Source organism: Falco punctatus, assembly GCF_963210335.1.
Source record: "Falco punctatus genome assembly, chromosome: 3".
Taxonomy (NCBI): Eukaryota; Metazoa; Chordata; class Aves; order Falconiformes; family Falconidae; genus Falco; species Falco punctatus.
Window position 1 is genome coordinate 17,611,590 of NC_137582.1, and position 288,358 is coordinate 17,899,947.

The following is a 288,358-nucleotide window of genomic DNA, read 5'->3' on the forward strand; positions in this document are numbered from 1 at the left end:
TATCCCTTCTTGGGGCTGTGCCATTTCACTATGGAGTGTGATAATTTTGCCCATCCTCCTCTCCCTTACATCTCATTCAGGTTTGTTTTACATGTTTTATCTGCAGAACAAGAGAATTCTGTCTTTTTTTTTTTTTTTCTTCCCATTCCTGTGACTACACCTCAGAGCAGCCATCACAAACACTGGACAAGTTCACGTAAAGTGCAGCTATCATTGCAGAGGAATAACCTCTCCGATCTGCCCTAGGAGAAAAGAAAATATTTCCCTGGAAACAGGAAAAACAAACCAATGATTGTATTTCCCTGACAGAGTCACCTCCATATCCTTTAACTCACCTCATTCATTTCCAGCCTCCCAAAGATCCTCCCTCTCTGCTAAGCCAGGAAAAGAAGGGCCACCACGGCATTGAACTCAGACCGTTCCCAGGCATGGAGAAGATGGACCAAACCTGGTCTTCTGCAGTGGAAATCTAATGCTCAGCCAGAAGATAGCTGGGGCCTGAGGTCACAAGCTCATTACAAGAATGAGGAAATGCTCCTACAGCAAGACAAGCTTACACATCTGGTTGAGGCAGACAGGGAAGAGAGCTACACAGCTGCATAACTGCAAACCTTACGTGATGGGAGACACATGACTACTGTGCACAGGCTTAGTGGCATGGAGGCACAGACAGATCTTCCTCGTCCAGACCCTTCCTCTTTCCTCTCCTGCCTTCAACCTTCTGCAGCTGGAGACAGGGGGTAGAACAACCCAAAGAAATTACAGGACTTAACTGAAGGTATATTCCAGGTCAGTGCTGGAGGGATGACTTGAATCAGCCTTCTGGATCCCAGGGTAATGTTCTACACACAGGAAAATTTTCTTGTCCAGCTTTTTTTTTTTTTTCTTTTTACCTTCTTTTTGCCTTTTCTCCCTTACTCATGCCTTTTCCAATCCCCATCCTCACCACTTCACCAGACACCTTATCTCCCTTCATAGCCCCAACAGAAGTTTCTAATAATTCTCTTTGCCTGGTCCAGATAGATAGAGGATTTTGGGAAAGGTGAGTCAAATTGACTGTAGTGGACTGGACTCAAAAGCCTAACACAGACACCTGCCCAACCCTTAGCTGCTTTCCTGCCAGACAGAAAAATGAATCCAGAGGTAACTCCTGTTCTGATGCAGTGGCAGATGTGTGTGATAGACAGATGGGCTGAAAATAAAGAGATCCATACCCTAATTCTCTATTTTTTTTTCAGACCATTAATTTCAGGAAATTAATCTGATTACTGAACTTCCCACCTGGCAATTTTTTTCTTCCCCACACACTGACACACCTTTATTCAGTGACAGACTTCATGCTTACAAACTAGGAAAGACTGATCTGGGATATGAAGGTCAGGGGCAGTCTTGACTGCAGGGACCATAAGGTGGTAGAGGAGAGGATCCTGAAAGGAGGGAGCAGGGCGAAAAGGACCACAACCTGGACTTCAGGGTTTCTATAGGTATATCAGCAGCAAAAGGAAGACTAAGGAAAATGTAGGTGTGGTGCTGAATGGGGTGGGAGACCTGGTGAAAAGAGCATGGAAAGAGCCAAGATACTTCATGTCCTCCTCACCTCACTCTTTACTGGTAAGACCTGCCTTCAGGAATCCCAGGGACCTGAGATCAGCAGGAAAGTCTGGAGCATGGAATACTTACCTCATTGGTAGGTGAGGACCGAGTTAGGGAATTTAAAGTGAACATACAGAAGTCCATGAGACCTGATGGTATGCTAAGTGGCCAATGTCACTGTGAAGCCTCTTTTGGCTGTCTTTGAAAGGTCATAGTGATCAGGGAGGCTCCTGTGGACTGGAATAAAGCAAATGTTACTGCTGTCTTCAACAAGGACAAGATAGAGGAACTGGGTAGCTACAACCTAGTGAGCCTCACTTCAGTCCCTGGGAAGGTGATGGTGCAAATAATTCTGGAAACCGTTGCCAAACATATGAAGGCAAGAAGGTGGCTAGCAGTATTCAGCGTGGATTTGTGAAGGGGAAATTGTGCTTAACCAACCCAACAGACCTCTACAATGAGATACCTGGCTTGGTGGATGAAAGGAGAGCAATGGATGTTGTTTATCTCGACTTTAGCAAGGCTCTTGACAGTGTCTCCCATAAAATCCTCATAGATGAACCTATGAAGTACAGGCTAGATAACAGATAGTGAAGTGGGCTGACAACTGGCTAAATTGCCGAGTTTAAAAGGTTGTGGTCACTGACACAAATCCAGCTGGAGGCCAGTCATTTAGTGGTCTACCCCAGGGCTTGATAATGGGGCCAATACTCCAAGATCTTCACTGATGACCTGGATGATGGACTGTCATCAAGAGTTGATCCTACCCCTCTGTTCAACCCTAGTGAGACATATCTGGAGCATTATGCCCAGTGTTGGGTGCACTAGCCATACTGAAGTGAATCCAGAGACAGGTCATGAGGTTGACTAAGGGATTGGAGCATCTGTCATATGAGGAGAGGCTGAGAGAACTGGGATTGTTCAGCCTGGAGAAGAGAAGGCTCAGGGGCACCTCATCCATGTGAATAACCACCTGATGGGGGAGTAAAGAAGATGGAGCCAAACTTTTCTCAGTGGCACTCAGTGACATAACAGGAGGCAGTGGGCACAAATTAAAATGCAGCAAATTCCATTAAATTAAAAAAATATGAATATGAGGGTGGTCAAACACTGGAGCAGGTTGCACAGAGACATTGTGAAGTCTAAATCCCTGGAGATATTTAAAACATGACTGGACATGGCACTGAGCCACCACCTCTAGTTGCTCCCACTTTGAGCAGTGGGCTGAGCTAGGCCATCTCTAGAGGCGCCCTCCAACCTCAGCTATGATGTGATGCTGTGATACAGCGTTACCTAAAATATGCTGTCCAACTTCTCAAGTAAACTGAAGGGGAAGAATCTCTAATCGTCCTTCTTTTTTCCAAACAAGATCCTTTAATAACAATGAACTATACCTATGTAATTTCTGTCATGTTTGCCTAGCTTGTCCTTCAAGCTCTGCTATTGTTTCTAGTTTTTCATTATCTTTGATCATTAAGGTGGTTGGTTTTGGGTTTTTTTTTCCAGTGGCTAATCTGAATCTTCTCTAATGCAATTTAAGCCACTCTTACAGTGCACTATACATTTTAAAAAGATTAAGTACTCTTTTGTACTTGGAGAATGCTGTTGTGTTCTCCTACAGTTTTCTCTAAGCTGACCGCAATTTCTTCAGTCTCACCATGACAAAGTAACTCTTTCCAGAACTCTGATCATTCCTGTTTCCCCCCTCTGGGCTCTCCCCAGTTGACCCACATCTTTACTGAAGTGCCCCAGACTCAACATAATAACCCAGCCAAGGCCTTCCCAATGATAAGTAGAGCAGAAGGATGACTTCATCTGTCTCACAAGCTGCATTCCTCTTACCAGAACCCAATACAATGTCTGTCTTTTTTGCAATCCCATGACACAGCTGATTCATGTTCAGCATGTGATCTACTATAACCCTAGAGTCTTCTCGAAAGAGAACTGCCAGCTAAACAATTGCTCCCTGTCCCAAACTGGTCTAGTTACTCTATTCCTGCTCTCATGTAGCATTTTGCACCTGCACCGCTGAACTTTTCCTTTTTCAGCCCATTTCTGCAACTTGACCCTAAATTTTTTAATTCTGACCACGGCTTCTAGCATACATACAGCTTTGTCATCACCCAGGTTGTTACAGAAGAGGGTGAGTCAGGGAAGACCCTTACAGAACTCCACCAGCTACAGTTTTCCATACTGATGGCGATTAACTCGTAGTTAAACTAACAGTGTGCTTTCCAAACACAAGCCATTTTTCTAGCCATTACATAGTGATTTATTCTACAGTGTGTTTGCCTGTCATGTGGGACTACATCAAGATAAACATCAAGATGGAAGACTCTTACCTTGTCCCCATCTGCTAAACCTTTTACCCTACTATAAAAGGAAAGATCTGTTTTATATTACTTGCTTTTAAGAAATCCATGTTGACTGCTGCCCGTCTCTTGGGCTTGCAAGCAGTTTGTTTGATACTTTTTCCAGAGTTTTCCAGGATTTGGAGAGTTGCCATCCTTCCACCTCTTCCTTCTGCTCTCCTCTGTTCCCCATTTTATAGCCAATCTTAATATTGGCCTAGGGATGCCTACTTCATGGAAGACTCTAGAGGGAAATGATGCAGGGGGATGTGTCAGAGCTTCGAACTGGAACCTCAGGACTGGCCAGGCCTGTGAGACTTTCGTCGCAGCTCCAAGTCTCTGATGCATGGGTTGGCTTTCCTGCCTGGCACAAGACAGGGGACATAGACCTACTAATGCACAGGTAAATTTGACTAACATTTTCAAAATGTTCTACTTAAAGTGTCAGCAATTGGAAAATTATGTCTGACTAGCAGAAATTGACGGCTCCTGTTCCAAAACCTGGCAAGACCAAGAAGTTTAATATGCAGGTATCTTAGACTTCCATTACTGGAGAGTAATTGGTTTCAGAATAATGTATCTACATCCTGGCATTTTGTTATGAATCTTTTCCTGATTACCGCTCTGCTTTATGGCTTTCTTGAGATAAACTGGTATATTATATCATGACTTTCATTTATCAGATGTAGTTTTAAAAGTAAATTGTGCATGCTCTTGCAGAACGTGTACTTCCAGGCCAGACTGCCTTGAGCAGTCAAATCAAATCAAACTGCTCCAGGCTTTGTGCTGTGAAGGATCTAATCAGTCACAGAAAAGGGCAAAATGTCCCACTAAACCTTTTCCCTCTCTCACCTTTCCCCTGACTGGCAGGTTTTCCCTCCAGTATTACACTAGCTGGCTCCCTGTCAGGCTTTATTTTCCAGCAGTCCGTCTGTCACCAGTCCTGTTTTCCCAGAGATAACATTTCTGTACATCAATGTTCACTATCTATCCATAGCATATTTAGCTTTAATCCTTTCTTAGACTTTTGTGCGAGGCCTTTGCAGTCAGTACCTGTTGCAATGGAGGTCTTGTAACATTTGCTTGCAAACTTAGTTAGGCAACCTGATTGTGTTTGATGGAAGTATCTTGAGTAAACAGCTTGTTATGTACATGGTCACTTGCTCAAGAGGTTGAACGTTGCATTACTCATTTACACATGGGATGTTTTGAAAATAAAACCCAAAACACTGCCTTCTTATCTGATAGTGTTTGCAAAGGATGATTCTGAAATCCCCTTTCTATAGTTCCTTTCCTCTTATGACTGTTTATAAAAGGTGACCAAGCTTATGACTACCTCAGGGAGGTAGCTGTAATTAATCAAAGCACAAATAAGGTACTTACATCGCGCCTATCTGAAATCTCCCTCTAGTTTCAATTGAACAAGGCTTTCCTTTCCACTTCCTAGCCTAAATTGTTGTTCTGGAATGTTAAATATTTGCCACAGATCGTTCCAAAGCTGGCTGTACTTCAGCAGGAGATAAAGTGACCTCTGCGAACTATTTGTGACATTTTCAAGAGGTTCTGAAATCCTACAAGGAAGGAATAAAAGGATCTATGTACAGAATAACATTCTTTTCCAGGATTAATTAACTGGCATTATATTCACTTTGCAAACAAATAAACTGGATCAGAAAACCTCAACCTTATCTGCACACCTAAACTAGAGCCAACTGGAACTAAAAATTGTATTCTAACGCTGTGATTCCCAATAGGAGGGCTCAAAGGCCCAACTGGAATGTCTGCAACTACAAGCAGGGTCACGAGTCTGACAGAAACTCACTGTAATCCAGGATTTATCCTAGTCCTGGGATTGTGCTGAACGACCAGCACAGCAGGAAAGAGTTTGAGGAATGCAGTCCCCAAGTAACCAGGCTGATCAAGAGACAACATGTTAAAACACATCAAGTTGCATTTGAAATATTCCTTGCTATTAAACTAATATGAATTAAAGGGCAGTAAGTAATGTAAAAAGCTGTAGAAGTATGAAAAATATGTATTTTCATAATAGAAAAACATTCTATTTTGATCCTCAGTGGAAAAGAACTAAGTTTCTAATTAACACTATTTAAATAATCAGTTTAAATCACTTGCTGCCATGATTCTAGTGCTGTGGACCAGCTCTCCAGCAGCCAGAGCTCATGATGCTCCCATAGCCCCAGGCTTCCATTTTTAACTATTCCTGTTCTTTTTCCCTCCTGGACTCTCAAGGATTCCACTTTCTAGCTTGGCAATTTTTTCTCTGAAAAATGTTGAGTAGCCAGTTTTCTTTACTCTCACATCCATCTGGCCAGCCACAATAAGCCACAAATTTCAGAAACTACAATAAAGATAAACCAAACGAACAAAAAGCCCCAACGCAAACTGCCATGGAAATGGCAAACTCAACTCCTTACTCCTATTGAATTCTGCCAGCCTTACACAGACCCCTGGAGCCAGGTTTTCAAGTGTTTATTACACATAATTACTGCTTCTTTTTTTTTTTTTTTTTTTTTTTTTAAAAAAAGGTGCACATTGGGTGCTGAGCACCCATCCTCTTTTAAAGATCTGGCATACAAAATCCAAGCAACAATTGTGCAATCCTAATTACCTGTTTACACACACTTAAATAAGTGGTCACAACCAAAGGCTATGTCTGTACTGGTAAAATAAATGTGCTTGGGACTATTTCTGGCCCTGAGGCCAACTGGCATGGAACAGCATGACCGTACAGTTAAATTCCCTCACCCATCAAAACAGGGTAGCCATATCCAACCTGCTCATTGACAGCTGAATACCCTGTATTGACTCCCAAACAACAGTGCCTGGGAATTGTTTGGAAGCCTGCTAGTTAACACCAGCCAGCACTGCATAATGGAACGTTTTAACTATTCAATAGCACAGATGATTGTGTATCAGGGCCCAGGAATGCGTGCTGCTTAATATACTAATATGGACATAGCCTGAGAGTCAACTATGACCTGAAAACTTTTTGTTAGAGAGTAATTATTTTTTTTATTCAGAACAAAAATAAATGTCCCACTGTAAAACCAGTGAAGGCTGTCTATGCCTCTCTATGGACTTCATTCAGTTTTGGCTCAGCTGCTAGAAAATATGTATTTATAGTGCATATTGTTAGTATTTACGTTGTAGTATTGCCAAGGAATGCCTGTCAAGGACAGGGACTCTTGCACAAGCTGCAGACACAAAACAAGATGTGTCTACTTCAAAGGTTTTGGGAGATAAGGGTTCTGGCAAATCCAGGATATATTATCAACATCTACAGGACTGACTGCATTGGCTGTTGCAGATAGATAGGAGTTTTCTCTGCCCATGCTAATCCCAGGGTTGGACGAGTGGGAAGCACGGTGTTGAGAGATTCATTCGAGCTGGCCAGGAGCCAGCTCGAGTCCACATGTAGTCTAGACAAATGAGGCTATAGCTGCCAAGAGCCAGGGCTTGGGAGCTCGTAGGCAGCACTGTGTAAATACAGCCTGGCTTCTCCAACCTGGAGCTAGCCAGACCCTTGCTGTGCTCCAGGGGTGCTCCAGCTGGGTCTCAGCTACTTCAGGCAGCCCCATGCCAAACCTGGTTCATGGTGTAGATGTGCTTTTGTCCCACACCGATCTCCTGGTGCAGCTCCGGGCCACTGCGGTCTGAATATGTCCATGTTAGAGTGACTGGGTCAGTGTGAGACCACCTGCCTTCAGCCTGATCTCGGTGCAGGCTGCAAAACTTGCCTGTGGAGCTCTCCCAGCTATTTCTGTGCTATGGGCAGCACCACCAGACTGACCACAGCGTGGAGGCATGTGTCACTATTGGGGAGAGCCCATAGTTAATGCATGTGGCTGAGGCAGTGAGTGACAAGTTTGCAGCTGCACAAACCTAAATTAATGTTGCCGCTTGGCCATAAGTGAGGTTGAATTGTGCCTGACCCATGAACGAATGAGAATGATATTTTGCCATAAGCATTAGATTTCTTTTAATATTGCAAAATATATATTTTATACAAAAAAAAAGGGAGGGTCTTTGCCCCTTTTTATGCCCTATGAAAATAATTGTTGGGGTTTTTTTCTCTCAGTGATAAACAAAAAAAGCAGCACCAAAAATTACACATCCTGGTCGCAGCAGAAACGGAGCCTCCTGCATTCAGCATCACAGCCTTAAGCTGTTGCTGGCCTACTCACAGCTTCACAGGGCACTGATTATATCCTCAGTATCAATTAATGGATTTCATGGGTGTACTGCTCCTCACAAATGCCTGATCTCATATATCAGCTGCGGAGCCCGCATCCACACAAGCCCTATGGCTGCAGCCGGTGGGGCTGCTGTTGGCCCCAGGGCAGCATATCCCACAGCCTCCCCAGCAGCCTCTGCTTCTTCATGGGAAAAAGCCTTTACATCTTAACTCCTCAGCTGAGCTCAGAACTGAGCCTTTTTATGTCCTCCCCTACTGCTGAGGAGTTTTAGGGAGGTCTGAGCCCTGGTGAGGGCTGCCGGTTCTGCCCCACCAGCGCGGCTGCATTTCATCTTTGGGGCTTTGCAGCACCACTGCAGCTGCTGAGTTTTCTGTGCTCAGTAACACCGTCTGATTAACCCAGACTTGCAACACCTCAGAACAAGAGCTTTGGAGTTTGCTCATTATTCCCTCTAATTCCAGTGCTTCTGAAGGAGCTCAGAGTAATTAGTATTATTTACAAATATGTCAGGAGATGTCTTAGCATGCAGCGTACTGGGGTGTCTGTGCACCAGATGGAGACAGGGAAATGCCGCCGCTCCAGGACTCTCCCATGAGTCTTGAAATTTGTGTTGAGCTCTGCCTAGAGGAAAAATATTGGAGTCAGGACCCCCTACCCACTCTCCCAGTGAACGATCTCAATAAGCAGCCAGCCCTCAGACACACATTGATTTTGTTTAAATTTAATTTCAGCTACAGTAACGTGCCAGGGGCTATAGCGCAGTGCTTCCAGGAAAAGGCGATTCCCACTGAAACTGGTACCTGAGAGGAGGGAGGAGGAGTGGCTGTCAGTTTGTGAAGGGCAGTATGTGAGCGCTCATCCGATAGTGACAAAGCCGAGCCCCGAGGAGGTGAAGAGGGGCTTAATTCAACCAAGAGCTATCAGCCCATCCCCCAGAAAAGAAAGAAATCAAGTAGTTTCTGGGAAAACAGGTGAATGCTGCCAGGCCTTCTTAGTAGATATCCAGGGGCAGGCAGGCTCTGAAACTACCCCAATCCACCCGGGAGGCAGATGTTCTTTCCAGGGTGCCCCAGGGGTGTAAGAGCCGTGGAAGGATGGCAGCCTCTGCACGTCCCCATCAGGAGAGGCAGCGCACATTGGTGATGTCCAGGGCAAATTCTGCAGCTTCATCCTGATGTAAGCAGATAAGGACTGGGGGTCTCCACCTCCACCCTTTAGAAATGAGTCCCAGTAATTTTTTTCCCACTGTGCATCGCTGCTTTTGTCTGCGTCTTCTCATGTCAGACTGGCTGGCATTGCAGGTGATTTTGAGATACTGGGAACAATAAGGCTTTCCTCACCCAAGGGTATGGTGAGTGAACAAACAGGGGTATTAGGACACCTCAGCCGGCACCCTGGTCCCCAACAGACTACCAGCAAGGCCTCCTTGCCCAGTCATCCCACCTCCACAGAAGTGTTTCCGATGACCAGGGGAAGAGTCTCACCATGCTGCAGCTGTGCCCGAGCCCGGAGGCTCCCCCCAGGAGGCTCTCCCAGCCTTGCCACGGCTCTTGTGGTTATTACCAAGACTGTGCTCTCAGCCTTCACTGACAGGATCTGGTCAGGTGCATGTCAGGGTCTCCAGAAAAAGATAGTCATTGCTACGCTGATGAGATGGAGGGGGGTTCAGTCCTGTGTGGGGACTTCAGGAGGTGGCAGCAGGGTGTGCCAGCTGCATACCTGGGTTTTGTTGCACTTGTACTGCTGGAGGGGTTAGAGTTTCTGCTGATTTTCCTGTGTGATTGGCTGTAATTACAGCATGGAGAGTGCCGTTACTGATAAAAACAAATGCCAGGACATATTGTTACAGGGCTGCAGCCAGGCAGGGCTTGCTGGTTGCCCTCTGAGCTCAGCACCCCAGCTGCCACGCAGGCAAATGCTGAGTTTCAGCTCCCCTGCCCTTGGGGAGCCCTGCACCCAGAGGGGATTTCTAGCCACGTCTTAACTGCCACTGCTCCTGCCACTGTCCCCAATGCCATCGGTAACTGCCCTGGCCTCAAAGGGACCTGCCTTCCTCAGGGGTGGGAAATGACTTATTCAGGGGGCAGGGGCAGGAGCACCCCTCAGAGCACCCCCAGTATGATGCTTTCTACCCTGTGTTTTGTTTATTAATCATAGAGGGGAGTTGTTGTTTGGGTGGTTTTTTTTCATGAAAGGCCCAAACGGGTCCAGCTGTCAGTTATTCCTGCTCTCTGGGTTGTCGATCCTAGGGGTAGATGTCATAGCTGGCAGCTCTCCTATGTCAAGCAGAGGCACTGCAGAGGAAGTAAAATGAATCTTGCTGGTTTCCAACAGATAATAAAATATTTGCAAGCCAGTTATTTTACCTCATTTCCAACTTCTGGGTTTTTACAGACTATTTCGCCCTCACCTTCAGAGCAGCTATTGCTTCTCTCCCTGCCACGCACAAGCCTGGCAGGGAGCAGCACTTGGAGGGAGGGTGCAGGGCAGCTCTGCTGTAAGCGCCGCATCCCCAGGGGGCTTCCCATTCTCCAGCCTTCCCAGGACAGAACACGGCTCCACTTGCAGCCTCGCTGCCAGCCTCCAGCATTAAACCAGGTACCAGCTGCTGCTGATGGGATACTGGCAAACTTTGAGACACAAGCTCTTCTCTCTTCCAGCTGTGGAAACAAGAAATGAATGCACATACTAAAGTGTACCTTACCTGGCTTCTTCCTACAACCGTGTTTAAGAGTCACGTCAGCCTGTGGGGTACCCTGCAAGCTGACATTTCCTGTGAATAGTCAAGTTGTCAGGGGAGACAACAAAGCAAGTGAAGTGATAAATTAGGAACTAATACTTGATGAGCACATCAGCGTACAAGAACTTGTTTCTTTAATCTTCTATCAAACATTTGGTAATGGAGAAGGGCCAGGGTGGGGGTGGGGTGGTGATGTTTTAAATGAAGTGCTGCTCCAGTTATTTGATGGTGGAAGTTGATGCGTGTGCTGGGAAGAGAGCAAACAGTCAGTGTTGGCCAGCGGGAGAAGATCTTTTGGGCTCTGCTGATGTCAATGCCTGCTCCTTGCATGGAAAAGATGCAACATGTGTAAGATAAGTGAGTCATCTTGGGCCAGGCCCAGAGCCAGCGACTGCTGAGCTCTCTTCCCAGCTCTGCTACTGATTTGCTTGATGGCCTTGGTGGGTTGGTCAGGCCAGAAATTTGATGCTGCCTGCCCAAACCGCCCCTTAAGAAAGTAGGTGGTTTCTCGGCATCCACTGTTTCTTACAGCTTCCTAAAATAGCAGCCCATCTCTGTTACCTCCTTGCTTTTCTACCTGGACAATGGAGGTAATTCCTCAGATGTATCATAGTGCTGTGCAAACAGATAAGATCTTGCCAAGACAAATGTGCAACTTTAGTCTCCCTAACCCTTTACTGGAGGATGGAGATGTTTGGTTACCCAGACTGAAGCTACAGAAACACTGAGGTCCTTGCGGTTGACTTTACCACCTCAACCATCCCTAGACCATTGCTTCCCCATTAGTTACCCATTAATAATTACTTTTTTAAATCTGTCACTCGGGCAATTTTTAATCCAGGTAGTGTGTGCCCTATTCATCCCATATAATTCGAGCTCATTAATCAACCTGTCAGGTGGTGGAGCAAGCCAAGAATACTGTGTCAACCAGATCCCTAATCTTGTCTGAAGAAAAAGACAACAGGTTTCTTTGACAAGACTTACCTTCCACAAGACTCTGCTGATTAGCATGGGTTTTATTTTTAGCCTCTAATGCCTTGTTGTCGGAGGCCTGAATTAACTTTTGGTGGTTGTGTCGAGGGATGCTGTCCCACTACCTAGCCTATTGCTTCCCAGAGTGTCCCTTTTATGCCTATTAAGTCCAAGAGCTACCCTGGAAGTCTCCCATGTCTTTGGAATTTCCCCAGATTTGTAAATATATAACTTCACTGAGCGTTTTAGCTGGCTGCTCTAAGACACAAAGATATCCAGGCCAGATGATGTGAAAAATGTTTAATTTTAGCAGCTGCTGCCTCACATCCTCCGTTGTTCCAGATGGTAAATGCTGTACTCCATCCACAACATCATATGGGATGAATATCCCGCTCCTTCTCAAACTCAGAGCAGAAATAGCTATTGAACATTTCTGCCTTTTTTTTTCTTTTTTTTTCCACCACTGTTATGATTTTACCATCTGCATTTAGCAATTGATCTATACTGCCATGGGAATGGGTTTGAGAGAAGGTAACAATGTTCCCGACGATTTTTTAAATGTTTTCTGCAGTTTTTTCACTTTGCTGGCTGTGGTAGCCTATTAATCCTCTGGTTTCCTTTTATCAATCACTTACATTGTTTTAACTTGCAACTTATAATCACCGTCATTCTATTTCCTGCGGGGTTTTGCCTGCTTTATACATCATTTCTTCATGGTACATTGCTCTTTCTACATCCCTTTTTAAACAGGCTGTTTCTTACCCCACATATCTGTTTTCCATCCCCATGATATCATGGATTTTTGAACATCCAGTAGAATAGTCTTGGATAATTTCCAGTTTTCATTAACACTTCACATTTTACATTTATGTTCCCAGTCAACTGTGCCAGCAACTGCTTTTAATATGCGCAGACACACACGCACACACATATAAACACGGCACAACCTTGAAAACTGAGACACAAGGGGACCGCAAAAAAAAATGGTCGCGTTAGCAATAATTTGTATGAAGTGGGAACACCAAAGAACAGACTTGGCAATGTGTTATAATGACACCAAAGTGAAAGAGTGTGTTTAACCCACCTTGGATATGGTGAACAGGCCTTCAGTCATGTCATTACTAAAAAAAAGTCAGTGATCTTTGTCTCCAGGATGGTGCTCTCTGCTGCTCTGCAGAGATCTCAGTTCCATCAGTCACAGTGAAGTAATGTGATGTACCAGCCTGTGTCTCCAAGAAGTGACGAAGTTTGTCAGTGTGTGCTTGGGCTTCTGACAATGATACATGTTCTTCAGGTCTGCTGACTTCAGCAAGGGCACCAGCAACACTTGGATTTTCTCCTGAAGAGGCTACAGCTAGAAATTTGACCATAAGGTCACAAGGGCTTAACTTGCCCCATGGCTACTAGTGCTTCATTGGCAGAAACCCAATCTTTGTTACAATCTCCTCCAGTCGTACCAGGACATACACCCATCTATGGCTTAACTGTTGTTCCTCCACCACCACCACAAGCTTTGCCAAATCCTCCACCTCCAAGATACCATCTTTATGAACAAGCCCAGATGTCTGAAGCATCAAAAGCCATTGATGGAGTGGAGATTGTCCAGCACTACAGATGTGGAGATCCTCCTCCCCACACAAGGCAGCAATAACCTTCACTTGAGTTTTGGGTTCAACCTTGTGTGTATTTCTGAATATAGAATCATATGGGTGTTTACATTCATAGATGTGTGTGCACACTGCATACGCAGGCTGATAATTAATGCTCTAATCCACTTGCATGAGATAAATCTAATTTGATTGTGATCTGTGGTACGAAAACAGCTTCTAATTTTTAGATTGAGTGATTAGTCCTTCCATTTCCATCAGAAGGAGGCTCTCTTTTGCATTAGCCAGAGCTGTCTGAAGTTTAAGAAATAAACCCCTATTTTTTTAAACTCTGGGGAAGTGCTGTTGGCTGGATGAAGTAACGCAACTAACAGTGCATTAAAATCCTGGTGGGGTTTCTTCCTCTGAGCTGTGAAGAGGTGGCTGGAGGACTGAATGCCCTGTTCTCTTGTGCAGCGAGGTGGTCTTTTCACAGCCACCCATCAGTATCTCATTTCCAGTTTTATTAAGTAGAACTTCACTCCATAAATCACATTCACTACTTGCAGTACCAGAAGGCAGACATTTCCTGCTGGTACTGGGCACAAATGCCATGCAGGCTTTTAAAGCTTGGCAGCTGTGCAGAGCCCAGTCCTCGTGCAGAAGCACAGAGGTCCTGGGTTTCCCAGGGCATCCGAAGGAGTCTGACCCTGCACGTCTGCATCCGATCTGAATAGAAAGCATGAGTCAGGCCGGATGCTGTTCAATTGACTCAAATCAAGAAGGTAGGGCAAGCTAATACCAGTAGGAGAGGAGGACAAGCTTTTCTGACATGCCTCAGCTGTGCACTTGCCCCAGTGCCCAGAACACCTATGTACGGTTTGGGGTTGAGCTGCCGTACGCTTTTCAGGTTGAACATTTACCTGTGCTTAACAACCATGTGACAGTAGCTGCTGCATTCCCCAGTACAGTGTCCCAGGCAGCCCCCTCAACAGTACAGTAAACAGTTGCTTTGTCTTTTGTCTTTATTAGTCCCACAGGAGACAATATTGCCTTTGCTTATGACCCTGTGCTCTCGCTGGTACAGCTGTCTTCCTGCCAGAGCACGTATTAGTTCCTGAGCTCAGGGTGCGTACAATGTGTTTTGTTATGTGTTGACACAGACACACACACACACTGGTTTACCCTAATGACACGGGTGTCTCTGAAAACTGAGAGCTAAATTCCAGGTGGCCATGGGGGTTATGCAGGATCCGAAATATTACAGGATGTCACCCTACATGTCAGAGCTGAATTTGGAGGGACAGGGAGGCCAGAGCAGGGACAATAAAGGAAAGGGGGGTGGGGGGTGGGGTGGGGTGGGGGGTTGGGGAGAGATATACAGGCCTAAACAGTCTTCTGGCATTGGTGGTCATGATCGAGCTTTCCCTTCCCAAAGGATGGACTTTGCCTAACGGAGCTGCCCATCCTGAGAGCACAAGGGTATGTAAGCTGCTCTCGGATCCTGCTCCAAATCCCTGGGTCGCGGCGACACGACCCCTGCACTCCGCTAGCTTCAGTTTCGTCATTCCACACATCTCCTGGCGCAGGCAGGCATGGGCAAGCAATTCTTGGCAGCTGCCTCTGGAACCGCATTAGTACTGTAGTATAGGAGCTACTGCCATCGAGATGTCCTCGTCTTCATCTGGCCCTGCCAAAGGGCACTGCTGCCCTTCCTCCAGGGGGAATTGCGGTGCTGGGCGGGCAGCGCAGCAGGTATAGAAAGCGAAGCCTAGTATCCAAAGGGGTGATAGACATCTGCTTCAGCCGGGAAGCCTGGCTGCCTACAAAGCAGCTTAAAAGGTTATCCTAGGTAAAAGAAGGCAAACAAAGCAAACTTGTGGGCTTGTTTCCGTGGATACTTGCCTGGAAGTGGAGGCATCCTTCAGAAGTCTTCATAGCCTCAGTGCCACTGATTGTTATGAATCACTTGGGACAAATACATCCTCAAAGCAACAATGACTTTTTAGTCCATTGTAAGTAGCTCATGTGTTGATGTTTTAGAGAATAACATTGCTTAATGTGTTTATACTTTCTGAAGGATGACGCAACAACATCTCTTTATAAGGTAACCAGCTCTTGTAGAAAGACCCATATGGCAGGTACAGCACCACCAGTACTATCATCCAGACCATACTGTTGTCATTTGCACAGTTTTTCTTTCGGGTCTTTGGACATACATTTTTCTGCCTGTTACTTTTTTTACTCCAGGAGATACGTGCATGGCACCCGTTTATAGCCCATCGCAATTTGCTTGCCGTAGGGGCAAAACTTTTTTCAGAACCTCCAAAAAAATTTAGTAAAATCCCTTATGTGTATTTATGTAGCCTTTCATCAAAGACTATAGAAAAGAGGCCATGTGGTCTTGTGGCTAGATCAAAGCTAGAAAGCTCCTGAGATCTAATCTGGGCTGAGCCAATGACTCACTGGGTGGTTTTGGCAGGTCACATGATCTCAGTTTGCTTAAGTCTATCCAGCTGAAAAAAGCAGGCGAGAAATACATGCTGAATCCAATCTGAGCTTTCCAGCACAGATGTATTTACAGAAAAGAATCTAAATTGATATACCACACATGCAGGCTTGAGTTAATACTCCGTAACAAAGATGCCAGGCTCTCGGTAATATGTATTGACTTTGAACCTGTGGCTCGCTCTTTGCATTTGCAGCTCTCCAGCAACCTCAACATATGCAGGATTACATGAACAAAAGGCTGCATATATGCATGAATCCCTGGGCTCTTGCTCTGTAGTCATGCTTTTCACTCCACTCTTTAACTCACCTCCAATGGTGGGTATGATATGTTGTTCGTTTTGCTGGCAAAGGAGTGTGTTCAGTTCTTTTTTCCATTATTTTATTGCCATTTTACTAGTCTCTGAGGATGCAGAGTGTGAGTGCACACGCAATTACCATCACACATGCATGCAACGGCATTTTTGCTTTGCACGGGCCTGCAGCCCGTAACACTGCTCTCAGACTACCTCCGAGTGGGAAAAGCCCAACTCAGCAGCTGCCTGATCCCAATCTCCAGTTAGTATTTATCCAACAATTCCTCCTGGAGACATCCTCCACTGGTAAATAATTTCCCTCACGTGTTTTCCCCTTACACCTGTTTTGAGGCTGAGAATATTAGGAAGGCAATCCTGATCCTAATCTATATTGTAATCCTTTCAGCCAAGCATGGGATGGAGTGAGCAATCCATTTGCCTGACAGTCATAATATCTGGAGGATGATGGTGTGTCTGGAGTTACACAGCCGTGCGGCAACAACATTGAGTCACAGGCAGGGCAGCGGAGGGAAAGTAAAAGGCTAAAAGTAAAAAGTTCCTACACAAATCTGAGATTTTCACTATTACTAAAACCCTCCCATCCTCTGCTCGCACTTGCAAGCCCAGCGAGTGAGTCGAAGGGCACTTCTTGGCTTTCAGTAGGCTGGGTGCAACCTTGGAGTCATCTGAACACGTGCCCCACCACTCCCTTTTCTCCCCTCCCCAGCCTGGAGGCTGAGCTGCAGCCTCTTATCGAGGCCAGGGGCAGCGGGAACAAAGCAGCCAGTGGCCTGGCATTACCCACACAATTATAAAACACGACCAGCATCCCGTGCAATCCAGCATCACCTGCAAAATTCCCACCCTCAGCTGTTCCAGTCCCCAACCTCTCCTCCACATCCACACTCTTCCTCCCCCTGCCAAAGCATGGGTGGGCTCCTGCAGCGTCGCTCCTGCTAACACACACACACACAAACACACACACGGTACGTTTCCAGAGCCAAAACTTCTCACAGTGCTGAGGCTGCGTGTCCTCATGCCTCTTAAACTTCTGTGGGCTGGTTTTACTTCCAAAACCCATATTTTTTCTCTTATTTTCACAGTCCTTTGCAAGCGAAGCTGCAGCTGAAAAGCCCAGAGGGATGTCCCATAGCTGGAAGTGTTAAAAATCTGGAGCCAAGCTTTGAAGAGGTTTTGGGGGGCAAAAAGAGCCTCAGACCCTATGTCTAAATCTCAGAAACTGTTCTGAAGCAGTACGGAAATACGCAGATTTATCTGCAGTGAAGGGAAGGGAGTTTTGAACCAAAACTAAGCAAAGCACTTAAACATGGATTAAAACCCGCTCCAACTTAACACCCTGTGACTGGTCATCACACCAATTTTATTCTAAACCCGAAATAAATGATGCATGTATTTGCCCCAGGGGAAATAGAACCAGTTTTCCCTGAAAAGACATTTGGTTTTGCCTAACGGGCACAACAGGGCTGCGAGTGACTTCTAAGCGCTGGGCTTGTCCTTCCCATGGCAGCAGCTGCCACTGCAGCCGGTCACCCATCCCTGGCAGCTGCCTGCCCAGTGCAGGGTTGCAAGTCAGGTTCTGAGGTGAAAAAAAATGTCAGCAGGCTCCAATGGTGTTGGCATCCCCTGCGCTCTATTAAATATATTAACAAGTAGTGGCATAGTAAATTCCAAGATGCAATGGAGTAATTAAAACAATAAAATCTTTAAGGCTGAAATGATGCCTTTTGTTGTGGGTGGAAGGTGAGCAAAAAATAATAATAAAAAAAAGAGCTTTATATCTGCATCAGCTCTTTGAAAGAGATTCCTGAAAACAGCCTGGGAAGCAGTACCTTTTCCCTGCACAGAAACAAGAAGGGACAGAGAGGTTGTGAGTCCCCAAAGTAAAGTGCACCCCTCTGCAAGGGCGTAAACATGTCCTGCTTCTTCCCTTCTTCTTATCCCACCCCTCAGTCCCCCCCAAAGCCTCCCCAATAAGCCTTCAACACTGGGGCTCAACAAATCTGAGCAATGAGCAGTCCTCGCATTTTGCACGTGGCTGAATATCACTCCAGTGAGTAACAGAAAAAAAAGAAAAAAAAAAAAGCCCCGACGGCTGAATTTGGTAAAAGGAACTACCGCGATTTTGTGTCGAATATGGGACGAGTCACAACTTCTGCCCCAGGCTTATGCAGCTCTGCCCTGGATGGAGAGCCCAGAGCAGCGCTTTACTTTGCACAAAGTGCTGACACCAACAAATACCATAATAGTGGAAGTAACTTTAACAAAACACTGCTGGCTAGCACAGCACTTCTGAACCCCAGCCGCTTTTTTTTTTTTTTTTTAAATGCTGTTTTGAAAGTTAATTGTTGAGCCTCACAAAAAAAAAAAAAAAAAAAAAAAAAAAAGTTGGAGTTGGGCAACTATTTATGCCAAGGTTAAATTGGGTCAAATCCTGAAATCCTGACTTCAGGCCAGACTCTACAGTTCCCATTGATTTACACAGGAATGTTGCATGCACTGGAGAATTTCTCCCTGGGTTGCTCCTCAGGCTTCGCTGGGTGAGCACTGAGTTAGGATCTCTAGGTTTGACCCAGCATGCAGCAAGCAGGATGGCAATACAGTGGACTGCTGGGCAGGCCAAGCCTGACTTTGCTCCAGATTACAGTGGTTGCACTATAATTTATGCCAGAGCAAAACTTCTGAGTATATTCTGAATATACTTGCATTACAGTTCATGTCAGAGCAAAACTTCTGGACATACCCTTATGATCCAGCTGGGGATTTTCTGCATGTGGGATCTGTGGGACCAGATACCCCATGCATGGAAACTGGCTCATCCCTGCAGAAGACACGGTGGTGCTGCCAGGGTTTAATTGCAGCTCTCTGCTTGCTCAGAGGCATCTGGTTTGAGTGAAGCCTTTCTAAGTTGCAGCAATGGGGTAAGACCCACAAGGGCTCACAGCAGACAACTCAGCGACGTGCTGGTCATTCTCATCCTTGGTTGTCTTTGCCTCTGTAACTCCCCGGTGGGTTTTGACACTTTGCTAGCAGAAGAAGCACAACTGGGACATGAGATGGCTCCACTGATATCATGCTGTGTGTCCTTGTCACCGGGAGCATCTTCAGCTGGCCCATAAAGGAAGGCTTCAGCTCCCTTAGGCTGCCCAGCATAGCAAGCAGGTATGAGATGAGAAGCTTTTTCTTGCATGTTTTCAGAGCATGCATCTTCTATACGCACATAGAGTGATTTATTTCCCCTTACTTTGAACTGCAGCAGCAGCCTGCATCATGGCTGTATCATTATCCACATACTTCTTTTGTTTTGGTTGATTGCTTCCTAAGTCAACTCCTAGTTATTAGGTCTTTAACTGAAGAACTTCTCCCTTTGCTTTTGAGGGCTGCACGCATCCTTTGGCAGTTGCAAACACACCTAAGGCAAGTGCATTATCCAGCACTCTGGTGCTTTACCCTGTTGGATGTTTATGTGATGGTCACTGGAAGAACCTCAGTGCTGAACTGTACTTTGTCTATGTTTGGCATGTGCTGAGAGACTAAATGATCCTGTTTGTTACAAAGTCACTCCCGCTAGTTGTTTCCAAATGAATCAATAACCCTTTTAAAGCCACAGCTGTGAGACCATGATCCATCTACCGCTGGCTTTTGAACTGCCTACAGTCATACCCGGCATTTGTTACTCTATGCAAGTCATCCCATTGACTCCGAGAAGGGCTGTGGATCTTCAGGGATTTAAGTGCCAAACCATGAACACACTTCTACTCACCCGGTGCTGGGAGTCCATCACAGCTGGAGTGATTTCCAAAATGATTCATCCTGACCTTTCGTTCAGACACGCAACAGCTTCCTAGCAAAGATGAACCCAATTTCTGGAAGAATCACTCTAAGACCATAGTGGAAAATTTCCAGAAATATTAAATGCAATCATTTGCAGGGGTCAAAAGATCTGGACACCTGTTTCCTGGCAAGGCGGCGAGGGGCGGGGGGCAGCTATACTATCGCTCAGCTGTCCCAATGCCTGAGTGAGATTAGCACCTGGGTAAAGAGCAGCTGACGGGAGCTGAAGATAGCAAGACCAAGGTCAAGCCAATGGGAAGGAAGAAAAGAGGCAAAGAATGCATTGCTTTTCCAGAGGCCTCTGCCCAGCATAGAATCAGAGAACGATTTCGGTTGGAAGGGACCTTAAAAATCATCTCATTCCAATGCCCCTGCCATGGGCAGGGACACCTCCCACTAGACCAGGTTGCTCAGAGCCCCATCCAGCCTGGCCTTGAGCACTGCCAGGGATGGGGCATCCACAGCTGCTCTGGGCAACCTGTGCCAGTGCCTCACCACCCTCACAGTGAAGGCTTTCTTCCTAATATCTACTCTAAGTCTTCCCTCTTTCAGTTTAAAATCGATACCCCTTATCTTATCACTACACTCCCTGATAAAGAGTCCCTCCCCATCTTTCCTGTAAGGCCCCCTTTAGGTCCTGGAAGGCTGCTATGAGGTCTCCCTGGAGCCTTCTATCCTCCAGGCTGAACAACCCCAACTCTCCCAGCCTGTCCTCAGGAAAGGGGCTCCAGCCCCCTGAAGATCTTTGCAGCCCTCCTCTGGACTTGCTCCAACAGGTCCCTGTCCTTCTCATGTTGGGGGCCCCAGAGCTGGTCATGGTACTCCAGATGTCATGAGAGCAAGTAGAGGGGGATGGAAGTGGATCTGCTCAGCCTTGCTGTGCCTTCTCACTGCAGAAGACAGGCAGCAGCCTGGGCTGCAAGTGCTGGGACCCCCCAGCAACTCCTTCAGCTCTAAGGTATGCAGATGCCAAAAGGTAGGCTCTGAGCTGCCTCCACAAATCCATCCCGTAGCATTTGCCTTGAATCTCTGACAAAGTGGTGGGAGACCTCATTAGCTCCAAACCCCCTTCCCCACGCCGCAGGTGCAGGGACCTTGCCAAGGGAGGCTGTCAGCAGTAATAAGCAATGTCCTCCATCAGCACACAGCCTGAGCTCCCTGCACCGCTCTGCCTGCCGCTGGGTGAGGCCTCTTCCTCTCGGGCTCTGACTCATGCCCACATGCGTGAGCAGGACGTGCATCACGGGCCAGCCCCGGGTCACCAGCTCAGCTCCCCAGCGCTCAGCGGGAGCAGCCCTGCCTGCATCCAGCAGCCAAAGCCCTGCCAGCAACACCGAGCCATACCCAGCACTGGGGACTGAAGCTAGATGTGACCCCAGCATCTTCCCTCCAGCACAGCAAGACATCCCAGGATGGACCTTCTCCTGGCCATAGCTATTAATGGCGGTGCTTTCTCCAGCAAGCATGACTTGCCCAACGAGCCTGCAGGCAGGGGGATTCCTCATGGCTGGAGTCCAGGTCCCATCCTGATGTGCCAGAAACACTCTCCCTGCAAAACCGCTCTTGCCCCATGGTGGAGAGAGATTTCTCGGGGCTTTCGCTGCAGTTGGGACACACACAAGAAGTGCCTGGGCCACAGCATGGCACAAAAAGGTGCTCCCCCTCCGGCCGAACCACAAATCCTGCTTTTTACCACAAGCAAGAGAAAAAGAAGAGGAGATTGAGAAAAATGTTACCAAGTCAGGAAATAATTCTGGAGGAGGGGGAGTAGTTCTTCTAACCTTGCACATGGGGAAAGAAAACTATTTGCTGACTTTGCCTTACTTTTTAATTTATTGTTTTGCCAGCTGCTTAGATAAAAGGACAAAGCTCTGCCTGCTGTAATGAGGCAGCCAGTCAAGCATGTCTTTGCAGCATGGAGCATCTGGTCGGGACACCAGTGACGAGTGGGGAACAGTCCAAAGAGTTCACAGGACACAACCTTTAAAATCCCTTTTTGCAACAGTGAGGACTGGACACTTGCTTGTTCTTCCTCACATGAAAGCTTGGAATTGCCTGGAGATCATTAACTTCAGCAGACAGGGCACTGACATATTAAGCATCACAAGACCCGTGATAAAAAAAATCTCATGAGTTCGCTGATTAAGCCTTTCTGCCCGCTGGGCTTGAGTTGCCATTGCCCTGGGTGCCACGGCTACCTCCAACGGCTACTGCCCTGCACAGAGCCTGGCTGCTCTACATCTCCTCTGGTCCCCACGAGGAGCAAGGGCAGCACAAAGTCGCCCCAAAACTGGGCTAATCAGTCCTCTTCAGCGGTTCCGGTCACATTGTGTTTTGGAGCATATCCCCTTTTCAAGCAAGGTAATTTAATGGAGCAGCACCAAGCTATGCTTTGGAATTCGCTGCCATGGGACTTTGAGACCCTCAAACTACACATAGGGTCAAAGGCAGCCAAGCACCTGATTGATGAGAAGATCCTTGGAGAATGGTTAACATGATGGTTAAAGGTGGGCATCAGTGGGCCACAGTGTCATAAAATCATAGAACAGTTTGTGCTGGAAGGGACCTTAAAAATCATCTCATTCCAACCCCCCTGCCATGGGCAGGGACACCTTCCACTAGACCAGGTTGCTGAGAGCCCCATCCAGCCTGGCCTTGAGCACTGCCAGGGATGGGGCATCCACAGCCTCTCTGGGCAGCCTGGTCCTGTGTCTCACCACTCTGAGAGTAAAAACTTTCTTCCTGCTATCTACTCCAGATCTACCCTCTTTCAGTTTAAAGCTGAAACCTGTCACCTTACCATGACACTCCCTGGTAAAGAGTCCTTCCCCATCTCTCCTGTGGGCCCCTTTAAGTACTGTGTCCCCGTGCTGCAGTGTTGGGACATCACAGGAGTAGCCCGACTGGCATCTGCCCTGCTCCCATGCACATCTGTAGGCATCTGCTGGTGCTTCTGCTGCGGCTGGGTGGACCTGTTGGCCTGACAGCATCCTACTTTCTCCCAGATCCAGGCAGCTTGAGCACAGGTATGAGGGTGGGGAGGAGCAAGGTTCACCACCGTGCTTGTCAGCTGACAATTTCACACAAGCGCCGGGGTGGGTTTTACCCTTTCACCTGGGGTTTGAGGGCTGTTGCCCCCCTGCTTTGCAATAAAGGCTGCTGGCTGAGATTTCTGAGCCTTATTCTGCCACCTTTACTCACCAGGGGAAACACTTACTCACACCAGGCGTCCCACTGCCCATCTGCAAAGCCATTGTCATCGGGCATGAGAGTCTTGCGCAGCCTCTTGCCGCAAATTATGTTGATACTTTGCCCCCGGTTGCTAGCATGGCAAAGAAAACTCGCAGTATTTGAACCTCAGCGAGACTATGAATCTGACAAGTCGGGACTTGACGGGGATGTTATCACAAGGCCCAACAATGGCTTTACACTCAATTACATTTATGGTTTCTCTGATTCATCTGAATGTTTATGGCTTTGTCACTACCTGGAAGCTAAGAAAAGAAAAAATAAAAATTTAAAAGGAAAAAAAACCCACCAAAACGCCCTGTAATGAACAATTTGCTGGTGCAAGATGCTGGGTGACACAGGAGACACTGAGCAACTACTTTAGGTGGTGGGGAAGAGTCATTTTCTGTGGTGACCAGAGCTATATTTGATTTCTTAGGCAATGTCAGCTTTTGCATGCTACATTCTTTGGCTAATCGCCAGCATGATGTGTAATACTTTAGCCACACTGTTGTTACTTAATCCTTTCCTAATCTGCAATTTGCGCAAGAGGAGTAAAATCTAAGCAAAGCCACTGAGAACATCTCCACTAATAATTTATCAAACTCAACTTTTGTTGTTGGCAGGAGACGGTAGTCAGTGGAGGTGAATGTTTTCCCACAACAGCACTGTGCGATAAACACAGGGCAGCTGATTCATGCCGCACTTATTTTCTGTCATCCACCCTTCGTGTCACCCTGATATTTCTTCGAACGATAAGCCCATGTGTGTGCTCACAACACACCGCCGAGGTCCCAGTTTCATCTCTTTCTGCAAATTACACATTAATTAACCATTAATAACAGTGGGAGTTGCATGCAGAAATCCACGCCCGCCGTGATGAGACCGTGCCCTTGGTGAGCAAGTGCCTTATTAATCACCTGCATTTCAGCGCTGGAGCTGCCTCCGCAGCCCTGCAAGACAAACGTTTGTCCCTGGAGAGGAAAGTGCACGGGCACTCGCCAGCCCTAATCCTGCTGTAAAGAAAAGCGTTACCTCTTGCTCTATGAATTTTATTTATTTTGGTCCTCTGGGCAGTGCTTGCTGTTGTTAGAAACATGATTGCTTCATACAGTTATGTTAATGTTTGCATTTGACAGAATGTAATTGATACTTCGGCTGCTCCGGCTTCAAAGCCAAATTAGGAAATAAAGTGCTGCACATTAGCTTGTTTAGCTGGTTAAATACTGTAAATAAATACATACAGGGCAATGAAAACTAATGAGTTTTCTTTAAGGCATTTTCTAAATAGCTGGCTTCATAAAAAAAAACCAACAACCAAAAACCTATTCCTACTGTGAACTCATATCCTGAAGGATTTGTCATTATGCTGCAACAAAATTTGATCCTGGCTGAAATCTGAACTCTGGATTTCACTTGGAGAACAGGATTTTGCAAGTTATGGAGGAATCACGGTAAGAACTGTTGCAAATTTCACAGTACTTTTACCAACAATAGTTCAGAGAGATGTTGCATTTAACAAAGCCACTTCTTGCAAGGGTTTAATTCAGACCGTGGTTACACGGCAAGCTATTCTTCTCAGCGCTCGCTAGGAAAACATTACATTTGTAAGAAGCATTTGCATAGGATATTTCTTCCTTTGTGCTGCTAAATCTGTGCAGTGCCATAATGCTAAACATTGGGTTTTTTTCCCCTGACAGAATGCAATAGCATGAAAAAAAGGAGGGGGGGAGGGGGGGGAGGGGGAGGGGAAATCTGCTGTTGTATAAAGAGATAATCTGACGAGATTTGCTTGACAGAATGCACTCAGCCCTAATAGAATAAAATGTGTTTTTCAAGTTCTCTCTCAGGCCTACCCCCAGTGCATTAAAGCAGAGATAAGAGAAGAGCATTGCACCAGCTTTGCCACCCAGCCAAGTGCAATAAATGTTCGTCTTTTACATCTGTATAAAAAATTGTTCTTCCCCCCCACCCCCCCCACCCCCCACCCCCGTTCTTTCATAAATAATACATTGATGCAGAAGTGCCTTTGACTGACTGGAAGGTGTTCTAAAATCGGGGCACTTTTTAGCATAGGTAGAACTGAACCTCTACCAATCCTTCTTAATTAACTGCAAATAACCTCAGCAGTATCACCTGCTTGGCAAAGAGATGTTGACCTTAAACTTGAGCTTGCTGAGCTGGCTGTTTTACCTGGCATTTTAAGTGGAAGCTGTTTTATAAATTCTGCTGTGCTACTTTAAAAGAGAATTACTGAACTGATGCCTAAAATGTAGCCAAAGTATCAAGAGGTAATAAAAAAAAATAATATATATATATAGGATGTAAGATCTATCCTGACTAGGAGGCGGTTTGATGCCATTTTAGGATGGAGCTCAGGATGATGTGAAAAACCTCAAATTTTCTGGTGTTTTCAGCAGCAAACGGACGAGGACTGAAGGCTCCCAGCACTTTTCAGAGAGGCCAGCTATATCTTGTGACTTCAAGATGAAAATGGTGACCAGGTCTGAGAAATACATAAAAGATTCGTACAGTCCTCATCTAAAAGGACCATTTAAAAATTGACAAATTATGACTCTCTGGAAAAGAATTTATGTAAAAGAAATTATGCATTGCATAAATCAAAGTTCTCACACCCACCATCAAAGTTTAATCACTTAATATGCTGGTTCTTTCAACATGCTCTGAAACTTTGTATACAATAATACAAACGATGGGGTAACGAAGCAATAGCAATTTATTCTGCTGTACAAACGGATGTTGCATTATAATCCCTAAAGCAACACAGAGGCTGTTTGCAGATGTTACTACAATTTGACGTTTATTTTAATTGCTCTGCAGCGTAGCTCATGTGAAATAAAGTCATGGGATGACCTACACATTCACCTACTAAGGGTGACTTAACTGCAAAGGTAAAAAAAAAAAAAAAAAAAACGTGTTTTGAAAGTTTTCAAGGTTCCATCAAAACACGTACCTCCTGCAGTTGTTTTAAAAGGATGCATCAGGGCTTCTGTCCAAGCCTGAAAGCACGGTAGGGCAGGGGGTAACTTAATCAGGCAGGCTATGTGGCGCATGTATTTTTACAGGTCTTGCAAGAATAACATCAGTAAAGTAACTTGAGATATTTCGGTGTCTGACATTCACTCAGCAAGTGCTAACAAAATATGCTTACTGCACAGATTGCTGGTTTCTCAAAGTGGGAGTCAAGGTGCCTAATTAAAGTCAGTGCACTTTGCTTCATCACTGACCAGGTCCCTGCTCCCTCCTTTTCTCTTTCCACTCGCCTTCTAAAAGCAAAATCCTGTTTTAAAGTTGCTCCTGCTCGAATAGCTGCCTGGTAGCAGTTGCTCCAGTGAACAGATTTCAAGCAAAAGGACAAAGTTAAACATGAGGCAAAGTATAAATAAAAATCAAGACTCTCTTCCTCCTCCTCTCTACTTGTGAGCGATGATCTCACCGCTCCGGGTGGATTGCAAGGGTGGCTTGATCTCTTTCAGGAAAGCACATTCTCTAACCTTGATACTGCTGCTATTTATACTCCTCTCTCCTCACCACAAAGAAAAGCAGCCCTAATAATCTTTCCCTTCGTTTTCAATGGGAGCACTGGGCGGCCTCTGCGCTGCCTCCGGGCAGCGGGGTCAAGCCCCTGCCCACTGGCTTCAGCTCCCCGTTTAAGCCAATGCTCTCAACTCCTGCCTCTGCTTCTGGCTTTTCTGGCTGCTCACTTTTAAACACCTGAGATCTGACTTTCCACTGGCTTGAGCATCACATTGCCACGCACACAGGTGCAGGATGACAGCCCTGCGGCGCCATAGCGTGCTCTGCTCACGGGGCGCAGATGGAAATGAATGCACGTGCTGAAAGGCAATAGGGCTTCTAAAGTTCAGAGCCAGAGCTGTAACTCCTCTCCCCCCTTGTTTATGAGATGAATAGGATACCCCATTTCACATAGCTCTGGGGACATCTCAGGCCCTTTCCAGCCTGCAAGAAGCAGGAGCCAGCCCCTGTCCCCACTCATCTCCATGGGGACTCAACCCCAGGCAGAGCTGGGGGAGTCAGGGCTCAGACCCCCGCGCCTTGGGCATGATGGAGCACGCACAGGGACCATCAACGAGCTGATTCTCTTCGAGGCCAAACCCCATTTTTTCGGATTAAACCAAATATACTCCAGCCGCATTCTCCTTGAGCCGCTTCAAGAAATGGGGACAAACATTATGAAACGAAGTTTATTAAAACTTTCTACAAGTCAGACTTTATCATCCAGGTTTCCACATACATATACATATTTACAAGTTGGACATAGTGTTTTTAGCTTTTCTGGCAGAGTTTTCTACCAATATATACAAAGGTACTGTTTTTCATAGAAGGGTTAAACTGTATCACAGATACAAATGTCAAGCAATCATGAGAGGTTTAGTGCAACGGAGAGCTGTAGCGCCCTGCTCTTAATGCTCATGATTCTGTCAAGTTAGTATTGCCAACAATAATTCACATTAAATTGCTCTTCGACACCTCTTATTAGGACAAACAAAGTACAACAACAAAAAAAAAAAACCAACAAACAACCCCGAACAGTAAGGTATGTACAAAGTACACAGTCCATGAGGTATACATGGTATTCTCGCAAAGCGTGGTGGGACTGCAGCTTGCTGGGGGTTAACCCTTAAATTGACTTCACTCGAACTGTGTCATGTCGGGGACACATGTTGCCCACCTCACGGCTGTTTCAGAAGCCGTGTTCTCGCCTGAAGCGAATGGACATCTCTTTGTATAAGCCACTGGACACAAATGTGAAACGAAGCAGAAATTTTAGGCAGGACTAAGCTTTACTTACCCCCCAACCCAGGAAGCTAATGATTTCGATATATCCATTATCCACGCACATTGGAAAGTCTATGAATAATCATGCAAAAGGAAAAAAAAAATAAGGGGAAAAAATGTAGCTGGAGGCAAACAACATACCTGAATGATCAACTAAGGGCGTATGGAGATTTTACTCTTAAGACTAATTTTTTAGGGAATGGAGGGGGGAAGAGGAGAAAGGATATGATGTTTTTAAGAGTTGAGCCTGTAGGAAAACACAACTGTGTTTACATGTACTGTACAAGATACCCCTTATCGTTTTCCAAGGGAAGGCGCTCCAGCTGATAGTGTTACGGTTTGGTAAACGGATATGTTTTGGCACTCGGAGCTAACGAGACCTGCTACTTGACAAGCTCGCTGAGGGCATAAAGTTATATAGGCTACACCATGGTAGCGCGAGGCTTGAGTCTATTTAAAATGCTTTCCTGGTCAGCGAATGGAATCGGAGGGGATCCAGCTGGGAGATCCACCGATTTCTGCTTCAGAAAGAGCCACAGCAGTGATTTGTCTTATGGGTGGATCTAAGAGCTTCGTGCCTCTGAAAGTAAGACCAGCTGGAGGAGCAGCAGCGAGCAGGCAGCTGGCCGTGGCAGGTGAAGACCTCCTTCCCTCATTCAAGTGTGCTTACAGTCAGAAAGCTACTTTGCAAGCCGGCCGGTGCGGCGCGCTGAGTTGATTCCCCTTTTTGCCATTTCTGTCAGATTTGCTCAGTTAGAAGCGTGCGTGGTGCTCCCCACCCACTCCGCATGGCAGCCGGGGCTCCGCACCCCCGTAGCCACCACGGGAAAGCAGAAGGGGCTGCCTCTTCACACCTCGCCAGCCGTAAGACTCTGCAGCCAAGATGCAACCAGTTACACCAGTGGAGGATGCGTGAGGTGGGAGAAAAGCCAGGCGGCTCTCGCAAAGCTGCACAGGTCCTCCAGGGCTGGCGGGATGGACCTGCCAGCAGAGCAAGAGGATGAAACTCTGAGTACGCTCAGGGAGAATAGATCTATGAGTTGGTGTTTACTTTAAAGAAGGTCACTTTTCTGACCATACTGGCACTTTAAGATGCTGTTGAGTTTGCAAACGTGGAAAAATGAAACCCTACGAAGATGCCGGAGGTGAGAACCGCCGAGGTTTTTGAGATTTCGGGGTTAACAGAAGAAGGAACTAATATCATCACTGTCTCCGTGGTATTCTGGAACAATCTGATCCGAAGTTCCCGTCTCCTGGTCTGTATATCCAGGCTCCAAGACCGCCTCGAACCAAGGGTGGAGCAAGATCTCCGGAGCAGTGAGTCTTTCAGAGGGCTCCCGCCGCAGGAGGCTGCGGATGAGGCATCGGGCTTTGGGGGAGACGTGGTCAGGAATGCAGAACTGTCCACGCCGGATTTTGGAAAACAGGGTGCTAGGATCCGAGTCATGGAAGGGATAGCGTCCCACCAGCAAGGTATAAAGCATCACTCCCAAACTCCACACGTCAGCCGATTTTCCAGAGTAAGTTCCCGTCGTGTTTAGGATCTCAGGGCTGACATACGCCGGGCAGCCGTGCTTGTCTGAGAGCGCATCGTCTTCGCCTTTGATGATGTGTGTATCTTCCAGGCTCTCCAGCCGCAGCTGAGTCCTAGGGAGGGCAGGAAAGGAAGCCAGGGTTAGAAATACCAACCCAGGCACAAGCGAGCCCAGCGAGCCCCCGACCATGGCAAACCCCCCTCCCCTTCTCACATCGGCATAAAGAAAAGGAGAGGAAATGCTTTATAGTTTGCCGCAGACTTTGCCTGGACTCCTGGATCCGTGTAATAGAGGCTCAGCTACGTGCATTGGGTAGGCGCTCGGCTATGCCTACTGATTTTATTTGCTGGGGATTTTAACACCAGAGAGGGCTCTCGAGGAACACCAGCAAGTCACCTTCTATCTACGCAGGTTGCACTGCTGCTGCAGGGGCTTCATCAGCTACAACACATCACACGCACCGCTATTTGCGTCTCAAGGCTTTGAGCAAACAGCCTCCAGCTGCGTGATTTTGCCAAGTCCAGCTCCCTTCCACGCTTGCGGTTATCACCTGCTCTCCTGAGTTTTGTATTTTATTTTGTAATTTTTTTTTCCCTTTTTTCGCCTTTCCAGAGGGCACCACCACACCTGCCACCTTCCCAGTGGAGGCGGGTCCACCCCGACATCCCGTTTTGGGGGGAAAGGGGAGCTTTGCATCAGCAAGGAAGCCACCGGCTGGCCCTGGAAGGGCTCTGCACTGCCTGGCAGCCTGCTGGGGTGTAGATGCGTTGGCTGCAGCCTGTCCTCAGCGTGACCTCGCCAAATACCCAATGGTTCTGCAAACGGAAAATATGACTCAACGCCAACCGTGGGCCCGGGATTGGCTGCGGGAGCCCTGAAACTGCACCTGTGCTGGAGAGCCCGAGTCCGCCTGCCATTGCTTAACCCTCTTCTTGCCAAATGTGATGCACATGACACTCGCCTGTGCAACGCATTATTTCCAAATGAGCGAGACTGTGTGCAATGTAACATTTCAACAAATGTTTCATCTTCTTATGGGCGGGAAAAGCTGCAATAGTTTCCTTCAAAGGAATTACTTTATTTGTATGTCAACATATGGTTGTTTCTGTTTAAGAGGGGCAGTGCTGGTTAATTTTCTTATCACATTTATAAACAATATCCTGAAGAAACGTTAGCCCAGTTAAAAAAAAAATAAAAAATCATGTTTTCTTCTGCTTCAGTAATATCTCCAGTTTCATCAGATTAAGCACAACTCCATTATGGATTTTACTTATTTTTTTTTTTTTTAGCTTTCTACAGGATAAGCAGCTAGTCGGAGTCAGTTACGCTGATTTAAAATGTATTTCTGGCTCTGCCATGTGCGGTGCAGCACTACAAGGGCAACAAACAATCCAGGGAAATAGTGAATTATTTCCCTAATCTAAATTTAACTACTGGATTCTGGATCTCCTCTCTATAAACCTAGGCTTTAGGCTAAGTTTTACTGAAGCGCTTTTCTTTGATGTAGGCTTCCCAAAGCAATATTTAACCACTTCCCACCTTCCCTGTACATCCACGGGCACAGGGGGCACAGAAAGCACCGCCACCGGTCGCAGAGGAGGGATCAAAGCCTCGAAGGACACAGCCGGTGTTTGGTTGGCAGCACAGCCCTGATCAGCAGGGGATTTCAGCAAGGAGACCCCTCCTGGGGATCGCTGCCCCTGCTCGCATGTCCCGGTCCCCCGACCCGGCCACTTCCCCTCCCCAGCACAACGCCTCAGCCTCCCTCCTCTCCTTCTCTCTGCTTTTATTCATTTTCCACTGAATGAGTGGCACACATGACATCTTCTGGCACTAGCGAGGAGCTGAACTATCATCCCTTTGTCTAACAGCGGGTTTCACTGAACTTCTGCTGAATGAGAGGAAGCTCCCAGCGAGTTTCCTCCCTTTCATCAGTCGAGACCTAACTAAGAGTACGTGTGTACCAGTTAGAGCCGTGACCTACTACACACATGTGACAGGGAGCTACTCGGATCGGTCACAGGTGCTGCCCAGCTGGCACGCCGTGCCAGCTCCCGCTCCCTGGGACGCTGTTTGCATCTCTAGATGTGGCACTCCTCCCTCGCCACTCACCCTAGGGCTGGCCGGTGACAACCACTTACCTCTCTTCATTCGAGAAGACAAATTTCCTGAGCTTGAGGTCACCAAGTACGATGGCCGACTGGTGGCAGTGAGCTACAGCAGAGACAATCTGCTTGAACAGCCGGGCAGCCTCCTCTTCCCTCAGCCTCTTGCAGCTCCTCACGTAGGAGTGCATGTCCCCAAAGTCCTTTTCAAAGAACACATAGGCCTTGGTGTCCCCGAGGATGACTTCAACGACCCCGGTGATGTTTCTGTGTGACGGCAGCTGAATGTAAGGCCGGATCTTGTCCTGGTAGTGTTTGAGGGGGAACACCTGTAAAGAGGAAATCAAAGCAAAATTCATTTTCGAGGGTGTTGAAAGCAGCCACTCGCGTAGCAACTCTCCCCAAACAATGACGAGGGAGCTGGAGGGGAGCCAGGGCTCGGCAAGAGCGCAGTGCACAGCGCTTACCGAGACCCTTCCTGTCCGTTTGATAGCGAAAGCGGGGAGAAAGGGGGGAGAGGAATAAAACAAACCACCATCCGAGACCCTTCCTCTTCACTTGATATTGAAAGACGGGAGAAAGGGGGGAGAGGAATAAAAAAAAACCACCATCCGAGACCCTTCCTGTTCACTTGATATTGAAAGAGGGGAGAAGGGGGGGGGGGGGAGGAATAAAACAAATCACCATCCGAGACCCTTCCTCTTCACTTGATACTGAAAGAGGGGAGAAGGGGGGGAGAGGAATAAAACAAATCACCATCTGAGACCCTTCCTCTTCACTTGATATTGAAAGAGGGGAGAAGGGGGGAGGGGGAGAGGAATAAAACAAATCACCATCTGAGACCCTTCCTGTTCACTTGATATTGAAAGAGGGGAGAAAGGGGGGAGAGGCATCCCCAAAGCCTTTTGGGGAAGGTACTCCGGGGCTAAGCCGGAGTTACGGCTTACTCCCAGCGCGTGTAAATCCCCACCGGCGGCTGAGCGGGGAGCAGCCCGTTTGCCCAGGCTTCCCCCCCGGGTGGTGCGGGTCCACAAGCAGGGAGGGCTCCCCCGCCCCGCTCCCCATCCGCGCCCGCGGAGCTCCGCGCTCACCTTGCAGCGCAGCTCCCGTCCGGAGCTGACGCTCAGCGCCCGGGACACCTGCTCCCGCTCGGCCAGCGGCAGCAGCAGGTAGGAGGCGATCAGGCTGGGACCCGCCGCCCCTCCGCCGGCGGGAGAAGCGGGGGAACAAGGAGACCCGGGTGCGCTGAGGCAGTCCGGGGGTCCGCAGTCAGCCAGGCGAGGGCACTTGGCGGCCGGAGCTTCTTCGGAGGGGCCGTCGTGGAGAGGCTGGAGCCGCTTGGCCGGAGCGCTGCGGCAGCGGGCGGCCGGCAGGAGGGACGCGGGGCGGCTCATGGAGGGGAGCGGGAGCGGGCGCGGAGCTAGAGGCGGGCGCTGCGCGCTTGGCGCATCCCTTCGTTCTCCCCGCCGAAACCTCGGGTCGTGTCCACCATCTGCTGCCGACTCCGCGCTAAAGTAGTTGGAGGCTTTTTTAAAAAAAAAAAAAAAAAAAAGTCGGGGGAAAAAAAAAAAAAAAAAAAAAAGGGCAATTCTACTCCTCCCAGCCCTGACGCACGGGGAAATAGGAGGAGGAAGGTTTGGACACGCCTGCTCCGCTCCTCCCGCGGCTTTCCGCGTCCCCGGCTCCAGCGGGACACGCAGCCAGGCGGGGCGGCGGGGTCCCCCGCCGCCCCGCCTGGCTGCGTGTCCCGCTGGAGCCGGGGACGCGCCGTGGACCCCCTCCCGTGGTCCCCCAGCCGGTGTGGAGCAAAGCCATCTCATGCCCAACCCAGCCTCCTGAGGATGGCAGCGCTCGGGGGTCACCCCTCGCTTTGAGGAGTCCCCCGCCCCCCCCCCCCCCCCCCCCCCCCCCACCTTGGCTTTTAGGTTTCCCCCTGCCCGCAAAACCCTCACACCTCTAGTGTCCCCTGGGTCAGCACAAAGGCTGGCGGCGTTTTCTAGCAAAAACTCGGGAATAAGAAGGTCACCGGCACCAATGGATGGGCTGTTTCTTCTGCACAGGGCAGCCCTGGAAATGGCAGCAGCGGGTTGATTCACAACCGGCGTGTGCGGCTGGGAAACGGTGCCAGGAATCGCAAACGCTGCTGGCGAGACGGCATCGCCTCCTGCGATGTCTGAAAAGTTAAGCCAGGCTTATTCCAGGGGGAAAGCGAGACTGTCTCCATCCTCAGGAGCTTCTCCTTTAGCTTCTCCCCAGCCCCATCTCTTGCTTTTCCCTACAGAACCATCCTTCCCAAGGTTTGCACCAGGTTCGTGTCAGGCAGCTGCTGGGTGTTAACCACCGTTTGCTCACCACCACAGGCTCAACGTGCACCAGCAGAAACACTTGGCGCTGGGTGTTTCCCATGTCAACAAGTACCTGCTCCCCGAAAGCATCGGGGATAGCATCGGGAGCAAGTCGCAGCCAGCAGCAGCAGCAGCAACCTGCGAGGAGCTGAGCGAGCTGAGTTCCAGAGGGCTCCAAAGTGTGGGTTTAGAGGAATAGTAAATAGATTTCCAGCCGGGGCTGTTAGTAAATGGAAGAAAAATGAGAGAAAACCAGGCAGCAAATGATCCCTGGAAAAAATGCAGATAGCTGTAGTTTTGACGAGTGCTTCAGAAGGAAACTCTCCAGCTTTTCATTTACATATATGCAAATTTCCTGCAATTCAGTGCTGAGGCTTCCCTAATAACACAGGGAGCCTGCATTTTTTTATTCTGTAGGATCAGTTCCTATTCCATTTTGGTTTCCCCAACCCTGGTCTGTTTAAGCAGCAGAGAGGGCCCAGGTTGCCCCCCCCCCCCCCCCCAGCTCCGAAGCCTGTGATGCCACATGTGCAGGTATTTGCTCGGATTCCTGGTAGATAACTGCACGGCAAACCCATGCATGCCTTCAGCTACTTCTAGTGTATTTTAAGAAACACATGAAACTGTTGTGCAGGATGACTCATAGCATAGCAGTCCCATTAATGCATTTAAACATAAAATGCATATGCCATAAAGGGATATCCCAGGGCCTGCATTTTCCTTTTCTTTTTTTTTTTTTCTTCCCAGAAATACAGTTCCGTTAATGTCTGCAGATTGTTTCTGAGTGATTCACCACAAGTCTCAAAGCAACACTATTTTATTTCATTCCTCTCATAGGTAAAAGACATGCGGGTATCCATCAGACCTTTGTTTTACTTTTCCTTTCCTGGAAGTTTTATGATTGGGATGCCGCTGCTGGGTGAATTTAGCTGGTAGGATGCTGCATGTGTGGGCTGCTTCCTACATCCGAGATAGCACAAGGTGGGTGTGCGTCAGTGATTTTGGGGACAGGGGAAGGGTGTAGACACATCAAAACAACAATGAACCTCCATAAATGTACTGTATTATTAGTGTATAACAGCATCCCCCATAGCTCTCTCGCTACACTGAGTAGTGAGATGCAGAGTGAAGATGTTGGTGTGAAAACCAAGTGGAGCACCTGGGGTGAGCCTTTAGTCCTCACCCTCTCAAAGATCTCCCTCCCTCAGCTTCTGTGCCAGCTCACTGTCCCTGTTGAGGAGAAGTGCCATATCGAGGATCCATTTGCACTCTTTGTTGGAAGCCGCATCCTTCACCTTCCCAGCCTCCTGCCCATTTAAAGCCTCTTAGAGTCCACAGCTGGTCACCTCATGCTGGCTGTATGCCACCAGGACCAGCACAGGTGCTTGGCTCAGGCTACCAAATGGTAGATGGCACCCACTGGTCCTTCAGAAGGGCAAAAAAAGCCCCCCTTCATCATCCTATTCCCCCCAAAATCTATCTGGGGCGTGAGAAGAGAGCAGAGCACAGAAGTACACACAGCATTGCACCCCATGGTCCTGCCACAGGTTCCTGGTGCCTGGGCAGCCTCTTCTCACAGGGGTTCCCCAGATTTCACGCTCTGTGCGGGCATCCCTGCTAACTGGAGCACAGAAACTGGACGTGCAGTCCCCAGAGGCCAGGAAAAGATAACCCCTGGGCAATTCATCCCAGAATACAGGTGGGTGCCCTCTCCCAGCTGACTGTATAGACCAAACTTCAGTTGTCTGCATGTGGCTGGGATGAACGCAAGCTTAAATCTCCCAGGTGTCGGGTCTTCGCAAAATGGGAGCAGGAAATGACAGCAGGAAACCATCACTGCTTCTTTAAAATGCCTGGCATGCTTTTAGGTACTCAAAGCATTAATGTCATGAATGAATATGTAATAGCAATTATTAACCAAATTAATAATGCTTACTGCCCTAGTCTCAGTCTTATGTTTTGGGTACAGGTCATAAGAAAAGGTCCACATCTAAACTCTCCATCCCCACTGAATTCATTTCAACATGCAGAGCAGAGAAGCAATTCCCACCTTGGCTTTTCTGTTTTTTCTAATTTTGGCTGATCCCCAAAATGCAAAAAAATCCATGAGGGATGCCAAGGATGGTGTCTGATGACCTGTATGGCACTCAAAGGGTTGAAACTTGTCTTCCTTACCCATCTCCAGCAGTGCTTGCATGCAAGCCTGGTTTGGTTATGAACCTGTGCAGAGAAAGGGGAAACTCCAGGGAGAGGTTTGTGAAGAACAGAACTGCTGCAGCATTTCAGTATTAGAAGATTTTTGCAGAATATGGGGCTACCACTCTTGCCATAGCAGTCTTTTGTTCAGTGTAAGTCACACCAGAGGTTTTTAAGCATCCAGACAGATGTCCTGCATTAGTCTCCTTCTGAAATCTAAAGCCATTTGGGGTCTTGCTTCTATTCCCTGCACAAGCTTCCATCGTTTCATCTCCCCCTCCCCCCCCAAGTTTTTTGGGGGGCTACCTGCTTAGCATACATGAGATGAACACTACAATGGCAATCCTCAGCTGTGCCTGTGCTGAATTTGAGTGAATGGCTTTACAGCCCTTCCAAATGGACAAGGCAGTGTTGCACATCTCTGGTGGACGGCACTGTAAATCGTGGAGCACAGACCAGTGCAGAATTACTCTTACAGACCTAACTTCAGGATAACACACTGACTCTGCGGGTGAGTCTTGCAACCCCAGCGGCAGAAAAATGAACCGCTGTTAGCCAGCAAGACTCCAAGGAACCAAACACCCAGCCCTGGATGCTCTGACAGGGGCCCGGTACCAGTGAGGTGGGGCAGGGATGGCCTTTGGGAGTACAGATCAGGAGTCTTTGTGCCTGGCAAAGAACCACAGTGTGCAACAGGCACCTTCCAAATGCTAAGCAAGTCTGAGATGCTCCCAGTCAAAGGACAGGACAAAATCATTGCAAAGAGTAGATCCTGCCTTGGAAAAGGATGGTCATAGCAAGCGGGACTGCTTGGTGTTCCCTCTCTTCCAGAGGTCCCAGCTGCTAGGTGAGGACTGGAGCAGAAACAAGACGCTGTGGGATGTGTATCACACACCTGGCGCATCCCACCAGAGGGAAGGGTCTTGCCCAGCACAGATCTGCCTGAGCTGTGACAAGCTGAATGTCGCTCTTCATATATTTTTTTTTTTCTTTTTTTTTAAAACAGACAAGCAGCACTATTGCATCTGCTAGATGAAGATTTAAGAATCCAGAATGCGTGGTGGTCAGTCATCGACATTCCCTTTTCCTGGCACGTTATTTTATTTAAGGGGATTTTTGTTACGTGGTATTCATGCATCTACCTGTCTCGCCCTCAGCCAGTGCCTACACTCACCTGATCAGCTGCTTTTCCTTAGATGCTCACAAAATTATCTCTGCTGCTCCAGTTCTCTGACCCTTTATCTTTTTAACTGGAACAGCCAGAGGCAATGAGAATTGTGTAACCATCTCCCCACTTCCCAAGTGCTTTGGACACATCTGGTAACTTTGATAATATGTCTCATGGGATACAGAGAGTAAATCTCTATTAGATTAGGCCACTTATAAATAAACTGGCTGCTTGCTATAGGAAGAAATTAAAAAGTCATTATTTTAGTTATCGGACGAGAGAGGCATAACACAAATACTTCAGCTAACATTAAATTATCAGGCAAATGATGAAAAATCAATATCTTTATTTTGCAAGTTCTCTCAAGCCACGTGGTCAAACTTAAACTACTGCTAGATTGAAAGCCAGCAATTTTAAACCAGCAGGTTGTCCATAATCTACTAGTATACAGAATCACCCTGCACAGACAGGGGCTCAAAGAGTAGTTGTGTGGCGAGGTGATAAAGAACTTAAAAGTTATGGGTTTTTATAGCAGGAATGGCATCTGTGATAAACCCACAACTGTCCTTAGACAGTGTGGAACTCAGCAGCAGATCCACTGTTACTAAACACATGACAAGCATGTAGTGACATCAAAAGAAGTGCAATGTAATGGCGTTCAGATGTCTCCCCTCACATCCGCACAGAAGCTGCTCTGAGGGATGCTATTGCTAGGAACTCTAAATAATTCCCTTTTGATAAGCCGGTTGTTATCAAATCCAAGGAGTCTTATGAGCAGCACCTCCTGACTTTGTTCCTTTGCAGACTAAAGAGCATGAAGGCTTTTTCTGTTGCTTGAAAGACGTGTAGGGGTTCAGGTTTTAAACCTCAAATCCTGTTTCTACTTCAGAAGTGGATTGCACAAGCGGACAGTGAATGAGCGTCTCTCCATTTCCCTTGCGGTCAGAGAAGATCCTATTCATACTGAGCTTACAAGCAAACACTTCCTTTGGTAAGCTTCCCATGCAATTCAATTCATCTGCATGCTTTCAAGCTCTGTCTTCAGGTTTGACTAGCATCGGAATAAGCAAGTGAGGCAGGCTCTCCTCTCAGTCCACCACAGCATTTTCTGCAGCATTTTGAAATGATGAAACGCACTGTGTTTTCTGTACCTTGCTGCAGTCCTGTTAAGTCACTAAGATTACTCATGCATCAAGAGGCTAAGCACATACATGGGTATCTACTGTACGATGTACACCCATCCCAGAGTTTTACTTGCTTAACAATCAGTCTGATGATTTTACTTCTTATAGTTACTGGCTGGCAGCCTAGAATCTGCTGGCACCTACACATAGGATTCTCCTCCGAGCATTGCTGTGACCACGTTGTGTGTCTGAAATAATATGTATTAACAGTAAGTACTTTAGGACCACACAATAAATCATTATTTATGAAAGACCCGGAATTTGCAGTCAGTACTAGTCTGTATTTGTAGCGAGGAGCCATCAGCTTAAGGCTTTGGCTGTAGCAAGAGAAAGGAAGACCTGTCGTTGGGATATTTTAACATTTTCCACTCCAGGAACCCCCTTTCCTAGGTGCAACTTCTTCACTGTATAACAGAGCACTATCCACTATGAAAATGTTCAGTTAATGGACCACACAGTACCTCAGGGTCCATACGTGGAGATTTTTAGGGAAGGTAGAGATTAACATTCATTTGAAACAGCACTGGGAGTTAATCAAGTGGCACAGTGAATTCTAAGCTAGTTTTGGCCAAAATACTAGAGCTATTCTTGAGAAAAACGTCATGAGGTACTTGTAACCACAGGTAGGTAAGACCTTTGTCATCAGCCACTCATGAGGAAACATGAGTATGGCAAAAAGGACATGGTCTAAAATAAGGCAGTGTGTTGGCCTTGGCTGTTGAGTCACTGGTATCACTTCCTGCAGCCCCTGCTCTTGCTTCAGGTATTTCTCAAGGGAGCACTGACTTAGCCTTGTCTTTTTGATTCTTCTAGAATGAGTAAGATCACAGCTCCAGAGCAGTAATGATGAATATGTCCTTGATTCAGAGGAATGTGCACTCCTTTTAGCACAAGTGTTCTAAATCTTCCATGAGATGCCCGCCTGATTAGTTTTTATCTTTACAAGTCATGGCTCCACTGATTTGAAAATTTCAGAGTCTCTAGTTGTAAAATCGAGAATTCTGCATTATGGGGAGAATCTGTTCAAGTGAGAGCTGTGTTAATGGCTTGTGCCTCAGGGTACCACTGAAAGCTGCCGCATATGGATCTCTCTTGCCTTTTCTTTATTTTAATGTTTGATTAGACATTTCTTAATCCCTCAAAATACTATGTGGAACTTCAGTTCTCTGGCAGAGACAGATTCCCAGCAGGTTTCAGGGACAGACCCTGATCAGCTACGCAGAGGTTTGCTGCATTTGTGAAGCACACCTTAAGGAAAAGAAAAGAAAAAAAACCTCTTCGGCTCTTTCTTTCCTTAAATCTTGTTGCAAAATTTCTGACGTCAAACAATGAGACACAAATTACCCTGTGAACTGTTAACATATGCCTGTTTACATATGATATCTTATAGCCAAAACAGATTAAGTTTGAAGGTTTAACTGCTGTTGAGTTTCCACTTTGTGAATCATACAGATCAGCTTATGCATCACGGACACTTACTGTTATTCTTTAACTCTTTCCAGCTACCTCTGTCCAGAGCCAAGTTCATGGGGACATGGGAACAGAGAGCTCACAACTGCATAACAAACCCCAGGCTGCAAATGAAAGACCAAGGAGCTGCCGGTAACTACAGCCACCCCAATGAATCAGTAGCAGTTTATAACTCCCATCAGGTCAGCTGACAGGCACAGAACCTTCCCCAGCTGCCAAGGCTAGTCTGTCCTTCCACCTAGTAAAGTGCCAGCTGCAATTCATGCTGATGACCAAGCCTGTGACCTCTCCATTTCAGAAGGAAAATTACTTGTAAGAACCAACAAGAGAGAACCAGCCATGAAAAATGAACAGGATGGCTCAAATTCCAGGTTAGAAAAAAAAAAAACCCACCACTTTTCATACTAGGATTCCTGCAATGTTATCATATAGTTTAAATTCAGAAATGCCAAACATTTTGGAGACACTGTCATTGATTTCAGTTAATACAAGTAGTTTTCTCTAGCAGGTGAATCTGTGCAGTGCATCACTGATCTTGATGGGACTCAAGTACTCTCATCAGCAATCCTGACATAAGTGCATGAGTATTTGTCTTTTTCTGGATAATATGGCTGTGGCCATAAGTTGAAAAGAGGTAACGCTGACGATAAAAGAAAGAAGCCTACCTCTATTTAAATATACATGCCTCTTCACCTCATATGTGATTGTTATTAAAGCTAAGCAGGTAAGTGATGCCAAAAATCAGTCCATTTCTTTCAGCTGGAGACTGGGAAGGATTTCAGAATTTCAGGCTCTCTGAGTCACCGATGCTGCCTGGCTGAGGCTAGCAAAGGAGAGAAGGAAGATCATGTATTCTGAGGCAGGAATATGAAGGTTCAAAAATACCTTTCCACTTACAGTGGCAACAAGTGAGTGCTTGACTATGGGTTCTCTTCATTTAAACCAGGGGTCCTCAAACTTTCTAACCAGGGGGCCGGCGCGCGGATGCAGCAGCAGGCAGTCATCTGCGGCTGCTTGGTTTCCCCCCCCAACCCCCGGCGGGGGGGTCTGTAAATACCGGGGGCCGGACTGAGGACCCTGGAGGCCGTATCCAGCCCGCGGGCCGTAGTTTGAGGACCCCTGATTTAAAGTGTTGCTTCAGGTTTGTTTTTTCTTCCAGCTGCATCGTCTTAAGCAGGCAGCTCACATTATGACCAGGGGATTAGCTAACCCAGAGGACAGGCTGAGTGCAGCTTCTACTAGGGCCACCAGCACTGCTACGGGTCACTTTAACAAACAAAACCAAGGTGTAACCAAGACAACAATCTCCCTTACAGCACTACTCATCGGAACATGAGGGTAATGACCTTATCAGCTATCTTAGGCTATACTGGTACAAACACCACAGGTAGCAAACCAAACCTACTGCCACTGGTTTGTCGGTAGGAATTAATCAGAGTGTAATTTAGCATTTACAATGTTATGTGCTATTGGAAGGCACGCTCAAGCATCCGGACACCTACACGAACTAAGTTTGAGGTGCAACCCTACAACCATGGAAAATGTATGTAGATCTTTGCATCGGAAAACTTGGGAGACTTTTTACCACCAGGGACTAATTTAGGACAACGTTAATGCACCTCTGTCAGAAACTGCAGAGACTGTTCAACCAACTGAAGTTTCTGTTTCTGAGTGTTCTGCTTGTAAATGGTGCTGGAGTAAATTTAACTACAAACTTAAAGATGAAACAAAAACTATGAACAATTTAGGTCATTCCTCCCAACCCCCCCCCCCCTTTTTTTTTTTTTTTTTTTGACAAATGCTGTAGTTAACATCCTCCCTTGTGGTATTCAACTGAAAATCGGTGACCCATCTTAAAGAATGTAGGTTTGAGACCTGAGATGTCTTAAAAGGGATCTGATTTTTACACATAAAAACACAAACAAGTGTATACTGCTCAACCGCCCCCAGTCTCTCGGCTGTTTCAGCTGGGCTTCCACAGACAGAAGCACTCACGGTCACTGCTGAGTTTTAAAAAGATAGACCTTTGGGGTTTGACCACATTATGAAAATTACCCAGGTAATTCCCATGAAGTGTTTTGAACACAAAAGCACACTGCCAATAATAACGGTGCAGTTCCCTTTTTTAGCTATGAAATCAGCTTGCAGACTAATATCCTTCAACTACAAAATAACAATTTCAGTTTGAAGTGGTTTGCATTCCGAAGTGCAACTGGGGTTAATAATGTTCTACGAAAAAGGAAAGCTGTTAGCAAACACTAACCCAGAGTGAAAAGCTTAGCATTTAGGTATTCTGGCTACATTTTATACTGAATGTCAAATTCTAAATTCAGAAAAATTACTTAGGAAAATTCCGTCTAGCTCGCTAAGGATCCCAAAGTTCAAAGAAACCTCTATTTTCTGCTTCATATATGCCAAGAGATAATTGCCATCTGACCACCAGGGCAGCTCCTTTTACGAACGGCTATTTCTAATTCATATATGTATTGCCTTATCTTCTAGATGTGTGCAGATTCATTTAGGTAAGAAATATGGAGTGTCACAAAATTAAGTCCTTTTTTTGGCTCTGTGCCCAAATGCATAGGTATCTGAAGCTTACATAAAATGAGATTAACTGCTTTTCAATATGGTATATAGTTACAATATATTTGTATTATCTAGAAACTAGTTATTAGAAATATTTCAAATATATTTTTAAATGTTTGTAAATTATTTTAGTCTCCTAACTTACAGTGTTAAGGTAAAGCCTACTGGGACATTCAAACGCAAAAAGCATGAAATAAAAGCTTCTGAATCTCAAAAAAAAAGCCTAAGTAAGGGCAGAGTGTTGAAAAATTATAAGAACAAGGCCACGATCCTCAAAGCTGCATGGTAATTTTGTGTGTCCACGCGCAAAGTCTAGATGTGCAGCACTTCCTGAAAATTAATCTGTTAAGGTTTCCTGAGGTTTGTATTAAAACCCCAAGCAGGGTAAATCCCTGGTCAGAATGCCCTACTCCAGGTGTTCCCAGTAGTTACAGAGGCAGTAACAGAAATATTGGCAATACTGACCAAAGCAGTCACTACTACATGCCCGCAGAATCTGCATCTCTAATATGCTGAAAAAATTAGCACACTGACAAGGAAGGTTAAATGCTGCAAAACATGTTTTATTTATCAAATGCAAGCTTTTAGAATTTCAGGAAGGTTAAAAAAAGACCAACCAAGTTAAAATGGAATTTCTCATATTTGGCAGTTTAAAAAACGCTTTCAGTTACAGCTGAGACCTTCAACTTTGCCTATAAATGAAACACTTTAAATAACAATCAGTTACACAACCTACTTACAATCAGCAGCTTATCTCACAAGCCCACTAACAACAAATTTCCTTTGTGGCAGCATCATATCCAGCTGACTTCTCCAGTGTTGACCAGCTTTGTTTATTCTGACTGTCAATCGCTCTTTTAAGTGCTTCATCTGGCACAAGATCTGATCCTTTTACATCAGCATGGCTACAGCCAATTTTAGGGCATCTGTTAAAAAGAAAAGAGAGACTCCATTAAATCGGAAGAATTGTATTTGTCAGATATAGGCTTTTACATAACATCTGCTAGTTTATTGTATTTATCTGGGATTCACTCTCCCTGTCAGTTCCTCATTACCTCTCTTCACCAGCTCTCTGTGGGGGGAAAATAAATCCATTTATCTAAACTGGGGGAAATCAACAGCTGAAGGAAAGAAGGAAGGAACGCAGCAAGATATGGAGCCTCTCACCTGAATGTCACTATCTTGCTTCACATACACAAGCTGCCTGCATCAGTAATGACACTGGAATTGCATGGACACCTTTCTGTGCTGATTTCTCTCTTTACAATCCTCTACAAACTGCAGGTAACTACCTCTTACCTTATTAATCTGCAGTGGAGAAGTATAATCGTAACTGACAGATAAATAGGGAAATTAATTTCTAGGGAAACAGATAGAATAAGACTTGCAGAGGCTGACTGGTGAATCAGTGGACTATCTAGTCGGTGCAAAAATTTACCTGTCCTTTTACGAACTGAGAAAGCACAGAGAGATGGGGTAAAATTATACAGCCTCTAAATTATAATCAAATACAAAATGTCTTATAACTACTTGAAACAGCCAGATAGTGTCAGCAGGGTGAAAGATATTCAGGGACCAAAGGTCATTTTCCTTTGGCAGCGGCCCAAACCTGCACAGATGCTACCTGTAGTCAGAAATAATACTTTTCCTGATTTTTTTCACTCTATTAGGAATAACTTTTGTCTGAGGCACTGAACTTATTTACACTCAGTACTCATAGCTTTTGCTCCAGATTTGTCCACAGCTTACTTCGTTTGTCATGGATAAATCACTTAATTGCTCTGTGCCTAAGTTTTCCCATTTATCACCTTATTAGAGCAATAGCTTACCAGATTAATGAATAACAAGTGCTCAGAAAGCTTCCCACATTTCCTGTAAGCATAACGTATTAGTATGTCCTTCCAGGCAGTGGAAAACCGTAAGCAAGCTGAGACACGTAGGAGTTGCCTAAAGGAGCCCATGACAAGTCTATCAGCACAAAACCGGTGGCTGTGCGTACATCAGCGGCGGAGCTCACATCCAGCTACTGTGCTGCCAAGCGCACCAAAGGGATCCTGTGGATTCAAACTGGGAAGTACTCGGGATGAAACAGCCACTTCTGTAGCTCCAGAGCAAGCAACAGCTTTGATTTCAGAGTCAGGATAGAGGAGATACCCCTAACAGCAACTCTGCTCTATCAAGACACCTGTTTCCAGTTGAATATTGCTGCCAGGAGCACAGTCGAGCAATACCACCATGAGAACGGGGTGCTCAAATGGGGAACTTGCTGCATCAGTTGGCCTGCCTTCCCACCACAGCAGACTACGGTTTTTCAAAACTGACTGCATTTTCATGAGAAAGGTTAAAATTACACCAAGTCAGTGAGACAGGAGAGAAAAAAACAAGTAGTCTTTCTTAATTTAATTACAGTACAACTGAGTTATTGCTCTGTGTGTTCTTCTCTAGCATACTGGAATAAATGCTGCAGAAATGGTAAGGTTGCAAGCTAAAAGCTCAAAATTAAGAACTGCCGGTATTCAGACTGCACAAAGAGCTTCAGTCTGGGTATGAGGTAGCTTTTAAAGCTGGGTGTTGTACAGCTCACATGATTTTTTTTCACTCCAGAATTTCTCCAAGTCTTTAATTTCTTAAAAGGTAAAATAAAATTCAATTATATGATTCTATTAGCTTTTCAGCCGTGCTTAAGCTTTTGATCCACCACAGCAATCTCTATTACCATGACATTTTCCTGATGGATTTAACAGCACAGAGAAATATTTAGATACCAACATCCAAAATTCAGTTCTGTATCACAGAATGTATTCTTGTTGTGGTTTTGGGCTGTTGAGCACATGCTGCCTAGCCTGTCCCTATCCTCCAGAACACTCACTTTCTTGTCTCCAACTGTGAGCTATTTCCCAACTCCCATTCATTTTTCCAGCCAAGTTTCTGTCCATCAGTGTTGCTGGTTTTGTTGTTATTCCCAGGATATTGCAACCACTCCACTTCTTCTCCCTAGACCTCATAACACAGGCAAGGTACTTCCAGCTTGTTCTTCAAGCTGTCTTGACACTAAGGTAGCAGCTGGACATCCCAACTGATACTTGATTTCATAGCAGTGCTTTCCTGTAGCCAAGAAGGAGCATGGAATAAAATGTTCTGCTCCACCTTTGTATCCCCTATGGCAGAGTATGTAGAGTCTAACAGAAATGCAAGAGCAACGGACGGAGGAAGTAAGCCTCCTGTGGCATTATCTTTGGGGAAATCAGGTTGCTAGTCTCTGACACACCTTCCTGAGCATGTGCAAACTGCACATTTATTAAAAAGTCCACAACTGGTAAGTTTCCATGAGGTCACCAACCCCAAAGCATACATGGTGTAAAAACAAATGTGAAATTAACGATGAAATGGTATGTCCCCTAAACTTGCTCTAAAAAGTGTTTGAGCCCCTTTTCTTACATGTATATATATTAATCAAAACCATCCTAAATTTGAAACTTACTAGGGAGAATTTAATGTTTAAAAATTCAACTGTTACATCTTTTCATTCAGAAAAACATGTTCTGTGTGGAAAGTGGCGGGCTGCTTTGATGATCTAAAGTAAGAAATATTTAACTGCATTGTAGTAGGAACTGCACAATCTTGTCTGAACATTCTTAAAGATCTGTCTGATCATTCTTAAACTCTGTAGTACCTAAAAAGTTGTGGTTTAATATTTCCCACTTTAACACTCCTTTAGGTGTTTTAATATTTCTCAGTTGTCCTGGAATATAACTGCAAAAGAGGGTGCACAGAGGAGATGTTTATTTTTTTCATTAACTTCAAGACTTGCTAAATAGGCAGAGGGAATAAAATGAGCAACTAAATTTTAGGAAGCTGAAGTTTCTCTTTGTTGTTCATGGCTACATGAAATCTCTTTACTTCTGTTGTGCAGGTAGCACAAGTAGCTGTAACTTCCCCACACGCTTCCTGAATATTTCCTTACACATTGTTTTCATTAAGAAGAAAAGCTCCTTCATGTGCACGGTACTAATGAGGAGACTGTGACTTGGGCAGACACTGAGGTATTACTTCCTGCATCCTTGCCAATCCAAATACATTTCCTAGAACAAGTGGAGTAAAATTCCACTTACACAGCAAAGCAAATAGCTTTTCCACACATTCTTGTTAGCTTACCGGACTTTTTTCTTTTGCTGCTTTCGAGTCTGGATAATTTTCAGAATGGCGTCTTCTTCATAAGTATGTCCGCAGACTTTGTTTCGAACTGGCCTCTTCATTTCCATCTGTAATCAATAAGGCTTGATTTAAAGGAACTGATAATGCTCATGGAAATGCTTCTTGCAAGATTTTATGTAAAACAGCGGGAAGTGTGTTTGCCATTCATACGAGGCATTCTACCCAAATTACAGGGTCAGGTCCTGCATGTTTACCATGCATTCCTACTTGCATGGGGTATCTTCCCAAGCACTGTTGCTCTTCTCTGATAACATTTGTAATTTACACTGCCTGATTTTTAACAAGTATTGCAGATTTGTAAGAGACAACCCAATGAAGAATACGAAATAACTATTTCCCAATCGATTACAGTAGCTGTAATAGCATACCTGTGTAATGGGACAAATAAAGTTCATCTGACTCTGAGTCACAACTATATCTTCATCAATTTGTTCAATGGCCTCATTATCATCACCTGATTGATGACGAACTATAATGGGAAACAAGATAATTTTCATTTAATATTTAATATAGATCACCATACTTAAAATAAGCAAATAGAACCCAGCATTAGCCAAGCATTATCTCACAGTGATATCTAAGATGCCACAACATATTTCTGTACGACTCCCTGAGCAAGATACTGCAAAAAAATACTGTGCTACAGTCTCTGTTAAAAAATACGAATATTTAAATGGGAAATACTTTGTGTGTGTGTGTGTCTATTTCTAGCCAACGCTAGAAAGGAGGGCTGGGAAGGAAAGCAAGCTGGCCTGAATATATGCAAAGCCTTTGGTATTCTCTGTTCAAGTTCACCAAAAAACAGTAACATGCAGAGGAGTCCCCAGATTCTAACAAAGGATGAGGTGGAGCTTTTGCAGATTTGGCAGTTCTACCCTCAGGATCAGTTTGTGTTTGAATGTCATAAATGGGCTTGCTCTATAGCCTGTATACACAGTATATACTTTAAAAGGAACTTGTACTAATTATCATAACGCATGATTTGTGAAGTGATGCTGCTGTATATATAATTAGTGAAAAACAAAAGCCAAGAAAGTGTTGTTTGAGATGGGCAATAGAAACGTTACTGAAGTAACCTTAAGAAAGAGGGGTAGAATGAAATACTGAAATCTCCCAGAAAACACCTGATGGCCCAATGTCAGGGAATGAGAGCCAGACAAACAAGAAAGCCACCTGGAGCTAGAGAAGATGGAGGTCCCCACCTTTACCAGAAGAAGAGGCAAGTTATAAGCAACTCTGCATACTCATGGCCACACCAGCCCAGGGTTCCATGCACAAACTAATTGGCAAGAGTCAAAAGCAGAGACACAGGAGCAGCTAAGGCGGATATATATTGCTAAGTATAACCTTAATAAATGTTTATGTTTTATCTTTCCCTAACTTTGTTACTGTGAGTCTAGGCTTTCAGTTGAATAGATTTATCTTTAAATCTTATCCGGCAATAATAGTAAATTTAACACCTGCCATAATTTTCCATTCCTTTGGGGTAGTTCTGCAATGTTTTTGCGGCAGTGCCCTACGGTGTGCTCCTCAAGGTGTCCCAAGCTGAACAGAACATTTTTCTCTCCAGCTACACAACCCAGTTTGCAATGTAGCAACACAGGGTTCAGAGAGGACAAAATCCTTCAGTGGCCTGCATTGGCTTTGACTGCCATGGGGGCAGTGAGAAACACAAGTGAACACAGAGGGTTTAAAGTTACTTCATGATTTGCCTTCTACAAAGTCTCAGCCTCGGTTCTCTTTGCTGCTATTGCACAGTATCAACCCATCTTTGCATCCCTAGTATTCAGTCTTCCACGTCTGTTAAGGACCAGTGTTTCCTAACTTACGGTCAGTCCTGCATGCCTGTATAACACCATCACCTTCTGGATGATAACAGCAATCACTCTTGGAGCAACCACAATCTCTCACACCCGGTCTAGACCGAGCACACTGCTATGTAAGCCAGCACATCTCTGGTTGAGGTACTCTTGGCATCGGTATTGCAGCCATCACTCCAGCACAGCACCTCTCATTATGCCAGTTTTATTTGCATATTTTTCCTTCCTCCTTAACAGAGCTTGCCCTTCTCTCCATTCCAATATACCAAGAGTTTTCCAAGCATTCAGGAATGTTTCTGACCCAGGTACTCCTGCAAATATTTAGGCAAGCATCAATGGTATTTCTGTTTCTGTTACTAAGGCCTCATTCAATCAGCAGGGTGTGGATGCAGGGGGAAAAGGAGCTCAAATGTCCACTGTCAATAATCTTAAGGCTTTTATCTCCAAGAATATTAACATACCTTTACCAGATACTGACCCCCTAACAAAAGTAAAGACTTGCAAATCAGAAGAAAAAAGTGGGTGCAATTTAACTGTAAATACCAAAACTGAAATGGTATAGACATCAGAAAAAGACTTGCATCAGTTACCAGTTTTCAGAAAAGAAAACATGTCACATGTTATTCTTAGACTGCTTATATAGAGGGTTTATTCTGTCATAAACCCATAGTATTTTGAAGAAAAGACAACTTTTTTTGTGAAAAAAGTGGTGGTGGGGGGGAGGTTAATGAAGCTTTTGAAATACAAAGCAATGGGCAAAATCCCACTGAGACAGAAAAAACAATATTGCAGTTTTGGTAGGTGCCAGCTTTGGCACGGGCTGCTTTATTTAAATACCGTACTGATGTTTTTCCTATGAGTAATGCCAACAAAGAACAAGAGATTCATGCTTAAATTCATATATATGCAATTTTTGACAAACTGCAGCTCTAATCTTTCCTGCTGAAAACATCTGGAAACTCACATTTTCCTGTTTTACTTCATTTCAACACATGAACTTGGCATGTAGTTCCAGTGTACCAGCACATGACACCGGTCAATGGGAGTAAAACGCAGCAGTACTAGCAAGATCTAGGGCAGGTGATTGTTTACAAAGGAGGATTATTTTTGTAGTGATATGTAGAGGCCTAGGAAGGTCGGTAAAGTTCTAAAATTTGGGGCTTGTGCCTGTGATTTTACTTTGAATGCTCAGCACTCCAAGTTAGGCACAGAAGTGGCCTCTTCTGGAAGAGTGTTCACCTCACGCAGCACCTTCTGACTTTGTTAGGAGTCACCACTTCACTCATCGCTTCTGTGTGTGCTTACTTTGGTACTGACAGAATAATTCAGGAGACTATGCTGAAGCATCCAAGTTTGAAAATAGGCGCTCAAGTTTGGGTACTGGTGCTTGAGTCTCCCCTGAAGGCCTCAGGTCTCTAAATTATGTGATCTAAATCACAGGCTGGGCTTACTTCTTTCTCATACTGGCTCTGGAGGTGATTTAGATGCCTCATGTTTAATGGCTGAAATTCCACAAGCTGAGACCCACTCCTTGTAGGTGGTATATATCGGTCTTTCTGGATTCAAATCACCTTCTTGTTGCAAGCTTATCTTGAAGGCTTCAGGTTGCACTTCATTTGCAATGATTTTGTATACGAGCTGCCAGAGTGGGGCCCTGGTTTCAAGAGGTTATCACTAACAAATGAATAATTATTTAAAATATTTCCTTTTAATAAGCAGCTAATATTTTTAATAATAAATATGCAAGACTGGGATGATGCAAGTGATACCTCAAACATGTCAAGCGCAAATTAGCATAAATCAAATAAACCACCCACAGATTTGTTGTTACAGCTCGATGTTGTAGATTACAAGAGGAGAGAAGAAAATAACCTTTTTCACATACAGTAAATTTTGCAGAGATTACACAAGACATACATACATCCCACACCGGTCAGTAAGATGCTCTAAACCGTAGAACTATACCTGTAAACTCACACTGGAATACTTTTTATTAAGGTCAAAGAGATCTTTTACCAAATGAAATGCATAAATGTTTGGAGGATCTAAATTGCAAGTCTGACTGTTCTATAGAAAGAAGAAATAAAAACTCCGGATCATGCATATTTCAGCTAAGTCGGGTTAGGTTTTTAGAAAATAGAGTTTTCCTTGCAAATGAAAACCAGGTGCAGAAAACACTAAGTTATTGTTCCTGAAATTTGGATGTTGCCTTAAGTAATAGAAGTACGTACACCTATTTTGGTAGTCTAAGAGATTACATTTTAAGAGCTTTAACAGTTTCTCGTTTTCCATTCCAGCCAACTGAAACCTGTTATGAGTATTAGTAACACATTTTCTATCTGGCTATCTCAGCAATGATGTTTACAGCTGATTAGTGCCCACTGTTGTAATAAAAGTGTATTCTCATAATGGTATCTATTTTTGGTAACACATCATAGTGAAGTTTGCAACTGCCAACTGTTTTTTACTTATTTAATTTTAATTAAAAGCTGGTAGTACTTTATATCTCTATCACTTTCATCTCTTGATAAAAATGTGACTAATATGCCTTAGCTCAGTTTTCACCTACTCTGCTGAGACTGAGAACTTTTAAGCCAACTTTTAAAAATAAGAAAACCATAGTGCAGAGACAGTAACTGCTACATTAAGCACTGATAGTATACATACTAAAAAAAACATTAGAGGAAAGATTCTCTCCGTTGTCATTGTCACTCCTGTCTGCTTGCTGCTTCCAGCGCCAACAACGTCCTCTACCCAACGGTTTCTCTAACGTGGCCCTGAGTGAGTACATGTTGCCATGTAAACTTAATTGATTTCTTTCCTTTTATGCTGGGATGTTCTGCCTTCTCACCTGCCATCAGTCAGACGCTAATCCCAGAAATCAAAGGGTAATGTTAAGCATGCAGGATTGAGTCTTTGTAAGCCTGAGCCACTAGACAGACAAGGTCTTGGCTCCCAAGAGGGTCTATTGTACTGCTGACTCTATAGAAATAACAGCAACTCATCCAGGCTGGGAAAAATCCTATCTGTGAGAGCTCCAAGAAAAACATGAATGTTATGAGGGCAAGTCAAATGCCAAGTGTTCCTGCCAGCAGGACAGAAAATAACGAAAGGTGGGGGTGGTGAAGGACATCGTCACATCCAAGAGTTGTATTCTAAGAGTCAGAAGGAGTCTGGGGCACTGCTAGCATGGTGTGCAGAAGGCCCAAGGACAAGTCTAAAGAACGGAATAAGCCCAAACGCTGTTTTCCATGAAACACACTGCTAAGACCACCATGGGCAATGCTTAAGAGTGGGTCAGCATGCCCATCAGTGCTCTGAATTTGGGTTAGACTTCAGATCCGGAGAAACAGACCAGAACAACTGTCCAGCATCCTGCCCCCAGGACGGATCCAGAGTAAATGCTGTAGGAGGAGTGAAAGAAGAGGGGAAGCAAAGAGTAACACCTTCCTGGAAAACTTGCCCAGTCTCTAGCAATTTGTGGCCAAGGACTTCCTGAGTCAGAGGTAATATCTTTGTACTTAATGAGCCCTGGAGTTTTCCTCCAATGAATTTGTCTAAACATGGAGAGGGGAATTTGGGCCTCGACTCTTCGGCTTGATTAGAGACAGTTATCTTTGCTAGAAAGGTTAGCAACAGTTTAATTTTCCTTGAAACTTACCGCAGAGGCTGCAGGTTACAGTTTAATTTGATTTTTAAGAGGGAAAATAAGGTGTGCAAGCTACAGCTGCAGTCAAACAGTTCAAAGGCTTTTTGCTTTTGCCAGAGGCATGCGATAGTTTAATTTGCCAACCAAGCCAAACTAGGCTTTGCATTAAAGTACATTACAATTTGATTACTTGCTGGTGTTGCAATACACAAGTTGATCTAAGGAAGGTGGCCTCTAACATGTTGCTCCAGATTGCAATTGCAAATTTACTTGCTTCTGCCCAGGCCAAGCAATTTGCTGGTAATTTACTGGCAAGCCCCCTGCATGTGCTTTACACATACTTTTTATGTGTATTACACATAAATGTGTAATTATATGTTTTACACATACTTTTGTAAGAAGTATATAGACTTGCATTTGGTCAATCCAAAATAAAATTACAAACCTGTCGATATAAGCCATTCTGATTTTCCTGGAGTGCGAAAGAAATTCAATGAACAAATAGCAAATTTTTAGGTCCTTTACATAGTAAGCATAGGGAAGGAAAGGACAGTATTCTGTACAAAGCAACAACCCTCTAAAAACTCCTTTAATGCCGTTAAATTCCCAGCACTTGCATATTTTACAGTATTTTCTCCCACTAGGCTACAGGCCTTTTAAAATACACTATTCCAAATGGAAATACTGTTCCCATTTTATCCTTTCATTACAGCGTAGAGCTGTTTGATGCCAGTTTTCCAGAATGACCTTAAAATGAAGAGAGATTAAGATTTGATGGAAATTTTATGGGACACTCATTACAGAAACGTAAGTGAAGGAGACAGAAAGACACTTAAAGCTAGGTACAATTTGGTGTTTAATGTATTAATAAATAAAATGTGACTACAAATCCCACTTAGAAAAAAACCACACTCCAGAGGTGCCCTGTGAAACCCTCAACTCATATACTACTTGAAGTGAGAAGACATAATCTTTACTTCTAGATTTTGGTAAAGTCAGACTGTTGTGTAGTGGGAGCTGTATTCCTAGAAATGTGAACAGAAGGGGTATCTTTGATTATAAACTGTTCAACTCAAACAGTGTGGTAGGCAAACACACAGAGGCAACTTTCTTGCTCCCTCTGTGATTGCAAACAAACATGAGAAATCCACACTTCAAAGTCCGTGGATGATATTTCAAACAGCAGTTTCCTCATCACTGCAGTCTGGACTCAGTCTGAAGAAGCTCCTGGGGGAGATGAAGATTACCTAAAAAGATGTCATGAAGGCTCATCAGTCAGCTCAGAGGAGCCACTATTTCTAGAAAATCTAAGATCATATTCTTCCATCTTAACTACCATCACAATGGTAAGTAAACTTAATAAGAAAGTTAAACACCAAAGGCTGGCTGAAAATAAACCTAACTCATAAACAGGCTACTTAAATGATCAGGAAACTCCAGGTCTACATGAAAGTGTGCCAAGGATGTGACAATAGAGAAAAAGTGTTAGAGTTGCCACAGTACGAGCAGAGCAAGACAAAAAAAGTATCTTATAAGGAAAAAAATATATCAGACACAAGCCATTAAATTACAAATATATGCAAATAACGTTTTTATTACTTGGGTTTTCTCCTGCTCTTCAGAAGAAAAAAGGCTGAACAATCACTGCTTCATACAGTATACTGTATAAAGGCAACTTCCATGGTTAGAGAGCATCAGTTCATATCAGAAATTAGAAAAGTATCACACACATTTACAAACCGAAGAAATTCACTCCAGACACATGAAAGAAAAAGTTGCAAAAGATGCAACCAGAAAAAAAAAAAAAAAAAAAAAAGCCTACCAGCCTACCATTTCATTAGAAGATGAACCACTTTCCATTACTAACACTGTGGTCAGAGTCTGGAATGTCACTGATGCAATGCTAACCATCAAATGACATGAACATGTAGGCCTTGCCTACACAGGGAAGCTGTTGCAAAATAAGTGAGGGTGTGAATGTAGAATGTATTAGCTACTTGGCATTAAACTCACTGTGTGGATGCTCTTATTCTGCTCTGGAGTGTCTTTTGGCTATTTAGCCCAATCCACTTCCACAGTGGACTTGAGAAAGGCACTGTTAACGCAGGACAGAAGTAGTGAGAGGAAAGATGTGGGTATTGAGAGCAGTTTGGCGCTACATCCATTTATGAGTAAGTCTTTAGCGTCTTTGGATGGTCTGTTCTGTAAATTTAATTCAAGTTTTCTCATAACAATCCATGACAAGTATCCTCTACATACTCTCTCACAAGCAGAAACTACGTCTATGTCATCTCTGAACAAAAATTAATGTCATGTATCTTGTAACCTACATGGTTGGAGGTCGCTTTGCCCATTTCAGTATGTCATTTGTGCACTCTTGTAGTCATTCACTTCTGAAAAGCTCAACTGGTGACATATCTTCAGGTGGAAACAAGTTTCTGCTAAAAAACACTCCTGGACAGAACTGCTCCAGGGTAACAGAGGGACAGAAAAGAAAAAGAGCAGGATCAGGCAAGCAGACCAGGTACCATAGCATCCTAGCAGTCCATCCAGCAGGCTGCTATGGAACCAGTGAGCAGAAAAGCCCCCAGCTAGCTCAAATGATCACACCCTTAGAAGATTATCGTTCCAATTATTGTTCCAATCTGCTTCTTCATACTCTCCTCACAAAACTTTTTGACAAAGACCTCACCGTATTTGTATCATAAATAGCTCTGTTGAAAAACACATTTTAAAAGCCACCAAACTAACGCCCCCAGCCCTGGTGTCAGGACAGTGGTGAATACAGACAGACACACGTACTCTGTCATGTGTTGGGGCACAGGTAGGAATATTTCAGAGGTATACGGTGAGAGGGCAGGAAGCTATAATACCTGAACATTAACCTGTTGATTTTGTGATTGGCGAGGATGGCACCGACTCAGCAGCTGTCTGAAACTGCAGGGAGAGCCCAGGAAAGGGCCATCTGTCACCTTTGGGAATTGGCAAGTTTGTAGTACAGGAACCCAGCTCTGCTGCCTCCTTCACCCGAAGGAAGCTGGAGAGACAGATCTGTCTCTATTTATCAGGAAAAGACAGATGTACTATATCACTTTTGAATAAAGACATGAGTACACAAAAGAAAAAGTGAAACTGAAATGGTGGGGACAAAATAGCCTTTTCTCCACTCCCTAAAGCCCAGTGTTGAAATGCTTGAACAAAACTTTTAGGCAAGATACTTTATTCCAAAATTAAAATTAATGAAGAGAGCAACATTTGCAATTCTGTTCTTAGTGATGCATTTCAATCCTTTAGAGCGCTTTCTAAAACTCTTAACTACTTAAAAAATGAATTTACTTAATTTAGAAATATATAACATCAAGTGATTACAATTCAGTGTGCAGTGAAGCACTATATACATCCACATATTATTATGTGTTACATTATTAAGATGTCTAAAGACAGAATTTTGTTCATTTCCCAAGCTTTTCCAATAGAAAATAATTTCTTCTGTATTTTACATATAAATTTTACCACTCCAGTTATTCAGAATTCTGCAGTTTTGCACTGCCTGAAGTGCCTCTGCTGAAATGGCCTCTGGGATGGGCAAGAAGACTCAGCTGTCTGCATGTCATGTTCATTACTCCAGCACCATCTCGGACCTTGTCCCTTCCGCAGTCACTGCTCTGGGCACCTGCTCAGGGCTGCATCTCCTGCTCTGCTCCTGCCTTTGGTCGCCAGCCCACGGCCCCAACAATCTCCTCAGAACAGGAATTTTCCTAAAGCAATGAATCATTTGTGGAAGTAATAAAAATACCCAATTCCTTCTTCTCTTGAACACAAAGCACTATCAAAAAGGTCAGTTTTACTACCATGACCATTTTGCTGGTGGAAAACTGAGGCAGAGGGCAGGAACACATCCAGAGCCACCAGCACATTTTCCGTGCTAGACTGCTGTCTTTCCCATTAGACCACACTGCTTTCCCCCGAGTAACTAAGGCTATGAACAGTTTCCAAATACATTCTTAGTGAATGCATCAGTTCTATGCTAAAAGCAAAAAAATACAATACACAAATCAGTATCTTCTAGTTATTGCACAATATCTGGTTGTTTATTTTGAGAAAACTAACACTTGTACTGAAGATCATTTTCTGGTAAGTCATATTTATAAAATAATGCTTCTTTGCTAAACTACATAAGGAAAAAAAATCAACATTTAATATCACATCAAAAAATTTATAAAGAAATAAAATTCACAGTTGTGTGGGTTTTTTTTAAGAGGAACTTACAGATTTGCCATTGCTCTATTGTAAAGCTGCAAGGTTTTCATTTAGGTTAAGGCAGAGCGACATACTGCATGTACGTATACTAAGACAATCTGCATAAGCTACGCTGTGCCCACTGAACAGATCTTCACCGTAATAATCCTTGGTAAACTGCTCCCTACAAGAAATAAAAAATGTTGCTAATCCCAATTTATACAGCATCCTCCAAAACAATGTCACAGTGGGCTTATGCAGCTAAACATAACACTATCATCAGTTAGGAACAGCTGAAGAGTTATTTTTCTCAACCTGTCCTGCGATGTAAGATTAGGCTTCTTGAATAGCAGTCAATAAAAAAAATCTATCGCTAAAGCCCTGAGCTATAAATACTCATAGATTATAACTGCAGCAGCCTAGTACTTCTGATGGTAATTAGTAGTTAATTTTAAATATGTTCGGTATTTATTTTAAATCTCTTTCTGCAGATTCTCATTCACCAGGAGTGTAACTGGCAGAGTGCATCTTCATTAATGCTGCATGCATCAGAAAACCATTACCATTCTATAGGTGTCATTTATATGGCAATACACACATTTCAGACTTCACCTTGACATTTTTACACGGTGCAGATAATAGACAATCTGGAAATGACTGTGCTTTATGGCAAACGTGCTGGCAAGACTGTGAGGAGCTTAACGAAGGTCAAGCATGAGGCAAAGTCTTTTAAACCCTCAAGGTCTCTCTATGTCTACACTTTCCTCTCCAGATCAGGTTTAATCGGGTAGTGAAGTGGGCCAGAGAAAGGACTTGAACACCCTCAGCACAGGTGCACACAGCAGCAGGAACAAGAACAGCTAAGCAGGACAAGCAGAACAAGGGAAGGTAATGTTGCATTGATGGGACAGCAGTTGCAGTGTCACTTGTGCTTCATAATAAGGGTAACGAGCACATAGCTAAATCACATGACATTGTACACAGTCTTCACCTTTCTAGCAAAGCAGTTAACGTTATGCTCGCTATTTCAATCATATAATCATTACCAGAATGGAGTAACATAGTTGTCCTCTTAAAGCACTATTAACTTCCTTTGCACTCTTTGGCTGGCGCGTCAGCGCTTGCAGAAACACATACAATTCCTACATGTACGCTGAGAAAGATCAAGATTTTATATCTCAAAATAAATAGCTTAATAAAAGTGAAGCAACCGAACTGCACTAGTTAAGGAAGGAAAAGAAAACTAACTATAACAGAGCTACACCAAGGAATCACCATTTCAAAACAATGAAGGTAAGGTACAGCTTGTTTTTGTTGAAATCAAGCACAGCCCTGCAATCCAGAATTTAGGTCAGTGTCACTGAGACTCTCCGGTTTGTACAGGTAATTAAGAGTCCTTCTTTTCTACACATTTGGCTACAGTTAGTAAAAAGATGTGAAAATTGGGTTCAGTGACTGGAAGGAGTAGAAAACCTTTAGGGACAGAATCAATATATAAGGTGGGATCATAAGAAAGACAGAGAGAGACTTTTTACCAGCATCTGCAGTGATAGGACAAGGGGGGGATGGTTTTAAACTGAAAGAAGGTAGATTTAGATTGGGTGTGAGGAAGACATTCTTTACTATGAGGGTGGTGAGACACTGCAACAGTGAAGTTGAGGATGCTCCACCCCTGACAGTGTTCAAGGCCAGGCTGGTCGGGGCTTTGAGCAACCTGGTCTAGTGCAGATGTCCCTGCCCATGGCAGGGGGGTTGGATGAGATGATTTCTAAGGGTCCCTTGAACTCAAACCATTCTATAATATTTCCCTGATTCCAAGCTTTTATTTGCAGATACCAGCACTGGCAGTTGCAGCTCTTAGGGACCAACTACTACCTTGATATGGCATGCACACTAACACTAGAAGATGTAACACAGTTAGGAAATTTTTAGATCAAGAAGGTGAAAAGCACTTTTAGTGAAGACCATAAAGGGACCCTTATCCTTAAAAAAATGGAATAGAAAATGCTACTCACAGCAAATGACACAGTTAAGCTCTCCCCATGACAACACACGCTCAGCCTTAGCTGAAAAACTACTGCAACCATACACTTTCTACAGGTGTCCTGTTAGTTTTTTTCATTGCAAAGCTGATCATGGTACAGCATTCCATTTCATTTCATATAAAGGAAAATGTATAAAATATCAAAAGGACCTTTCAGAGGGCATAATAATAATAAATAACAACAGATAATTCTGTCCAAGTGAATACAGGGGAATCTGGAAAACAGCAGCAAGTTGTTTGTCTATTTTGTAAACATAGGAAATGATCGCTTCAAAACTTTCAGCTGCTTGAGGTGCTGTCCACCCATATATGACAAACCTAACAGGGAAGAGTCACCGTGTTAGTGACACCCACAGGTATGTGGAAAGGGCAGTCATTTAGCAGTAAGCAGAGTTCCTTGGGAAGTGACAGTCTTTGCAATCATTGCAATCATGCATTCCTGGGTTACTACATTTAGCCTCTGGCTTGTACAGCCCAGAGCTTGAAACCAGGAGCTCGATTATCACTGACAATGCTGATCTGGAATTTCAGGAATGGGTTGTAGTGGGTCCCGGGAAGCAAACAGCATTTATGAAGCAAAGAAGCACTCTATACCTTTGCCAACAGAGAATGTTATGTTGCTCCGAGATGTTGCAAGAGCATGCAAGCAGTGTGGGAAAAGTGCAAACAGAGCTGGTGCTGTAGGAACTACAAACGGCACCACGTTATTTACCACGGGGGGCAGGAAGGTGTATGGAACTCCAGACCACTCAGCATCTGAAAATATCATCCAGTGAATTATTAAACAATTCGACTGTAAGCAGCTAAAGGATAACAAGGTAGTAAGAGGCAGTCAATATGTTTCTTGCCAGACCAAATCATGCCTAACCGATCTAACCTGCTTCTCTGACAGATTAACTGTCCATACCGGATGGCAGAATATAGTTAACACATATATGTTGATTTTAAATACAGCTTTTGATGTTCTGCAGATGGCATTCTCCCAAGAAAACTAAAGAAATTAGTATAGATCTTCACCCAAACCTGAGAAACAACACACTAATTCAGCTTTCTTCTGATTACAGTTTCTTTTTTTCTAAAACACATCACTGGTGTAACAACCATTACAGTAATGCCTAAAAACTGTAATAGAAATCAAACAAGATTGTACAAGACGCTATACACATTCATGAAAAGACAATTTCTGGCACTGCAGAGCTACAGTCTAACAATCAGGACAGACAAGGAACATATCTTACCAGCACTGTCAGAGTTGGGAAACTGAGGCAGAAAAAGATTAAGAGCCTGATTTTCAAATGAGCTCAGCATATGTATTGCTAAGCTCACTTGAAATTCTGGCCATAACCAACATCATGGGAATCACTAGATATTGAGCTCCTTTGAAAATCAAACTTCAATATGAAAATTTGGCCCAGAGGTCTTTTGAAAATCTACATCAAGAGGCTTACCCAAGGTCACCCAGGAAGTTGGTGGCAGGGCTGGGAACTGAACTTACATCTTCTGACTCCCACTCTGGTGCATAACTAATGTCATTCTGTGTTCTGTTTTAATTAGCTATGGGGAGATCTCAAACCAGAGAATGCTTTTGAAATGAAAGAAAACCCTCGCAAGTGCTTTCAGTTCCTTTCAGAAGCACAATGGGCTACCAGCGACTCACAAGCAGTAGAGATCTCTAACTTCCTTAACAAGCTTCTGTTTTCCTTGGAGAAGACAAATTGTTTGCTGTTTACTTCTCATATATAAAGGGATTCATTGGAGAACTGTTCATTTTTTCTCAAATAGTTTTGTTTTTTGACTTGCACTATGCCTCTGACCCATACAAATATTTTTCCAGTGACAAATGAGGATAGAAAAAGGAAGCCTGCAGAGCGCAAAGGCTCCTGAGGATTAGTAGACAACCTCTGGGGCAAGGAGTGGAGACTTATGCTATTGCTTATTATTACTACATTTTTCCCTAGGTAGAGAGAGTTGTTTGAAGTGGTTTCCTTGCTAATGCAGTAGCAGAGCAAACTATTTACTTTGCATGTATATGTGGTTGCTTCAGTACCTCTCTTGCTGTTCCTGTGGAACACCTAAGATGCACTGTTTTCAGTAGTCCACAAGTTCTTTCTGTAACATCTAGTTTCTCATATCTTCCCTGGCTTTGGCAGCATCCATAGGTCTCTAAGAATCTTCCCTGACAAGTCTTTGTTGGAGAACTACTGCAGCCGTCTCAAGAACAGCATAGAGAAAATTATAACGAAGGTGCAAAACAAGCCAAAGCTAGAGTAGGTGTCTGTAGCAGCTTCTTTTAGTCCAACACACTTTGCTAAATCCTAAATGTGGCATTATTTTGTCAAAGACAGAACAATGGGTTAGTATTTCTATTCATATTTTTGCCATCAAAAGCTTTAGCCTACTTTCTTGTAAAAGACTATGCAGGTTGATATGTCGGTAGAGCTCTTCAAAAGGAGGAGCAGGTCATTTCCTCAGCTCTCTGACCCTGACACACTGTCTGTGATCACAGGTGACTTCTGCATTCACTTTGTTGTAATCTCCCACTTTGTGGGAATCTCACTGATAAAAGCCGATGAGAATTTTGCCCAGTGTTTCTCAGACAGAAAGCCACTTGGTGGATAGAAATGGAAATTCTGGCTCATGCCGACGGCTGGAGATTTCATAAAAGAGAAGCTGCTGGCTTCATTATTCCCAGATTTCTGTCAAAAGTAGAAAAATTGCTTTCTTTCCTCTTTCCAACTTTCAGTCTTCTTGTATGTCTTTAGTGTTATTTCCAAATCTGCTGCCTACTTTGGGGTATGTTTCTCTCGGGCTCAGAACAGTATCTCACTTTTCTGTCAAAAGCACCTTCCACTTTTCTCCTTCGTCATTTTCACTGCTATGAGTCTATGTGTCCAGCTGCAAAGCTGCATAAGTTTAAAGACAACTTTCTCTAAAAAAGCCAAGAACTGCTTCACTAAAGACAAAACAACAGGTATGTGAAGCAAACAGATGGTGGAGCGAGAGAGATGGAGTACAACAGCGCATTTGTTTCTGCAGATTATCTGGGCATACAGTTTCTACTTACAGAGCGTTTTCAGTTTCTTTTAATAAGTAAAAAGATAACATTAGCTTTAGTTTAGCACTTGTTCAGGGTTTACTAGTGTTTCTACAATGGAAGTCATTAAAAGGGGTGGGGGGTGTTTGAGGGAAGGCGAATTTATTTTACAGGGCTCCTTTCCTTCTGGAGAGTGTTTCTTGTGTAAGGGCTGGCACAAGAGAAAGCAAAGGGATGCTGAGGGGAAAATAATCGAAGGTGACAATCAAGGTCAGCAGCACTGCTGAAGCAGAGGGGCAGCGGGTGCCTCCAAGTCACACAGTTCACATCCAGGTGTGGCAGGAGTCTGAAGGTCTGCATGGGTAAAGCATTCTCAGAGCCTGCTCCTGCAAGAGTCCTATCTGTCTGGTTCTTTTTTTCCATCTTATCTGTCTCTTGTTTCACTCCACACCCTCCTTTTCTTGTATGGCTTTCTCACTGTCTTGTCTCACAGATCTTGGATCACAAGGGAATGCTTCTTTATATAGTAAAGGGGGAGTGCTTTTATGGTACTATACACATAATTAAAAATAATTTGTTCAGTATACAAAGTGAAACTTCTCAAGCAAGCATTAAAAATCAGTTGTCTTCTTAGAAGAGGGGATCTCTTCAGTTAATGAAATACATTACTGAAAAACTTGGGGTTAATTTTAAAGTGTATGCTTAAAACAAACCTCGACCACTGCTAAACACGCAGGTTGCACATGTTCTGGAATGCTGATTGAGCAGGCTTATGCAGGATCATCCAAAACCTTTGCAAGCTGATGAATCTGAATAATTAAGCTCTCCCTCATTACAGGTCTCCAAAGCACATTAATCAGGTCTCCACAAGACTAAAGTTCACTCCAGAGACAAGAATACGTCTTTGACTAACTGGGTGTTTTGATCAGCTGGATTTGGTAAACTGAGGCTGCATTTGAGATATCAGGATTGACAATATACAGAATTATATGCTGCCATGGAAGTTATGCATTCTGCTGTCTGCAGACTGACCCAGCAACAGATCTTACAATGTACATTATACTCCATCTCTTTTCATTTTTGACAAGAGTGAATATCTAAGGACTTTACAAAATACCTTCTTCTCTTCCAATAAAAAAACCCCACAAATAGAGTGGGTTTGTTTTGGCTTGGTTTTTTAACTAGAGAATTTGACTCTATATTATGATCCTGACCATGAAATATGCTCCACAAAGGCAGTACCAGCAGTCTTGTTAATTGTGTATAACAGTCATCTTGTCGTTCCTAAACTCCCTGATGGATGGAAATCCCCCTTTACATATGCTGCTGTGATGGCTAACATCCTGAGAAGAATTTTGTCTAGTCTGTTGATCACAGAAAATTTAGAATTTAAGTAACAATTTGACAAAGCATATCCATGCATGAAAAATCAAATACAATTACAAATATCAAATAATACAAAAATGCTTTTGAAGATGCAGGGCAAATTTTCTTTGGCAGAACGTAATTAGAATCCTGCTCACAGTGATCTAACACCCTGAAAAAGGTACAGAAAACAGGCAGTGCTAACATACTAAAACTGGTATAAACCAGAAGCGTTAACACCACCCCACTGCACTCTTGCTTTAATTCTGCAAACTTGTCTGGCACAGGTAGCCTCAGGCATCTTTTCTAATATACAACATCGTAAAGATCTAGTTATTGGGTGCTTGAACATTTGAAGTGGGTTGAGCATTATAATACTGTAAAAACAAGTTTCTAACTGAAATCTTGGTTAGCAGTACAACATCACAGATTTCTTTCCAAACAAAATTGAGATAATGCACAGCTCTAATGCTATATGTAAATTTTTTTTGAGATTAAGAACTTAGTATTAGCAGCTTACACTCAAATATGATATGAAATGATGAAAACTTCCTTATCAGAGGCCAACATCACATTTAATCTGTTGAGCAATACTTGTGATCAGTACACAAATAGATGGGTGGAAATGTGGAGAGTTATTAACATTTGTGAAATTAGGAAGCCTTATAAGCAAAAGATTACTTTACAAATTTATTTAAATACACAAGAGGAATATGTTTAGGCAGCTCTTCTATTGCAGACATTTTATTTCCCTTTGAAACTTAAAAAAGAAGAACCAAAAGAAGACGACAGACATGTCAATGGCTGAATGGGTGGGTGGGTCTTTCCGTGAAATGAATCATACTTTTCATTCAGTTTTATGAAAGTCTTGCTTCAAGCATGCCTATAATTACTATTTGTTGCGATGGCACACCAGTCTGCCATGCAGCACAGTTTGCAAGGTTTTGCTAGTTTTCTGAGGGTGTCAATTTATATGGGGGACATAAATGGCAATGTGGGTCCCTTCTTCAGCAGGCACACATGGGCTGGGAGAGCTGGTAAAGACATTTTGGTATAGGACGTTCAGGAAGGTTCCATGTTAAAATAGGCCAAATCGCTAACTGAAGATGTATAGTAATCATCAGTATAGACTGAGATAACTACTTAAATCCTGTGGCCAAAGTTAGCTCTGCCTCAGATGCTGTTACCACCGGGACACACAAACCAACCCAGATTATGGCTCATCTTTGTCAGTCTTGATGTTTTATATAACTTTCTAATAATGCCTTGCTTGGGTACCTACTATGTAAAATTACAAGTGATTCTTTTACGAGTGATTCCTCCACTGTGTTGGCACCAAGTTAAGTGCTGAAGAGTCTTGCATAGCACTTCAGGGAAGTCAGATAACTAGCAAAGGGATCTACAACTACCACTGACCTTGAAACTGCTAAAGATGTCACACAGCATGTGCTGATGACAGCACTTCAGACCTCTCATATGTGGGAGTCTGGTGCTTTATTCTGCAAAAGCCGTCTACCACCAGAGACTTAAGTGTTCTAAGGATTTTCTGGATTTCCAAGTTCTTTCTTTCAAAACAACAGGAGACAATATTGTTTCTTTCAAAATGTCAAGGAGAGAAAGAAATAGCACCATTGTTTACCTTTCTTTCAATAACTAAGACAATAGGAAAAAGTTCAGTTATTCTTGGGTAGCTTGCAGCCCTACTAAGGAAAAAGTAGGGGCCCACTCTGACATCTTCTGCTGAAGCTGGACCCCTATGCAGGTGGAGCAACAGGTTGAAAACAAGAGCCAAGAATCCAGAGCGTGATTTTGCAGCTCCAGGAGCCTTAGGGCATTCAGCTGGGAGGGAGAAAGTTTTGAGCTTCTCCCTTAGTTCCATGGGTTATTTCTAGTATCTGCGCACATGCTGCCTGATGTAAAAGGCAGTCCTCAGTATTTTGAGAGCAGTACCAGTGCCAACACCTAGATGTATGCCCAACCACTAAAAAGGAAAAACTCTACTTTTTGTTTGGTCTCCTCCTGCCACCCCTGCTCTCCTTGAAGAGAAGAGGAAGACAGGGGTCTACACCCAAATAAAGATATGCAGCGTCTCAGTTCAGGCTTTTGGATTGCTCACTGGAGACGTGGAAGTGTCTCTCATGGGAAGAGTACACAGCACAACATCCTAGCTGCATCCCTGAACAAGGTACCTGTGTCTAAAGGACAGACACTGCTTCATCGCCATGTCCAGATCACCTAGGTGTTCTAAGTAAGTATTCTGCTGCTGAAACTTATTAAGTGTTGTAAATCACGTCCTTAAAGATCTGTTTCCTTGTACAGAACATGTAGGCACCTAACTCAGCATTAGGCATTCTGCTACATGACTTGGTCTTCTGACGCTGTTAAGAAACATGTATTTAAATATACAAGTGTCTCCCCAACTACTTTTTCTTTTTAGTCTGACTCTTTCAGGATCTAAATCCTTAATCGACTTCATGGAGTCTACGTCATATATCTCTTTTAGCAGAGAATTGTGTATTCTATAGCAATCTCATTTGAAGTGCAGATTTCCAGTGCTCATTACAATGAAAAAACAGAATGAGGGGGAAAATAATAACAAAAACCCCCTTCCCATTCAAAACTATACTTGCTTAGAAAGTAGTTGTGGAAAATGCCCAACAGCTGAGCTATAGTGAACATTTTTTACTGTGTTAACCAATTCATTCAATTAGGTTTTTTCCCTTCTGCAACAACAAATACTGGAACATACTTATTAAAGAAGATGTTACCCTTTTCCAGGTTATCTGTTTTCCATATATTCAAAATATATAAGCCATTTAATGTAAAACTTTAATCACTGTCTCCTTTTAGGCTGCTTCACTAGTATGCACAAATGATAGACCCTTTAGAGGTAGCCTGAAAAAAACCCCTAAACCTTTCATACACTGTATTTACAGAATTCTGCTAATTTAACATTTCTGTGTCATAGACACAATTCACATCCTTTATTTTGTCACTACACTTTTATTAGTGAATGACCTCAACCACTCACATAGCTTCAGCTACTATCTGCAGTTCATACATCTGTCTTTTCTAACCTCCCTTTTTTCATTTGGTCCTGTATTTGGTATTTCAACCCATAGGAGCTGGGCAGACAACGGATTGACAGTAAACCTGAAGAGAAAGACTTGTGGGTGCTGGTGAATGAGAAGCTCAGCATGGCCCGGCAATGCGCACTTGCAGCCCAGAAAGCCAACCATAGCCTGGGCTGCAGCAAAACCAGCGTGGCCAGCAGGTCAAGGGAGGTGATTCTGCCCCTCTACTCTGGTCTGGTCAGACCCCACCTGGAGCACTGCAACCAGCTATGGGGTCCACAACATAAGAAGGCCATGGATCTATTGGAACAAGTCCAGAGGAGGGCTGCAAAGATCTTCAGGGGGCTGGAGCACCTCTCCTATGAGGACATGCTGAGAGAGCTGGGGTTATTCAGCCTGGAGGACAGAAGGCTCCAGGGACACCTTATAGCAGCCTCCTAGGACCTAAAGAAGGCTTACAAGTAAGCTGGAGAGGGACTTTTTACAAGGGCATGTAATGACAGGACAAGAGGGAATGGCTTTAAGCTGAAAGGATAGATTTAGATTAAATGTTAGGAAGAAAGCCTTTACTGTGAGGGTGGGGAGACACTGGACCAGGTTGCCCAGAGAAGTTGTGGATGCCCCATCCCTGGCAGTGTTCAAGGCCAGGTTGGATGGGGCTCTGAGCAACCTGGTCTGGTGGAAGGTGTCCCTGCCCATGGCAGGGGGGTTGGAATGGGATGATTTTTAAGGTTCATTCCAACCTAAACCATTCCATGATTCTTTCCCTTTCACATACCTCTGTCTGATCAGAGATCACTGAACTGTGAGATCAACATAGAAAGGGCTGAAATACAATTTTTAGGCCAGAATCTACTGTTCAGACAGATGTGCACAATAGCCTATGAAATAAGGAATAAGAAAGTAAAAAGTTCTTGAGAGTTCAACAGCAAACGCAAATTAGAGAAACCACCTTGTCTGTCTCATCTTGAAGAGGGCCACAGTGACAGTGATACCAAGGGGTTATTCTAGAGCCTGGTGATGACAAGAAGACAGGGGTGCCTTTCCAGTGATGGCCCCTTACTTCTAAGAAAGTCACAGATGCAAATGTTACACTCCTTAGAACTGGGAGTCTAGTGTGTGAATACTGGTTTTACACCACTAGAGAGAGAGATCATCCCTCACATTTTCCTCTCAGATCCCTGTACTTCTTCCACTACTTGCCCCTAGTCACATCTACATTAGTGTTGACTTTGACAGCTGTTTTCCCATGGGCATATTAGCCTGAGCTGGGCTAAAAATTCTGTTACCAGTATTTGCACTACCCAGTTTAACAACCTGCTTCTGCCCCTTTTGTGATCACAGCATACACATACTTGCTCCCAAAAAGCCAGCATCTGCCTTTTTCAACTTTTTCTCTCAGCTGATGACAAAACTAATAGGAAAAGGGAAATCAAAGATGAGAGATACTATTCAACAAGCAATTATAGAATATAAACTCATTAGAGTCAGAAGATAAAGAAAAGCATATAAATAGAAAATCTGTAAGAAAAAGAAAAACATCTGTATAAATAGAAAACCTATGGAAGAAAGACCAACACCTTGAAATTTGTCTAACACATTATTTGCAAACTGATTTTTAGGCACCTGAACAAAAATGTCCTGATTCTTGAGGTGCTCATTATGTATAATTTCTTTCACTTGGACCTCAGTGTTTCCAAGAAATCAGGACACCTATTCACTTGTCTAAACACTGGGTCAGTTTATGCCAGTAAATGCCACAACAGTGAATCGACATCTATTCTAAGAAATGGTTTTGCTAGTTACTTTTGCACGGAATGAAACCTTATGTTAAAACTGGCCTTCAGATTAGAACACTAGTTATGTACAAGCTCAGAACTATCTACCCATACATTACTTTCCTGTCTTTACAGAAAATGTTCCAACAAAAGTAATTCTTTATCCACATATGCATGCAATTATTTGCACAGCTCCCTTCTGCAGGCTTCTGTTACTGAGAATAAAACAAAATCTTTAAAAGCAAACAGTTACAGTTACCTAAGTATTTTTGCAGGGCAAGAGCACATTAACAGAAACTACTGATCTCAGAGGGCTTAAAGTCATTCCTAAAGTTAAAGGGAAAACGGCAAAGTTAAGTATTCCTGGCATATTTCTAAAAGCACAGTTAAAAATGTTTTAACTTCTTCCTAGCTTTTAAATATTTTTGTTCACAATACAAAAATGATCTTTTCTCGGAGGATCTGCTCTCTGCATCCTGCCAATCGTCGCCAGTGGAGCTCTGCAAGGCCATAGAACAATCTTTCTTTGCCATGTGTGGAGGCCAGAAAAAGCCAAACAGGAGTTAAAGACAGTCTCAGTTTCCATACAGCATCCTGATCGGCTCCTTTGCCCACTTACCACCATAAATTATATGACAGAATTATGCTCTGGGGTGGACAATGTGAGAGAATGGGAGGAGGGAAGATTCACTATGTATTTTACCTGGTAGAATTATAAAGAAAGATTTTAAGAGCAGGAATAAAAGTGAATTAATTTGTCCTGCTCAGATTGTGAAAGGCCACTTTTCTATAATTCCAGCAAATACAAAGTCCCTCTAAAACTCTCTGCCCGTCTAAACTCTCTGCCCTTCTAAAACTATTCAAGTAATATATGAATTTTTAAGGATTCCTGGACCTCCCTTAGACCACAATAACTTTCATGAATGATGCTTCATCTGAATTAATTAAACCTCACGTGATCACTGTAAATCAGCTACCTTTCTTCCTAATTTATGTTTTCAAAATTTCATACCTTTAATCCTTCACATCACTTCCCAGCAGACTCATAATGTGAATTTACTAACAGACATTATGGGCAGAATTATGGCAATTTTCAGCAGATATAATCCTGTTACACTGTAAGGGTTCAAACAGAAATTTTCCAAGCCAGCTGCTCAACTCTGGCTGAGAAGTATGTTTTGATACCAAATCCAGCAAACAAGTGTGTTCTGAGATTAAATTAGACCAAGACACACAGGAAGAATTGCGAAGATTAGCAAAACTGTGTTGTAAATGATGACTTCCAAGAATCTCCAGTATCAGATATTTATCAATGAAAGACACACCATCATGCCATGGATTGGACGCTTGGCATCCCCACAAAACTGGGATGTTAAAAGCTTGAGGAAAAAAAAAATGAGCATGTCTTACTATATTATTACTTTGGAAGTTGAAGTTTTCAAGGATTTCCTCACATGCTGGAGCTAAGGTGTAGAAGGTTCCACTTCAAAGATCATTAAAGAAATTCTGTTTCTGCAGGACTAAAGGAAGATGCTTTTACATACTGAAAGTTGGAGAAGAGTCAGCAGTAGGATCAGTGATCCCTTCTAGGGATCCCTGCTGGAATGAATTTTATTCAACGCTTTTGCTAATGACCCAGATAAATGAGAAGGTGGTAAAATCTCCAAGTGTGAGGATGCTATTAAACTCTTTCAGGTTGTCAAGTGCTGCTTTGATAATGAGGAACTACACTAAGACTCTACAGAAGTGGTCAAAAAGGTGACAGAAAATCTTAAATGTCATCAAACGTAAGGTGATTGATTAATCTAGGGAAAATAAACTAAACCATATCTGCACAGTGTTGAACCCAAACCTTGTAGTTACAAATCATGGAAGAGATCTTGGAGTTGCCACTGCCAATCCCAAAGCAGCTCAATGTGCAGGACAAGTCAAGGACGCCAAGAAGCTGCTGGGCATCACCAGGAATGGCATTAAGAACATGACACGGAGTGCCCTCCTGCCTGTACACGAAACACTGGTGCACACATGTTTAGAGTACTATGTGCAGTTCTGGCTTTTTGCAACTCAAGGGCAAAGTGGAGTTACAAAAGGTATGGAAAGGGGTAACCAGAATGATTAAGGAGAGTGACAAACTGCTTTACATGGAGAGACTAAAAATGCTGAAACTCTTCTGTAGCTGAATCTGAGTCTGCAGACTACTAATGAAAACAGATAACTAGGAACAGAAGAAGGAAAGGGAAGGGAGGCAGATTTGGGTAACAAGTAAGGTAAGTGGCAGGAATGCACAATGCGGATGAATTGGGCAAGAATTAGGATGGTAAGATGAAAAATATAGTAGCAGCTGCATTGCAGAAGAAGAGGAGGGAGTGACAGGCACAAGCAGGGGATGGGCTGAAGAATATCAGGAAAATCTGGAAAGGGCAGCAGGGAGACATTATCCGAGGCTGCAGTAAGGGTTTCTACAAATACGTTTTTCCCTTGAGTCTGAAAGTAAACTTGAAATTCCATAACCTCAGCACTGGGAAAATCTCTTACTAGTGGCTGGTCAGAAAACAGAACTATAAGCTGCTGCTCCTGCTGGTATTCCTTTGCCTTAGTGGCAGGGGATACCACATACCCACCCCAATGTTCCAAATCAGCTGATAACATGCAGCTCAATACAATTTTATCTTTTCATCTTTTCTGTATGGTTCCATGTGAACTAAATGGCCTGTAGTAACACAGTGAAAGGGCATTTCTTTGACAGTTCTTGATCCCCTCCCCAGCAGGTTTGGGTGCCATCTGCACCATTCTACATTATTGCTTATAATGGAATACAATTATTCAAACATTTCTGGCATTTCATTTCATCCCCCCACCCCCGTGAAAATAAATCAAATTTGCTCGTTTTCATTCTGAGTCAGAATAAAATTTGGAGTTTTTTGCTCAATCAATTCTAATGTTAATATATCTGACATGAGATTAAAACCAACACACACACAAAAAACCCCAACCAAACCCCCCAAACAATAAAAGCAAAAAAAGACCCAATTGAAAAACAAGGCTAGCTCTTGTATTTCCTAAGTTTAAGTGCTAAAATTTTCATCTTGCAAGTCTTGTAAGAGTTTTGTCATTTTCTGGCATGACAATACATATGAAGTGGGGTAGTGGGCTAGCAGAAGGTTGGTAGGTGGAAAAGAAGGGAAGAGTAAGGCATAACAATGAGACATATTTCTGAAGTTTTATAAGGCTATTTCTGTGACATTTCAATGAATCATTTTCCAACATCAATAAAACTTACAAAATACTCAAGCCTGTTTATAAGCTGTTGCAATAATGGATAATAAACTAACAAGGGATTCCTTACATCCCTAAGAGGGAGTTGTCTAACTCCACATATGCTACTCAGTATAGTGTCTTCATGGAAACACAATAGCTTTTGTTTCATTTAAAAAAATTCAAATATTAAGATTAAAAAAAAAAACAAACCCAAAAAAACCCAAAAAACAAAACAAAATTCAAACAACTCTTTTTGGAAGTATCTCCTTTTTCCAGTTGAAATACTAGTACCATTTGTGGTAAGCACTCCTTAACCCCTGTAAAAAGTGGGAAGCTCTGTATAATTCTGATAAGATCAGTTTTACAGAAAAGTATGTCTAAACACTGCTTACATGAAAGATTTCACTTTACAGGAAAGAAAGGGAAATCCCCGCTGAAGGAATTGCACAAGATATACCCATTACAAGGTATAACGTTATGACATAAGGATATGTTTTTGTTTTGGTTTCTGATGACCATATGAACCACAAAGACAAGACCTCAACAGGTTGCACTCTGCACAGCAACTGGTGTCAGGAGGCAATAAACTCACTACAGCCACCTTATACAGACAGGTATATTTAGCATTGGTATGAAAAATAATGGGTATTGAAAAAGAGGAGGAACACTAGTAAATATAAAATACAAACTACCAGACATATAATTACAGAATTGATCGCTTCTTTTCTCATCAGAAAAAAAGATGAAAACTGTGACAAATCTAGTTCTATGAGCTGCTCATGTACTCTTTAATAAAAAATATTCCTAAACAGAAAATAACACTTTTTCTATAACATATAGCTGAGAATTTTACTGAAAGCAAAATCAAAAAGGCACAGAAATTAAAAATGTTGAGCTATGTAAATATATTTGTGGTTTCTCTATGTATTTAGAATTTACCCTTTTGACTTGATGTTTAAGTAAATAAATGTCTTTATTCAACATATTATCAAACTAAAAATCTCCTAAGATGATTAGCCACATCCAAATATAATTTCATTCATATTTCTTCATATCTATAGTTTTGACTTGAACAATAAAATATTTCATAACAGCAAGTGTGATTAAATACTTCCATACTGAAGTGCTGGCATTGTGCAATATTCTTCTGAAACATCTTGCTAGAATACTCCTTGACGCCACTTGTGTCTTGTCCTTCACTTTAAATTGCAATTAAAGAATTATTCATATACAACTTCTTCGAGTCCTAAGTGCCTCTTATGTTCACGTAGAAAGACATTATCCACCCCAAGCAGCCAACATAAACTCCTTTCTGTATATATGTCTTGCAACATTATGATTCATTATACTGCCTATCTTTACATTGTGTTACATTTTTGTGAGTCTTGGAATCCAAGGAAGAAAGTAGGAGATATCAGAGCAAGAACATCTGTCAACAGGATAACTGTCTAAAGTACCTCATTTCTTTGTTAACAGGATTTCTACATATCATAAAACTCTCAGGCAGCAAGAGAAATCTATTCTGATGCTACAAAGAGAACTATAAACTCAATTAACTTTTTCTTCCTGTACTTTTAATGACTACTCATCTAAAATTCAGTGATGTAACTCATCAAATACATCTTAATAATAGCTGCACTGTATTCACTACATGAGAGTCCTCCAGTCCTCTGTTCCCATTACCGTCCAAATATTTCACAATCATTTTGAATACATGAATGGGAAGAGCTATCTAACTTTGACAAAGCTATCATCTCCTACCAGAACAGCTTAAGATCTCTTTAATAGTTTTGATGTTCTAAATGCCTTAGACATAACTTCATGCATCAGTTGTTTCACAACTATCCTCCCAGGTTTTGTTTTGGTTTGGCTTTTTCATATTAAAAGCTTCTATGTAAGCTTATATTTTTCCTTAGTACGTCAATAATTTAACTTTTAGCCTCATTTTCTGCCTTATTTTAGCTTATTCCACTTATTTTACCCTTATTTTACATTTCTTATTTATATTTTCAGAAAAAACTATTTGGGTTGTTCTTCCCGTAGTGCATATTTTTTCTCTTTCCTGCAGTGAGGTTTTTTGTAAAAATAAAGCACAACATTAGACTATTTCAACATGATAAAAAAAGGAAACTCATTTATTTTATCATTTTATTTGCCGAATCTAAATTTGGGAGATTAGTACTCCTCCACAAATTCTCCAAGAAGTTATAAAAAGAAAGCTAAAGAATCTCTAATAGACATAATTTATGGTTTTGCTCTTAAAAATTAAGTGCATTTGACCTTTGAACTTGAAGCTAAATAATTTTTTAATATTTGTTCTACAAATTTTGAATTGGTTTATTTGCATCTTCTGAAGGATCACAGCGGAGCACATCAAGAGTTACACATCCATTTTTTTAAAGTATTTCAAAAACACCACTCTTCCCTGAAGATAAGCTGTCACATGCATTACAAAACAGTCCTTTAATTATATAGTTTCATACTTAAAAAAACCCAAATACATGAGGTCTGTGTTATTGACAGCACAAGATAGCTGCAGAGCAATAAATAGATCAGTCTTTAACATTTCATTCTATCATCGTGACTCAGTGTGTGGTTCAATGTCTCATTCACTAGAGGCATCAAAACCAGAAATATAGAAAGATCCATTTCTTCCTAGGCTTTTCCACACCATTCCCCTGTATTCCTGACGCTGCACTGATTTCTGAAGGGTGACCTTCAGAAAACCACTTTCCCTTTCAGTGTCTGAATTTCCTCATTTGAGATGCTTTTGTTGGTAAAACACGTCAAGACTAGTGATTGAAAACAAGGTATATGTGCAGTAGTAATTAAGTAAAAGGCCATTATCTTGGACTTGCAGTGCACGGGCCTGTAAAGTCATCAGCACACCCACCAGTCTTGACAAAATGGTAGCCATGATAATGACTATTGTTATTGTTAATACATGAATATCAAAGAAGCTATCTGCAGTATAGATGCTGACGAAGACTAGATTAGAGTGAGGAAATTCAACATCAGGTAAAGGAGGATACTAAAAGCAATGGACTTCTGCAGGGTCACTCATCAGCTGTTATGTGCTCTCAGTGCATCTGCTGCCAAGGAAATAATTTTGCTCATTTTCGTCCAGTCTCCCGCCTTTTAAAGTAACTCCCAAATGTAATCAAATATACTAAATGAAGTTGTATGTACAATGAAAAGAAAAAAACCCACTAACAGTAGCAGTGAAAGAAAATAACCAAGTAATGGGGTTTATTGCTAGTTCTCCTAAAAAGCCCATCAGTGCATGGAATCTCATAGAGGCAATAGTGATGGATAAAGGTGCAAGACAGAATAGAAGAGCAGTAACTTGCCCTGTTGCCACCCAGGGAAGATTTTACAGATGCCATCCATTACACCCCTACAAAAAATGATCTTTTTGCATTAAAATATGTTCTGTAGTGCTAATACTTTCTGTACTGTAAATGACAAAATTGCTGCTAGAAAAAGGGACCGCTGGATACTTATGCATATCAAAGAGAGTTTATATTACAAAAGACTCAGGCTGTGAAACCTTACCTCCAAGTACTTACGAAATAAAGTACGCTTAATGAAACTTCTGCTGAAAATGAGTAAATAGCATGATTATGCTTTGCTTCTCTATTTTAATATAAACTGTGACCCGTAGTGTTCTGCCTTACAATTTCTTACAGGATACTTTTGCTTAGTTAATTTAGATTTGGACCTTCCATTCACCTTTGTCTACCTTGTTTTCAGAATATTACTTCCAAATAGGACTCAAAGTGTGTAATACTAATTACTTACAAAAGCAAACAAACCCCCTTTTCATTGCCCTCTTCTCCACCAATCATTACAAAGTAATAATAATGAAGGAAAAAAAAAAAACACCACCAAAACAAAACAAAACAAAAAAATTAGTAGAGGTCGTCAATAATTCTCTCAAGAAACACCCCAAAGCAGGAGTCAGTCTTATTGCAAAGCAATAGCTCAGAACTCTGATCTACACATTATCACATTTAATCTCTGGGATTTTGCTTTTCAGAAATGAGGAATAGTACTGAATTTCTCACTGTCTCTCGTGCATCTAGACTATAATCTCTTCAGAGGAGGGATTATTTCTTATTATGCGTATGTGCAGCACCCAGTCTGATGGGATCCACATCTTAATTGAGATGAATAGAATTTATTCCTGTGAAAATTGTGTGTGCATACATAAATATGAACAGTACAGCTCTGGGAACAGATTGGTGGGTGGGGAGGAACTTGAAAAAAGATGCAATAGGAACAACAAAGCAATCACTTGAGAAAATCCTCTAAACAATACTCAAGATTTGCCTAATAGCTATGCAGACTGCAAAACACAGGTAGGTGGCCTTAGCTTCCACAAAGTGGAAATACAAATACGCACGTGAAGTGCAGTACACAGTGCTACTGACATTGCTCACAGTATTTCTACAGCACAAATGTATGCACTATTTGCAGATTTCACAGTAGAAATCAAGATATTGAATTATTTTCCCTTGGGTTTAATTTGTTACATCCGGTTTTTCAAAAGTACAATGTTGGTTTTTTCTCTTTGTAACCCTCCAACGGCTCTCTTATTGCAGCAAACACCTACAAATGTCAGTTAAAAGGTTCACTTATTTCCTTGCTGATTTCCTGTAAAACTTGTGACTCAGCATGACATCGGAGCCTGTTACTCTGTGTACTGAGAGGACATCGAACACTTTTGCAACCACGCTCCAGCCACACACTTGCTACCTCCCTTTCTGTGAGCAATGCAGAAGTCATCACTGAACTTGGGGTGATCATTACCCTGATACTAACTTCAGCCCTGCATACATGAATGCGTGCACACGCACCTTGCTAACTGTGCCAGGACTATTGGTCATCTTTATTGATGTGCAGATGAAAATACTCTTTTCTCTATCCATTACAGAAGAATACTTTTATTTATCTCAGTAGTTCTGATGTTAACTAGTTTTGAGTAACTCCCTTGCATCACTGTCCTCCGGTAATTCTTTCGGAATGAGATCTACTGATACAAATGTAGCTATTTTTCAAACTCAACCCAGAATCATTTATGTGTTCATTTTTAAGTATTTACTAGAAATATTTGTAAGACGCTCCTTTTCACATATTTATGATTAAGTCTTTCAGTCTGAATAGCTGGCTATTTAGCATCATAGACTTAGGACTAAAATCATTACGCCCTTAAAAAAAAACCCTTCTCACACGACTTCTCTCTAACTGGTCTTTGAATTTCTGTAAAGGTTTGGCTTCTGGATTTTCAGAATATCATTTGCTTCCTAATGTAACTACACCAGCTTCTGGAAGCTGCTTACAAAGGGTTTTTTTGGTTTTATTTGAGGAGGTATTCAAAATACATACTTTAATTATTTTTTTAAAAAGATTTAATTACTCTAAGCTTCTGCATTTAAAATGAAGAGTGCTTCGCTCTGCAGGTTTAAACAGAACCTACTTGAATAGCGTAAAGCGTATCTCTATCTGAAATAAGGAGTAAATTGTACTCTCTAATTTGTTTTCTTGGCATGAATCATCACTTTTTGGGCCTCTCTTCTGTCATTTCATTTCCAGTCTAGATTTCTTCATACAAGAAAGTTTTTTTTGTGCCTCTAATAGTTTTTCCTGCCTCTCTCTGAACTTTACCTTAACTGCCTTCTCTTTGAAGATAAGATCCCTGCAGATGAATACAGCATTCACGGTGAGGATACATAATTTGTATACAATCTCTCAGCTTTCTCTGTTCATTTTTAATATGATCCTTTTCCTCTTGCTGTACTGTGATGGGCTGGTTTTGGGCACTCAGCAAAGAAAGCACACATTGTTTTGGGCCCTTCTTGTTGATTTGTTAGTAACAAAACAAGACAGCATCTAGCTGGAGAGGTTTAAGATGAAATTACTTCTGCTTTTAAAGAGCTTGGGAGGAAAAGCCTGTGATCAAGAAGGCTTTATACAAGGAAAATAGTGTGTGCTGGCATTAGTTCTTGGGAAAGTCAAAGCTCTCCTCCACAAAATTATTTTAGAATACACAAGTACAGAACAATAAAGTCATCTGACTGTAACATCCACTTGACCTCATGAGCCGAGTTTGTGTTTTGAAGTGTATTTTATACTGACTTAAATAAGAAAATCTCTTACAGAAAAGTACTTAATTTCACCTTCTGAAATGCCTTGCTTTTCTGTATCAGGTCCTTTGGAAGAGAAGATTGCTGGCTGTCAAGCAGAAGCACCTCATTCCACTCCTTGTGCTTGTGCCAAGCCGTGGGACCTGGGCTGACACTTCCCAGCTGTCCTTCGGGCAGACAGAAGGTTGTGAATCTAATCACACACATGCAGACTTGAAGTTCTCTTTTTCTTAGGCACTGTCCCTAAACTTATCTGTGCTAGCTTGAATTAATCCAAGGTAATGCTTACTACAGTTCACACAGTTTTTCTGGTCTGGTCTAAGTTAATTATTTATTTTAAATTTACTCAATAACGTAAGTTATTGTATTACATTATTTTTTTTCTGAATGGACCCCTAATGCACCTCAGATTGACTCTCCTTCATGACAAAATGTGCTACTTATTCCTGTTCTTTTATTTTATCCTCTGCTGGTCCATATTTAATTGCTTTTTGAAATAAAAGGCTTCTCGTATGCCATAGAAAGGGACTTAATTTTTCCAAATCTGATAAAGACTTTATTATCCACAACAATTTCAGATTTTGTGCCATGGGTCAGGAGACCAGACTAATACCATAGTTCAATAGTACTCTATTGAAATTATCCTCATGCTTAGAAAATTCAACAATGTTAACTTGTTCACCACCTGAACAGAAATACTTTAAAGGCTTTCTGAAAGCTTTATGGGTGCTGGCATTCTAATTCTGAAAATTATGTCTTAGGGATAAGTTTAATTTGCACAGCTTTACTTTTCGCAAGCAGGCATTTTGCTAGGGCTCCCTGTGGCTCAAGATACCATGCAGCAAGTACTCTCCAGGTATATGTTCTGCTTTAAGGTGTGTAACAGAGGGAGACTGACAGGGAAAATAGGAAAGATATGGTTGAGAAAGGAAGATCTGGAAGAAAAAGTATCAGTCTGTGACGGAAGTGGATTCAATACTCTGTTCTGATATACTTTCTGAAAGCTGCTGTACAAATCACTTCAATCCAGACCCACAAAGAGAACGACACGTCTAACTTCCACTGAAACCCCAGAGAGTTAAAACCCCAAAAATATTTTTGTGGAAGTCAGTCTTGTTTTTCTGGGTCTCCAGTATCCATTCACAAAATAGGTATTACTGCAAAACAGCAGTAATTCCAAAAACAGCTTATATAGTCCCCATTAGTATCCACAGTATAGATGGATTTAGAGACAGTACTGGCTGTGTGGGATATTGCAGAAATAGACAGGAGAAAGAGAGACATAAAAAAATACATCCCAGTCCCAAAACTGTACTCATCTTTCAAACAAATGGTCCCAGTGTCTCAGAGTCACAGTTTCTCTGACACAAGTTGCTACACTAGGAAGATTCCAGAAAAGCAAAAACTTCAGTGGCTCTACTAGTATAGGGAAAAGAAAGATAAATCAGCATGGGTATAGCAACCTACCCTTCCTTTCAAAAATTAATAGAAAGAGGAAACATTTCTACATTTGAAACAGAATCAAAGATTATCTGCCAAAATATTGTTGTCATTAAGTTTCACGCATTTGATTTATTGCCATTTCCTGCTGTTCCTATTTAAACTCTCCTTTCCAGCAGGCATGTAATCAAAATCACATTAAGTGTTCCAACAGCTTGCTTGCAGTGTCTATTTATAGTAAATAATTACTGATAGATACTTTAAGAGAAAAATAAAGTCCTACACATGACAATTATTTGGAAAATACTGATCAAATCCAGTTGGGTAACACTTCACCATAGGACCTGAGGTTCAAGGTATAATTAAATTGAGTCACATTTTGCTTATTTTTAGCACCTATTTCATATTGCCTCACTATGAATCTACAGTGCAGTTGCATTCTAGCATGTCACACAGATGTGAAGCTAAGAGCTATATCTTTGCTACATCGAGTTATTTCATTAGGTATGAAAAGTTTTGTCAGTATTCTCTCTCACATTGGTGAGAGCAATTGTCATTTGCTCAACTTATTTACAATCTATTATAATAAACAGTGTAGAATGGGTCTTGAGTTCAATCACAGCAAAAGGTTTTGAAAAACCATACTTTGGAGTTTGGAGAGTTTGGAAATTCTATGTCCTGCTAGAAAATAAAATGTGTGTGTGTGTGTGTGTGTGTGTGTGTGTGGCTGCAGGACTGTAAATTAAAGAGCACCCAAGTAATTTTTCAAAGAAACACATTAATACAGCAAGATTGTGTCAGTGCCAAAGTCCCTTATTTTAGGGCTTTTCAGGACTTAACGCTTCACATTTCATGATTAAATTGTCAATTTAATTTATTTCATGATAACTGTCTCAATACACCAAAGTTGTGATCAAGCTGATGATTTAAGAAGGCACCACAACAGACTGCCTAAGTGCCTAAGATGCCTCCACAGATGAAGCTAACGAAGGTTTCATGTATTAGATAAACTAACGTGAGGGTAACAGATACCAGTACAAAGAGCTCAAAAGAAACAATCTGCCAGAACCTGCTTCGTTAAAAAGAAACGGTACAACTTTGCAATTAATCTGTTACTCTGGTAACAGTTAGTATAGAGAATCCAATAACAAGTCATACATGTAAAGGTGCATGCAAACTGGTGAGCAGCTGTGTTGGTGAATCAACAGAAAAGCCCATCTGTGAGCATGATGCATACAGTATATGCTGCTATTCTGATAACAAATACAAGCAAAATAAACCACAGAAAGCACAAACTGGGTATTGAGAAAAAATACATCCTAACAATGCAACACAGAAGATTTTCTGTGAAAAGGGCATCGTCCTAAGAGACTTGTGAGATCTTTAGCTTGGCTTTGTTACTTGTGAACACATAGCCTGGATAAACAGGGAGACAAAGGTAGAATAAACCTCCTTATATCAACGACCTTTACTCAGCAGCAGCACTTGAGTTTTTTCAGGCTTTAACACAGCCAGCTGGCAATATCATCCAAGCATTACTTCACGAGAGATGCTGAACTTTCAAGTTCTTCTGAGTAGAGAGAGACACATCTGTATTTCACCAGCATACTGATGAGTCTCCTTGCTAAATTCTGAAGTGGTGCTCTACAAGACATCGTATTAAACTACCTGGGAGGCAGAATATGGCCTTAAGGGCTGCTGCATTTCAAAAGAGTTGATGATGACATACAGTTGTCTGCGAGTACCTGTTAAGCCCTTTCTCAGAAGTGCAGTGAACAGCAAGAAGAATAGCCTCCAACGTATCAGCAATGTCCCTCATTCACCAAAGCAATAAAACCACAATCAAACATTCTCTTAGACATTCAGCAGAAATGTGATGCTGAGGCAGCCTAGGTCTGAGTGAAGAAATTAATGCACAACCAACACACCTAGTACAAAACACAGTGGAAAGCCAAACTGGGTCCAGAACCTTTCCAAATGCCACTGACAGGCAAATGCAAACTGTTCGCTATGTTTTTTTTTCCAAATGGATGAAATCTCGGTGTTACTGAAGTCAAAAGCAAAACTCTCAGTTTAACAGTGCTGGTAATTCATCTGCGGGAAATTAACTGTCAGGCTTTTGAGCTTTTTTCCTCTTGGGTAATACCTGAAGCATTCATCAACTGTGTAGTAGGATCCCAGCATCTCTGTGTAGTTTTTCTCTTGGTAGATAAAGATTGCAGCAGTTTCCATGTTGCTGCATATCTACATTTTTAATAACAGAATAATAATCCTTCTACTTCGCCTATCAGAATGGCCTTTTTGCAGTCTGAGCCCTTCACATTTCCTCTTCTGCAGCTGTTAGTAAGGGAGAAGCCGCTTTGGACTGTTTGAGTATTCTACCACTTTCTGCTTAAGAGATGTGATTCTAGGAACAGACAGGTCAGTTGTCAAAAGGATATTTCACAGATGCACTTGGCATCATGTGAAGCCATTTTCAGCTGGCAACAGCTTGAATAAACATGATTCCACCACTGAAAAAAGCAGGCTTAGGAAAAAGCAATGATGAAATCAAGAGTAAGCAACATGCGCTGCTGAACTGTTCTTTGATGTTCAGCACATTCTTCCAGAACTCAACGTGTATCTCAGTTCAGTTTAGCCCTACAAGTCTGCACTCCCTTTCATGGGGCACCAAGCACAAAGGCAAAAGGAGACTGAACAGATCAAGGCAGGGAATTACATAAGGGTATCAACAAGTGTGCAAGTGGCACAGTGAGCTATGTAGGTTTAGTGCCATGTATCACCTATCAAACTCCATGTTTTATAGTGCAATAAAAATATTTCCTTGATTACACCATAGATGGACATTCAGTTTTGCTGCTTACATCAGGAATATGCTTACACTCTGATTTCTGTTGTGTTAAACTACCAGACTCACAAGCCTAGTAAATGTAGAGAACACAGACTATTTGATGTTGAACTGTCTATTAACCTGCCAACCACCGTCTACACTAAGATCAAGTTGAATTACAGACAGGTAACATTTCTCAGAAGTATGTTTTATGCGCTGAAATATTTTCTGATCACTCCTTGTAGCTGGATGACAACAAGCAAGTTTATTATTTGTTACTTTCCAGGTTTAATTTTATTCAGGTAGCACCCAAACTGTGCAAGGTGTTTTACCTGAAATTTTTCCTTCCATTCTCCCAAAGGAAACTCAATAGAAGAAAGATTCAGCTTACAGAAAATAGAAAATGCAATTAAGCAGTTTTGCTGCAAAAAAGGGGCTTATTCACAGTGCTGTAAGAAAAGACTGAAAATGCACACAACACTGTGGATACCGAATCCATAGCTAAACCTATATAAATGCACCAATATGAATATTCCAGAATTAACAAACAACGTGCATTTTCACTTGCAATCACATTCCATAAAGTATTTCTACTGTAAGATGCTTGGAGCATAGACCTGTCACTGTTAATTAGTCCATAAGAACTATGTACATTAGAGACCACACTTAAGATTTTTAATTATTTTCAAAGTTCCAGTGAAATTGGAGGCTAAGGAAATGAAAGCAAAATCCCATTTATATAACTGCTGATTACCTGAGGTTTATTTTGATTATTAGGGGTTTTATTTGTTCATGATATACATTAATGTAAATGATAAGTCAGTTGGTTTTGGTGCTTGGGTTTAATTTTTAAACAGGTATGAACACCAAAAAACTCCAGTTTCCTCCAGCTAGACTACCTGCATAATACCTGGAAGAAACTTTGAGAATCACATGTTCAGAACACATCCTGAGCTGTATCTTACATTCACAATTTCCACAGTCATTAAGGGGTAAAACATCTCTTAGATAAAAAGACTTCATTAAATCAAATACTTGGTTGGGGACTACAGAAACAATAATTACTGGAAGTCCACATTCTGGTGAACTTTGGGCTATATATTTTTTTCCTTAGAAAGAGAAGACAACGTAAGTGCAAACTTCCTTAAAAGTTAGGAAGAGGAAGTTCAAATCTTCCAGATGCCCAGATTTATACCAACTTGAAAAATGATCGTTGAGAACAAATATAACAGTCATTAAAACATCAACAAAATCTTTTATGCCTTTATTGTCCCTCCCATACTGCTGACCACACTGACTCTTTCATTCTGCAACTCTGAAGGAGCCAATCCAAAAGGAAAATATTTCTGAAATGCACTTAAAAAAAAAAAAAAAAAAAAAAAAAAAAGAGGAACCAGACAGGGCACACGTTTCAAAAAATCTGACCTTGTGTGTAAGTTTTTGAACCAAAATCTGTTGTTCAATAGGTTTCACATTAGTTACTTGCATATCCAGAGTAGAAAACCCAACCAAAATGATCAAACTACAATGTGCTTCCCCCAGATATTTTCTTCTGAGATTGCTAAGAGGATAAATCAGCATGTACCAAATGCAGAGTTCATTGATGTATGGGTAAATCCATGTTTGCTTCTCTTATGAAATTAGACTCTCATGTAAGTGTAAGTCTCTGTATGGACATAGTTACAGCAAATCAGACTGTTCTAATTTATGCAAAGAAAGTGTTCCCACTTCTGCAGCTTTAACCACACTCCCTTTACACTTTCCAATCCATTCCTTCTCAAGCAATTCCAGCAGTCATCTCTCCCCTCATACCGTTTGTTTGCCAGAATTGCAGCATTTAAGATTCAAACCCAAACACTCCCCAAGAGACCTAAATACCCTTAATTCCTATGTATATATATAGTTATGAAACCTTTATCCAAAAGGTTTTGGGACAATACTATCATGAGCAAAGGCATTTTTTAAGAATGAGCTCAATTTGAGTGTTAAGCTAGAGTGTCGCTAAAGCTATTGCAAAAGCAAATATTTTGAACAATAGGTGTCTGTACGCTGGGAAGCTGACAACCAGACCTCAGGCAATTAGTAAGTACGGAATGTAACTTTCCTTTAAAAATCTCAAACTACTAATTTGGATATTTAATCTTAAATATAATGGTCTTTTTTTTTCTATTTCTCTGGTTATGCTGTATAAAGCACTTGTGAATTTTAAAATTCTGAATGTTCCCTCTGTGGTTTAGTACCATTTATAATACAGGTCCTGAAAAGCCACTAACTATTGAGGTACTTTGTGCACCCATGCAATTTAAAAATATTTGAAAAATTACCACTTCTGCCTTGAAGGATTTGCAAGGTAAGGCTCCAGTCATTAATGAGCTTTAGGTCAACAGTTTTCTGTCTGTAGTCTGTGAGACTGTAGGGTTTAAGAGAAGCAAATTAATCTTCATAGGACTTAGGCTTGACTTCTAAGAACCAACACTTTCATTGTGTGAAGTCTGCATTTGAAATTGGGAACTACTGCATTAGCAAGAGACAAATCACACTGAAATAAGTAGGACCAGGATCTATAGACCAGCCCTCCCACTAACAGGAAACTGCTTATGAGATTCCAAGTGTCCTGGATTTCCCCTAATACTTTCTTCATTATTTAGTCCATACAATCTACTGGATTTGCCAAGTCATCAGGTTGTCTTTGGGGATGGGTCTAGACTTCTGCTTGTCAAAAAATTTGACTACCTTCTCTTGTTCTGCTTCCAAAAATGGGAAAAGATCTCTATTCTTACAGCTATCAGTCATCACTCTGAATTTGCCTTAAACCTATGTGTGCTGTCTCTTCATTTTGGTTAGAAAAGTGGACAACCACTTTTCTAGTAAACTTTGTTAATCTCATTATCTTTTTCATCCAGCACAAACAAAACCCGTGATAGCAATTCACCCCACAAAATCAGAAGCTATGAATTGCTACACAGTAAGCCTGTTTACAGTACTGTCAGATCAACAAGCCATTTGTTACAGATGAAATTTGCTTTCTTTCTGGTCTCGCCAGACCTGATGCCCAAGAAGAACATAATTTCTGCCACTTAGAATATATTCTGTTAAGATACGAGGGCATCACACAGAATCCCCCAGTATTTCTGCTGACCTGCCAATATTGTCAGTGCTAATATCTGGATGGAATAATTGCACAGATGAGCAAATTGAGATGGGACTAAATATAACATTCTTTACTATTACAATACAGACAAACTCTGACCTGTAATCTTTCCAAAATTTGCTGCTAGACTCTTGCAAGTGCTACAAGGGGACCAACCCTACAACACACCATCACAGATGATAACCATATTCTGTATCAGCCCCAAGACTTTGGCTTTCCTGTGGATACTCAGATTTTTCTGCCACTTCTCTGTTGCATGTGTGAAGAAGAAGCTAGAACACTCTGAGGTATATAGTGCAATAACATAGCAGCAATTTAATCAAAGATTAATTACTAAAGAAAAAGAGAGAGCTACACTGTTCTTTCATATCCCAATGTAAAGCCATCTGACCAAGCTAGTATCGAATAAGTGAAATCAATGATACTTTGTTCTCAAACTTAAAACAAACACATCACATTCAGCAGTTTTATTAGAAAGAGTAGTGTTAGTAATACAGCAATATAGGGCTTGTAATTTTGCTAAACAGTACCCACTTAGACTAAAACTGACTGAATTTCAGTCAAAAAAGTGCACCCAGAGCACCAAAATCACAAAGCTAAGTAAAATTATGCAGTTTTACCTCCGTGATTCCGACAATTTGTTCTTTGGACAGCTCCAAAGTCCCTTTGTCATGAAGCAGAGACCTGAAGTTAAGCTCATCTCTGTGTCGGAAATTTTGTTTTTGCCTTTTCCTATAAGAATCTCACCATTTTGCCCCACACTAACTTTCTGAGAAGTTGAAATCTGCACATCGTCTTCTGAGCTTCTGGGCTTAGAAATCTTGAGATTTCATCTAGACTGGGCACGAACCAGAAAGAAGAAAGGAAGATGATCATTCCCATGCCTAAAGTAAGGGGACTAAGTGGGGGAAGTGGCTTTCTGATCAAAACAGGGTAAGACACAAGTCTTGGGGAGTTAAGAGGACAATTGGGGGTGTGTTGGGGGAGCAGTGTGTGTGTGGTACAGAACAAATAGAAGCTTGGTAGGGAAAGGTAAAGGGAAGCTAGGAAGGGACTTTCCTTTCCAATTTTAGCAAAGGAGTGATTTGAGATGACCTATGAAATCTGATGTAAAGCTGCAGTTGGCTTTGCAAAAGTGCTGAAGTCAGTGGGAACTGTGTGCCATGTAACAACTCTGATAAACTAAGCCTTAGGCTTCTCAAAAGCTACCAAAAACATTTATGTTAATCTCTCTGAATTTCGGTTTCCCATCTGTCAAATGGGAATAATAATAATCCTCTCATATGGGTAATGTAAAAACAAATTCATTATTGCTTGCAGATACCGTAGTAATGAGTATCATAAAAAAAAGCACAGCAGAAATACTAACTCTGCATTAAGAACAGGGTTTCATTAGTCTGCAGTAAACAATGAATGGCCCTTTTGTTCTCTATGTTTACACCTTAACAGAATCAAGTCTTGCTATTCAATAACTCACAGTCTTTAAGCAATAGCTGGAACAGCAGTAAGAAAAAGGCACTGACCATATAGCCAGCACGGTAGAAAATACAAAATACTAAATCAGAATTGAGAGGAAAAAGTAAACTGTGACTGTGTAACTTAAAGGCCATCCGACTGCTTATGTGTGGGGGAAGGAGGAGGGGATAAAACAATAATTTTAATTCAGGCACATAAGTTTGTAAGGTTGCCTTTGCAACCTTCATAATTTCCCTTTAATTCCACATGATGTGTGTGTACATATTGATGTTCATGAAGGCACTCAAAAATCTTCCACACTGATGCTGCGTGTACACCCATATCTATATATTAATTTTCAGTTAAACCAATAAAGTACATCTAGAACTAATACATTAGTTACTGCATAACAATATTAATACATTCACTTATAGCATCAATTATTCAGGTACAATAGCAGCTTGAAAATACATTTTTCAATCCTTTTGAACTTAGACTAATCTTAAAACAACAAATGATGAAAGTTCAAACAAAAGCTAATTTTGTTTAATGAACTAACCAAGGAGGTATTGTGAAAGTATTGTGCAACCAAATGCTAAGCTAATTATTGTGAGATCAAATAACTGTTGCCATAGTTACTGGACAGTGTTTTCCATAACCACTTTTATCTCTTCAATAAATCTTTGTGACGCAACAAATATAAAAAGTTGACTGTAAAATGACTGTTATGTTTTGAACAGCATTTAGTTATGACTGATCTGTCATTGTGCCTGTGTTCCCATGTTTGTCAGAGGATAATAAAAGACAAGTATCAGCTCAAGTTAACAGAGAAACAGTTATAGCCATACCTTGGCTTGGGGACTGCAGTTCAGGTTGTTGATTTTAGCATAAAACATTTTCTTTTGTGTATCAATCAAACACATTTGTGTTAATTTATTTGTCTTTAGGCTGTAAAGTATCAAGAAGGCCTGCCTGTCTTCACTTTTTCTTCCCTTAGTGTATTATTCTTTTATGTTAGTTCCCATGAGATGATGCTGTGAACCCTACAGTAACTGAAAGCTAAAACCAAAATTGTAACTGAAAGCTAAAACCAAAATTCAGGTTATAAACTATGGAATATGAAAGTCAACATCAAAAGCATATACCACCACATAATGAAACAAAACCTGCTGCTCTGATTGAATGCCCCTGTAAGGAAGACTAGTCTGTATCATGTCATAGACTCAACAGCTGGCTTCTACAAAAAATTTTCTAAACAATTAAATATTTTACATTATCTACATTTTTATGTTTATCATTATACCAGGGGACTCAGGACTAAATCCAATGCTTGGAATGAATCTAAATTTGAAAGGTCTTGAGAAAATACTGGTTTTAACTGGTGAACTCCAGAAAATAAAGACAAAGATGGATACTGAAGAATAGGCTATCTCAGCCTCTCAGTGGAATTTTCTAAATTCAGCATTTGAGTACAGATGTTGAAATGAAATCCCCAGCAGCAGAAATGAAATGTCTTCTAGACATTTGTATTCAATGACAGTTCTCTGCTTCTCTGATACCCTGCAATTTCATGGAACTCCTGCCAGCTTACACAGGATGCTGCAGAACGTTCCACAATCCAGATGTGGCTCCAAATATGCTTCTGTCTTAAAATTCATGAACAACTGATTATCAACTAAAGCCAGCCACAAATTCTACAATGAAAAACACAAATCGACCAAATTCACATGTTCCAAGAAAACATTGTGGATTTATACACCTTTTTTCCTGTTTCGGATTTTCTGATGAGTTCCTGAGGGAAAAGGAACATGTCCAAACACAAACCAGTCCCATTGTATTACATGTCCAAAATTTCCTGCCACAGACTCCAGAAAAAAAGGCCATTGCAAAGCCCACAAGATCCTACTCTTGCCAGAATTTGCAGTAGTAAGAGGCAAGGAAGCCCAAAAACCTGATTCAAAGCCATGTGGTACAGGAGAGGCTCTACTGCCCTCATAGTTCTCTGACTGTCCCAACAAGGGATTGTAGGTGCTCAAGACTTGGAACATGGCAGGCCAGAGAAGCAGGAGGCAGGTCTTGCAAGGAGAGGTTGTGTTAGAGCACTCTTAGCGTTCTTGAATCTGGAAGTGCCATTCCTGCCAGTTACACAAACAAGAACACCACAGTTGAAGTCAACACTGGGATATTCCATATCATTTCAGAGCAACAACTTGTCCATTTTTCCCCAGAAAGCATTTTCACACTTTTCAATACATAGGAAATTTTCTGTTTTAATCAGTTCAGGAAATAAAAATCCTATTTTCAGCTATTTTCAATGTATCTGTCAAGCACAAAGACAAGAGAAATTAGATGGAATTTATCACCCAAAGAAATGCCAGTTCTAAAACAAGCTCTAAAGAAAAAAAGTTGCACAGGTTTCTATCAAGCTTAGATCCGTGCAGTCTCCAAAACGTTTTTTAAACCTTGCTGCTCAGCTATTAAAGCTCAAAACACCACCATTCCTCTCTGAGGCACTTCCATGGCTCACAGAGGAGACTCATGTGGCATGGGCCATCTATGCAGTCCAGTGATTTTTGCTGTTCCTATGCCCCCCCAACAGCCTCACAGCATAGGGGCAATTTAGACCTGAGCCTAGAACTGGGAATCAAACCCCTGTGCCATTTATCTTCCTGCTTCTCAGCTGAATCACAATCTAATGCGTTGTGTTAAACAAGAAAACAGATGCATAATAAAGCATCTGATCTGATGGTTAAGAGAGGAATCAGGTATTCAAGAAGGCACAGCATAGAAAATAATAGCCTACAAAATAAGATTTGAAAACAGCAAAGAACAAAGAGGAAATCAGTTCTACAGAACTACAGTAGAGATTTTCATAACGCTGCAAGGGACTCCAATGCTGCGTTTTGGATCACAAGCCAACGATTCATGCATTGCTAAGTATTTTTTTCCTCCTTTCTCATTTTCCTAGCTCAGTAATAAACTTCATTATTAATTTACCTAAGTTTGAATGCTCAATTTAAACTAACCTTTAGCATGCTTTTAAATGTTTCTGTAACGAAGGTGCCATCTCAGTATCACATGCCTGCAACAAACTGTCACTTACTAAAAGGCTTTTTCAGGTAGAAAATAAAATGCTACATCTTTTCCAAGGTTAACTGTTTAAAGAGACATACTGGTTAGTTACATTCATGTCACCTTAAAATGATGAAATTTTAGAAAGTTAAAATGCCTTGAACAAATAAACAGAAATACACCCTGTCAGTAGCCTAAATTCCCACAGTTCTTACTCAGGTAAAATGTATGTTTTATTAGAGAAAGGATAAAGTTGCAATATTTATATTCATAGGAATTACAGTATCAGCTAATTTTACAGCAATTCTATATAGTGGTTGAGAACATTCATATTGGTAAGTCAAGGTATGCTGGAGATGGAGATACTTATTGTAACCCCAAAACATTTTTTTTTAAAAAAAGTATTCTTCAAATGTTCATTTGACTAGAAGACTGTGCAGATCTTGTGCTTGTGTTACGGATTTTTGATTTGCTGAAATTAAACTGCAAAATATTCAGTGTCTTACACAGAAATCTCACAAGGTGAAAAAATTTAGTTTGCAATCCCTTGTTCATGGGAGCGCATTTTGCATTGTGAGCTGTGCTGTAATTTTGAAGATATTTCTGTGCTTTTTGCTTCTTACAACACTCAAAAGCACAAAGTTACACAGACTTACACAGCACATCTCAGAGACAGCACCTCTTTCTCTGTACATCACAAAGACCTTGATTAAACTGTGATCACCAGCTTATACTGCATTTTGGAACTTATTTCTCCAACAACTTCACAGAACAAACCCCTTATGAACCCAAATGATAAGACTGTATATCTCTGAGAATACAAGTCATTCCATGATGCCAAACAGCCCTAGAAAGCAGACAGCCTGTTTCAGAGAGCAAAAGAGGTGAACTGAGGAAGAAAAGTTGAATAGTAGTTGAAAGAAGGAATTCAGACTTCAGTGGTTGGGGAGGTTACTACATTTAGGTCAACAGCCCCACTGCAGTGATTCCTAAGCATTTCTTTCATAACCTCACTTCTAGGATGACAACCCTATTTTCACTGCAACTTTCTGTAGTGTCCATGCTTGTGAATCACTTTGCCTAATAGTAATTTTGAAGGTTTTATAAAAATGCATTAAGTTATTCCAAAGCATTGGACACAAGAGAAAGAAAATACACAAGTCCTAACTGCACACACTTGCATCACTTGTTTAGTGGAGTTTCCCTTGAATTCTAGCAGTGTAAATGAAGAGAGGGACAAGGTTCTGCATCTGTTATAAAAAAAAAAAACAACCCAACATTTTTTTCTATCACTATATAAAACTCATTTTGAAAAAAGCTTTTTCTACAGCTTTTATACTATTTTACTTATTTCCTTGCCTGATTAGCTTTTAACCAAATGTAGATGTTTTCCCTGACCTATTTTCAAAGCTAACTAATCCCTAAATCCCCCAGTTATGCAATCTTGAAGGATTAAACGTTTGTCATGAAAGAGTCTGGATTTGTTTAGACTGAATAAATTTCAGAGGTTTAAATACAGTTCATTGATTAAATTACATTCATAGAATGCTGGCTGTTGTCACAGGGAGTCTGCCAAAGTAGCTCTATTTAAATGTATATGATATAAGCTTTTGCTCATAGTTAAGCCCACAAAGTATTTGCATTTGGTGCATCTTGGAAGAGATAGAGGCTCTTTTTATATAAAACACTTGTTCCACCTCTGCAGAAGTATTACAATTATGTAATATCTATACTGCAGTAACACCTCAATGCCAGTCTGGTAGAGCAGCATTATACTAGGTAAAATGAGAATCTCTGCTCCAAAGCATGCAACCTAGAAGGCAAGACAAACCAGGTGGAGGAGACAAACAAGTGGGTTGGTCTGGGGGTGGTAGCAAAGACAGAGTAGCAAATAATAGGATGCGCAGGATTTGCAGCCAATGAGGAAGAACAATCACAACACGCCATCTGCCCACCCATAATTAAAGTTCTCTTTACACAGTTTTGAAGAGACACTTGGAGGACAGGGCTTTGTCTTGGAGCTTCTCCTATGCTTAGTAAAGTGTCATGAGAGAAACGATACAGATGCTCAAGGAGAAGTGGAAGACTGAGACCAGCAACAAAGGCAGGTGTCAAGGACGTAGCAAGATAACAGGTCACAGACAGAAAGGGCTAAATGGTCAGAAAGGTATATTCTGTTCATTTCAATTTTGCCCACATAGTCAGAACATTCTTTAGAAGTCACCTTCATGGTGGTTTAAGCTAACTGGTTTTACTTCTTATTTACAATGGACTGGAAACTGCTATTTCCAGTTACACTATCTTAGTTGAAAGGTTATAACCTCAACTTGTTGGTGTTGAACAGTTGCTTTGGACTTCTTAGAATGGACTGAGATCATTTGCAGAGAAATGAAGACATCTTTATTGGAAGTGAGAACACCAAGAGAGTGATTTAAAAGAACTGAAAACTTATTTCTTCAGGGTTATACATGAACGTCTCTAAATGAGGAAGTAAAAAATATTTTTTTTTTCCTTAGACATGATGATCCCTGCTTGGGTTTCTATCCTTTCTTCCAAAGCAGTATGTCTATCTCTCTCAGGACTGGAAACCAGAATACATGACTTGCTTTCAAGAACTGCTGCTTTCACCTACTCTAGCAATTGCCGTTTCAAACAGTTGAAATAACATGGTCATACACAATTCACCTTCAAACCTTATAAATCTGTAGATGCAACACGGTCATACACAATTCACCTTCAAACCTTATAAATCTGTAGATGCAGAACTTACTCAATGTATCTAGATTTATGCCCTTCAGTTCTGAAGAACGCAGGATTTCATTTTCAATTCATTCTGATAAATGACTCCATTATGTGAACAGGGACAAAATAATAGTCATGAAATTCAGGTTTGGCAAAAACAGTTATTATAGCATTGCAACATATCTGCTGACTATAAAGATGCAAAAATAATACCTTCTATGTTTCATGACATTTTCTGTAAATACAGTCTTTCACACAATTACATGATCCCTTCTTTCTGGAAATGTAAGTAATTTTCAGTTTCTACTAGGACAGGAAAAACAGCTCACTGAACTTGAGGCCTCAGTATTGCAAAATTCTGTACGGATAAGCCAGTTCCTAAAAAGAAAGTCAGACTACTTGCTCACGTTATGGGTGGATACCCTCAGTGGCTGAAAATACGACTGCAACCATTACCCTGTAGCAAGAAACAGATAACCACAGCTTTTCAATAGGTACTGACAGCAGCAGATTTGCTGTATTTAAAACAAAACCTGGGGGAAATTCACAGCTGTCACAGCTGTTCATCTGTGTTTGTAGCATCCCTAAACAAAAGTACTGATCAAGGATGAAAAATAACTGAGTAAAACTGAAAGTACAAAAATAAGACTACTCTTGAAAATAATGGAAATTAAGGAAAACTTAGTCGCAGCGAAGCACTGGCAAGGACATCTAAGGCCTTGAGAAATAAAAGGAACTATGCTAGTACGTATGCCTCATGCTGGGCAGCCTAACCAATCTCTGAACAGCTAATACTCATCACAATATGGCTTAAACTAAACAAGTTAAAAAAAATAATCAGAAGTGGTCGTGAGCAAGAAATTTAATACAAAATCTATTTCCAGGAAAATTAGTTCACAGAAGAAAATCAAGACCACAAGGTTAATAAAAATAGCAGCAAAGCCTTTTTTTTCCTCTCTGTTTTATTTTCCTAACTTTTAAAGCAGGTTTTTTTCCCAAACTGGTGCAGTCACAATACATTGTCAAGCAGTTTGATTTATTTACTACTACACAAGCTAGACTGCACAATAAACAGCTTTTACTGTAGGCTTCATACAGAAGAGTTAAAAACTCTTGCTGGATTGTCAGCTGAATTAGCAGAAATCACCCGGAGTGCACCTCCTGTTATTCTTTCTTCAACAGCTGACGGGGTTTAAGAGCAAGGTTATGGGACCTGTCTTTAGAGATCTCTCAACGTAACTCAACGCTGATCCATATGACCCTCCACATACCCTGTGACACACCACGAGGGCAGTAGACATCTAGATCCTCAGCGAGGACAAACCAGATTGAACATCTAGAGAGGGCTCTGGTTTCTCATGGAAAGGACCTTCTAGGAAGATCTGCTCAAGTTCAGATCTGGCTAGATGGTACTGCCACTGTGAGAGCAAAACTGACAAACACATCCATCAGCCACTGAACAGAAAAGGAAAGGCCACAGGGTTGTAAAGCAGAGATCTGAGATACAGGCACTGCAAGGAAGGAGTGTGATAGGGCTCAAACCAGTGGAACCCCCACGGTTGGCACCATGCTCAACAGCAGTAGGTAGCAGGCACAGTTATAGAAGAAAATGTACACACTGCATGGAACATATACACGGTATCTTAAAAACATTAGTAAAAGGGGAAAATTCCTGTTTAAATTAATCACACTGATAACGATAATAGACCATTAAACACAAGTTTTAAGAATAATGGTGCTGGCTCAAGTCCCGCAGTGACCAAGGGTACAGGCTTAGTTCATACATTCTCTTCAATGTTTCTGCACAGACTTTAAATTAGTTGCTAGTATGTTCAACCTTAATACACGCATTTCCAACAGTGCTTCAAGTACGTCAATATTTCCTTTGTTGTGTTCTTAAAATACTTATTTCTGAACATAAAATTCATACTTCTCACCCAGGAACAGCCAGCCATTTGTATATTTACTCTCAGACCTCAGCAGAATACTGTCCTTTTGCTAGATTTTGGACAAAGAGCAGTCAAATAGCTTTTGAGTTCAGCCCTTGAAGAAAAGCTAACTGAGAAGCAAGACGACTGTCAATGTCAATGGTTACAACAGGATCTGGGGAAACGACATTGTCAATGGTTGCAAAAGGATCCCTGCGTGCAACGCCTGACCAGTTCGAAGATGCAATTTCTCAATAAAAAAAAAAAAAGAAAAAAAAAAAAGTGCCCTAACTTCTCTTTGCCATGCTTTCAGTCAGCAGATGTCACTTAGATATTAATTTTCACCTGAAATAATGTTGAAACCAAACATTAAACCAAATGTGTATGGAACTTTTGGGAAAAGTTCACTGTAGAGTAGGGATGACATTTGTCTCAATGCGGATGACCTGTATAAAATCTAGGCAAATTTTATGATGGTGTGAAGTGCTTGCTGTGGCACGTATTTCCTGTAGTGTCTCCTAAGCCTTAGCCCATGCAATATGCAAATTTTTCCAGATTAAACTCTAGTGCTTCATATATGAAACATCCCTTATTATTTAATTATTGTTTATAAATTAATTTCTATAAGGGAATTACACATTGGTGTTACAACACTACATCAACTTAAAGAGAACTGCCTAGGAAAAGGACAGAATCAAAAGCATTATTTCAAGGTAGATCTTTTGTTCAAGTCTTTGGTTGCTTATTTTAAAGAAAGTATCTTAAAATAATTTTTTTGCCTAAAGACTGCTTTTCTATTTTAAGTCTGAAACAATCTGTTCCATGAACCACCTGGAAAAAATGTGTTGAAAAATAGCTGAAAAACATCCTTTCATTATAATTCCTGGAAAAACTGTGACAGTCATTATCTATGATGAGAATTTTGTATTTACAAAGAGTTAATTTAGACCTCGTGTTGGTCTCTCCTTCCCCCTTCAAGCAACATTGAACAATCAGAATTCATTGTTGCCTATTACAGACCAAATGCCATAATTTCTTGTTATAATGAAGGCAATATAAAAACCACACCAGAGCAGAAAATACCACCTGGTAAAACTGAAATGACATTGTACATAAAAAACCTCTTTTCTATTCTTCAGACTTAGATCAGACCTGCACTACAGAGTACTGGATAAATAATGCACTGCAGTTTTCATGATCCATTCTCCAAGGTTGACTGATCCAAAGAGATAGTATCAGGGGTTATATTACTCAGCCACACATCCTAATGAGAAACTTTCCCATTCCTGTACCCGCAACCACTGAGAGTCTGGCTCACAGACACACCTTTCTATGCATCATCCAGGCAGGTCAATGGATTGTACAGATGGTCTGAGAATACCAATGTAGAGAAGCCAGGGAATGCTGCAGTGCCTTACATTACAACATGGACATGTTCTGTGCTTTTATGCAACTGCTTCTAAGGAGGTTAAGGAGCTGTAATTAGCATACATCACCTCTATGTCAGCGGAGCTAATCAGGCTGAAAAACCCCAAGCGTCTCCACTCCCGAGCAGTCCTGCTTCTTTCGATGGAATTTTCAGACTCTTCTTGCTAATTGCTTACATTGCTTTCAGACTCACTGGCACCACAGAAAGCTTCCTTCTGGTGTAAGAATTGGCAGGAGACTTTTGCTATGGAAGTGACCTTTTCTCTCTGTTAGGAACCTCATTAAAGCCACAGACTCTTCTGAAGACATCTATTGATACTAACACAACAGACCACTTTGAAGCTAGCGTTATACATTTAATTCAATTCTCACTGAATTTCTGTCTACACTGTAATGTCAACAGCTGTTTGAAAGTATTCTAGGTGTCACAGCTGGTACCATGCTGCCAGCACAGCTCAGGCTCAAAGCATCCAAATTACGATTACAAACAGCAGAGGTTATATGATCTGCTGGTGAGTTGTGGTTGTCAAGTGCTCAAATCTACTTGCACCTGATCAGATCAGACCACATGATTGACAGCTTGGGGTCAGGCTGGCAGCCTCAAGCTTTCCTCACTGAGAGCATCTCCCAGAGTCAGACCTCAGTCTGCACCCAAGCATGCACCCAACATATGCAATGGGGATGATGGGCAAGTCTATAGCTGAGAATAAGATTAATAGTTCCTATTCAGTTATCTTGAATAGCCATTTACTCAAATTTCAGAACTTACATGCTATACCCTTAATGCCTGCTCAGGTCCAAATCTGATGTTCACACATCACAGACATGGATAATCTAAGACACAGCTGTTGTAAAAAACTATCTCACCAGCTGCTCTTTCCTGGTTATGCCTAGTGCCTGCTGGGCTTCTCTCTACTTTTTGTCCCCAAGACCAACAGTAAAATATTTTTCATTGCAGATCCGGCCTTTTCAGCTTGCTCTCTTAGGTTGTTGGATACTGTCTTAATTTTTCAGCTTCAGAGTAATTTTTCTCTGAAGTTATTTTGAAAATTACATAACTCACGCTGTGAAGTAAGAGTGTACTTGTAGCAGAATGCTTCATATTTTTAAAGTTCAAACTCCAAAATAAGTCACTATGTAGGGAATATCATAAGCACAAAATAAATTGTAGCAGCCAAGAACTAAATAATATTTAGATGACTTTTTATATCCTTCTTATATCATGTTAACATGATTTTGGTTTTGCTTTGTAGCTATTTTTTCATCCAAATAATTTTTAGAAATCAGGGCTTCATGAGTTCACCTTAAAAAAAACCCCACCTATAAACTAAACAATAAATAATTTTGTGGTGTTGATATGACAGAAGGATGATATATAAGCTATATATACACCAGGAAAACATACTTTCAATGTCACTCTCTCGATATCAGAAATATTTTTTTACAGTTAACCACATTGCCAACATAAATGAAAACCTTAAGTTGATGTACACATTGTAAGATTAATAAAAAGCTAGAAAACACAAAAGCTTCTGAATATTTTACTAGAGGACATAGTTTATAAATGTCAAGGACAAAACTTGCTGTGTAGAAGTAGGGCACTGTACTATATCCTCATTCAATTTTTAAGTTAAAAAAAAAAAAAAAAAAAAAAAAAAAACAACCAAAAAAACAAACCAGCAATCTCCCTTCTTCATTGAAAGGTCACTGTAATGCAATAGGACACAGTAAGCAGTTGTGAAATTAAGCCCTCCAGAACCTGGTTGCAGCTTTGGAATGTGACCATTGTTGTGCAATGGAGTTTGTCACTATCATATGAAAAACCCATTGGGAAATAAATCTTCTGTTTACCTGCCCGTCACAGATAACCATCGACTGATTCACATTCTGTAGTATTTTACTAAGGCCTAAAACAATACCTGAACTGCAAGCACTATCTTTTTCTTTAAACAATTCTATTCAAGCAATTTTGGAATAAGCTTCATAGATCCTACACATAGAATGCTTTCTCTTTTTTTTGTTTCTCTTTAAAGAGAAGGTATGTCAATAGGTTCACTTCTCAGTTCTTGCTACCTATTTTTGCCTGCTTAAAAAAATACAATAATGATGCTGTGCTAGATATCCAGTGTAATATAATCATGCTGATGTCTCAAGCAGAGGCTTGACCTCTGCTCAGGAGGAACAAGCAGTAAAAGCAAATTAACCCACATGTAGAGACATCTGTAAAAGCAGAAGTATGAGCACATTGTTCTAATTACAATCTTCTTTCCCCAGAATTTTGGAGAATCTGAAGGCACATCTACATAGGTAGGTGTAAACAGATCTCCTTCGCCCATTCCCTTGGGTGAACTGATGGAGACTAGTGCTGATTCAGAATCTGTATAGCCACATTTGCATGGTGCTGAACTGGCTAGATGTAAAGACAAGGCAGGCAGAGGAACTCAATATGTCTGCACATGTCTGTAGAGACTCATCCTGAGCTGCAGACTTTCCCCGATATACAGAGGGCAACATAATACAGACAATAATCAAAGTTCTCAATCAGGGAGCTAAAGAGATCCTCCAAGTTTATATACAAACTAAAAATATGGCTCAAGATTTAGATTCCCAAATGTGGATTTAAGAAATTAACTTTGTAATGTGCAGTGTTGATGCAAAAAGTTAACTTTCTGTATCTTAAGTTCCTCAGCTGGCACAGCTGATCTGAAATACACATGCTAGTTATGCCTTTAAAGTAGGAGTTTCTAACTTGCTTAGTGAAAAGCATGTCTCTTCACTCCCGTTGTCTTTGGTGACTTGACTTCCCCAAGACTAAGGATTCTCATGATTTGGAAGATCTTTCCAAATGCAAACATTTGTTTGCAGTTTTTGGTCTGTAGTTAATCTCAGGGCAAATTCATCTACTAATATTTCACAAATACACCTGCCACCGTAAGTCTAAAAGGCTTGCCGTAGATTTTAAGTGTGGAAAAACCAAAAAACAGAAGCAATAAAATCTGCTAGACTAATGGCTTTCGGAAAAAATAAAAATAATAATAAAAAAAATAATTTGGCTGCTGTTTAAAAATGAGCAATTTAAGATTCAGTCTCTTCTTCTCAATAGGTGACAGCGATTAACAGTCAGTTCAGTGATGCTACTGGATCTTTTATGACTATCTTTATGAATCAATCTCAGACAAACTGCAGCAAAAAGGGCTATTTTTAAGACTAAAAGCTCACAGGACAAACTTAGTAAGGTTGGTTCTATAAGGGCACAGTCAGATAAAAAATAGTGCAACAGACAAAGAACAGCTGCTTCTGCCCATCTGTAGTTCATGCTATGCAACTACTACATTTAATGGCAAATTTGCTTAGTAATAATTATATTATTCATGACTCATGGGGAATAAGGAATTACATCCTAAGCATTCCATCCATTATATATGCAAAAGAGTTCCTCAGGATAGATGTACCTGATAAAATCAGTTTGAAGGGAGGGGAAAAAAAGCACCATTCTGCAGCTGAAAGCAATTGCTGATGCTGAATATATCCATAGAACATGATTAGTCCAAAATTCCTATCACTTTTCTATTGAAAACTCAGAGACATACTGGTTCCTATACTGTACCTCAAACACACTTCAAGACCCATGTGAGGAATCCAACAAGATGGATATCCTCACAGCCTGTAGTGGTTAAGCAGACATGAATTCTTTCAGCACTGTGCATGTGTTCTGTTTGTTCTATCAGATGAAAATATTTTAAAAAAATCATCTTGGATTCATAACTGGAACAGAAAGTTATTTGAGAACTGAGAGTTTCCATCATGTCATTTTAGGATGCACATGTAACAGGATGTTGGTTTTGGTTCAGCAGAGTATTTCTTACATATTTATGGGAAACAGTTAATACTTTGTACAGTGCTAGACCATCATGCTCCTCTGTGCTTAATCTAGAGCTCTGCACATGGTCTTCTGATACGCCCTAAAGAGAAAGACTCCACATCCTTGCCCTGCCCATACTCTCAGTGTCAATATGTGTGAATGTGTACGCAGAAACACACGCATATGTGAGGGGAATAATTTGCTCTAGCTTAACAGAGGCATTACTTACACGACATGTATAGAGATGCCCAAGAGATATCATGCCTTAGGCAGCTCCGATCTTTCTAATGATCCTCAGAGCAGAAAAACCTCCTACACAGAGCTGTCTTTTAAAAGGTGCAGTCTTACTCCTAACATAAATTCTCATGTCTATATTCTGCATAACATGTCTAGAGGTGTGGCTGAGGTACAGCCTATTCAGTAGCTATGAAGACATTGCTACAGAGCATATACCATGAGTAACTACTGAAACCATTTTAATAACAGTGATTTGGGGGTCACTGTCAAAGAGGCAACACAAAACCCTGTCCCACTTTACACTATTTGATATAACACAATCACTTTTTTATTCTAGGTTTAGGAAAATAACATTTTATCATTAGTATGATTGTTAGTCAGGAAAACAAAACTAACCTTATTTTAGTTATGTTTACTGAACAATTTCAAGTTTTAAACAGAAGTCTCTTCGGTGCAGTTATATCTGTATTTTTATTCACATATCCATGTTGAAATTAGGTAGAATAGTGCACATCAGGGCAATGCATAGGATGCCACTGTTAAGCTTAATTAATCATTCTTATTTTTCTCTTGAGTCATCATAATGAGATTTTTTTATAGTCAAACCACTTCAAGAGAATTTTTTTAAGCTGGTGTTCTAACAGATTAAATAGAGAAAATGCTTTAGCTTACAAAGATCCTGCAACAGCACATATTACTAAATGTACAGATGAACATAGTCCATCATCTGTAGCTAAAGGAAGAGATATACAATGAGCTTTTAAACCAGGTATGTGGGTTCTCACTTATGCAGATGTTTTGAACTTACATTGTTAGTATTTTAACTTGATTTATGATACCTCCTTTAAACACATGCAGAAAGTTGTATGCTAATAGCTTAAGATCTTTCTTCAATTATCATGATTTATTTTAAGTAGAAAAAATTGTGGAAAACATTAAAGAATTTTGTTATCTATTATTCTAAGAAGTAGCTTTTAGTTAGAAATGACATTTCGGTGGAACCAAAATTTTAGCATACCAAGGAGCGCTATTGGGCCCCACCAATGTATTTCAGGGTATCATCACATGGTTACCTCAGCAAGTTGCTTTTGGTTTCAGCCCTCTCTCATTACCCCTTCCCATCTGACTGAAATCAGCTGATCTTTTATAGGCATTCCCACAGTCAGCCAGCAAGCTCCTCGCTGTCAGATACCAAGCACCATATTTAGGGTGTGCCTTTTAAATACAGAGGCCAATAGCACTACACTTGTCTCGTTTTGTCTGCCCCTCAAGAGCTGACTGCCTTCCCATCACGAAACCTTTGCCAACCAAAGGGAAAACATTCCCAACCTACAGGCTTAGCTGTCTGATTCCATGTATGCCTTTGCCGAAAATGCAAATAAATAAATTAAAAAAGTTTTACAATGTTTAAAATATATCTTACATAATCTGGCTAAAATGTAATTAACTTTTAACATCCATGCAATCATTTTGTTATTGCAACGAAAAAATAATTCTCAGAATCCAGCTCTTCCAGAATCTCCAAGAAAAATACTCTTTGTTTCACCATTTTCTGATTCATTCGACTTTGGAAGCAAAATAAACACATTGCTGTGTTTAATATTGTTGCACAAGAGAATTCACAAGAATGAAATGTGTTCAAAGTTCCTAGAAAAAAATGTAGCAATGCAGGCTGCCAACTTGTTCAATGTCAAGCTCTAGGCAGTATAGCAGGACTAGCAGTAAATGACTCATAGTGAGTCACGCTTTAGCTATTTTTGCTTTTAAAGTAATGCCAGGCACTGTGTTAATATTCAACCCAGAGTAAATTTAGCAATGCAAGAAAACAAGTGTTTCCATGGTTGCTCCTTCACAATGTTTATGGTATATACACAGCCATTAGGCACAGGAATTAAGGCAAATTAAGAATATGGAAATGTTCCTCTTTCATTTACAACTGAATTTTGCTACATTGGGTTTCATGACTCACTCAGCTACTAGTTTTTCCAACTCTAACAAAAATGTAAAGCCATAGCTAGCACACCACCAACTGTACTGTTAGAGGTCAATAGCCACCACTTTCCTCTAAATTATGGCTTGTGCTGTGTACACAACTGAGCTGGAAGCACGCTGACGTATCAGTAACTGCAGTCAACAGCAAGCGTAAATGAACCAAACAGTTTATCATGATAATGAAGTTACGTGTACTTTTTCCAGGACAAAACAAGACTGACATGAAGGCCCCGCTAGTGAAATGGAGTACATTGGTCATGGGTAAATGTTCTGTGACATTTCTGAGGAGGAGCTGGCAGGGAGGAAAGCCAAAAAGGAGCACTGAAGGGAGGAAGGGGGTTGTGGCATCATGTGAAAAGGGAAAGCAGCTGCAGAAAAACAAGGAAGGATGCTGATTCAGGCTGGGGCGCAGTTGGGTAAAATGAGAGAAGTAGTAAAGACAACGCGACAGAACTGGAAAATATCTTTCCATGACATAACTCTGATGTGACAAAATCCATAGCACGTAGTATTGCAATGGAGCTATCTACACAGCCGTGTTTTCTTAGGTGAGCAGTTATTTGTGGAATTGTGGAATATGAGCCCAATTAACGTAGACACCTGACATGGCATAACAAAACTGTTGGAGAACAGGAAGGGAGAATTTAATCTGGATTGTAGGGAAAAAAGAAAAACACCAAAAAGCCCAAAGCAATGGCTGCTGCAGCAAAAGTTAGGTGAATGGCTTGCTTTGCCCACTCTAATAACAGAGCTGCCAAATGACTACATATGATTGCCTGTTAAACTTTTTTGTTCACATTTTAATACAGCGATTTATTCATTAGTGTTAAATTGTGGTAATTACTATTTTTACTGTAGAGGCTGATAAAGCAATCAGGAAGCTTTTACATTTTTTCCCCTCAAAGAAAACTCTTCAGCTTTTCTGCATGAAGTCTTTTTCCTATCTGATTACAAGCTAGCCACTTAGTTTATACTGGAAGTTTATAGATAGATCCTGATGAGCTGCCTTCCTGGAAAGACTTCTTTTGATTTCATTAAGTCTTGGATTGACCCGTAAACTTTCAAACAGGGAGTGAGGGACAACACTTACATCTGGGCCATATCCAAAGAACTGAAACAAACTAGAGACACTAAAGTCAAAATAACAAAAAATCCTGTTCAGTGGCCTCCTAACCCCTAAGGCATCTAACTCTGGTAAGTCCCTCCCAGGTTCTCCAAGGATCTGACCTTCTGACTTCTATGCTTGCCCAGAGTTGCCCCAGCCTGAGTAACAAGGAATATGTTTGTCCTGTGACCTCTTTGGCTCTTGAAAGTAGGCACAGCTCCATCCAAGCGGAAGAAGAGAAGGTGGTGATGGAGATGTAGAGAACCCAGTTTCCCATTCCTTGCTGAGTGAGTTAACTACTGGAGTACACAGTCATGCACCCTCTCCACATCCTTCCTAGCCCGCAGATTCTGCTCCAACTGAAGGGCTGAAGAGTGCCCTCTACGGACTAGCCTACAGCCGAGGCGCTGTTTAAAAACCTACGACCAACTGTACAATGTCAGAGGTAAGGTCCATCCCATCCAGCAGTCTCACTCTGATGATGAATAATAGCAAATACCTACAGAGGGCACGAGGCAGGGAAAGCAGACGTTTTCCTGGTATTCTTGTCCAGCCTCTAGTAATCTGGTCAGGTGCATCTGGAGGATCCAGAGAGGAGCCAGAAGTGACATCTCCCCCATAATGAATTTTTCATAGGTGCTTATTTATGAGTTTATTTGCATCACTTCCTGGGCAACTGCTGTAGAGAGAATGCTATGATGTAAAACATAAGCACTCTCACCATCACTCCACTAACCGCTTCTCTCCCTCATGAAGTACTTCTGGTGCCTGCCGGAACACCTCTTAAGCAACCTGCCTTTAATCCTGAAATCATTCAGTGCAAGTCTGGTAACACAACAAATCTACATCCATATTTCAGATGATAAGACATGATAAACCTATTCCTACCTGTAAAGACAGATGCTGTCTCTCAAATGAGAGCTAGTAACAGCTGAAAGATGACAACTTAAAACTACTCCTCAGTTCTGACAGAACAACTGAATGCTCCAAGCCTGTTTCAGAGTAAGTGTAAATGCCAATAAAGGTGTTTGACTTCTTTGACCTTGTATTAATGGTGACCGAAAGCAACATATCTTAGGTTACCCCTGAGAGACAGTACACACAATTACCACTTCAGCTCCCTGATAACATCAGTAATTGTCTGAGTGCCTAAAATTCCCAAATCCACAGATCAGAGCCATGGTCCATTTCCTCTCCAGCTACATAATACCAGCATGCGTGCTCAGTCTCACAGTAAAAGACCATATTCATTCCCTTCACATTACTTTCTAGTTGGCACACTTTTAGTCATCTTATGCAATACTGTGATTGACGTACCAATGTAAAGCACACTATACTGACAGAATAGACTTGCCACTGAACAAAGTTGTTCATGCAGATGTGCCATAACCTTCCTTGTGGGAGCCAAAGCACTTAACTCTGGCTTCTGGCATCAGGTCTGAGGTCCACAAACCTAAAAGATGGGTGTTTCAGTCCTTCAGTGCTTCTCCAGCTTTCTTCCTCCATTTCAGCCCAACTTATTTAACAGGTTTGGGGTAGTGTGAAGAAGATCTCCAGTACATTTAATGGCATAAAATTCAAGTTGGAAAGAAATCATGCTTTACTGTGAGGTCACTGCTGCCTACGGCTTTCAAGAGGGAAATGAAACAATAGGATTTAAAAAATTTCAGTAAGCAGCCAATGCACGTGAACTTCTGATAAGGAATTAGAGGTTGTTTATTAATCTTGCTGTACATTATTACTTTGCATGTTACTGTATGTTGCAAGTATAGATTAGGGAAATTACATTGATTTCAGAAGCTACATTGACGCTTACCAAAGCAAGACCTAGCTCAGCCTGCAGCTCTACTGAAGGACACACCAAAGAGCTATATGACAGATAGTTTCAGGCACCATGAAAACACCAAGTGTTTTCCTTTCTCTGAACTGGAGTACTCTGAAGTTACCATGAAGTATGATAAGCAATAATGGATTATTATTTAGTCAGCATTATCTCAGATCTACTTCCCTGTTCTTCTTCAAATGCTTTCTTGCTGGCAGTCAGTCCAAATGCATTACTTGCAGTACAGCTCTACTTGAAGTAGTATTTGCTTTGATCCCTGTGCATACTGGTGGCACAAAGTCCCACATATAAATGATGAAAATAAAAATATAGGAAGGGTAAAAAAACCTACTGTCCCTCCATAAGTAAGATACTCAAGTAACAGAAAATGAGTAAATAAAACAAAGCTCCCTAAGTTTAAAGCTCCACTGAGCTTTATTTTCCTCCTTAATATCCTAACTTCAAAATGAAAACATCTCAATTAAAAAACACTGAGATGCTCTCCCTTTCCTCTTTATTTGCCACCTTCTCCTTGGACTGTTCTTCACCTGTTTCCCTGTGATCGCACTTGAAGTTTAAGCTGTAAGCTCATGGCACAAGAATGCAATTCCTCCACCCTTTACCTTTTGAATTTGTCTGAATAGCATGCAAAAGACATAATGGCAATTAAGATTGTACTGAGCTCGCAGAGGCAGTGCTTGCATTTTTACTGCTCAGATTTTTACAAGCAAAATAGTATGCTTTATTACAACATCAAAGAAGTGAGGGAAAACTCTTAGTGAAATTGCTTATGTTTTAATACCAAAAAACCCCAAATTTTCCATAGGGTATAGTCCGTCTGTTTAGGTTTTCAGTATTTCAGATACAGGCAAGATTTAGCATCTCTCTCTATGCTTCTCATTCATCTGAAACATATAAAACATTCCTGATGAGCTCAAATATGGTCACAAGACACGAGATTTTATAAGTTTCCACATTGCACAACAGGAATAGCGTAGAGTCAAGAAATACAGGAACTGACTGAATTGAACTAAATGCCATTGAGGGGGAATATCTAGAAAAGATAGGGTGCATTGCTGGCACAAAAACAAATGAGCAAAAACTTGGTCACAGACCAGGTTTGCCTGAAAATTTCTCACCATCTGAGCAAGGTTCTAAGGTTTTTCATCACTCTTTCAATAGAAGCAAAGGGGGGGAAATTAATATATTTTAAGATGGCATTTTATTAGATAACGTGATTGAAAGCAACATCAAGGGAATGGAATCAGCATCCAGAAGCTCGCTTCCTGACCTATATGTTCTTACAAACAGTAAAAATGCCATGCTGGTAGCCATCAGTGTGCTCACTTAAGAGAGAATTATCCCATGACAGTAAAAATAAATTACCCAGAGTATTACCCCTAAGTGTATAATAATAATAAAAAATTATTTCTATGCAACACCCCATTTCCTTTCTAGATTTGATCTACTCAGTGCTGATCTGAAAGCCAGGCTGATATAAAAGCAAGAATTATAGGTTACAAAGACTTCTGCACGGGAATAAAATGTAGATCTTTTAAAAATATATTTATACATCAGATGACAGACACAGAAAGAGATAAGACGAGTTTACCCTCAAGTATTCACTGATTGGAAGGGCAGATATTTATAACAGGAGAGACCTACATCTGATGCTCTTTCTGATTTAGATAACTCCCTCAGCTGAGCGCCTTCACCATAGGGCTAAAGGGTCAGTGTCTCTCAGTATTTCCTTCCGCAGGTGTTTCCATTTTTGTGTATAGTTCAATACACACTGCACAGAGTGACGGAGACTGATTCCAGAGCTACAGGTTAATCTCCTAATAGGCCAAGAATATGTCAAGTTCTATTTTAAATCGCTGAGACCGAAACCCCGGTCACCTATACTGCAGGTTACTCACAGTGGAGAAGGGCTGTTTGAGGGGGTGGGTTGATTACTCTTTCAGTTTAACTACGAATTCCGTGTCAGAGTTCTAAATGACAAAGCAAGAAACTTTGTATTTTGATCAATCATATTAGAAAGGCAATCATTTCCTCAAAGAAACCCTCACCAGATCCTTTGGCTGTTATTGTTAATGCAAGCCTCTGCCTGCTATCCTATCAACATAGCTAATTTTTGACCCAGAAAAATTGTCCCAGATTACAAAAGAAAAATTCTGATGTTTTCATTCATTCTAAAGTCAGTCCTTCTTTGCAAACTAGCAAGGACACTAGTTGTGATGGCAATTTTGCACTACTGTATAGCTCCCATTGCCATCATATTTGAGTATCCCCTTTTCTAGTTTGTTTCTCTACCTTGTTTCTCTTTCCAATAATTCTGTGAAACAGAGGGTTTGTACGTCAGGCATAATCACCATCACTTTAACTCATTCTTTTTCATTCCCAAGCCCTGAACTCCTAATCCTTCAAACTACAAGTGGACTAGCTCACTGCTGAGCAAGCCAACCAGTTCCTTCCAGAAAATATACAGACAGGACAGTCCCAAAAGTACAAAACCATGCCAAGTTTCTCTCTCAGGGCAGTTGTTTAACCCTACCCAAAAGTCAGATCTCATTCATACAAATGCCTTTAAACATATTTATGTCACTCCTCAGGGGCTGCAATTTGCTCCCTCAGCATTATGCCATGAAAACATTACTCTGGCAGACTAAAACACAGTTATGTTATTATTTCCAGCTCTTTGAACTGAAAACATCACAAAAAAATAGTAATGATGTTTTAATGCCACAAGAGAAGCAAGGCAATTGAGTGTTTTGCACTCCAAACTGGACACAGCTACTTTGCTCCATAGGGTACCAGCCCAGAGCAGCATGGATGTGAGCCTATCCACTTTCATTAGTGTCTCCTTGCACAGTCCACAAACACAGACCCACAAAGATTTTAGGCACCTAACTCCCAGTGATCTGTTTTGAACCTAAATGACTTGATCTAATACAAGAAGGCTGTAACAAAGCAAAGAACTAAACCGAGGTCTCGGTCTCCTCCACTTCAAGTGACTTTCCTAAATGCTATTATCATCTTTCATTTCTTTACTAGTCAAAGAGCTGTCTATAAGGAAATTCACATAAATGAAAAGTGCATATCCCACACACACCACTGAACTATCATAACACCAATCCCACTTCCAGTTACAAATTTTCAATTTTTGTGCTGAATTTGTTTCCCCCTAATTAGTTGGTAACGGGACTCAAAATTAGTACTCTAAATTAAAAATACAATGAAAATCACATTAATGTAATTTTCCAGCTGATCCTCTGCCAACACAGGTAAGTATAAAGATGAAAACAGATGAGCTAAGAAGTTGGGTACAACTGAAGAGAAATCCAGATCTGCAAATCAGTTATGTGACTCCACACAGGTAACTTCAGCCTCTTACTCAAGTTTCACCTCTGTTATATGGTGAGGAATAAAATTAACTTGCCTACTTCAGTGTGATGTTGTGAGGACTAATTGGATGAAACTTATCAAGCATTTTACTACACAGTGTCTTGTTGCAGCCTGTTTTCTTATCCTACTAAAAGCAAAGACTTCAGTCTTTCCTAGAATCTCCAGACAGACTGTTTTATGAATTTAAAGATAATTCCTTTCACAGTGTCATTTTTTTCTACCCCATACTGCATCTAAAATAATAGCTTTTTGCATCATTATTTCTCAGCATATGCATGGCTTAAAATACATGTATCAAAAGGGTATAATGGCATGTACTTGAACATTAAATATTAAATTTAAAATCTTCTCCTTTCAAAACATTTGCTTATTTATAATGACTATAAATGTGTCCCAGTGAAATATTAAATCATGATACATACTTTTATCCTTTCAAAACCTCGGAGATTTTTTTTCTTCAGTGGAGAGAGGGCAAAGAAGAGCTTTACAACTGCACTGCTGCTGCTACTTTCCAAAATACATTAAAATGACTGGTTTCCTATGACGAAAAGTTGCCTAAACTAGTATTGCATCTCCAAATTATTTGTTCACCATCAAAAAAAACCTATCTTTCCTACATTCGCTAGATTTACCTCTTAAATTTTTTGGCATAACCAGCAATATTGTCATTCACTCAAATCTCAGCACTTTCTATAAAATGACTACCAAAGTGTGCATCTGTTGGGTGTTCGTACAGACTGCAGTTATCAAGGATTCCAAAGTGCATGTTATCAGCTGCTATAAAAGGGCTATGAAACCTGTCATCCTTTGTGCACTGAATGTGAAACTAAATAACTTTCAGCAAATAGAGCAGCGGCAGCTAGGGTCACAGGAGTTGAGATTACACTTTCTGATTAGCTCTTTTTCACAGAGTATCAGAAATTTAAACTGATACATAGAGATTAAAGACAGATCTTACTTTCATTTTGTGAAGGCAAAATTCTCATACTCCGTGCCAAAGATGCCTTTGATATATATATATATACACACACACTGGCATAAAATAAAAAGACTTGGTAATACAACTTTAAACATAAGGTGGAATTTTAAATTTACACAAGATACAAAATGCAAAATTACAATTCCTGCAGTAATCATGACTTAGTTCCTATGGGCTCAGTCCTGCAAGGTTCTGTACTGCGATTACACTCCAACAAGGAAGTTAAACATGACAGCAATCTCACTCATTTCAAAGGATCTACTCATGCAATTTAATTTAAGCAACTTGTTTAAGCATTTCACTTAATGAAAAGGAGATCACTAAGCACTCTGAAGATTCAGGACCCTTATGTGTAAGGACAGCATCAGTCATGCAGGGTTATGGTCACAAAAAATTTTCCTTACAATCCACACATGCAATCGTTTAGAACTTCCTATTCTATTATTTCTATTATTTCATTCACTAAATCTGGTATTACCAGATTTAGTGAATATCCCTCCAAGTGCTCAATTACTTAGAAAAGATAATGTAGCCATTTTGGGTTACAAGAATAAAAATCTGGGTTACATTTCAGGTTAAAAAATAATAATAATTAAAAATAAATTAATCAACACTTCTTATATAGTGCTTTGTGCTGGTTTATCTCAACCCATGAATTTCCTCACTTTTACCCTTCTGATTCTCGCCCCAGTCCCACCACAGGGGAAGTGAGCAAGTGGCTGTGTAGTGCTTAGTTGCTGGCTGGGGTTAAACCATGACAGTCTTTTACGGTGCCCAATGCGGGGCTTGAAGGGTTCAGGATAACAACAGATATTACTGGAATGTGCTAGATCAAATTTATAGCTATTGCTGTTTAGCTAGTAATTGACAGGCTCCTGTGCTTGCCACGGGGCTTGCTTGCCACTACTGTATAGTGCTCGTTAGTGGCTGCTTTTTGCTTTTGTTGCTTGCTGTACTACTGTCCTGCCTATCATCTCATTGTGCCGTGCCTGGGAACGTTCTGATAACAGCAATGGCGACGCACTGGGGCTGGCAGACGGCCGGGGCATCGCTGCTGCTGCTGCAGTGCTGCTGTACTGGACAGGCTGGAACTCCAGTGTGAACTCGAGTCAAAGGGACTGTGACTGTGGCTGAGTCCATGTAGGAGCAAGACACCCTGAAGCATCTGCGGCCATGGATAAGTCCACACCAAAGCAGTCTTAAAGCTTCTGTAGCCGTGGTTATGTCTGTGCCGCAGCAGTTATGCCTCTGAAGGGACTGTGGCCAAAGGGTAAGTCCACACTGGAGAAGGTACTGCAGCAGGTACACCTTGAAGCATCCGTGGCTGTGCATGAGGTCATGCTAGGTAACCTCAAAACATGTGGCCATGGATAAACCCATGAAAGAGCAGGTACACCCCGGAAGGGTCTGCAGCCACGGCAGTAGGCCGTTTTGGAGCAGGTGTACTTCTGACAGGATGTTGCTGTGGGTAAGGCCACGCTGGAGCAGGTCTATCTCTGAAGGCATTGCGGCCCGTGGATAAGGCCACGTTGGAACAGGTGCACCTCGAAGTGACTGTGGCTGTGGGTAAGTTCATGCCGCAGCAGGTGTAGCCCTGGAGAGACTGTGGCTCATATATAAGTCTCCACTCGGAGCACATACAACCCCTATGAACTGCAGTCTGTGGGTAAATTCAAGCCAGAGCAGGGGCAAAGGTAGGAATTCATTGCAGTGTTAAGCCATACGATGTGGTCCAAAGGGACCAGGAGTGGAGACTGTAATGGAAATACCTTTAAATTGTTGTAACCCAGGACCTGATTTGCATGTCATAGGAATTCCTATAGCAGGAACCACCTGAATCAGTGTAGGGCAAGCCACACAAGAAGTAGCACAAGTGCAGCAGTAACCTGACCTTGAGCTGGCTTTGGTGCCCAATAATTCCATGCCACACCCCACCTCTCCTTGTCCTGAGCGACCACCACAACAGATGGAGCCCAAAGTCATGGACTAAATGAACTCATTAAAATCTGGAGATTTTAAAGACATTTCATAAGGGTGGTCCATAGACTAAGGGAACAATATTTGTGTATTATACCAAAGGATGGGAATGGGGGTGGTGGTTAATGACATATTGCATATTGTGGGACCTGAGCATGATATAAATGGTATGGAATAAGGGGTGAAAATGTGCTGGGTTTGGCTGGGATAGAGGTGATGTTCTCTCCATAGTAGCTAGTACGGGGCTACTATGTGCTGGAAATTTTTTATGTGCCAGATCTGTGCTGGAAACAGTATTGATAATAACACAGGGATGTCCTGGTTATTGCTGAGCAGCGCTTACACAGTGCCAAGGGCCTTTCTGCTTCTCACCCCACGCCACCCTACCAGTGGGTAGCTGGGGGGGCACAAGAAGCTGGGAGGGGACACAGCCAGGACAGCTGACCCCAACTGACCAAAAGGATATTCTATACCACAGACCATCAAGCTCAGCATATAAAGATGGGGGAAGAAGGAGGGAGGGAGGGCATTCAGAGTGATGGCTTTTGTCTTCCCAAGTAACCATTATGCATGATGGAGCCCTGCTTCCCTGGGGATGGCTGAACACCTGCCTGCCCATGGGAAGTGGTGAATTAATTCCTTGCTTTGCTTTGCTTGTGGCATGGCTTTTGCTTTACCTATTAAACTGTCTTTATCTCAACCCATGAGTTTTCTCACTTTTACCTTTCTGATTCTCTCCCCCATCCCACTGTGAGGGGAGTGAGTGAACACCTGTGTGGGGCTTAGTTGCCAGCTGGGGTTAAACCATGACATGCTTACATTCTAAGCAGGTTTAAGTAGAAAAATGAAAACGTTTTTCATTAAAAATAAGAAGTGGGAATTCAGGAATGTAAGATAGTTCTGAAAACAGACTTCAGAAAAATCACTTGCTGTTCACATAAAACCTGTCTGACAGTGTTTTGACACATATCATCAGAGGTGGAGATTTTGCATCATTTTGCACAAATTCCAGCTAAAGTATCTGCATAATAAAGGCTCACAGATTGAGGGAAAATGCCTGCAAACTGTCTGAAAAATGAGAACAGAAACTGCTCTAAGGTATGATATCATCCTTACTGCCACAGAGATGCACTTTCCCAGTTTCATTTCTGCACCTTACCTACTGCTAAAGTTCAAAGCTATGGAGGTCTCCTTCCTGCAGAACTGCCTAGAGAAGAGGACAATCTGAAGGTGATACAGCACCATTCTCCACCCTGAGTATTAGAGATACCTACTGTATTGCATGTCACCTATTAGGTGTCAGGGAACAACCATGCAGCTCCCTTTCATCACTGTGGCAGCAAATATCAAGAGAGAAAATGTATTAGCTTTCTTAATTTTCTGTTAAAATAAGGTTATATTTAACTACTTCACACTCTGCACCACTCCTAAAAAGTGTGTCGAGAAAGTTTTTCTCCTTCAAATCCTAGTGAATTTCTAAGTAGCAAGACAATGTGAGAATATAACATTTTCTTTTTCAGCTTTTCTAGAACACAAATGTCAAACTCTGCATAAAAGATACGTAATAATGGTAACTCATCATGGAAGGCAAATAATTGTAGCACATATCTCATCTGCTCCTTTGAGATAGAAAAGGCTGGCACAAAAGAGAACTCCAGGAAAGCCCCTCTGAGAAAACTTGGCTGGAATTTTTATATTTTATCTGATTTAGGAATAAAACCAAATCCCAGGAAAGAGCTAAAAATTGGACCACACTGTATATGTGTGCTTGAAACCGGTCAGGAGTTATGCACCAAGTTGTGCCCAAACCTGGCAAGACTAATAGTTCAAACCAAAAAACTAACTAGGTAACTGTTGATGAAGTTATTGATACATGTAACTGACATCAAGTAGTTTTAAACTGTGTCCCAAAATTGCAATGTTATATAATCTGCTGTGTTCTGGGGGCAGTATCGTAGGACTCATGCTTCACAACTCATACAGGAGAAGCTAAAGAACACAGAGATGTCTTGCCTTAAGCATGGCTATTGAATATTTAACAGGGTGACCCTAATGTTCTTCTTACAAAAGAAAAAAAAATATACATATGGTGTGCTATAGGGTAAATCATCATCCTTGTTTATCAAAACAAGTAGATGTCTTTTTCAGATTTTATGAATCTTCAGCTCAGGTGGCAATGCAACCCAGAAATTCCTGCCTTTGAGCCCACTCTTTCTCTACAGCAACACTACTCTCTATATGGCATATGTGGTGTTTCAGATAATATTGACAGTGCTCAATTATACATCTCAGCACTGTAATTTACTACGTAGAACCCAACAATGAGAAGAGGCTTTTTATACCAGATGGAGTACACTGTCAGTTTAGCCTCTCACAAAGATGTTACGACCAGAGGCCCTGATCCTATAAGAATGTGCGTGTCTGTCATTTTTAAGCTTGTGGATAAATTGATGATAATCAATTCCATGGGTCTTTTTTAAGGCTAGGTATGAGTGACAAAACCACACAAAAGGATAGAGGGAGGATAAGGGTAATGGCAAGAAGATCACATAACTACAATAAATAGAGAAACTGGACAGTCTTACTAGTTCCAGGTCACTGTATCATACAGAAGCAAATTTACATACGTGAACATAAACGGACTCCACTGATCTTCATTCACCTATTATTAAGAATTTCTGTGAGCCTTCCTGGTAAAAGAGCCTTTTAAAGAGGAAAGTAAAGTTGTAAAGTGACTTTCTGCTGGAACAACAGATTATTCAGGCAGAAAACACAACACTGATGCAAGTTTAAGGCAGCAGAATTGTGCTTGCTTTGAAAACTTTAACTTTGAATTTCCCACCAGTTTTCTAGCTGCAGGCTTGAGGTGGCATTTAGTTATCCATTTCAAAAGAAGGTGCGCAGCACCAGACTGTGTATTTGAATACACGTTCATTATATTTCATCCAAGACTGTTTGTGAAAGCTAACAAACAATTTTCCATTCAACCTTTTAAACTGCATTAAATGCTTCAATAGGAAAAAACGTGATGGATTTACCTCATCAAAAACAGGATGAATTCTACAAAATCCAAGCTGAGCCAGCTGATCAATAGTCCCTGGACTGAACATAGCAGTTCATACAACATCATCATGTATTTTGGTTTGGGCACAATCTGACCACTGTGCGCAACCAAAAGAGAAGTCCAAGTGGCTAAAAAGACAAATCTGGATTTCAGGCAGTAGTGGCAGAATGATGTCCTAGGTTTTTTTTATTTTTTTTTTTTTTAAGAAAAACTATTACTGTGCTTATTTTATTTGGTTTTGTTTTTTTTTTTCCAGCAGGTCTGCCAGTTAGAACTCAATCCCATAGCCTGAGCTGAATATATTACTAGGGCATACACCCCCTCCTCAGGCAATTACAGGGTGGAAAGTAAATCCAAAGTCAGTTATCAAGATTTTATCTTCTCAGTTACTAACACCTGGAAATTAGGAATTACAACATAATGGTGGGGCAGTAATAATTTTATGGTTATGTAGGGAGTGAAAATTACAGTTTTGTGGTCTGCAGCCTGGTATGTTCATTCTTAAAATAGTGCCAAGAGCTCTATTAAACTCAGAGATCAGTGTTAATACTCAAATCCAAAATCTTAAAAACCATAAAGATGGGAAACATATATTAAGCCCTCAAGCTCTAATCCTAGGGAGCCTTGAGATATCAGATCTGAAAATTGCCTTGTCAAGCATGTCCTCACACTTCATAAATCTCTATAGGGAAGTAATCCAAAGTCCAGTGAAGTCAACGGGAAAATTCTTTCTGCTAGTTTCAGTGGGTTTTGGACAGACCTCCATAAAAACAAAACTCAAGGAAATCTACAGGATAACATCCAGAATATCATTTTCAGAGGGTACAAATCATTAATCTATGACTCCTGAAGTTCCTGAGATACCAGTTTATGTTGAAATCAAAATGTAGGGTGGGAGGAAATAGGTACAGGGGTCAAGGGACAGCAAGCAGAATAATATCATTTCAAAACATAATCAAGACTGAGGAAGAACACCACAAATAGTGTTAGAGCCCACAAACTTTCCCAGTAACAGTAATCGGAGTGATTTTAATGGCTGCTATAGGCGCAGGGCAATAAAAGCATACAATTTTGTTCTGTTGCATAAATACTAGAACTGTTCACTCTCTAAGTTTTCTGGTAATTTAAGCACAAATAAACTTTTAACACTTGATAAATCACGTGAATTAAGAAAAACAGATTTTAATAAGTTGCAGTGTTACATGGTGCGTGCATAGAAGCTGTAAACCTGAGAACAGACAGAGTAAGCGTTTTCCAACAATATAGTTCTACGATTAAAGCAAAGGTCTTCTTAGAGTTGCAACACATCCTAAGTTGTGAAACAGGAGCAATTTGTTTAAGTGACAAACGAAAACAGCTTACCTAATCCTTTTAGAAGATCCTATCAATTAAGTAAAAAAAAAAAAAAGAAAAAATCTCCAAATGAAAAAGCCCACCTTAGGAAAAAAAGATGTGAAGCAAGTTTCATGGTATTTGTATTCAAACACGGCAGGAACTGTGGGAGTCTAAATAAAATTACCAAGGTAATTACATTGGTTTTTTTCTATACAGATATCAATTTGAATAAAACCACTCACCTCAGTTTGAGCCATAGCTGGCAGTTCTATATCTTAGAGCAGTTAGTCACATCTTAACACTTGGCATTCAAAGAATCTATTTTTTAAAAAATAATACTTACATTGTTTTCTCATCTCTTTAAGTTGATCCTGAAAATACAAATATTTTTCATTCCTTTGCAAATCTGAGTCACTGTTCTTGCTTTCCAGTGCAGTAAATTTTTCTTTTACTAAATATTTTAAATCTGGCATATTTTCCGGGTTTTCTCGTTTTATCTGTAAGGAACAAGAAATAGAATGTTATTTATTATGACACATTTTAATACAAAGCAAATATGTCAAGCAGAAATTCATGAACGTAATCTCGAGTTTCTTTTGACTGTAGTTAGGTTTCCTGCTCTGAAACCATAACCTCCACGCAACTATTTATTTCAACAACAGTAACTATGAAATGCAGAGATTAACTTCTTAGTACCATTTAACTCAGTTGCTGTATACTGTGTATTTCTCACACTAACAGGGAAAACTGATCAAATTTACTTCCATGAGCCATAAAGGTCAACATGTTAACAAGAACCAGTATAACACTGAATGTGAATGAAACCAAAGAATACGACTCTGTCCAAAAAGTGGGAAGATGACTGAAAAACAGAAATAACTTTTTTAAGTTATGTTCCACTCTCTCACCATCTTTGAATGAGCTTTACAGAAGCTTATAATCTACATGCGTGATTAGTGTGATAATACCAGCAAAAGCAGTACAGACAGCTAATGTAAAAGGAAACCAATTTATTTGTGCTGTCTGGACAAGCAGCATTATGCCATATAGACAGGCAAAAACAGTTTCTTCAAAAGCACTTGCTTACAGTAACTTCATCTGGAATGATCTGAAGAATAAATGACTAGAAACAAAAGGGAAGTCATCACATAGGCATATTACGATATTCCAAGAATGCAAAAAGCACTTTGGGAACCCCCATAACCCAATAATTTATAGAGTTTTCCCTTCTGTTTCTCTAGCCAACATTAAATTCTAGGGAACTGTACCTTTGACAGATCTTCATAAGAACTAGTTTACAGGTGGTGGGAACTGTGCTATGATGAGCAACAGCACAAACTCTGAAAGAAGGTGGACATCTGTCAAATCCTTAATGCTAAGCATTTTCTGAACCAGACAAAGGCTATTTCTATCTCAAACATATGGCAAAACATGCCAGTCTGAAAAAAAAAAAAAAAAGAGGTAAGCACCATTTCTGCTGAGCTGCTCTCCCCCTACCAGACACATTAAATTCCACCCCTCACCAGACCACAGTACTATTCATTGGGAAAGACAAGAAAAGAGCCTACTGAGAAAAAAAAAATCACTTCGTCAAATTGTTTACAGGTTCCAGAGTTTACAGAGACCCTGGAAATCCTATGGGATATGTTTTATTTCAGGAGCCAAAAAAATAATAAATGTTCACATAAAAATGAGCTTTGCAGGTATATAAAATGCTACATAGCCAAGAAAACTTCACTTTGTTTTTAATCAAAGCAAAGCAATCCACAGAACTATTATTTCTTCCAAAAGTAAAGCCAGTTTGGCACACTTACTTTCGGCAGATGCAAGTTGTGGCAAAAAGAAAAATAAGAAAAAACCAGGCACTGCCAGGCGATAGCATGCAGTTTTTAAAGGCACCTGGAGATAAAAGATCACCTACTACAACATCTAACTGTGGACGGGAAAGACTCAGGAATACCTTGGAACCAAAGGCGCACTGTGACTATGAAAGACCAACAGCATGTCACCACAGATGCACAGGCTGCTGCATAAACCCAAGCAGCAGAGTGCAGTCCATATCATATGAAACTTATCAAAAGGAGCAAAGTAAAACAGAACATTCTGCTCCCAGGGCAATGGAGGGCAATCATAGCACTAAAATGATTTGCCAGTGTCAGCATCACAGCAAACTGCTGCAAAAGAAGGCCTATCACAACCAAAACAACCGTTCTTCACCATTCAGCTGAAGAAGGCCATCAAGTGCATGCAAGCACAAGAAAGCAATTACTAAATCAAAATACATCTAAAACACAACATATTATAAAATAATTATTTGATTTAGACAACATGTAGTGCAAACATACTCCTTTCTGCAAAAACTCAGGCTGTTTTTACAGACATTCTCTTGTTAACAGAAACAAATGTACAAATACAGGACCACACTCACAAGCATAGTCCAAATAACAACCTGTCACTAAGACCTGCCTTCATCATGAACAAGAGCACTAAGGATAGATACCACAGAATAGATCCCGTCGTGTATACTAAAAAAAAACACCAAAGTGCTTCTAACTTGCTGATACTCACACAAAGAGTAAAATAAATTATGTGGATGTTCATCACAGACATCCATCTGCAGCAAAAACAATGTCAATAATTTTTCCTCTCCACAAGGACTATGTTCAACACTGATATAGTTACATCAGGCTCTTTTTAAGCTTTCTCTTGACTCATGGAAGATTTGAGCACAGAAATTCACCCTCAGTGCGAGAGGTGAAGAGAAGGGCACAGTCAATGTTAGTTCAAACAGTCATTCTCTCAGCCCCAACTTCCAGAATTAAAGGACTTTACCCATATGAGCAGAAAAAGAGCAGGAACTGTAACCTACACTGTTATGTTAGCAAAAAGGCAGATGTTTGAGAAGCTGCATTATATGCACATGAATAAGTTTTGTCCCTGCTACTGTGGAGCTACTAAAATTTGCATGTAGACATCTGTACTAACCTCAAGAGAACAATTACACAAACCCCTCCTTGGCTACATAACTATAATCCCACAGCTTGCTGCCATATATCCAACAAAGTAAGAGCTAGCATGCTATTTGCTAAAGGCAACATGAACAATTCCACCAGTTATCAATAAAAAAAAAGGGTTTCACGCCAGCTATATTTCCAGTAGCAATACATTACATTGTGAGGATAGTCCAGCAATGCAGCACATATGACATAGGCTCACACAATCACCTACTATGGAAACTTAAAGAGTCAGATGACAGAGTTGCTCAAAGAATGCTCTTTCCTGTACTTTAACATCTTTCACGTTTATAATTTAAATTCAGTTTCTGTTTACCTCCAGATGATTGCATTAAAATGATTAGTAGACACATCATTCCTGACCACACTCAATACTGTACCATCGCGTACGCTATTACTGAAATGCCAGGTAGACCTTCTGGAAGGTCAATGCATCACAGGTGAATAATAAGGCCTGTCCACCCACTATAATAACAAATAAATACGTTTGCTGTGCTCAAGCAATTTCTCTTTGGTGCTGCATATCCTATCCCAAGAAAAGAGTTGAGAACATAAACTCAACAACATAAATGAAAACAAATGAAAGAAACTGTGACATCAGTCCCAGTTCCTCACAGTGGGACAGAATTGCAACATCTTATACACTGCATCAGCACAACACCCTTACAGGTACATTAGAGTTTTCTTTAGTTCTCACCACCCACTCCTATTCTACAGATTCATGATGGAAGTAATGATGATGAGATCAGCGTAACAAAATGTATAAGGACAATACATACATAGGGCATGGCTAAGGAACAGGGCAAAATTATCAATATTCAGGACAAGTTGGGGTCATACACCTTGTTGGTCTCAGCAGCATGTCAGATAAATGCTTACTAGCAAAACTGAAGCCATCGGCATGTTCAATTTCTCTGTAAAAGTTACTTCACGTGGGAACCATGACAGACACCTTAAGCAAACAACTGTTCATTTAGTAGCACTGTCAGCCAAAACCAGCATGCTAAGTAACACCTTGCAGTCATTAGTCAATCCATTGAGAGTTACAATGATTTTGAAATGGGGTGGAGGCATACACACCCTGCAAAGCATCCTGGAAATGACATGTAACCATGAACTGGGAGTGTTCAGGACATATGGTGAAAAGAAGTATCAGTCACAACAGCTTGTTTAAAGCAACAGAAAAAACAGCTGCTGTGACAGTCCCATAGCAGCAAAGAACCACATGGGTATTTGCATGGGGCTCAGCAGTAAGAGGGAGAACAGACATGTTATACATGATAATTAATGATACTCCATACATGATCTACCAGCAGTGCTGATAGGAAAACACATTTAGAAACACTAAAAAAGTAATTGTTTAGAAAAACATAGCTGTGGTTTACCTATCCAAAGATTCATTTGCTCATGGCAACGCACCATACCACCTGGTCACAGCTAGTACGTACAAAGAGGTTACTGCGTTTGATGGGAAATGCTTATGAAGTGAGCCAGGTCTTTGACTTCTGCCAATATCTACCTGTAAGGATGAGCCTTGCTTTTTCAGATTCTTTCACTGGTAGTGTGTCTATTCCATGCACAAGCTGTTAGACTATGCCTCCGAATATCAGACTTTTTGAAAGGCTAGCTTGCACAGCTTCAGACAACAGTAAACACAAGGTATTCCAAGGAGCAGTCTGGGGAATTTTTATTTCATCAATTACTATAACCACCCAATGAGAAATGAATTATTCTGTTCCAGACCGGTCCCAGAACCAGTGAGGTTAAAAGTACAATAGAGTAAAATTGGACCAGCTTGCAGCATTAGTTACATACAGTAAGGGACCAGTGTCCAAAACCCCACCAATTAGCATAATTCTGCATGGAACATTGCAGCATTTAGTGATTTGTCCTTCCCAGTATTATGTCCCAAAACACTTTACAAACATTAAAGAATTTAGCCTCAACCAACCACTGTGACATATGTACCACCAACTGTATTTTACAAACGGGGAGACTGTGGCATGAAGAGATGAATAACTTGCCCTAAGGCCGCACAAGGAGACTGTGGCAGAACCAAGAATAACTAAATCCTGGTTCTGTGCTTTGAGCACAAAGCCATCCTTTTACCTTCTTTAGCTGAGGGAAAGTTCAAAGTAGCATGAGCATTTGGTTCACTCTCTACAAGGAGGCCCGAAACATCTTGTGGCTGCTTGGCAAACTGTGATAGAAGCGTGGCATTCTGCACACCGCAAAAATGCTCCACTGGACTTTGCATTGCAGTGGTTCAGCATGTGACACTCCACAGTTAATCTTTCAGCCTTTTCTTTCTTCTCTCTCTAGTACAGAATTCCTTTAGCTGCATATTTTTAATCCTGTCACTGTTCCTAGGTACCTTTTTTACCGCTATTGTTTATGCCCCTTGGGTTTTGGGACTTTGCCAGTACCATCCATTTTATTTCTCAGAAATTTCTTGCCATACCTGAACTATGCTGAGGTTTCCTCAAACCAATGATGCAATCTGCAAAAGAATGATCTTTCCGACGAATTCAGAATTCTCACCTTAATCTTTCAAACCACACACTATCTGTTCCCTGTAATTTAATCTCTACAAAATACAGACTTACAAAGTTTAATTTACAGATATTATTGACATTTGGTATTTGTGAGGTAAAGAAACATTCCTGCTTGCTAATAACCTTTTTAATGACCAAGTCAGCTGACGTGGCAGAACTTCTTCATTTTCCAGATTCTTTGTTGTTTCATTTATGAAAGGGAGAGTGATTAGTCACTTAGTGCTGAGAAGCTCAGAGGTATGTAGCTACCTAGATACTTCTATCATTTTGGGACACTCTGAAAAAGGATACACTGATGTCTCCAGCTAACTCCAAACTCGGAGTTTTAGATTGCATTTACACTACAGCCACGTGCCTGTGTGTATGCTTATGGAACACTGAGAGCAGCTGCATCTTTTGAAGAAAAACTTAGTATGTTATAGCTCCTGTTGGGACAATTTCTCACCTCTGTGAATTCGATGTTGTAAAGGAACTCAGTCAAGATTTTTCAGACAACTTCAGTTACTTCAGGACTTGGGGTGACTAGCCTAAGACATCCTACAAAGACCCAGTTTTCAGAACCTAGGTATCTCATGCTTTCTGAATTGACTTGACTTTAAAATGTCTGACCCAGACAACAGACATATCTAAAACTACCTGTTTCAGAGAACAAATACCAAGAATTGGCTGGCTATAACAGTAAGTACAGACACCGTCAAAACAGCCTCTCTGAGCATGTCCATCAGATAAAAATAACTTTTCTTCCTTTATTTACATCTGCTATGCAGCAACATCAGCCAAAAATGCATGTCACCTTTCTTTAACAATTCCTACGTCCTATTATTTCATCCTTACCTCACTAAATAATTTATTATTACAAATATGCAGCCTTTCAACACGCACATTTATTTTACCTCAGGGTAAGTCAAAGTTTGCTGTGATTATTTATTATAACCGATTTTTTTCACTGAGAGGGAAAATAACATGGGAGCTAAGTAAATTTGTGGGTTGAGTCACCCAATACGCTTTGTGAATCATGTGAGAACCAACTCTAAGTGAGTCACCACTGTAACTGAATCAGGCTGCAAAATTTCAACTCAACCTAAACAGTCATTTATTATTCTTCAATGGCTGGATTCAAAACCTTAGCAAATATCAGATCATTTGTTGATGCACAAATAAAACCCAGCTCTTGGAAACATCTGCAAGGGCAGTCAAAAAGGATATCATCATTCGGCAGTAGGAGCTGCGCTAGTTTGAACACAGCTCTGCTGCAGTCAGAACTGCCTAAGGGCCCATGTCTGATTCAGGAGATTCAACACCTCTATACATCATGGCTGCAGGGCTGGGACTCTGGTTGAGCAACACCTTCGCAGACAATTGTGAAATGCCAAGAGAGGCATATTTATAAGGGCTGACCCATACTTATGACACATACTGCCTATTAAACCCGGCCAGCACAACAGAAAATGACTGTCAGCACGTTTTAAAATATCGCAAAACCTTGCCAGAGTAACAGTCTAAAGGTGAGGCAGGGTTGCCATGGTTCAAAAGCAGCACGTTAATACGGTGGCTGTAGCTAAGGCGTCCCTCATAATGAAATTGCTACCACCTTCCAGTTTCTTTTCCCTACTTCCAACACAGCTGAAGATGTTTTACCTTTATCAAGAAAGTAAGCACAGAGGGGCACACACTGCTTCCATGTATCCTGGGGGTATATCCAAACAACCTCCCCCTCCCCGGCAAGTCACAGCACATGTGAGTCAGTTTGGTAAGGCTAGAAATTTGAGTTTGGCCCACCCTGTTTGCTTTCTTTCTCCTGTTTAGAAAGGAACTGTATATACAGAGTGAGATTAAAGTAAATTAGCACCAGGTGAGGAAACAAATCACCTGGGTGCAAATGCAAAGTTTACAGCTTGAAAGCATTTCTTGGGGTTTCTATCTGTTAGAAGTGCCACCTTAAGCAAAATGCTTTACTCTGCACGTGTTTTAACAGAAAAAAAAATAAATGTTTTTTGTATTTTCCCCAGTTGCCCACTATGGTAGAGACAAGACTGTGAAAATCTTCTTGTTTCTCTCCAAGACCCCTTGCACACTGCCTTGCAAAGTACAAAGGGGTAAAAAGAAGCAATGAAGGAAGATCTTATTGAAATACCAGTATTGAAACTACTTGCTTCCAATAGTGTAAAACTGGCTCATACAGACAGCAATAAATATGAGCATTAGAGGTGATGTTTTCCCAACAAACCAAAGTGAAGACAGTTAATGGATATTTAGCACCTTAATCCCTTCAGCATTTCTGAAAGCCCAACTGCCTGTGGTTTGCCATGAGGGCTGGACTGCATTTTCTTAATGATCTCAACAAAACAGAAGTCTCTTCATCTTGTTTCTCTGTAGTTTTTCAACATATGAAGTATGAATACAACAAAGCAAAAAATCATACAGTATTTGGGAGACATTTATGAAAACACCTAAAAAACACGGTTTAAGACACAGTAGAGGAGCAAGTACATAAATTTACTAATCCTTTCTTTATGTATTTTAAAGTTCTGCCACAAACAGATTTTATGCAAGCTAATTTTGGTACACTAGAGATATACTGCATTTTGTTCTGAGTAGTTTTGCCTGAGCACAGACTAAGGCTTATAAGAGCAAAAATAACTATTCTTATAAAAATGTTGCTTTGTTTTAACAGCATGTTAGAAACTGTGAGGCAGATGGTGCATCTGTTTTAGCAAGGTTGATTCAGCAAATGCATCAGGCTGTTGAACCAGTTTACCAAGCTGCTGATTAATTCACGTATTTAGAAAATACATTAACATGGATATTAGAGCTTGCTTTTATTTTTTCTTTAATACTGCACTCAAACTGATGGAAATTTAAACATTGATTTCAGTGGGAGCAGAAGGCCCTAAGGTGATTTCAGATTAACAACCTGTTTACTCTTGTATGGCTTTGCTTGGTTGACTGAGATCGCTAAATCTCATGTTTTCCATAGCGTGGAAAATAAAGGGCTAAATCCTAAAACAAGTACAATTCAGTGTTATCTCCAGCAGCTCCTACAAAACGCTGTTGACTTATGCCAGCTGTGAAGCTGATCCCAGTTTAAATACAAAGTGTGACTTATTCTTTCAAGACCTGCATACAGCATGTATTGTTAAAATCAGCTGTTTTTCCAGAGGGATGTTTTCCATATTCCTTGGATATACCCTCCAGCAAAAATTAAGCAGACTTTTTCAATTTTTACTCCTCTGTGGTTTTTTTTTTATTCATCTGATGAAATTCTTGTCCTCAAAAAGTTCTTCAGCACTGACAGCATTTCTTCTTCATATTCTCCAAAACAGCAATGTGAGTCATATTGTCATTTTTCATTAAGACTAAATGCAACCTTTACACTTTTGAGAAAGAGCAATAAGATTCCTTAAGTATAGACTCATGCTTTATTTGAATTGACATTAGTTGAAAAACATATATTCTGTCTGACACTTTGAGCCTAGACTTATCAAGTTAATATATCTGTATTAATATATGGATCAAGATGGAAATACTTCCATCAGGGTCAGCTCCACCTTTAACACAGAACAGTGAATTCAGTGATGGTGCCAAGCTACACCAAGCAGAAAAAAAAAAAAAAAAAAAAAGTGCAATTGCAGTGTGGGCCCAGAATTTTCTTATAAACTGGGAGCACCTGCCTTCCTTACACTGCAGTAGGTACCAAAGACCTCACCTGTATGGCAGTCCCAGTCTGCGTCCTGTGGCAGAACTGCCTTTTATTTTGCACTTTCCTGCAAATGCCTTAGAGACAAGTCTCTCCCTTGAGCCTCTCCACGTATCACAGTCTTCAATCACTATTAGTGATGTTTTCTTATCCAGCTTCCTATTGGGACAGCCCTCAATAGAGTTATTAGCCACTAAATGCCAGGTCTTCCTTCCTTCCATTCTTATCCTTCTTGATTTACCAGTTCTGGCTGACAGCTTACACCTCTTCCCTTGTCTTGGCAAACACTACGTGCTTTCCTAGTACATGCACAAGTAATTCTTTCCTGCTGCATGGGACACTCTGGAATGCTAACATACCCTTTTTGCTATATAGGTGTACCAGGGTATCTCAGTTCCCTAGATTTTATAGGCTCCCTGCAGGCAGTATATTGTCTGACAGAGAAGGATATTTTCAACTGGGATTCTTTTCCTCTTCTTTGCCTATAGGTCCCATCTTTGTTATTAATGCAGTTTCAGCAAAGCCTCAGAAACAGAACTGTATCACAAAAAAAAGCTACCCTCCAGGTAGCCAACAGCTTTTAGTTTATGATGTAAGCGGACGGAAGTGACATTGTAAACCTAGGCTATATAGTGTCACGTCGTTCAGCAATAAACGCCATTTGCCATCCACCACATTGGTGTCTGTGAGCTGATGGACCGCGCGGCCAGGGGTCGGCCGCCATGCCGTTCCTGAACCAGGTCACCGTGTGCCTGTAAAGGCAACAATTCAAAGGGCCTTTGCTCCTAGTATGCTAGATTAGCTACTTATATGTTCCTCTATAGCCACCAATTTTTACAAAGACTCCATGTGTAACAGGCTAGATTAATCCTGTCTACATTACCACCCAACACATCCTTTCCACCAACTTTCCAAAATCCTTGGAGTCTATCCACCTTTTCTGTTACCTATCACAGCATCAAGAAGCTGGTTCTTGCCAGCAGGTAACCACGATGCCAGTTCCTGCCACTCTACCTGTTTGATTTTCGAAACAAATGGCATTTGCACTGTCTGTCTCTTGGTCCTCCTGCTGTGGGAAAACTCCTCATAAACATTTGTGAATATATCTTTAAATCCTTCTTCAAAATGCTTGTTTAAAGCTTTTTTTTTTTTATTATGATGTCCACAAACCTCTTCACAACTGACTGTTTCTGGCTATGACAGTTGTCTGTCCTGTGTGACTGAGCCCAGCCTCCTGATTCCAGAGCATCCCTTTTTATACAGAGCCTCGCAAAACTGGGTCCCGAGAAATTTGATGGAACCTGAACAGCTTTCTTATTATGGGTCATTACATTAACTTCCACATCTTAACTCAAAACCAGCTTGCTTCATACTTTCCACATTAAAGGAAACCTGGAAAACTGTGAACAATACAATAAGCTGTAATTAAACACAATACTAGTAATAGTGATACCTAACTGTAAGGTGGATACCGGATGCAATCTGATAGATGACTGTATAATAGAAAGCACACAAGAAGAGTTTTTAAAAATTCAGAGACATTTGTTTTGCAACTCTCTTGCAATTTATATGTAAACTTTTTTATAAAATCTGAATGTAAATTACCAATCCAGGTTTAAAATTATGACTAAAAATGAAATCATATTCCAACTCTCCAGCCCATATAGACTCCCCCATTATACATAAGCCCTTGATTTTTACATGCCGTTGGAAGTAATTAAAATCAAACTTTAATTTAAAAAGGTTTTTAAATAGTTCACAGTTAAAATAACAATTTCTGTAACCGAGACTAGTGTGCGACAGCAGTATTAGTTTGCTCATGCCTGCAAAATGTGACAGCAGGGTGAGAAGAAACAGGAAAAACTGAGTCTTCAACTGCATTTATAACGCTGAAGGAGATGGTCCTACCTGAGAGTTTGTCTGCATGGCAGACATGAAAAAAAGGAGCACGAAACAGGATTCCTAAACAGAATACTCTTCACATATACTGCTGAAATACCATTTGTAAAAGCAAAATAAAAAGCTTAGCCTCAAATTTAAATACACTTTTCTTAATATTGCCTCAGCTGACAAAAAAAAGTTATGGAGTAGAAATTTTGTTTTTCTCCATAAGAACTTACTCACCCAGGAAGGCAAACCAGTATGAGTTTGGCCACTATAAGGTTGCTGAAAAAAACCTCAGTACTTTTTTGACTATAAAAACCATTCCCATTATGCAGGCTGACAATCCCAGAAATTTGATGTCATCCATGACTACAAACTGTCACTTACCACTAAGATTTAAAAGCACAAAAAAGAATTCATCATCTTCTAAACTTATAACTCTATGCATGCAAGTATCTCCTTTCTGTTATTTTCAGACTCAATAGATAATTTTTTTTTTCTTGTTCCTCAGTTTCCGCAATGCTATGAAATCTGTCTCCCCAAATTCTTTCAGGCTGCTAGCACAAACCCTATGCCAGCCAACTCTCTTGATCACACCTCCCCTGCCACTTAAACTTCTCCCTACATCTTCCTGAATTCACAGACCTAGCTCTTATATTTAGTACTGGTTTTGAACTTGTCCTTCCTCTTTCTCATATTACTTTGCTTTCCCTTTTTTAGCTTCTTTCGAAGCTCATCTCATCATTCATCGCAATTTTTCAGTACTGCACATTCCTTCTTATAACTCTATCAAACTCGCTTTTCCATCATTTCTCTGACTCATTCACTGTATATCATGTGCTAGACTGATTCCTCTCTTATTACTAGCCCTAATTATGGGATGCCTCCATTATTCCTTTATATATTACAGTCTCACCAAACACCAGCTCCTGAGTCACTTGGAAAGGATGGAGGGAGCAGACAGAGGGAGTGACTGCCTCCCCTCCACGCATGGGTCAGCAGACTCAGGAACGGCAAGTTATGCTGACCTCTTCATGGGTTATGGTAGGACGTGCTTTCAGAAGTGCACCCACTGGTACCTAGGAATATTTTGTCCTGAGAGTGCTACTGCAGCACACCTTCCTCTACTGTCGCTGACCTCCTTAAGTCACCTCATTATAAAGTGAAAATACACCTTCCAAAGTGGAACACTGAAACTCACCATAAGTAACTAAACCTCGTAACTGCATCTCATGCTTCAGCACGGATCTTCTGAGTACGTCACAGCAAAGTATTTAAATTTGACTTGACACTACTCTGTAGTTATTCAAAATCAGATGAAATTTCAGCTGTTTCTCAGCCAATCACTTGCTACTTTGGCGAGTTCTGTAGATTGACTGTTATCAATCCCTATCATGATTGTTCCCCTTTGTTTTTGTCTTCTGCCATGCAATATATATTCACATGATAATATTTCTTGCTTCCTGAGTTTCTCTTCTCCACCAGCCTTCACCAGCATATTCTCTTGTCCAAGGGACTTAAGTTTTGACAGCAGACACAGCTCATCTCTACAAAATATAGGACAGTTGATATCTGTCCTTGTTTCTCAAGTTCATGACAGACTCCTATTCTGAGTGATGAGGAATCTCATCTTGTTATATAAAATACTAGACAGAAAAGAACCCAAGAACAGGACAAAAAACTTTCTAAAGACGTTATGGATTACAATCAGTAAACACATGGATCGATAGCTGGTCAGCCATTTCACTGTTCGCAAGACAGAATGAGACATGCCTACTGCAAAGCTGGGTAACAGAACTGAAAAAAAAAGAACACCCAAATCACTGGCAGAAGAAAAAACCTCTTTTGCAAAAAAAAGAACACCCAAATCACTGGCAGAAGAAAAAACCTCTTTTGCAGAGTCACTAATTCAAAATGGAATAATTAAAATTCCCACTTCAGAAGCTGTTGCTTTGAAGTGGAACTGCAGATCTCGGTTTGCATATTAGGAATGCTTGTGTCAATTTCCATGCTCCATCTGGGCAAGAGATTGCAGATGAGGATGACAAGGCTCTGAATTAGGACAAATCAAATGGACATGGATTCATGAAATCCTGTAGAGATAATTCTGAGTCTCTCAAGATGATGTAATTAGTATATTAGCACTGTTTCCTCCTGTAACAGTAAATGTATTTTAACAATACGTAATGTCTTTATATCTGCTATTCAATGTGACAGCCTTGTTAAAAGCCCTTTGCACCTTCTGTTTTGTCTGTCAGCACCATTGTAAGTCCCTACTTTGTAGCAAAGAACTGGATGCACAAGAAGACTACCAGGTTGTAGCAAAGATGCAAACTGTAGCACTTCAAAGATCTTATTACCTAATGCAATCCCCTGACTGAATTAGCCAGTCAAGGCTTTTTATAAAATGGATGGAGAAACCCAGTATCAAAAAACAGGAATCAGAAAAGCCAGCTATCTAAGCAAGGATTGTCTAACAGACAGGGAGCCCTGTTCCTCTAATGGCAATGGGTGCCTCCACCACAAACCCTTTCCTTGAGTCAGTTGCTTAAGCCAGGCAAATCCTTCCTCATAAGCAATGATGAGAGAAATCCACATACTATCAGATTTAATATCTCAGCGGTTAAAATAGTCATCAGTAAGGTGAGTGACCTGTTCTCAGATCTCTGCTCATCCCATATTAGTTGCCCTAGCCCATAGGCTATTGGGTATTCAGGGGTAAGGCATCTCGATCTCTCCCGTTTGAAGTTGTTCCACTTTGTATAACTAATTAAAAGATAATTGGAGCAAGTACTTGAACTTGACTCTCCCACATCCCAGGTTATTGCCTAACCATTCAGCTATGGATTGTCTTTCATTTTGTTTCTGCAAGGTTCTTACATCACATAGGTGCTTTTGAAAATCCCCTTCCCTGTATTTAACATACAAATATTCACAGAACAGAAAGGCGCATTCATTTCAGAATTACCACTACAAATATCTCCCGTTCTTCTCCTATATAGTATGAGCTCTATCGCTCAATGGTGAAAGCTAGGTGTTTGTTTGTTTGTTGGGGGTGTGCGTGTGTCTTTTTCAAACCTTTTGTCACAATACAACCCATTTGTGCAAGTACTAACCCAAGATTTTTTTGTGGTTCCTAGTTTAGATTCCTTGCTTGTAGAAGGCACGAGAAGCCTCCAACAGTATTCATAGATAGCAGAGTAAAGGGATATTGGTCTTTCACGATGACTGATGATCATTCTTTGGATTCTAAAAATATGGTATGGGCTTCAGAAAGCACATGATGTGATGAACAGCTCTCTGCACTAAAAAGCTCACAAAGTAAATGACGAACCTGGCACACAAGCAAAGACGCAATATAAACCACACATTGGGAGAAACACAGATTACAAATCCAGGATAATGAAGCACAAGTGAAAGCTTGCAAGGTATTTCAAAATAAGGACAGCCTGGTATAACAGGCATTTGTTCGAGGTCTATAAGGGTATCGTGAGCTGATAAAAGGTAGGTAGCAGACTAGGGAAGAAATAGTTCAAGAAGTAGTACACATGACAAAGTAATTTAAGGAAGGCTGTTGGACTGGTCTAAACAAGCAATAAATGTTTACACTTATTTTACAGTTATCCTGGTATAAAACTTGCAGATTCTTTTATTTCATTTCATCTTATGTATCCTACATGAGTTTAACAAAATAAAACAAAATAAAAGAAAGCCCACCAAAAAAAACCACAAGTAAGAATGTAAGTAACACCAATATAACTATTTTAGTTCTGTCACTGGCAAAACCTTCCCCATAAACAAAGCCTTAGTTTCAAAATGTGAAGTAACTATAGTCTGAGAAGAGATGGGGGGAAAATTTAGAAATGTTGGTGAACAGTGGCTTAGGAAAAATTAGGAGTCCAACAACAGTATTGTGAAATGTTAAATGCAACAACATTACACAGCAAGCAGAAGATCTGATTTGAAAAACCAAAATTTTGGCTGTGCATAAACACACTGGCTCATTTGTGGTTTCCAGAAATGTCTTTGCGATGCAGCATTCTCTGAGTCTTCAGCTTACAGGAGTTTTTCCCCATAGCAGAGGCTTGTGGTGATATAACAGAGGCACAAACCAACCACCAGAACAAAAGGTTAAAGTCTTTTACAAGGTTTAATTTCTGTAGAGATTTAAACATTTAAATATGTCATTACAAAACGAAATGACTCAGTATAGATGTAATTCAGATGTACCAAAATGCATTAGTCATTCAATAAAACAGGCACTGAAGACTTACTAAAAATACTTCACAGAAAAAAATAACAACATATATTTACTTTACTGAATGGTTGTTGTGGAAAGCACATAAAACCAAATCCTGTATAAATCACTCTAATTTGCCTATCCTGAAACTAGGACTGCTATTCCTTATCCTAAAGCAGCATGTCTAACTCACATCCACTTTCCAGCCCTTGTTTTGAACAGCAGTGCAAGGGGAAGCAATGCGTGATGTGATCACAAGGCAAGCAAACTGGGCAGAGAACCAACTAACTGGCAGCATGAGGACCTCCCTGCCAGGTGGGAGTCTCACTAGGGGTGGAGTTAACTTGCATCAGCTTCCTACTCATCTAGAGATGAGATGGTGTTCCTCAGGGAACACCAGCAACATGAAGCCCTGCCATCAGGACACACAACCAGAAGCAAGGCGGTTAATACGGCAGCTGGATTGCAGGGAGCGTAAAGAAATCCAACAGAAGCTGCTCCCAAATGGAGATAACGCAGCACAGGTCACCAGTGCAGCCTTCCTGGTACTTTGGCATTCTCAGCCTCCATGGAAGTGCTGAGGATACATTCTGCCATCCAGGGCTTGGATACTTAGATGCCCAGTGCTGGGGCATGGAGCTGGGGACGTGCATTCTGATCAAGTCACTGCTATGCTCAGTGAGGAGCTGCTAAGAGAGGTCAGCAAGCTTCACCACATCAGGGGTTCTGCACAGGAGATCAGTAAGATCTTTGAAGAAATTTCTCCAAGACAAAATCTTGAGCCCCATGGGGGTAAGAATTACCAGATGTCTGCTGGAAATACAATACAACAGAGAGGAAATAGTCCAGCAGGATCCTAGAGTGCATGGAAGCTACCTTCCTGACACAGCTGCTGATGGAGCCAGCTGGGAAAGGCTCCCATTGGACCTGTTGTTTGTGAACAGAGAAGGATTTGTGGGTGATGTGATGGCTACAGGCAGTCTTGGGCACAGTGATCTCAAAATGATAAAGAGTTTTTGATTCTTGGAGAAGTGGGGGGTGGGGGGGGTGGGGGTGTCAGCAGAACTGCCACCTTGGACTTCCAGAGGGCAGGCTTTGGCCTATTTAAGAGACCGGTTGACAGAGTCCCTGGGGACGCAGTCCTGAAGGGCCAAGGAGTCCAGCAGGGCTGGACATTCTTAAAGAAGGAAACTTTAAAGACACAGGAGCAGGTCATCCCCATGTGCTGAAAGATGAGTCAGTAGGGAAGAAGATCAGCCTGGCTAAAGAGAGAGCTTTGGCCAGAACTCAGGGAAAGAGAGAGCGTTTACGGCCTTTGGAAGAAGGGGCAGGCAACTCAGGAGGACTACAAGGATCTCACGAGGTTATGCAGGGTGAAAACTAGGTGGCCAAAGCCCACCTAGAACTCCAATTGGTTTTGCCATAAAAGACAATAAAAACCATTTATATAACTATATTAGAAACAAAAGGAAAGCTAAGGAGAATCTCCACCCTTTTTTGGATGCGGGGGGAAATACAGTTACAAAGGATGAGGAAAAGGCTGAGGTACTTAATCCTGTCTTTGCCTCAGTCTTTAATAGCAAGACCAGTTACCTTCAGAGTACTCAGTCCCCTGAGCTGGATGACAGGGACAAGGAGCAGAATGAAGACCCATAATTCAAGGGAAATGGTTAGTGACCTGCCACACCACTTAAGACACACACAAAACCATGAGGCCATATAGGATCCACCCAAGGGTACTAAGGGAGCTGGCAGAGGTGCACGCCAAACCACTTCCAATGGGAGGTCCCAGTTGACTGGAGGTCAGCCAATGTGATGTCCATCTGCAAGAAGGGCAGGAAGGAGGACGCAGGGAACTACAGGCCTGTCAGCCTGACCTCGGTGCCAGGGAAGGTTATCAAGCAGAGCATCTTGAGCACCATCACATGGTATGTGCAGGTATGATCAGGCCCAGCCAGCATGGGGTTATGAAAGGCAGGTCCTGCTTGACGAACCTGATCTCCTCCTATGATAAGATGACCCGCCTAGTGGGTGAAGGAAAGGCTGTGGATTTTGTCTACCTGGACCTTAGTAAAGCCTTTGACACCATCTCCCACAGCATTCTCCTGGAGAAACTCATAGTTTGGATGGGTATGCTCTATGCTGAAGCCCAAAGAGCGGTAGTGAATGGAGTTACATCCAGCTGGCAGCTGGTCACAAGTGACGTTCCCTGGGGCTCAGTACTAGGGCCAGTCCTGTTTAGTATCTTTATCAACAATCTGGGCAAGGGAACTGAGTGCACCCTCAGCAAGTTTGCAGATGACACCAAGCCGGGGGGGGAGTGTTGATCAGCTGGAGGACAGAAAGGCTCCAACAGAGGGACCTGGACAGGCTGGATCAATGAGCCAAGGCCAATTGTGTGAGGTTCAACAAGGCTCAGTGCCGGGCCCTGCACTTGGGTCACACCAGCCCCACACAGCGCTACAGGCTGGGGCAGAGCGGCTGGGAAGCTGCCTGGGGGAAAAGGACCCGGGGGTGCTGGTCGACAGCCGGCTGGGCATGAGCCAGCTGTGTGCCCAGGTGGGCAAGGGGGACAACAGCATCCTGGCTTGTATTAGAATCAGTGTGGCCAGCAGGATAAGGGCAGCAATCATCCCCCTGTACTTGGCACTGGTGAGGCCGCACCTCCAATACTATCTTCGGGTTTGGGCCCCTCACTTCATGAGGGAAGTAGAGCACGTTCAGAGAAGGGTCTAGCGAACCAGCCTCATGAGACACAGCTGAAGGAACTGGGTTTGTTTAGCCTGGAGAAAGGAGGCTGAGGAACCTTATTGCTCTCTACAACTACCTGAAAGGAGGTTGTAGCAAGGTGGTTCCCAAGTAGCAAGTAATAGGACAAGAAGAAATGGCCTCAAGTTGCTCCAGGGAAGGTTTAGGTTAGATAGTAGGAAAAATTTATTTACCAAAAGTATGGTCAAGCATTGGAATAGGCTGCCCAGGGAAGTGGTTGAGTCATCATCCCTGGAGGTATTTGAAAGACATGTAGATGTGGCACCTAGGGACATGGCTTAGTGGTGGGCTTAGCAAGGTAAGGTTTACAGTTGGACCCAATGATCTTAAAGGTCTTTTCCATATTCTATAATTCTAAGAAGAACAGCTACAACCAAAAGACCAGCAAGAAGGTACAAACTTGCAGAGGGTAGAAGCTGCTAGCTTGTGACTTCAGGTAACAGGAATAAAACTCTGTTTCCTCCTCCAGCTGTGCCAAGCTACGATTTTCAGGAACAGTAGGGGGCGTTTGAGAAAATTCTGAGTGCATATCTCAAGTCTTTGGATTAGCACCAGTACTAAAGAAAACATCGGTATTAGTCCCTGATGATGCTCCCCTGTTTGAAACAGAATAATCCATCCCTATTATCCAGGTGAGTCTGTTGCTTGCCCAGAACCAGCTCACTGATGTTACAGAGAAATTGTGAGCACTCACCCAGCCTTCCAAATTCTACCTCTTGCCCCTAACCTTTGTGGGACAGAAGTAACACAGTCAAGTGAAACCCTGAGTAGCTCAAATGGAACAGAGAACTCAGAGCAAACATGAGAAGACAGAAATGCCAGCAATGCTCTTTTCTAGTCCTTCCAGTCAATGGAGTGGCCTGGCTAGCAGATGTAACCAGCAGACTGATGCCTGGCTGTACAGCTGCTGTCACCAGCAAGACTTTGGTCTCTTTGATTGCAATGCCACATTCAATAAAGACGGGCAGCTACGAAGACACGGAAGCCACCTGCCAAAAACATCTCTGTGAAGAGACTCACTATTCTGGTGAGGATGGCTTTAAACCACATTCACTGAGGAATGGGTACTTGGCCCAGTGGTAAGAGAAGGGAAGGGAGGAGAAAGTATGTGTGAGAAAAGGCCACAAGTTACACATTTCGACTTGGAGGGAGGGCATGCAGAAGCTTACCTCAGGTGTCTGGATACTAATGCACAGAGCTTGGCCAACAAACAAGAAGAAAGGGAAGTCTACGCACAGTCAGAGAGTTCTGACATGATCAGGATCACGAAGATTAAATGTGATAGCATCCATGACGGGAACAGTGTCATGGAGGCTCTTCAAGGAGAACAAGCAATGAACAAACAACAAGAAGGGCAGTTGCACTTTATTACAAAGCACTTCCTTGTCTATGCAGAGGTCCAGTGTGAATCCAGAGATGTAACTGACAGGAATGTTCTAGTGAAAAGCAAAGGCAAAAGCAACATCGGCCATACAGCAGTGGGGGCCTGTTACATACCACCTGCCCAAGGGGATGAAGTGGATAAGACTGTCTACAAACAACTACTTAAAGCAACCTGACTACCAGCCTTCGTCTTTATTAGAGATTTCCACCACGTGGGCAACATGGCATTGCACAAGCAATCCAGGATATTTCTAGACTGCGTTGGTGATAACTTTCTAATGTAAATGCTAGAGAGACCAAACAAAGGTAATACTCTGTGTGACCTCTGTGCATGAACAAGGAAGGAGTAGTGGCAAATGTGGTCAGATAGTAGCTTGGGAGCAGTGACCACAAGGTGATTGCATTCAGGATGCAGAAGAAGATTGGGAAGATAAGCAGAAGAATTAGGACTCATGATTTTATGCAGGTGGACTTCGGGTTATTCAGGATATGGCTCAGCAGAATCGCCTGGGAAGCTGACATGAAAGGTGCCTAGGATAGCTAGTAAATTTTTTGTAGAAAACTTACTGAGAGCTTGGGAACAAATAATCTTGTTGTACAAGAAGACTGGAAATTTCAGTAGGAGTCACTTTGACTAAGCAAGGAGCTTCTTAGTGAACTGTAATGCAAAAAGACAGCATACAACAAACAAGAAATAGCAAGAAAAAAATGAGCACAAAAGCACTACTTTGGCTTTGGCTTTAGCACTAGTTAGGAACAAAATTGGGAAACCCAAACCACAGTTAGAATTGAAACAAGTAAGGGATAGAAAGAACGACGAGAGGGAATTGTGTAAGTTCAGAGGAAATGTGGGGATGTTACTGAATGGGGGAGACAACCTAGTAGCGGCTGTGCAGATGGAAAAGGCTGAAGTACTCAATACATCTGTGCCTCAGTCCTCACAGGCAAAGATTACTCCTAGATTTCCAGGTGTACCAGGATGGTTTGGGAAGGAACAGGTCAGGGACGACAAGTCAGGAATGAGTGAGAGCAGCTCCATGTATTCAAATCTATGAGGACAGACAAGATTAATCTGAAGGTGCTGAAAGAGTTGGCTGATGTGACTCCAAGAGTCCTGCCTGTCATCTCCAAAAAAAGCATGATCATTGTGGGATGCCCCTGAAAACTGGAAAAAGGCCAGCACTATGCCTGTCTTTAAAAAGGGCACGAGAGAAAGAACTCGGGCAACTACAGGCTGGTTAGCCTCACCTCAGCCCCTGGAAAGATTGCAAACCACATCCTTTTGGAATCCACCTCCAAACATGCAGAGAACAAAAAGATAATCAGCAACAATCAACATGGACTTACAAAGGGCAGTCCATGCTTGATCCAGCTGATTGCCTTATGTGATGAACTGACCTGAAAAGCAGATGTGGGGAGAGTGGTGGATGTAATTAAATGGTCTGGAAGGTAGTTTGAAAATTACCAGAACAGCTGGGCTCCAAGGGTAGCACTCCACAGTAAACATTAGTTTGATATCCAATTGGTAGCAAGTACCAAGCAGAGTATTATAGTGGTGAACAGTAGGGCTGAAAATGTTCAAGAACCTCACCAACAACCTGGAAGATGAAACCAAATGCACCCTCAGCAATCTTCTAGACCATACTAACCTAGTGGCTTTTGACACATCAAGCAGTAGAGCTTTAATCAAGAAGGACCTTGAGGAAATTCAGGACTGGAAATGCTAAGTTCAACAACAAAAGTTCTGCAGCTTTTCTAGGGCAGGGTAACCTCACACATCAGTGCATGCTAGGAACTGCCTGGCTTTGCAGCAGCTCTGCTGAAAAGGACAGACAACACCAAGTGAAATGTGAGGAAACATTCTCACTGCTAATAAGGGGCTACTGCTACATTAGGGGCAGCGTGGCCACCAGGACAAAGGAATTAACTTTCCCCTCTTATGAAGTATTCATTAGGCAATAGATTAAAAATTGCATCCAGTCTCATACCCCCCAGTTCAAGAGGTATGTGGAGAAACTGGAGTCTGGGGAGGGGCCATGGGCTCACAACTGATAGAAGTTGAAGCAGCTGGGGTTTTTTTAATCTGATACACAGGAGGCTAAGAGAGGCAAAAACTACTTGAAGAGTTACAAAAATGGTGGAGCCAAGCTTTCCTCAAGTAATGAAAGTGCATATAAAATCACAATTATTTTCTGACAGTGCTATCAACTTAATGTGTTCTTTTTTAAAAAATAAGACATGCTTTGTTGTCTCTTATTCAGTATCTCCTGTAATAAGAAACCTATAGTCACAACTTAGTTGACCATATGTATGATCCCAGTTGTACCACCCTTCTAGTTTATAACCCTGCTGATGGGGATAGAAAAGGCATTTTTGTGTTCACCCACCCAGGAATCACAAGGACTGATATTAAAACTTTCAGATTCTGATCTACTATAATAAATAAAAAACCTAGATCATATGGTACCTAACAATGCAGGAAAACATTTCATCCCATTTGATGTGGCTGAAATCAGAGCAGGTACTTAAGATGGAATTTCATCAAATTTATAAGGGGTCCCAGCAGATACTCACCCAGAGCTATAGTCTACCTCCTTCCGTCAATATTACAAGCAAGACGTGTTGTTTAGAACAAGTAATTAAGTTTTTCTTGGGTATTAAGGGTGAAAACTGGCTACAAGACAAGGATCTAGCTGAAGATTCCTCCCTTTGGTCCAAGTGGGTGTAGCTGTGCTAACTTCAAGCTGGATTTTATCGGCTAGTACCTAATTATTAAATGGTTTGTGTGGTTTTATATTATATAGATTTGAAGTTAGCTTTGAGATTAAGAATTTTTCAATTATGTAATAATGCCCAGAGCAGGAGCTGTTCATTTACTTATTTTTTTTAAATCATCAAATATATGAGTAAGAATACAAAGATAAATTATTAGATACCCTGAAGACTTTCCAAATATTAAAATTATGGAGGCGAAAGGTAATTTTAGATAGAACTATGTTCCAAAATAGGTTCGAATCACAGTATAAATGTTATTCATCTAAAGCTACATAGCCAGTCAACATAAATTTCAGGATGCAGTACTGGTTGTAGACTCTGTATTTTCTATGTAGTTTGTTTTCTGCTAAAGATGCGAGTACTGTATCAGACCAACTGATCCATCCAGTGCACTCTCTTGTCCCTGACAGTGGCAGATGCAAAAAGCTGGATCAGTAGTATAACAAAGGAGCTGAATAGAAAGACCTTCCCCTGTTTCCTACCATATACTTTCCCTACTTCCAGCAACTTGCAGTTTAGAGATTTCCTAAGACAGTGACTGTATTTGAATCTTTACATCTAATAGCTGTCAATGAGTTTTTCTTCCATGAATTTGTCTAGTAGCCTCTTGAACTCGTTAATGCTTCTGGTCTCCATAACATCCTGTGGCAATTAATTCCACAATGTAATTATTCACTGTATAAAAAGTTACCTCCTTTTGTTGGTTTAAAACCTGCTGCTGGACAATTCCATTAAATGGCTCTTTGTTTTTATGTGACACATTGTGAACAAGCACTTCTGTTCCCTCCATGCTTGTACACACTGCTATTATAGTCACCTCTTATCTGAATTACCTGACAGTTTCTCCTTGACCAGAAGTAAAGCCACATCTGTGATCCTCTGTGGGTGCTTTTCGGTTTAGCTGGATTTTCTCCTTACCATAAAACACTGTCCTATTAAAAATTTAACAGACAAATAAGTACTGCAAAGGGGGGACTAATATAAGGAGTTTGGGGTTGAGTTTTGTGGGGTTTTGAAATGGCTGAGTGTAAACTCACTTTGAGCTGTAATACATGTTAGAGCTATAGTTATCTATGCTTTGCATATAAACCTGCTCGAAGGGATTTGTCTGATGCATGTTTGTAAGCCTGACTGATGGAGGAGGCCAGGCATATGCAAACCTAACTGGTAGATTAGGGAGGATGACTAGCTATACTAAGGTCTAATTAGCTCATGGAGCATTAGTACGGACATAGGTCATTATAACTGATAGGGCAGCTCTCTGCAAATCTGACTAATGGGCCAGATTCTCTTAAGACATTGTTCAACAGGATCTTCACTGTTCTGTTCAGATTTTGTCTGCCAAGAGATACAATGCACTGCTGTGGGTGGGAGAAAAGTCAATGCTTCTGTAAGTCGTTTCCCAGTGCATGCCACCAACTAACTACAGCCAACTCTGGTTTTGGTCAAAAAAATACAAGAAAGGGACTTCTGAAGCCTACATAGGTTGCAATAGGGGAAGCAAGGGAGGAGGCAGAGGAGCCAGCCACCAAACTGAACATAATCAACCTGACTCTGGGGAGAAGAGGTGCTAATGAGGGTCAGGGCTCCAGTAGTTAGTGGAATTTAACAGAGAACAGCGGGATGAGGCGGGGCTATTCTGCACTCTGTGGAGTAAGGGGTTGTTAGCAGCCAAGCCCAGAAACTCCCTGTTTCAATAGACTGTTCTACTGAACTAGACCAAACTGCTTTAAGTGCAGTCCAGCCTTTACCTCTATCCCTTGATCGCCTCCAACTAAGAAAAAAAAAAAATCCATGGAGAAACATTTCATCTACAGCCCACACTTCATCACTACAGTTATCAAACACTACAAAACCATAGTCCCTAAGTTTTGCCTACTAGAGTTGTCATCTTCCCAGCAAGCCTTTTAAACTCAACATTGCACCCAAGCCCTTGCTATCCTATCCTGTCCCCACACAACAGACTGCTGGGGAAAAAGTAGCATAACAACAGCTTGGAACAGAGGATGAAAATCTAGTTGAATAAACACTGTGAATTGTTACACAGGAGCAGTGGCAATGCAGTAAGGCACCAACACTTCAAGAGTCAGAAGAGTTAACATCAGCAACATTACTGAGCTTTTAATTTCTCTGGTTTTGTGGAATTTATCAGGTGTAGTATGTGTGAGTATATATTAACATGGGAACTTTACATTTAACAAGGAAGTTTTGAGTTTATCTGGTGTACACAGGGTTTTCTTCAGTATTTTAAAATACTTTTCATGCACTGTCAGTGTCAACACACAAGTCTAAGGATAAAAAAAAATACCTGAGCTGGTTAAATCAGCTTACTCAGGCTATGCACTTAGCTCAGTTAAATAAGATGAGAGCCCAGAAATTAGCCCAACTTGCTAACCCTTATTATCAAGCACAGTGTTTGTTACTCACAGTAGGTTATCAACAATGGGGCCACATTTGGGAGATACCGTGACATCTGGTATCGATTTCTGGCAGGATTTAGGTATTTTTTGAAACCTTTACCTCAAGTTGGAAAGATAATAAACTGTATACATACTATTAAGAAGATTTTTTTATTATTATTTTAGTAGGCATTAAAATAGGCATAGCTATATACTGCCGCAAATCACAAACACAAAGAAGTCATGCTGCTTCTTTTAAATCAAAGCACTACCGCCTATCAACAGGAACAATGTGAAAGGTGAGAAAGACAGACAATTCAACATTTGCAGAACAGGTTGAGTGCATGTGTTAAAAAAGCATGAGAAAACCATTATATTATTTAATGAAATAAAGGTCAAAAAGTTGCTTTTAACTCCAAATATCAAGAAATGAAAAAAAGATATGCTCCACAAACCTTCCGTTCTTTCCATTTTAACAAAGGCCCTAAACATGCAGTCCTGTAAAAGTTAAAATATTCAAAACAATTCATACTATGAAGTTGCAAGGATTTGGTACACTCTAAACTACATGGAACATGTTGCAAGCACACTCCTGCTTACGCCCAGTATTGGACAGCTCAATGAAAAAAAGTCCAAAATAATGCAATTTATGAGGAAGCTAGGAATGAGAGTAGTGACTTCTACCAACTCCTTCTTAACTAAAATGCTTTAAAAAACACAAATTCATGGTAGTAGCAGCCACAAAAAAATGTAATCTAATTAATGCTGTAAGCAACATTTTATATGTGATTCATTATAAAGCTGCTAAGAATTCTGCAGAGGGAAAATCTGTGTAGCTGAATGTTTTTATTGATAAGATCAGTTAAAAAACATACTAGCAGAAAGAGTAAATGTTTTTAAACGAGTGACCTAACATTTAAAGTTTTGAGGGAAGACTATTAAAATACCCAACATACACACACAATTTCTTGGAACAATTACAGTAATTAAAACAACACTGAACATTTGGAGAGAGACATTTTATGGAAGGCATTCCAAAACTGCCTCCCCGAAGACACTGATCAACTTGGGTGTGTTCAATTAACAGGATAAATTAATTTCAAGTCAAAAACCCCTGCTGCTGAGAATCATTCAGCTTTCAGCATTCACCCCCTACCACAGCCCCCTCATTTAAATCCTTGGACTGTCAGCAGGAGCTGATGAGATGGTTAATTTGAAAGACTATTTTCACTACTGATCAACTGAAACTACAACTCCAGTGTTTCCAGTAATAAGTTTCATTAAAAAAAACAAAACAAAACCAAAAAAACCTCACCCAAAACCCACCAAACACCAAAAATAACAACCACCATGATTTGAGATTAAGATGGCCTTTTAATTTGCACTGGCTATCTACCTCAACACCTACTAATTTCCTTACATTTCATAATTTTATCTTCCTTCTCTAGGCTAGGCTAAGCCAGAGTTAATTCATGCTGACTCTAAAATGGAGACGCTACCTAGAAAAGCAGGGATCCAAACCACAGAGACTTTCAGTTACTCTCTGTTGTGACCTTCTGGAATTGCAGAAACAGTTAAGACTGCCAATTACAATCCTTAATATCAAAATAAAATCACTACACAACTGAATTAAAATTGCTTTGAAATCTTCAGGTAGAAAAAAATCTCTTTACGGACAGAGATACGGGATGCTACCCACATGACTGAGATCGTGGTTGAACCAGATAGTAAATTCAGTTTCAGTATGTCTAGTACGACATCAAAACCACCACAGCTGCATGACGCACTGATTAAGTGCAAACCACTCTGCCAATTCTAATTTTGCACAGTTATGCTCCATCAGGTAGCGTCTGTCCTTCTGCAACCGGCATACAGCCAGCATCAACATGGTATCATGTGATCTGGCTTATTTGACGAGAATGTGCTACCAGGTGATTTGGTACTGCACAGAAGTGGTATTAATGAACACAGAACCACAGCCCAAGGCACAGAGTGAAACAATTTGTCAAGGTCAACCACGCTGGCTGCCAGTAGACCCGAAAACAGTATCCAGTCCTCCTTAATCCCAGGCTAGTTTGCTACCTACTGGGCAGCACTGCTGTCCAACATAACAAACACAGTTTTGAAATTACAATGGGGTTCTGAGGATTTCTTTGGCATATTTGTTCTAAATACTATCCCTGCTGTCACCCTGTCTACAGAGCTCCCAGTTCCATGTGATGGTCCTAGGTCCAGAACATTTCTTTTCAACCAAAGCTCTGCTAACCAGCTGTGGCCCCTGCTGCCCCACTCCTACCCACACAAGCCAATGGCCATTTCAGCAACTCCAGTGTTTACACTGCAAATATTTAGGAAAATGTTTAGCTTGACAAATGTAAGTAACCACAGTGAAGTCAAATAAACCTATGTTCGTGTGCAAAGGTTTCCAGGGTTTAGTCTTCAAAAAGCACAACACATTTTTATGCTTGCTAGAAGACACACAGACAGATTACTGAGGATGTGCTATATAACCCACATAAAATAAAACACTACTCCTACTTCTTTATATACTGCTCACTAAAAAAATATTTTTAATGCAGCTCATCAAATGTGGACTCTAACATATTATTGTAGTGAACTATACACATAGCTTACTAATTCTGGGAAAGTAAAAAAGCAGTTTCCATCAAATGCTTAGCCCAACATACACAGAGACAGACACAAAAAAGTAAAGTAAACATTATAAAGTAAGTATTAGAAATGTATCCTTGTCCCAGTTTCTGCAGGAAACTGAGTACATGCCTACCCCAGTGCAATATTGTTTGAATTACTGTTTGGAGATGGCAGGACAGAACAAGCATTACACTATTGATTATGAATTATATCAAAGAAATTGCACTGAAGAAACTGTAATATGTTAAAGAACTCCATAGCTAGTAAATGCCAGACTTAAGTTTGCCTGTAAAAGTTCTAATAAGCCCTTTGGCATTACATACACACAGAGGCATAACTACAGGGTCACATATTATTTTCCTCTACTAATCCTGCCCAAGTCAGGATAAAGATTTCATCCAATGTCCGTATTTTGCTTATTCTGTAAGATGAATTACTAGTCTGAAGTGTCTTCATTAATATATAGCAAGTAAACAAGAAATAAAGTTGGCAGTGAAGATACCAAAATAATGCCCAAGGAGACATCCATTGTTAACAAAAACTTTCAAGGTGAAGCAAGTTCTCCAGAAACCTATTTACTATTTGATGGGAGGGAAGACACTGCACAGGTACAATGTCTTTCACTAGGGGACTGACTTGCTGCTGCTGGTTCACTTCAGTAAACTGTAAGTAAACTTCAAGATAGATTAACTAGCTTCTACAACTATAGAGTCAGAATAAATGCAGTGAAAGACTGAAAGAGTTCTTTTATGTTTCCCACCAGCCCAAGAAAATACATATAATTTCACTAAACCCATTTTCATGGTAGCAGACTTCATAAACATCTTCCTGAGCCACTTCTGTATAGCAGAGGACTTTTTTTGATGAAAAGAAGGTATCAGAATTTTCAGGGCTAACATACAGGATTTCAGAACCAAGAAACACTGATGCACTGCACGTATCAGAGAAAATGCTCTGAACTCAGCTGGAACAGTAAAGGTCACAGTTGCAGATATGGATATCATCAGTGGATTTTGCCCCAAAACATGCTGTCATGACAGTGCTGCAAGAAGAAAAAGAGCAAAGTGCTCATTAGGAAAGCATCAGCACTAAACAAGGCTTTTTGTTCCATGAAACTAGCAATTTCCATGTCAAAAATTATTTCACTGACAACACTGTAATGGCTATCACAGTGCCAGTCACTGGCAGTGAGTTCTGAATCAACTAAAACACACGAGTCCCATAGGATTCATAGTCTTGCTGTTATCAGCTCAACAGAAAACCAAGTGACAATCTGATTTTGAAGCACAGCCCTGTCTCTTAACAGGCGGCAGCGGTCATTGATGACACTGTCAGTGCCTGCCACACAGAGTGGACTTGGGCATCACGTTAGTTCTGCTGCCACAGCTGTACCAAGGAGGATGGGAGCTGGATGGAACCACACCCCCTGGTTGACCTTGCTAGTCCTCCAAAACCCACACTACAGGTGGAGCTACCACTACAGAAAATGTTTTTCTGGTTCAGTTTGCTTTGTCAAAAATGACTTGGATATATTGGCAGAACCTTCTCCAATAGGAACCGTGGCCAACACACCTATGCTGGCCAAGCCCAGGTAACAAAGATGTTATCTTTAAGTCCTTTTCATTTTCTGAGGCCAAGGAAGACTGTCCATGTCACTACAGCACTATATTATGAGTTTTAAGTGAAGAAACCAGAATTCTCCTAAATAGTTTGCAAGTCAAACCTAGCCCATGGACGTTCTTGTTTTAACTAGGATTCTTCCCTTTTCCACAGACCCTCCTTAGATCACTCACAGGCTGCGCACTTGGAATGACTATGACCTACATCACTGAAGGGAATTACTCCTCTGCGGGATTAAAACCTACACATTTGGCCATGAAGATAACAGATCCCAATACTAAGTAAGCTGCTCTAAATTAATGACAAAGTGAACAAACACCTCCTCCTATCCCATGCCCAATGAACTTACTAGTCTAAGGGGAACTATTACTGAAAATACAAAACAAAAGTAACGATAGTTCCTGTACATTCTGTAGAGATAAAACAGCCCTTGTATAAGGAACATGGTGCACTCCTCACCTTTGCCAAAGGAAGAACGAACACTTGACAAGGTGTGAAGCCACATAGGCATGAATGACCGACATATCCAGACTTCAAGCCTATCAAGACACACACCTACATCAGTTGTATGTAGTTTTAGAGATAAAAACAAAAAAAAGAACATGTTTAATTTCACTTCCTGTGTTCAAACTGTAATTATCTTTGATCTGATTTACAGTTATAATTGCTCAAATCAGTTTCCATGCAGAACAATAAGAAAACAAAGATGTCAGCAGCCACTGACATGGTAATAGAAATGACTCACCCAGAGCAACATGGGGAAGCTGGAGCAGAAGTTGGGATAAAATCCAAGCACAAACACAACTTCCAATATTTCTATATTTTTCTTCCAGCTCAACACCATCTCCTTCCTAGCACTCATTCAAACAGTCTCTTCCCTACCTGTCTATATGACCTCATGACTTCCCAGGCCCACGTCCTTTACCTTTCTGTCTGTCTCTTCCCACTCTCAGTGTCCTTCCTTAACATGGTTCTTAACTTTTTTCCAAAACACATCTCCTACGGTTTTTTTCCACCTCACTCAGGTTTAGATTTTATCCTCCTTCACAGTGCTCAGGCTTAGCAAAAGGTAGGCACAATTCAAGCAAGATAAATTGATGTTTGGCAAAGCAGTAACTTATAAGAGGAAGTACTAAGCAATCTTTGTCAGAGATGCCACTACCACATTCGCCCTCATCTGCAAAAGAAACAAAACAGCCCAGGTTCTCTTTCCCTGCAGGAGAAGAAAAGAGAAGTGGGAATAATGCAGCGTTAGGAAGTCAGTTATGTCTTTCTTGTTCTCTAGATCGATCTGCAATACATTGTGATTCATTTTATTTAAAGAAGTGTGGGGACTTCAGAAAATTTACCCCAGCTTTTACCGTCCCAAACAAGCCACATGCTTGAAAAGCTGAGATATCAGAGTCCACCACCAACACCCCTGCTAATCTAGAGAGCAGAGTGGGAGTGAGAGCAGGCACAATATGGTGGTACTCTGGCCACTTGAGAGCTCTCCTAGAGTAGGGATAGCTGAACTGGCTAACTCAGCCTGGGTCCCAATCACTTGGATCCACTTCAAGAGTATAAAGAAGTCTGGAAGAGGTACTTCAGCTCTATTAGTTTTTTGTTATACTTAAAATAAGAGTGCTGTCCAGACTTTGCATGGAAAGAACCCGAATATTGGCTAATTTATTTTAAGAATACCCGTTAAAAATGAAAAAAGAAGCAGCAGCAGGAGTCCAGTCATTACACAGGTACAAGAAAATCCAGCAGCACAGGGAGTTTCCACAGACAAAGGATTTCCCACAGCCTATTGTTGGAAACACTGTGATTGAATTGCTCATTTCTTGCTCAACAGGCTGCTGATTCAAGCAGAAGAGGATGCTGGTTATGTTTCACCTTCTGCATTCCACCTACTGCAGCTTAAATCAACAAAAAACATAGCTTTTAAAAACATGTGACTATATCTCATGCTAGTTCCTTGTTATTTACATCACATACTTTTGTTGTACAATATCAACTTTTTGTCAATGTCATTTAAAGGTACACATAATGAAATAATTAATCAGGAATTTTAACTGCTGCTGTCTCCTTATCTTGCTAACTTCCAGTTGGACATTTCACTACATGCAGGTGGTTAGAAGGTGAAACAGAATATAACACATTCAGATTCACTGCTGTATGAAGAAACTACAGCCCAGAAGACGACAACATACAAACTCACAAAATAATCAGCTAAAATGTGTTTTGCAGCTTGAGACAAATACTTTTAACACTGTGTATGAAAAACAGTTTGCTTGTGAAAACAAATGACCTGGTGCAATTCCCCAGAGAAAGCCCTTAGGTAAGGAATTCAGATGGAACCGGGGAGCAAGCCAGTGGAGGCTATTTTAAACCTGAGCCTTTCTAATAGCTACCTCCAGATGCAGTCCTAAATCCAGTAACAGTATCTGTTTCCCAGAAGCTGAGTTTAAGCCGTCTCTGACAGGTAACTGGAGATATGCTGTGCAATTCTAGAAGCATGGCACATAGCTATCCTCCAAAACAAAGCATTAGCTGTTATTTTTTAGAGAACAGACGGTATCTCTGATCCACTGCAGAGGCTTATATATGTTTCTTTCTCAGAAAGGTTTGCTCAGGATGCTGGCAGTGGAAAGTACAGAAAATTCCCTAGAGCGAGGTAGGAAACAGAGATAGAAGTGTGGCTAGAGGCTAACAGATCAGCCATTACTGACTTCATAATCCATGTAGACTCTTAATGTGTTAAATGTCTTGGAGCTGCGTTTTTAAAACCTTAGGAATGAAACAGGGAAGGAGCTTGTTTTAGCAAAGCAAGAAGGAGTTTCTGACACAACATAAAAGAGCTACACTAGAGGAAAAAAAGGGGGAAAAATGAAAACCAACCCTTCCAGGACTTTCTATTTTTTGCACATAAGCATAGATATGCACACAACAGATGTTGCTGAATCCAATCCTAAAAATCATGAATTTATCATCGCCCTACCTAAACCCACAAAATATTTTCACTTCAGCCAAGCATTGAATCCTGTGCTTCAAAGATCAGGAATGAATGCATCTGAAGTAAACAGGATTTGAGTGCTTTGCTGGTAAAGGCATAGGCTCACTCTTTATATTCCTAAGGATGAAGAAAGCGTTTTGCTGATACACAGGAATAACGAAAGAAATTACATTGTTGAAAATTACTTGAAATTGCTATTATAACAATAACAGATCAATCAGTTAATAGCTTACCATCAAAATATAAACCTACTATGTTTCACTCAAGTCTGGATACACATCATTAATCTCTAATGAGGAGAGATGCCTGTGAGGACTATGTTATGTTTTACTAGGAAAGCTTTAAAAATCATGACTATTCCAAATAAAGGAAAAACTTCTGATCCTTCCAGTTTCTGACAAATATAAACCAGAAGGTCTGCAATTATGGTGACATCTGAGTTGAAATGTATATTTAAAGACCGCACGGGGAACAGTGACTGTATTTAATGCTGTCCAACATTTGCTGATGTAGACATAGTTTTAAACTCATTTTAAACATGTAATATTTAATTATTTGAATGAAGATTTTTTTCAGTTAAGGATCTGACTCAAGATGACTTTAAAAATTCATTAAAGGAAAACATTTCTACAAAAGAAAAACCACGCGGGCGTTTCTCCGAATAGAATTGGTGGAAAATGCATCGCTTTGCTCTCCTGCTTTTGTTTTAAAAATAGGAAAAAACAACAGCAAGATAACAGCGAGACATGTTTAAAGGAAAAGCTCCACTACCTTCATGCTTTGAAACACAGATTTCACATCTTGAAGGGAAATCAGGGATGTGCTCTTGCCTCTTCTAGAGAAATCTGTACAAAACTGACACCGAAAAGTCTATTTGCAGACACTAAAATAGGTTACTTCGGAAGCTGAGTTCTGCAAGCATGATGTGGCCCAAAAATGAAGTGGTCGGGTACAGGGTGCCCCGAAATGGGCTGTTTCAGTGCCCGCCTCAGCCGTGGAGCCCCCGCTCCCAACACCTGACTTGGGATGGTCAGACAGGACGAGGGACCTGTCCTGAGAGCGGCCAGGGACAGCCCGCAGCGCTGGAATCGGGGTAACGAGGTCACCGAGCTGAGGGGATTACACAGAGTCCAAGAGCCAGGGACAGAGAATCGCAGCGGGCTGACGGGCCGATAACCGTGAGGAAATACGAGATAATGGCGGAGCGGCCCGGGCAGGCGCGGGCGGGCGGCGGGGAACGCAACCGCGGCGCCCCCTGGCGGCCAGCGCCGCCGCCGCGCCCGGCCCCGCCCGGTGCCGGCCGTTCCCCCCCGCCCCGCCTCGCGGGGCCGCGGGGACCGACAAGGGATTGTGTCGCAGGCCGGCGACAAGCAGAGAGGGAGAAGCCCTCTGCAAGCTGGCGCTCAGCCGCCGCGCCCGGCTGGCTAGGGCAAAGGGGCTTACGCAGCCCGTGCTGTGGGCGGTTCACCCCGACAGCCCGACACCTGCCCGTGCTACCGCAGCGGCAGCCGGCGCCCAGCTGGGACCCCCGCCCCGGCCTCTCGCAAGGATGCGCGGTCAGGCAACGAACGAGACCCCACTTAATGGGGCAAACAATTAACAAGCTCGCTCCTTATGAAGCACGAGCAAATTCATGTGGCAGGAAGGCACTGGGAACCCCGCTCCATCAGTTCCCCGCTGCCACAACCATTCGTTTATTCCTGCCTCATTCATTACGCGTCTTCCATCTTCCGCAAAACGCCAAGCAGGTATCATCTGGGACTACGGTATCTTAACCACACAGTCCTCAGTCATTCCCAAAGCAGTATTCATCCCATATTCCAACCGGCACAAGGGTTTAGTGGGGAGGAATTGGAGTAAGACACTGCATGCCAGCCAGGAAAGAAAAACAATAGTTGTACTGGCAACTGCAGTATTTTATACCCATCAAAGGCCTATCTTTCCAACTATGTACTGGTTTAATATAACATTTGTATCTATTAAAAGGTAATCTTTAAATAAGGATATGTTTTCATAACTTCAACAGAAGTGGCTGTTTACCTGATTTACTGTTTCTTCAATTGCTTCCACATAATGATTAAGCTCTCTGTCCATTGCAGCGTACTCTAACATGACATTTTCAATGCTCTTAACATCCTCTGCATCATCTGAAAAACAAAATATTTTTGTACACAGGTGATCAGTTGTATTATTTTCAGTTTGCATTTCTTCTTTACAAGTATAAATACAAGTATTAATGTTAGAATATCTAAAGCCTCTGTAAGGCACAGCAGGTGTTTTCAAGTTCCTCAAATAGAAGACTTTTTTCCAATTTTGCAATTGTAAACCTTGACATTTCTTGGGTAACTTGAACAAACAGCTTACTCAGGAAGATGCTTCCCTTGTTTCATGTGAACGAGAGAGTGTGTGTAATTTCGTCTACCAATACCTAGTCATTAGACAATCAGGGTATTTTCTGCAAAAGTTGTATTTCATGACTCATCACATTGCCTCAGAAATAGTCAGAAAAAACTTAAATGCCCTCTCAGTACAAATGGTTCACAGCTATAATTAGACCCTTTAACCCCAATAAACATAGCTACCAAAAAATGAAAACAGAGCTAGCATTTTATAACCCAGGAAATAATGGAAAACCGAATAGCATTAGTGAAACAAGCAGTAAAACTTTAATTACCAGTGAAAATCAATGGATACAGGACATGTGCTTGGAAATTCACACCCCTTTTTACTCTCTTCTGCATTCCCCCTAATTTCACTCCTTTCATCTCTTACTACACTGCTCTTTTCCTGTCCTAACGTTGTCATGCATCTGTTTAGCTGGAGAAGGACCCTTTGTAGATGCTACAGGCTTAACAGCCATGGCTGCATCTCCTGACACAGGTGCATATACCATACCAAATACTGCCAGCTGTGGGAGGACAGCCAGCTACCAGCTCCTAACCCATTTAGGAAATTAATAAATTAGGAAACATAAGTTTCCACTTTTCCTACTCCCATTTTTTCCTACCCTGCACTTTCCAGGTATAAAGAAAAGAGCTGGAAGCAGTGGAAGAGCCCCGTCTGCTGTGCAGCATTAGGGGTTGTTATTTGATGGAATATTCTTTACAAGCAGTTTAAGTAGCTAATCTGTGCTGGTGCTGTTATTTTTAGGAAGAAAATTGTGGTACAGCTTTTGAAATTACTTGTATTTTGAAGAAAGGAAAATGTCTTCTGATCTGGCAAGCTAGTGCCCTTCCTAAATTGCTAACTGTACTAGTACGTTAAGAGCACAAAAAAATCTGTCTCGGCAGAAAACTAACATAAAGCATTTTATATGGCCATCTTAGCTTGAGAGCAGAATCTGAAACTGCTGCTGAAACACATCACTCTGAGATAGGAGCTTCATACCATATGAAACAGTGACAGATCCAGGAGACAGAGGGAAAAGCACTAAGATATATTTACACAAAAAAGTTACATAATAAGCCATACTATTTTGTGAACATGGCAATTACAGTCATGATGTTTCCCTTAATTATATACAGGCTTGGTATGTATCCATTTTTCATTAAGTAGATGAATGGATAATGCAGACAGAATCTTGGCATTCCTGCAACTTTCTTCTGAATAATCAGCATTTCCCTCTCCCCTTTCCCTTCCCTCCCACCCTATTTCCATATCCTATCTGGTAACTATGATCATGCTCTTTTTCCTTCCTGCTAGGAAGCATATGAAGTGTCTCCTTCAAGGCTGACACAAATGGCACTCCATGAATCACAGGAAAGGTTTGTGTAGCAAGTAACTGTCATTCTCCTCCCATGGCCAAAATGAATCATATCCATGACATAAAGAAACTACAGTGGCCTAAATCTTTTTTTTTTTTTTTTTTTTTTTTTTTTTTTTTTTTTAGGGGAAAAGAAGTGCATTGTTAAACACCAAGACAGCTGTATTAACACCATCTTTCGTAAAAGTTAAAAATCTTTAGGTAAAGAATAATACTGTTGCAACTTGAGAGATGCACTAAAATACTAAAATAGAAGCTCAGAAGATCAAAGAGGTAGAACACAGCTCAGACAAGAGGGACATGTATCTGTAACAACATCCTGCCATACATTCTTCACGTATTGACCATTCCACCCATCCACTAGCATGTCTTAAATCTCAGTGATGTTCACCATTTTCCTTGTTGCTGTTTTTTCATGTACATGAAGTATGTTATATATACCGGGAATCTGCTGAATGCGTCACTAACACATGATTTTAGCTTGCCCCTGAAGGCACTATGGACATAAAGACAGATCTGAAGGACTATATGCAGGTCAGTTGTTGTCCATCCCCTATTTCTGCTCTTTGACAGATACTAGAGTCCATTTTCTATCTGCAATTCAATCCATAGTCCAAGGTACTGAAAGCTAAGAGGAAATCTCCCATGTTGTTCCCAGCCATTCATCTCCCCATCTCTTACACAAGATTTATAAGAAAACTTACATTACAGGCTATTTGATTTGCCATCTTGCCATCCCACAAAAAAAACTCTTCCTTCCCCTGATGAGCGAAGAACACTTCTGCCCTTCCCTGGTAAGGGGCAGATGCAGAGCAGAGCTTTGGTGCACATGATGAGAAGCTGTGGGTGACTATATGGGGATGTAAAGTTTTACGGCTCACCAAGGCAGGGATCCCAGCACCTTCAATGTTTCCTTACAACAGACTCCACCACAGACTAATCAGAACGCACCAGTTGACCTCATCTTACTAGGGAACAAGAAATTAGAAAAGACTTTTCTCTCCTCACCACCATACTACAACTCACTCTCCCAAATCCCACCAACCCATTAATTTAACAGCATTATATCACAAAGAACCAAAATTTAATAATCATATCCAACTTTTGAAAGATGCAAAAGGCACTGTCCATTATCCACTCTGCAAGCCCTGCTGCTACTCTTATTTCAGTTGCGAGGAAGGCAGTGGGGATTCATGGTAAAGAGACTCAGGGCACTTTCTCTCTTCCAGCAGACTGTGACCACATTATCTGCTGAACACCCTCCAGCCAGACTCCTGCTACAAAGCCAGCTAACTCTCCAAAGTACTCAAACCTTGCACTCTGCAGGCTAACAACCTAGCTCAACACCAAAATCAAACGCTTTGCAAGTGCTGGATCAGTGCCTTTCTGTTATCTAATCAAAAATTATCCTAATCTTGTTCCTAATTCATATCTAAGGAATGCATTCCAAACTCTCTGCATATGCTTTTAGCTATTGCCACAAAATACCATCGAAGTTGCATACTGTAGTTAAGTCTCCTTGTTATCTAAACTAAATATGTTGAGTTTAGTAAGCATTTCTCCACAAGTCCTTACCCTCACCACCCAGAGATTATACATTTTGCAATATTACATCTTTTACTCACAGAAAGCCCAGTTCAAGGCCATAATTTTAATTTTCAAAGCCCCATGTGCATCGTTAAAATTAGCTGGCTGAATATGCATACTTCATGACTGTGAATTCCAGCTTGCGTGACTTTATGATCTCTTTTTGTAATGGAAATGTGGATACTATTCTGAAGTCTCCCTAAATATTTACAGAACAAAGTTAATAAAGACACTAGCAGGAGTTCAATTTCTCATTTCTATTAAGAAACCAAACTGATCATGCACATGGTTCTTACTGCTGATTCAAACTGTAATCAATCGGGACTGGGTTACGTATCACAAACCCCACAGTATTAAAACAGAAGTTGCAATAACAGGATAGAGTCAAGTCAGCACTGGTTTAATACTTCCTATATTAACACTCATCTAAAATGCCACCCACTTATCTAAAACTTGCATTTCCTTCTAACATCTGAGTTCACATCTACTTTAGTTCCCCGTATACATCCACAAGTTAGCAAAATATCTAAAGATTTTACACAACTACCTCTTTTTCTGTGCAAAAGTTACAACATCAGTACTTGCTTATTTAGGCTGTTCTGCAGCCAATACGCAGCAATTAAAAAAAAGCATTCACTTCCACTGCAGACTGTCTCAAACACAGAACATTCTGGAATCCCATGAAATCACAGGAAGGCTCTAAGCCTACAAATATAACAGTACTTAAAATGAATGCTTAAGCACAGACAACACGTATTAACATAGAGATATATATACTTTTATATCTTTATAATATTGGCTAACAGAAGTCAAACTTTCAATTTAAAGAAAACGGGATATTGTCAGTTCTACCTCTTGCAGTATATGTTGAGTTGCTTTGAATTTCAAGGCTATGCACTGTTGCTTCTATCAGGCTCTTCCATCATTTAAGGCAGAAGAGGAATGGTATACCATTGCCCACAAATTTTGACAGTAGATTTCAGACTTTTAAAACACACGTAACACAAACATCTGTCACTTGAGCCAATAGCAACAGCAGTAGTAGGCAGTTGTCTTCATATGCACCAGCAGCAGATAAAATACACACTTTGCCAGCAGGTTTCAAGTTACTGCTGACAGCAGAGGAACACAGGCTCCCCGACTCCTTGATTTAGTTCCATCTTGTGGAGAAGAACATACATTCTCAATTCAGGATACAGCTAAGCATTTTTGTTGTTGTTTTTAGCAAGTACTTAATTTACAAAACCAAAAGTGCTAGCTAAGACACACTCCTCTGTGCCCCCAGTTCTGGTCTACTCAAAACTGTTGGTATTTCAAGTTGGACAATAAATCTTGAAAAAAACTATCAATTGACACTTTTAAAGAATAGATTCACAAAACACTTGGAGAAGACAGTAGCAAGACATCCCTCTACTGTCTAGATGTTCAGTTGTGAGAGGATACAGACATATTTAGACACTGTCTTATTTTCCTCCTCTGTCTAGATATAACTGGACCCTGCCATGATACCCCAGACTATACAGACCAAGAGGAACTAAAACAGGAGACTGGCTGCTTCTGCAGCACTGAGGGTTCATCTTCACTTTTTCTCCAGCAGATACGTGGACAGCTCCTCAGAAAACTCTCACCGAAGGAGAATTCTTTCAAAATATCATCTCGCTGACCTGTAGCATGTTTTATCTATTAGGCTGCAAAAAAAGCAGAAAGCCAGTACAGAAAATTCTGAACTAAAAGAAATTAGTAGCAATACAAAGGACCAGCAGAAGAATGGAGAAAACCAGTTTCATCTCCTGAATGCAGGTGTCCTCATATTAAAACCAGAAAAATGGTTAAAAGTAAAATACCCCAAAATCTCCATCGAGCCCTTTGGATGGGGAACTAACCTTTGCAACTCATAAGAGAAGAAAAACTATAGCTCATTAGAGGGCCCATCAACCATGCTGGGAATGGCAATTGGTGGAGTAAAGGGGAACTCAGGGCAGTAATTGCAAAATTTCCCTCCATGCAATAGTCAGAAGCTACTGCTGAGGCTAGTCCTAAAGAAACGTCCAGCTTCTCAGGAAATGCCTTAACTGGGCTGTTTCCAGCCATTTCAAGCTGGATTACCCTCACTGTCCTGTAACAAAGCCATTCTGCTTGCATAGAAAGTTTTCATATACGCAGTTAGAGACTGAGCATGAGTGATTTTACAGGCCAACACCTTCACCTAGATGCTAGCACTCCAGTGAAAAGTGGGTATATCTTACCAAATGACATTATACCCATGAGAGAAACAGAAATCTACTCTCGGTGACCCTGCCTGAGCAAGGGGGTTGGACAAGTTGACCTCCAGAGGTCCCTTCCAATCTCAACCATTCTGTGATTCTGATACTCCTCAATATCCAACAACCTCTTCTCTAAACCATTCTTCTGGAAGATGGTTGAAAGTAAATTAATGTTCAAGTCCTCTCAAGCAACGAAGGAAGCTGAAGCTGAGTTTCCTATATTCTACCAAAGAAAAAAATCTAAACAGAAGGAATAAAAGTGAGAGGAGTGTTGGAGACAGGACTAATAGAACTCATAAAGCAAAGACCAGCACAGAAGAACACCATAAGCTGTGCCCTCAGTTGCAGGAGAACTATTGCTTGTGAATGATTTCTGAAGTTTCACCTTATTTTCTATTCAGCTTCTGTTAAGAAATTGCAAATCAAACTACAATACTTGTATTCAGGTCAAGCATTTTGCTGTACCTGAGTGAAGTGTTCTGAGGTTTTATTTTGGAAAGGAAAGGGCAGTGCTTTTCAGTCTGGATTTAAACATTTGTTTTATTCAGCAAGTAACTGAAAAAAAAAATAATCTTCAATTATCCATTTCTCCCTGCTTCATTTTTTTTTTTTTTAAGTAGGGTGAGCCAAGAGTGTCTGTTATATTACAGACTACTCCTGGCAAAAAAAACCCTCATCTTGTGTTACCAGCCATTTCCCTGTAGGCTATGACAGTCTGAAATGGGAAGAGATAAGACTCAGTGACCCGGGAAGCTCCTGCCAAGCCCACGAAAGTGAAACGCAAGTGCATGATATTGTAGAAAGAATCAGAATTTCAACAGAAACAGACCGTGCAGGGTCTGAATGCCCACTTTGAAACATCTCAGTTGCTGAATGCCCAGTTTGAAACATCTCAAGGGGCCAGCATTTCCAGTGAGTGGGTGTTGCGCACATTCTGAAAACAGTCATCTCAGAGTGGGCACAGAGAAGCTGAAGCACCCAGTATTACTAACCACTTTTGAAAATAACTTACTATATTATTCTATAATAATCATGAAACTTTTGCTCAACCTGAAACTCCCTTAAACTCCTTTGCCACCAGAACTAGGCCAACAGTGCTTCTAAAAGCAACTTCCTTACAGTTTTGGGGTTGTTTTTTTTTCCTTCAAGACCACCAGGGGAAGGCTAAAAAGTCATAATGATCCCAGCTTAGACTTGAGAGGAGTAACAAAGATCTATCTTACCAGATATTTCTGCCACAGTATCCATAGACCGCAAACTAAAGAAGGATAATACCTCCAAACACCTATTGACACTGTAGTAACACCTAATGAAATAAACAGGGTTCTCACAGACAGTTTGATTTAGCAAAACACTCCAACATGTGCTGACGTGCTTTGCTGTACAAAATCCAAAGTAAAATATTATTCAACACTAATAGAGATGTTTTAATTTAGGCTGAGGCACACAATAAAAAGACATCAACTAATCTCTTATACAAGTAAAGAGAGTTTGCTTATGGAACACAACGGGAATTTTTTTTTTATATCATATCTACATATTTTTTGCTACTGTAACCTCTGTATTTGATGCCACATATACAACACCAAGACATGAAGACAGGTAGTATGTACGCACTTCCCCAAATAAAAATGGATGTTTGCTTGACTAAATATTAAGGCCTGTACAATTTGCGGGCTGCTTCCCTCCTTTCAGATGAGAGACCAGCACCTGACCAGCACCTTTTTTCTCCTTACTAAATTCCAAGGTCGCAGTGAGGTTAATCTTTATTTCACCAGTTAACACCTACTTAATTTTGCAGAAAGACCAATTTAAAGTTAACAAAGACACTGTAACTAGTAAGCAGAAGCATGAAAGATGGATAAAGCATTTACAAGATGCAACAGTTTTAAGAAGCAGCTCAAGCTCTCCTCTGTCATAATTCTGTATCAGTTTCCTGGCATTACGGTAGTATCGATGTAGAACTACCATGCTCTGTTCAGCAAATGAGTAAAACAGCATTCCTCAACACTATCTATATCCATGAGCCCAAGAAGAACAAAACCACAAGTTATGTTGACAGACAAGCAGCAAGAAAACACCAAGGCTGAGGTTCGTGTACCTTTTCTTTGGTAGCAAAAGGAGTTTCACAGGTCATTTCCCCAGACTCTCTGCTGCCCCTCAGCTAGGATAATATGACTTTTCACAGGGTCATATTATAAATTTGAAACAATCCAAGCTAAAAATAGCATTCCATCCTCCAAAACCAAACCAAACAACCCCAAAACCATGGTATTCCAGCAATTGAATCTGAAGTACAGATATACACACAGTTGTACCAGTACAATTGAGGGGGTGGCAAACTGTAGCAGGGTGGAGTTGGGGGGAAATAACTACCTCAGCCAGCTTGTTTGCCAAGAAAAAGTTAGAGGAACCACACCTGTGTTTTCTAAGTACAAGGCATATGTTATCTTCACAGAGAAATCTGACCAATCTCTTGCAAAAAAAAAAAAAAAAAAAACCAAAACCCCCACCTCTATTCTCCTAAAAGCATACATATATATATATATATATATCCCCCTCTTTTCTCAGTGGATTTCAACATACGGTGAAATTAAGGCTGAAAACAACATTCACGAATAATTTTAATGGGAAAGGATTTTCCTATGACTAACAAGTTTCTTGCCTGTGGAGGCGTGGGCATGTCTACACCACACAATAGAGCATGGTTCAGAGCCCCAAGCTGCTGCTGACCTTGCCTTCCTCAGAACAAGAGATGGGAGGTCTGGGAATATTTAAAAGCAAGGGGTCTGCTGCTGTCCTCCTACCTATTTTCTCCTCTCAGAACTTGATATGATAACATTAGAACTCAGGCAACAATTTTCCTGACATATTTTCCCTCACAAGGAACAGTGAAATATTTGTTAAGGTCTTGTAATTGCTACTCTTTTATCCCTCAGAACACTTTCTAAAACTGCTGTTTCACATGAAGTATTTTATTTCAAGACTGTTAATTAGCATTTACAATTTCCATAAAAGGTTCATAGGCTGCTTTATCTATGATTTCCACTGGAAAGGAATCCCATCAAAATCATATTTTTATGATTTTTTTATGAATCCAACAAGTTCATTTCCAACTTGTCAGATTTTTTTCTAAAGCAGCACAATTTCTGCTCTATTACACAAGATCTCTACTTGCATATTATGAATTCTACAGAGATAATCCACCCCTTTTTTGTTTACAAGTCAACTGTGTTAATGCTTTCTCTTGTCAATAACTAATTCTTATCTTATTTTAAATTGCATTGACAGGTAGGAAATAAATATTTTAGTGTGAAGTTCAATTCTGTCTCTAATAAAAGGCATGATTGTTATTATCCAGCAGTAAACAATACCATGAGGTTTGCCCAAAAAAACCTTTGCTTGTGTTAATGAACCTATTCTATTTCTCATCTCAGAGAAGCTCATTCAAAGTGCCCCTTCATTAAACTAAATGCAGTGGTTACTTAGATTTTCCTCTGTTTGAGGGAAGCAGAAAATGGATTGGGAAGACATTTCATTGAAAAAAAAAAAAACAAAACCCAACGGTAAAGATAGGCAAATAAACTCTTTTTGCACAAGACCATCAAAATTCTCTGAAACATTACTTCGCTGTCCAGAATTGGAGACAGCCTAACAGACACCTGGCTAACAAGCTCTCATCAGAGCTTACTTAATCAGCTATAATGTTTTAGTAAATGCAGCTATTCTGGGCTCAAGCTACCATATACCCGAGTCTGGTGCAGATATATCCAACTCAAAACCTAACTGCGCAGACTAGAGATGCTGCATGTGGCACCACAAGAAATAGGAGGCACATGGTGGGTGCATCATCAGTGGCCTGGGCCACAGAAAACAGGGCCATGAGGCAGGACAGAAGCATGGGAGAATCGCCTTGCTAAGTGAATGAGTGTGCAGTTTCAGTATGGAGACAGTCTCACTCTCTCCCTCACTGCAGACTCCCTTCGTACTTCACAGGTGTCAATATTAGTGCTTCTGCATGAACTGCTCAACAAACTGGTCCAACTAAAACTTGAGCAAGCTGTTCTTCTTAATGCAAACAAGGCCCCATTGGCAGACTGCAGTGTGAGGCACACAACAGGGCCAGTTCGGTTCAACATCTGTATCGATGATCTGGGCAAGGGGACTGAGTACACCCTCAGAAAGTTTGCAAGTCGACACCAAGTTGGATGGGAGTGTTGAACTGCTTGAGTGCAGGAAGGCTCTGCAGAGGGATCTGGACAGGCTGGATTGGTGGGCTGAGGCCAATTGCATGAGGCTCAACCAGGCTCAGTGCCGGGTCCTGCACTTGGGTCACACCAGCCCCACACAGCGCTACAGGCTGGGGCAGGGGGCTGGAAGCTGCCTGGGGGTGCTGGTTGACGGCCAGCTGGGCATGAGCCAGCAGTGTGCCCAGGTGGCCAAGGCAGCCAATAGCATCCCAGCTTGTATCCAAAACTGTGGCCAGCAGGACCAGGCCAGTGACCGTCCCCCTGCACTGGGCACTGGTGAGGCGGCACCTGGAACCCTGTGTTCAGTGTCGGGCCCCTCACTGCAGGGGGGACACGGAGGGGCTGGAGCGTGTCCAGAGACGGGCAACGGGGCTGGGGAAGGGGCTGGGGCACAAGTCTGATGGGGAGCGGCTGAGGGAGCTGGGGGTGTTCAGCCTGGAGAAAAGGAGGCTGAGGGGGGACCTTGTCGCTCTCTGCAGCTCCCTGGCAGGGGGCTGTAGGCAGGGGGGGGGTCAGTCTGTTCTCCCAGCGTACAAGTGACAGAACAAAAGGAAACAGCCTCAAGCTGTGCCAGGGGAGGTTTAGATTAGATATTAGGAAAAACTTCTTCACTGCAAGTGTTGTCAAGCATTGGAACAGGCTGCCCATGGAGTCACCATCCCCGGAGGTGTTTAAAAAACATGTAGATGTGGCGCTTAGGGACATGGTTTAGTGGTGGACTTGGCAGTCCTGAGTTAATGGCTGGACTTGATGATCTTAAAGATCTTTTCCAACCTAAATGATTCTATGAGCTCTAGTACAAGTTAAAGCAGTAGAACAAGTATCAAACAGGAAGGTAAAACCAAGATAATCCTTCACTTCAAGACAGTCCAACACCAACTTATTTCAGCTCTGTTCAGTGTTCCCACACAAAAAAACCCCACAGAATCCAAACTAAGTTTCCACAACCAACACCAACAGCTTCGTGGAGACACAAATGAATACTCTTCCAGATCACAAATTTTAACATTATTGACCTAAAATTAAACAGCTGGGGGAGGAAATATGCCAAAAAATTCTGGGTTTTAATTGTCAAATATTTTGATTAGATACTTCCAAACATAACTTCATTGGCTTTTTGTTGGTTTTTTTTTTTTTTTTTAACCCACAGTCTCCCATTTCAAGTTTTTATATTTCTCCTTCTACAACCTTTGGCACTACTGAGTTCAGAATTTAGAGAAGCTGATCAGTAGCCCCAGACAGAGCAAGGCTAGACTTCAGCTAACTAGCCGGGGCACTGGCTGTACTGCAACTGAAGCAGCAAGCATCTCAGGGTGGGAAAACAATCCAGTTGTATATTCAGCCTTTTAGACAAATCTGGCTGGCAGGCAACTCCCAATTCTACACCACTGTGAACAGAGCAGTGACATGTCTTACAACAGAGCTGACACTGGTACACATGCATAAAGGAATAAACAAAAGATAAATCAGATTCGTAATATACAGCTAACAATGGAAAGTTTGGGGGTTTAAAATCAGAAACACTGATTTGTTAGATTATCAGAAATGGGAATGTTAGTAGAATAGATATGAGTATCACCTTCAAAGTTAATTGTTGAAAATTAAGATACTTCCATATGCTTTGGAAATTTTCCAGTTTCTGTTGAAGAGAGCTAACAGACAGAACACAAGCAAGGTTAAACTACATGAGTCTAGAAAACCAATCTCCCATGCAAGCAAAGGTCAAGTGATGTTCCCCACACAAAGCATCCAATTCAGCATGAATCACGTATTGATATAGTACTTGAAGTGCTAACCATGCAGCAATACTAAAGCTAGGACTTTCAGAGCCCATAATTTCTCAATATGACAAAAAAAACCCAAACAAAAAACCCCAACTAACCCAAAAAAAACAACCCACAACCTAATCTTCTTACACAGACAAGGCAAAGGCAAAGACTGCACACAAACTGCAAGCATAATGAAAACCAGCAATTCATTCTGCCTCCAGCAGGCCTCCTTTGCATAAAACCTCTTCTGTGAATTGGCAGATCTCCCCTTTTTGGCATGAATTGCTGGTATGTGGCATTCATTCTGTTGCTTGCATACTGGTAAGTGATGGAGCTAAATCTTTCCATTGTTGGAATTTCATTTCCCGCAAACTTCATACAAAAATTACTCCTACTATGAGGAGCTGCTACTTTGTTGCCATGTGGAAAATGCACATTGCTGTGCAAAAAAGGGCAATGCAATTCTGTATAGCCTGGATCTCTCACATGTGCACAAATATTTATGATTTTGAGGGGAAACAGGAATTTGTTTGATGGCTTACAGTACACCACAGCTGATGGTCTCTCAGACTGTTTTTTAGATAACACTGTTATCTTTGTCCACAGTAGAAAAGAAGTAGCTTTGTGGGGGCCTCGTGGCATTTAAAGGGGCAGTTTTGAGAAAACAGGAATGTCAATTGAAACCTAGTGTGGAAATGTTCTGTAACTAGATAGGAAGAAGTAGAAGGCTCCCTCTGTTCAGTACTTAAACAGAACTGGTAAACGATCACATAGCTCTTGGACATTGTTTTATTAAAATAAATTCAGAACCATATGACTATGCTTGAGATTTGTGTAGTTGAGATATATTAGTTGAGATAATTTTCTACCCTTTATAATGATATGCCTTTGAATTTTGTTCCATCTAAAATCTGGTTTTCTATAAAAGTGACTGGGCCAAATCTGTGCACTAAAGTATGTTCAGTGGAGGAGAACTCTTGATTACCTTGAGACTACCTTGACATACCAGGATAGACTACACACCTCCAACAAGGCATGGTTAAAAGATTAATCTAAAAGTACTGAAGAAATACAGAATTTGAATGAGTTATGGCATACCTAATTCACTCAAAAAACATCTGTGAATTAGATCCACACCCACAAGTAATAAACTTTAAAAAAAAAAAACAAGTCTTGTGAAAATGTCACATTAATCCATCCATACAGTAAAAAGTCTACTCACCCACTGCTTACTAAGATGATTAGTAAGGAAATCACAAGTTAAACTTTATTCATCTGCTTAAGAAAAATAGGAAAGAGTTTGCAAGGTTGATTTAACTCAGAAGATATTATTGTCACTTGACATTTACATGCAATGTATAATTCCATTCCCACTTGCAGTCTGGGGAAAGCCTGTTAAAATACTTCCTTAATGTGTGAACACTTCTTTGAATTGTGCTCTTTTCATCTGCCACCTTCTCCTTAAGCCAGCTGGCTCCTTTTGTTAAGTCTTTTTTAATAAGAAAGTTCATTATATGTTCATTATAAAGCTGTTTGAGATTGTCACCTTCTATCGAGTGCTAATGCACATGCTTATTTCAGAGCACTCTATAGCATTTGTTGATAATGTCAAAAAAGCAGGTTCACACACACATACATCCTGAGTAATTCTAGTGTGAGACTAATCAGAAAGACCTCATCTCTCTTCTCATTTTCAGCCACATGAACCAGTCCTCCTTTGATTTATATGCCAGACTACTCTTCCCATTTGCAAAAGCTAACACCTTTATGGAAACTATGGAAGTTGCTTACATGGGAAACATCATTAGGAAGGCATTTAAATATCTTTTGTGATCTAGAGCATCATCAGTTTACTGTCCTGCTTAATCTTTTTGCTGTGGCTTTCGTATTTCTTACCTCTCCTCCTTCATTACATATGATTCTTTACCACTTGCTTCTCTCCCCTTCTCTTCCTCCTCAATCAGTTCCCCCATTCCTGCTCTTTTTTTCTGAGCAGTTGCTAACCTGCTTTTTGATTCTTTCTCTATAAGCAAGTGGTATCTTCCCGGTGATCACAGTCTCTTAACTTTCTCCCATCCTTTTATATAATTGCAGCTCTAACAGACTCATGGCTGTTGACTTTCTTTTATTGGCATAAAGGTCCATTTACACACACACACAAAAAAAAAAACCCACACTGAAGCAACAGTAACAAAAAATACATAAACTCACCAGTAATAAATAGTAACTGCTATGTAGTGCACCATTTGGTAACTAACCTAATTGCGAACAATGCCTGAAAGGGTGACTGAGGCAGCAATACGAGCGATGGCAGGTTATCTGGCTAGTACATGCACGTCCTACACAGAAGGTTGTGCTGTATAATGCTCGTGATGAATGCCAGACTCTTGCTCCATGTTCAAAGAGGGGTACAGGGATTGTTTGGGGTTTTTTATTAAAAAAAGAGGCTGACTGTATGCTGACAATTTTTCAGATTTATCTCTATCTTTACATGGCACATAGTGCATAATTTGGGCAAAAGCTCTTTCTAGACCAACAAGCATGAGACTAAATCTTGCTAACTGCATTTTCTTTCAGTAAGATCTTTCAGTATTTCAAAGAAAAAGCAACATAAATCACTCAATGCCTGGAAAGCGTAACTTACATCAAGACTCGCTAAAGCAACTCAACTTGCAAAGTTTAAGTAGGAGATGCTAAAGGTCACTTCCTCATGATCTACCGCTACCATCCTGAAGATTTCTGAACATATTGGGATCTTTGATTATCAGACAGAAACATAAGACCCAGTGTCTGAAAACTGGAAGAAAGAAAACACAAGGTTGAACTTTTTATTCAGAGATGGGATAGATTCTCTGTCACTTCAGTTGATCTTTCGCTGGACTGTGAGTTTCACTGTAAATTTTCTTTCCCTAAACAGTTTTAGAAGCACATTTTTTGAATCAGTGTAATATTTTCTCTCTTCACATAGTATTATATATTGACCCATTACTAAACATCAGACCATCCTCCTGTAGACATGGCTGCAGGATCCACTCATAAATTTCATTTAAGTGCAAATCTTCACTTAGTGCCTTGTATATATTTTAGTAGTTTGAATCATTTCATACCACCTCTAATAGTTCTTAGAGATGTGATATTTGTTAATTCACAAAAGATAAAGATGATATCTTTGCTAGGCTGTTTTTTTCTGCTGCCTTTTATTTCCCCTGCACACATATTTCTCCTGACTACCTATCTCCTACCTTTTCCAGTCACTTACTGCCACTACAGACAACTCACATTATTTCTAAACTCTTGCAATGTAATTTCCACAAGCATAGAAGATGCAAGGAACAACAGAAGTTGAGTATCCGCACAGGAGTTTTAAGATCTTTAGATGTTCCTGACATCTCTTTTTATAGAAGGGAAACTGATGTCTAGTGAACTTCAACGACTTGCCCAAGGCCACATGGTGCAATGCCAGTTTGAAAGCACAGTTATTCCTAGCCTTAAGGCCTCAGCAAAATCAGACTTGGAGCATCTCAGTTCTTTTCTCTCTTTCATATAATGCTATTATGAGTTCCTTGTTCTTTTTGAGAGAAAATGGGAAAGGAAATGAGAAGGGAAGAAAAAAATCTATGAAAATTATAATAAAAAATAGTCTAGATGTACAATTTGGACACCCAACCTCTGCCTGTACTCCGAAGGATGACATTTTTCATAGGTGTCAGTGTCAGTAATCATAAGGAACACAGAAGTCTTACATGTGATTCTGACCGATAAAGCAAATATTCCTACTTAAATTCTTGGAATTTAATCAGTGCATATTAAAATCTTCATTCTTCACTAGAGCGTCAGTGTGCTATATAATACTGGTGTAAATGGAAACATATAAAACCTGGATTTGGGTCAGATGCATTGTAAATTTTCTTCTTTAAATTATTTTTATCTGAAAGTACTAAAAACCTCTTAGAATTCATTCTATGTGCACTGACAGGAAGTTAATTGAGTATCAAAAAAAAAAAAAAAAAGAGAAAAACACAGTTGCAAGTTCTTGAATTCTTGAAGAGAAGAACAAAGAAGAGAAAGAAAAAGACAGGAAAAAAGAAAAAATATATGAGTGCCCTGCATCTATTGGTAGGGGATCAGGATGAAGTTTTCAGAATGATAATGTCTGCATAAAGGCTTCTTTCATGTTTTGACCAAACACTGAGAACATGTCAGCACAATGCTTACTTTTAACCGAGATAAATCTTCCCCTAACGGAAAGAATTAAGAAAAGAAATACAATTGCTTTATATTCTTAATCTTTCTGAATGCTGCCAATTTTTTTTACTTTTGTGGGTTCCTCCTCCCTCCCTAGTTATTCAGGCACACAATTAGATCACTGAAAGCTAAATACTGATCTACTTAATTTGATAAAAATTAAAGCCTTCACAGTGGGTTCTTCAAAGCCCACACTACTTTCTATATATATTGTATGCCTCTACGTTTGAACAGGAGTTAGCGGTATTTTCTTATATTGCCACATTTCTGTGGCAGAAATACGACGATAAGAAAATGACAGATTAATATACTACAGAGAATATTTTCATACAGTAAATTACTCAGATAAAATATTCCTCTCTGGCTTTTGTTCAAAGAGGTTGATTTATCTTTGTGCTAAAGAGCCCACACAAGACCTCTGCAGTACTTCATAGTATTTTGAAGCTGGAACAGACCATTAGGATCATCTATTCTGATCTCATGCATGGTAGAGGCCAAAGAACCTCACCCAGCAATTTCAAGCTTATAACTTACAGCTGTAAGCTCACTCATTCTCTCAAGGTTAACATCACTAGTGTGCAGAGGGTCTGCAAAAAGGTCTACATAGCATTTAAATCGCACTTATGATCTATTTTGAAGACTGCTGAGAATTTATGAGGTATAGGGCACAGAGAAATTTATAGTGACTATGGGTACATGAGGTAACCCACCAGGTGACTGTAAGCCTCCCTAACTCATAATGACCTTTGGGGGAGAAAATTACCTGCTGCTTAGGAAAATACATAAGAAAAGAGTATAAATATGCACACGTACCTATGTATGTCTTTGAAATTAAGACATCACATGAATACCACATACCGAAACCTGAGAAATAAAAATTGTGCAGTTTTCATCTGAGTATTCACAAGAGTTCTGACAAAAAACAAGACAGTCCGGAGTATGACCTTCTGTTCAGCTGCAAGCTGTCCGTACATTTCCATGAGAATGCACTAAAGACAGTTATTCAGCAAGCTAGCTTGAAATCAAGACTGGATTTCACTCTGAATGATACTCTCTAGTTCAACCACAACATACCAGCTTCACGGAAAAATAACTGTATGAAATGCAATGATCTGTATTATGCAGGAAGTCGAACTAGCAGATCATGCTGGTCCCAAACAGCCTTGAAAATCTGTGATCTGATAACACGCATTCTCTTTCTCCACTATTATCCTTATCCTCCATTTATACTTTAGTGTTACTAAATGCAAGAGTATGGTGAATCCGCACCAACACCTCTAAAGCTGTTCTAGGAGTGAGTTGCTGTAGTGCCCCGGCAGCGCGGGCACACACTGCAGGAAAGCCTGTGCTGCCAGCCCATGGGTTTCTCTTCCCTTCAAGAACTACGACAGCTGAGAACAAAGACACTTCAATGCACTTAGCTTGCCGAGTACCCACAAGGAAAAAAAAAAAAGCCAGCAGAACAAAAGCATGCTGCTTAATATAGCTCCCTTCCCCTCGCTGCACAAAATTCCAGCTAGGAAATAATAACCACCCCACATATTTGTTTCTTCCCACTTTGTGAGATTACAGACTATGGCCAGGGTGGGTTTTGGATAAATATAAAAGAACACAAATCCTTCATTACAAGTCATATTTTTTCCAGATTTTGAAACAAGGCACATTTCCAAATTCTCCTTTTCCAGACAGCTTCTTTGAAGAACAGCCTTCAGAACCAACCAGCATATTCCAGCAACGGGGTCATCAGTGCTAACTCTAAATGTTACAAGTAATTTTTACACTGTAATTACTGAAGCACAGAGGTAGGACAAAAAATCAATCCAGCCCTCTTCTCAAAATTTGGGTGTTGACTGAAGAGCATAATGCACAAAATGTAGGTTTTTTGTCTTCAGAAAAGCATTCCACAAGAACTCAACTGGTCCTTTTTGTTTCAAAAAATAAAACTACTTGAAGAAGAAATACTTGAAGTGTGACACCATTTACTTACCTACCTACTTCAAAAAAACATACATATCCTCCTCACTGTTAGTTGAAAGGTTAAATACCTATAAAGTAATCCAACGTAATAGAGGACAAGCGTAAGTTCAGATAAAAAAATAACATCTTTCCTAAAAGGATGAATTGTATGCAAGGGATTTGAAGGGAAGCAAAATCAGTACTTTTGAGAGAGAAAAATCTGAAACATTTTCTCTCACATACCCCAAAACATACATTTACTTTAAACAACAGGAAAAGAATCTTCCCAAGAAGAAAGATGTAATTTTGGTGCCTTCACTGAGTTTGTGCATGGCACCAATTAGTACCACAGACACTGGTGTAGCAACAAAGCAGACCAGTTAACAAACAGCTTCTAGCAGATAAATGCCTGGGGTTAGAAAGAAACTTCCTTTGTGACAGCTTGGTATCATCAGGGAATTCTTGCAGCTTCACAGGAAGCATCTGGTAGAGGCTAACACAGAAGGGTTACTGAACTTCACGGATCACTGGTCTCTCTTCATTTTCTAAAGTAACTTCTCTCATAGCTAGAAAATATTTTTGTACACCAAGTGTCAGTGAAAAGCCGTTTATCTCCAAGATGGACTTTGACATTCTACACATACTCTCCAACAAGAAAAAAGAAAAGTAATCCTGCAGCCCCTGCTTGGAATTTACTCTAACCTAAAGACTAGGTAAATTCTGAGGGACTAAGGCACACTCTTAGGGATTTTCAAATCCATGTAAGATTGTTCCATCGTGTCCATGAAGAAGTAATGGATTGCACAATTCTAATGCTATTCCTGCTATATAAAACTGTTTGCTGTTTGCTTCCCATGAGCACCTTCACAGATTCGTGGGCTTGCAACGGGAAAACAGTCTTAATTCCTCATGCAGGGTCCCTACAACACAGATCACAGCTTTGTTCTTTATGAGGCCACTATGAGGTAGAGAGCGACCTAACAAAACCACAATTGGATTGTGGAGGAAGGCAGGACGTGCAAGAAAACATCTTGACGCAGTTTATCTTCTCTGGACAAGAACAGGATAGCAAGTCAAACCTTAGTCCTGCTCATTTCCTCAGTCAGCAGACCTTCACGCTACCTCTTACTCAAGCAGGTCGTGAAGTGCCGTTCTAGCCTATATATTATCTCCTGTTCTCAGGTCAAATACCTTACATCTTGGTTAATTTTATGAAGCACAGTAATTTCAAACACTATGGAAACTTTGAACAGAGCTTGAGAATTTTAGAAGCACAGATGTCAACAGGTTTACCTCTGGATCCCAAAACAGTCACATCATGGTCATTTCATGCACAAGAACTTTGCCAGTGTTAAGATTCGTGTTACACTATGGTACTGCCATTTTGAATTTTCAATAAAAAGTAACAAGAAAAAAAACTTACAAAGGAAAAAAATTAACCAAACCATTTCATATTCAAACACAGCTAGAGAGTCCATCCCTATACTGGAGTTTGCACCATTCCAACTAGGAGAAGTTTTAGGTCAATGACAGAGAAACTTCCATGGAAAGGTCCCCTGCTCTCAGTGATGAACAGACTTCAGATGTTCAAGTCTGACTGTTGGTTATAGGTTGCTGTGATGCATTTAGAATGCCACTCCATGTAGGAATAGTGGATATTCCATAGAAACTCATGAACCAACTGTCTATTAAAAAGCTGCCAATAACTTCTTAAAACTAAGCTAACTGACATGTCTATACTCGTTACGCTCCTTCCTATGTCAACAAGGGTCAGCAACATTTAGAGTGATTCCTGTTTAACACTACCTTAAGAGAGCAGTGAGGGAAATCAAAGTGATGTAGGTAATCTCACAGAGCTAAATACACATTGAAAAAAAATCCTACCTTACTAACTACTGTTTAGCTAGCATTTAACAGGCATCATGACGCAAGCAGATCCCAAGCAATCTGGAGAACAGAAAATGGTCAGTAAAGGGAAGACACTGCACGTGTGAGATGCAGTGCAGCACACATGAAGGGAAGTGCAGACACAGCTCTGGGGCAAGGGGAACAGACAAATGGGATAAGCAGCCGGAATTGAGGTAAGCTCTGCTGGCAGAGAGAGCAGGTTATGCAATGGGAAACGAGCAGACAAGCAGGAAAAGCCAGAGCTGTAAAGGGCTAAGTAAACCTGGGGCACATGCCAAGGAATCGTATCACTAACATTCTGTAGGACCCATGGCCTGCCCTGTACCTACTGGTAAGCAAGAAAATCCTTCAAAGCGTGGAGAGATAGAGGAGGAACTCTCACACAGACACTGATACTGCTATGGGAAGATCACTGCTATGTAATACAGATGACAAGCAGCCATGGCTAACAGCTGACCATGACATTTTAGGGCTAGTTTTTCAAGAAAAAGAAAAGCAGCTCATTTTTCCCCCCTAAATAAGATTATAGAGTTCAGGTGCAGTAACTGCTTCCCACCCAGCTATTCTATATGCCAGGGCATCTACATTTCACAGTGGGAATGTGATGTGTGGTTTGAAAAAAGCCCCAGACATCCAGAAAGCATCTTGCTGTCTACTAGAAAACCTGTGCAGCTAATTAGACAATACCCTATCTCCTAATGCTTTAAAATTTTTTTCAGAAGTTTTATGCTAAGAAATTCTTATCATCTTGTCTGTAGTTAGCATACTTTCCAGCCCTTCCAATTATTTCCCATTTGTACTGGATATTCCCCCCAGTCCCACCTAGCTTTGGGTCTAGCCCAAACAAAAACAATGACCCCTCTAAAAAGCAATCTGCTGGGCTGGAAGCCTGGAGATGACCATGAGTTAATTCTTCTTTCTGGTATCTACAGCTCTCCATACTTCACAGTCGCATGTTCTTGAAAAAGTTCTGCTGCTTTTTCCTGAGGAGTCAGATAAAACTGCCATTCTTAGCAAGCAGAGAGAAGTCACATCTGAAAACTCTGAGCAGAGCTGGGAAAGGATGCCTGTCTTGGATATGGCAAACCTATACTGGGCCAGCATATTCATATCATTATCAGCACATCAGTCAACACACATAGCAGGTTACACTAATTCCAAACCGGAATACCCTTTAAGTATTTCACATGGATGTCCAGCAGAACACTTTAAGAATACAGAACTACTTTAAGTAGCTTAACTAAAAACAGCTCAGCAACTAAGGGAAGTTAAATTAGTAGTGCGAACAGCCGTTTCTTAGTGTGCAGAGGTGGCAATAGGGGGCTTAAAGTTCAATACGAAGAGCATCACAACTGAGAGACATTGACAAACAAGTACTGACTTAGTGAATTCTTTTTTCAATCACACTACTAAAGCTTAAAAACAGATTGAGGCTAAATTCAGTAAGATGCAAATTATAGTAGAATTTAGACGATTTTACTTGCTTTATAACTGATTGCAAACTGCATCACCATCAAATTCACCTATCAATTAGGACTCAAATTCAGCAAAGGATAGAAGCGTATCCTTAAGCTTTAAAAAATACAGACCACTCTGAAAGTTGGTGGATGGCTCAAGAATTTCAATGTGTCATTTCCCTCAGTGTTGTGCTAGGCTGGGCCACAGAACATCCAAGACTGTTTTGAGCACAGAGAGGACATACTGAAACCAACTGTGCGCAGCCTGTTTTTCTGCTTCCGTGTTTTTTACATAGTAACATTTTAAGATGTTTCTATACCACAGTAGTATTCTTGAAAGAACAAAAAAGTACGACCTCTAGACAATGTCAGTATCTAAAGATAATCAGCAGAAAAACTGAGCTGGACATAAAACTTACCTTTCTTTTTAACTCATTAAGTAAAATGAGCTTTTAAATTGGCCATTTCCCTTTGACATTCAGTGTGTTGAAACTAGTTTTTGCCATTAGATACTGATTCTTAATCCCTTACAGGAGCTTTTAAAATTTTGGCTCTTTGCCAGCACATGCTCACAACACAATGCCATAAAGATGCTCAATGCTGTAAATCTGTAGATTGTCAATAGACAGGGAGGTCTTAAATGACAATTTAATTTCATGGACATCAACAAAGTTACCTGAAAAATAAAAGCTTTTCAGGATCAGATGCATTAAAATTATTCTTCACCTAAATTAACAGTTGTTAACAGAAACTGCCTTATTTTGCTAGAAATCATATATGAGCATTGCCTGACCTGAGTATTTAACACTAGTAATTTATTTTCATAAATCTATACAGGACTAGAACAAAATGGACACAAATGTATTAGTAGACTAAGCAATAGAATCACTGTTGAAATTAAGACTCGGTTAAGTGCAATTTTTGCAATGAACCTTACAGTATCTCATCCTCACGGCACACTGTGAACAGTGGATTCCTTAGAGGAAAGAGACTTGGGAATCACTGTGGTTAGAGCTAACTTAAGATTTATCTCCAGAGTGCAGCAGCAGTGAACAAGATGCTAGAAGGCACAAAAGAAAGGGGAGGTAGTACAAAGCTGGCAACAGACTTCGAGTCTTTATATCATTAAAGGCCTCACAGACATTTCAGAATGTTATAATTCTACTGTGAAATATTTTCCTTTTGACTTCTTCATGTGAGGTCTGTTGTTATTTACAATTTCATATAAAAAAATCTATACCTCCATATTATCTCTCACTAGGATTCCCAAAATATCTCACAGCATTAAATAAAGCTTAGACGGACAGGAATAATTTTAAATTTACTGTTGAGGACTGCAAACAGATATCATGAGAACTGTATGCATAAGTAGAGATGAATGGGAGTCTGCCTAGAAATATTGGGTATTAACTCTTTTCATTATTCATTTGAAATAGGGAAGCATTGTTTTTATTAGTATTATTATTTTGCAGAAAGTAGTAAAATGAACTCATTCAAGGTCATGGGGAATTAAATTAACTGGTACATTCTGTCCTACATTTCACAATGCAGGACCATGTGATGAGAAGCTATAAATCTTTAGATCTTCAAAGTCATCTGAATCGCAATTTATATTCCCAAAACTCATTCCCCCACTTTTCTAGATTTCTCTGAACACTATTTATTGCAGACCTACAATGTTTAATTATTTAATTGAACCCTTCTTTCCCTGTCAATTTCTCTAACAGTTGTTTATACTCCTCAGAATAGCTGTGTCCAGTGAGATTACTTTATCTTTCCAGAATAGAAAGTCAAAAGCTATAGGGAAAAATATCAAGTTAATGGGAAGTTCTGAGCACAATTAATGTGTAGGAGAAAAAAAAACCATCCCCCAAACCTGACAACAGTATTCAAACTAAAAGGCTCTGCCATTATTGCCAGAAAGCAATGGCCTCATATAAGTTAACTATGAAGAACAAGTGTTCATTTTCCCGAATATAACGAATAGATGCACACAGGGCTCTTAAAACAGAATAAATTTAACTACAGCAGTACAGCAATGAACAGTAGGCACAGTAATCAATGATAGAATCAGTATGTGCACTGGCTTGCAACCATGCTGCCTTTACCCAGAAACAGATAAATTCTACTTAGGCAGGACTGAAGCAAGCCAGTAGGTAGATGGTAGCTTCCTAAAAGGAGTTAAGCTGTGGAGAGAAAGGATAGTCTCCATTCAATAGGGGGCATTCTCCATATGACATTACAGTTGAAATATAAACCCAGTGTTTGACTTAGTCTGAAACTTTCAAGCATAATATCAAAATAAAGGCATGAAAGATCTATTGTTGTATTTATTCATGGTAAGCAATTTAATCTGGTGTTCCTGCCATTGAACTCAAAAACCTCTATCCATCTTCTCTAATGAAGTTTTCTCAGTTGTTTCAGTCAGTTGGAAGAAATTTTAATTTTTCTGTTTTGGATTATGAGCAGTTACCATACTTCTATATGGCAACCATTATTACCTAAAAGAGTTTCATTCCAGTGGTAGTGAAGTACGTAATCCCTGTAACTATTATTTACCTCCCAGAGAGTTGAGGGGCTTAGCCAGTGTTTGCAAAGCATCTGAGATACCTGAAGAAAAGTAACTATAGGTTATGAGGTTCCTATAGATCATGGAATATCCTGAGCCAATACCTGCCCACAAGTCTGGCACCTCTTCCTATCGGCAGCCCTCTGGTTTCACAACCAGCCAAGTAATTTTATTCCCTCTTCCACGTACCACTACCACCATCTGTTTACAAAGCTTAAATTCAAAATCATTCTGAGAGGATCTTATAGCTTCTCTATAACCAGCGTAAGAGTTCTTTTGTTCTCCGTATGGTGTACCTGGGGAGGACTTTAGGCTACTCAGGGATCGTGGCCAGATCAACCGACAGGTAAAGAGGCCAGTTTCCAGAACGTCAATGCTTTTTGTAACTGAAGTGGCAGCCCTGCTTGCTTCCTATCTTCTTCTGCCCCCTAGTGAGCGTTCATTTTCACTTCACCCGAACAATCCTGCGGCTGTTCCGTAACTGACGTGAATACAAAAAGCGCTGAAAACACCAAACCGTTTTCTTTTTACATCCTTTAGAAGCGTTCTTCATATCGTTCTCCACATCTGAAAGCGAAAAGCGTGTTCTAGCCCTAAAGGACTAATTATGCAGGCAGTGATTTTCACTGAACCAAGAAACACCCACACAATTGGCTTACCGTAACAACCCTTTACACGTGTCAAGAAAACCTTAAATGTATGAATTCTTATTTCTCTGCTTTACTAGAGCTCTGAAGTGATAAAAATCACACACAAGTTCTTTCACAAATCGCTGTTTAATTGTTAAAAAAAAACAAACAACCAAACACAAAAACCACACAACAAAAACACACTGGCATACCTAAGAAAGTAGGGAAAAGTGATCCCAATAGATCTTTTGGTCTAACTTACTATCAGATATGTTTACAGGAAGTCCCTCCATGATACTGCATTAAATAGTACCCAGTCCAGCAACCACTGCTCTGTACTATTTGATAAACATGATTATCAGTAAATGTTTTCAGGATTGGGCTTGTGGAGAACAGCAATTAAGAGAAGAAACAGACGTTGCTTACTGCACTAACTTTGCCTGTCATTTCCGTTATTTATCTTCAGATGTAAACGTAACTTTTCTTGTGCACTTACTATGAAAATTTTTGGTACTATTTCCCAAAATCAGCACTGTCCAAAAAGAAAGACCAAAGGAACAAACAGCTTCACAGAAAGAGTGCTTGTAAAATAACAGCCACAATAGAATACTTTCTTCTACAAAGCCTGGCAATGAAACCTACCAGAAGCTGGACAGTTAAGTTTTGTAAAGGAAATTCAAACAAATTGCAAATGGGACAGGAACAAGAATGCAGAAACACATTATCTAACAGTGGCTCAAAATTAAATTGATATTTTGCTTCGGAACATGAAGGCAAAGTAGGATAGATGAGTAACAATTCTAGAAATAGAAATTGCCGCGTATGAATTGGAGGCAAGAGCTGAACAATCAAGTATGGCAGATCAGATAATGCTAATTCTAAAACACCAAAAGTATTTGTTTACCAAAAGTATGTCATGCCACAGAAACCTTGTATCTTTCCCAATGGCATTGTGTAAGGAACATTAAAACCTGAAGTGTAGTAGTCAGGGGAGTGAAAACAAAACCCTGTAAAAGTGAGGAACTTCACTCATTTGTTTGTTCCATGTACAGATGTACATACCTCTGCAAGGAAAAATGTAGGAGCAAAGACGACAACTATTATAAGTAAAAAGGTAACACTGTAATATCAGATGCAAAAGGTATAAACTACAAATACAAGTCTGGAATACCTTTTCCATAGAGCAATGAGATGGACTATGTTAAAAGGCTGTGCTTGATAATTCTACGACTCTACAGGAAAGTTGCCCCTGCTAAAGTAAAATGAGTGTTATGGTCTAGGAGCTCTTTTCCAGCCACATGACATAACTTGACTGTAACAACGACCATGGGTATCCCATGAAGAATAACCTCCTCCTCTCAGAACAGAATGCTAAATAAGGTCCTTTGGTTACTGAAGGAAATGGACAAAAAAAGCTTCAAGGTTGCAATTAAAGATTAATGTGTCAGAAGCAGGTAAGCAAGTAGGATAACAACATTTACTAGGAGTTGCACAGACTCCCAGATGCAGACCTGCACAGTGGAGCTTAAGTTGCCTTTCACCTCTCCAAATGGGAATGCAGCAGGGGCTTCTATTGAAAGGTGAAATTAATCAAAGCTTTCAACTTTTGTACAAATAACTAATTTCTGTGGATCATTCTGCAATCTTGGGACTGAAAGAATTCAGTACATTCAGTGTATTTCCATGTATTACTTATAGCAAGGTAGGAGAGATGATGAGTGCAAAAGCAGAGGAAACAGAACTGGTTATACCATTTTACCTCTAACAGAATCCCCAGTTGACCGTTCAGTCAAGCTTTCCATTTCCTCTGCCCTGCTAGAAATGACATGTCAATTGTGTCTGATGGCAGTATGGAAAAAGGGTCAAAGGACAGAAAATCATCACAATAGACAGAGAAAAGCATTAATCTCGATTGTACATAAACCCTTGGCTTAGTTGAGTACAAGATTTATAATGAACAGTAAAACTTGTTTCAGAGGATTCTCATTCTCCACTCATGAATACTACCAGGGTTTTGGAGCTTTGAAGTTTTTCTTTTTTCCTAGTGAAAAAATTATCACAGATCTAAGATCACAGAAATGGGATGCCTCATGTTTGTCTTTGAAAAGCAGCTTTGCAGTGCACCTGTTTGTGAAATAACAATGACAAAACTGTTAGAAGCAATTACAGATTTAAGGTAAACCATTTTGCAAACGTCCAAACTGAAGGACCGCAGAAGGGCCTGATTTTCAGCAGAGAAGAGGCAGCATTTAAAAAAACTGCATCCCCTAACAGGCAGCTCAAGCTTTGTACTCAAAATCATTAGCATTATTTCAATATATCTTGCCCTAACCATCAAATAAAGCACACACAAAGAAGCAGTATTAGAATGAAAAATCATTTTATTCACCCACTTAAGAGGCCTTCTCCATCTCACTCAGCAACCTTAAAAGTTTTCACAAAGCTGTAGGGTAACAACCACTGGAACGCAATTAGTCTTGAGTGTTACAAAAGCCAGGACAATGTTCACCTGGTATTCACATTTTCACTGAATTTATCATTTAAGACAATGAAGTGACTGGAGTAAAAACACCTTGGTCTAGCCAGAAGAGCTACAGTTCCTACAATGAAGATAGATATTGCCAGTAACTAAGTCAAAATAGGTAGGCCTAGGACTCATCTGTCAAATTCAAGATGTAATAGAAGAGAGAATATACTTACTGAAATTTTCCACAAGGTCAAGGGCAACATGAGTAGCAATATCCATTCCAGTATTTATGTAAGACTGGCAGTTTTTCAAAGATGAAAGAGAGGAATCCATGAAGTTCAATGAGATTCTTGCACCACCTGGCATCTTGAAATCGTTGCTCTAGAAGTAACAGACACAACATTCTGAATGCAGTTTACGCGCAAAGAATTTGGGAGAGAAAACAGAAGTATAGCTAGCTAACCACTAGTCAACAGAACGACTGAAACACCAGAAAGCAAAGACGAAATCTTAGCTCCCAGGATGTCAGCCATTTCAGTTGAACTGCAATTCACCAGAGGTTTTCAATTCACCTCTTACTCAATATTAAGCAAAACTGCAGCACAAAAAGCAAGTTGCAGCTTTCATCTGCTTAGTCTTATTGCTAAACCACAATGAGGTTCAAATTCAATGATTATGTTCGCTTGAAAATTACTGCTCTATTTGAGATCTAAAGAAGTCCACATGCGCAAACACTTGCCTGTGTTTTCTAGGCATATTACCAATTAGGCTAGAAAGAAATGTGACTTCTCGCATCCAATTCAGCCTCACCAGCTACAAGCCTGTCTCAACAGCTGGCCCTTGGGGAAAAAAATAATCTAATCTAACAAAGGGCCACTCTTCTACGAATGTCCTTAACAGTATAACATCTAGAACCACTTTTAAACAAAAGCCCACCTTACAAATGCTACCTACTTCCCCCAAAGATGCTACAGACTTTTAGTACCAATGCTCCATTAGTAGAACAAGAGTGGCACAGGCATCACATTGTTCTTTACCACCATCTTCCTTTCCAATACAGACCCACAACCTACAGCCTTGCAGGGATTAACTGCTTCTCCTTTGTCATTAATACAACCTTCAAGTGAGTTTGCTTATGCTGTGCCTATCCACACTGTTCACATCAGCTGGTTCCTTCTCAGAAATTCAAACTTCTGCTCTTCCTTCTTCATGCTTTACCACAATTCACTCGAACAACGTGTAGCTATTATAACAAACACGAACTTCATGCCGAATTTTTAACTTCAAGTTGCAGAAGATAAGAACTCCACTCTGCTTTAGATACACAGTTGTTCACACACAAAAAATCCTAACAAAAGTCTTGGATAAACAGAAATACTGCATTAGTCCATGTAAAGAATAACTGGTATGTTCAAGGACTATACTGAGATCATTTTGGGGGAGGTAGAGAATGGAATCCCCAACCAAATGTCGGGTATACCAGTTTTATCTGAATCATACAGAAAATAACAAGGAGATGACTTCTATCAACAACAGCCTCTGACAAGCTATAATCCCACAGAAGTCTGGAAAATATCTAAATAGAAAGGATAAAGCTTTGCCCAAGCTTTGCATACCTAAGGCTGCATCTCCCTCTACTACTTTTCCTAGGATTCCAGAACTACATCTTGTGTGCGCCCAAAACTGATCATTGCCACATTCCTCATGAATATTGTGCAGGCTATAAGACCTGAATGTCTGCTGTCACACTCTTCTGTTCTAATGTTTTATTTTGTTATCTTTTTTTTTTTCCATCCCAAAAATGTGCTTGGCCCCTCAAGACCAACTTTTATGACACCATCCCAACATTTTAACAACAGCTCAAGTTCACTGCAATTTGAACTTCTGAATTACATACAAACTGCCTTCCTCTCTATCCCCTTCTAAAGGTGCATCTTGCCACAGAGGAGGCAGTGGCCTTCAAAAACGGTCCAGTTATGTCAGCTCATGCTCTCTCTGCCAAAAGAAGTGTTTCTATCTTGAAAAATCTTTAGAGGCTGTCAGACCGACAATAGAAGACAAGGAAAAAGCTCCTTACAAAACTCCTTGAAAGGAAAAGGATGCTCTTGAAGATTTAGTAACAAATGCTGTCACCTGTTACAGTATTTAACTTTTTTTTTTTAAGCACCTGTTTGCCATTTTAGCAAGACTGTTTGTATAGAACCCTTTGATCCAGATGTACCCTATTAAATATCCACATAAAATTATTTTAGCAGCTCTATCTTTCTGGGCCCATTTAATGTATCAGAGTTTACACAGAGAACCTAATTCCCTTCTTGAACACGGCAAATCTCACTCACTGAGAAAGCCTGCTGTACTTTTGGAAATTTCACAGATACACACTGTGAAAGGCAGGAATCTGAAAAAAATAGAGAAAAGTTAAAAAGGCTTCTTCATTCTCTTGATGTTTATGGAAGCACTGAGCAAACTATACAGGAACAGAAGTTACTGTTTACAATAGTAAATCATACTGTCATGTTGGTAGTTTAATCTCAATCTGTCTTTTGAAAAGTAATTTAAGTACTTTGGGATAAATATTAAAAAAAAAAAAAAAAACAACCAAAAGATTATTTTTTCTTTAGAAACTGTTTATGATCCCAAGCAAAGATTTCACTCTTGTATTTTCCAACTGAATTCTTCATCTAGCAGCTGTCCATTCTGCCTTAAGAGGAAAAGCAACGTTCCTCACTGGAATTGGTTTTACAGCAGTGGTTTTAAGGTGTGATTTCTTGTGAGGAAGGTCTCCAATGGGTGCATCAATGAAGGACTTCACATTTTTGCAACTCCCACTCCCCTCACGTCTGGAAAATACTACCAGCAAAATCAGAGTTGAAAAGAAGAGCAAGCATGACTGCCAAGACAGGGGTTTTTCTTACAATCTAAGTGATCGAGCAGTCCAGGCAGGTTTGCTAAGCAGCAAATGCAAATTAGTTTGTATTCTGCCGCTCATTTTAAAGATTTGAGCAACTGACGCGATTTCTCTATGCTTCAACACCCCAAACTGTGAGACAAGTAACTTTTTTCAGTTCCTTTGTAACTTGCAACACAAGACCCACAGGTGACAAGCGCCCACTGAGTGCCAGGATTAGTGCCCACCCTCTAGATACACTCGGTGACCACCTATGACGGGGAGATGCCCCTTCCCTGCTCCAAAGCTTGGGGGCAGAGCCCCCCACGCTGCAAGTGCCGCTCTCCCAGCCCCCCACCGCGCCCCCGCTCAGCCACGCACGGAGGGCAACGGCCTCGCACCCCTCCCTCCCTCCGCTCCCTCGGCCGGGAGAGCGCTGCCCTCACCCCGCCGGCAGGGAAGGGGACAGTCGCTCACCTAGTGCCAGCCACCGCGGCCCGGAGGCGGCCCCACGCCGGCGGTCTCGGCAGCAGGAGCGGGCTGGGCGCGGGGCGGGCGGAACGGCCTCATCAGCCGGCGCCGCGCCACGTGACGGCGCCGTCACGTGACGGGAGGGCTCGGCCTCCCGCCGCCTGCGCCTCGCCTGCCGCCGTGGCTCCCTGCGGCCGCCCGCCGGCGCTTGGCGGGAGCCGACCACCCCCTCGCCGCCCCCACCGCGCTCCGTGGCGGGGCAGAGGTGAGCGCGGCCGCGCGGGGGTGGCGGAGAGGCCGCTGGCCGGGGGGAGCGGGGCGGCGCGGGGCGGCGGGCGCCCCGAGGCGGCGCTGGGAGCGGGAGGGAGGGAGGGCGGGCGCTGGCGGGGAGCGGGGCGGCAGCGTCCGCACGGCCCAGTGGCTGGCGGGGACGCGGTTCAGAGCCCGCTGCGGGTGCCCGCTGGGCCCTGCGGGGGACAGCCCGTCGCCCCGCACCTCGCCTGGCGGCCGGGCCGGGCTCCCGGCCCCGTCAGGGGGCAGCTTTCCTCCTGAATTTACCTCAGTGGTTTGGAAGGGGATTTGGTGAAAAGTCGAGCCAGCTCATAACTTTCCATAAGTGGTTTCTAAACGTCAGAGCTTATTTTTCGCGGTGCTGCCCTCCGAACCTTGCAGGAAACACGTCCATAAATGCAACTATGACCAGGAAGTGCAGCCACAAGCCACAGCACAAAAGCAAACCCTTCAGCAATAAAGACAGGAACAGAGCTCTATCATTTCCCCTTGCCACAAAAATTTTCCTTGTAGCTAAAACCTGTTACAATCACTTTGTATTTTTAAAGACGCTATTATAAACACATCTTGTAACATGTTTTTGCTTTCCTTGCTGCCATGTCTTTGTATGGGTTCAATTGCTTCCGTATTTGTGATAATTCCATTCTTCAGTAGTTCTGAATTTTTCTGGTGCAAAAGGTCATGCTTTCCGTGCCTGGTCACACAGGTGACCGAGTCAAACCCAGTGTACGTGCTGGAGGTTAATTCAGTGCATTTTTTAATTTTACAAAGCTGTACATAATTTAGATTTCATAAACTGAAACATGTGAGAACGTGCTTAAAGACACACATAGGTTACACTATCAAAAATGTGAATACATAGCACTCAATGTGTGTGGTTTTGTTTTTACAGGTTATTAATGGCGCAGCTAGTTTTCTCATCAGAGTTTCTTCTTCAAATAACCTAAAGACTGATGATCAGAATCTGACGGCAGGTCTGCTGCTCTGTCACATCCAGCTCCACAATGGTGGATTTTCTAGCTGAAAACAATCTCTGTGGTCAGGCAATTCTTCGGATTGTCTCCTGTGGAAATGCCATCATTGCAGAACTTCTGAGACTTTCTGAATTTATTCCTGGTGTTTTCAGGCTAAAGGACAAGGCTGATCAACAGAAGTATGGGGATATTATATTTGATTTCAGTTACTTTAAGGTAAATAGTTCTGTTCTTAAACTTCTCCTTAAAGGCTTGCTGTGCTGCATGAGGATGCTTCAGGTTATGAAACAGCCATTCCTGAGTATTGTGCTTATTACTACCATTCGTCAGAATTGACTTCCATGACTTCTTACTTGTTTAGTGTTTACCAGAAATTCACCAAACTAAGCTAGCAATTGAGATACACTTGCATGCTAACGTTCTGCTTCTGGGCTGTCTCGTGTTTTATATACTACTGATGATCATACTCAGCCTCACCTTACTCATTTCAGTGAGCCTGAGCAGAAACAGTGTAGGGAACATCCTGTGCTTCAACCCCTAGGCAGAAGTATAAACAGTACCTGCGCTGAGGGTATCAGGGCAAGAAGGGGGTGGCAGTTCTAAGCGCATTCAAGAGCGATCTGGGCTACATCTTTCAAAATGTTTGATGAGTCATCTGGCCTGTGAACTTTGATGGATACTGATTATATAAAACTTGAGTATTGGATTCTGTGGGTCGTTGTTTATTATTATTACTACTACTATAATTTCCTGCAGGAACATTAAATTATACTTTCACCAGCAAGTTCTGAGCCTGTGCAGCTGGTTGTTTTCCATTGGAGCAGTACTGTGGGCAGTATGCCCATCTTCCTTTGGTTATCTGTAGGTTATTCTTTGCAGCCATGAAAACTGCTTTCTGCTTTCCTGTTTGACAGTACTGTCATTGTTCATTCACTGGGCTTGTCATGTGCTGAATAAACAATTAAATAATAGTGCCCTTATTTCCCTTACAAAATTAAGCTTCTTGCAGTACCTATTTCCCTTTCTCATTCTTTAGCATGATTAAGAAGGAACTACAGAGACTACCTAATCTGACTTTATCTGGATTGTACAATACAAGAAGTGTTAATAGTAAAGCAGGGGACGGGGAGTGGGGGGTGTAGTAAGAGTTGTAAATTTCAAGCAGCACCTGTGAGCCTTGGACACTGAAAACCCTAAGCACAAATGATTTCCCAGATACATTTAGATCTAAGTGCTTGTTAGAAGTCCTTTTCTACACAGATTACTTGAAAACTTAAAATTTAAAAGCAAATAGGTATAATTGGTGAGAAATACAATTATCCTTAAAACTGTAAGATTTTGGAATGTTAAGCATCACAGTGTTGCTGCTTTCCAGAGTAATCACCCCAAAATCCATAAAAGACATACTTACAAAGCAGAGATTAGTGAATTTACAGTTATTTTCACTGCGAATGCAGCATTTCTGTATTTATGATTCTTACTGAATGAGAAGAGATTTGAGCTTTTGAAAATTCAGGCTCTTTATGCATTTAAACTTCATAGGCACTTTGGTGATGGATGAAGCAGCCTGCTTTCATCCTTTGTTTTATGTAGGTATTTTGTACAAAGAGAAGCAGAAGAGCATTTTTAAAACCACACAAAACTAGCTTAATATTTTATTTTAACTTTAAGCTATTTTTATCTTAACTAAATCTATTTAAGCCATGATCTCATGCTGTCAAGTGATCTGTGGAATGACGCTAACAGTGTTTTCAATTAAACATTAAGGCTTTTTCATTTACATGGTGATGGTAAGACTAAATTATGAGTTATGAGAAATGTTGACAGTGGAAAATGGTTAGAAATTTTTAACTTTGCTTTAAAGGAATTTGGGCTCTTCATCCCAACCTTTTTTCCCTTATGGTTGAGGGAAATGACATAGTTTCTGCATTAATTTGGGGGACTAGTGCTGAGCTAGATCCAGCGTCTAAACAAAACCAGGTCTAATACTTTCAAGTAGTTTAAATGTATGAGATAGTACTAAGCTTTCTGAGGCCTTAATGTTATGATTTCTGTCTCAGAAATCAATCAGATCAAATGTGTAAAGGAAAAAAATCCAGCAGGGAGACAGCACTACAAAAAGCACACAGTGGCTTCAGGTGCATTGGGGCTTTACTGAAAGCATTAACTAATATTTTCCATTGGTTACATAGGATAAATCATATTTAAAATCATTGCAGATTCTAACAAAGTCTAAAACTCATCTTTAGGTAATGGGTGTTCATCATAAAGTAGATTGGAAAACTACAGATCCTTGTTTTAGTAAGAAATGTTGTTGTGTTGTGCGCATGGTGGGGGTTGTACATGTTCTGTGTCCTACTGATGGGAAGTCAAATAGACATCAAAGTCAAATACTGTCTCTAAAGATGAAATTCTTTTCTTAGGGGCCTGAGACATGTGAAGGCAAACTGGAAGCCAAACCTGAGTTACTGGATTTAGATGAAGAATTTCGTGAAAACAACATTGAAATTTTGACGAGATTTTATCTAGCTTTTCAGAGTGTACACAAATATATTGTAGATTTAAACAGGTATGGTATCTTAAATACATGTGGATTTTCTTAAAGACTGGGTTACTGTTTAGTCTTAACAATGAGAAGCTTTTTTCTTAGAGGCCCAATACACTTGCTATTGAAGCATATTCATGTGCACTTGGAAACTTGGACTGCTGCAGTGAACACTTTTACGCCTGCTGTTGCTTACCAGCTTAGTATGTGACTTGAAAACATTTAACCTCTCAATTTCATTTCCTCAATTGCAAGCTAGAGCCAGTTTTCCTTCTTCATCTTGGAGATTGTCTCAAAGATTATTTTTTTTTAATAAAAGGAGGCTCCATGTTATTAAACAAAGTTTTTTGTGGTCTTCCAAAACAGAATATCAGGTAGGGTTTTTTCTTTAACTTTCATGGGCATTGTTTTCCTGAACTTGATTTTTCAGTGGAGTTGCCATATTCTCAAGTTTGCTACTCTTACCTGTAAAAAACAATTAAAAGGTTCATAAAATACTCTTAAGAAAAAGTTCCAGAGAATCTTGAGCATAAGAATTGGTTTTGTTCTTATATGAACAGATTAATGAAAAAAAATATGTTTAACATTACTTATTAAGAAGCAGTGTTACTGGAAAATACTTCAATAGGAAGAAATTGTCTGTTAATCAAGATAAACACTGTTTCTAGCTCTGCCTTCCAAATTGCAATAGACATCAATTTATGGTACTTCCAGTAGATGTTTTTGAGGTAATTTGAAAATATGACAATTTTACTAAATTCTGTAGTGGAAGCCTTCTTGGTACTCTCTTCTCAGGCTGTTATCCATCCATAAGAAGATTAAGAGCATGTTAGCTGTAAGTTACAAAGTATCTTCTAGTTGCTTTTGCAAAGGCCATCAAGATATGGAAGAAGGCTTTTGCCAGCTGGTTGGCTTTAGCTAGGATTTCCAGCCTTGGGTTTCATAGTAGAGCATCTCTTCTTTGTCTGAAAAGCTCCATGCTACTTGTACTAGGGAAGTGTTCTAATGTTTCTGTTGACTTTCAGAGAAAATTGACCAATTGAGTTCTATGGACAGATGATTAGAGAGCAAAACAGTCAGTGACCAACTCTTTGTTATGATTCCTAGATACTTAGATGACCTCAATGAAGGAATTTACATCCAGCAAACGTTAGAAACGGTCCTCCTTAATGAAGATGGAAAACAGCTTCTAGTAAGTATTGAACAGTTTTGTAACAGAAAATGAACCAACTAGTTTAGTGCCAAACTAGACAAAGATTTAAGTTTACCAAATGCATGGAAATGCTATGACTCGCTTGCAGGAGGACAAAGACCAGGATTCTACAGCCTGGCACGTTTCATATTGTATTGACTATACAGTTGATATTGGATTAGTTTGCCAACACATTTGTCTTTAAATGTTACTACAAAGTTGTGTTTATGTCATTTCCTTCCTTCATTCTTTCTTTCCAAACAGTGTGAAGCACTCTATTTATATGGAGTCATGCTATTGGTCATTGACCAAAAGATTGAAGGAGAAGTCAGAGAAAGAATGTTGGTTTCCTACTACAGATATAGGTAATGTATATTGATATGCAGAAGCACTCAAGGCTGAAATGATGTAACAGGCAGTTTATTCAGTTAACTAGGTTATTGAATTAAGGTAAAAGACAATATTGACACCTTTTTGATCAACTGACTATATACGGATAGACGTATTTCAGCAGAGCTCTCAATATCAGTAGAACTCCTTGCTTTAGCTGTGTTTGCAGGTCTAGCTGAAAAACTGAAGCAATAGATTTCTGATGCTGTCACAACAGAAATTTGAAGTCCGCTGTCAAGCTTTCAGCTAAAGCTTTAATCATGCAAGGCCAGCTATGAGACTATCACAGGTTTCCCAATGTGCAAGCAAGGTCCTGAGTATCTAGGTGACAAATACGTTGCAAGTTAGACCTCTAGTAGTTACACTGCTTGATTAGTCAAATCAATAGTGAGTTTTCCAGGGTAGGTTAACAGCATCATTGTATGACAGTTGGAGTCTTAAAGGGTATCAGTGCAAATCCTTTCACACATATAAAAAAGGAGGGTATCTGGTTCCTGTGCTGCTTTGGCTATGTTTATGCCTCTCAGTGTATAATGAGAGAGGATTCCTTAACTCTGGAATGCAGAAGTGGATCAACAAAAGGAATTCAGAATGGAGAGGAAAAAAAACAACCCAGAACAAAACTCCCTCTCTGAATATAGTCATTTTTTTCTGTTTCTCTTCCTGAGTGAAGTTCATTTTTCTGTTTGTGCTTTGTGTGCTTATTTGGGATTCCAGTATGGACACTTATCCCTGTCCTCCTGTAATATGGTGAACATTATATTCATGGAGTAAACAACAAAAAAATCTTCCAGACATTAGTATCTGATCATTTTCCTGGAAGAAAGGCATGGTTCCAAGGGCAAGGAGAAGAGGAAATGGTTAGGTCATACAGTTCAATGGTGTGTTTTCCTGTCTTTTGTAAAACAGTGCAGCCCGGTCCTCTGCTGATTCCAATTTAGATGATATCTGTAAATTGCTTCGAAGCACTGGATACTCAAGCCAACCTGGAGCTAAAAGACCTCCAAACTACCCTGAGAGTTACTTCAGCAGGGTACCCATAAGTGAAACATTCATTAGCATGGTTATTGGCCGTTTACGGTCTGATGACATTTATAACCAGGTAAGTTACTGTGAGATAAAAGGGGGACCTAAATGTGAATGTGAAATGGTTTCACAGCTTAGTTATTCAACCATGCAGTCCAGAAAAAAATAAATCACAAAATCAGAGGTTGGAAAGGACTTCTTGAGACACCTACCCACAGTCCAACCCTCTGGCTCAGGCAGAGGCAGCTGGAGCAGATTGCCCAGGACTGAGTCCAGCTGAGTTTTGAGTATCTCCAGAGGTGCAGACTGCAGAACCTCTCTGGGCAACCTGCTCCAGTGTTTGGCCAATCTTGCATTAAAAAAAAATTGTTTGATGTCTTTAAATCATTAATGATTGGCCACTTGTAATAACTTAATTTCTTCGGAGTTTCCCATTCTTTTAGTTACAGCAAAGAGTTTTATAATCGCTTGGTAGACAGTGTGTTTAAAAAGGAACACTAATATCACAGCTATTAACTATGAGAATTGTGTTAATAAAGGAAAAGAAAAATGGAAGTAAAGTATGAGTAATGGCTACTATATTTACAGTCTCTTCTAATATGACTGCTTTGAGAGATCTTTAACAAAGCATTTGCTTTTGAGCAGGTTTCCATCTTTAGCATGGACAAGCAATCATTTCTGTAATTACTGGCACTCTTTCAGTAAGTCCTGGCTAACTGAAACAATTTATAGATGCAGGAAACCAGAATTCCACATTTAATGAATGATAATATGAAATAAAGGCTTAAATTCTTTAGGCAGGAGTAGTACTTTAAAGACTAGGGACCTTACAAAAAACACTTTCATATTATGGACAGACATAATGACTTTCAAGAGGGAAAATAAGCCTTTTCAGGTACTTTACTGTAGGAATTTTTTTAAGCTGTGTAAAATTCTAGACACTGACAAAAGATAACTTAGTAAGTTATGAAGGGAACCCATTTTATGACATAATTTGTCTCTCATAGGAAACGGAAGTGTTTGTGAGACTGCTCTTGTGAAGTACTTAATCTAGAAATCTTACTAAAATCAGCTGATACTTTGTATCAAAATTACTTGTCCTCTTTTATACATTGGTTTATTGCCTTTGCATTAAAATAATATTACAAATTTAGTCTCTATTTTGTAGTAATCAGTTGATAATGAAAAGCATTAATGTTTCTATACAAAGCATGATTGTAACCAATGTACTTTCTCCAAATGTAGTACGAAAAGTAGGGTAGAAATTTTTAGCTCAACCCAAACTGAATACAGCTTGTTTTACTAAATCATGTCATATCTGAGGTGTTATCTCCTTTGATAATTGCAGCTTATTCATCATGGTAGCGGGCAGAAACCTGAATTTTCATACTAGTCTGAACATTTAACCTAATAAAATAACCAATCAAAATTAAAGAAAAATAGGATGTTACTAAATAAAAACAGAGAACTGTTTTCCTTTAGCAATGTTGAGATTGTATGATACCAATGTATGATTTTGATGCCAGTGTTTTTGTTAGTATGGAGGTCTTTTAATACATTATCATGTATTTTTAAAATGAAAATTCAGTTGATAATTTAAATTTTTTTGATCTTTCTGGTACATGGAATTGGTGAATAATTATCTGCATCCTAATTCCCTCTTACTTGGATTAAATTAATCCTTGTTTCTATCGGAGATGAGCTAAACATACCTAGTCCTTATAAAATACTTATTTAGCTCTTCTCCTTTGAACTCATCTGAAGCTCTTTGGTTCATTCTTCCTTTGACTATTTACAGCAGAGTAAAATCTTACTATAGCCTGTTAAAGTTTTAGCAGACATCTACATGGTCAACTTTATATTCCAGGAAGTGTGTCTGGTAAATATGCTGCATGTCTAAGCATGTCCAGCTTATCTAAATATACTCCTTGCCTCCTGGTTTCTATATTCTGTACTTTCTGTAATATTTTCAAGTGGGTTATGTTGCATTATATTATGTTCAGTTTTGGTTTTTCCCTTTTCCTAGGTTTCAGCGTATCCATTACCAGAACACCGCAGCACTGCCCTGGCTACTCAGGCTGCTATGCTCTATGTGATACTGTATTTTGACCCTTCTATTCTTCACACTCAGCAAGCAAAAATGAGAGAGATAGTGGATAAATACTTTCCAGACAATTGGGTAAAAATTAATTCTGTTTTAAAACTGTTCCCTGGATTTAATGTTACAGGAACAATTTAGCTTATTTTTACAGTATGCATTATGTCTTAAAACTAGAATAGATTCTTCTCTGTGGAAATTTTTATTTGTTCAGAGTGAAGCAAACCTTCTGGATAAGCATGGAAGACTATCCTTTGAAAGTATCAATTATCATCTTAAATGTTTAAATCAACTACACTCTAATACCGTCATGGTAAAGTGACTCATAGGAGAATGTAGGCTGGAAGGTATTACAGGCATCTTCTAGTCCAGCCTTCTCCTCAAAGCAGGGCCAACTTCAAAGTTCAATCAGGCGGCTCAGGCCTTGTCCAGTTACTTTTTAAAGTATTTAAAATGAAGAATCTACAGTCTCTGTGGACACCGGTGTCTGTGCTTAATCATTCTGATGGTGAAGAATTTCTTTCTTCTATACAACCAGAATTTTCCTTGTAGCTTGTGACTGTTGCCTCTTGTCTTTTCCCTGTGCACCTCTGAGATGGGTCTGGCTCTGTCTTATTCATAACTTCTTTTTAGGTAGCAGAAGACCACAGTCAGATCCCTTAGTCATCTTTCTTCCAGCTTAAGTAAACCCAGCTGTCAGAGCCTCTGCTTCCATAGTGAGTCCCCATAAGTGTCTTAGTGACTATTAGATTCATTCCAGTTTGTCTGTGTCTGTCTCCTACTGAGAAGCCTAAATCTGGACACATTACTCTTAAGACCTCATGAGGGCTGACTAGATGGAAATAATCACTTTCCTCAGTCTGCTGGTGACAATCTGGCTGGCGTAGCCCACTGGATGGTTACTCTTTGTTGTTATAAGGCTGCATGCCTGGTTCCTGTTCAGTTTGTCCACTGGGACACTTAGGTCCCTTTCTGGAGAATTGTTACACAGGCAGTGAGATTGTGCTATTCCAAGGGTTTGGTTTTGTTCCGCATAAAGGACTTTTATTTATCATTCTTCAACTTCATGTGATTTCTGCTGGTGAATTCTAACAGCTGGTCAGGGATGCTCTGGATGACAGTCTTGCTTTCCAGCAAATCCCCCCCCTGCCCCCCCCCGCCCCCCCCCCCCCCCCCCCCCCGTTGTTTGGAAACTTGTTTAAGGATTCATTCCATGCCATTGTCCAAGTAACTTAGAAGCAAAACCTATCACTGTGCAATTCTACAGACCTTTTCAGATGCACTGATCAAAATGGAATTACTACATGTCTCAGTACTGAGATTTAGGATTTCCTTCCAGAAGTCTTAGTATTCAAAAAAAATGCTACAGAAATAGGCTGTCATGTAACAATACAGTTCCCAGCTAGGCTATACCAAAGGGAAACAAACTTAACAAAGAAACTATAAATTAATTCATGTATCTCTCTTGGTTTCAAATTGTATTCTTCTGTACCATAAGTGGAACAAGTGAAGAAGGGAGGGAAGAGACTGTAACAGCTGGCTATTTTAATAGATATTAGAACCCTTCAGTTTCTGAAAAACTGCAAGCTTATTTTAGAAATGAGAACTTGGCATTGTGATTTTTTTTTTATTATTTATGCTAGCATTTTTATTCATTTGACTTTGTAGTACAAACTGATATTTTAAGACAACACCTGTCTTCTTGTGATCAGGTATGGATGAGTTAGCTGCATTATACAGAATACTTGACCCTCAGGCTGGTTTCAAATGATTGTTAGCAGTTGAAGCATAGCCTTTGAGGAACTGACATAATGAGCTTCACTTCAACAATATGAGGGGGATCCTAATATCAGCAGACTGGTGTCCCATTCACCTTTACTGGCTTCCTTTTTGAGACTGTCAGAAGAGCTCAAAGGCTGACAGTGTTCTTTTAGATGTGATCACTCCTCGATGGAGGAATATTGGGTTAATAGTGATGAAGCTCATAATGCCACAGCTCTGTATATCCTTCAACTGTCAGTAACCCAAGGCTTCCATTTTTAATAAAGTGTCTTAAAAACACTAGTAAGTCAACCACAATTCTGTATTTTTAATCACACTTAAACTTGGCTAAGAGTCTGAAGTCAGTTTCTCTTTGCTCCTTAAAAATCGCAGCTTGGAATCATAATTTTCTTCTGTGTTCACCACAGAAGATGGATGGCATTTTAGTTTGGTCCTTTGGGCATTCTTGGGAGTAGGATTTATTAAAATAATTTCCTCCTTCCCCCGCCCTGCCTCCCCCAGTCATTTCCCAAGTTGCTTTTTTGTCCATGTTCTGCATAGCATCATGGAAATGAAAAAGAAGTCTTACGTTCATGAGGAAAAAAAATAGAGGCCAAGGACATAGTGACTGAAAGAACTGTCAGCTGGTTTTCAGAACTAAGCCTCTGATTAACTGTGTGGCTTTTATTTCAAAGTCGTCTTACACCTTGATTTCCAAAGATGGTGGAGTAAGAAGTACAGCTACCAAAAAAGTTTTGTTACCTCATATTTATACCCTATATATCTCATCTACATAGAAAGCGTATCACTTTGTACTCCTATTGCTAAGTATGTCTTTTTCTTAAGAGAAATATAAATGCAACTTCTTGTTTTCTGTTTCCAATCCTAGGTTATTAGCATTTACATGGGTATCACTGTAAATCTAGCAGAAGCATGGGAACCCTACAAAGCTGCTAAAACTGCCCTGAACTACACACTGGATCTTTCAAATGTCAAAGAGCAGGTACATAAGCCAGAGTTAAGTATTTTTAGCAAGATTCAGCTGTGTGGGCATCTCAAGTGTATTCTATGACATCAGTAATACAAGGGTCTGTTTTCTCCTGCATACAATTATTTGCATTCTATTCAAGTACAATACTTTTGAGTACATAACTTTGTACACAACTTTGAGTTAATTATACTTCCAAGTTTCAGAATCTGGTTTTCGCAGCACTGCTTGTTTCACTTCCTCTTGTGGTGTTTGTTTCCCCTAAAGGTTTCAGAGTTGTGACTTTACTGGGTAAATGCTAGCACTCTTCATCATGTTGTGTGGTACTGGCATGTCTTAGGCTGACTGTAGTGTTTGTCTTTCATAGATAACAATTTTAGAACTTACACGTTTATGCCGACAGTGTGGCACTCAGTTTTAAATGAAGCCTCCCAAATTATATAAACAATAATCTGGAAACAGTATCTGATTTGAAAGACTGATACCAGAATGTTGTATGAGGCAATGCAGTTAGTTCATTTTATGTGAAATAATTTTTTTCCATGCCTGAAAAACAGTGAGTAATATCAGGTTGTTGATTGTTTGCCCAATCAACAAATCCGTTGACTGATGATCTCTGAATGCCTCCTTAGAATCTGACCCTTGTGCTCAGGAAAGGACACACAGAAGGGTCTGATTAGGAGACCTGTGCTATGTATTGTCTAGTAAACTTGGGGAATATGAGCAGAAATCTTTTCCTTAGTCTTTAGGGAAGAATTTTGCTAGGTAGAACTGACATCTGATTCATAAGAAGTATTTCCATTCTGGAATAGATTTCTGTTGTTCTCTCTCATTAGGCAATAACATATTAGTACCATTTTAAAGAATAATTTCTAGAGAGTACATAGGTGAATATAGGGAGTTTACAAGTCTGCATTTTTGAAATTGTTTTAAAATTTAAAAACATTTTAAAATTTAGCCTTCATCCTTTGTCATGCAGTTGTAGTGTATGATATTGCCTAATAATAATGATAATAATTTTTATAGCACTTCTTTGATCTGTGTGCCCTTTAAGTTCTCAGGAAGCCACAGTCACATTGTAATGATGTATTCCATTTGAGGCAAGGATTATATTGATGTGAGCTTTGTATATTCTAAGGCAAGCAGATATGCTGCAGTCACTGAGCGAGTGCACACTCAGGTGCAGCAGTTTCTCAAAGAGGGCTGTCTAAGGGAAGAGTTGGTGCTGGACAATATTCCCAAGCTGCTGAATTGCCTACGAGACTGCAATGTAGCAATCCGCTGGCTGATGCTTCATACTGCTGACACAGGTAAGATTTCATGCTAGATTTCTTTTACAGAGTGTCAATCCTGCTATACTGGTGCTTCATGTTAGGACCCAAGGGAAGTTCGCTGTGGGCTGCTGTTGAAGTCAGCAGAGTTTCATCTCCTGTTTTCAATAGATTGTTGAGCTGTCACTTTGCTAACAGTCTCCTGAAGTCTTTGGCTGAAACAGCACATGTGCTTTTCCTTAACTTTCACAAGCTAGACACAGGTATAAAAAATAGTAGGAGAAGTCATGATCCTTTTGAATAATACTCTGCAGAAAAAGTCTGGGTACTTTACATTTTTCTGCCTTAGCACTTAAAGTATCATTCTGAAAGTTTTACTGTTGCTGCACTCTCCAAACTATCAGCTGCAACAAGGTCTTTTACCATCACATACCAACATACTCTTCATGCCAGTCCCTCTGCTGCCTTCTCCTTGTCTCTCCTCATCCAGAGCGCAAGCTCACTCGCTTGCTCGCTCGCTCTGCTTCTTCCTCAGCTGCCCAGCCACTTAACAGAACCAGCCACACCTGCACCTTGTCTACATCAGCCAACCCGCCAACCCACCGCCCCTGAAGCCAGCCCACAGCTGTATGTTATCAATGTTAATTAACCCAGCTTCATTCCTCTACATTTTACCTAGTGCCAAAAGGAAAGCAGTAGCCAACTTCTTAATATCTTAGTAATCAACAATTTAAGCCAAAGTGTTTTGTTCTCTTGAACTGAAATTTAACCAAAACTGTTGAATGATGTCTCTGACATGAGTTTGGGTCTGTAAATTTACCTATTTAGACATTCTCTTAGGTTGAATGCTTGTTCTGCCTTTGAGGCTTCTTGATAGTGAGAAAGCTTCTGTTACACCTCCATGCATTTTCTGTAATGGTTTTACAAACTTCAGTCTTTGGGCTTCTCAGTCAGGTGTACTAAATTCACATTTAGTTTGCAGAACCTCACAAAAGAGTTTGAAGAAGGCTGAAGCACCACAGAAACCTTAATTTTTATATTGCAAGGAAGGGTTTTAAAAGGGTTTGGAGACCCATATAAATGGAGAGCAAGGGGGGACTTATCAGAGCAAAATGTTTTTGCTTTCAAGCTATTAAAAAAAAGAAAAAGTCTATTTAAAAGGATTGAAAAGCTTGGTCAAATTCTGTAACAGTGGAGAAATGTTGTCTTTCCATTTTCAGCTTGTGATCCAAATAACAAACGTCTCCGCCAGATAAAGGATCAAATTCTAGCAGACTCAAGGTACAAACCCAGGATCCTTTTCCAGCTCCTTCTGGATACAGCTCAATTTGAATTCATTTTGAAAGAGGTAATATGCTGCTGCTTTCTTCAGTGTTTTCCCCTGAATGACAGAACAGAGCTGAAGACTTTAGTAGTAGTATGTTTACCACACAGTCCACTTACATAAAGAATGATTATTTTGATTTGTTATTTATGAGTTTTCTATCAAAGATTACAAAATACTGTTGCTTGGAGGTGACTTTTGCAGCCTTCTCAATAATTGGCCGTTTTAAATTTAATTTAATTCTTAACACAATGTGTTTATATTTACTCAGAATTTTGCATGAACATCCTGGTAACAAGCATAATAAAATCTGTTGAGGAAGCTGTGTAACTTTTTAGCCTGCCATACTTCTCTTTTTACGGCTTTCTTTTAAACAGAGACAAAAGCCTATGTATCTTGAGTATAAGCTCCTAAGAAAACTCTTATACCTATGCGCGTTCTGCCGTTTCTAAAAGATTGCCCATTAAAGCTCTGGTACTAACCTAGTAGAATATTTCTAATTATGCTTAACTTCACGTACATGCTTTTTTTAAATTGGGTTTCTCTGTATAGGCTGAGATGACTGTGTGAAGTATAAGACAACATTAGCCCAGGGTCTTCTAGCAACTATAAGCTAAAAAAGTTACTGGATATTTTTATAAGTGACTAAAAATCAACAGTATCTGCATCATACTGTTTTTTTTTAATTCAGTTAATTTCTATCACTGTATGTCTATCACACTGGCACTGTATTTAATGTTTTTAATTTTGTATTTAATATTTTGGCAAGATCTTGAAGTTATATAGCAATTGCTGTAAGTCAGTTCCATCTGCTTTCAGTATTTTATTTAATCCATTGTAGTATGTCTTCTTGCCAGTTTTGTAAACCAAATGCTTCGTTTTTCAATAGATGTTCAAGCAGATGCTGTCAGAAAAACAAACAAAATGGGAAAACTATAAAAAAGAAGGATCTGAAAGGATGACTGAGCTTGCTGATGTCTTCTCAGGAGTTAAACCTCTTACTAGAGTGGAGAAAAATGGTAATTATTAAAAACTGATCTGGGGGGAAAAAAGTAATTTTGCTTTTTATTTCTAAGCTAATACCAAAAGAAAATACATTAGGCTAATACTGGTAATAATAAAAATTTTCATGTCCCTCAGCTGCCACAGAGGTCTCTTACATGCTGTCCTGTTTACAAATGTTGCATATATTCCATATGTAAGCCATATTTAGACAACCATATTTAAAAAAATGTTTTTTATCACTTTATTTAGATATGCCAGCTAAGACTATGAAATGTCCATTCACTTTTCTATGTACAACGCAGTTCACATCACTGTGTTTTATGTACACAGGAGTGCAAAGATCATGCCCATTAAATATGGGGATGGTTTAACCTCCCCTCATTCTTTCCCAAGTTGTAGCCTGGATTTCTGTTGTATCAGCATTTTTTCAAAACTTCTTTCACTACTTGTCTGCACTGAGGGGTATTCTCCCCCTTGAACTGGTGTAAGAATAAGAGTTGTAAATCACTCTCAGGAATACTGCAAAAACTGTCAATGTAAGGGCAGTGTTTGTGATCAATCCAAAGCAACAAAATATAGAATACAGGAAATTTTCTCGCTCGCTTCCATTTAAAAGCGGAATTACCTTACTGAAGTATTTCCTTTTATCTTTTAGATGTCAACAAACTTGTAGCTAAAACATAGAAATTGCAACTGAGAAGGCAATTAACATCATAAACCAGTTCATAAAACACAAATTTATGATTTGAAGGGCTTTATCATCTTAGTATAGATTTTATAATGCCCATTTGTGCTGTTAGTTGGGGTTTTTTAATATTGTATGTGAAACTTACCTGAGCGTTTGCCACTTCGCAGGTCTACATGTTGGAAGACTAGAAATGTAAGAGAAATATGAAAATTTTTTAAATCATCTTCTATGTGTATAGCTTGTTTGTTTGTTTTGACTAGCAAGTTCCCTGTGTTTTTGTTGCTTATGATACATGCAAAGATTTGACTAAATTTTTCATGTTCTTACACAGAAAATCTTCAGGCTTGGTTCAGAGAAATCTCCAAGCAAATAATGTCTCTAAACTACGATGATTCCACTGCAGCTGGCAGAAAAACTGTGCAGCTAATACAGGCATTGGAGGAGGTATGGCAAAGAAATTTTGAGATAAATGAGCTCATCCTTTTGAAATATATAATTTAATACACATGCACTGACTTCCAATAGATGAGTTACAAAGCAGATCTGCATTTTAACACTTGTTGTAAGTCTTTAGATCTTTGCAGTTTTACATATAAGCATGACTTGCTCATAGACATCATGATTGTGAAATAAGGGATAGAGCATGAAAAACCATGCCACCTGAAGCTGAGGGTTAGTAGGATGTTTCAAAGAAATTAATTCAGTATTAAACATTAGTTGGTAAATCACTCATTTTATTAGACATTCTGAAAATAAATTCATTTGAAGCTGGAGAGGGCAATTTGAAAGGTAAAATAAAAATAACCATGTTTGTTTTGTACGTATTTCTTCTACTCCCAGGGTATGAAAGAGAATTCAGTGTGGTGTTTCACAGTACACCTCCTCAAGTAACTTTGTGAAATTTATTATTTAACGCACTCTGAAATAGGCCAGGATTTGTTAACTGTCTTACTGTAGTAGCATCCTGAAGAAATGTGTCAGTTTACTGATTCTATTTGTATTGCTGTCCTTAAAGATGAACAGAAAAAAAAAAAATGGGGGTGTTGTTTTATGGGGTTGGTTTGGTTTTTTTGTTTCTTAAATACAGGTCCAAGAGTTTCACCAGCTTGAAACTAACCTGCAAGTTTGCCAGTTTTTGGCTGACACCCGCAAATTCCTCCATCAGATGATCCGAACTATCAACATCAAAGAAGAGGTTTTGATCTCCATGCAGATAGTTGGTGATCTTTCTTATGCTTGGCAATTAATTGACAGGTATCTTAGCAGGAACTTCTTCTAAGTCAGTTGTTATTTGCAAAACTTGTGGGAAATAGCATGCATAAATATTATTAATGCTATAAACTTTCCAATTTAAAAAGAGTTTTGAGGCCTTGTTCTGTAAGTTGTTGACTGTATTTAACTCTCATCAACTTGAATAAGAATTAACAGCCATCCCTGTCACGTTGGTAGCTGCAGGTTAAGTGATACTGTAACTTTTTACTGTCTATCCTGTTCTACCTGTAACAATTTTAAGCTTTTATGTCAAGCCTTTAGTCTAGTTAAGTGTTCTTCAAAGTACTGGAGTTCCTATTTCAGCCAAAAACAAACAAGGAAAGACAAACTCTTCTGATGAGTGATTTTTCTGAGGTGCTACTTCACTACTCTGGCTGTTAATGCTCCCCGACGCCCTCTTTTGCCTTGCCTACCCCTTTATCATACAGATTTTTTCTAACCAAATATGCATTCAGACCAGAATCCTCCTTCAGTGAAGTTCTCTAGTGATCTCCTGTGTCATTTCTAGATTACACTGGTGCTGATGACATAAGATTTAACAGTTGAAAATAAAGAGTTTCAGGGGAAGAAGCTAATTTTTTTTGTTTGTCTCCTACCCCAGCTTTACATCTATTATGCAGGAAAGCATAAGAGTCAGTCCATCTATGGTAACAAAACTCAGAGCCACTTTCTTAAAGGTAAGTATAAACAACAGTGGATGTAATTGAACACTGCAGGTCAACCAAAGTGTTTGTTAAATAGGCTTAACAGGTCAAAGGCTGTGAAGTCACCAGAGTCAAAACTTTACCAAAATTCTCTATATCCAGATTTTTTAGACTGTATTAAATTAACTCAAGGTTAGCTTTAAAGAATATAAAACCAAATTATGCATGTTCTTTTAATGCAACCAGTTATATTGCTGCTGTTAGGCAAGTAAGTCTCATAATCCAGCCTCTACTCATTACAGTTATTTGCTGAAGACATTGGTGCATAGATGGGGTCCTCTGCATGTGTATCAGAGGAGACTGAAGGAATTACAAAAGTTATGTTGGCTATGCCCTTTGTGTGTCACGATGAAGATCTGGCATCAGATGAAAATACTTTCCATAGAAGTAAGAATAGGAAATAGTATTGAGGGAGAATGTAGAATTACAACGGAAAAATATCTCATGCAACTGTTAAGATTTTAAAAAAAATTAGTAAGGGGAATGTAGCCTTATAGACTGTTGGACTTTTTTGTCTTTTAACGATTTTTTTTTTCTAGTGGCAAACCTGATGTTCTAATACTGGTCTTCAGGGAAGAATCTAGTGCTTTGAGTTGTATGTTAAGAGTCTGAGCAAGAGAATTCAAGCACGTAATTTGTGATAGAAAAACAGACATCTGAAGTTAAAATACTAATTTTATTTCCAGCTTGCTTCTGCTCTTGACTTGCCACTTCTCCGCATCAATCAAGCAAACAGTCCTGATCTTCTCAGTGTATCACAGTATTATTCTGGCGAGTTGGTTTCCTATGTAAGAAAGGTAGGCATTTGAAGAGGCGTAATTGTCTTGTTCTCTTATGATTTTTTCTGAAGAATTATTTCATTTTAATGAGAATATGCTGACTGCGTTTCTTTATTCTCTCATTTACAAAGGTTCTACAGATAATTCCAGAAAGCATGTTTACATCTCTCTTAAAAATTATAAAGCTTCAGACTCATGATATTATTGAAGTGCCTACTCGCCTTGATAAGGACAAGCTACGGGATTATGCTCAGCTTGGACCACGATACGAGGTGCAGTTAAAACAGGGTATTCTGAAAACCCATACCTTATAGGTGGCCAACTTCAACCTAAGTTTAAATCGGTACAGTTCCACGGAGTTATACTTTAACAGTGAAGTAAGAATTGAGTAAGAATTGAAATTGACTAGTGTTATTGTGAGTTTCACTCTCCTATTTGTAAAAGTGTAAACTTTTGATCTCATTAAAAAAAAAAAAAAAGGGAGAAAAAACCTAAATATGTTTATAAATGAACATAAAGATTTTGGGGTTTTTTTTTGAGGCGGGGGAACCCTAAAAACCCAAGGCTGAAATGAAGCCCTCCACATTTGAAATGTTTGTTCCAAGAGAAATTTGAAGACTGAATAATCCATCAGGGTAAGCTTTTTGCTGCCCTCGAATGTGAAGACAGGATGGAGAGACACTGATTTGATTAGATGAAGCTGCTATTGCTCATTGGCTTTCTGTCTAGGGTTTTTTTCCTGCACTGTTATCAATCTGGAAGAGTAAGCAAACATTAAACTTACTTGGTTTTATTTTTAGTAGAGGAAGATGAGGAACAAAAACGTAACCAGACCAGTCACTCTTTCCCTCAGACAGCATATCTCCAATCATCAGTTAAGATGCCAGCTTTTTCCAGCAGGTTTAGACTCCCCCATTAAACTTGATGGAGTCAGTTTATTTTGTGTGGAGTAAGAAACAGATACGGAGGCAGCATTCAGTAATATTCCTTTTATTTGGGGGAGGTGAAAGGGAAACATCTCACACAAAAGTTTTTCATGTTTGATTTGTGTACAATTGTAAGTCTAAACTGTTGTCTCAAATGTGTATCATAAATGTCTTGAAGGCAAAAGACTGGCTTGTCTGAATTCTGAGCATAAGGATACTCAACTAATAATTTAAAACTTAAGAGAATGTGCTAGTGTATTAAACCAGTGGAAATACTGAAGTGGACTCGTCGACAGCAGGCTTTATTATGGAATAACTACTTCAGGCTATGTTCCTAGCCTGCTCAAAGGTATCAGCTTAGAGTTTTGTCCATGATGTTTTGTACACACATGATACAGCTGGCTAGGTCTTTCCTCCCATAATCTCTGTGAAGGCTCTGACACGTACCTGTTCTTTCCTCCTGGTAACACACCCATATTTATCTAATTAAAAAAAAGACAATTATTTTACTATAAGTAAGCCTAGAACAAGCTGTAAAATTGGAAGTATATCAGTGCAAATTAATCTAAAATAGGAAGCTACCATTGGGAAATATGTATATCTTTTTAGACTAATTATTTGAATCTGTTGAATCACTTCAATAAATTGTATTTTCTCTTTCTATTAAAGGTTGCCAAGCTAACTCACGCAATTTCAATCTTCACTGAAGGTATCCTCATGATGAAAACTACTTTAGTTGGTATCATCAAGGTAATGTTCTATTTTTTCAGTAGGAAAAACTAATTTGGTAGCAATTTGCACTTTAGCACAGATATTTCAACACATTAAGCAAGACCTTGAGGAAAGATAAAGACAACAAAAAATAAGTTTACGTATAATTTTCAAACAGTGGTTCCTAACTTGGCATCCGGGTAAGAACTGAATTATTTAAGGTTGTGAAGAACCCACAGTTCTCATTGTAAATAGATTAATCAACCTTAATTAATGATCTTTGGGGCTCTTCACTGCTGATAAGCTTTTCTGAAGAGTTGTTTCTTCCATTGGCAAAGACTGCTATTTCTACATTAAAATACCTCTTTCAGCGCCAGGAGCAAGTATTGAAGAAATACACACTTCTTAATGCCTACTGGCTGCTTATAATTGTACAGCATTCTTAATGGATCATGAACAAATGTTGAATATGGGAACTACAAACCTTTGCCATTCATCTTAAATAACGTATTATCTAGTAGAAATATTTCGGTATTTGTTCTTTGGAGAAGCACTTTTGAGAAAGTACATCTGTTAGCAGTGGTTTCCTGTTTATCGTAAGTACTTGATATCTGTCTTGGTACAAAATAAATCTTTCATTTTTTTTTTTCTACCTTTCTGACTTGAAAAAAAAAAATCTTTCTTCTGCTTAGGTGGACCCAAAACAGCTACTAGAGGATGGAATAAGGAAGGAGCTGGTAAAACGGGTAGCCCTAGCTCTTCACAGGGGGCTCATCTTTAATCCTAGAGCCAAGGTGTGTAACAACTTGATTTTATTTTATTTTTTTATGTATCTTGGATTTGCTGGGACCTCTTTTTATTATATTACCTTCCAGAAAATAGTTCATACTTTTCTGTGCAGATTTCCTTCTTGTAAAACACTACACTTTTTGAGCTTCTTAAAGGTTATTTGGAATGCCTTATTTGATGGTAAAATGAGTTTCTAAACTGCTAAGAGTATATAGAATTCAAAACCATATTTTTATTCTATTGCCAAGTGTCCTGTCAATTCTGAGTTCACAGTTCTTTGTCTGTGATGATTGATGACAGCACACACATGATACGTATAAGCCGGGTAAACACAGAAAAGCAATGACAGACTAAGGAGTATGACTTATTGTTTTGATCCTGTCCAAATTCTTGAATCTCCCAGATCAATCAATAGTACCAATGAAGCCTAAAAGAAACTTTAAAAGCAGGAGGAAAAAATATTTAGTGGTAATTATTTCAGATAGCATACAACCTTTGGTAACTTTCTCGGCACTTTTCAGTTCTACCTGGAGCATAGTGAAATCCTCTAGAGCAGGGGTCCTCAAACTACGGCCCGTGGGCTGGATATGGCCCCCCAAGGTCCTCAATCCGGCCCCTGGTATTTACAGACCCCCCCGCTGAGGGTTGGGGGGGGAAACCAAGCAGCTGCAGATGGCTGCCTGCCACTGCATCCGCGCGCCGGCCCCCTGGTGAGAAAGTTTGAGGACCCTAGCTCTAGAGGTTGCTGTGTAAAGGCATTTAGAAGCCCTTTACATTTGTTTTTTTGTATTCGACATGTTCAAAGTTTTGGGTTTATCTTTTTGTTTTGGTTTTGTTTTTTTTTTTCTCATCTGTAGCCAAGCGAACTGATGCCCAAACTGAAAGAAATGGCAGCTACAATGGATGGGTTCCATCGATCCTTTGAATATATCCAGGATTATGTCAACATATATGGTTTAAAAATTTGGCAAGAGGAAGTGTCTCGTATTATTAACTACAATGTGGAACAGGAGTGCAATAACTTCTTAAGAACAAAGGTGCTAGTCAAAAGCAAGTAAAAAGTTGATAAAAGTCTTGATTATTGGATGTTAAAGCTTGTGACTGATGGAGCATGTGAACCCTGTTGCACACAGTCCATACTGTTGTGACTTCAACTAAATGCGACGACAACTGTATAAAAAAAACTGCCCCCAACTTTTTCTGAATTATTTCAGTATCACCACTGCATTAGTTGTACATAAGAGCAAAATACCCCCAAAACAGTATTTTAGTATCTCTTGCCAGTGAAGAATATCCTTTCTCTTTCTCAAAGAAAACAGAAAATAATTACTGAATCACAGGAGTCCTCTCTGTATCTGTTGTTAGCCACGAGAATGCAGGCTTAGCAAGACTGCAGTACTTACAGTTTGTTGATATTTCAGAAGTGGTGGAGTGAATAGATCTGAAGTTTAGCTAACAGAATGGTGGCTAGTCTTACTGCAGAAAGGAGTAGATGGATTTCTCACCAGGAGTACTGGTAGTTCTCTCAACCTCCACACTTACGTTCTGCTTGTATTTGTTTTAAGATTCATTCTTCCCTTTGCTTTGTTTTTTTATAGTGTTCTGCTGTGTGTATTTACAATATTGTTTTACAGTGTACTGGTTTTACCTTAAACAAAAGGAATAAAATTTCTATAGTGAATTAAAAACATGCAGTTGTAACACTGCAAATTACTCTAAAACTTATTTTTCAGGTTCAAGACTGGCAAAGCATATACCAATCTACTCATATTCCTATACCAAAATTCACACCTGTGGATGAATCTGTAACATTTATCGGTCGGCTTTGTAGAGAAATCCTGAGGATCACAGACCCAAAGTAAGTATAGTAAGTTACTGTAAGTAAGTACTGTACTGTACATGTATTACATATATACATGTAAAATGTGGTATTACATACTATTGTATGTAATAAAACAAGCTTGTATTACAGCACCATGCATTGGATTGTTCCAGTTCCCAACATATACAACAAATAGTTTTCCCTCCGCTGTCATGTCACCCTCTTTAAAACCGGATTTACCCAGTCCATCCTGTACAATTTAATGTTAGTCTAGAAAAGCTGTGGGTTTAGTCTAAGAAGGAACACTGTATGTTACACACATAGAAGAGAGATAAAAGCGAAGGGTGACAGAACCCTTGAGGAGAGAGAAGTGACTAAACAACACCCGAGACACTTAGAGAGTCTTTCTAATTTCTGCATCATTAAGGTAACTCATTGCTCACGTTATCACAGGAACTGTCTGCAGCTTATTCTGAAGTGGTTGTTTATTTAATTTTTCCTCAGAATCACATGTTATGTTGACCAAATGAACACCTGGTATGATGTCAAAACTCATCAGGAAGTAACCAACAGTCGTCTCTTCTCAGAGATCCAAGATACTTTAGGTACCTTTGGTCTCAATGGTTTAGACAGGCTGCTGTGTTTCATGATTGTGAAGGAGCTGCAGGTAATTTTTGAATTTCAGTTTCCCGAGATCATAATGCTTTTATTGTTTAACAACTTCTAGAAAAAATAATAAAAAAAAACTGTTAATGTTTGAAATGGTAAATTGAAATCAAAAGCATTTGAAAAATGTGTGTTCAAACCCAAAAGTAAGAATTTCAGTTATGGATATAATTATGAAAGTTGGTACTCTTGAATAAATGGTGCTGTGTAACACCAAATTATGTGTTAGATTAAACGGTGGTTTGCAAAGAATGCCTTTTGAAGGTAAGCATTGTGTATGCTTAAAAGTTGATCCCAGGTCGACTTCTATTTTTCTGTCTAGACATGAACAAATTAGATTGTTTGGGTCTACCACGATATAAATAAGGTATCAATTCTATGAAATTACTTTTTCCCTAATACCTCCAAGTGAAACCACATTTTTTTGTTTTCTGAGAAGAATCCAGTCCTAGCCTGGTTAAAGATTTAAGGAAAATAAGTATTGATGAAGACAGTTCTTCCTCAAAAATCAAACTAATAGTTGTCTACAGTGGGTATTACATATTGATGAGGGGGATCTGCTAATTGTCCTTACGCTGATTAACATAACTCAGAAAAGCACAAAGTCTAACTACAGGATCCTTCAACTCTTCATCTGTAGAAATATTCTTTCACTGCTGTTAAAAAATGTGGCTCTTGTTACCACCAAGATTAAGCACAGACTACATATATGAGGTTTTTACTTACTTATTTCTTTCTTTTATTTAGAATTTCCTCAGTATGTTTCAGAAAAATATATTGCGTGACAGGACGGTACAGGATACTTTAAAAGCACTTATGAATGCTGTCAGTCCTCTCAAAGGAATTATAAGTAAGTGCTTACTGGTTAAGATGGAAGAAAGCCGTTGTCTTTGTACACTTGCATTTATTTCTCTTCTTACTTTTTCTGGGTTTTAATGCCTCACCCTTTTTGTTTTCTCAGCAAATTCAAATAAGGTTTATTCTGCAGCAATTGCAAAAACTCAGAAGATCTGGACAGCATATTTAGACTCCATAATGAAGGTAGGTTTATGTGACTTGGCGATACACAGAATTCACTCCTAGGCTCTTTGGTTATGTACTTGAATCCGCTTATTTTACGATGTTGTATTATGTTGACTTGGAATTCTGTAACGTCACAAGTGAAGCAGGCATGGATTTGCAAGAGCTCCAGAGCTTTGTCTGTATGGACAGCTCACACTCCACAAAGTACTTAGCACCAAGATTCATATGTAATAGTTTGCCAAAAATGGAATCTGGCACTGGAGATCTGATCTGGGAAGACCGACTTGTTGCTCAGTATCAGGAGCTCTGAGACTCCCCACAGCGCCTTGGGAACGTAGTGTACCTAAGGCTGAAGGTCGGAGCGGTAGCCGTGCTGAAAGTTTATAAACAAGCTGTCCCATTAACATGTCTCTTTATCTTGTCTCTGTAATGGTAATTTGTGACCAGTGGTTTTCAGAGTGCTGTGAAGAGGAAAGGTCGGGGAAGGAAGGAGGAGGTTGGCTGCAACAAGCCCCTCTGATGGTATTTATGCCCACCATTGCTGACCCTAAGGTCTAGGGAGAGGTGGGCAAAAGAGTTAGAAGCATTTCCACTTACCGGTGAAAAACAAGCAAGCAACTGGGATTTTATACCTGTTACCTATTCAGTGCCCTTTTCACACTGCCTGTATTTGCTACCAGAAACTACTCCTCTCTTTTGACTGCACCGCACAGTTTGAGTCTGTCAGTTCCGGCTGCAGGCAGTCTGAATCAGTGCCCTCCTAACCAAAATGAGGAAGTAGCTCCAAACCACTGTGTACGTCCCTGCTTTGAGCAGCCCTACAAAGGCTGTTAGGTGAAGTGAGGACTTTGTGCAATCTATTTCACTGTAAACTGATACTCATGAAGCTTTTCCTTAGTTTGACTTTTCCTTCTTTGCATTTAGTATAACACCCCGTCCATTTTTTTGTCCGTTTGTTCCAACAGGTTGGTCAGATGCAGATTTTAAGACGACAGATGACCAATGAATTAAATTTTTCCTGCAGGTTTGACTCCAAGCATTTGGCTGCTGCTTTGGAAAATCTCAATAAGTAAGAAGCAAAATGTGCTGAAGAGCTGCATGTATCACTGATGTAATTGTTATTGACTCATCAATCCTTAAAGTCTAAATTACGGCAAAATATGGAGTCTGATTGTATTCAGGTTTTTATTGATGAGTATTTGAATCCAAACAAAAACTTTAAATATAAATAACTTGGCAAGTAATTTGTATGAACATCCTAGTGGACAGCGCAGCTTCTAATTGCATGTGGGTATACCTGGATTTGAGCTTATATTTGGATGAGAAGAAAGAACAGTGAAAATGTGTGGTGCTGATTTTGAAGCAGATATGTTGTTTGTAAAAAGATATTCAAAAAAAGGTGGTTTACTCTTGCTTGTAACTATTTAATGTAAAAAATCCAAAGACACAAAACCTGTAATGTGACATGTAGTATCAGGTAAGGTTTACTTGGGGATGATTTAAATATTTATTTAATATAATCAATTTATTTTCCTTTTAGAGCAATACTAGCTGACATTGAAGCACATTATCAGAACCCATCACTACCTTATCCCAAAGAAGACAACACACTTTTATATGAAATCACAGCTTATCTGGAAGCAGCTGGCATTCACAATCCATTAAATAAGGTCAGGTTTACATTCCAGTGCCTGGTACAGTTTGCTTTTTCTATCATATCGATTATTAACTGAGAAAAAAAAATCAATATGTGGAAGAACTGTGTTCCTTTTTCTCTTTTTTTCACACAGATCTACATAACGACAAAACGCTTGCCATATTTTCCCACTGTCAACTTCCTATTTCTCATTTCCCAGTTTCCGAAACTTCAGTACAACAGAAATTTAGGTATTGTATAAGTTGTTGTTATATATCTATATATATTAGTGTGTAAATCTAATTAAAACCTATGTGAAATTATCAGTAGAGAAAAGAGTCTAATGATTTGCATAGAAAATACTCAGTTTCTGACTTTAGTCCATCATGGCCCAGCAGGTTTGTTGTACTACTGAAGCCAAATACAACACGGTAGGAAAGAGAATCCGAACTCCTGACTTTCTTGTTCTATCCTATGCCTTAGTTAATATCATTAAACCATTTGCTGTGGAAGAAAGGCAGTTCTTTTTCTAGTTTTTAATTTTTACGTGTGGGCGAGCGGAAGGGGAGGCACCACAAAAAACTCATGAGAGTATATTATATAAATTTGCCTCTGCTATGAAGAATATGTTCTGTTTTATAAACGTGTTGTTTTGTGGTTTTTTTGCTGTGCAGGAGTGGTGTGCAAGCGGCCAGCTGATCAAATTGACTGGCTTCCTTTAGTTCTGGGACTCCTTACCCTGTTGAAGCAGTTTCACTCAAGATACACAGAACAATTTCTGGCTCTGATTGGTCAGTTTATTCGTTCAATGATGGAACAGTGCACCAGGTATCCACGTTTTGCTTTTTCCCTGAGTACCACCTCTGTGAAGAGGGCTTCAGTAGAAGTATCACTGCTGTTTCAGTATGTGTTTCTAGTAGAGTATATTTTGACATAATAACAAAAATATATTTGACTGAATATAAAATTAAAATACTGTTTCTTTCTTTAATGGAATCACATGGTATCTAGTGGAAACTGTGTCATTTGAAGGCAGGCGTTTTCATGTAATTTTATCTAAATAACTGATGGGCTAGTAAGAGTATGATCTTCATGGTGGTTTAATTTTAGCCAAAAGATACCAGAAATGCCTGCTGATGTCGTGGGTGCCCTCATGTTCCTGGAAGATTACATTCGCTACACGAAGTTACCAAGAAAGGTAAGAAAGAATTCCATGTCTCCTGTATGTAGTACTGAGCAGGAGTCCTGTGTAGATGAGCTACATCTTGGTTTATGCTGTGGTTATGTACTAGCAGTCTGATCACACGTATCTACTCTGGAACATGGCAGCATCTGTAAACAAATATCCAAAATAATGGACTTGTTAACCTTGTCCAAAAAGCAGTATTAACCCTCTTCAGATGTTCTGTTGAAGACTGTGAAAAAAAAATACAGATGAAAAATCTGTTACCTGATAGGAATGAATGAACACTGTTAAGAGGTCATAAGGAATTTTTACCCTGTACAAACTACAAATTGTGTTATATGTGTACTTTGTGTAATTATTCCTATATTAGTCATAATATCCTTACGGAAAAAAATATTTTCCAGAAAATACAGAGAGGAATACAAAATACAGAAAGGATTTCAACTTTGGGCAGATTCAAGAAGAATCTGTTCCATTTAATCTTCAAAGAATGTCTACTTTGCTGGGGGGCTTTGGGAAGGGAAGAAATAAAATAGAAGTTCTGAGATGTTGCAGAATTAAGTAACAATAAACTTAGCAGTATTCTAAATGCAAGGCAAAAAGTTGATTAGCAAGCCTAAATTTTAGTGAAACACCATCTCCAGTCCTTGACTTCCTTCCCTTTCTGCCAAAGCATGGCTTCCCAGGCAGCTGCTTTATTTCCTATGCAAGGGAAATTCTGAAAGTCTGGGCATGTAGAGAGACTTTATTTTAGGGTTAAATGCCACTACCTGCATTTGAAGATGATATATTATTCATATGTGGTATTATTAATAAGTCATAATCCCATTTGCTATAGGCTCTACTTCAATAATTCTTGAATAAGTCATTTCCCAGCTAATACTCGCAACAGAGAGAGAGAGCGAGATTCTTCTAGTTTCTTTTTCGCGGCCCACAGTGCGATGTAGTAGCAAGTCCAGGTGTCAGTCTTGCAGCTGATACACCTTGTCCCTGTGCCAGCTTCCAGGTCAGCCCGGCGCTGTGTGGAGAGACAGCAGAGAGGGCCTCAGCGTTCCTCCAGTCTCGCACAGTACCTGTGGGCCCAGCAATTCCTCCCAGCCCCGGGCTTGCCTGAGCTGCCTGGCATGGTGTTCCTTCCTTGCTTGGCGCACCAAGCGAGAGCACGTCCGGGAGCACATCCTGAAGGCGGGGTGGCTCAGGACATGAGCACTGTGTGCTTGACTCGTAGGTCAGGCGTGCTTGTTGATGGATGAATAGAGCATGCGAATGAATAATGAAAATCCCTAACTGCGCCTTCCTGTTTACTTCAGGTTGTTGAAGCACACGTGCCTAGCTTCATTTTTGATGAATTCAGAACTGTTCTATGAATATGGAGAAGGACCACGTCTTTCCCCCAAACCTGAGAGGAGGAGTGGGGGACTGGGGATGAGACGAGTACAGCTTTTCAGAACTGTATCTTTTCTGTGCTTTAAGGCAGTACCTACAACTGCCGCTACGAAACATAACCATCAGCACTAGTCTATATAATTAACACTTGTTGAAATCTTGGCATGATACGCAATCTGTATCTCATCCAAACACTGTACATTTTGTACTGCACATTATAAATGCTGTATGTAATTGTTTATGTATAAATCATTTAGGTTTTTGTTCTGAAGAACTATTTGTGGAAGTTTGACTTTTGTATCGCAGATGAACAAAGAAATTGGAAATAAAGGTGTTGGATAGTTTGCCAGGACTGATGATTCCAAAGTGTCAATTTTCCTGTTAAAAGAACAGTTTGTGAGGATATATGTACGGTGAAAGAAGGTTTGATGTCTGCCTCTGTACTACACAAAGTTAATTTTCCTCTGTAGAGGACAGAAAAATAATTAAATAGACACAGTTGAAAAGTTCTGTCATGGTATTCAAAGGCAAAATATTTCTTCCAGTGCAACTGTAACATGATTAATGGTGGGGGCAAGGTGTTTATTCGTACAACTCTCAGTCCTGGTACGGAACTTTTTACACCTGGCATAATTTTCTTCCTAGGGGCTGCTGTGGGAAAGTCAGTAGGGGATGTTATTGTGTCACTGGTTCAGCTTGATGATTATCAGACTGGAAAAGAGGAAGCAAATGCAACAGCAGAAGGAAGGTTTACTCCGAAAGAGGCATTTATAGCGCAGCTAAGGCAGGCTGGAGGGGCTAGACAGCAAACTGACTCCTTGTTTAAGAAAGGAAGAACAAAGGAGGAGGGACAAAGGGAAGTGCAAAGCCTCAGGAATGCTGGTCCCATCTGTGTTACCCTCTCTGTAGTGAAGATACATCATCTTCACCCGCCCCTAAGCACCCCAACCTTTTTCCCTGGCAGCAAGAACAGGGGAGGTGCAGTCCCACTCCACTACAGCTGATGAAAGGGTCTGGCCAGGGAGATGGCTGTCCATGGCTTCCATTTGTACCACCCTGGAGCCAGCATAATAAATAACAGGTCAGGGCCCCACTGGTTACCGGTACAGAAGCAGCCCTAGTTCAAGCCTATTACTACGAGAATAAATAGATGAATATTAATTAATTTGGGAGGGGAGGTGACTTGGATCAAGAAAACTTTGTAATCTTACAACTAACAGGGTACCCACAGTTTTGGGATCAAGCAAATGAAGTCCAGTTTTTAGGCATCATCTGGCAAGGAGCCTGCAGGATTATGGAAACAAACAAAACTTCATACAGCTGAGACCCAAAATCAAGGTTCATGTGCAATGCTGTGTACGACTACTGGGGTACTGCTGCCGGTTAATCCCTACACTAAGCACAGGTTTTTAAGGCCCCTGTTGAATACAGCAAGAAAGAGGGACCAGTTTGTATGGGGAAAGATGAAAAAAGAGCTCGCTCCCTGCGGCTGTGCTGGGACCTAAGCAGCCTTGCAAACCTTTTGAGCTGGACATCCTCGTTTCTGGAGATGATCTTGCACATCAGAGTTTTGGACTAAAAGGTGAAGGAAGGCTGCAACCCCCTGCCCTACCCACACACACGTACCCAGCCACCTCCCCACAGCAAAGTACGCCAAGGGATGAGGCGGTGGCTGACAGGTGCTGCCTGTGGTCCTGCCGAGCAAAGCCTGCTCAGCAAGGTGGGGTAGAAGCCAGTATGCGGAATTAAGAGCCATGCTCTTGCTATTAGAAGAGACCCCCACCACCACTCCCGAGTTACACGCTGCCTGCCGGGTGGTACGTTATGCATTAACTGCCCAGGTTAGTAGCAAGTGGACAGCTAGACAATACACAGGGAACCAAGGTGTGGGGCCAGGATTTATGGAAGCCCTTAACCCAGAAATACCTGGATTTACACCTGTGAGTTTGATGTGCTGATGCTTGTGTTGCCCGGGGCGTTGGGGAAGTGAGGAGCACAACGATGCCACAGCTGATCGATCAGGTCAGACTCATGGTGCTACTTACTGACGCTCCACCTCCTGCTGCTCTGCCACACCGTTAACGCAGCGCTCAGTTAAGCGGGCCCACAACAAAATCGGGCATCCGGGTGTTTATGGCATCTACAGATGGGTTCAATGCCAGGGCACCCCATATATCCAGATGACAGTCGAGCCAGTGCAACAGGGCGCTGTCTGTAAGGTACTGAAAGTGAAAGTTCCTTAGCAGCCTTACAGGCAGCTTCAACAAGGGCAGGCGACCAGCTGGAGGCTGAATGGCTGCAGGTAATGGTAGCAGTTCAAGGACAGGTGACACTGTGCTCGTACGCTGCTTCCTTCAGGTCCCTGGAATTACCGTTAATTTTTATCGACTTTTTATTACATTTGTAAATTAAATTCTAGAATAATATGAGCAGACTGGCACGGCCAGCACTCCTCCTATTTCTCAGCGCTTTAAGGTGAGAGATTGAAAGCCTCGGGAGAAAAGCTGCTAGAAAAAGAAAGAGGACTGAACTCTCTGATGGTTCCTGTTCACCTGATCCCTGCCTGCTCTTCACAGCACTGGGCTGCTCCCTTCTCGTCTCCACTGGTTTGTAATTAGTTCAGAAGTTCACTGTCAGGACTGTCCAGCCCACCCTCCTGCTCAGAGCGGGGCAGCTGGCACAGGGTGCTGGGGGCCACGGCCAGTTGGGTTTTGAGTATCCCCAGGATGGAGATGCCACAGGTTCTCTGGGTGACCTGCTCAGTTGTTTGACCACATGAACAGTGAAAAAAAGTTTTTTCTTACAGTTAAATGGAGTTTCCTGTGTCTCAGTTTGTGCCTGTGGCCTCTTGTCCTGTCACTGGGCTCCATCTTCATTACTCCCTCCATCCACTGGATATTTATCTACATGAATAAGACCCCCCTGAACCTTCTCCAGGCTGACCAGTCCCAGCTGCCTCAGCCTCTCCTTGCCTGGCACATGCTCTGAACTCTCAGTCCTCGTCATGGCCCTTCAGTACATCCCTGTCTCTCTTGTACGGAGGAGCCCAGGACCGGACACAGCACCCAGACATGTCTCAGCAGGGCTGAGCAGAGGGCAGCATCACCTCCCACAGCCCGCTGGCAACGCTTGCCTGGTGCAGCCCAGGAGGCTGGCGGCCACCACTGCAGGAGTGGACTGATGTTCCCCAAGAGCCCAGGGCTTTTTCTGCCAGGTTGCTCTCTAGCAGTTGTCCCTGTGCCTGGGGTCATCCCTCCCCAGGTGCTGGACTTCACGCTTCCCTTTGCTGTTCATGAACTTTCTGTCAGCCCTTTTCTCCCGCCTGTCCAAGTCTCCCTCCGCTGCGTCTAGCCACTCCTCGTGGTTTTGTATCACCTGCAAACAGGCTCAGGGGTCCACTGCCCAGGTCATTAATGAAGACATTAAACAGTGCTTGCCCATGGGGTGCACCACTAGTGACGGGCCTCCAGCCGGACGCTGTGCTGCTGAGCACAGCCGTTTAGCCAGCTGGTTAAGTTGGTTTTTCCCTTTGTAAATCAATGCTGTCTGCTCCAAGTCACCTTCTTGTCCTTTGTATGTTTGGGAATGGTTTCTAGGCCTACTTGCTCCATCCCCTCACCAGGGGTCACGGTGAGACTGGCTGTCCTGCAGCTTCCCTGCTCCTCCTTGCTGTTCCTGAAGACGGGAGCGGTTTGCTGCCATCCAGGCCCCAGAATCACCACCACTGCTCACAGGGCATTGACAGCAGCCTCACGCTGACACCTGCCAGCTCTCCTTGCACCCCGGGGTACATCCCACCAACTCCCACAGACTTCTGTATATCCGCAAAGTTTAAATACGTTCCCCAACCTGGTCCTCCTCTGCCAAAAGATCAAGTACCGATCTGTGGGGTTCAGCGCCGCTGCAGGTGTGTTTCACCTGTCCCCAGTTCACTCTTTGCGAAAGCAGAACCTGTGTCCCAGTAACTTGGCTTGCAGGGGGAAGGGTTTTAACGTGCCAGCAACCAGCTCCGTTCAGGAGTGCAGCCCTTCCCTCTCCAGCAGGCAGAGGCTTGCCCAGCGCCCGCCTCCCTGCCCATGCAAGGGCTTTGGCGTGTCCCTGCCGGCCAAGACACAGGTGGGCTTCCCTGCCACAGCCTGTCCGGCCCCCACGTCTCCCTCCAGGTGGGCACCACCGAGGAGAAGGCCTAGCTGAGGTCAGCCCCATGGTGTAAACCTCGAGAACCGCGCTGGGCTCCATCTTCTCAGCAACTAAGGAGTCCAGGCCACACGTTACCAGGGGCTCAGGGTATCAGCCCCAGCAGAGACCAGATGTAGTGCAAACTGCTACAGCTGCACTCCTGCACCTATGGCAAAGAGAGTTTGGCTTGGAGCTGATCACTTTATGCTATAAAAAGCTGTAGCCCCCCCGCCTCAAACCCACCAAGCACGGCAATGATCTCCCCCTTGAGCGGGAACCCCTCTCCAGGTTACTCCTCGAGGCTGAGGGACCCCTTACCCTGTATCTGATATCTATAACAAGGTAAGGACATTTTACATTAGGTCTACAGGTATATTGTATACTAGCAACATTTATACAGCCAGCTTTTATTACAAGTGTAGTAAATAGTAGGCAATAGTAAATAGATTACTGCCTAACCACCATCTAAATCATCATTTAAGCCATTGTCAAATCACTCTTTAACTACCATTCAATTACTGCATAATCACCATTTGATTACATGTGATTTTCATTCTGTCATCAGTTAATTACCATTTGATCATCATCCCGTCATTAATAAAACCATTTTAGTTAACGCCGTAACACGGACTTCTCTTAATAATTCACGTGTGAGACCAGACAAGCAAAGGGAGATATACAGCAGCAGGAAGGGGGAACGCAATGGTAAGATCACAGGGAAAAAAAAAGAGGTAGGGGGAAACAGGGGAGGAGGGGAGCGGGCATCACCCAGTATTAACCTCCCACCCATGCTAGGAACACGTACTCTTACTTTAACAGGTAGGAAAGCAAAGAGCAACAGAGGAAGAACACAAACTGGTGTCAAACTAATTTTTCCCTATTTGAATTTATTTTTAAGCTTTTACTTTAGAAAGCTTTAAACTTTCCCCAAAGCAAATACAAATATCCTGTCCCCACCACAGAAGTACAGCTTCCTGAAAATGGTTACGATAAGCTAAACCACACAGTTTACACATTAAGCTAATGCATTAGGGCTTTTGTTATTAATGCAATTATTTATGACTACACTTCAAATTTTAGCTCCTCTGAGTCACGCTGAGCCCTGTTGTGAAAGCAGATTATGAGGGGCAGTTCCATAGCAGTGTAAATTACTGCTGTGACTCAGCAAGCAGAAAAATCAATAATGATACTATTAAGGAAAACGAGGGTTCCCAGGCAGACTAGAAAAAAAGCTCTGGAATATTTGTAATTAGTTTCTGCAGTTGAAGTAGCTTGTGAACATCGGCAGGCATCTTTCCTGCGCTCTATTTCATCACAGTATTCCTCAGCAGGGAATGTATCCCTGCATTTCTTCTTTAAAACATGATACGACACTAAAATTCTCAATAATGCTTTATGAAAACCTGACTCTGAACTAATCTGCTTTGGGATATAGCCACGATGCCAGAGTGAACCAGCATTCCTCCCTGGAAATTACCCTCTCACGCTTTATTTGGGTATAGCCCACCAGTGCAGGCATTCCCTTTCACTTCAAGCAGGAACAAACCAACCAGTACGTAGCATGCCACAGGAGTCAAAATGCAATTTATGCCATTTTTAATTAAGATGCGTAATTTTAACTCCTGTGGCTCTTCAGGTAAAACCAGGAAAAAATTATATTCAGAATAATGATAGAGGTATGACACTTTCTCATCCTTCCATAACCAAAATAACTAGAAATCCACAGAAAGCAAGGCTTCCAGCTTTCACATTTTGTATTTTTTAAAAAGTAACAACAAATAAGGCAATGAAAATCCAGTTATATACAAATGAAGTAACATCACACAACACTCTCCATCTTAAAGTCCTCCAGCTATAAAATTTTTGTCGTGCAAGAATTAAGTATCAGACATGAATTAAAAAGCTAAGTCCTTGTCTCGCAAGAAACCTTGCTGAGGCTGGGGCTCGAGAGCAAGCTGGCCATGTTGTGTCGCTGAAGCTGCTGCAATTGCCACTGCGAAACCTCTTCCCACCCGGCAGCAGCAGCAGCAGCAGCATTCTGCCTCCCGATAGGGGGTCACATCCCACCACTGCCCACAAACCAGAGCTGCCATGGCTGTAGCTCACCCTGCAGCCAGTTCTACTGCAACCTGTTTGGTTCCCACTAGCATCGGTGGGAATTAAGTTAGTAGTAGTACATTGAAAATAGAATTCTCGGTTCACGTTCTAGTGCGAAACAAAAGACCCAATCTATTGCACTTACTCAAGTTTGGCAGCTGCTGACAGTGCTGCCTCCCAGCACCATTATCCGTTGCGTAATTGGTTAACCAGACCCAGGAAAGCTCATTAGCTGGCTTGAGACAAGCTTGACTCCAAGACTCGCACCCAGATACACCCAGGGGATGCTCGCATTTACTCAGCCTGCACCTTAAGAGGGCATTTGTAACGCCTTCCCGCGGAGTGGAGCCATCTATCACTTGCACCTCCACCCAGGACAAGAATTTCCATCAGGACTTTTCTAGCATTAAAAAAGAACCGTGCCCTGGTGCAGGACTCCCTCCCGGCCATGCTCCCCAGCGCTGCAATGGCTGTACAAGGACAAGATTGTGAAGCCTCAAGCATCTTACTGGCTGAATCACACAGGGCTTTTGAAACTGCTCTTATACACCAGGCTAACATGGATACAGTCTCATTTCTGCATGCTTGTGTCTTTTAAACCTTTGAATGCTGTGTTCCTCCTTATTTTGAAAATAAGCACTTTCATTTACTTGCCCAAATATAACCAAATAAAATCAAGATGATCCTTTCTACAGGCATGTCGGTCCTTAAAAGCAGGTTTGAAGGATATTTTTAATGTGTGCAGCTCCCCAGAATATTGTACCGGAGTATCAAAAGAATCATCTTGGCAGCATCGGGCAGTGGATGACTGGTAGTGCAGACATCTGAGAGGAGAAAGGCCTTACTGTTACAGGCTTTAATTTATCTGATTATAAAGATGGTATGTGATAGGTACCCGTGTAGGCACTATAGGGAGCAGAACGACGCTGGGTCATGCTGATGCGATCAGGCACATGAAAACAAGAGACCTCCGATTTAAATGCCCCCAAGCATTTAATGCCCCAATAACATCTATATGCACTATCTGTTTCCAGATGTCATCAGCAGGAGAAATTAGCTCTGGCAAGATAAAAATGCAGACACCAAATACATTATTGAGAGACAGAGCGGCTCCACGTATGCTCTATAGCAATTAGCAAGGGCACTCTGGGTACAAAGGAAACCATGGTAAGTCAACATCCAGCTTCTACCACCAGGTAATAATTCTAATTACCTGTGGTTACCAAGTTACCGTATGGTGAAACCTGAGCCACAGCAGTGTTGCTGTGCAACTCACAGTTGGCAGAGATAAAGGCAGCTGGAGTAGAAAACACGGGTACTCGATCTGATTCCTGCCTGGTGATGGCAGGAGAGATAGAGACTGTGAAGAAAACTGCAGTGTAAGGCAGCAATCATTAGTCAGCAAAGCTCTCTGGCGTGGGGCAAGGTAGCCGGGAGCACAAGTGACCCCCGGTGTCCCACGGCAGCCTGTGGCAGAAGCTTCTCCCACCTCCTGTTGATTCTCAGTTGGAAGAGGAAACTCGCCTAGAAAAAGCAGTATAAGGCTCAAGGTTAACAGAATCGCCTGTGACCACTCAAGGTGGTAATAAGGACTCAAGAGAAGATGAAGGCAGGGACACCTGAGAAGGTTTCCTTCACTTGATGGTGTATCTGAAATGCTTATGGGGTTTATGTGCCTGCAACAAGGATGTGCGTCAGAATGTGATCATTGTCAACAAAATGCATTTCAATCCACCATCTCAACCCACATTTCCAAAAGCAAAGCAAAAATTAGCCAAGGTCAAAGCACATCCACCACATTCTCAAAATAGCAACCCATTCCTTGCTACCGGTGTCCTCTTCCACAAGTTTCCTTCAGAAGACACAAGGACAAAGCACCTGATAAAATGACCGCTGTCCTAGGATGGAAAACTGAGGCAGCAAATGTATCTGGTTGTAAGGAAGGTGGTAACGCTTCATAACATAAAACCTAAATAGTAGGGTTTTATTTATGCTGAAATATAGGTGAGGGACACGTTTATGCTGTACTTCCCACACAAGAAGTATATGAAGCAGTTGTTGCTGGGCTCAGCCCTGTGCCCAGGAAGCCCCATGCAGATATCTGGGTCCAGGATCTCAGCATTCACTCCACAACTTCATAAAACATGTCAGGACCCACCCTGTGGTGCAGGAACCACCTGGCACAAGCACGGCTCACACCTCAAACACGACAACCTGATCCGCACAGGGCTGGCAACGATCCCTACTCCACGCTAATCCCCTTCCCCTCCAAATGACACCCAGGAGGTGCCTGGGAGGTCACAAGGTGGCCTGTGCCAAGACCATTATGGACAGAGCGTTACCAGTGAAGAGGGACAGCCAGCTGTGGTCCTGCTGTGCCCCCCAGTAGGGATGAAGCCTCCATGCCCACAACCCACAACCCACAGCTGGGACCATGGTCCTGCACCCCTCCCCAAGCCCCCCCTTCCTCTCCTGCCATCAGAGAATCCAGTCTTGTAGCCTAGAAGAACCCATAACGTCAAACCCATACCTAGGTACTGCTGTACGTACGGAGACAGCAGTTAGAAGTTGATATCTGTACATACACTTCTGTATACTTTTACTGGACAATACAAATTTTCAGGACCATATAGATATCAGCCTCTACATTAGGGCTGTCAAACAGCCATACCTGGGAAGACAGCGTTAGGATGCCCGTTGCCTGAAAAATGTGCATCTCCTCCGAAGGAAGCTAGCTGCATCACAGAAACCTGCGAAAGTAATCGTGTACGAGTGACCTACGGGTAAACAGGGCGCGGAGCTAAAGAAACCCCAAATGTTCCCATGGAAAAAAAAAACAAACAAAATAGCCACTGCAATAGCATAGGTGGAACCGCTTAAAATCCTGTATGAGAAATGCAACACACCCCACTAAATTGTCTGGGTGCATCCCCAGAACTGGTCGCTACACAAGTACCTATTGCCTGTGCCAGTACTCCAGTATTGGACCTACGGTTCTGCTGTTTCTGTTTGGCTGGCCTGGTAACCCCTGCTTGAAGACCAGCTCTAAAACCTGCCTGTGACACCAGAAGCCCCTTCTTCCATGGCTCCTCACTAGCTCTGCCTTCAGAAAACACCACTGGCAAAGGCTCAGCGCTCCACCAGGCAGCTCCTCTCGCCTCCGCCCGAGGCACGAGCAGCTCCTGCTCTGCCACACCTCAGCCGGTGCAAAGGCTCGTTTCCTGCAGAATTGTGGCGGGTTTCTTGCTGTAGCCCTTCGCTGACAATTCCCAACATGCTCTTTGACTGCAAACTGCGTGGAAGCTTGGAGAGGACCAGTCACGGTGATTCCAGGACACTCACAGTTGGGTTCTGCTATCACGATGATTTTTCTTATTTATGCTGCTTTGCTTATATTAACATTGGATTTCAGTTACTATTTAAAATTCCCTGTCAACTTTTATTTTCAGTACCTCAGATAACTATATCTCAGCACACTCTGCCGTGCTGCTGTTCACTATGCACAGCACAGGAGGTTGCACAGCTCTTTGGAGCTCCACAGGGAGCAGCTCAGGAACTGCTGACGCTATTTTCCATGTAGTACTGTCATGCTGAGCAAGCCAGAATTTCAGGACGCATAATTTATCAGCTGCCTCTATTTATTCTGAGTTGAACGGATTTTGCTTTTGTCCAGAACACACTAGCTGGTTCCAGAGAACAATACGCAAAAGCCCCATGAGCCCCCCATAAATTACTGCCCTACTGACACAAAACCACCAGCGTGTATCAACGGCATGACAGTAAATACCAACATGTAGAGTTTTGGAGATGAGACCGGCCTTTGAAGGAGCACAGGTCACAGCTTCCACATGGGAAACCACTACGGGCAACATGCTCCACCCGCCTTACCGATCAACCTTTCTGCAGCGCAGCAACCACGTCCTGGATTGCTGCACACTTCTGGCTGCAAACACGGAGCAAGGACCAGAAGACCGAGTGGGAGGAAGCAGAGACCAGGCGTACAACACGAGCACGAGGCAAAAAGACAACACAGAAACTGGCATTATGAAGGAGGGAGCAATATATATTTTAATCATCCCCTTTTTTCAGATTTCCAAAGACATTTGGAAACCCTGGTAACAGCACTGCTGTTGCATGTACTTTGGAACAGCCTGATTACAACCAAACTCGTGTGGCTCTTCGGAACCAAATCATTGTTCAACTGAAACAAAGCTTGGGCAATACAGATGAGGAATAGCACATCTTCCTTGTTACTGGTCGTCGTTTTTCCCTGAGCGTACTCCAGACATCAGCGAGGTTTTAAGCGTGAAGTCTTCCAAGTGCTATTCAGACATCACCAACTAACCGTTTACACCTGCGGGAAAGGATGTGCTCCTCTTCTCTTCAGCTGCAGAACAGACTACTTAAGCCTCCATTCAGACACTTCCCCAGAGGAGCACTGTAATTATGCTGGAGATCTGTAACATCACATTATACTACTGCTGTTGTCTCAGAAGCACAACCAAATAATACATTACAAAACACAGGCAGCTGATTCCGGGACTGCTCAAGTGCTTTCTCTTTGTTCCAGGTGATTAGAGTGAAGGTGGGAGGAAAACTACCACTGCTACTCTGCCTTTCACTTGCTTGTAGTGGAGCAGTGGAGCTAGAGGCACAGGACACAGGCACAGCCCAAATGGGTACCACTCATCAAAAATCCAATATTGCATGCCTGTGCTAGCAGGCATTTTAAAGCTGTAATAAAAAACCTTCTCATTGCCCCATATATTTTCCAGTAAAGGGTTTGTTCAAAACAAGGCAAACCCCCAAAACCAGAAGACCAAGAACACTTTGCCTACACGACACAAATTTCTCAAGCAAGCTTCAAATGTGATATTTGCATGCATGAATTAACTCCCCACCCATGAACAAGCCTCTAGACCACCTACCGGCACAGAAGGCAACTACTGTTCCCTCTTTCCTTCTCACCACTAGCAAGTTTTCATACTCCTGAACCATGTCACCAGCTACAACCTCGCCACTACACACCTGCTTCTCTTGTTCCTTCTGCTGCGTTAGCTGCAGCTGCACCAGTCCTGGAACACAGGGATAACCACACGTGCACAACACACATCTCATGTGCCCACTCTTCCCTAGGTGCCCTGCTAAGGGCACGGGATGGTATTAAATTTTGCAGCCTACAAATCCTTAGAACTAACCTCTTTACAGTTTGCACGTAGACAACTCACAAGTTGCAACAAATACGTGTGCATTGTGTTCCTCTCCAATTCTGAATCACACCCGTGACGCATCTTTCCTGGCATATCGCTTCACTTTGCTGCATATAGGTGTAGAAAACGAACCCCAGGATTCTTAAAGACTTGTCTGCTGCGTACGACGGCTAGCATTAGCTCAAACAGCCGGATTCCATTTTTGGCCATTTTACCTATGGACATTGCCCGCTCACTGCCAGCTTTACCTTTCTTACTCTCGTTTGGCTCAAGTACCGCTTCTTTCACGACTTCTCTCCCACCCTTCAGCCTCCCTCTGCGTCCCCGAGAAAGCCACTGCAGCCAGAGACTACAGGACATGGCTTGAAATTCTGCCCCGGGACTTTTCATCATGAGGGCAAAGCACTGCTGCGTGCCGCTGCCCGGCTGGGACAGGAGCCCAGCCAAGGCTGTCAAACCCTACTGGAGACCAGCTCATCAGGGACTTCAGTTAGAAGCCCGCACCCTGTGCTGCCCCGTGTCCAGATGGTCCCGGTTTGTTCGATACTTCAAAGTCCTTCATCGTGTCCTGAGGACAAGGCACGTAACCATTTCACGAGTCACATGTTCAGGCTACTCTTCCTTACACATACATGCAACATTTTTCTCTCCCCCACGGTAATTTCAAACAAGCGATCATTGTCCCAATCATCAAGACACTTAACCAGGCACTGACTTCAAGAAAAGAAAAGAAGTGCTTAAACATGTATGTAAATTTAAGCACACTGGTATTTCCAGATAAATCAGGACCTAACAAAACTCACTAACCAGAGATACACGTCAACAGAAAAAGAAAAAATATATCTACAGATATGGCAACTTTTTATTTAAGCTGAACATGTGTATTTGGCTCAGGACTTTTTATCTTTGATTTTAAAGAGACTGACTGCAAATAATATAAAAAAATAGAAAATGTAAAATTAATCAATATTTTCAAAATTGTGACAAATTTTGAAAACACTTGTATAAATTCTGCAAACTTTGTGTACCCTTAAAGGGGCATCATTTAGTCACCATATATAATGATATTTGAAAATATTAGTACTCTACCCTAAAGTTTAAACATAGAGATATTCATGATGCGTGTAATTTCAAGAGGGTATCAAAAGTGATAATGGTTAGAAAAATATACATACTTTTGCTTCTGGAAAAGAACAGCTCATTTGAAATATCCATCAAACAAAATATTAAAAAAGCCTCTCCACAGATTTTTTTTTCCCCACAGTCCAACATAAAATGTATGGTTATATACAACTTACGCAATCTGCCATTTTCAAGATACAGTCAAAGTTTCACCAGCACAGAAAAACATAATTTCTTACTGCTCTCTAAACTGTTGGTTGCACTGATGCAGGATTTCCTTTTCAGGCAACCCAAAATAGTAGAGCCATACAGCGACAACATAAAGAAATCATAAGAAAGGTAAAGAAAAATGAAAATACACAAGAACAAAGGAAAGCATACTGGTAAGAGATATCGAGAAGGAATAGTGACCAACAGCAAGAGATGTGAACTCTTTAGTAGCATGCAGTAATTTCTATAGGAACAAAACCAAACCATACTCTGATGCTATTCTCTGATGCTATGACTATGTTCAAAGTATTAAAAGGACACTTTTGCGGTACTTCTCATGAGTTTTTAGCAGTGATATCAAAGATTACTTTACTGTCTACTGGAAATAGCCTGGACTGATTTTTTTTCAGTGGATTCGGTTTTGTTGCTGTGCTTCAGTTCGTGGCAGTGTTAAACTTCAGCTGCACACACACCAAGCAAAAGAAAAAAAACACTTAAGGTTTTAAAAGGAAGTGAGATAGGAAGAAAATTTCAAAACCACGTGCTTTCAGTACCCAAGTGCAATGCAGTAGCCAACTTAACTATGGCTTGATTATTACTTGTTATCTCAGAAGAGCAACATGGCACTTGCAACAGTGACTAAAGTGACGCTTCAATATCAGAAACCCTTTACAGTGTCCTTTTAAGTGTCAGTAAACTAGTGTCTTAGCTGCAACTGAAAAAGAACAGGCAAATCCTAATGAAACAACCCAAATCAAGAATGTTACAAGACTTCACAGTAATCAAGAAACAGTCTATGGAACTACTGAACAGAAAAAAGCATGAAGGATAATAGCAGCTTATGGTTTACAGTTTTCACTTTTCAGTTTATTAATATTAGTGGTGCACTCGGCAATGGATAAAGCAAGGATGAAATTCTGACAAAACTGGCAATTATCTACCACATGTCAACACTTATTTATGGTCCCTGTAAACAGCTAACTCCTTTTTGAACTTTAATCGCAAAGAAAAGAGTATTTACATATAATATATATGTATATAACCACAAAACCAAAGTTAAATCCTTATCAAGGAAAACACATTTTGAAGAGAAGAAAAGATAACACAATATTGAATAGTACATATCCAAAGATTTTGAAGGCATTGTGATTTTCATGTTTTCTTCCTCCAGTCACTTCCCCCTGGATTTTAATAGACTAAATACTTCATTTCAGAGTAAATAAGTGGAAATATTATAGAGCAACTCCGGTAAAGAATAACCCCACTACTGACAAATGCTCGAGGAATGGTGATCCAGGACTCTGACTTAAAGCAAAAATAAACAGCGTATAACGCCACAGCAAAGAAGTGGCCAATCAGTACCATTGGTTTAGGAGATAACCTGTATTAAAAATAAATAGATAAAACACGTAAATAAACAGAATCAGAATAACAATTTTTTATTTTATCATTAGAGATCCCCACTCGAGACAACACACACCCCCTTCTGATTTAGGCAGCTCTAGTCTTGCCGTCTCAACTAAATAAACAAACTTTGGTGTCTTCAAGCTGCTATACAGTCTGCGTTCCCTTCTACAGCACAGCCAGCATATACTGCTGCTTTCTCTTAATTTCCAGTAGTCTGTGTCTGCCTTTATCAACTCCCAGGGGATTATTCTCAACAGGCTCTATCAGTTTCAGCTCTTATTCCAAAACGGGAGAAATATAAATGCACACATTCTCACATGTCAGTACTGCATTGATCACAGGTGTTCACACACAGGCTCTTAACTATGTAGGAAATACCAGTTTTCCTTCTTTACCTCTTTGTCAAGAATATCAGCTATACAGGTAGATTTCTTCAACTGTGTTTTGCATTCCACAAAATGCTGTACTCCGATCAGTAAACTCTGCAACATTTAGTTCGATCTAACCCTTCTTTGTCTGCATAAGGTGAGTAGGAACTGCAACTTCAGTATACTCTTTTTTTTTTTTTTTAGGAAGATGCACATACAACCCTAGCTTGGCATGCAGCTGTACTCAGTACCCTGTCAGTATTCATACATCTGAGCTAAGACAAAACCAAATGTTTTTAGAAAAAAGTACTGAGGTTTAAGAAAAGGTAGGTTTGTTTGCCTTTAATGGAGTTGGACCTGATGATCCTTACGGGTGGGTCCCTTCCAACTCAAGATATTCTCTGATGCTATGACTCTGTTGAAAGTAGTGTGATTTATTGTGCATTCACTAGTTTCTGTGGTGTCACTCAAAACACCCTGATAGTTACCAGTAACCCTGTTCCTTGTGTTCTTTTTGGGGAGACCTCATCCTTCGCTACTCTCACTCTCAGCTTGTCAGGCATGAAAGGCCTCCACCAGCTCCTCGGCTAGTCTGGACCCCTCTACCTCATTCAAACTGCCATGACACCTGCATTAACTTCTCTCTAGATTTTAGTGGCATTTTTTACAAAGAAAGAAAAAAAAAAAAAAAGGAAAAAAAAAAAAAAAGAGCCAGCATTTAAAGGCATAGCTTCTAAAAGAGCTCCGAATTTTAGTATAACCCTAAAAGTATAGGTTCATATGGACCATTCTCCCTGTGCAGAGCTGACCGATTGGGAGCAAAGCAGATCTTGACAGAGGCTCACAGCGCTCAACCTCGTTCACATTAACTATTACCAGCATGGTGAACTTACACAGACAGCAATCCAACAGGACCCGAGACACACTCTCCACCAAGTCTGAAGTAATGGAAACAGGCTTTCTTTAGCTGATGCAAGGAATCTACAAAATTAATTAAAATGACTCAACAAATATATTCAACACATATAAAAAACTTTTCCAATAACACACAACAGTGATATTAACTCCAGGACTTTGGTAGCTGTCGTTCTGTTAAATTCAGCTGGATTCTGAGCTAGTTTTATTTAAATAAAGCATAGTCTTATAGAATACCTACATATTCTTGAATTAGCTGGCACAAGAACAAGTGTCTTCTGTTTTGTTCTTTGTGTTGTTTTTTTTCCCCAATGGTTTTGGTTTTTTTTTAAAAACAAACTCCAGACTTGTCTTCACATCACTAAAGCTCAGTTTACATAACGCTAGAACTAAACAACTAGACAGAGAACGCCAGCTAACTCATTAAAATCCTTTGATTGCTATATTTTTAATATATATCAATATACATACACACACACACACACAAACACATGGACATATGCTCATACACATACACATGTCCATCCCCGTCCCCATCCCCCCCCCCGATGTATTTATTTACTAAGTTGTAATTAGTCAGAGTTATCTTTAAAATACATTTACCATCTGTGGCAGCAAAGAGTTCATAAAGTGCCTGGGCAAGAATATTCACTACAAAAGAGTGAGATTTTTTTCTTGACCAGTAAAACGTTCTTTTTGCCTGAAAAAGGGGAAGAAAAAAAAAAAGTACTCCTGTAAGTAAATACACAAGAACAATCACAAGATTCTCAAAGAGGTGGTAAGAGTCATACTCATGACAATGTAGAGCGAATTTAGTGATACGCTAGATCAGTTCCAAGCTAAGTCATTAAGGAATTTTGGAAACTTGTTGAGCCAGTTATCAAGCCTCCTCTTACAATAAATACAGGAAAAAAAAACAAACAACAAAAGTAGTTCCAGGGTGAACTTCATCTCATCCTATGGTAGGTGGCTGGGGTAGGTCAGAAATTTGAAGGGTAACACCTAGTTCTCTCTGTTGACTAAGTAGGAAATAACTGAAAGTCAGAGGTGACTAGCTGAGATCTAAGTATCTGCATTTGGTCAGGTATGTCCTGTATTCTCCTGACATTCAGGGTCCCTCTAAGTGCTTCTCAATTTTCAAATACACTTTTTGAGTCATCTACTTACAGTCTATAACTACTCTGGCTATAATTTATCCAAGACAACATGCCTAACTCACTTAAAAGAAGTAAACAAATAAGTAAGAAATTTTATTATCTACTCATCAAAATTTTGGATCTAAATCTCACTGAAAAAAATAATGCATCAACACATGATGCCAATTCCTGGGAAAGAAGGACATGTTCTGACTTACTACTGTGAGGCTAATGCAGCAGTCAACAGGCCAGCTGTTATTCTCTGAGTAGCGCTCACACATGTGTAATGGTCAAACCCCACCGCATTTAAGATCAATTTACATTACAAATACACCACTAATATGGGACTATCAGGTTACGCTAGCAAAGCAGGCTGTCTAGACACAGCACTCAAGTCTTCTCAAGCAAAACACAACAGGTCAGCAAGCAGAGTTTTGAATATGCCTTTTGCTATAGCACACATGGCAGCCTCGCTTACTGGTGAATGCCTAATGCATGATTTATCTATCCAAAGCTTTGAAAACGCCTGTGCCTCACTAATAACTTACATGTCTCTGGGTTGCATAAAACTGAAAAGCGTGTCACTACATTGCCGCAAAAGCTGCCTAAAATAAGCCCAAAATAAAGCTTTACCTTGAGAATGTCAGAATCTTCATAAAGGTCTGGAATATCCTGGAGTAAACTTCTCCATATTTTAACATCATTTAAAACAACACTCATACCTCCACCAGTTAGAGGGTGTCTTATATTATATGCATCTCCTAAAAGAAGAACACCTAGGTAGAAGACAAAAATTAATGGGATACTGCATGACCACTACATAATCTTAGAATTCAAACCCTCTATTTTTTAAAAACCAAACTTACTAAGAATTCATTCCCACCAGGAAATGAGTAACAACTACAAAATTTAAAAAAAAAAAAAAAAAAAAAAGGAAAAAGGGTGGTGGGGTGTGTGGGTGTTTTTAAATTAACAAGCTTAAAAAGGCTTTAAGATGATCAAGGTCAAAATATTTTTTTCCTATAGGTATGAACATGTGTGTGTCAAAGAACACAAATACAAACACTTTTTAAGGTAATTTCTTTCCTTTTTTAAAATCAAGTTTTCCTTAAAAAGACCACACTTGTATAAGCTTGAGCAACCGAGTGATTTAAACTTAAAAAAGCAGGCACTGATATCAAGTGTGGTGTTAATATAAACATTCCCATTAAACTATGCCCAAGGTACACATTTTCAAAATATTATTTTTCATAGAAGAATTATGAGACAGTTGTATTGAACAACAAAGGCCTAAGCCCTAGGAGAAGTTTATAATGCCTTTTCCCCTCCTTTTAATTTCATAATACACACCTTTTTTGTTTACAGCTGAAGGAGGCAAGAAGCTGGCTGGCATAGTCCTTAAACGATCATTCTGAACCGCTATTAAGAATGGTTCCTTTAAGTGGTCTGCAATAACCAAAATATTTCAGTTACACTACTTGGAGTCTAGAATAATTTGCATACAACCCATTTTAACCTCTTCTTAGAGATGTAATCCTTCTGAATTGCTAACCTCACAGATGTGAGCTGAACGAACTGCTAAGGGTGAATCATTACTGAAAGCGTAACTGTGCACATGGAAAAAGCCCACATAGTTCAATGGATTCAATGAAATGTGCCTTTTTTAGCACATTTAATTGAGATGATTACGGATGGAAATCTTTCTAGACTTACCAGGTAGCTGTGGATGAATGTTCTCAATCATATATTCTTTTAAATTTTTTGGCATTTCCCCTCGAATATCAACAAGGACCCGAGTCTCAGTTGAAGAAATCCGATAGATTAGCACTGGGCTAGTTTTAGCTAAAACAAGTTCAGCATAATTAGCTTTAAACTGTGACGCATCCTTCAAAAGAAAAGAAGGGGGAGAAAGATTGAGACTAATCAATGAAAGGATATTAAAGTTCAGATTAAAAAAAAAAATCATTTTCTGAAATACTTTGAAATAAAATCCCATATCACACTAAGTTTCTATTCTTTTTCTCTTTAAATGAACAAGAGAAGTGTTTTCAAAAAGCAAGTTCTGAACTTCAGTGTAGTTACAATTCTTTTGGCAATACATTTTTATATTTACTAGAATAAGTTATACATTTCATGTGAATAACTCACAAATATTTAATACATGCTATTGAAAACCTGTAATGTAATCAATGTAATAGTTTTTGATAAGATAATTTTGTTTTCTTATCATAAAGAAAGCGGTGGGAGGGAAAGAAATACACTAATTCGTATACAACTACATGGAGACACCAACTGAGGAAGAATCATAGGGTCCTATCTAACTAGGTGTTAAACAAGTTTCCAAAAGCACAGAAACAGGAGGAGTTAGAGACACAAAAAGTGCTGAAGCTCCTCCAAGTCAGTGTTCCCAGCCCAGGGAAAGTTCTCTAGTTTTGGTTCCTTTTCCCTCAATTATTTTTGCTGTTAATGCAATAGTTAACGCAGCAGCCACAGGGGACAAGACCCAGCCAGGATTTCTACATGGGTTCTCCAACCACCCAGCTACCAACCTCGATTCCCACCTTCTCTCTTGAAGTTTATAGGTCTTGAAGGTATACATGTACCTGGTTACAAGGTACCCCACCTTCAGGCAGGAGCACAGTTTGAGTATTCTTCCAGAGTATAAAACACAGCACAGCTGCTAGGATGATCTAAAAATCAAGACTTCTACTCCCTGCACCGTCAGTATTGTGGAAAAAATCCATGTCACCATCTTAGCTACCAGTATCTTAACACAAACCAGTCAAAGCACCTATATCCACAGTAGTAATTTTACAAATTGGATTCCAGCTTTACAATGGTGCCTACTTCTAATGCAGAGATTAGAGCTATGTAAGATACAGCACTAACAGCGCACGTAGCACTACCTTATATGAGATGCTGAAACTTTTTTTTCTTAAAATAAAAGTATTTTCTATGAACTGGTGTGGTGAGTCCAGTGCTCAGTTTAAATTAGCTATGTTGAATGCTAATCCATTTTTTTTAAACCCTCCCTTGTTCAACTATGTGCTTAAAATTAACACCATACTCCACTCTTAAAAGCAGAAATCTTAACTTTTAACAATATCCACTTTAAAAAAAAGAGGAAAGAAACCCACCCCAAACTGGCCCACAGTTACTAAAAAGTGTTCTAAGAGTTGAAAACCTGACCTGTTAACTGTACCGAGTATGTTAAGTCTGACGTAGAAAGTTCAGCTATCCTAGAGCTGGGATGGAGTATGAATCAGTAAAACACTGACCAAAATACCCAAACACTCCTCAAAGGGACACAGAAACTGACAGAACGGCTGGATAAATATCTAAAAGCATAGTCCTAATTGATACTGTTGGAAAGATAACGAACAACATATTCAGTGAAATTCAGACCCACAGTAAGAAGCAGCAGCACACTGTCTTACATAGCGTTATACAGAAAAGTTACCTTCAAAATGCAACCAACAAAATGGGATGAAACTGTAACTTTGCTGGAGACCAAGTTTTTTCTAAACTTGGAGAAAAGTCCATCAGCCACAACAGTTAGTGGTGCATGAAGTTCCTGCAGCATGAAGAAAAAAATAAAGACATGACATTTTCAATTTTGCTTCAGAACAGCGGAAAACTTCTCCCAAGCTCTCACTTTCAATTGTACATTAGATGTTCCACAAAACAACAAACATATAAGAAGATCACGGACCATATTTATAATATATATCAAGAAATACAGTGGGGTTTGCCTTCCTCATTCACACTTCATTTCCTCTAAAAATTGATCTAACAATATACTCCAGCTTTTTCAGACATGCATTCAGATAACATAGTTATAGGGACCACGTAGAAACTTGTGTATAAAAAACCCCAAAAACCAAAAAAGTGAAGCAATTGTTCCCTTCAGCCTGTAATGCTCTTCAGGGAGAAAAAAAAAAAAAAAAAAAAAAAGAAAGCAAAGAAGAAATTTTATATTAAAGAAACAACATGCATAAGCAACTAAACAAAACCAAACTGAAGTCTAACAAACTGAAATGCAGTAAGCATACAAGGTCTGCTTTAAAAGACCAAGCAGTGAACTCTGAGCAGTTCCTAGTACACTTAGGAAGTATAAGAACACATAATGCATATAGACAAAATACAAAACAAGATCTGAGTAAACTGATCAGGTTCAGCCTGAATGTATGCAGAAATTTCTAATTTTTAACACTTGTATTGTTCTCTAACATAAGCAAATTACTCCAGTTACTAAAATATACTTCTAAGCATTTCACTGTTATGGCAATATGACAACATTATTATACTAAAAAGCATTTTGAGGTAGATGTTACCTTCTACCTATAGCTTTCTCAATATATCTCAGAACATTCAGTGATTTCACTGCAAATGACTATAGATTTATATTGAGCATTAGTCCTTGGCCTTCCAATAATCTCACACACTTGGCACAAGCAAAAAAAAAAAAAAAAAAGTTTTCCTTTTAAGCTTTCAGGATGTACTAACAAGGCAAAAAAAGCAGGCTGTGTTTCATTAGTACTCCTGAAAAATGTAATACTACTGGATGGAAGCGTCTGGGGAGCCAGTATGTGAATGGGTTCCTCCATGAGCAGCTCTCTCCTGCACAGGAATGGACTCAGTCACTTGTGTCACACAATCCTGACATCCTTTGCCATGTGATGGGAAGTCAGGAAAAATCAGATGACAGTAGAGCTGAGTAACATAATACACGTTCATGGTGTCTGAGCTTGTGGAAGTGAGCTCATGAAAACTCTTTCCTACAGATTATGGTCTCAGATGATTGCAAACTCTAATTACTCCTGCAATTAGAGCAAAGCCACCTGCCCATATGGGTTCCCTTGTGTCTAATGATCTGAGCATTCATGCTACAATTTTTCCACAGTCAACATACTAAGACAGTTACTCTATTCAGTTGCTTGGTTTTGATAAATTTTCTACGTTGACTTTTAGCATACTGGGTAATTTGAACCTCATTTAAGACAATAAAAATCACCACGGTAACGTGGTGGACAACAGGGATGGAGAGAACAGAAAAACAGAGACACAACATTGATCAGCCTCCTTTCTTTATCAAAGCAGGCTAAGAAATGTAAACAGGCTTTGGTTTTGGTTTGGTTTTTTTTCCCCCCTAAGTAGCTTCCCAGCAGCAAAAAGTCACAGATAGCAAAACACAGTTAAGAAGAAATTTTTACTGGAAATTTCTTACACTAGATTTCTAAAATCAAATGAGACCTAAGCTAGCAAATGAAACAGCTCTTTCCAGCTACAGAACTTCAGCATTCAGAGCAAAACATGAAGTTGTTTATCACCATTATACAGATAGGAAACTCAAAGCCTTAAGAACAACATCCACGCTCTTAGGAAAGATGCAGGCTAAAACACTTGTCACACTACTGCTGGTCAAGTCAGTCACACTTAAAATTACAACAACAACATCCATAAATGTGTAAAGCCTAAAAACAAATCTCAAAGCAGAGTAAGTATTATCCCCCTCCACCCTCCAAACAAAACAACCAGCCGTCTACATTGCTGGATGGTAAAGCAAATTACATTCAGGGGGGGAAAAAAAAAGACCACAGATCACATCCCTCACCCCCAGACTTCCTCCTCTCCAAATTCCCTGTCTTTCCATCACCCACGTGTGATTCAATGGCTTGTTCTACTAGAGTGGATTTCCTGATATAGTTTTATTCATTTTACATGATACATGAGGCAGACCAAGAAACAGGACTTGGAACTCCTCCCTCTTCTTCCAGCTACCTGAAGAAGGATCAAGGATGTTGTTTCCACTCAGCTCTCCTAGAGCTTCCTACTTAACAGCACTTTGCCATCACGTGGGCTGAAGTGCCATTTTGCCTGAAGAGCTACAACCAGCTAGTTCTCCTACTTCTTGGGCAAGTACTTTTTAAAAGGCTCTCTTACTTATGGTTTTATACCGCCATTCCCATTTCTAAATGACCTAAAGATGAGAGATTTTGTTAGTAATGCTCAGAAAAGGATCTTCTAACCACTCGGGAACTTCCTCAGTCTTTTATGGAAGGCAGCAGAGCATAGGCGGAAGATTCCCATCTTCCCCATCAGAGCACATCTGAGCACACTGGCTACGTAACTTTAGGCAGCAAAAAAAATTTAAAGTAACAAAGGAGATTACAAATTTGGCTTTTCTAGAGAATAGGCAGTATATCCAGAACTTCAGCACATTGGTTCTACTGAGACTGGTCTTCCCCAAACTTTTTACTGTAAGTTCACACAGTTCCATAGCATTTAGCCAGCAGTTTATCACTAGCTGAGGCCAGGAACATGAATCAAATCAGTCACACATTTAGAATAGGCCAGAACTGTCTTTCTGTGATCCAAGAAATGACTGGACAGAGCTACCTCTATAAATAGGCACCTATTTTCTTATTTTCAGACACCTCAGTTAATGGTGGAAGTATACGTGGAAATGTAGACCATTACATGCAGGCAAAGCACAAAATACATTGGTTTTTTCCATCAGTAACTCTCAAAAGATTTTACACTCCAGACATATGAATATTAAAATAAGCAATGAACTCCATTCTCCAGAAACACTGAAAGCAGAAGCTGAACCAGAAGTTACAATAAGAATCCCCATATGCTAGGACTGTATCCGCTAGAATGGAGTCTCCTTTCATTAAAGCTTTCGCTTTCTTGGTAACTGCACTATTTCTGTACCAGTGAACTGGAACAGACATTTAAAAAGATTATTTATATGTGTATATATATACATGTATGAACCAACCCTTGATTTTCTCAATAGTTTAGCAAAGATTGTAACAGAAAACTGTCCTACCTTAGTGTCTCCAGTTTCTTTGTCCTTGTACTGAACACCCACAACACAGTCATCTTCCTCAAGCAATTGTAACACAGTCCCCTCTATGAACTTTGCACTGAAATAAAATTGAGGGGTTGGAACAGAATGGAAGATGATTAATGATACCAACATTTCAAGGCACTTGACACAGAAGGAAAACCAGATTTTCACTAATTTTGTCTCTGCTGACACGGTTTGTTTAGATTTTACAAAGATGTGCTCTGGACCACTTTCAGAAGCCACACTAAACATCAAAAAGTGCTCGTCATGAATTTCAGTTCAGCACTACCATTTGGTGTGATACCTGAGAATTTTCTAAAACTGTAGCGCTTATCCTAAACACCCTACCACTTTGCAGAATCCCCAGTTATGCTTCAGGTGCTCCACGGCCACATGAGAGATGCAAAGAGCAGTTTGACATGGTCAGAAATAAGCAGCTGACTGAGTCATCCCTGCTAAATGGTGGGAAATGCTGACAGTGCAGTTGAGACCTAACTCCAAGCAGAACTCAGGAGCAAGATCTGAAGCAGCACTTCAACATGTACACTAGATAAAAGTGAGGTACCCAACTCTCCGAATAGTCCAAAATAATCTAACCTGATTAGGACACAGATATTCAGCTTTTGACCTCAGGAATTCAGGACACACTTTTTCTTTTTGGGGGTTCACAAATTAAATCCCTGTAATCTTATATCTTTTATTGGATCTGAGCTGTTAGACCTCATCCCAGCAGTTCAGACTTAGCAGCTTGAAATGGACACTCTCTCTCCCTCACACATACTTCTGTATCCAGATGGAATTCCACAGCTTGGGAGAAATGAGTCCATTTGAGAGTACAACAGCTTGGTATTTTAGGTTCTCAGAGGGAACATGAGCAATCGATTTCATGTCTTTTCTACATGTCAGTGAGCACAGAAATTTCAGAGCAGATTGTGACTGGCTTAATTTGCCAGGCAATAGGCAGGTTGGCTGTATCAAAGTATCTATGGTTTTTATGTGTGAACACATGAACGGAAACCTCAACAGCAAGAGTGTGCAGCAGCATGTCAGGTTAACAGCAGGTGAACCAGAGTTCGAGTAGGATCCAGAGCTTTAAACTTCTTTTATCGCTGTCATTTCAGCTACATAAGTGCTCATTTCTTTTTCTGGTTTCACCCACTGTAAGAATAATTAACTAGTGATGCCCTACCTGTTTTCTCTGCAAAATTACTTTTCTGAAATAAGTTCATATTGCCTAGTAGTTATAAAGAGGATATCTTAACCAGTAGTAATTATCCCTTATATTTTCACGAGCTCCGAGATAAAAAAAAAGCCTCATGGTACTGTTAAAGAGTTCTTGACCTCTCCCGCGCCTTAATTTAACATGTTTTCAATGCTAAAATTAAAATGGAAAGCAAGCACACACAAAATGAAACTGTCTGGATACAAAGGGAAAGAATTGAACTCAAGTCACATGAACATTAGCTTTTGTAAGTTTCTGCTTCAAAGACTGTGTACAGCTGCTGGAGTTTTCCCTGAAAGTTGAGCAAACAGGTGCCCAAGTTTCACCGAGCTTGAGATCTCAACAAGACGGCTTTAGCTTTTATAGCTAGTAAACACAGTGGCTATTAATTTTAACTGTAGTACAAAGCTGCTATCTTTCAGTGCTACTTTTAGTAATTCATATGATAGATATGATAGGAGAAAGAAATTTCAGAATAAAGACACGTAAGGTAAAAAGATGATAGCATCATGTTTCCTTTGTAAGCGTTATTTAGGGGGGGAAAAAAAAGACAACACAAAAAACACCTCGCAGAAAACAGCACCTAGAATCTATTCTGTTTCAATAAAAGTTTTTATCTCATATCTTGTATAAAAGAAAGAAATCAGTTAAAGATGAAATACAAAACACTAATATTTATTTCATCAGAAGAGAAGGCATCTTCCAAGATTCTGAAAAACAGAAGTCAGTAACTGGAAAGAGCTACTTCCATTCAGTGCTCCCTTCTAGTTATTTGGCTTGACTTCTTGTCATCAGAAAAAGCAGAATATGCAAATGTAAAAGCAGCCTGATTTCTGGCATCACATATAACATCAGTGGAAGAAATACACATCCCTGCTCATCACAGGAGGCTTTGACTAGATGACTTTTAAAGGTCCCTTCCAACCCAAACCATTCTACAATTCTAAGAAATGATACCAGATCTGCCACTTGTTTCTTGACCAAAAAAGTTCTACACATTGCTCACTGAGAAGAGGTCTCTTCTTCTGGTAAAGTACAAAACCCAAGAATCGGCAGAAGAGAATCACCCCTTAACCCTTGAACTGTTCTCTCACATGGATGGACCAGTACCTTGCCTAATATTTAAAGCCTATATTCCCAAAGTTTAAAGATTAATTTTCCCAAAGGGTAACATTTGATGTACATGCAAGTCATTAATAGAAAACAGAACGTGTAACTACAGCTGTTACTTTCTCTCAGTCTTGTTTATTGCAGCCCTCTTGTGTTGGGAAAGAGTGAAATAGTTAAGGGATCTCACAGATGCTGGGAACAGTGCTTCTGAGCCTCTGGATCCCAGCTGCATTGCTCACAAGGTGACTCACTTGGGCTCTGCCATAGCTGCCCTTCGAAGACCCATGATGAACTGGCCATGATGAAAAGATCTTCCACTGGCCACGTGGCCATCTTCAGATGTTGGATAAGGAATTTCAACCTCCGACTTGCTCTCTAGGTCATGAATTATGTAACCATTTACTATTTGTGAATCAATACCTTCTACTGTATCTGCAAAATATAAGCCAATAGATGAGTTTTAAAAAGTCTTAATACATAACTAAGCTTTCTTAAAAAATATTCTTTTACACAGAGTCCAGTTTTCTTAATCAAAACACACATGTTGAAAGATATTTTCAAAATGGCAGACTAGACATACACAAGTTTTCGTTCAAATATTAAACGCAGATAATGTCTTTCTTTATTTTCCCTGTAGGCATGCATTGTATAAAAACATAACTGAGCGTACTAACTGTTGTGTTATAGATTTATTGACAATTTGAAATGCACTCACCTTCAAGACCCAAGTCTCTAAGGGCTTTAAAACCTCCAGGCTGCAACAATTCTCCAACTATCCTGTCAGGTTCTTTCAGATCCCTCTCTATCACAGTCACCTTTCTTCCATCCCTTGAGAGCACCGTGGCCAAAGAAGAACCAAGGACACCTGATCCCACAATGATAATTTCTGGATCGTATTGGTGTGATAATATTGTATTTGGAGTTGTCTCTGTCAGATATACATCTGAGAAGTTTACTTCTCTTTTACCCTTTAGAAAACAAAGCAAACAAAGTTACATGTGCTGATGTATCTGTATCATAACCCTGTCAGAGCACTGACTTCGGACTAGTTCTACTTTGACCCAGGGGACTGAGCGCGTATCAGTAGCTGGGAAGTGTTTTCCAGTTTAGTTTTGTCCAAAATTAAATCAGTCGTACTCTACAATGCAAGAAAACCACAAAGAACAAAGAAAAATCAACATCCCCCCAAAATAAAAACAAGATACTTGCTTTTTTTTGCCCTGCTGATCAAAGACAAACCACTAACATAGTCTCAGAGAGACTGAAAGTCAAGTTCCTATAAAATGCAGTAAGCCGAGGCTGTCCCATACTCGTGGTCTAGAAAGTAACAAAACAATGCCTTCATGCCAGTGAGCCACTACTACACAAAGGCTTTAACTTTTTCATTGCAAACTGCTACCAGATTCACTGGAAAATGTATTTCTCTTTAATTTTCCTGTAAGGGAACCTACCTACCGAAATAGCATCTTATGATAACACTCAGCATGAAAAAGTGTCAACAGAAGCTGCTACCTGGGAAACGTTTTAAAGAAGTGTCCTGAAATTAAAACTCATCAGTCAAAAGTATAGGTAAAATTACCATTCGCCTGCATTTAAAGCTGTTAAGAACTGACATACATCAGATTACGTATCAGTTAACATATAAACTGGTACCTGAAGACTAGTTGTGTTACACAGTACCTTCCCAACAGCATCTAATCACATACACCTGAAAAAAATGTTGTAAGGCCAATTCCAGTGCAAACCTTGAAGTCATTTCTCTAGCTGGTAGAATAGAGTCCAATTTACTCTTTCACAAATGCCTCAGTGCTGACGGGGGTAAAAACACGATTACATCAGTGAAACAAATGCCCAGAACAACACTGGCACCAGAATTTCTAGTGGCATAGTGTCATGCTTGTATCTACAACACAGCAAGGGAGTGCAAAACTATCTGAATTCACATATTACAAGAAATGGGGGTAAAGGCAGGCTTTACCAGGAAAAACAAAATAAAAATCCAGAACCTTTGACCTGCAGCCAAAAAGTTTGAAGTTCTTTTGCACAAGGGGTCAGCGCTCAGCTGAAAATGCTCAGAACTACACAAGAAAGTAGCCAGACAGTACCAGCCCACAGATGTACTGAATATCCATTTCTATTTGTAGTCTTAGATGGCAGGATGCCAGCTCAGCTCTAGCCACGAACTACAGCTCTCCTCTCTCACAGCAAGTCTCACGCTGAGCTCAGCGGAACAGACTATCTGAGCTCTGGTCCTGTAGCTATTGTACAAGCAATAGTTTAGCAATAATTTCCAAATAACTGTATCTGCCATTGTCTAGACAAATGTGTTTTCTCCACAAGTATTAGGAAGCTGATCACAGAGCCACAGAACGGCAGAGGCTGGGAAGGACCTTTGGAGGTCACCTGGTCCAAAGCCCCCTATTCAAGCAGGGCCACAGCAGACTGGCCTGGACCATGTCCAGCTGGGTTTTGAATACCTCCAAGGATGGAGGCCCTACCACCTCTCTGGGCAACGTGTTTCAGTGCTCAGCCACCCTCAGTAAAAAAAGTGTTTCCTGATGTTCAGAGCAAACCTCCTGTGTTTCAGTCTGTGCCCACTGCCTCTTGTCATGTCACTGGACATTACTGAGAACCTGACTCCATCCTCTTTGCAACTTCCCTTCAGGTATTTATATACATTGATGAGACCCTCCTGAGTCTTCTCCTCTCCAGGCTGAACAGTCACAGACAGCTCTCTCAGCCTTTCCTCATAGGAGAGATGCTCCAGTCCTTCACCTCTACAACAGGCTGGCAACTGAAGGTATTTTCCTGGTAGTATAATAATCCTTCACTGAAAATCTTTCTTCACTTATATTTGACTCTACAAAACAGCTGGTCTATCACTTAAGTAAGTTTCACTGTTTCTTTTGCCATCCAAAACTAACACAATGACAAATCAGATATCCAGCATCTAAAAACAAATTCTCTCCAACCCCTTCTTAGCTGCTTTCCCGAAGCTGGACAGAGGGTCAGTGGCCTGAGGGCACAGCAGGACACTGCACCCTATGTGCCACGTCTGAATTGAACCTACCTTTCTGGATTTGGGCTGTTCAACTTGTTGAGATCCTGGGGTGGGTTTGGCCCAGAAGAAGCCAACAAGCGGTAAAGCTGAGAGAATATCAGAGAGCATCCCCAGGTGGGCTTTGCGCTGCTGCTGCTTGGGCCCCCTGAAGTGGTACCTGTAGGACAGCAGCAAGCCGAGGGAGAAGAACACTAACACAGAGAGCAGCACCTCCTTATTGGCATAAGTCATCAGGTCTCCGCACTTTTTATACACGTAGATGAAGGAGGCGATACCCAGAAAGGTCCACATCGTGAGGGGACTGGTCACTGGTCCCGGCTGCTTCCTCCAAAACTGTCCCGTGGACAAGCGCTGCCCAAAATGCGGTTTTGTGCGAGGTGTGAGAAATGTCCGTATAGGAATGCAAAGCCTTCCTGTGCGATGGGAGGGAGGGAGATCCCGATGAAAAAACAAGATGCTCCACAGAACCCCGTAGAGGACCGAGCCCCACCTCGCTGGGCTGCCACAGGAGCCCAGAGAGCAGTTCCAAAACCACCCCCCAAAAATTAAAATCAATATAAAACGTCTTAAAAATCACCAGCTCCGCACAGCGCCTTAGGGAGACGCGCGACGACTCCCACCACACGCGATGGCTGCGGAGCCGGCGCCCGTCCCCGCCGCGGGCGGGAGTCTCCTTCCCCACCGCCTCCCGAGCTCACTCCTCCGCCGTGCCCAGCCCCGTCTCGGCTGCCGGGACGGATGGATGCGGCCGAGCCTCCACGCCGGGGGAGTGAGGCGGCGGCGCTGCGAGGGGGCCGCCCCAGCCGCCCGTGACGCACCCGGGCGGGCGGCTCAAGGCTCACGCCCCGGGGGGGGCGCGGCTGATGCGCTACCTGTCGTGTCAGGGCCCCTCGCAGCCGCCTCACGGAGGAAGGGAGAACGCGACGCTGCTGCTAATGCTGCTGCTGCCGCCGCCGCTGCCTCCTCCTCTTCTTCTCCCTCCAACCCCTCAGCCCTGTTTCCCGCCTGGCTGCCAGGTATACCCGTGCCCGGTGCCTCCCGCCGAGCACACCCCGACCGCACGGAGGCGGGCGGGCGGGCCGGCCGCCGGGCAGGCGGGACTATGCTAATGAGAAACTGCCTCCGCCTCCTTGTAGGTACCGCGCGCCCCGTGCCTCAGCGGCTTCTGGCCAATCGGCGGTGCTATGCCGAGATGGCGCTATGGCCAGACAACCAATCCGAGCGGGAGGTAGGAGGGGCTAGCGTCCGCCGGGCTCCTAGGGCGATGTGACGACGCGTGGATGGGCGGGGCGGGAGCGCCGGGGTTGCCATGGTTACGGGATGAGGGGCTGCTGCTGTGCTGCTGCTGCTGTGCTGCTGCTGCCGCCGCGGCGGACCCGGCCCCGCCGCTCCCCCGTTCCCGCGCGGCTGCCGAGCGGGGCCTACGCATGCGCGTGGCGAGGCGCGGCCGGCACCCGGCGGGGTGGCAGCGGCGGGCACCGCCGTCTCCCGCGCTCGGTTCGGCACCTGGCCGGCAGCGGGGGACGGGGAACTAAGGGCGAACAGCTCAAAGGACGCGGGGGCGGCAGCGTTGGTTCCCGCGCTGCTCAGTCCTGAGGGACCGCACCGTCCTGCAGCCTGAAGAGATTTTGAAACGTTTTCTAAGAGAAAAGGTGTCAGCGTGCGGCTGCGGAGGGGCAGGGGCAGGCTGGCAGCCCCTCAGCCGCAAACCGGGCCCAGAAATGCAAAATCCGTGGGAGAAGTGGGGGTAAGGTGAAAGATAAGAAAGACCCCCTGTGCCCCAGCTTTGTGAGCGGGAAGGGGAATTTGGAGATTTGCTGCTGGGGTTATTTGTGTGGCTGGACAGAACAAAAATAAGCTTTATCTTTCACATTGAGCTTCTCAGGGGCACACACCAGTGGTCCTCCCTTTTCTCTGTGAGGGGGACCTTTCCTGGGCTACGTACTTGCACAGCACAACAACATTGAACATGTCTCTCTATCACAGTACAACAATCCTTAAAAATAGTGAAGCCATGAAACATGTCAGGACCCCACTCCAGGAGTAAAAAAAACTAGTAAAAGAATGAGCAAAACCTGTCACATGCAAATGGAGTGAAAGGAGACAAGATCCATGCAGTGGTAAAATAGTGCCTTTTGAAGAGGAGAGAAAATGTTTAGTAGTTTCTCATGCAGTAGAAAGACTGCAAACAATTTGGTAGACTCGAATACAGGTGAAAACAGGAACTAGTAAGAAAAGGGGCTTTGGTTCATTCATCAGGTCAATCAGTTCAGGCAGAAACGAAAGATCCTGTGAGCTGAAAGATCAAGCACAGGTTTTTCTATATGGTGAAGACACAGGTCTCATCAACAATAATGATTATCCCCTCAACAATGAAATGAGTGCAGCAGAGGCATCCATAATCATAGGAATCTACCTGTAAAAACGTGTTCACAGAAGGAGCTCCTTTTCCACAGTTTAAATGAGGGTTATTACACCTGTCAGCAAGTTTTATATTTAAACCACCTGACAGCGAAGCTCTTAAATACATCTGCACTTGATTTCCTGTGTTCCATTTACTAATGTTCCTTGTGTTTACTAAAAATGCCCTTTTTTATGGACCGATCTCCACAGAATCACTCAGTGCATTTTAAGACCAAATTAAAGCATGTGTAACTCTTCTGGGCAGTTGTGCTAGAGACCAAACACAAGAAGAACCATAGCCTTTAAGTTACTGGAACCAACACAGACCTTCTAAAGACTAAGAAACATCAGTTGGCATACGTGAGCCAACAGCTACTGAAAATAATACCAGTGTAATGCAAGTCAGAACTGTATCAAGGTCCAAAACAACCTGAAGTGACTAACAGAAGAATGGTGTTTGAGAAAGCAGGCTGAAGGAGATTTATGTTAATGAAGATAATAGTATGAGGATTTTAAGATTAGAGTAGAATTTTATCTTCCGTTTTACTGCAAACTGCCCCAAAGCCCTCTTCATCCCCTGTGGATTGTTCTTTATGCAGCTGTAAGGTTACTTGTGTAGACTCGGTGACAATATGTAAATGTAACCCACCACAGAACATCAGCTTTCTTGCTTGTCCAGGTCACCCCATAGCCCCTGCACCTCAGCCAGAGGAGAGGGCAGTAATACAGAGCTGTCACACGAAGGAGTGTGGGTGTCCCTTTGGCTACAGGCTGTAATTAGATTTTATGAGGTGACCAACAAAACTGCGGGCTTGTTCTTCCACCCGAAGAAATCATCTAATGTTCATGAATCACTCATGTAAAATGTATTTCAGGATTATGTAATTAGTGACTCATTTTTCTTGATACTTAAATTTGGAGTGGTTAGAGAATTGCAGAATTCTGGTTCTGAATGCAACACTCACAGATGCATTTGTTTGAGGCTCAGATGTTATCAAAACATTTCCATATTGGCAGCCAAGAGATCAAAAGCGGGTGGCTTCCCACTGCCTCTCATTCACTCTCACGTCCTGGCTATGGTGAAGAGTTTGACACACTAGCATTTCTTTGTTCACTGTAAGAGCTATATTTTGTGGCTTACATTACTGTAAATAAGAAGATATTTCTGAAGATTGGTAGGGCTACTGATTTTTTGTTATGGCCTTATTGTCCTACTTCACAAAATAACCAGTTTTTTTCGGGTTTGTATTTATGTGCATTCTTGAATTTTGTTAAGAATTTTGTTTCTAGGTTAAGAAACTTCCTGCTTCACTTGTGAAGCACTGTCAAGATGATTACTATGAAACATCTTTTAACAATTTAAATATCACAGTGGCAAATATGAACAGGCTCAAACAAGAATTTCTAAAATTCCATAACAACTTCACAACCAGGATAAAGGCATCCAAGAAGAGGTTGGAGCTGAGCAGACTTTTCTCTCAGCCCTTCTCCAGAAGCAGCATCACTTAGCGAAATGCTGTTTTCGGACTTGGACAGCCGGCAGTCAGCAGGGCAGCAGAGTGATGGTGGAATAACCAGAAATGGTTGGCTGAACTCCAGGGTATAAAAAATAAATCACTTGATGAGGACTTTGCTGGTTGTGCAGAAGCAGTCATCATGTGTATGCCATCTTAAGATGCAGATTAATAAAATGCAAGGCATGCCTCTAGTTCTGGTTACAACTACCCTGGCAGCGCACGCATCAGGACCAATATCTGAAGTATCAGAACTATTGCTTATATGTCACATAATTGACCAGCATGTGCTACATGGACTGACCCTTGCTGTCCACAGACATGCTACGCGTGGTGTAGAGCCTGGTCTTGCTGCACATCCAATTAATGGTCATCAACCTGCACTGGTAAGTGGATGTAGAAAGTCTGGTGTATGGACAAAAATATGAAAGAAAAATATCTATCCTTATGTTTCAATAATTATGAGAAGAAGCAGAGCCTGGTAAACGTTTACAAGAGGAAGGTGGTAGGGCTCCTAAAAAAATGAGAACAATGATTATATGAAACTGCAATTATTAGGAGTTAGAGCTTTGAAGCAAGAGGCCACTTGCATAAAAAGCTGTAATTGTTGCGTGTGTATTGGTGGGTGTGTGGAGGAATACAAAGCTGTTACCATGTGAAACTGCATGTATATCCTTCATGTGGAACTACTTCCCTTCTGGAAAACAACAGGCCTGTCAGCCTGACCGCAGTGCCAGGGAAGGTTATGGAGCAGAGCATCCTGAGCACACTCATGCAGCACATGCAAGACAATCAGGGGATCAGGCCCAGCCAGCATAGGTATGAAAGGCAGGTCCTGCTGGATGAACCTGATCTCCTCCTATGACAAGATGACCTGCCCAGTGGGTGAGGGAAAGGCTGTGGATGGTGCCTGCTTGGACCTTAGTAACGCCTTTGACACCGTCTCCCACAGCATTCTCCTGGAGAAACTGGCTGCTCGTGGCTCGGACGGGTGTGCTCTATGCTGGGGAAAAAGCTGGCTGGATGGCTGAGCCCAAAGAGCGGTGGTGAGGCTGAACATGAGCCAGCTGTGTGCCCAGGTGGCCCAGAAGGCCAACAGCATCCTGGCCCGTAACCAAAACAGTTTGGCCAGCAGGACCAGGGCAGGGATCATTCCCCTGCACTGGGCACTGGTGAGGCGGCACCTGGAACCCTGTGTTCAGTGTTGGGCCCCTCACTGCAGGGGGGACACGGAGGGGCTGGAGCGTGTCCAGAGACGGGCAACGGGGCTGGGAAGGGGCTGGAGCACAAGTCTGATGGGGAGTGGCTGAGGGAGCTGGGGGTGTTCAGCCTGGAGAAAAGGAGGCTGAGGGGGGACCTTGTCGCTCTCTGCAGCTCCCTGACAGGGGGCTGTAGGCAGGGGGGGGTCGGTCTCTTCTCCCAGGGAACAAGTGACAGGACAAGAGGAGACGGCCTCAAGCTGCACCAGGGGACGTTTAGACTGGATATTGGAAAAAAATTCTTCACTGAAAGGGTGGTCAAGCATTGGAAAGGCTGCCCAAGGAGGTGGTGGAATCACCATTCCTGGAGGTGTTTAAAAAATGCATAGATGTGGTGCTTAGGGACATGGTTTAGTGATGGACTTGGCAGTCCTGGGTTAACAGTTGGACTTGATGATCTTAAAGATCTTTTCCAACCTAAATGATTCTGTGATTCTGTATGGGAATATTATTGTATTGAGAAGTTGGGTGGTTTAATTAATTTTTCTAACAACGTAGTTCAGTGCAGTTGGATATTTTCAAGACTGATCACAATGAAGAACTCTGCACCTTTTCAGTATGTTTTTAATAAATGTCAAAAAAACCAGCTTAATGTCTGAGCAACAGCAGAAACATTATCAAATATATATGTAATGCATGAATTGGAATTCCACTAGGAAGTTTAAAGTATTACACAGCACATCTTGAAAGTTAATCCTGATGACATACTGTATTTATACCGTGTTCAAAGGGATGTCTAGCAATATTTCCTCTCTATCCCAGCAGGAAGATCGTAAAATAATTTGTCTCTTATTAATGCATAATTAGGGAATTAAAGCCAGCAGCTATTATGATATTTGCAGTCTGATAGCACAGAATGTTTAAGAGGGCACCTCTTTAGGGGGTAAAGCTTTAATGCCTGGGGAGTCCAGGCTGTGATTTAAAGTTATTTGGGCTTGAGGAATACAGGCAACATACAGGCTGTGGTATAGCCAGTGGCCATGTGCCCTGTGTCAGCCCCAACAGCTTCATCTATAAGCACTTGTCCCCTTCTTGGTTCTGTTTTCCCTGTAAGGTTGGAATTACTGTGCGCTTTTTTCTATAATTTTTCTCTGAGATTGCACATTGTGATTTTTGAATGTATTATCAATATGTTTACCTCTTTTTTTACTATGTAGAGTGGGTGAATGTTTGGTCAATGATATCCATAATCACAAGTCAGCTGACTGAGACGGAAGCAAGGAAAGGGAAAGGCTAGCTTATTTTAAAAGTTACAGTCCTTACACCAGAAATGACAGAGTTTTGTGTTTTTCTCTGATTTTGAAGATCCGTTCTGTAGACATTTCCTAGTCATGCCTTGCTGAAGACAGCAAAATGTTTTCACAAAGCGCTACAGGCATACACAGTCCTGATTGCAGACAGGCTACAGATACTGAGAAGGGAAGAAAAGACTGAAGAATCAGAAGGCAGAGGTAGGGTAGAGAGGCGTATCAATGTTGCAGTGGCATGCATTAAAAAAGTCTTTCCTTTTGTGCAATTACGCAGCATTGATCAGGAATGCAGCCTCTGTATTGTCTCATTGAACAGAAATACAGCCTCTGTAGTGTCTGTCTTCACATGCAATCCGAACAGTTCCTTCTCTTTATGGCAGACCTGTCATGGATCCCAGAGGCCAGTTCCCTCCATTGTTTGCTCAGTGAACGGTTTGTTTCTACATAGCTGAAGTGCACATTCACCCAGATGATGATCAAGTCTTCAAGTTCAGTATGGAGCAATGCTGAAGCAAGAGGTGCACCAGCTCTATAAACAGGAAAGCAGCTCATATTTGTGCATTCCTATGAGGTGGAGTTCAAAACTGCACATCAACAATAATCCATCCATGCACTAGCATTTCAGAACAGGTGAGCTCACGAGGGGAGATAGAAAGGGCAAGCCAGACAACCAGGAGGGAACAGCAGAGAGAGCTTAGCAAATACAACAACAAAATCTTACGAGACAGGAATTAATTCACATCTGCTTTGCTGTGCATGAACTTTTCCTGCTGCTGAACAAACTTGCTTCCCAAGAGGGTTAATTGCCACATATTAAATTCCGCATGACTTCATAACAAATAATATTGTTTGCCAATAAAAGTGTTTTACATATAAATAATTTGACATCTATGAATGTCAGGGATGGGTAAAGTTTATGACTGAAAATTATGGGTTGGAAATGTCAGTAAAAATGGAGACAGCCTGTGATTACAGGCTCTGGAGGGTCACATTACAGGAAGATGCCTGACCTACAAAACTTGGAGAGAATCCACATAGCTGGCAAATTGAATTTAGCAGGTTTTTTGGTTGGTTACTTGCTTGCTTTGTAACCCAAAAATTGCCTCTTCAGACTGTAAGAGCATGTGATAAAAATTTCTGAAAATTCAACTTCTCAAGGTGCAGACAAGTTCTTCTGCTGAGTTCTGTATGTTTTCCCTGCCATCTTTCCTGTTTCTTTTCAGTCTTTTCTGCATCTACTCTAATTTTTCATTAGGAAGTGGCATTGCTTCCCAATCTTTAAAAGCTGGAAAAAGTACTCCTAGAAAAAATACTGTTTTGGATCAGAGAACTGAGTATTTTCCTCTGAAGTCCAAGCTTAATTTAATGGCACTTCTCATCTCTTATTTCACCTCCTTGAGGATACCAATCTTTATAGTGATTCACTCTGACTAGATGAGGGTATCACAGGCCACTTTGTTCAGGTATCTTTTACTATCTAAGCAAAAGCTCTTCAGGCAGGATAAATACAATTGAAGAGCAAAATGAAAAAATTTGCTGGCCAGAATACAGAACAAATCCAGAGCTAGAACTAATGAGCTACTGAGCTAAGCATATGATCACTGCCCTAGGTAAAATGCCCTGTGGCTCTTTGCTTTTCAGAACATCAGTCACGTGGCAAGAGGCTGACCTCCATTGCTTTGTGGAGCAGAGACATCCTCAGTGTTTCTGGGTTGCTGTCTTCTGATGTCCTGTTTTATTTTCCAGAATTTTATACCTTTCATATCAGAATTCTCCTCTAATCCTTATGCTGCTGACTGTTACAATTTCAACAGCTTCCCTTCTGTTTTTTTTTTTATTTTTCTTGTCTGGTGAGGCTTTAGTTCATGTATTTTTTCACATCTTAACAATTTTCTCACTAAAAGTGACTGACATTCACTCAGCTGTGCTACGTCAAACTTGGTCTTGGATGAGAGACGTAGGAACCCCTAGACGAAAGGTTGCACTGCCTTCTACCTTACTGCTCCTCCACAAGAAGGGTGTTACCTGTACCTCAGAGGAAGCTCACTAAGTAGTCCCTCTATGATGGGACTATTCGGGTACCCACAACCATGCCTCAAGCCTGCTTCACTGCTACAATTATAAATGGACAGCTGCTGAAACTGCTGCTGACACTGCTGGCTATTTCCACCCTTCTTGGTCTGCCTCACCATCTCTAAATGGTGACTGCTGAATGTCCTGCTGTAGCTCTACCTCTCCTCTGGCTTCTTCCACATGTCTTTGTCAATGCCAGGTCCATGTCCCATGGATTCTATCTCCCTTAGCTTAGGGCAGGTCCCTGGCTCCCAGATTTGTTCTACATATAAGACCAGGCTGGTTTTCAAGAGCACCAGACTCTTTCAGCTTAGTCAAGGCTGATGAGTAGAATCAGGCTCACTGATACTCCTTCCTGGCCTGTTTCTTCCTCCAGAGAGATGTTGGGTCCCTCACAAATGATGTGTGGGGCAGGTGATGGACATCCTCCATGTAGCCACTGAGGAGGTCAGGCTTTGTAGAGCTGCTGTCCATATCCTAGTTGCCCACTACAGCCATCCACAAACACAGGCACTGGGGACTGGTGGAAGGCCAAGAGGACTCACAGTCTAGTTGGGTAACCTCCCTTCCCTGACTCATTCACTGAGAGTGAGGAGAAAAACATGGTACGCAGCAAGGACTCATGGGATAAGCAGTGTTTCCAAGGGTGCTCTACTCATGGTAGAGTGTGGTCACTCTCTAGATGCTCTAGAGCCCCACTGTCAAAGTGTAGACGAATATTCCTGCATGAAAACCTGTGGGAAGCACTTTAACAGAATTTATGGCCGCCTACGAGACTCTCTTCTTGCATGTAATGAGCTGATAGTCACCTCTACTGGGACAAGAGCCCATCCTTCAGCAGGAGTTTAGGCTATAGTTATTGCCTTTCCCACTGCAATCTCTTGTAATAGGTCCAAGTTACAACAGCTGCCAGTTGGCTTATTCTCTAGGACAACAACAGAGGTAACCAATAATTATCTACCTCTCAAAAGGAGAAAGGAGTGCTTGGGGTTCAAAGTAATCACAAGCACAAATACAGGTTGGGCGGAGAAGGGATTGAGAGCAGCCCTGCGGAGAAAGACTTGTGGGTGCTGGTGAATGAGAAGCTCAGCATGGCCCGGCAATGCGCACTTGCAGCCCAGAAAGCCAACCATAGCCTGGGCTGCAGCAAAACCAGCGTGGCCAGCAGGTCAAGGGAGGTGATTCTGCCCCTTTACTCCGGTCTGGTGAGACCCCACCTGGAGCACTGCCACCAGCTGTGGGGTCCCCAACATAAGAAGGCCATGGACGTGTTGGAACAAGTCCACAGGAGGGCTGCAAAGATGATCAGGGGGCTGGAGCACCGATCCTATGAAGACAGGCTGAGAAAGTTTGGGTTATTCAGCCTGGAGGACAGAAGGCACCAGGGACACCTTGTAGCAGCCTCCCAGGACCTAAAGGGGGCTTACAAGAAAGTTGGAGGAGGGACTTTTCACAAGGGTGTGTAGCGATAGGACAAGAGGGAATGGCTTTAAGCTGAAAGAGGGTAGATTCAGATGGGATATTAGGAAGAAATTCTTTACTGTGAGGGTGGTGAGGCACTGGACCAGGTTGCCCAGAGAAGCTGTGGATGCCCCATCCCTGGCAGTGCTCAAGGCCAGGCTGGATGGGGCTCTGAGCAACCTGGTCTAGTGGAAGGTTCCCTGCTTGTGGCTGGGGGTTTGGAACTATGTGATCTTTAAGGTCTCTTCCAGCCCAAACCATTCTATGATTCTGTGATTCTGTAATGAGTACACAGCGGAAATATAAACATCAAGAAACAAACACACTGAATTTACCTGAAATTGCACACGTTTCCCTAAAGGTACAATCTCCAGTTTGTTTTTCCTAGTTAAAACTGGTATGATTTTCAAGAACACCGGTTGCTTTCAGCTTTCATCAGTGCTGGAGAAATTGGTACATGCTGGATTGTTCAAGAATGATCCCAAGGTTGACCCAAAGGTTGAGCTTTTTATTCTGCAGATACACAGCTGTCAGTGTCCTGATTACAGAAGTACTTCTTTACTAAGCGTTCAGCATTGAGAAAAAGAGAAGGGATCTGCGCTGAAAATCAACGTGTGAAATAGGTTTCACAAGACTCAAGCTTTAGACTTTCTTGTTTCAAACTCTTGGGTTTGGAAAAAAACCCACAAAATATCTCAAGCTAAAAGGTTAGAAAAGGGGTTAAATACGGATTTAAGTACTGCTCTGTATGGTGCAGTCATAGATGAACAGTGCTGGCTTAAGTGAGATCTGTAGTTTTGACTCAGTAATGTTCCCTGTAAAAATGGGATATCTTATTTTTTCCTTTCTTAATAAAGGCAATGGGAACAAATTTGACTGTTAGGTGCTGCTGTATTTCCCTTTAGGGTCAGATTTAGTTTCCAATTGTCTCAAAAGCTGAAGTGACCAATAGGATATTTTCAATCCACGTTTACTTCAATACTTGTAATTATCAACTATTTTTATATAGCAAGTATTTTTCAGCTACTTTAGAATCCTAAAAACAGCTGAGGTAGGGCTGTCTAAGCAGCAGCCACAGTGGGGCTGGATCTCCCGTCTCCATCTCCAAAGAGCCCCCAGAAGCGCTCTCAGGTCAAGTTAAGCCTCGCTGCAAAACCGTCTGCAGCCCAGCCCAGTTAGATCCCGTTGACATTCCCCGAGCAGGCTCCGAGCAGGCTTTGCCGGTGGCTAGTACCCCCCTCTTGTGGACTGCTGCTAAATCACATGCCACAAGTCCCATATTTTGTCTCCCAAGAGTCTGATTCACAGCCACGCTGCTGCCTTTATCTGCTGCTTTGCAACATAAATGGGACAAAGCTCGACGGGAGGTGATTTCAGTAGAGAATTTTTACTTATTTCCAATTTAATCACTGGTTTCTGTTTATTGGGACTTCTCAGTTTGTGTCTTTAGCTTTTCCTGCTTCTTAGTTTTAACTGCTTGGTGCAGAATTTTTTTTTAAAAACTAATGAGTACTTAGGTGCTTTATGTAGTTTTAGAGCCACGGGTCTTTGGAGCATTCTTAACACTTCAGTCAATATCTGATGAGGGACTGTGTCATGGAAAGAAGCAACTGTGAAAATCACTAAACATGCATATCCATGGCAGTGCTGTAGCAAGAGGTATTAAAGTCATAATCTTTGGATGTATAAATGAGCAGGATAAGTAGGAAAAGTGAGATGATTTTACTGTGGTATATGGCATTGCTGACAATAACACCAGAATGGCCTGGGGGAATTTGTGTTCCAAAGAGCAAAAATCAACCTTAAAAACTGAAAAAAATGGCAAAAGAGCACCACACCTGACTTTTTAGACTGGAGAAAATGCATTTCACTAGGATATTTAAGAAATTCATTGTATTGAGTTTGTCAAGTACACATGCGAGAAGTAACTGGGTTATAGCAGAGAAACACCTTTGAGTAAGAAATATCCTGTGTGCCAATGGGTTCATTAATCAAGCAGCAGTGACTCAAAAGCAGTGGCTGCCAACTGATCCAGAGTCATTGAAATGAGGAATAAAGGCCCAAATGTTCAATGCGGAGTGTGATTAATGCCTGGCACCAACTCTCAGGAGAGATGATAAAGCCATCACTTTATGTCTGTAAATCAGGTGTCACATTGTACATATTTTAGCCTACCACAAGCTGTGCTTTTATTCAACATAAGTAATTGGGTTAAATGCAGAGGTAAGTGGTTGACACAAGATGGTTTGTATTACGTGTGACAGTTTAAATGACCGTGTCCCCTCCTGGAACTTAATTCTATGAATTTGTATTCTTTCATGGTTTCAAAACAGGCTGTTTACCAGTATGAGAGGGAAGTAGAGTTAATGAAGGAATGGGTTCTCCTCATGCTCCTGAGATACCCTGTGAGCATCTATAAAATGCTCACATTTTATAGATGTTACTATAAATAACTAAGGGTTACTAATTAAATGAAATATTAGGAAAAATCCAAAATACAAAACCTAAGTACTTGACTGTAGCAGAGACATCTGTAATTGTCATATTTGATGGTACAAGCAGAGTAGCAGGTGAGTGTTAAAACACCCTATTTGAAAATTCTAGCTGGCAACCTTAAAGCAAAATGCAGCTTTGCCTCTCAGAAGGAAAAATGAGTTTGTTACTTCTCGATAGATGACATAAAAAAATGAATCTGAGTATGACTCTACCAGTGGAATGACTGGGAAAAGGGAGGGACTGCTTCCTCCCTGAGCAAGTAGCTGAGCTGAGCCTGTAAAGAGAGCTCCCAAACATACAGTAACTGCAGGAAGATGAGGAAAACCAAGGCAAGTCTGAAGCAAATGCATCAGAGGGACAAAGAAGAGCCTAGAAAAAGGGGACCTCTTTCATTATTGTCTACAGCAGTTCCCTTTTACTAACATCCCTTTTCCATCTACTCTCTGTTCTTACAGGTTGGGCTTGGATGTGAAGAATCATAGAGTCATAGAATGATTTGGGTTGGAAGGGACCTCTAAAGATCTATCCATAGGCAGGGGCATTGGACTAGATGACCTTTAAAGGTCCCTTCCACCCTAATCCCTGCCATAGGCAGGGACATCTTTCACTGGATCAGGTTGATCAAAGCCCCATCCATCCTGACTTTGATGGTGCATCCACAACTTCTCTGTTCCAGTGTCTCACCATCCTCATTATAAAAAATGTCTTCCTTATGTCTAATCTAAATTTACCCTCTCTTAGTATAAAACCATTGCCCCTTCTCCTGTCACTAAAGCTCTAGTAAAAAGCCTTTCTCCATCTTTCTTATAAGCCCACTGCAGCAAGGCCTCCCAGAGCCTTCTCCAGGCTGAAAAACCCTAACTCTCTCAGCCTTTCCTCATAGCAGAGGTGTTCCATCCCTCCGACCATTTTTGTGGCCCTCCTCTGGACCCACTTCAACAGGTCCATGTCTTTGCTGTGCTGAGGACTCCAGAGCTAGATGCAGTACTCCAGGTGAGGTCTCACCAGGGTGGAGTAGAGGGAGACAATCACCTCCCTCAATCTGCTGGCCATGCTTTTTTTGATGCAGTCCAGGATGTGATTGGCTTTCTGGACTACAAGTGCACATTGCCAACTCATGTTCAAATTTTCATCTACCAGTGTCCCTAAGTCCTTCTCTGCAGGGCTTCTCTCAATCCTTTCGTCCTCCAGTCTGTGTTGATGTTGGGGCTTGCCCGAGCCTGGGTGCAGGACCTTGCACTTGGCCTTGCTGAACTTCATGAGGTTTGCATGGGCCCACTGCTCAAGCCTGCCAAAGTTAAGCTGATACTCAGACTCATTCAGACTAGGTGATCGTTGTAGGTCCTTTCCAACTGATTTATTATTTACTTTTTTTCAGTATTTTGTTATCCACACCGCCTCTGGTCTTGTTGGCAGGAATGTTTCAGGAGTGAAAGCAAGTGATGTGTTGCTGGACAGCAGCTTCTGTGCCAAAGCTGAAGTGCTTCTACTGAAAGTAGGTATCAGTGACATGAGCCTCATCCTTCACTGTTTACCAAATGGCCAAACACAGGCATCACGAGGGACTGAGAGAGGGGCTCAGGGCGCTCTGACAGGAGACCCAGTGGTAGTAAGAGTGGACAAGTAGGGATCATGGAGCATGCCCCTCGGGGAAACGGATGCAGGATGCTCCCTGCTGCCCAAGCAGCCCATCTTCCTATGCAGAGTCCCTACTGTGCTGCTGACTAAGCTTTCCCTGTGGTCTTGGTTGTTGCTCAGTCTTGCCAGGCTTTGCTAAGCTGATTTACTCACAGCCTGAACACAGACCATGTTCTGGCATTTGAGGAATCCTGGTCTATAATTACCTAATGGGCTGTAGCAATGCAAATATTCTTGGGAGATCTGGTCTGAGAAAACAGTGCTGGGACTTTACTGAGAGAGTAGGAAAGACAAAACATGGTCATTAGAGTCAAGTCAAGTGAGGTCTGCCCATTAACTTCTCCTGTGTGGGACACCAGCAGGCATTCTTGTTATTTGGAGCCAGAGCCAAAGACAAGGTCCTGGAGAAGTCCTGATTTCACATTAAAAACCATGCAAGGGGTTGTCATGACAAGCAGACTGTGCGGGGAGTGTCTGAATCAGCGGGCAGTTCTGTGAAAGAAGTCATTAGCTGAGGTCGAAATGGTTTTGGCCACATTCAAGTCACTGTGCTATAAAGAAAGCGTCAGCTACATTAATAAGGGTATTTCTTAGCTCCTTTACATCTTGTTCCCAAATAAAGGTGATGGGCTAAGTATTTAAATATTAATCAATACCTTTTACGGAACTGATCTCACCCACAAACTGCTGCTTCTCTGGCTCATGTTTTCAGTATGTTTTTCCTCACAGATCAGACTGAACATTTCTTTTCAAGTTTGTCTTGTCCAATGACATTTCTTGGCTGAAGTTTCCTCTTCTCTGGCAGCAGCAGAACTATACTTAATGCTTGAACACAATGTGATGTCAGATTAAAATTGATGGCAGATTCAGCCCACCCCACATATGTGCCTCACCCTGCTGTGGGATAAGTAAATGGCAAGTGAAGCAGCTTTTGAACCACCATGGTTTTAAGGCTGCCGTGGTAAGGGAAGTTGTGTTTAGGGTTAGTTTGCTTTTGGATTTTAGATTTAAAATACTGTGGCGTTAGCTCTGCCTTAAAGGTTTGGCAGACAGCCAGACACAGAAAAATTTCAGCCAACCAGATTTAATATGTCACTGTGTATGTGTTAGAGACCTAAAGGTGAATCAGCAGCTGCACAAGTGTCAAGTATTTGTAAATGTCAAGAATTCAGAAATTTGTTTTCCTAAAATTTTCTTTTGCATTTCCAATTAGCTCTGTAGAAGTTCCCGTTACATAAAGTCCTACCTTTGCTGTAGCAGTACCAAATGTGTCTGAGAGTTCTAGTCCATTTTCAGACTCCCTGCTGATTCTCATTGATTTCTTTCCCAAACCTTTTCATTTTCTTTGCCTGTCTGCTTTGTCCAGATTTGCCTGCTTTGAAGATCGGTTTGAGCAATTCTCCTTTCAGTCTTGTATTACTGTGCATAATCACACACATTGTTCTTCAGTATTTGAGAGAAACCAGAAATGTAATTTGGTGTTTTAGTGTGCTTTGTGACCATCACAGAGCAAAATGCTAAGTAAAAGTCAATTCTCCAAAGCATTTAAAGGTCTACTGAAGAGTTTTGCATTTGGGATGTTATTGGCTAGTGTTGCACTTTTTGTTCAAATGGATCATCAAACTGCAAGGCCTTGCAAGGATTTTTTTTCCTACTTGAATAAAAATGGCTGATGCAAATTAGATATGTTCTTAATATAATCTTGTTTATTTGCAAAAAATGTGCATAAATTCTGTTTCTGTTTAGGCAGAAGCAGCAAACATTGGTAGGAAGCTTCATTGCCCATAGAAATATGTGTGTGTGACTCCAGGACTTGGATCCAGAAAGATATTTCCTCTGGCTTTCTGTTGTTAATGTTCATAGCTTACAGGCCATACCCCATACTTTTTTTTCTTTTTTTTTCAGCCACTAAAACCTTTCTGAATTTATCTTCCTTAGCTCTGGCTATGCACATTCCTGCTCAATTGAAAACAGATCTGGACTGGGGGGCTGTTCAATCTGATCTTCTCAGGAAGGTAGTCTGGAATTGCTGATGCTTTAAATTCAAAACAGCATGGAAAAGACACTATTTGAGATTAATTTTGTAATTTTAGAATCATAAATTAATATTATTCAGAATCTTCCCTTTGTATCCACAGTAGTCTTAATAAAATTCGTGTTGATGAGGTCACATTACAAAAATTCTCATTGTATGTTTTGGTAAACATTTCAGAAAGGACAAAAAAATCAGTTTCTGCTTCTTAAGTAAATCCAAAAGCTACCGCTGGGAAGAGAAAACCTTTTAATAAGCATTTTACATGCTTTTCTGACTGGCAGTCTTTTTAATCCTTCATTGCAAAATTAAAGCAAGTATTATGGCACTTCATGAGACAATAGAATATCTGGCAGATCCCAAAAATTTCATCACCAATACATCAGACCTGAATAATGAAACATGCACAGTCGGTAACACTGTGCTGGCATGGGTAGTTCAAAACAGAGGCCAAACAATGGGGAGAAAAATAAGAAGCAAATCTAAGGCATTCATAAAATCTCAAATAAGTTAGTAAGTTTCATGACCTTTTAATTTTGGGGCTTTCAAAAAATTGTAGAGGATACAAAGAAAAAATACAAGTTGTTCCATAAAAATCCTTATCTTTTTTTTTTTTTTTTTTTTTTTCAGCTGTCAAATGATCCTAGTCTCAGTTGCAAAAATGGCAGCATTAGTGTGGAAATAGTAGAAATCAAAATCCAACTTTTAAAGTTCCTGGAACATATAGAGTACCTTTTTTGCATCATAACAACCAAGTCAGTCAGCCTTTTCTTGCTGTATAGAGGCAATTTGAAAATTGTCTGAAGATGGCAGAGCTCTGCTGGAAAAGGTCAGCTCCCACAAAAACCTCACCTGCCTTTGATTCTCACTCCACGCGAGTCAGATAAACAGCAGTGGTGGGCAGAGCTATAACAAGGTTGAATGCATCCTTGATAAAAACCTCAGGGTGGTGACCCTTCCCAGGAGTGGGAATAAACTAACATCTCTGACTGTAATAATACGTGATGGAGAGCAGCGTAAGTATGCACCAAGAGGTATGCATGTGAGCAGGAAGTGCTGCACTTCGTTAAGCGGTGATGTTCGTGCATGCAGGGCTGCTGCTCATCACACATCAGGTCTCAGGAAGACACTGGTAGAGCTCGGGCACTCTCCCTACACATCTGTGCTGTGAAGCTCTCTTCTCATCACTGAAGACCTGAGGCAGGTGTCTCCTGCGAGCCACTGCTGCAGTGGTCCTTCAGTAGGTGATGCAGAGTTTTTGGGGATGCTGAGTATTCAGTTAAATTATTAGATAAGGCCCAGCTGCTACTTAGTACATTCATGGCTGTCCAGAATCACTGTTGGTTTTCTAGGAAGTCTGAGGTTTATTTTAGCAAAAACTGGGAGACCTTCCCTTACAATCAGGATTAAAGCACTCAGATAAGGTTTCAGCCTTTTATCTTGCCCACTTTTAACACTTCCTGGCCAAACAGGTTTTTGATAACTTCAAAAAACATGTTTCCCTGGATGAAACTCCAAAGAACCACCCTTAACTATGCCTCTTACACCTAATGACACCTTCCTTTGCTCACGCAGTTCCCGTTTCATGGTTTGTTAACACTGCAGTGCCCCCTGCAGGGCCTGAGGAATATAACTTTGAGTTTGGTCCAGCTTTGACGGGGGAGTTGGACCAACCTACCTCCAGAGGTCCTTCCAAACTAAATTATCATATGACTCTCTGATTCTTACCTGCTGCAAAATCACTTCGTTCCATTTGTATCACTTTTACCTCAGCAGTTATTATCTCACCACTGTGATTATCCTCTTACTCCATCTTAACCTTGTACTTGCTCATTGACACAAATTTTAGTCAACAAGGTGAACTCCGGAAAAATATCATGTCAGTGTTTTCTTTGCTAATCAGCAAATAAGATCACTATGACTTTCCCAGATAATTGGGTCCCTTATGAATATTAATATATGTTCAATAATTAATTTATGTCAAGCAGTCCTCTCAGACTGAAACGTTCCAGCTTGTATTTCTGCAAAGCTTTTAAAGCACCATGAGAAATACTCTCCAGTTGAGCAACAGAAGCAACAACACAGTTCCCACTAAACTGAACAGGCTTTGGATTATATTATGAACAAAAACTGTGTAAGAAGAAGAAGCAAGACAGAACAAGTCATAGGTAACTTCACAGCTAAATACTATTCTTGAGCTGTTGCTGGAGGAATCAATGAATTTTTATATCTGCCAAATTTACTACATAAAATTAACGTAACTTGCATTTTTAAGTATCCCCTGTGAAAGTTTTTGCTGGATAGTTCTAAGGAGCTAAAAGGAGCAGGTGTTCTCTGCAGCTTAATAATAAGGTTTTCATGAACAAAAAAGGACTAGGAGGCAAGAAAAAAGGGAGCCCTTTTTTACAATCATTCGTAAAAGATGAATTATCTAGTTACAAGACTTCATCAATAAAAGCTTTACTCTACCTCCTGCTTTCTAACCATTTGCACTTGGGGTTCTGATTCTGCACACACTGAGGTGTAAATTCTCCTCTTGGGAAAAACTCCTTTGAGACAGAATGAAGGTCATCAGCCCTTTCAAAGGATAACCAAGAACTGACCATTTACCTAAGTGCTCAGGGTAATTATCTAGCTGCCCGGGTAAGGCACCCAGGATGTGGGACATCAAAGTCCAGGTGCCATTATTCTGGAGAAGGTTTAAATCCAGAGCTCCCTCCTCTTTGCTGTCACTCTACTCATCTGCTGCAGGATATTCTGGTCCCCTGTGCAAGTTCTGCTTTGTGTGGCATACCTGAATATTCAGCAGGACAAGGAAAGCAGATGGGTATGATAAGACAATATGGTCATTAGAGCATTCAAGAAGTGAGTGTTGTGCCCAACTCTTATTAGTATTTAAGCATTTTATGGAAAACAGAGTTTAGAATTTTTCCCTGAATAGCTGGGTGATTATAGCCCTTATGCAGCCCCTTCCAGTGTCCTGGAATAAAAACTAGGTCTAGGTGAATGCCTCACTTCTAAGATATTACGGAAAAAAGGCAGACTCTTTCAGCCATGACCGTATGGTATTGCATGTCAGCATATACATTATATCAAATCCTGCAGGTGAAATAGGAGGGGAAAAAAATTTGTCCCCTGAAACTCAGTGGGGTTTCTGTCTAAATTCAAAGTATCTAGGTGCTGTAATGGCATAGATGTTGTTAACAAGGCATGATAAACATCTTCAAATTTTGGCAACATCTAAGTAACTGTCACTAATTTTCTCTGTTTTAAAATATTATTTATTTATTACAACGAATAGCACCTATATTTTGGTCAAAACCACCTAAAATTACATAGAATCACTTGAATCCTGGTTGTGTAACTTTAGCATTCTGTAATGCTTAAAAATTTATAGAATTGAGTCCTAATAAACTTAGAAATAAAAAATTTCTCAAAAAAGAAATTAGGAACTTCAATGAAGAAGAATTCATAAGCTAAGAAATACATGAAGGTAATACTTGCGCAACTCTGAAGTCTTGAAGTTTCCTACACCCCACCCCGCCTCCCAAAACCAACTGAAAGAATCTTACTGAGCCTAGCTGTCAGGTAACAGGTTTTTTTCTCTTCTTAAATGAAGACATTCAACATGTGAAAAGCTTTAGTCTAATCTGCACTACCTTGCACAACTAGCGTCGAGTCTGAGACCTAGAAGTACAGCATCCTCAGGCAGACAATCCATCTGCCTCTGATACCACATTTCAGCATTGCAGCTGTATAGTCATACTGTTGTGTTACTGAAATACTTTTTTTCTTCCTTGTGATTCTATGAAAGAACATCACAAAGACACATTATGAACAATTGAAGACAGTCCTTGGCTAGAAGGAAAGATTTGATACAGCATACAAACATATAAAGAGCAGAAAGAAGAGAGTGAAAAACAAGAAAATCATCCCTTTAGCCAATTAGGATAGCACTGATAGTTTGCTCATCCCTATATTTTTTAAATCACCAAGAAAATCATCCCTTTAGCCAATTAGGATAGCACTGATAGTTTGCTCATCCCTATATTTTTTAATTCACAGAATTGAATTCCTGGGAAGGTTTGAGTGTAGCAAAGAGATGCCTGGTGAATAGCTTTGGGAATAATATTGTAGGTACATCTTCTGCCAAATGGTATCAGCCGTAAGAGAGAGCTAAATTTAAATATCAAAGACATTAAAATTGACACACACACTGGCTGCTGGCCAGAGAGCTAGGGAAAGCTGTGTTGTTGGGTATTTTTTAATGAGTTCCTTTTTAGGATCTCAGTGGGCAGGGTAGCAAGCTGTCTGTCAGGATGTAGCACTAGGGAAGCAGTGAGATATGAAACTGATGTGCAGAGATCAGCAGTAGATAAGTATTTTAAAGGTAGTTGGCATAGAGGTAATAATTACAGCCACATTAGCAGAAGAGGTCACCCAAGGACAGAGAAATGAGAGTGGGGGGGAAAAGACACCAGGAAGTTTTGAGGGGGCTACACTTTCAGGTGGGAGGAAAAGCTCTGGGGAGAGATGCTTGAGAGAAAGTCTAGATTGAGAGAAAAAGAGCAAAGAAAAGTTACGAAGTCCAATGTGACAAGGTATCAAAGGACAAGCATTTAATAGTAGTGTCAAGGGCAACAGATATATCAGAGAGTATGAGGATGATGTGCAGGCTTGAATCTTGGTTTGGAAGTAGACTTTCAGTGATATTACTAGCAGGGTAACTGCAGAGGAGAGCTGGAAGGAAGACTCTGAAACTGGCCTGAGACTTCAGATCACAGCCATCTTTTAAATTTCCTTATTGTCACCACAGTCATTGTGTTCATCCACTTCTTTTCTGTAAGTCTTAAAGAGACCTCTAGGACAAGGTGTTCTAGTATTATTCATTTGGATAGCATCAGAAGCCAGAGAATGAAGGGATGCGTAATGGGCCAGGAAAATGATTTTTTCCTAAGAAAAATTAAATCCATGGCACAACTGAAGGGTTAATGCAGTGAGCAGGGGGATAGGGAAGAAACAGCACAGTCAGCAACACAGGAAGGAAAAAAACAAAAGATGTTGATTATCATTAAATTGAGGTTAGTAGGCCCAATTAACATTTGTTACCTTTGCTGGGTTTGTTTATGAAACCTGTAACATTACTACAGAAAGCTGCATGTTAATTTAAAAGAAATCAAGAAGCACAGATAATATCTTTTATTGCTAAAATCAAAGCAGAAACTTACTGGCTTATCTTGATAAGGCCTTGCTGAAGCAGGATGGCATCTTATCCACAGACAGCAAGCTGAAGAAACCTCTCAAGAACCACTCCCTTAAGCATGCTTTCCTATGCCTTATTTTATTTAGTTTGCATATCATTTTCTAAGCACTTCTTAATTGATTAACATCTTTTAAAATACATTAGGATATAGCTAATACAGTTGATGCAAATTCATTTAATCAAAGTACAACCCACAGCTCATATACAATACATTGAATTTATGTCAGGTAAAGGCCTGCCTTTCCCTGCTTGTACTCTGGCAAAGCTAAATTCAGCAGTAGGGAAGGACAGAGGGTGAAATGATTTCTAGGGACTCCTCATACACTTCCTAACAGAGTGCAGCGCACCTTATCTCCCAGCCACTACTTCCTCCAGGTCAGCATCTCAAGAAACACCAGCAAGTATCAAACTGTGTAGGCAAGAATGGTCAGACAAGAGCCCATACCAATAATGCTGCTGAGACCTTGAATCTTCATCTGACTTCTCAGTACTCTCTGCTGTGAAATGGGCATAATTATACTAATCTGCTTTGCAAAACTGCAATGTTTTCATTACCTAATATACACTAAGTGACTGGAAGTAACGCTCAGCTCACATGAAAGAAGGAGGGAATGCAGATAAAAAGAACACAAAAGCAACAAAGATCTCAAAAGATCTGGTCAAAAAGAGAAATTGCCCTCAAATTACACAGGTGAGGTTTGTTTAAAAAGGCATTGGTGGTACAAAAGATTGACAACCAATCTTCTCATTGTGCCTTGCAGGAGCTAGTGCAGAAACATTTGGGATGCAGGAACAAGCCAGGAGGTGGCTATAGATGCCAGCAGCTGCCCGGAACTGTCAGGCTGCCAGGATGCCTTCCACCTTGCCAGAGGAAACCTGGAGTAGACTCACAGAGGTGATGAACACAAGGTATCTTTACAAGCAGCCTTATGGCAGAGTCCGGTCCTTAGTTATCTATGCCTCAGATAGGCTGAGGCAAAACAAAGTTCCCTTGTTCCCACTCCATGCAGCATTGTGAAATCCAATCCACTCACACCAGGGAATTTCTGCTTCAGAAGTGCCTGCTACCAAGTAAATGGTTGCTTTGCACCAACTGAAAGGCTGTGGCAAATCATACATGCGGTTATGAAATCCATTCCCAACTCAACGAGCTGGTGTACGTAAATTCCTAGCTAACCTGAACTCATTCACTTACACCACCCTTGAATACTCTAATCTTGGCAGGCTCTGAATCAGAAACCTGGATCCTGCAGTCAGCCAGCCACACTCCCCTTGTTACGGTGAGTGTGATTTCAAGGAGAAGGGAAGTGGCTTGCAAAGCATTTTCTCCAGCCTCGATGAGTGGGTATCAAAAGGCAGGAATCGCACAGATTTTTCTTAGAAAGTGATTGGGCAAGATTTTGCATTGGTCTTACTCCCGTGCACTGGGATTTCACAACAAAGTAGTGCTTTTGGGGGTCTGTCTGCTGGGACACTCCCACATCAAGGGATGAAGAAAGCACCAGGACCAGCAGAAGCATTAGAGAAGGGAACAGACTGGAGCCTTTCATATCTGCACAAACCAACAGTAAACCAAGAGAATTACACAAGCATTGCACAAGGGAGGCTTCACTGGAAGTGTTGCCTCTGGCTCACATTCCATTTAAGCTGTTATAAAACTTTAAATATAATTAATAAATAACCAAGCCTCTCAAGCAGAGATGAGTCCAAAGCTCTGCCCCCTGCATGAACCGAGTTTGTTATTTCACCTCTTGATATAAAAGTACAGCATATCACCGTGAGCTACAATGAGCCTCTCAGCTGCAGGCTTGCCAATTGGTCAGCCAGACTGGCCAGCCTGCATTACTGCTGCAGAGGAAACATAAACGGGGGTGGCTTCCATAGGTAGGGTAGGCTAAATCAGAGACTTAATTCGAAGGCAGGATGAAGGTCTCTCCTGCAACCTGCTGTTTGGATCCAAGGTGAAGGCGGCTATTTCTTCCTTGACACTGGGGTGCTTTCCTCCTCCTCCCCTCCCTTCCCCTTGCAACATCAGCAGTGGCTGATAGCTCCATGCTCACAGGGCTGGGGCATCAGTGTGGTACCTGCAGCCTTCATCTTGGTGTCCTGCAGGGTGGCAGGAAAGGCCAAGGAGTCACTTCAGTGAAGGAAGAAACCTCCACCTCCTACCTGCCTGACAGGGAGTCTTCACCTCTCCCATCATGTCCTCCAGGCAATTCTCTAGGGGAAAACTCTTTGACAAGAGTCTTCCCCCTCTTTCTTTTGTTTATCACTCGTTACAAAGCTATTGGTTGGCTCTAGGATTAAAACATTCTCAAATTCTTTTTTCGAGCCATGTTAAAGTTTGGTATTTTTATCCACTCAAATTCATTCCTAAACTGTTAGACATCTGTTCACCGAGACACTGTTTGCAATTCGTTTGTTGGTATGACCTGGATTATGGTGGCCTGTTGGCCGCTGCTGTGAAATACTCATCTCAGGTTTAAGAACTGCTTTTCTAATGTAAGAGGCTGTCTAATGGGAGCATCTGGGCCAAACTGGTCCTGGTAAAAGAAGTATGACTACACACAAATACATGAGAGTCAATACAGACTATTGTTTCTATTTGCTAATTAGGAATGCTAATAATTACTCTTCATTGATTTCAGTTGGGAATTTATTGGGGTTTTTATGTTTCTAAAAATCAGATCACTTTAAGGGATAATGGATTTAAGTGTGCAGCTTCTGACAGCTTTGAACTATAGTTGCTGGTCTGTAGCTGGGACAGCATGGACACAATAACTCTCACAGCTGGGAAAATCTCTGTGTCAAATACCACACAGAATATTAAAGAATGAATATAATAACTGCATGCTTTATATTGTAGTATTTTTCCTAGTAAGTGCAGACTAACAAATTCAAAGTATGAGACAAAAAATGTACCAAGTACCAAATACTCAGCAGCCAGACACTTACAGGTAGAGATGAAGAACAGGAATATTACTATAGCTTTATAAAATATTTGGCTGATACGAAGTAATCATTAAAATCAGGTCTTGTTCAGACTTGAAATTAATGATGCATGCCAAATTGCAGCTCAAAATTGAATGGAGTGCATTAAAATTAACTGTAAAACATTTCCCAGGATTACCACAGAAGATAAAGCCCACAGAGTACATTAGATGGCTAATTTGTGACCTCTGGTTGGTGATCCGTGATTTCAAGACCAACTCCTTTAGCAATATTTTCTTATAGTTAATTTAATATTTTATCATGTGTAAAAAGGTGAAAAGCACCTTATAATCTCCTAAGAACCTACTTTCAAACTTTGGCTTTGAACTTGGAAATATGAATACACTAAAAGAAACCATTAAATTTCAGATTTTACCTAAGAATAAGACACCTAAGTAAAAGTCAGGAAGACTAGATAAAGAAGAGTCAGGAACAGTAAGCGTGATTTATACCAAAGATGATGGTGTAGTTAGTCAGCAAATGCATTTACGTATCATGAGACAATAGACTTACTGGTTGTTGCAGATTTTCCTTGTCTTCAGCACAGATAGGATATAAGTGTCATTGTTGGCTCATATCCTGGGGCACCTAAGAAGAACTGAGATGGAGGCTGTAATAGGAACAAAGAGAGGATGCTGGTTTAGGAACTTCATGTACTTCTTAAAACAAAACTCTTTCAAAATCTGTCTATATCTGTAGCATCCAATATAGAACAGTTTTAAAAAAAAACATTGTGCTGTGTAGCTGTGTCCTATGGATGATATGAAATTGCCTTCTCTGCTCTTCTCTCTGTTTAATAAGAAGCTCTGTGAAGCCTGGATAACCACAGAGAAAATTTCAGAAACACTCTATGCAGGTGTTGTAACACTGCTGATAAATCCCTATTGCGTCCAGGAAGGATGAGAAAAATTCAAATAGAAATATTGTCCTGCTCTTTCTAAAAAGGAAGAAAGAAATGACTGCTTTTGCAACCAAGCTTAAAAAAAAAAAAAAAAAAAGGGGGGGGGGGAAAAAAGGAAAAAAGAAGAGACCCTTAAGGCCATATACAGCAATTCTTTATCAACAATATTCTTTGGGGGAATATGCCAATGTGCTTCTGAGGAGACACAAAAAGGTTGCCCTTTCTTCTTCTTCTTGTCTGTTAGCAACCCCTGGCTGTCCTTCCCTGAGATAAGCTCTGGAAGGTTTCCAAACAAAAGTGGCAGTTTTCATAGGAGGAAAAGGATGTTATAGGTGTTCATTAAGTGGGCACAGCAATGGGTTCAGGACCTTCAGATGATATACATAGCTGGATGACCTGACTGTAGAGCTTGACTGGTGTTTCTGAGCAGGCCCAGAAGCAGAATTATAAGTTGCTGGGAAGATTTATGAGGGAAAGTTTAGATGTCTACAGACTTCATGTGTCCGCAGTACTAAGTGAAATTTTTAAGATTTGCATATTTTGAAGTTAGTACCTAAACACTGCCTAAGTCTAACTTCAGGCATTCAAAGCCCTTCACAGAAAAACCCCAATGGGCTCAAACAGAGGGTTTTAGGGGGAAGATCATATACCAGGTAAACTTCAATACCTGTAATACAGATATTGTATATGTAAAAAATGTTTGAGAAGCTCAGTCTTTCCAATTCTAGATCAGTTAACCTCGCATTTTCACAACAGATTTTATTGTGGCCTGTCTGCAAAGGGCAGGAGACTGAATACATTTCTATGGGCTTTTTAACATTTTCATCCATTAGACTGTCAGCTCCTGATTAAATGATCCATTATAGAGAGAGGAGGAGGAGGCAGTAAACCATTACATTCAGTTTCACAGAAGGCCGAAAAGTAAATGAAAACACAGCAGCAACGTTTTTCCAGCATTTCTTAACAATGACTTGTATAGAAGAAGACAACATATATTTTACACTTCTCCAAAATACCAGAACATACTCCTGATAATTCTTCCTGAAGGTGGTTATGTGCTAGAGTGGCTGTAAAAACATTTACAGTATACATTTTCTTTCAGATATTATTTGAACATCATAAAACATTGTTCTCCTGTGTGTTCCTGGAAGTCTGAACTGGTGATGTGGAGGATGTTGGGTTTCAGTGGACAAACTCCCATTATAGTATTGTAATGATTTGAAAGGACAGTTGTGCAGGTTTTGGCTGGGGTAGAGTTAATTTTCTCCATAGTAGCAACTGCGGGGCTGTGTTTTGGATTTGTGCTGGAAACAGGGATGATGATAACACAGGGACGTTTTGGTTATTGCTGAGCAGAGCCAAGGCCTTTTCTGCTTCTCACCCCATCCCACCAGCAAGCAGGATGGGGAGCTCAAGCAGTTGAGAAGGGACACAACTGGGACAGCTGGCCCCAACTGACCAAAGGATATCCCATACCATAGGACATCATGCTCAGCAATAAAGCTGAGGGAAAAAGAAGGAAGGGGGGACATTTGGAGTGATGACAATTGTCTTCCCAAGTAATCATTATGCATGATGGAGCCCTGCTTTCCTGGGGATGGCTGAACACCTGCCTGCCCGTGGAAAGTAGTGAATTAATTCCTTGCTTTGCTTTGCTTGTGCACATGGCTTTTGCTTTACTTATTAAACTGTTGGTATCTCAACCCATGACTTTTCTCATTTTTACTGTTACCATTCTCACCCCCTTCCCACAGTGAGGGGAGAGAATAAGCAGCTGTGTGGGACTCAGTTACTGGCTGGGGTTAAACACAACAATGGTCTACAAGGATTACTTTTTTCTTGGTGTTTTTGCACTAATCTCTATAATGTTATTTCTTTTTAAAAAAAACATTAAACAACAGCAGTCTGCAGGGAATCACCAGGGTGTCAGCAGAACTGCCACCTCAACTTCCAGAGGGCAGGCTTTGACCAGTTTAGGATCCTGACTGACAGAGAGTTCCCTGGGAAGCAGTCCTGAAGGGCCAAGGGGTCCATGCAGGCTGGACATTCTTCAAGAAGGAAATATTAAAGGTGCAGGACCAGGATGTCCCCATGTGCTGAAAGATGACCCGGCAGGGAAGAAGACTGGCCTGGCTGAAGAGAAAACTTTGGCTGGAACTTGGGGGAAAAGTAGAGTTTACCGCCTTGGAAGGAAGGGGCAGGCAGCACGGGAGGACTACAAGGGTGTCACGAGGCTGTGCAGGGGCAAAATTAGAGAGGTGAAAGCCCAGCTAGAGCTCAGGCTGGCCACTGCCGTAAAAGATAACAAAAAATGTTTTTACAAATGCATTAGAAACAAAAGGAGGGCCAAGGACAATCTGCATCCTTTATTGGATGTGGCAGTGAACATTGCCACGGAGGATGAGGTGCCTAGTGCCGCCTTTGCTTCAGTCTTTAATAGGAAGACCAGTGACCCCCAGGGTACTCAGCCCCCCAAGCTGGATGACAGGGACAAGGAGCAGAATGAAGCCCCCACAGTCCAGGAGGAAACGGTCAGTGACCTGCTGCTCCACTTAGACACACACAAGTCTATGGGGCTGGATGGGACCCACCCGAGGGCACTGAGGGAGCTGGCGGAGGGGCTCGCCAAGCTGCTCTCCATCATTTATCAGCAGCCCTGGCTAACGGGGGTCCCAGAAGACAGTAGGTCAGCCAGCGTGACACCCATCTGCAAGAAGGGCCGGAAGGAGGATGCAGGGAACTACAGGCCTGTCAGCCTGACCTCGGTGCCAGGGAAGGTTCTGGAGCAGATCATCCTGAGCGCCATCACACGGCATGTGCAGGACAGCTGGGGGATCAGGCCCAGCCAGCATGGGGTTATGAAAGGCAGGTCCTGCTGGACGAACCTGATCTCCTCCTATGACAAGATGACCCGCCCAGTGGGTGAGGGAAAGGCTGTGGATGGTGCCTGCTTGGACCTTAGTAACGCCTTTGACACCATCTCCCACAGCATCTCCTGGAGAAACTGGCTGCTCGTGGCTCGGACGGGTGTGCTCTGTGCTGGGGAAAAAGCTGGCTGGATGGCTGAGCCCAAAGAGCGCTGGTGAACAGAGATACGTCCCACTGGCAGCTGGTCACAAGTGGTGTTCCCCAGGGCTCAGTGCTGGGGCTGCTCAGTATCTTTAATGATGATTGGGATGAGGGGACTGAGGGCACCCTCAGAAAGTTTGCAGATGACACCAAACTGGGGGGGGTTAATCGGCTTGAGTGCAGGAAGGCTCTGCAGAGGGATCTGGGCAGGCTGGAGCGATGGGCCGAGGCCAATTGCATGAGGTTCGACCAGGCTCAGTGCTGGGTCCTGCACTTGGGTCACACCAGCCCCACACAGCGCTACAGGCTGGGGCAGGGGGCTGGGAAGCTGCCTGGGGGAAAAGGACTCGGGGCAGGTGGTTGACGGCCGGATGGGCATGAGCCAGCTGTGTGCCCAGGTGGCCCAGAAGGCCAACAGCATCCTGGCTTGTATCAGCAATTGTGTGTGACCAGCAGGACCAGGGCAGTGACCGTCCCCCTGCACTGGGCACTGGTGAGGCGGCACCTTGAACCCTGTGTTCAGTGTTGGGCCCCTCACTGCAGGGGGGACACGGAGGGGCTGGAGCGTGTCCAGAGACGGGCAACGGGGCTGGGGAAGGGGCTGGGGCACAAGTCTGATGGGGAGCGGCTGAGGGAGCTGGGGGTGTTCAGCCTGGAGAAAAGGAGGCTGAGGGGGGACCTTGTCGCTCTCTGCAGCTCCCTGACAGGGGACTATAGGCAGGGGGGGGTCGGTCTGTTCTCCCAGGGAACAAGTGACAGGACAAGAGGAAGCAGCCTCAAGTTGCACCAGGGGACGTTTAGACTGGATATTGGGAAAAAATTCTTCACTGAAAGGGTGGTCAAGCATTGGAACAGGCTGCCCAGGGAGGTGGTGGAATCACCATTCCTGGAAGCTTTTAAAAAACACATAGATGCAGTCAGTGCATAGGGATGTGGTTTAACAGTGGACTTGGAAGTCCTGGGTTAATGGTTGGACTTGATGATCTTAAAGGTCTTTTCCAACCTTAAATGATTCTATGAATTGAGTCTCATAAGGAAATTCAAACACAAGGATTTTCTTCCTACTAACCTCTTAGCTGGCAGAGTATTTCCTTCGCTTCTCTGTCTACCAGCTTCCCATTGTTTTACCATAGTATTGATTTCCACTGAAGCGTGGTTTATGATCTCAGTTTAACAGTGAAAAACACTTCATAAGAGCAAGATCTTATCACTTGACAACTTGTGATATCATTCATGTGTTTTAACGTTAGTCTGTATCAAAGCAGGTGTTACATCTTACGAACAACATTTGTTATTAGAATTAATTCACTATTTGTACATCACTAGTAACAAAAAGCCCCCTTTCCTACTTAATAATTAGTTACTTTTCAGAACGGAAGAAGTATTCTTCTTAATACTGCTACTAAATCAACAAAGGCTTTTTTTTTTTTTAAATCATCACGAACATTGAAACTGAGTTCTACTACAGATATTCTGGCTGCTTAGACATAGAAGTGTATTGAATGACAAGACTTCCCTCCCTAATTTACAAAGAAGAAATGATATAATAAAACAGGAGGAGAAAAAGCTTATCTATCTTATGTGATATGTGGTATCAAAAAAGCAGATGATGTAACCTCAGGCATTTTCACTCACACCTCAGCTGTTGATCACTATGAAACACAGAAAACTGACTTTGATACAACAAGAAGCTGAGCCAACACTGCAGTCTTTTGTGAGAGCACCTAATCTCACTGCTAATTAGAGACACTTGAAATTGATTCTGTCAGAAGGCCAGCAACAGCTGGTATATTCAAACCTGCTTGAAGCAGCCCTTGCATACATAATTGTCACAACTTAGAGCTGATAAACTCCCTAGAAAAATGAATCTGTAAGATGTCAATGCTTTTTGAGCTGAGGCAGTAATGTGCTCTTTTAGTAGAGTCTCTTATTTTTACTGGGAATAATGAAAAATATTCATGCAGGTAAAAAGCATGGCTACTGTGATGGGATAGATGAGTGTGTTTCTCTCTGCAGCTACTCAGCACAGCTATTTCTCTTCTGTGTTACCTTGCACCTTTTAGGTTGGGGTAAATTGCCAGCCTGCTCTTGATATAAGAATGTATTCAAGAAGAGAGAAAACTTTTTTTATTTTTTCTTCTCCAGCCTTCTTCTGCGTCTGTAAAGCCTGTACTGTGTTACCCACTACTGGTTATTCAGGTAACATAGATATTTGCAGTTTGTCATTACAGAGGTGTGAGATTAGATGTTGTAAAGACCTAACCTTTCTTACACTGATTTGTAGCCGCCTTATTATTTTCCACTGCTGTTTAGCCTTTGATGCGATCTGGTGGTAGTGTTAGTTTACATAACCTTCTTGAACCCTCTTGCTTTTGCTTTGAGATTTGTCTGCGTTGTTGAAAGCAGAATTAAGCCTGTTTTTTATTAGTTCTCTAAGTACAGTGTAACTTCTCATGTCTTAGAACTGAAAGAAGCAGCACAAGAAGATGTGAGATCTCTAAATCATTACAATTTGCTCAAAGGCAAATAAATCCCTTTTAATTTTGGCTTGGGTTACTACTAGCTCTTTTTGTCTGTATCAGCCCAAAACACTGACTACTCCTGTGATACCACATCTCTGTAAATGAAAAGGCTAAAAATTCAGTACTGTAACTGCTTGTAGTTAAGGGCATGTGTAAAATTATTTACCTCAAAATATCTTTAGCCACTTTTTCATTTACATCTGTCTTAGAATGCAGTTGTTGTAACTATTAAGATGCATGTATGACTTCATAGTGAAGAACTGTGTGAAGAGTATAATTATCTGTTCATCATTAACCCAGATCTTAACTCTATGGAAAAAAGATTCCTTATATAAGAAATAGAGGAACAAAAAAGACTATTTGGTCTATTCTATTAAAGCTCAATCCATTCAGAAAACGTTTCCCTGCGGTCAGAATCTAATTGCTTTCTGAATAACCATTATGTATTCGCCTTTGCCCACTGGGCCATTCCAAATGTGACATTCCTTAGAGGGGGAAAAAATGACATTCAGCTGTCTGGTTTGAATTTCTTTTTTGCTAGTGTATACTAATATTTCATCCAAGAAGCTATAGTAGAAGAAAATTGAGTTACAAATGTAGTAACTCTGAACATAAGTGTAAGAATTAACATCTGCCATGTTACCTTAGTTCATACCTATTCCATGTGTTACAATACAGGTTTTCATTGCATGACTACATGCTATATTTTCTGTATGATGCTTGCTTTATTCAGTGCAAAAAAGGGATGATGTCTGCTGAATGATCAGCTCTAACATTTTCACTGTGCTGCTTCGGACCACGTTCCAGTGAGTTCTGTTTAATACTACACTGAAGTCACAAATGTTAAATTTCCTCACAGGCTCCCCTGTGGTTCTCGGAACTATCGCTAATATGAATGAATTCATTTTCATACCTTTCTAGAGATGAGTATAATTCCTTGTTTTACTAAGGCAGAGCTGAAGCCCAGATAAGTAAAAATCAAAAATATCCAGTTGTTTTAGATTTCCATTTTGAGGCCACAAGAAGACTAAATTTTTTCGGATTACTTTACGTGTGCTGTAGATAAGAACATAATACCATGGAGAGAAACTGGAGATGAGCTGAAAAGTGGTAAATTGTCTTTCCAATATGGCCTCATCACAACTTCTTTTTTTTACATAGTCCCATTCTGTCTGAACCCTTCCATCTGCTGGTCCTAGTCACCTAAACACTTTTCCTTGACTGTCAAGGTCAAGTTGCCCCACTGCTGTTCTGGTCTTCATTCTGCTCTGTCTCCTCAAATTCAACATCACAGGATATGCCCGCAGTAATCGCCAGGAAAAGCCATGCTGCTAACAGTATGGGGAAGGGAAGTATCCCAGTATCAGGACTGCAGTTGTGGCGGTCTTCAAAAACACTGATTTTTTGATGGTAGCTGGTATTGTTTGTATGGGAGGCATGAAAGGGACATGAATCACCAGCAGATACAGAGTGAAGAGGTGACAGCTGGAGGAGTCACACCAGGAGTGGTGCTGGAAGAAAGCAAGAACTGTAGTGTTTGGGTTTATTTGTTTTTGTACTAGCAGTCTAGGGCTTAATGAAATAGCAGCAATAGAGGAAGCAGGTAGGCAGGTGATAACAGCAGCAATCTCCATGGTGAGCAGGTATAGCTAAGGCAGCAGCAACTGCGTTGCAACCCTTGAACCACAAGTGGTTTTCCAGAAGTTTCTGTGTAACTCCTGTTAGGCAGTGTCTGGGGCCAGCACAGCCTTGCTGCTGATCATAGACCTCATCTGCGGGAGGAAGCAAGTCTTCAGCTTCTGAGGTTAGTATCATCAGATCATCCAGAAGCCAGCTGGGTACCTAAGGCAGGGTTGTCCAGCAAGAAAGGGGTGAGGTCCTTGGAACCACTGTTTTGTTTTCCAGGCAAAATCTGCTGGAGTTCCCCATCCTTTATCTCTCTGTAGCATCTTCATATTGCCAATGGAGACAATTTCTCAACAGATACCTGAGTAAGGTTGAGAAATTGGGTTCCCTGGAACTGGAAGACAGACAGTGGTGGAGGCAGCTGGAGTTCTCTTAGAGAACTAATCTGTGTGTCAAGCTTAACTGTTGTCTTCCAACAAATCCTGCAATCTGAGGTGGAACACACTCGTGAGATGAAGGGCTGTGTTTTGGCATTTTTACTCCTGAATTTCTAACCATTGTATCCATTCTGATAGCCGCAGGGATCCTTTGGTTTTCATCTCAATGTATCTTCTAAGGCTGTGGTTCCCCACTGGCAAGTAGAAGCTGTGTCCTGTTGGATGAGACTTGTGCGCAGGCTATGAGCGTACTTCTGTTCAACTCACAAAGGCTCTCAAGATGAGGTTTGTGCTGGTTTCGGCCAGCTACAGGAGAACAGATAGCATGCAATTCAGCATACTGGTTACCCTTGCTGCATTAACCTAAAAAAAATCTTTTTGGTAAGAGAGAACTAGCAAATTGAGAGAGCTTTATTGAAATAGTGCTTGTCACGTGTGCATGATGTTTGAGATAAGGTGCTAGGACCTTGAACACAGACTTCAGCATCTCATCAAATTGTAGTCTGCGTGGTACTAAAGCAGTTGCGCTGAGCTTAGCCTGAGAAGTACAGGCAAATAAGTCTGCCATTTTATGATAGAATTTAGTGACCTCTTTTTCCTTCTCTTGAAACAGATGATATGTTTCTTTATAACGTACAAATTTTTCATCTGAAATGTAAGAAGCTACAAAAATAAGGTATGTAAAAATGTCAGCAGGGGATCGACCTTTTTGAAGCTTCTAAATAAGTATTCTAACTTTAAATCTATTTTTTCTGAAAATATAGGTCTAAGTTTAAATGTTGGCTCCAGGCAAACTGTTTGAATTGTTCAACTATCTAAAAATATACTTAAAAGCTGCATATGAGGAGACAAGAAGCTGATGTAGAAGCAAAGGAAGAGACAGAATGTCAGGGCCTTCGGGAAGCTGTAGGACAAAGACTTCACAGATGTTCCTTTCAAAGAATCCCTCATCTCCCTGTTCTTAATGCAGATATTTGTGTGGAAGGAGCATGCCAAATTCTTCTGTGGAAGTTACATAAAGAGAAGTAAGCTAAAAATAAAACTTTATGACCAGGAGACCTGGAGGCAATGAAGACCAGAAAGATACCTTCTCTAATTCTAACATTTTGTATTTTTTGCTTCAGACATTCTTTCTAGTAAGCAACTAGGGGCAAAAAACCCCCAGTGCTGTTTGACATAGCCCCTAAACACAGAAGACCTTGCAAGCTCCTTAGATTTCCCCTTGCAAACATGAGATAGCAGACAGTAGCAAGACTTGTTTTCTTGGGTGCTGGGTCTGCCAGATCAGGAACTGAGGAAGATAAAAGCAGAAGATTGCAGCAGTGACCGAAGGGGCAAGGCTGATGAAATGGGCTCTTGAATTTTGTTCTCCGAGGCGAAGAAGATTTTGCAAGGCAGATCACCTGATTCCTTGCTCCATGCAATCTCTTTTCATTCAGTCACCGATGGATGGAGATAGTTTGTTTCTTTATAAATGGCTTTGAAAGATTTCTGATCTGCCTTTAATTGGGTTACCATCCTGTCTTTCCCTGCTGTTCTGAGTGAAACGTTGCTTTGTGACATACATTTCCTCTTCCTTTCTGTACAAAAGCAAAAGATGAAGATCAAGTTATTTCTGAATAACAATGTCTAGACTCTATCACTGGACTCCATCCAAAAATGTTTAAACAGGTCATACTTAAGCTGGTGTGAACTGGCACAGCTGCGCTGGCTTTGTTCTAGTTATTCTGACTGAGGCAGGTGAGGATGTAGCACATGTTAACCGGTGCCTTTCTCTGCCCTGTGCTCTGACAAAGACTTTTCTGAGGTTTACTCAGACTTACTCATTTTGGGGTAGACCAAGTGATGGTCTAATGTGAGAAATTATGGGCTTTAATGTGCATGACCCAATGTCTAGAATATTGCTTGCACTTAACTTGCTGCCTTCCATGTAGGTATTACTTTTGTACTTTTTTAAAAAAATGTTTTACTCCTGTTCCTACCTGTGTGCTGAACTGCATCCTCATTTGTACGTGCAGCTTAAGGAGTGCATGTAGGGGTGGCTCAGGATTGCAGAGATTGCTGCCAGTACACCGTATTAGTACCTGATGCCTTCTCTTTTCTTCCTTCTTCCTCCTCTCACCACCCTCAACAACCTTTGGTTTGGAGACAATGGCATCAACATGGAGTTATGAATCATCCAATCTGGGAAGAAATACTTCAGTTACTTTTCATAATCACCTGTTCTGTCATTAACTACAGAAGAAACAAAATACTGTCAGGATTTAGCTCCACACTCTTGTAAATAATCTGGTCTTGCTGTTTGTCTGCTGTTGAAATAAAGAGGTACACATCAGGTTGTAGAGAGATGGGCCCAACCCCTTTGCCCAAAGTTTTACAGTGACTCCTCTCATCTTAATATGTGTTCATTGCTGGCATCATACAGGTCTCGGCATGCAGTGCTTTGTCACAACCTGGCTAACTCCACTTCAATCAGAGGAAGAAATCCTTTCCTTGTTAGCTTTGGAAAGATTTGGGTTCTGTCTGAATGCATTTCATATTAAAAAAAAAATATGAAGGGGGTGAGACAAAATTGTTGCTGACACAGAGCTGAAAATGAATGTATTACTTCAAGATACCTGAAGGCACTTTATTCAGAAATACACAAAACGCAGATTTCTTAATCTCGATTGTGATCCAGATGATGGCCTGGGTTAAGCAATTGAGTATATTTTGGCTCTGTAAACTTCTGAAAATGCAGACAATAAAGAGAAAAACTGACGTGGGCCAGCAGTTGCCTTGTTGCATGGGGTGTAAAGAGGGAAGGAAGGACCCACCTGTGGCCTTACTGCTTGGGATCTAATGGCGTAATGCTGCAGGGGGGCACATGCAGGGTGGTACGTACAGGCTGTGTGGGGGCGGCAGGAGTGGGCTGTGCTGCCTGTTTGGTGGGGGTGCACCGCTGCTGGGCAGCACAGACAGGAGGCAGTGAAAGAGATGACCTGGGTACCATTGCCTGTGCAGTTTTGGTTACGCAGATTTTTATTTATTTTTTTAATGTCTAAATTGGCAAAACAGCTTTTGAGGCATCCCCAGAAAAGCTTGCCTCTATATTAGTGGATTTAGGAGTGTTGCCATTTGGCTACCTAACTCCTTTGATGGAAGGAGAGGTGGTGTTTGGGAGTCAATGATCATTTAGTTTGAGTTAATACTTCTGATCACAGAGGAGCCTTGTGCAGGCAGGGAAATAATAGAACCCCCTCTCTGTGCTTACTTATAGCCTAATAGATAATGTGATGGCATTTGAGGGTGATTATTTTTTTTTTAATGTCTATGAATGATGGAAATATGAATCTGATACATGGTCTGTAATTTAACTGATATTTTCATGGCAAGGTATAAAAAAAAGATTTTGAGCCCACATTGTTCCACATCAACCACCCCATTGCCAGATCAGCTCCTCCTTGTCAAAGCACTAACTTTTAGAAGGTATTTTCTCACAGGCCATGTTCCTGACTTGGATTTTCTCTCTCTGCTGTGTCTTGGGAGGCTTTATGCTTTCCTGGTGCCACCATGCAGTGTGTACGGGAGGCCAGAACCTGCACCTTGCTGTGCGCCACCCTGCTTGAACTTCATACCCTTGCTGCAGCTGGGCTTGCCCAGTCTTGCTGCTGGCAGCCTACTCTCCTTGCCTTTGTCCCAGTCCTCTCCACCCCCACCTCTGAGCTGCCTTCTCCTGTCACGCATACACCTACTCGGGTGTGCTGCCTGCCTCGGTCTGTATTTTATAGTCAGGAGGTTGCGGCTTCAGTTTCTTCAAGGCTTTCCTGTCTCACAAAGGGGACAGGGAAAAAGATTGCATGGGACTTCCCAGTGATGTGGGAGAAGCAGGAAGAAGTGCCCGGAGTTTCTCCAGAAGGCTCTGCATCCTGGCTTTCAGGGGAGGGCAACTCGTGTGGCTCCAGTTCAGCGGATGATGCATGTTCCTTTGAGCCCATCAGCCTAGAGCTGGACAGGAAAAAAAAAGCCAAAAACCTTTAAATTGCTCTGTTTGCCCCTGAAGGCTTTTTTTCATGACAGTACAGCTCAACTCTATCGACAGAGCACCCCCTTGTCTTCTGGTATTAAAGGGAGTGTTTTGCTCTAGCTGGGAAAAAAATCAAGCATTTGAGGGCATCTGTGGCATAATTCAAGCAAAGGCTTCTGTCAAACTTTTTACAGAGTAACTTTATTACTCATAAGTTGTTCATGAGTAGATTACATTTTTCTGCATTTTTTGTTTGGTTTTTTTTTTACATTTTTATTAAGTATTTTCTATCAATTCTCTCCTTGATGTTTGCGAAGAATTGATTACAAGCATTTGGCTATCAGCATTTGAGCTGCTGCTGTTGAATAAGTAGAGCTACACTAGACTTAAATTCCACCTCATCATGACTTGAGACACTTAATTTGAGTCTTTATTCAGGCTCTTCATGCGCCCTCAAAAGTTAAGTGAACCTTAAAATTGATTGATGCTTGAAAACGGAGGCATTAAGTTGCCTGGGAGCCGAGGTCAGTGCTCCTGTTCATTCCCAGAGGTATTGACAGGAAATCAAATATGCTCAAATCTACATCTAATGTACCTGGGCAGCAGTGTGATTTGGGGGAGAAGAGGAAGATCCTCTCCTTTAGCCTAATGGAAACCTCAGAGGGCACGAGCCCAGAGCTCCCACTTTCTTGAAGAGTATATACGCTGAGAACACTGTTTTCCAGGTGTTTGCTTTGGCAGGATGCTGGGTTTCGATTTTGTAGTGCTCTGCAATATGTACAGAAAACTCTCTGTGGATGTTCCCAACAACAACAATAAAAAAAGTAAATCCATGTGCAAGAATATCCTTAGCCAGCAAAAACATCTGGTGAGGGGACTGGGTGTTCAAAATGTGTTCAGAAATGCCAGCATTTATGCTGAAATGGTTTTAAATAAGCTTAAATACGGTCTATAGATAGGTCAAGCAATGAGCTTCAAAGTGGTGTAATGAGCTATTGGACCATGTTTGTAATTGAAGATCAGCTGCTGGATTTATTTTGGAAAAACAGCTCTTTCTCCTGTGTTTTTAGTATTTGTCTATTACCTATGCAGGCATTCCTTCACAGTATTTTGTGGTAATTTAAGGATGTTTGTAAGCAGGAATTAGCATGAATGCTTTAACTGGTCACACGTTTAAAGACTGAGGAGGATGCTTGATTTGCATGTATGGTAGCTGTTTGTGCTTACACTGGCTTTTGGAAATATGCTTACCTTTGAAAAACTCTCTTTAGAGAAGGGCAGCTACCGGTGGCAGTCGGTATCATGGAGAAAGGATGTGAAGCAAGTCCCTCCACTGCTTTTTTTTTTCTTCCCATCTCCTTCCAGGACTGGAAAGAGGTCACTTTCAACCTAACTGCAAAGCAATCATAAAAGCACCATGTGCTCTGACTCCCTCCCTTCAAGGGCCCTCCCGGGTTGCTCTCCAGTTCATTCTACTCTGTGCAGCTCCTGGCGTAATGGTGTGTGGGGCTGTAGTCAATGCTCCGGGTCAGTATTACACTACGTGTGTAGCAAAGATGTATCTTCCCATCATCCTGTAGCAGGAATAGCAGCTTGTTTCTGCACTGACACACTGTGTGTGTGTTAAAGAAACAGAGAGCTGGGTCTGGGAAATAGAATTCTGTTGGATGTTAGATGAAATTGTCAAGTCTATAAAGTATAGGGAAAAAAAACCAACATCTAGTTGCCTGACCACTGTATTGTCAGGATTTTTATATGTTTTATATAGAATTCTACACAGTGGGTTCAAAGTATAATTCTTTTCACTTCAGTTTCTTAAGCTTCATTTCTCCCTGTACTTTCTCAGGAAAGTAATTCCTCAACCCTCTTACCCACCCACCCCCCCAGAAAATGTGGTTTTATAGGCACTGTCCATTGCTAGCTAAAAGCCAGGGTGTGAGAGTGGTGCTTAGTGGGATTTTTGAAAGGTGACTAACACCTAATTGCCACGAAAATCAATGGGATTTAAACAATTGAAAAAATCTCTCCCCAAGATTTATCTACCTTTGCAGTGAGCTCAATGCTTCCTAAAACCTGTCCCGTCACCTCTGTGCAGTGGCATCATATTCTTCCATAAGGGTATTTCATGGTGCAATGAGGGTTTCTGGCCTCATCAGAAGAGCACCGCAGTAAGAGAGAGATGCCCTATAACATGTGCACTGGATTGTGTTATTTCCAAGCTTCCAGTTGGGAGACACGGGCAGGATAAAAGGCACTGAAACCTCTCCCTGGTGCTTACTCCCTGGTTGCCATGATAAGGTTTCAGATTGTGAGGGAAGCAGGATGGTTTCTCAGGGGGAAATTGCAGTATTTAAGATGCCTCCCACCCCTCTGCTCTCTGCAAAGTTTGGGACTTCCTACAATAGGAAGAGGATGATCACATTCCCTCCAAGATAAGCCATCACGGTGGGCAGCACGTGGGAGTAGGAGATGCAGGTGGAGGTGCAGTTTTGCCTGGTGTCTTTTAGCAAGCCCCTCTAGGAGACCTCCCACTGCAGCAGGCAAAGGCTGGAAACAACTCATTAGCCCCTTGCTTGTGTTTCCACTCCTGCTGGAGCGCAAATTCCTTCTGCCCTGACCCAGGATAAACACACCTGCATTGTCTTCTTGCCTCAGCCTTTCATTTTGCCCCAGTGAATAACAGCAAAACAGAAGAGAGAGCTTTGCGGTGCAGGAAGCTGACAGTTATTAAAAGTAAATTTTACAAGGCGGCAAGACAGAGGAAGGGGAATTCTGATGAATCCCTGATATGTATGGAATGTTTTTTTATATGGGAATAAAGCAGAGTTCAGTGTTTCTTTAATTATAGTTTAGGAGTTTTGTTATTTGAAAATAATTGTTTGTAGTTGCTTTATTTTTCCTGAGCCAGGGCACTTTTGATTGATGTAACTGGAACAAACCGGATTGCATAAATCTGCAGAGGTTTCCTGATATGCTGGCCAGCTACAGGCTTTGTACTGATTTTTATCGTAACCGTGAAATTCTCACCTGACATCTGTACTAGCACATTGTGTCATTTGCAGTAATGCTAACATGAGGCATGCACACAGAATGATCTCCAGCACATCGCTGTGGAAGGGCAGCATGCAGCTACCATGAGCTTCTGCTGGCGAATGGACGTGGCAACAAGAAAAACACCGCCTCTGATTTAGCAAAAAAACCCACAAAGGCCAGGTCAGCCTCAGGTCTACAGATGAAATTTCTTTTATAACACTTTCGATATTAATTCTACAGTCTTTTATACGGAAGCAGTGTGGGCAGATGTGAGTGAATGAAAATAACAGCTTCATGGGTTTTCTCCTAGTTTTGTTGTTGTTTGTATTTATAACTAAGTAAAAAACCCTTCTGTTCTTATTTTCACTGCTTTTGGATTACTTTGGGGTTTCATATCAGAACTCTTTGGAGGAGAAAACACAGAATTCTACTCGAGACAAGTTTAATACTTGAAATGTTTGTATGTGAGAGAAAGCTTTTCTCCAAACCAGGTTTATAGAAGCACACGATAAATTTACATCCTGAACGTTGGCAGTACGAATAGAAAGGACGTCTGTGCTTAAGATGTCCTGTGACTGTTACAGCAATAATACATTACAAATGATTTAGAGCTGCAGAATATCTTCTAAGGAGGACCGTTCACGGTGACACAAATCTCCTGACATTGACTCCGGAGTGGTCCCCTTGCAGGTAATATAAAAGTCTTTTGGGACACCAACTTGCATTTACAAGACAGATTTACAAGAGCCTAGAAGGCTGTTTTTCAGCCTCCATCTGGCACTCGAATGATATCTAATGCTGGTCACATAGTAATGGGGAAGGGAGAGACCGCACAGTTTTGCAGGGCTGCCTCTGTGTGACGTCACTTCATACAAATTCCTAGCAAAGCGCCCTTCTGACCTGGTGGAAGAATCTAGCCGCCATGTGTGTCGATATCAAGATAATTTGCAAGGTGTAACTGACAGCAGATCCTCTTCAAGAATGGTTGGGCTTCTGGACAGGTGGACAAGTAGCTATAGATTTGGGGTAAACTTTTCAAAACCAACAGACAGACACAAAAAAATGTTCTTATCTGTGTAATTACAAGGGGTGCTTTGGCCCTACTGATGCGTTTCACAATACCGTATTAAGACAGCTAAGTACTCTTAAAAAAAAAAAAAAAAAGCACTTTGGAGTCCTTGTTCCATTTCTTATTGGTGAAACTCAAGCTCTTGGCCCAAATTTTCAAAAGTAATTGGGCATGTTGGATCCTATGGATCCCTGTGATCAGGTAACTCGGCTGCAGCATTGTTGGAGACTTGAGCTCAAGGGCTTCACGTCACTTTTGAAAAAGATTGGTGCTTTTAAGATTTTTACCTGTGATTTATGGAAACAAAGAACCCTTTCAAGAAAGGAGCTTCTAATTCCTTAGCATGGGGCCAGCTGTGCCATCATTCCCTGGGGTGAGGGCTGCTCCTGCTGTGCTGGGAGCAGCTCTGAGCTCTGCTCAGCAGGACACTGATGCAGAGCACTCCTTCCACGACCAACCTGCAGCAATCCCAAATTGGGGTTGGACTTTGGCACTAGAGTAGATGTGTTGGAGGAGATGATACCTGCCTGAGGTAAACAACTGATGTTTTTGTTCCTCATTCCTGCTCATTTAGAAAGCAGGCAAATGGTGATAAGCTTTAAAAGAATTCCAAGAAGTTCGTATTCACAAACAGGCTTGGGAACTCTGATTTAAATCCAATTTTCTTTTCACAGAACATATGGCTGTTTACACAAGGAGACTAATAAACATATTGTCAACAACAGCCAGCAGAATAATTCTTCAGGATTTGAAGGGCAGTTTGTAACTTTAGCCAGGGAATGGATTCATTCCCTCTTCCTCTTGTGTAAATCTGAGAGATGAGGGGCTCTGAAACAGCTGGTGGGAGCCGTTCGGAGCTTTGGAGTCTTAGGTGGGGGGTATTTTGTTCTTTTCTATAAGCTTGGTATAAGCATGTCACTGGCCTTCAGTAAAGAACAAACAAATGGTAATAGCTTGTGTGGTGCTGCTCTGGGGCCCCCGACATAAGGACATGGAAGTGCTGGAGTCCGGAGCCAGGGGGGACAAATATGATCAGAGGGCTGGAGCACTTCTCCTGTGAAGACAGGCTGAGAGACTTGCAGATGTTCAGCCTGGAGAAGAGAAGGCACCAGGGACACCTTGTAGCAGCCTCCCAGGACCTAAAGGGGGCTTACAAGAAAGTTGGAGGAGGGACTTTTCACAAGGGTGTGTAGCGATAGGACAAGGGGGAATGGCTTTAAGCTGAAAGAGGGTAGATTCAGATGGGATATTAGGAAGAAATTCTTTACTGTGAGGGTGGTGAGGCACAGGATGAAGTTGCCCAGAGCAGCTGTGGATGCCCCATCCCTGGCAGTGTTCAAGGCCAGGCTGTACGGGGCTTTGAGCAACCTGGTCTAGTGGAAGGTGTCCCTGCTCGTGGCTGGGGGGTTGGAACTATGTGATCTTTAAGGTCCCTTCCAGCCCAAACCATTCTATGAAAACTATAAAAATGATTGGTATTAGTGGGAGCTTCCAGTGCTCATAGTTAGAAATGGGAGCCCCACATGTGTATGACCCTACGAATGATATTCATAATCTCTCTGATAGTACAAAATCCTGAAGTATATACCTTATTTTTAAGGAGCTGTAGCTCAGTTAAATTTTTTATGGAAAGTACAGGCAATAATAGGACTGGATAAAAACTTTATGATCTGAACTCCTGCTTTGTAAGGAACACCTCACATATTTTCTTCAGTTCCCTTGGGATGTCCTGTGATGTAGCTGTTCCTTTCTCCTAAGAATGACATTCAGATTTTTTCTATTTTAGAAAGTCCAAATCCTCACAACGCTTCTATAAAAGACACAGAACTGCTTTGTACACAGTAGAAATAACGTAGTCTGACTTTCCCCTTTATTTGGGTCCCCATTTATTTGGGTCCTATAACTGGATTTCCAGTGTCTAAGAGGGGTTGAGTAGCTCCTGCATCCCACTGTCCTATCGTGGGTCCATCCATCCACCCTTCTCCCCAGCTATGCAGATATGTTTCCATGAAAGACGTAATAGGAACTTCACATGCTTGAGATAGATATTTCTTTGAAATCGACTAGAAGATTCGGAAGTTGTGAGGGTGTGAGAGCTTCTTGTGAAAGAGGAGTGGGAGTGCATGTAGCTTTGTCTAGGGAGAGGAGATGAGCCAGCTGGGACCTTATGGGTCAGGATTAAAGGGCAGACCAACGTGAGCAATGGTGGTGGGTGTCTGCTACGGATCACCTGATTGGGAAGAAGCAGAGGACAACTGGAAGAAGCCTTATGTTTGCAGGTCCTGGTTCTTGAACCACCCTGATATCTGCTGGGTGGACAACACAGCAGGGCACAAGCAATCAAGGCTGTTTCTGGTGTGCATCGATGATAAGCCGCTTCCTGATGCAGGTGATGGAGGAGCCAGCAAAGGGAAACGTTCTTCTCTACCTGACACTTACCAACAAGGAAGAACCGGTCAGCAGTGTGAAGGTCGGGAGCAGCCTTTGTTGCAGTGATGATAAGACAAAAATAGGGCTGGGAAACTGGTAACAAAGGACACAGAAAAGTTCAGAGTACTCGTTGCCTTCTTCCCCCCTTTTTTTTTGTTTTGTTTTGTTGCGCTTTTATTGCTACAGGAATCCCAGGTTGCTGAAACCAGTGGGAAAATCTGGAGCAAGGAAAGGAAGACTTTCCCTTGATGGATGGGGATTAATTTAAGGAACATTTAGCCAGACTAGACATATACAGGTCCATGGAACCTGATGGTATGCACCCAAGAGTGCTGAGGGAGCTGGCCAACGTCTTTGTGAGGGTTGTGGTAACTTGGCAAAATTCCTGAGACCTGGTGGAAAGTTAATGCTACTCCTGTGTTCCACATGGGCTAGAAGGAGAATCTGAGGAATTACAGGGTGGTCAGCCTCACCATGATCCCCAGGAAAGTGAGGGAGCCAATAATCCCAAGTGATTGGGAGTAGTCAGCATGAATTCACGAGAGTCTAATCACACTTGACCAACCCAATAGCTTTCCACAATGGGGTGACTGGTTCAGTGGATGAGAGGAGAGCAGTGGCTGTTGTTTATCTTGACTTTAGCAAGGCTGTAGGCATCGTCTCTCATAACATCCTCAACACGGAATGTTGAAGTACAGACCGGGTAAGCGGACAGTGAGGAGTGAAAACTGGCTGAATTGCTGAGCTCACAGGGCTGTCACTAGCTCAAAGTCCAGCTGGAAGCCAGTCACCACTGAGGTACCCTGGGGGCTGATAGCAGGGCCAGTACTGTTTAATCTCTTCACTAGTGACCAAAATAACGGGGCTAAATGCACCCTTAGCATGTTTGCAGATGCAGAGGAGTGACACATGAGCCAGAAATGTGCCCTTGTGACAAAGGTGACCAACAGCCTCCGGGGATGCATTAGGCAGAGCTTTGCCATCAGGTCAAGGGAGGTGATCCTTCCCCTCTGCTCAGCCCTTCCGAGACAGATCTCGAGTGCCGTGTCCAGATCTGGGCTCCCCAGTACAAGAGAGACATGGCATACTGGAATGAGTCCAGCAAAAGGCCACAAGGATGATTAAGGGTCACACAAGCAGAGGCTGGGAGCTGGAGTTATTCAGCCTGGAGGAAAGAAGGCTGCAGGGGACCTTATCAATGTGTATAAATACCTGACTGGAGGGGAGGGGGGGAGTAAGGAAGATAAGCCAGATGCTTCTCAGTGGTGGTGCCCAGTGACACCACCAGAGAAGCAATGGGCATAAATAGAAATACAGGAAACGCTGTGTGAACATAAGAAAGAACTTCTTCATTCTTTAGCGGTCAAACACTGGAACAGGTTATCCAGAGAGGTCGTGGAGTCTCCATCCTTGGATATATTTTAAACCTGGCTGAATGCAGCCCTGAGCAAGTGCTTCTAATTGCCCCTGCTTTGACCAGGGGTTGGACCAGATGGTCCCCAAAGACACCTTCCAGGCTCAACTGTTCTGTGAGTCTTTGGAATTGGCACATATGCACATATATACATGTGTGAACACACAGTTTGACTGCATAAGCTCTTCAGAAAATCAGGCTTACAGAGATAACAGAAATTCTGTGATGCTTGTTTCAGGGGCGAGTTAAAAAGTTTGGTGCTCGTATGCAGAGCATTTTTTTTTTTAAATCAGGCTGCTTAGGTTTGAGTCTTCTGTGCAATACAGGCCACAGACCTTTTAGCCTATAATATCTAGAAGTGTGTTCAATGTATATTGGTGCAAATCCTTCAAAACTAGTAGAATTAAATGCACCACCTTGTATGTCAGATAAACCAGTCAGAGCTGGTTTTGGTTGCCTTACGGTGTCCCCCACCAAGCTGTGGTGTTCTAGCTCTGTGGGATCTTGGGCCACCCAATCTGCCTGTGTTTATTCAGTGTCAGGAACCGTGCTTCCATTTGAGACCACTCAAAACTGGCAGAGAAATACTGGAAAGAACCTTCCTGCTTAACGTCTATCCAGTGCTGTAATTTTATTTTTTTTTTTTAAAAAACCAGCAGCTTCCATTTTTTGTTCCTTCCTCTGGTAACTGTGCGTGACCATCTGGCTTGCTTCCATTGCTGCTTTTCTCCGCTGACAGTTTTAAGCCCTTTTGAACAGCAGCCCACGGAAGGGGATGGGTGGACAGATTGTCTACTGAAACAGATAAGTAATTTATTGTGCAGTAAATAATTCAGCACAAATCATAAAGTCTAGCTAGTCTGTTACTTTGAATGTCTTTGAATCTACACATTCTATACCTTATTTTTCAATCAGCTGTGAAGATGATGCACAAAGGCTGCATATTATTTCATCGTGTAAATCTGTAATGGAGATACAAAGGAAAACAAATTATCTTTTTCAGTCTGTCATGTCATTTTATGTCAGGGAGAGTAAATGAAGACTCCTCCCTGTTGCTAAGTAAAAGATTTAATAGGAAACCCTTGAGCTGAACACAAGGCAGAACTGGCCCTGGGATTGCCCGTTCTAGCAAGTGCTCTTGCTTTCCATCACCTGCCAGGGTCTGCAGGAGGAGCTTGGATCTTGAATCCAGTCTTGTTTTGGGACAGTCAGTGCAGCTGAGTCACATAAGCTTGGGCAGTCAGGAGAAACATGGATATTATAATTGTTTTCTTGAGGAGTTCCTATGACTCAGTTTTTATCATCTGTATTATGCTGGGTAGGGTCTGAGTCAAGGAAACATTTGACCCTGAGCTTTGTTCACTCCTATTCGGAAAGACATTTTACAACTTTGTGCACTTAAGCATTTTCTTGGAGCGTGGTGGTTTTCAGAGGTACTGTCTGTAGCCATCCCACTGGAGATAATGGAGAAAGATCCTGTTGACTCTTGGAGGCTTGGATTCAATTTTCTTTCTCTTTAGTCATGTTGATAATGCTGAAAAAATACCAGGGATCCTCTAACAAGCATCACCCATAGTATGCAGCCCTGGAAGGGGACAGGGTGAGTTAAGCCACCCCTGTTATTTTCACTTGGACTGTCCTGGAGCTCCAAAGATCGAAATCATTTGAATGCTTTGGAGGAAGAACAGTGAAGAATCAGTGACAGTTCAGGCAGTTGTGAAGGAGGTAAAAATTTATTTCTTTCTGCTTTCTAGCTGAGAGCAAGCCAACATTACAGTAGACTGGGTGACTTTATGTGATGGTGGAGCCTAAAAAGATGAGACTGGAAGAGATGAGATCCAGAGCAAGTTGTTTCTTCACGCCCTTCTATTTCCCTCTACCTCACAACCTGCCAGAGCATAACAGAGCAAGCACTTTGCTGGTGAAAGGGAAGGCACCCTGAGCTGCAAGAAGAGGACCACTGCCATGGTACGGAGCCCACACAGGTAGCATTGTCACAGCTCTGGGCAGGAGCACAGTGGGGAGAGAGGATCAGCAAGGCCAGCCAACACAGACCTGCATCTAGAGCTGCAGCATTACCAGTAGAGCTTCCCACCAGCTCCTGGTGTCACTTCTGCAGTCCTAGGACCTACCTAAGGGGTGACAGTGCCAGCCACCAGGCTCTTTGCAGGAACAGTGTCCCTGCCACCAAGACGTCCTATTTTTCAGAAAGCAGCTTTATAGAAGGCCCACAGCTGTCTTGCCCTAGCTAGGAACAAGGCTCTAAATCCCCCACAACACCATGCTGGCCTTTCTACACCTTATGAAGTTGTGTAACGAGTTCACCTTCTTGCCTGCGAGTGTATTTGTGCTCCAACCAAGAAACTCAGTCGCTAACACAGTGCCAGGACCAGCCGTGGTAACAGCGGATGCACAGTGACCTACTTTTAACACAGCTTATGTAGCCTTTCTTGCTGCTTTATGCTTGAATGGCAGAATTTGCAACAAAAGGTCAATTTATGGCAGCCTTTTATAGGACAGTTCTTTTGCTATAGTCCAGAGTTATAATGACAAAATGCTCCACTGAGTACAATAAGGACTGCAAAAATCAGCCCCACTTTTTATGTAAGGCTTTAAACTTCATCTGTTTTAAACAGATTTTGGTGCTAAGCTAATTTTTTGTTTGTTTGTTTGCTTGCTTATGAAGAGAGCTTTATTACTTGCAGGGAGAGCAATAGAGGAACACGTCTGAATACAAATAGAAGGGCTCGGCAATGGGGGCTTTAAGTAAAACCAGAGAAAATACTTCTGAAGCTCAGCAAACCACCCCCCTGCATGGAGGGAGAAGAGTCTAAACTACAGTAGCCCAGAAAAGTGAAATCTGCTTAGCAAAAATGCAACGGGAACCTGTTCCCTGCTAAGGGAAGGCACAAAGTAAATCTGATGTGACCCAGCAACACAGGGTCATAAACAAGCCAAGATAAATGCAGGAGGAAGGACACTGTGACAATAGTTAGCCCAGAGGGCTGAGACACATGGCTGAGTTCTTACATGTCAGCTGTGCTGCAATAGCTGACTGATTCATATACTTTGCCTACGGCAGCCATGAGGTAAAACACATTATGTTAAGCCTCGGTGGAAGAGGGTTAGATGAATGCGCTTTCCTTGCTACTTGCAAAGGTGTGAGAACGTGTACATGAACAGTTACCACGGCTCAGCTAACGTGTGGGCATCCACCACCTCTCTGAGCATCCGCTGGGCTCATTCTGAAATGACCCCAACTGCTTTCTAATGAGGGTTAGCCTGTTACAGATAGGAGCTGTGGAGTGTGTTAGTGTAAACCGTTTTTGCTGCCAGCTCAGGGTAAGCATATGACGAAGCAGAGGGTCCCCGATGCCATGCGGTGCCTCCTTAGGCTTTAGCAACTCCCGTGCCTGCCTGAAGCTTTAACGGGGCTGTGCCATTGGAAAATGTGCGTGGGGAGATGCCCTAAGCCTGTACAGAGCCTTGTTGAGCTGAAAGGGTGGCCTGACATGAATCTTGGGTGATGGCAGCCTGTGTCAAGCTCTCCTAGCAGGATGCCAAGGACCATGCCCCCAGTATGGGCAGAGCCTTGTTTTCCTCTCTACTCAGCTTTCTTCCAGATAGCAAAAGCAGCCTTGCCAAGGTTGCTCTGCAGCTTCTACAGCTGCCAGTAATCTGGGTAATCTCTTATCTCACCTTATTTCGCTGTTTATAGCCATGACGGCCAAACCCTAGACAATGTGTAATGGGTGAGTTATGTTAGGTGTCGTCGAGCCAATAACAACCTGGAGCAAGGGCATTGCTAGCTGTCTCCTTGAGTGCAAAGCACCAGGGGTCAAAATCAGCAATGGCAAGTGATTTGAGAAATCGCTGTGTCCCAGCTTCAGTTTACTCATTCACGGCACTGTCTGTCTTTGGGACTGATGGAGGGTTTTGCCTAGAGGCAGTTGAGTATTACTGGTTATGAGACAGCCACAATTTCAAGTGAAAAGCTTGTTACTCATCTTTACTTTTATCTCATGTATCAACATGGCTAATAAACATCTTGCAGCTGTCTTCCATGATGCTGGGAAGTTAGACTCTTTTCTGTTTGAGCCTCCTGCATCTCTGTGTGTTCCCAGTGCTTTGTCTGGGTTTGTGCTGGTTAGGGCCCTGGCTGAAGCAGATCTCCAACAGCAGTTGGAAAAGATACAAAGAAATTCTATCTTTCTTAGTTGGATTGACTCCTGAGTTTTGGCAGGACTAAGGAACTCTCCAGCCAGAATTGAAGCTGCTAATATAATCAGTTACTCCATGCAGAGCATCATCTTTTGCATGCAAGCATGTTTGTACAGTCCCTTTCTGAGGCTTAATTACTGGGTCTAAAGATAAAGGCGATTAAAAAAATTCATCACTCAAGAACTGACATTATTTGCATCAAGGAAGTAGGTCCACATTTCTGTAACATCATGAAATCTTAACAGAAGCCATCAGCGTAAAACTGGCAATGTTGATCATAATTTAAAAAATAAATAGGGGGACAGAGATTCCTTTAAAGACCTGATCTTAATTTGGGCTGAACATCTCACAAGTCCTTTCCTGGAAAGTGCTCGGTACATTTCTGAATCAGCTGGTTGAAAGAACGATGATCTGCAAAGACAAATGCCTACATGTATGAGTTAGTTTTCTCAGATATAGTCATAACCACATCCTGAGTTAGGGCACCGTGTTTGCCATTTGTCTTATCAAACAGGGCTCGCTGTTACCAGCCTATTAGTGACAACAAGGCATGAGTGTTGAAAGAGAGAGAAGGGAAAGGAAAAATTCTTTGAGTGGCCAGCTGGAAAGACGGGTGATGGGGCCCTGCAGTTGGGTGTCCTCTCCAGTATAGCAGGGTGCCACCAATATAAGATGCCATAATAACTACATGGTCTTCATCAGGAACTGTCTGGGGGGAATTTGTACTTTTTTCCTGCTCATTGAGAGCACGCTTTGATCGGGGTGGGTGTTGCATGCCAGCTGGTTGTTAATCTTCGTGTATATTGGTGGGTCACCTCATTGAAAGCTACCACCAAGGGAAAGGGAAAGTGTGGGTAGGAGTCTCACCCTGGTGGCAATTGCTCCCTTTGAGAACCTGTTTGCAGGCTCAGGGCCATGAGAATAACAGCATGAGAACAACAGTGTGAGAACAACTTGGGAAAACAACTGATAACAGGAAAACAACTGCCCCAGAAGCTCTTGAAAACGCTCCTGTGGCAGCTTGGGAGAAAGGGTAATAAGCTGCAAGTGAAAGACAGGCTACAGAATGGCAGCTGGAAGGCCCTTAGCATTACATGAGCTAAGGCACCTACGGCACTGACACGATGAAGAGAGCTGGCATCCCAGAACGGGGCCCGTGACTTGGAGGGTGCTGAGCAGGACATTGCTAAGACAGTCTGAAACGTGTCTGAAATGTGAAGAAGTCAATCTTGAAAGTTCCACCTTTCTCTTGGACTTAGGTATTTACCTGAAAGCCCAAATCTGGTGTCAGCTTGTACCTTGGGTCTGCCTTGCTGCAGAATACTGAAGATCCACAATTCACTTTATAGTCCTCCCTACAATCAAGCCAGGACCTCACTGGGATGGGTCATGACTTCCGGCCTGTGCACCCGCATCTTCTTCCTGTGGAAGCTGGAGAGTGGAAGATTACTGCACACCTTGGCATCCCCTGGCCACACAGTCAGAAAGTGGCAAGGGCAATCATCCAGACTGGGGATTTGCAGAACACTCCCATACATAGCTATAATCTTCCCCTTGGGAAGAGATTACCAGCTAGCTTTTTTTCTTCCTGAACATAACTGGAACAGATAATTCATTCTTTTTGTATAAAAACCTGCTAGTTCAAGCACTAGCCTAGAAATGGTGAGATTTGGCTTTCACACCCTCAGCTCAAGAGATTTCAAAACCACTGCTTCTCTTTCCACGTGAGCATCTTCACAGTTTTTCTGGAGGTTCATGAGAGAAGGAAACGCTCTCCACCCTTCACATCCCTAATTGCAGTTGGGCTGTTGTGCAAAAAAAGAGGCTTTGCATCTGCAACAGAAGGCAAGCAAAAGAGATCCTGCCTCTGTGGCATGTTTGGGCTCTTCTGGGGTGGGGAATGAGGAGTGATGATTGATCCTTGCACCATGGACTTCTCTGGTCCTGCTTCATGGTATGAAATTTATAAATAGCACTAGGAGTGAGGAACAGAGCTCTGGGCTTGCTTCTCCTAGGGGGAGTGCCAGCGGCTACTTACCAGTGAGAGACCTTTTCCTTGGTCTTTCTTCATCTAGGGTTCAGCTTCAACAGAAAGGGTAAAGAAGGGTCCACCTTGTCATCAGCCTGTAGTTAGGTCACACCTGACCAAACACAGTTGGTAGCTGTGGACTTTCTATCCTAGTCTTCTCCCTTGAGCTCTAAACTTTTCTAGACAAAGCTTAGATTTTTGTGATGTGTCTACACACCAGCCAGAATAACACTGCCAAGCACCTTGCTATTATCTTGCTACTGTCATTAATTACTTAATTAAAGCTGGTCATGATATGTTAATGATAAACCTTAGCCTGATTTCTGAGGAGAACAGAAAATTGGCTTAGTTTTCCTAGCTCTGGTCTCATTAAAGCATCATGTCATTCTCATTATAATGTGACTTTCATGACTTAATCGATTATTTACTGCAGGGGAAATCTGAAATGCACAGAATATATTTACACTG

General features: G+C 41.5%; 4 protein-coding genes and 2 long non-coding RNA genes across 11 annotated transcripts; 2 read left to right on the forward strand and 4 right to left on the reverse strand.

The window, feature by feature from the left end:
* Window positions 1-27,555: 27,555 nt before the first annotated feature.
* TRIB1 (tribbles pseudokinase 1) lies at window positions 27,556-33,984 on the reverse strand. The gene is made up of 4 exons (XM_080378391.1): window positions 33,837-33,984; window positions 32,896-33,329; window positions 31,841-32,133; window positions 27,556-29,811 (listed from the first exon to the last, which is right to left on the reverse strand). The coding sequence occupies exons 2-4, from the start codon at window positions 33,196-33,198 to the stop codon at window positions 29,343-29,345; spliced, it is 1,065 nt and encodes a 354-aa protein (XP_080234517.1). The 5' UTR covers window positions 33,199-33,329; window positions 33,837-33,984; the 3' UTR covers window positions 27,556-29,342.
* Window positions 33,984-45,416, forward strand: LOC308060103. Of its 4 annotated transcripts, none has more exons than XR_013926602.1 (3): window positions 33,984-40,538; window positions 43,822-44,037; window positions 44,659-45,416. It is a non-coding gene; the product is annotated as an uncharacterized lncRNA (long non-coding RNA). The 4 variants fall into 4 exon arrangements; XR_013926604.1 differs by having other exon boundaries at window positions 33,984-40,299; window positions 40,466-40,538; window positions 43,822-45,416; XR_013926601.1 differs by having other exon boundaries at window positions 43,822-45,416.
* NSMCE2 (NSE2 (MMS21) homolog, SMC5-SMC6 complex SUMO ligase) lies at window positions 43,296-179,547 on the reverse strand. Of its 2 annotated transcripts, XM_080378389.1 has the most exons (7): window positions 179,414-179,547; window positions 176,283-176,430; window positions 149,226-149,332; window positions 115,543-115,696; window positions 47,337-47,437; window positions 46,909-47,015; window positions 43,296-43,679 (listed from the first exon to the last, which is right to left on the reverse strand). In XM_080378389.1, exons 2-7 carry the CDS (start codon window positions 176,413-176,415, stop codon window positions 43,520-43,522), a joined length of 762 nt encoding a protein of 253 aa, XP_080234515.1. In that variant the 5' UTR covers window positions 176,416-176,430; window positions 179,414-179,547; the 3' UTR covers window positions 43,296-43,519. The 2 variants fall into 2 exon arrangements, with proteins under 2 accessions (XP_080234515.1, XP_080234516.1); XM_080378390.1 differs by lacking the exons at window positions 176,283-176,430; window positions 179,414-179,547 and adding an exon at window positions 165,877-165,934.
* On the reverse strand, window positions 115,704-149,212 carry LOC308060107. Its single transcript, XR_013926608.1, has 3 exons — window positions 128,238-149,212; window positions 125,231-128,189; window positions 115,704-125,020 (listed from the first exon to the last, which is right to left on the reverse strand). It is a non-coding gene; the product is annotated as an uncharacterized lncRNA (long non-coding RNA).
* WASHC5 (WASH complex subunit 5) lies at window positions 179,540-208,212 on the forward strand. The gene is made up of 29 exons (XM_080378360.1): window positions 179,540-179,672; window positions 180,591-180,888; window positions 183,096-183,241; window positions 184,325-184,409; window positions 184,674-184,774; window positions 185,709-185,901; window positions 187,852-188,004; window positions 190,574-190,687; window positions 191,811-191,982; window positions 193,164-193,291; window positions 194,157-194,286; window positions 195,292-195,404; window positions 196,048-196,214; window positions 196,834-196,909; window positions 197,623-197,733; window positions 197,847-197,987; window positions 199,311-199,391; window positions 200,045-200,146; window positions 200,999-201,178; window positions 201,875-201,999; window positions 202,468-202,630; window positions 203,377-203,479; window positions 203,591-203,670; window positions 204,618-204,721; window positions 205,193-205,322; window positions 205,443-205,539; window positions 205,963-206,116; window positions 206,399-206,486; window positions 207,785-208,212. Exons 2-29 carry the CDS (start codon window positions 180,703-180,705, stop codon window positions 207,839-207,841), a joined length of 3,480 nt encoding a protein of 1,159 aa, XP_080234486.1. The 5' UTR covers window positions 179,540-179,672; window positions 180,591-180,702; the 3' UTR covers window positions 207,842-208,212.
* A 9,966-nt stretch (window positions 208,213-218,178) lies between these two features.
* SQLE (squalene epoxidase) lies at window positions 218,179-237,769 on the reverse strand. Of its 2 annotated transcripts, none has more exons than XM_080378381.1 (12): window positions 237,626-237,769; window positions 236,763-237,166; window positions 234,408-234,660; window positions 233,944-234,124; window positions 231,340-231,436; window positions 227,965-228,078; window positions 226,218-226,389; window positions 225,855-225,950; window positions 225,138-225,280; window positions 223,972-224,068; window positions 223,347-223,434; window positions 218,179-222,059 (listed from the first exon to the last, which is right to left on the reverse strand). In XM_080378381.1, exons 2-12 carry the CDS (start codon window positions 237,042-237,044, stop codon window positions 221,867-221,869), a joined length of 1,716 nt encoding a protein of 571 aa, XP_080234507.1. In that variant the 5' UTR covers window positions 237,045-237,166; window positions 237,626-237,769; the 3' UTR covers window positions 218,179-221,866. The 2 variants fall into 2 exon arrangements, with proteins under 2 accessions (XP_080234507.1, XP_080234508.1); XM_080378382.1 differs by lacking the exon at window positions 237,626-237,769 and adding an exon at window positions 237,331-237,597.
* Window positions 237,770-288,358: the final 50,589 nt, after the last annotated feature.

Coding starts and splice junctions, on each gene's coding strand:
- TRIB1 (XM_080378391.1), bottom strand. CDS start 33,198: ATGAGCCGCCCCGCGTCCCTCCTGCCGGCCGCCCGCTGCCGCAGCGCT. Junction 32,134..32,895: donor GACGGGAGCTGCGCTGCAAG/GTGAGCGCGGAG, acceptor TCCTCTTTACAG/GTGTTCCCCCTCAAACACTA. Junction 29,812..31,840: donor GTCTTCTCGAATGAAGAGAG/GTAAGTGGTTGT, acceptor TGCCCTCCCTAG/GACTCAGCTGCGGCTGGAGA.
- NSMCE2 (XM_080378389.1), bottom strand. CDS start 176,415: ATGCCAGGTGGTGCAAGAATCTCATTGAACTTCATGGATTCCTCTCTT. Junction 115,697..149,225: donor TTGAAGAAACAGTAAATCAG/GTAAACAGCCAC, acceptor TGTTCCTTACAG/ATAAAACGAGAAAACCCGGA. Junction 43,680..46,908: donor CAGCAAAAGAAAAAAGTCCG/GTAAGCTAACAA, acceptor TCTTTTTAACAG/ATGCCCTAAAATTGGCTGTA.
- WASHC5 (XM_080378360.1), top strand. CDS start 180,703: ATGGTGGATTTTCTAGCTGAAAACAATCTCTGTGGTCAGGCAATTCTT. Junction 200,147..200,998: donor TCTTTAATCCTAGAGCCAAG/GTGTGTAACAAC, acceptor TCTCATCTGTAG/CCAAGCGAACTGATGCCCAA. Junction 203,671..204,617: donor ATTTAGACTCCATAATGAAG/GTAGGTTTATGT, acceptor TTGTTCCAACAG/GTTGGTCAGATGCAGATTTT.
- SQLE (XM_080378381.1), bottom strand. CDS start 237,044: ATGTGGACCTTTCTGGGTATCGCCTCCTTCATCTACGTGTATAAAAAG. Junction 231,437..233,943: donor GCAGCTATGGCAGAGCCCAA/GTGAGTCACCTT, acceptor ATTTTATTTCAG/TGCAAAGTTCATAGAGGGGA. Junction 225,281..225,854: donor TTCAGCTGTAAACAAAAAAG/GTGTGTATTATG, acceptor TCTTCTACCTAG/GTGTTCTTCTTTTAGGAGAT.